This window comes from Pinus tabuliformis, chromosome 4_2 (assembly GCF_031772625.1).
Source record: "Pinus tabuliformis cultivar Carrire ecotype Pingquan chromosome 4_2, CPIR1, whole genome shotgun sequence".
In the NCBI taxonomy this organism is placed as follows: Eukaryota; Viridiplantae; Streptophyta; class Pinopsida; order Pinales; family Pinaceae; genus Pinus; species Pinus tabuliformis.
The window spans coordinates 1,037,085,475-1,037,340,086 of NC_142304.1; the positions used below are offsets into that span (position 1 = coordinate 1,037,085,475).

General features: G+C 39.4%; 1 protein-coding gene across 2 annotated transcripts; it reads left to right on the plus strand.

Moving 5' to 3' along the window:
* The first annotated feature begins 5,067 nt into the window (after positions 1-5,067).
* Positions 5,068-214,289, plus strand: LOC149173157 (SAGA-associated factor 29 homolog A-like). 2 transcript variants are annotated; one of them, XM_089424521.1, is made up of 9 exons: positions 5,068-5,500; positions 49,552-49,645; positions 102,394-102,470; positions 135,395-135,513; positions 135,761-135,846; positions 135,984-136,034; positions 189,882-190,035; positions 199,314-199,327; positions 213,744-214,289. In XM_089424521.1, exons 1-9 carry the CDS (start codon positions 5,380-5,382, stop codon positions 213,850-213,852), a joined length of 825 nt encoding a protein of 274 aa, XP_089280647.1. In that variant the 5' UTR covers positions 5,068-5,379; the 3' UTR covers positions 213,853-214,289. The 2 variants fall into 2 exon arrangements, with proteins under 2 accessions (XP_089280647.1, XP_089280646.1); XM_089424520.1 differs by lacking the exons at positions 199,314-199,327; positions 213,744-214,289 and having other exon boundaries at positions 5,071-5,500; positions 135,398-135,513; positions 189,882-190,059.
* Positions 214,290-254,612: the final 40,323 nt, after the last annotated feature.

Below are 254,612 nucleotides of genomic sequence, written 5' to 3' on the forward strand. Positions count from 1 at the left end.
CTTTGCTCCTCTCTCACTCACTCTCTCCCTCTTGTCACACTGCCTCTCTCTCCACCTATATTTCTTTATGTCTTTGTTCTTCCCTCTCTCTGTCCCCCTCCAATCAAATGTTTGAAAATTAGTTTTTTTTTTTAATAATATTGAAAAATAAATATTCATTTTTCAAATTAAACATTATAATTTACATTGGTCAATGCTAAAATAATAGTGATCAACAAACAAATTGATTGTTAGTGTCCTTCCTTAACAAAGGCTAATAATGATTCCATAACCACATTTAAATTTACTTAATAAACACATAACAACTTAATATATACAATAAAATTACAATATAAAAAAGATTCTTAACCATAGATATTCACACCCCACTTTACCATGGATGTTATTAACTCGTAATTACGTTTTGTTACAATACCATGGTTTATCAATACCACATGCCCAAGAACCATAACTCGTTTCACAATACAAAATTAAAATATAAAATATATTAGACCTTACATATATCATTGATTCTACAAAGTGACAATTCTCGATCATAAGGATAGAGAAAGGGGCAGGGGGGAGAGAAGAAGAGAGGGAGGGAGATAGTGATAGATCTAGAGAGAGAGATAGAGAGAGAGAGAGAGAGAGAGGGATGGGGAGGAGAAAGAGAGATGGAAAGAGAGGAATGAAGAGAGAGAGAAGGGGAGAGAGAAAGAGAGGGGAGGGAGTGAAAGAGAGAGGGAGGGAAGAACAAAGATATAAAAAGATAGAGGTAGAGAGAGAGGGAGTGACCAGGTAGAGATGGATAGAGAGTGTGGGAGAGAGGAATGTTGATTTTTGTAGCGTGGGAGGTACTCCAAGCCTTGAGGATTGAGGGTTTGGAGGGAGGAGCTCCACAAGTGGTCTTGTGGGCTTGGAACCCAAGCTTGGGGTTTTGCACCCATCAGGATTTGGGCCAAAACTATGAGCACATTTCGACATGTGATGGATGAGGATGATAGCTCTTGTCAAAACAAATCCAACAACGAAGATCATCCGATTCCGAGTTGTAGAAATGGAATTATGAATTTATGAATTTTATATATGTGGTTGTGGATTAATTTGGGAGAAAAGAGCAGGTCGACTTGTGTCCAAATTAGATTTGTTGACACCACATGTAGCCCCCATGTTTGTGTATAAATATGAGGTGAGTGAGGATCCTTTCAACACATCCATTTGTGCAACACATTGCAAGAAGATAGCTTGTTGAGGAGAAAATGAGACCTTGTTTAGGCCACAACAAAAGGAGGTTGAACAACGAAGAGAAGAGGGCATCATAGGGTTGTTTTGAGGCCCATTTCAGGCGAGCGAGTTGCTGATTGGAGGGCCAAGGAGCTATGCTAAAGGGCTAAGGTAAGGAGGGACTGTTTGAGGGCCGTTTGAGGGTGGGCAGACCCTTAACAAGGCTGCCGTAGGCTTGTGGAGGCTTGTTGCAACATGCCGCAGGGTATTGAGGGCAGGGCGAGGAGGTTGTGAGGGCTAGAAGAACCCAACATCATTGCAAGGGGTCTCATCCCCTCAAGGAAGGAAAACCACACTCCTAAAAATCAATTATAGGTAGGGTTTTAGGGTTGTTAGGGGACTACATTTTGTGCCCTAACTAGGCCTAGATTGCAACAGTGGAGTAGACCTCAAACAGTGAGCTTAAGGTATGTATTTCAATGCATTCTTGTAGTTGTTGGATCCATGTGTTGGGTTAGTTTTGGATTGGTTTCATTTTCATCCCATGGGAGCCATTTGTTGGGGTTGCCTTGGGTGTTAAGAAACACAAACTAGGAGCATATCTTGCAGTGGAGTAATAGGTGTCCTAGGAAAGGACCATTGGTGAAGTCTGTTAGTAGTCATGTGGAGGGGTTTCCTAGGTGTTGGATGCCCTAATTAGGAGCATATGCTACAACGAGGATTGATCACTCGTGGTTTATTGGAGGGCAACGTGAGAGTGGACCAAGTGTGGACATGATTGGGCATTTATGGTATGCTAGAGAACAACATGATAATGTCCAAGTTGCAACACTTTGATGGACAAAAGTAGTTTATAGAGTGGCAGTTGTTGAGCTCAAGGGTCTGATCAACTGGGAGCATTTTTGAGTAGACCAAGACTTGTGTGTGGAGAAGGACTTCTACAACAGATGATGGGCAGTCCTCTTAGCCCGTGTTCATTGTGGGAAATAGACATCTTGCAGTGATAGGTGGCAGCCCTCCGTGCCCTATGTTGGTCTTCATCGAAGCAATGCAGGAAGACCATAGTGGGCTGAAGTCCCTGAGTAACTGAGGAGCAACAGTGGGCAGATCTAGAGTTGTTCACAAGTGGAGTTGTGTAACACCCCTCCCTTGTGTACTACATTATTGTCAACCTACGCTAAGTTAAAGCTAGGTATGATATCTTCCCTTGTGTGTTAAAGGTTGTAGACCTAAGCTGAGGAAATCTAGGTTTGATACCCTCCTTTGTGGGTTAAACTATTCTACACCTAAGATGAGGAAAGCTAGGTGATATGTAATATGAAAAGCAAATGTATTATTAAATAAATTAATAAAATAAATCACTTGGAGGGTGGAGCACCAAGAGAGAGGAGATGCTTGCCAATTCCCATGAGGAATGGGATAGAGATGAATATTTCATGATAAGCTTCTAGATGTGATTCTAAATAAGCTTGCATGGATTGGATATCCAGTGGATGGATGGGAGATAAAGATCCATCGAACATAAAAGCTTTGCAGGAGATAAAGGCAAGCTTTTATGTGGAAAAGCGTCATGGGAGATAAAGGCGAGCTTTTCTGGATAAGACCTAGGCAAATGGAAAAATCCATAAAGTGGGATGCCATTAATGGTAACTAAATCATGAAAGAGGGTATTAAATGCCCAGTACATTGGTCAATTGAGGACAATTGATCCTTGGCAAGATCTTCGGCTCGGGGGGAATCAAAGGTGATTCATGGTTGGGTTGTGGTGCTCCTCCCTCCAAGTGAGGTTTTAGTTGGTGTCAGATGCATGGAATGTTTAGTAAGATAATTCTTACTCTCTCTTGTTTAGTTGCATGTGATAATTTGAAGATTTTATTAATGTTACATGAATTACTTATGCTTATGTGTTAATAGATTCAATGGTACTTTCCTCTATTTTGATGAGATTCATTAGCATGATGTGGGTTTTATTTTAGTCCATACTTACGATGAGTTAAATCATGCTAAGATAAGTTGATGGTTGATTTCTTATCTCTTATAGTTGGAATGGGTAAATGATTCAACTCAGGAGCTTAAAAGTTGTGTTGAATAATAATATAGTATTGGTTATGCCTCGTGTGAGCTATATCAATAATCTTCTTCATAAGCATATTAGATGTAATAACCCAAAGTAATATCTTATGCTCTCATTTTGGTACTGGATGGGGAATTGTGCAGATATTCTCGCATGTGCATGTTAGACAAGACATATCTTTCATTATAGTTATGATTCTTGGTTCACTAAATTCATGGCGGCTGTGAACTCTTAACTGTAGCTAAGACAAAAATTTAAAATCATGGGGTCTAAAGGTTGTTTTTCCTGGGTAGGCTAAGGAGGTTCGTTACAAGTTGTGAACATCTTGACACGAGTCTTGATGTGTTGTGCCCTTGATGGACTAAGGCACAACTAGTGAGCAGATTGATAGGCGAGGTTTAGTTGCCAGATGGACTTGGAGCATTGGTAGAGGCAGGAGTTGCAAATTGGGAGCCGAAGGACCGTGCAAGTACATGGTACGACTGAGGGGAGCTAAGAGAGTCAACTATAGCAGCCAGATGGTCAAAGTATCTTGTTGAAGGTAGATTGGTTGTCGATGGACCAACACCAAGCCCCAATTTGTATTCTTGTACTAGTGGATGTATGAGGGCCATTATCCCTGGTACAGGAGCCCTAAACTGTTGTATTATATGTTGTTTAATATAACGAAGTTGGGTTGAAAAATGTAAAAAGTTGTTTATATTATGTGCATGTGTGATTTACTGTTGTTTATATTCTGCTGTGCAAAGTAGTATCGTTGAAATTCTTGGTTTGGTAGTCTCAAAGTTTTAAAGATTTGATCATAGACCCAAGATCGTGGAAATTCAACAAGGAGAGGAGGGAAGACAAAGTAAGGAGAGGAGGGAGGGAGAGAAGGGGAGGAGAAAGAGGGAGACATAAAGATGGAGGGGGGGAGAGAGAGAGGAGAGAGGGAGAGAGGTAGTGGCCAAGTTGGAGAGAGAGAGAGAGAGGACTTGAGAGAAAAAAGGAGAGAGGGAGGGAGAGAGAGATGGAGTTGGAGGGGGAGAGAGAGAGGGGGGAGAACAAAGACATAGAGAGATAGAGGTGGTGAGTGAGAGGGTGTGACAAAGGAGAGATGGAGAGAATGTGAGCGAGAGAGGAGAGGAGGGAAGAGACAGAGAAGGGAAAGAAAGAGAGAGAGAGAGAAGGGAAAGAGATAGAGAGGAAGACACAAAGATGAGAGAGAGAAGAGAGGAGAGAAAGAAAGAATAAATTTCATCCATTTCGGAGCTTGATAAATCCAAAATTAAAATAAGTCTATGCTATGTTAAAATTATAATCTATTTATTTAAAAATAAATTAATATTTTAATATTAATATTAAAATATTTCCTTTCTTTAAAATAAAACACAAAGTTATTACCTCGACAAATGTGTTTATATAACATAGAAGTAATAAATTTTATAGTTTTTATATTATATATATAATATACCTCTAACATTTAATTCAATTTTCTTTTTAATGAAAAATCATAATTTAATATATTAAGTTACTTTCTATTTTATAAATCATGATTAAATTTATTAAATTACATTAAATTTATTAAATTACATGATTTATGATTATTTGTATTATTAAAAGACTTTTAACGATATCCCTTTAAATCAATTTAAATTATTATCAACTTTGTTGCCAGAGTTATCTTTCTCTTATCTTTCTCTGTTACTCACGTCTTTGGGCAAAGCCCCAGTTACTCACGTCGTTAGGCAAAGCCCATCAAAGAGTGACCAGACTAACAACCTATAGTTTTTCCTTTTAAAGACAGCATGGTTTTGTTGGCGGATATGCATGGATGATCATTGGGTCGGTGGTTCAATTCTGCCTAAAAGCATTTTCCAAAATTAGAAACAAAAAACATTAAATTTTGTTTGGGTAACATTTCAACGAAGAAAAAGTTGTGTTCTAGCTCATATTCAGGAAAAAGCCCTTATTCAACCCAACCCACAAAAATGATGCCCGGTATTCTTCAGACATATATTTTCAGTCCAGAGTGCCTAAGTTAAGATGGTTAGTGGTCCAGCGAAAATACTCTTTGATTCTATACTGTTGAAGTCGATATCGGATTGCCTGTTGTAAGAGTAATGTCGTCGCCGGTTTACGATGATGCGAATGAACATCTCAAGATGTTGGACAACCTTCGCAAGGAGCAAGACCTAGTTATCCAAAAGATCAACAAGATGCATCAGAGACTTTCTCAGGCTTGTAAGTATTTTATTTTTTTCTTACCAACCCTCCATGAATTCCTTGTTTTCTGGAAATTTGAAAATGGCTATAATAAGACTGTTAATGGTATTATGCGCAATATGTTTGAACGCCCACCAGTGAATTTACCCCAAACTGGAATGGTAGTTATCGAGTCACACCAATCGATCATGTCAGAAGATATTACTGGAATTGGGTATGGTCTCATTCTCAAGTGGAAAATTCTGCTGCAGTATACTATTGAGAATTATTTTAAATTTTACATGTAAATATCCAAAACCGAATTGATCCTGCTGCTAAGCGCTTCTCTTACCTAACCTTGTATTGCAAAGTAGTATCAGATTCTGTTAATCATCCCTGCCCTGTTTCCTATGTGGGTACTAAAAGCCTCAGAAGGAATTTAGGATGTAGTGGATGCCAATTGCATCCTTTCAGTAATATAAGTATCAGGTTCTTGGGGAAAAAATTCCCCATAAGCATGAACTTCTGAAATTTACAAGCGAACGATGATTTTGCTCTCGTGATAGCCTCGCCAGTGGTAGACCTCTCTTTGGATCTATTGGGTGTGTTTTTAGATGACAATATGCTATGTTAGTGTCATAATTACTTCAGACGTCTGTTTATCCAAAGCCACTATGGTGTCAGGTTGTCAACAAGTTAGGTTGTCGTGATTTGGTCATCATTTCAAGATAAGTACTCTAATCTACTCTTTCAAATTGACATAGCTGCTTGGGAGTATGTCTTCAATACCGGGCTTTCTCAAAAATTGTTCCCCCGTGATGATGCATAGATAGGGTCTATAGGATCAAAAGTGGACACGTCTAAATGTGTAACAAACTTCCTGCCTTTATCAGAATCCTACAATTCAGTCAAATTTTGATCTATCTGGGACTCTGACCAAATTTCTGATGATCTGTTTAGATTTGGAATTAGGCAAAATCCTCAAGAGCATTGTTCCTTCAACTTCCACTATGAATATAACTTTTCTTATAGTGGAACTCTGACTGTGCTTGAAATTGCAACTGGATTCTTGTCAAATTGGTGGCTGGAAAGAGGGCCTGTTTGCTACATGATTTGTTTACTCTGTTAATCATGTATATTGTAAATACCAAAAGCAGCTATATTTGGTATCTTCATGTGGGTGAAGTTTTCTTTTTTGCCCCCTTTTCACCAAAGGAAAACCTTGCTGGGAAACCCCTGGGGACTTGATTGCGTTTCACAGGTGGTACCTGGTGTAAATCTGTTGGTGCTGATTACAGCATCGACCTGGTAGGGACATTGAGTGTAGCATGCAGCAGAGGCAGCCAGCCAGGGGGAATTGACCTCAAGCCCTCTTGCATGAAGCTCAATGCGCCGAACCACTCAAGCTAGCTCACTGGGATTATGTCAGAAATGTTATTTTTATCAAGCAGACTACTATAGGCTTTGCTGTACTAAGGTGAAGATCTAGAGCCATCAATTTTGTCACAACTTTTCATTATTAGTATACACTCATTTGTAATACAAAGATACACAATGGTTTTGGATTCACAATTCTCTTGTTTTTTCTTTTTTTGGTAAGTTAGACAACATTTCATGTTAATTTATAACAAAAAAATACATATCATCTTTTCTGTGCTAGCTGCTCTACCACTGGGGAAACCAGACCAGTAGCACATTGGCTTTTTTCATCCAGCCTCTTCAGATGAAGGAGAACTTCATCTATGCTTAGTAGATTTTCCTGTTGCGCTTCAGAGCACTCAACAACTACCTTTCCCATAATTGTTTTTATCTGCCAGTAAATGTCAACTGTTTGCATATATGTTTTTTGTGTTGTAAAACCACTTCCAAGCTGATTTTCCCTTGTAGGACTTTTGTCAAACACTTATTCAAACCAATGTTGCGAAAATTGCAATCGGGGTTAAATTGGCGAGGGAATAAATCGGTAAAAATCAGGAAAAATCGGAAAATACAAAAATATTCATTTTTTTTGACAAATTTTTTAATATCTAAAGCATCTACAACATAAAATAAATACACTGACATATAAATATGATAAAAGAACTAATATATAAGATGTGCAATATCATTTCTAGTGTTACATCACACATAACAGTGAATCATGTTCTAAATAGTAAGTCCTGACTCCTGACTCTTGAGTCCCAACTCAGCCTTAAAATACCAATAAAAAATATAATAATGTATCTCATATCATGAGTCATAATGTCATATACAATGAAACGAACCAAATAACTAATACTACTGATTTCCTCTACCCATTTTGCGAGAAAATGCAATAGTTTTCCCTTTCCCTCTAGATGTAGATGCCGGTGGAGTTGGCAGTGGACTCTGCGATGCTCTAGAAGCTATAGGAGGTAGACCACGTCTCCTACTGGTGGCAGGGGTAGCCTGGGTAGGTGGTGTCATCTCCTCCTCCTGTTGTTCCTCCTCCTCCTCCTCCTCCCGCTCTACGCCTTCCACTACCTCCTGCTCTAACTAATCATCGGTAGACTCCATGAGAGGCCTCTCGGCCTCAACCCTTCATGCAACAGTGGTTTCAATCCCATCCAATGAGATGGCCTCCATATCAGGTATCCTCTCAAGTTGCCTCACCCACAATCGAAGATTGTAGTAGACATAGACCATGTCATTAAGTCGCTGGGACTCCAACCTGTACAAAGATCATAAAATAATAATTATAAAAAAAATATTATTTAATGAATTCAAAAAATTAATTGGAAATTTGGAATATTTTAAGTTTAACCTGTTGCGCTTCTTGTTGTGTATTTTTTCAAATACACTCCAGTTGCGCTCGCATCCTGAGGAGCTACATGTTTGGCTGAGGATTCGAATGGCAAGCTTTCGCAGATGGGGTACTCTGGCACCATAGCTTCTCCACCATGCATCTACAACAAAATTACAAATAAGATAAACATAAGAAAAAAATGAAATTTGAAAGTTGAAGCAAAGTATGAAGTTATGAACTTGAAGAGACAATGAAATTTGAAACAAACTAAAAAATACCTTGCATTTCAATCTTCCTATCAACCAAAGCCATCTCAAAGCTAAATGTGCCACCTGCCATCCTGTATATCTCCATTTCTTTGGAGATTTCTGCACGTTCTGCTGGAGATCACACCATCCTCTGAACACAGGTGAAGAATCCATCCATGATCTCAGCATCAAATAAGAACCCACAGGGGTAAGAAAATGCGGGGTTCAGGTAGATCCCTGCAGCATGAATGGGATGATGGAGTGTGTTGTTCCATTGTTCATCAATCACTTCCCATAGGAGGAGTTGTTTCTGAAACCCCTCATCTCCCTTATCATCATAGTAGGCCTGAATGGATTCTTTGGCCCTGTCCATGGCCTCATACAAGTAGCCCATTGCGGGCTTGTCACCATCAACTAATCGAAGAACCTTTACCAAAGGTTCAGTAATGCTACACACCTCTTGCACTCCCGCCCAAAAGTTTTCCTGGTATGAAACTAATCTGCATATGGCCTCTCTCTCTGGTTTGTGGCTAAATGTCAAAGCACGTCACTCATCTGAAAGAAACATTCTCTTCACATCCCACATAGAATTCAAGAGGGATTGAAGAGATATGAAACTGGTGGCAAACCGTGTAATGGCGGGGCACACCAACTCCTTGTTGGTGGTGAATTTTCTCATAAAATGAAGCACAGATGCATGATTATATATAAATTTTGTAATGCTTTTTGATGAGTCAACAATATCTTTGACAAAGGAAATTTTTTCTATGTCCTCCAACATCAAATCAATACAATGTGCAGCACAAGGTGTCCAAAATAAAGTAGGATACCTCTCCATAAGCATCTTGCCAGCAACAACATAATTTGCCGCATTGTCCGTTATGACTTGGGCAACATGTTCTGCACCCACCTCCAAAATAAACACATCCAGCAAATCACATAATAATTTTTCATCTTAGATATGTGCAAATGCATCAACAAATTTCATAAACATTGTCCCCTTGGGACAATTAACCAAGAAGTTTATAAGGCTTCTCTCCTTTTGGTCGGTCCAACCATCTCACATCACAGTGCATCCTGTTTGTGCCCATGATGCCCTAAACTCCTCCAATCTTTTGGTGTAGTCAACCTTTTCATCTTGAAGAATTTTTTATTTTTTATTTTTATTTATATATATATATATATATTTTATTTATTTATTTATTTTTTAATCCTGCTCGAATCACCTTTTTTGGGAAAAAATCGCGATGTTCGCAACACTGGAATAGAGTCTCAGAGGGCTGACGCAGAGGGTTTCAGGTTGACGCAGAGGCCAGGAAGGCTGACGCAGTGCCTCAGAGAAGCGCTGGAGAGGGTTTCGTGGAGCAGAGTTTCAGAATATCTGCTTCCGAAGAGAGGTATTACTGCCAGATTATTTTCTTTGTATGGTGAGCTAGTTTGGTACCCAGTTGTACTTAGAAAAGCTGCATAATAATAATACCCTCAGAACTGCTGCATCGATTTTCCAAGTTGGGTTTTTCTGGGGATGTTTGTTCCAAAATAACGGTGCCCCTTATATGTTTGTCTATTTCTTTCAGTTGTTGATCTGTAGATGGTTGAGACTGCATTGTGTTTATTTCAGTATTTATATGGTTAAATAACTTGTTCAATAATTAACAAGTAGGAGAAATAAACTAGATAGTGCAGGAAAATTTCTAATGGGTTAGACTTAGAAATTTCAACAATGTAAAATGCAAAAGAAGAAAAAAAAAGAAATACTAATTTTCAAAGCATGGGTTTCATGCTCAAGAATTATTATTTTATTTAGATAAGCATGTTCTTCATGCTTCTAGGTTTTCTTGAGTCAAAGAGTCAAAGTCCTATTTTGAAAAATTCCCCTAGAAGTCAAGTTGGCCCTGCCTATCATGTAGGCTTCTGCCCCAAGGGACATGATTGTTCGCACCCCTCTGGACAAGTATAAATAGAAGAAAGTTGGAGCTCATTTTGGACAACAATTTTTGGAATATATGATCTGAAATTTTGCAAAAAAAGAGGAAGATCGAAATCTGAGCAGGAGGGTTTGACTTGGCTTCTAGAAGGTGGAAGGGTCTTGGATGTCTCATTTGATCTGATTCTATAAGAAGAGAATTTTCTAGGTTTTCCCCTTGGAGGGGTTTTGCCCTGGCTTGGAGCCTATATCTTGTGTTCTCTGTTTTCTTGTGATCTTCATGTTTAAGTTTTGATAATTGTTTGATGAATAAGAACATAATTAAATAAATAAGAAGCCAACAAATTTCACAAACAGTTATCAAAGAAATGAAAATCTGATCATAAAAACAGTGAAGTCTATCTCTATGGATCAACTCTGTTGACACCTAATCCTCTGCGGTTGGGTGAATTTGGAATGTGAACAGTCATCAGAAGATGAACTGAGCTGTCACATTCTTTGTATATAACAATAGCTATCTAATGAAATAAATCGAATCATCTTTTCTGCCTAATGGAGTTACTGCCTGGCCTGACATGGTATCAGAGCCAGCTCCTTGTTTTAGCTCTATGCTCTTGTAACTCCTCTATCTGTCTACCTGTGCTCTCTGTCTGCTCTCTGGTGATCTGCCATATTCCTGCGCCTAGCATTAAAACATCTGCTCTCTGGTGATCTGCCATATTCCTGCGCCTAGCATTAAATCGTCTGCTCTCTGGTGGCCTGCCATATTCTTTTATACAGACCTGCACATAGTCTGACACTGCCAGCGCTGTACAAGCTGGCCTGATGCATTGATGCTACTGCTTTCCCAACGAACAAAAACTGAATTCACATCAGGATTCAAGCTCGGCCTCGAGCTGTGATAACTGCTCTCGAATTCTTCTCCGTTTCGAGCTTCAAATGATGCTCAGCCTCCGTTATTTTGATTTTTCGCTGTAATCTATTTACATAGACTACGTTCAATCATCATAAGGCTTCTTCCTTTTGAATTTTCGCTGTGTATACTTGGGTGGCGATTCAGTTAAGATTGTCATTTTGCCAATCGATTAAGAGCAGAGTTGTGTCGTAACTATCTAAGTTTTCAAGTTGTTCTGTCTAAACAACACTGTGGGTTATGAATCAGCTTCAAGGGATTGGAATAGTGGACGAGGGCTGGTGTTGACATTGATGCGCAGACCAAGGGTAGCGCATGTGGCTGGAAGTTCAAGCACCACGCTCACGCTGAATAAAGAGGAGTGGCTCCGTGGAGATTCGGGCCCAACGCTGATGCATCCGGTGCTCATGGTTCAACAGTAAAGTGTGGGGGTTTCTTTTTAAGGCAGATCGCGTGGTCGAAACCTGTGGCTGCCAAAATAATTTTTTTTTTTACATATGCGCCATTGCCTCCTGACATTACTTCCACTCCATAGACAACGTTTTTTTCTCAAACATCGACTCTCACTGTATTTTTTTACAATATGTTTTAATACATGTTAGAAAGTCGTTGGTATATGCTGATGCACTAATTGTCTGCGCATAAAATGGAATTCAGTTAAATCAGAAAGTCGATAGGATAAATGGACTATTACTTGTTGCAGTATTGGTGTTCCATAGCGCTGTGCCTAAATATTGGTTGTACTCCATAAGAGGCATTAGAATATCTGTGCAGCTTGTTTCTTGGCTTTCATAAGAATTCAGAATATTGCTACTACAGTGTATTTTTTTTCCATCAAAAGCAAAAAAAAAATATATATATATATATATTTTTACAGAATGCATTCAATCATATCCATGGTAGGAATAGTTCTCACTGGCAAGGAGAATTATCTTGAATGGTCCCGGATGATAAAACACACCCTCATCTTCAATGAGTTGTGGAAAGGAGTGTGTGTCGAAGAAGGAGACAATGACCCAGTACAACCTACCTCAGACAAAGAGCTCGTCATTTGGGAAAACAAGAACAGCAAAGCCTATGCATTAATCGCAGCATCTGTAAATGAAGAGGTGAGTCGCCATATTTCATCATATTCAACTGCCTTTGAAGCTTTACAAAAGCTGAAAGAACTCTATGACTCACATTCTGCACTTGAAGTTGTTCAGCTCATGATTAAACTCTTCACTCTTGAACTGAAAAATAATGATCCTCTTGCTCTTGCATCTGAAGTAAAGTCTATAATGCATGATATCAAATCCACTAAGGTTGAGCTGGATATCCCTCTTATTGCTTTTCTCAAGGCACTCTATCCTACCTACTCCAATTATCTTGAGTCTTTACAAGCAAATGGAAATCTTAAAGATATAACCTTTGACTCTCTTGTGAAAAGGTTTGCTGAAAGAGAGAAAGCCTTTGGAAAGAAGACAGCCCCTGAATCTTCTGAAGAGACTGTGTGCCTTGCTCATAAAGAAAAGCATCTTGCTTAAGATTCTACAAGAGGAAGAGGTGGACGAAGAGGAAGATACTTCAGAGGCAGGGGGGGCAGACATTCTCAAGGAGAAAAGGCAGACTTACACTGCATTCGCTGTAAAAGAAATGGATCACATGATGCCTCTACATGCAAGCTACCATGGGACAAAATTGAGCAGAAAAGAAACCAACAGAAAGGTAAAACTGATGATACAGACAAAGGTAAAGCACCTGAATCCGCTCACTATATTGAGGCACAATGTAACATTGGAGTAAATGAAGATTTGTTTAATGCTTCACTTGCTTCTTCGAAAAATGATTGGTTGCTTGATTCAGGAGCAACCTGTCATATGACTCATAGAAAAGATTTTTTTGAAGATTTCACTGAGAATGTTGATGGAGCAGTATACTTTGCAGATCAGTCAAAAATCAAGCCATCAGGGCTTGGCACAATCAGGCTTAAACTGCCTGGTCTTCCAGACTTTCTTCTGGATCATGTTCTATATCTCCCACAGCTCAAGAGAAACTTGCTGTCCTTGGTCCACATCCGCCAGCAAGGTCACTCCATTCATATGTTTGATGGCAAGCTTGAGGTAAGAAAAGCTTCTGACCACTCACTTGTCATGAGGGGAATAGAAGAAGAAAGGCTTCTCAAATTGCAAGGAACCTCTGCTCATGCACAACATTTCTCATATATTTCTCATCATGAAGAAGGTACACTTCCATCAAGTTTATTATGGCATGCTAGATTTGGACATTTAAACTATGACAGTCTCCGCTTATTGAAGAAAAATGGTGTTGCTGGTTTGCCTACAATTCCTAGGAAACATAAGCAATGTGATGCTTGCATTCTAGGAAAGCATAGGAAACAGTCTTTTCATGATTCACATTCAAGAGCACATAGGAAGCTTGAACTCATTCATTCAGATTTATGTGGTCCAATGCCTGTTCCTTCTGCAAATGGAAATAAATATATCATGACATTTATTGATGATTACACCAGAATGTGTTGGGTTTATTTATTGAAGAACAAATCTGATGCTTTTCAAACATTCAAGAATTTTCATAAATGGATTGAAAATGATGCACAATCTCATATTGGGTCTATTCGCACTGATAATGGAAAAGAATATACATCAAATGAATTTGAAAACTATCTTTGCCAACATGGGATCAAACATCAAACAACTGTGCCTTATAATCCCCAACAGAATGGTGTAGTTGAAAGAATGAATAGAACAATCTTGAATATGGTACGATCCATGCTTTTCTTCAAAAATGTAAAGATAATGTTTTGGGCTGATGCTGTTCTATGTGCTGCATATATAAAGAATAGGTGTCCATCTAATGCTATGAGAAACAAGACTCCTTATGAATTGTGGTATGGACATGTTCCTTCGGTAAAACATCTCAGGATCTTTGGTTCCACCTGTTATGCTTTGATACCAAAGGTACATAGAAACAAACTTGGTGCTAGAAGTCGTAAGTGTATCTTCCTGGGGTATTCAAACACCTCCAAAGCATACCACCTCTATGATGAAGCAAATAAAAAGTTTGTTGTATCTAGAGATGTAATTTTTCTTGAATCATCCAAATCTGACAATGTTGTTGAACGGCAACTTGATCGCTTGGATAGATTCGCAAAAACGAAATCATTTCAAGAATTTGATAATCAGATTCCACATCTTGAAGGGGGGATTCCTATACTAGATCAACATGTGGAATCTTCTTCTGAAGAACACTCTCCCCCGACTGAAACTCCAACAACGGATGATGCTTTAAGTGATGTAATTGATAGAATTGGGAGACTCAATCTTGATTCAGTCCCAACTCAATCAACAGAGCAGTCTGGACCATCTCAGAAAGGTTCCCCAAAGTGGCTGACAAAGACACTTGAAAGTGTTCATCCTGATGAAATTGGAAAAACAGGAACCAGAAATTCAAACTGACAAAATGGAGGTGATGTAGATGACTCTAATTCACCTGTTGATATGGATGTTTCTTATGATTGTGAATTGAACTTGTCTATAGATTTTGAACCAACTTCCTTCAAAGAAGCTGCTTCTCATGATAAATGGAAAGAAGCGATGCAAAAGGAGTATGATGCCCTCATAAAGAACGGCACTTGGAAGCTGGTTGATCCTCCATTTGGAACAAAACCAATTGGCTGCAAGTGGGTCTACAAGAACAAGTACAAAGCTGACGGCTCACTTGACAAGCACAAAGCTAGGCTTGTGGCAAAAGGTTTTGCACAGAAGGAAGGGGTCGATTATGAGGAAACTTTTGCCCCCACAGCAAAATGGGCCACCATCCTGACACTCTTTGCACTAGCAGCTCAGAACGGTTGGAAAGTCCATCAAATGGATGTAAAAACTGCCTTCTTGAATGGAGATCTAAAAGAGAATGTTTTTATGTTCCAGCCTGAAGGATTTGCTGTGAAAGGACATGAACATAAAGTATGCAAACTTGTGAAATCCTTGTATGGCCTCAAACAAGCACCGCGAGCCTGGTATGAAAAACTAACTGAGCATCTTTTGAAACTCAACTTCAATCATTTTGATCTTGATGATGCAACTTTATTTGTCAAGAAAGTTGGAAAAACAGTTGTATATCTTGTGGTATATGTAGATGATCTTTTAATGACAGGGAACAATGAAAGCTACATTGCATCCATAAAGAAGGAATTGGGGAAAAGTTTTGAAATGACTGATTTGGGCTATGTTCATTACTATCTTGGCATTGAAGTAACCCAACATCCAAAATCCATATTTCTTTCTCAAAAGAAATACATTGGAGATTTGTTAAACAGATTTGGCATGACAGAGTGCAATCCTCTTTCTACTCCAATGGAACAAAACTTAAAGCTCACATCTATTGAAGGAAAGGAATTTGAGGATGCAACAAAGTATAGACAGCTTGTAGGAAGTCTCATCTACCTCACTACTACCAGACCAGACATTTCATTTGCTGTTGGAATCCTCTCCAGGTTTATGCAAAAGCCTTGTGAGGGACATTGGTCTGCTGCAAAAAGAGTTCTAAGGTACTTGAAGGGAACTCAAGACCTTGGAATCAAGTATACACAGGTGGACAACTTCAGCTTGATTGGATACTCTGATTCAGACTTCGACGGAGACAAAGAAACTGGGGTATCTACTTCAGGATATGCTATGAGTCTTGGATCAGGAGCTGTCTCTTGGAGATCACGCAAACAATCAGTGCCAACAGATTCCACAACAGAAGCAGAATACGTGGCAGCAGCTGAAGCAACGAAAGAAATTGTGTGGCTCAGGAAAATTCTTGAAGATTTGCAGGTAAAACAAGTACAATCAACTCCACTCATGATTGACAACACCTCTGCAATAAAGTTGGCCAAGAACCCAAAGTTCCATGATCATACAAAGCACATCAATACTAAATATCATCTGATCCGACATCATGTTGAGGCCAAAACAATCCATCTCCGTCATTGTTCCACAAATGAGCAAATTGCAGACATCTTCACCAAAGCGCTTGGAAGAGAAAAGCTTGAAAGATTCAGAATGATGCTTGGACTCACCAACATCCCTTCAGATTAAGGGGGGGAATGTTGACACCTAATCCTCTGCGGTTGGGTGAATTTGGAATGTGAACAGTCATCAGAAGATGAACTGAGCAGTCACATTCTTTGTATATGACAATAGCTATCTAATGAAATAAATCGAATCATATTTTCTGCCTAATGGAGTTACTGCCTGGCCTGACAAACTCTTAGGATACAAACTTTCTCTATATCATCTGAATTCAGAAGAAGAACTACTTGACGAGTTTTCTGAATATTTGTTGGAAGAAACATCTCTGTATTTGAATAAGGCCAAAATCTTTTTAATCTGTGTATCAAAGGATTAACAATTTTTGTTATTAGACTCTAGACCAAAACCTTAAGGAAGAATTCTTGAAGGACGATAACAGAAGATTATTATCATCTCTAGACCTCGTTCTAGTAATCTGAGGAGGTCGAAAGTCTGCTCTTAAAATTGAGATATTTGCAAAGTTCTTCGTGGCTCGAAATTTTGTATTTTCTTTGAAGTTTTGAAGTCTATTGCGAGATCTAAGTATAGTGCATCGAAATGTGACAGTCGAAGTTATCTCTTCTTATGGAGCAAGTCTGAAGTCTTCAACTAATACGAGGTCTGCAAGTCTAATTACTGAGCTTATTCGTAACTTGAAGTCAAGACCAAGTCTTAATTTTCTTGTGGAAGAATTTCTTTTATGCATCTCTGTGGGATTGAAAACAAACCGATATGACATCTGAGTTCAAAGGATTTGTCATAACTAATGTAGATCAAAAAAATTAATGATCAAAAGGATAAAAAGGACAGTGATTGAACTTTGAAGTAAAATTCCAATGGGAAGAAGTTTGAACTTCATCTTGTCCAAGGATTACAATCAAGTCCAAATTGGTAATTGGAATGACAATGTATCCAAGTTGATAAACTTGTTTCATTTCTGTGTTTGAGGACAAGTATGGAAACAATGGTTATTTGGAGGAGTGACTAGGCTGAGACCTAGTAGGATCAAAATCACTATAGAAGATTATCTGTGTTTAAAGGATAAGATCCTTGAGGCTCATACTCCTGAAGAGTTGACCATGCAAAGACAATTTTGTGAACCAAGTCAAGAATGGTGTTAGCAGAAGGAATTTCTGGAGGACGATGGCCAAAAGTCTGAAGGCATCTCTGGTGGAAGAAGATGACATACATCTGTTGAAGTGAAGGACTGTAATTATACACTAAAGTTGATCAGGTATATATCTTGTTGTTTCTCTTTGTTCAAGATCTAGGCAAAAATATGTGTTGAGGTTTCCTTGCTAAGATGTATGCTCTTAAGAAGCTTTGATTAAATTGTTGGAGAGCTGTTGAATGATGGGGATCTGTAAGGATGTATTGACTGGATAAGAGTATTCTCTCTTGTGAGTTAAAATCCTTGGAAAGCATATAGTTAGCAATCATGTAATTTGTAACTAACATATGCATTCTTGTAGAACTTGCAATTTTTTTTAGATTGGCAGGTTTTGGGGATCTGGATATTAACCCTTAAGGAAATCTTCCTTCTTGTTGAAAGAAGTCCTAGATCTTGAGAATGGCAGATGGTAAAAATGATCTTATAGCTCAAGTTTAAGAGGGAGCTGACTTTTCTTGAAAGATGAAGCTAACAAAGTGGATGCATGGAGTCCATGGGTTAAGTAAAGGCTGATCATTTTAAAAAGATAAGTATTATGTGCCTTTCCTCCTTGATTGATGGTTTTGGTTAGTTTCCTGTCTATATGCTCTTTGTCTCTTTCATGTCAGTGAGATTGCAAAGCCTACCTAGGGTTTAGCAGCAAAAGGCTAACATGGAAGAGTGTTGCATATTCAAGAATACTTTATAGTCTTATAGAAGACCTAACCAATGAAGGGTTTGGCAATTTGATGATTGCTTTTATTGTGCCCTAAGGACTGTCAATTTGAAACAGCAAAGCACAATTAGTGGGTTGCTTATGTAATCCCTAAGAACTATGATTTGTTGTGTTAAGATATTGTTGTAAGGGCTATCTTATGTGTGCCTGAAAATACAATACTAGATGTGACAAATAAGAGTTGAGTGGGCTGGTCATTAAGCCCTAGATCTGTAGACTGTGTAAGGGATGGTTTGACACCCTAGTCCATTGAAGTTTGCAATAAGTGGGCTTTGTACAATACATCATGAATTGACTTTTGGTGCAACAAAGTGCAGATTAGTGGGCTGTTGATGTGCCCTAGGAATAGCATTTTGAAGCTATCAGATAGTTGGCAAGTGGATGCCTAGAAGACCTCATGTACAGTACACGATACAGTTCAGGAAGCAATGCATGGCACAGTGTGGATGTTGTAGGTGAAGGCCTCAAGTGCAGGATCTTGGACTGTTAGGAGGCAGATTTGGAGCCCTAGTTCAGAAGTTACAGTTGGGCAAACTCAGTGATAATAGGGCTGGTTGAGGAAGCTACAACTGATCTCCACAAAATAACAGGTAGCTGATGTAAGGGAAGTATGTGTACTTCCGACACAAGCTGAGGCTTGTTGATGCACTCTCCCTGTTTGAGAGCGAGCGAGCATGGATTTCTGCTCTCAGGTTGAGAAGGAGTTAGGACACATGGTTCTCCTTGTGTCATGTACTATGATGGATTAGAATTGACATCCTAAGTCAAGTACATGGACATGGATAAGGAGAATGGTGGATTGGATAAGCATCTTGGACAAACATTCTTGAGTCATGTACTATGATGGATTAGGATGGAGATCCTAAGTCAAGTACTGTTGAAAATTGTAACTAGGTTTGGTCTTCATAATGACCTAATTGTAATCATGACATTGTATATTCTTTATAAATAAAGAAAAGGAAAGAAAAAGAATTGTAGTATTTTATTTTTGTAGTATGGCTTTCATACTCAAGTTTGAGTCAAAAGCACGTTCTTCGTGCTTTTAGGTTCTCTATGTCTTTCTAGGATAAAGAATAGTATTGTTCATGTGTCATAGTCCCATTTGGACTCTTTGCAATAAATAAAAGATACTTATTTTATCAAGAAAAACCATTTTGTATCCCAAGACCAAGTTGGCCTAAGGAGGGCTATATGACCCCTTCGGAAGGCTATAAATACAAGGAGCTCGACCTCATTTGAGATACTCATCCAAGTCAAGTTCGATTTGTAACAACGAAGGAGAAGAAGAGCTAGAAGGACAAGAAAAGGAAGGAAGAATCAAAGTTTCTTGGGTTAAATCTCTCTCTCTCTGTCCACATGTGTGAAGTTAGGGTTCCTATGAAGTTGCAGTTGCAGGAGGCTGAAATTGCAGGGCCGAAATTCTGGGACAAAGTTGCAGTAGGTCAAAGTTTGGAAGCTGCCTTGGAGAAGATATTGCTGGGGGCTGTCTTGGTGCTTGGTAGGGTTGTTGGCTTTGGTCTTTGGGTTTGGAAGTCCCTTTGTAAGCAGATTCTATAGAAGAAGAGAAGCATTTTTTTGGGTTTTCCCCTTGGAGGGGTTTTTCCTTGGCTTGGAGCCTATATCTTGTGTACTTTGTCTTGTTGTGATCTTCATTGTTTTGGTAATTGCTCGATGAAAAAGATCTAATAAAGTAATAAAAGGCCAACACATATCACAAGGTATTATCAATTTAAGGAAAATCATCTATAATACTTAAGTTCCCTGATTTTCCAACAAGTATATGGACTTGGATAAAGAATGGTTCAGTGGAGAGACATTTCCTTGAGGGAAATGGTCCGGTGGAGGACATACTTCAGGTATCTTAGGTGGAGTATGTACCTCAGAGAGGCGATGTGGTGTCCCATGGAATGCCTCCCAGTGTTGTGCTTTGATCTTGTGGAGAGATAGAGTGTACATATCAAGGCCTTGGTAATGTGACAATGCTGGCTGTGATGATGCTATCATAATTAATGCTTGTCAATCTATATCCTTTCTTATAGATGAGAATATTAGGATGAGTCATTATGAATACCTCCCTAGTTAAGAGGGAGTGTTGGAAATTGTAACTAGGTTCAGTCTTCATAATTGTATGAAGAAATGATTTATTTGTTATAAAGAAAAATTTAAATTATATTATGTCCCATTTGGACAATTGTAAGAAAAACATTTTTTTTTTTAAATTGATATTTGTTCTCCCAGTTGCCAACGACTCTCCTAGAAGACAGGTCAATTCAACCCTATGAGGCACCCCTTCAGACGTGGGAACAACTATACATATGCTATCGTGCTCATCCATTTGGGCAGAAGTTCGTGCATCATTTGTGGAAGTTCGGTGGTCTTTTGAAGGAAAATAATCAAAAGTTTTGAAGTAATATGGTTTGAATTATGAAGCAGAAGAAGTCTGGTCTATCCGAGTTTTGTAATACATGCTTTTGAGGCTCACTAATCTAAGAGGCTAATGGCACATAGTCTGAAACTCTGAGACACACAGGGCCAAGAATCTGTTGCCACACAGGCCTGAATTTTGAGGCTAGTATATCTGAATTTCTGAAGCTTTGTTGATGAAAAGAAGACTGTGGTATTATCTCTGCATTAGATTGGAATAATAAACAAAGTTCAGGCCTCTGTTGAAGATATATATTTGGTTCCTTGAGGATAGTTTGATGGCATCTAATGGGCAGAAGGGAGGTCTGACTTGGCAATGGAAGAAGCTAGTTACCAAAGCATATGTATTTGACTTAGATTTCTTTTGACTCTATAAGGAAATGATTGATGGGTTTTTCCCCTGGGTGGCGTTTTACCCCTGCTTGGAGCCTAACTTCTTATGTCTCTTGTCTCTTGTACACTATGATCTTTAATGTATTGTATCTAATGATAATTGCTTGATGAAGAAGATTTACTAACTAATGCAAAAGAACTATAATAATGCTCAGAAGTAATTATAATGTTTAAGAATTCACCTTATAATTAGAATTCTAACACCAATTACACACAATGTCGAGTGCTGCATCTTCACCATTAGGTACAATAATCATTAGTGCATCTAAGTGGACCAAGTTTGTTAGTCAAGGGCAAATTGACACTTTATATGGGGCTTCCCTTCCAAATTTGGGGCTTTGATCACGTAACAGTGTTACCTCCCTAGGTAGGTGTGGCTAATGGACGATCCTATTAGGTGTTCCCAACTTTTAAGGGGAAATACAGGGCCTTGGTACATCCTTCAATCAATAGGTGTCATGTGAATAATAATGGAATGGAGGGGGAAAAGGGGTCTTAGGGCCAAATGCCATGGTCAAAGGGGTAGCAATGATGAGGAAATCCACATTTTGGGCATACAAATGTGAGGAGGGAGCAATCATGGATGCATGAGTTACCTCGACCTTTGTTTTTCCACCCCTCTTATTGCCTTTTGCCTTTTCTTGATTTTTCTTTGTATTACTGCTCGAAGCTCTAGGAAATGAGAGCATGTTGTGAATGATGTGTAGCAATGGTTACCCCCTTAAAGGTGGGGCAGTTCATTGCCCACCAGGGGTTGGGACATGCAAGGGTTCCTTTTATGATGTGATGGGGCAACATTGGCCCTAAGAACCGAGTGATGGCCATAATGATAAGGGGTAGAGCTCATGCTTGGCTTTTTCCCACATGCTAATTTTAATGTCCCAACCATCTTTTGCATTTTATAATTTTTTTCTTTGTTTCTTGGTTTTGGCCATGATATGCTTTTTACTTTTCTTTTCGTTGCATCAACATTCAGAGCAACTTTTCCATACTTGACCCAGATATGTGGACAAGGGAAGAGGGTGTGCTAGAACCTAGTTGACCTATGGTCATGTGGGCCTAGAGAAGGGAGATGGAGTATAGGGCTCGTAATGTACGAAGGAAAGTGATAAGTATAGAATGGGAAAACAAGACCAAACCCTTATCGAGGTTTATCAAGTAGTGCCCTTTCTAAAGCCATGGGCCATTGGGGGAGGTCCCACTGGACTAGGATTGAAGATTAACCCCCCATTTAAGGTGAGGGAACAAAACCACAGTGAAAACCCTTCCTTCTTCCAAGTCACCCAATAATCCATGCCAAATGCCCAAATGAAAAACAAGCATAAGCACTCGATTGCACAATGAATAACATACCTTTTGGATCGGATTGCCCACCTTCTAACATGTACCCTGACTGAAATGAGGGGTAACAGGTCGCTAACCTACCTTCATTGAAAGAGCATGGATCAGGTTGATACATTGACCAATAAGTGGGTAAGAAGCATTTGTGAAGCTGCTATTTGAGAATCATGTGAGGCTGTTGGCTAGAAATCTGCATCCTAGGAGAAAAATTTTCTCCAAGGGTTACCCATATACATGAATGGATAATAGGTCACTCACCGAGATCCACTCTATTGTACTTATTGGAGACAATGATACATATTACATTTAAAAATCGACATATCTGGTTGGTGAGACTTAGTCTAGCGATAGAGTGAACATGCACAATATTTGCACTTTTCTATTTTGTACTTCGTCCTCATCTCTTTTAGGTTACTTAGTCTTAATTGGTGACTCACCTACTTTGTTGTATTTATTGGAGACATGGCCAAACTTTATCATTTTGCCACAATTTTATATTGTATTTTTTTTTAATACAAATGAGCGTGCATACATGTGTACACTTCTGGATCCATGCCAGCAAATGTTTTTGGTTTGAATCCCCTTTGGTTAGGTACACTAGTTCACGCTGGTGGGTTTACTCCATCCATGAATGTGCTGAAGCATCCCTTGGGTTTCCCCACAAGAGCTTTTGTGGGAAATTGTTTACAACTCTTGCAATCCTCTTCTCATATTTACATACGTGCTCTCTTGTATTTTCTTGTGTGTGTTTCACCGATGTTCTAACAATCTCCTCCCAGGCTTGCATACATGCTCTCTTACGCTGTCCTGTATATTAGTATCTGTGTTGTTGGTGTTGTGCTCATATCATTAGCACTAGACCACTTCCTTATTGACTTCTTTTCTTGTTCACCTATACAAATTTCTCATTAGACCCATAGTTTTTTTGTAAGAAAATTTATAGCTTTGTAATTGCAAAAATAAAAGGTCCATTGGCTATATGAAATTTGAATCTGTACCTATTGGCACGATCCTATATGCATTTATATGATTCGTTACTCATCTTGATGGCACTTCTGTGACAAGTTTCCTTTTTGATATTATTCCATTAATTTGATGGCCACCCCCCCCCAAAAAAAAAGAAGAGAAATGACATTTCTAGGCTGTTGCACTCAAATTGTCAAAGTTCCGGGAAAGCGGAAGTACCAACTTTTTTGACAAGGATCGGATCACATATCAACAGTCCATGTGTCATGGTCATTTCATTCTGCAAGTTATATATTGTAAATGATCTTAGTGAAACCTTGAGTTTATGTAACAACCTAGGTAAGCCTATAATTTGATGACGAATTCCATCCTAGGAGGTTTTTAACCTCATTGATTACCTGTGTTTTTCGACACGGCTAATCAAAAGAGTTTTTTCCCTCCAGCGTAAACCCCCAAAGCTAGGTTGAAATTTATTGTCGAATTATTAGGTGAGTCTTAGTGTTTTAGTCGAGTTTGATGTAAAAGTGGTTTGGGAATAATTTAAGCTAATTGGCTTAATTATTTTATTACAAATCGCTTGGTTTACTAGATTATATTGTGTCGCAAATGGGTTATGTGTCTTGAGGGTCTAAGTGTTAGTTTTTGGTAGCATCGGAAGTGTTTTAGCCTTGAAAATTGGTGGAGAGGCTAAGGCACATGAGTTCTAAAGAACTCAAAAACTGTTTGGTGAAATTCCACTTGGATTGTATTTTATTAAAATAATTATTATTTTTAATGGAGTTCCTAAGTCTAAACTTTTAGGGAAATTAAAATATTAATGGGTATTAATCAAAATATGGGTGAGAATTATCTAGAAAGCGGATCAAGTCATGTTTTAATCTTAGCCGTTGATTAGAGACTTAATCTCGGCCGTTGAAGACTCAATAGGAAAAGTATAAAATGGAGGCTTGGGGTTCATTTGGAAAAACACAGAGAGATTGAGGAAATCGATTTTCTGAGGTGAGAATTTCTCAGGAGGAAAATTGATTGGGGAGATCTTGCAGTTGAGAGGCAGTGAGAATCCGGGAGGACTTTCCGGAGAACACTGTTAGAGACGCGGAGAGAGCTTGCAGAGAGGCAGTGCAGAAGCCGGGAGAACTGACGTAGAAATGTTGCCTGTCACGCAGAATCCAGAACTGCCGGAACAACCAAAACTACTGGGAATTGCCGGAACTTCCGGGAATTGCGAGAACAACCGGGAGAGCTGGCGCAAAGGCAGTGCAGTAGCCGGGAGAGCTGGCGCAGAGGCAACGTAGTAGTCGGGAGAGCTAACGCAGAAAAGTTGCTTGTCACTCAGAATCCAGAATGCCGAAACTGTTGAAGTTTCTAAGTTTACTTAGTTAGAAACCTTCCATGCACTTTATCTGATTTATTCCTACCTACTTGTTATTTTCCTTAACAAGTTATTTACAATGTAAATATTGAAAATAAACATTAGTGCATGCTCAACATATTACAGATCAACAACTAAAAGAAACGAGAACAAACACACCATATGACACCATTATTTTTGGACTAATGTCCCTGGAAAAACTTAATGTAGGAAAACCGGTGCAATTATCTGAGGATTTTCTTATTAAGAAATATCATAGTACAATCTGGGTGCCGAAACTGGCCTACCCAACAGAGAATTTCCTTGGCAGTAATACCTCTCAGTTTCTGTCAAATCTCTTGGCTGAAACCCCAGATAATCCTTCTGGTAGCTATTCAGCATCAATCTGCCCCAGAAACCCCAGCATCAGCCTCTATCGGGATTGCGTCAGCCCCTCTCTGTGCTGCGCTGGCCCTGTGTCACCCCGGATGGGTTTGCGTCAGCCTTAGGAGGCCATGCGTCAACCCTCTGGCCCTCTGCATCAGCAACATTGGCCTCTCTGAGGCTCTACGCAGCTCTCGAATGCCTCTGCGTGGCCCTGCATGAGCCCTGGTTGGCTCTACGTCACTCTCCCCGGCTACTGCGCTGCTCTCCCAACACTATCTCTGCCTCTCTGTCTCTTTGTACTCAAATGCCCCTCAACTGCAACTCCCGATCACTAATTCTATCTCTCTTAGCAAACCCCGCTCTAGAGAATAGAATGACTGATCACTCTGGTGTACTCTCCAAGTGACCCTCAAGCCTCCTCTTATACTTTTCCTGTTGACATCTCAACGGTTGAGATTAAGTCCCTAATCAACGACTAAGATTAGATCTGGCTTGATCCATGTCTTTTGGACCACTCTAACACAGATTCATATTAATACACATTAATATTTTATTTTCCCTAAGTTTAGACTTAGGGACTCTATTAAAAATATTAATTATTTTAATATCTCCTGATCTGTTTAGAATCTGCCCAAACCCTTTATGGGTATTGGAGATCTCATGTGCTCCAACCTCTTCGCTAGAGCACATCCGATGCTACCCCAAATCAACACTCCCTCTTAGCGAGGACTGTGCTCAAGCAATGCTCCTCTCTGAGTACTACTCTGATCATCCAGCATCGGTACCTGTGCTAATGCTAGGCCTTCCTGCCCAACATCCTCTGCACTATTGCCTCCTGTACTGCTGCCCATGGTTTTGCCATTGCCACTGCTGCATCTGTACGACAACGCCCTCTGCATCTGTGCTGCTGTTGGTCCTTTCTCCCAGCACTGCATGCGCACTGCACCTCCTCTCATCATGTTGCATCGTGCTGCCCACTGCTACACTGCAACTCAGTTACTGAGAAGTAAGTAACTGATCTCCCAACTGACCTCCCTGTTGGGCTAGAGACACCCATTGATGCTGAAGCTCCCTCTACCGTTGACAAGTGCTCCCTCTCTGACCTCTGCGCTACTGCAACAACTCTCTTGCATCTCGCACCATTGCACACCTCTCTATGCCGTCCTGCACTGGTGCAACACTCTTGTGCCTCTCGCACTGTTGCAGCTTGCTAGCCTCGCGCTGTCTCAGGACTCCTGCACTGTAGCTCTCTCTGCCACCCCGTCCGCATCTGTCTCTACCCACCTAGCTAGTCCTGTTACTCCTCGTCGAGGCTCTCGTAGCAAGGTCTAATCCAAGAGGCTGGGTACCTCAAGGATCCTGCCCCTCATCGCCTGTAGTCCTCCTGACTACAGATCGATGTCTCCCCACTTCCGCTCAAGTGGCGTTTGTGTACTCATGGCATAGTCATCATTTGTCAAAACTTCCTTCTCTGCTTGTGCTGGCGCTGCCTTAGTCTTGGAAGACTCTCCCTTACTTTTCTTCCTTGGACATTGGGTCGCATAATGACCCAGCTCCCCACAGTGGAAGCACTTGATCTTGGAGAGATCTTTCTTCTTCCGCTTCTCTTGCTTTCCCTTAGATGCTAGGGCCACATCCTCTTCCTCTTGCTTGAACTTGATCCCTTTGCTGCTGCTACCTGTCTTCAACTGCCGTTTGATCTCTTCCTGGCGAAGAGCTGTCCACATCTCGTCCCAAGGTGGGAGAGTCCTTCTGCTTAGGATACTCTAGACAAATACTTCCCAATCTTTTGAGACAACATTCAACGCTATCCTCACCATAAGCTCCTGATCCGGTGTCGCTCCTATAGCAGTCAACTAGTCTCGGATCTCATTCAGTCCTCCGAGGAAGGTGTCAATCGATTGACCCTTCTTCATCTGATACGAGCTCATTTGATTCTCGAGCAACATTCTTCTCTGCACAGAAGTATGCGGGTACAACTTCTTGAGAGCCTCCCACATCTCAAATGTCGTTTTCTTCTCGACTTTATGTTGTACGACATGATCCTTGACCGCGTCAAGGATAATGCACTTGGCCCTCGCCATCGCCTCCTCGTACTTGTCATTATCACTGGGGTCGACTAGGACAACTATTACCTTCATGGCGAAGTTCTTGACACGATTCCTGTCAAGCACTGATAAGATTCTGGCCTTCCAGACTGCAAAGTTTGATGCTCCGTTCAGTCTATCCTGGTCTCTTACCCGGTGTAGTGCCATGATGCTCCTCTACTTCCCTCTTGGAAGTTTTCTGTTTGACTCGTCTAAGTCTCTACTTCCGGTCTGGAAGTTCTCTTTTGGACTTCCTCGAAGTCCTGATTTCCCTCCTAGAAATCCTTCTGCCACTTGTCAAGATGCCCCCTACTCTGATCGTCTTGTGCAATTGCACTGCCGATCCGGGTTCCTTGGCTAGAAACCCTTGGTAACAACTCCTCTGGCCTTGCTTTGTCAGGTACTGTTCTGACTACAGTACCTCACTAGCTCCACTCTGCAATGTTTTTGCAGCCTTCTAGACCCCAGCAACTGCCTCTCTGTGAACTGCGCCAGCCCCTCTCTGCCTCTCAGCCCGGATGGGTCTGCGTCAGCCCTCTGACCCTCTGCGTCAGCAACACTGGCCTCTTTGAGGCTCTGCGCAGCTTCCGGCTTCCTCTGTGTGACCCTGGCTGGCTCTGCGTCACACTCCTTGGCTTCTATGCTGCTAGAAACAACTTCTGTCACCTCGGGATAGTTGTTCTCTGCTGCTATTGCTCCGCTCGGTTGATGTCTTTTAGTCCTCCCGTGATCTGCAACCACGCTCTGATACCATGTTGAAGTTTCTAAGTTTACTTAGTTAGAAACCCTCCATGCACTTTATCTGATTTATTCCTACCTACTTGTTATTTTCCTTAACAAGTTATTTATAAATACTGAAAATAAACACTAGTGCATGCTCAACATATTACAGATCAAAACTAAAAGAAACAAAAACAAACACACCATATGACACTATTATTTTTGGACTAATGTCCCCGGAAAAACCCAATGTGGGAAAACCGGTGCAGCGATCTGAGGGTTTTCTTGTGAAGCAATATCAGAGTACAATCTAGGTGTCGAAACTGACCTACCCAACAGAGAATTTCCTTGGCAGTAATTGATCCAGGGATCTTTTGCTTATAGATGTATGAAAAGAATCACATGTAGAAATTACAGCTTAACACAGAAATTTAATGTGCACACAAGAAAGAAGAAGAAACACATAAAGGCATGACAAGAAGACAACAAGACTTGATAATGGAGTTCGTCCAACTCGGACTACATCTTTGGGCCCTGCGCGATCAATGGGGAGGCCTTTATTCATTAAATGGCATGAAAAGAAGAGAATACAATCATCAATTACATAAAAGGAGTCTTATACCTCCATTCTGGAAAATGGCTGAGAAATGGAGAACTTAGATGGAGAAATGGATAGCACCACTGCGTCCGTGGCGTCGAGAGGGGCAGAAACCATATAAAATTTGCCCAATTCAGACAAAATGATCAATCGGCCCTCCTGCAAGCTGTTGCCTTGAACTGCGTGCCAAAAAATCCTCCCCTGTACTTTTTCCAATCATCGGGCATTTTATAATGCAATGCCGCTTAAAAATCGAAGGTCGGTTTTGTTAGAATAGACGCCGTTCAGATGGAAGGGTCGATGGGCACAACAAAACTTTGTAAATAGGCCTTTTTTGTTTAAACAGACAATACACACAAAACATTGAAAAACTCGACCGGAAACCTTTTACCTAGACTTCAAATTTTATCAAATCAGGCTCATAAACCTATCGGGCCCGCATTATATCGCAAATCGCTATTACTGAGGTCAATGGCCCTGGATATCGTGGGATCGCCGATACGCAGATTTGCCAATCGCCGATACGCCTATTTGATACTGACCGTTGATCTGTTTCCGATCCGATGGCTGAGATTGCACATCGCCATCGGCATATCGCATCGCTACGGCCCAGGGGTCCTGCCTTTGGCATCCGCCGACGCCGATATCGACAATCGCTAATCGCATGTCTTAATTTGTGATCGCCGATATCGATTGCAATTGCTAATCGCTTGCCTTAATTCCTGATATCTTACGCCTGCCTTCCTCCAACCTGATATATCAGAGATCACTGATTGGGGGTTCCGCTGCCCTTGTCTTATTCCGCCCTTTGGACTCCTTCCTTTGCGATTTGCCTTTTAAAGGCTTAAAACCCATTTTTTTAGGGAAAAAGCCTCATTTTTCAAAGGAACAAGGTAATTTCTTTTCTGCCATAACTTCATCATCCGGACTCGGATTGGAGTGCCGTTTGCACCGTTGGAATCATGGTGACGAGCACTTCGATATGATGTCAAGATACTTGCCTTTTTGACACTATGAATTTTGAGCTTTTCAATGCCATTGTATCTGAAGATCCACCTGGATCAGTAATACCTCTTAGTTTCTGACAAATCTCCTGGCTGAAACCCCGGATAATCATTCTGGCAGCGACTCAACACCAATCTGCCCCAGAAACCCCAACGTCAGCCTCTTTCGGGACTGCGTCAACCCCTATTTGCCCAGCGCTGGCGTTGTGTCACCCCGGATGGGTCTGCGTTAGCCTTAGGAGGCCCTGCGTCAGCCCTCTGGCCCTCTGGGTCAGCAATGTTGGCCTTTGCGTGGCCCTGCATGAGCCCTAGCTGGCTCTACGTCACTCTCTGCGGCTACTGCGCTGCTCTCCTAGCACTATTTCTGCCTCTCTCTCTTTGTACTCAAATGCCCCTCAGCTGCAACTCCCGATCACTAATTCTATCTCTCTTAGCAAACCCCGCTCTAGGGAATAGAATGACTGATCACTCTGGTGTACTCTCCAAGTGACCCTCAAGCCTCCTCTTATACTTTTCTTGTTGACATCTCAACGACCGAGATTAAGTTCCTAATCAACGACTAAGATTAGATCTGGCTTGATCCATATCTTTTGGACCACTCTAACATAGATTCATATTAATACACATTAATATTTTATTTTCCCTAAGTTTAGACTTAGAAGTTAGGGACTCTATTAAAAATATTAATTATTTTAATATCTTCTGGTCTGTTTAGAATCTGCCCAAACCCTTTCTGGGTATTGGGGACCTCATGTGCCCTAACCTCTTCACCAAATTTCGTGGCTAGAGCACATTTGATGCTACCCCAAATCAATAGGAACAACCAAAACTGCCGGGAACTGCTAGGAGAGCTGATGTAGAGGGCAGAGAAGGTGACGCAGGGCTGACACAGAGACAACACAAAAATAGTCAGGGTTAGCTAGTCTTGTGTCGAATCAGTCGGAATTCTGTCAGGTGAAGTGAGGTAAAACTCACTCAGATTTCCTGCCAATATTTTCTCTGTAAAGGATTGCTAGATGAGCATCCTAGAGTTGTATTTAGATATTTCTCATGCATAATAATAAACCCTTAGAATTGTTGCACCGGTTTTCCCACATTGGGTTTTTCCGGGGACTATTTTGTCCAAAAATAAGTGTGTCCTATGTATCTTGTTCTTTGCTCTGTTTTTTGTTTCATGAGATCAAACATTTAATTAGTGTAGGCTGCAGAAGTAATTTGCTTTAGTATTCAGAAGAATAACTTGATAATGTATGTTAAAAAATCAAGTAGGTGAAGTAGATTCAGATTTGCTGCAGTAGGGGTTCCTAGAGTCTAGGAATTTTCACATGGTATCAGAGGATTGATTTTGAAACATGAAGAGTAGATCCAGTGCTGAGCAGTGAGGCTGAAAGCTGCACTTGGCAACAATTCGAATCCCCTTGAAGGGATTGCGCAGTCCTTGCCGAAAGTAGATCCGATGAAATCTCTCTCTGAGTGAGACGACAGATAGGTACGATTTTCAGTTCATGAGTTTGCAGAGGTAGAGGGAGTGACGCAGAGCCTCAGCGCAGTGCTTGAAGGGCGTAGTTTTTGCGAGGCAGAAATCCGTTGGAAAAGAACGAAGACACGTAGAATGGGAATTTTCTCCTCAGAGGACTTCTAGCCAAGGAGTATGAATCTTCACTTGTTGAACAACAGTGGAGAAGGGCAGATCTACAAGCTCCAACAAGGAGTGCGTAGGCCAGTTTAGTGCTGTGTAGAGGAGAGAGGAGGTCATTAGACATTTGGCAGATATGGCAGACGTATCTCCAGGAGGGAGGTGGGGAGATTTAGAGTTGTAGTTCGAAAGAGCTACAGATGGGCAAGATCCTTGAGGAGTCTACCTCTTGGATCAATTCCTTGCTACAGGAGCTCGAGATTCAGCGGTAACGAGATGGACTTAGTGTCAGATGATGCAGTGGATTGTTTGGAGCATAAATGCAGTAGCTTGGGACCAGAGATTGATTAACACAAAGCAAGGTTGGTAGCAATGCAGTTGGCACAGTGCAGAAGTCAGCAACAACGCAAAAGATTCAGAGGGTTAGAGACTAGTAGCAGTCAGATTCCAACATTCATTATATTATGCTAAACACAGTTAAGTTCAACTAATTTTGGATGTTTTCAGTTGCTTCTCTCAACAACTGGGTTGCAGTGTTAGCAGTGGCAGTGTCATGGGCAACAGTACAGTAGCAGCAACAACACAATGTTGGTGGTAGCAACATTGCAGAAAGGAGGTGCTTTAGAAACAGAGCAACATCCAGGTGGACATTGTTGTTAGAGCACTTTCCTCGCTAAGAGGGAGTGTTAGTTTTTGGTAGCATCGGAATTGCTCTAGCCTTGAAAATTGGTGGAGAGGCTAAGGCACATGAGTTTTAAAGAACTCAGAAACCGTTTGGTGAAATTCCACCTGGATTGTATTTTATTAAAATGATTAATATTTTTAATGGAGTTCCTAAGTCTAAACTTAGGGAAATTAAAATATTAATGAGTATTAATCAAAATATGGGTGAGAATGATCTAGAAGGCAGATCAAGTCATGTTTTAATCTTAGCCGTTGATTAGAGACTTAATTTCGGCCGTTGAAGACTCAACAGGAAAAGTATAAAATGGAGGCTTGGGGTTCATTTGGAAACACACAGAGATATTGAGGAAATCAAATTTCTGAAGTGAGAAGTTTTCAGGAGGAAAATCGATTGGGGAGATCTTGTAGCTGAGGGGTAGTGAGAATCCGGGAGAAGGACTTTCCGGAGAATATTGACAGAGAGGCGGAGAGAGCTTGCAGAGAGGCAGCGCAGAAGCCGGGAGAGTTGACGCAGAAAAGCTGCCTGTCACGTAGAATCCAGAACTGTCGGAAGAGCTGAAATTGTCGGGAACTGCTGGAATAGTCGAAAGCGCTGACGCAGAGGCAACGTAGTAGCCGAGAGAGCTGACGCAGAAAAGTTGTCTGTCATGCAGAATCCAGAACTGTTGGAACAACTGAAACTGCTAGAACAGTCAGGAGAGTTGACGCAGAGGGCAGAGAAGGTGACGCAGGGCTGACACAGAGCCAATGCAAAAATAGCCGGGGTTAGCCAGTCTTGTGCCGGATCAGCGGGAATTTTGCCAGGTGAAGTGAGGTAAAACTCACTCAGATTTTTTGCTAGTATTTTCTCTGTAAAGGATTGCTAGATGAGCATCCTAGAGTTGTATTAAGATATTTCTCCTGCTTAATAATAATCCCTCAGAACTGCGGCATTGGTTTTCCCGCATTGGGTTTTTCTGGGAACTATTGTGTCCGAAAATAAGTGTGTCCTATGTATCTTGTTCTTTGCTCTGTTTTCTGATTCATGAGATCAAACATTTTATTAGTGTAGGCTACAAAAGTAATTTGCTTTAGTATTCAGAAGAATAATTTGATATTGTATGTTAAAAAATTAAGTAGGTGAAGTAGTTTCAGATTTACTGCAGTAGGGTTCCTAGAGTCTAGGAATTTTCACACTAAGACGAATGTGTATTCCCTCTTTGAGTCTTGTAAATGAAAAATCATATGCATTAGAGGGTCGAAAAATAATTGATCCCTCATGTGTAAATTAATTAATTTTTCTGGCAAAATAAAATCAAATCCTAAGCCAAAAAATTAATTAATTAGAGTCAAATTAAATTATTTTAGGAAAATAAATTCTCCAAATGGAAAAATTCGTGGGTCTTAAAAGAGTCAACTTTTAAAGGTCCTCCACCAAGGGAATATTGTATTTTTCAAAAAAATTTGGACCCTTGGACCTTGATGGTTAAGTCAAAGTCAAAATTTTTAGGAGATTAGCTCAAAATAATTAATTTTGAGCTAATTAAAATGGAATTAAATGATAAATTCGAAAATTCCTCAAAAAAAAAATCAAGGGCCAAGATTAAAAGATGTTGAGGTGTTTATCAACAACCAAGGTTATTTTGATAGGGATCAAAGAAACTAGCCGTTATTGTTCCATTTGGAGTATTTATTTATAAATTAGAGTGTCAGTTGAGTCTCTAGTCATCTTGATCTCTGGCTAGAACGCTGCTGAAGCATTTTGTAAACTATTGTCCTGCTGCGAACTATTTTTTCTACCATAATTAAAGACTATTGTCCTGTTCTTGTTTCGTTGATCTGTGGTATGTATTGATTACAAGCTTCCTTTGTGGTGTTTTATGATTATTATTTTGAGATAATACATAGTGTTTGCAGTTTCTCGATCCTTGGTCTCCAAGTTCACAGACTGTGTGCAAGGGTTACTTTGCTTGGATCTATAGTTTTTATATGGTGGATTAAATCTTCACTTGGGCTATAGTGATCATTAATTTTTCTGAAGCATTTTAGCCATTTTTTCAAGGAAAAAATATTATAAAAATTATTTTTCTCAAAATCCATTTGAAAACCCATGTGTATTTTGTAAATAAATTTGTAAATTTAAATTGTAAATTATTTTCTAACTTGGGTTGGGATTTTTAGATTCATTTTGTATATATTTGGCATTTGGGTGTCTCTATTTTTATTTTTGTAGGTTAGATCAAGGAGTTAAGTGGAAGAAGAGCTAGATCTAGGCTCTTGAGGGTAAGATCTAGTCTCTTGGAATTTTTTGCAGGGTTTCCACGGAAGAAATTTTTAGAAAATCAAATAGCTAAAACATAAAATTTTTGGAGCAAGGGTTTCAAACTTTTCAGGGCTTCTAGCCCTGGTTCTGCCCTCCTTAGCCTCAGCGTCTCTCGTTCTGCCCTCTGTGTCTTGGTTTAGGGCCTCTTTTAGGCCTTGCCATGGGGTTTTGAGGCTTCAACCTCCCTCCTCCTCCTCTCCTCGACCCTCCTAGGCTTGCCACTAGCCCCCCCTCCTCTCGGCTTCCCTCCCCTCGCCCTCCTTCCCTTGCGTCTTCCTCCTCTAGCCTTCTAGGCCTCCTCTCTTCCTCTTGGCCATTATCCCTCGACCCTCCTCTCCCCCTCTTCCTTGGCCGCAACCCTCTAGGGGCTTGCGGCTCACTTGTGGAGCCTTTAAGCTCTAGGTTCTAGGCCTTGCCCTAAGCCCCTAAACCATTATTTCCGCAACAATAGCCTTTTTGGGCAAAGCGTTGGCCCTTCTTGGCCATATTCTTCATCCTTGTGCCTCGATCTATCATCCTAGCCCATTTATCCCCGCAAATTCGCTTCCCTTAGCCTTGTTCTCCAATTATTGGCCTCTTTTGCCCCAAAATTGACCTAAAACCCTAATCTGAAGTTTTAAGGCTAAATACTTGGCAGTTTTACAGGATTAAGGTCTTAAAATTCTTATTTTCCAAGCGACAATGTGATCCCAAAGTTTCAACGATTTTCAACAATGGGATATTCAAGGCCTTGGGCCTAGGGTTTGACCTCTAAACCCTTGTTTTGCTTCAGTTTTATTACAACAGTTAAATCATTAATATCTAAGCCCTAAAATCATATTTTAATTGGTCAAAATCGATTAAAATTGTAAAATTTAAATTTTCACAAGTTTTGGCCACTTGGGCATCTCTAATTTGACCTAGATCTAACATTTTAGCTTGTTGGAATTTACTGCATAACTTTGAAATTCAACTCTGACATATTTCTGAAGTATATGCTTGATAAGGACTAAAAAATATGAATTTTCAGTTTCCGGCAAAAACTCACTATTTTTAGACATTTGGAGTAGCATATTCAGTGTTTTTAGCTTGCTGATCTGTGATGAACTTACTGCTGTAATAACATATCAATTCTGAAATTTTTGAATCACACCCTCTAAATAACTCATTTTTTCTTCAAGTTTGGTGAAAATTTTCCATTTTTAGAAATATTGGGCATCTATTTCTGGCTTGATTAGTTTTATGATCTGTGATTAACTCACTGCTGTAACAAACATCGCAGTTCTGAAAATTGTTGAGTCAAACTCTCTAAAAACCCTCAAATCTAAATTTTCAAGTTTTGGTGCATTTTACTATTTTTGGGCATATAGGCAGGCCATCTATTTTTGACAATTTTATCTCGCTGATCTGTCTTTACTTACTGCTGTAAATCAAGAAATCAGATCTGAAATTTTATTGAATACATCTTCTTAAAGAGATCTAAACAAGCTAATTCACATTGCTGGTCAAATTGAAAATTTTATGTTTCATGTGTTGGGACAAGTTTTATCATTTGAAGTGGTTTATGCACTGCTATTATACATTGATAAGATCTGATTTTTCTGAAGTAGTATCGCTGTTGATTTGTGGTAGCATCGGATGTGCTCTAGCTATGAAAATTGGTGGAGAGGCTAAGGCACATAAAATCTCCAAGACCCAGAAATCATTTGGGGAAATTCCACCCGGATGGAGAGATATTAAAATAATTAATATTTTTAATGGGGTTCTGAAGTCTAAACTTAGGAAATTAAAATATTAATGTGTATTAATATAAAATGGGCGAGAAAGTTCTATATGACGAGGATCAAGCCAAATCTAATCTTAACCGTTGATTAGGGACTTAATCTCGACCGTTGAAGCGTCAACATGAAAAGTATAAGAGGAGGTTTGACGGTTAGTTGGAGACACACAAGTTGATCAGTCAATTTGATTTTCTGGGGTAGGGTTTGCTGAGAAATCGAGTTAGTGATTTGTTGCAGCGAAGGGCGGTTCGACAGAAGGCCGAGAATACATATCAAAGAGGCAGAGAAATTGTCAGAGAGACAACGTAGAGCCTTGGAAGGCTGACGCAAAGGCAACCAGGACTGAGGTAAGCACAGGTGATGCGAGGGCCAAGAGGCTGACGCCGAGGGCCAAGAGGCTAACGTAGAGGTTGCGTAGAGGCTAGTAGAGCTGACGCTAGGTTGAAGAGGCAGCGCTAAGGTACTCTTGTGGGCAGACTAAGAGCTGAGAGGCAAACACAGAGCATAAGAGGGTGACACAGTTCCTGGAGGGTGACACAGTTCTAGAGAGAAGCTTGGAGCAGCTTTCGCTTTCCAGCTAAGGAATTGTCGAAATTGCTGTGGGTTCAATCATCCAGTTGCTGATCAACCGAAATATCTGTCTCCTAGGAGAGGTACTTCTGCCAAGGAAATTCTCTAAAGGCTGAGCCATTTCTGGCACCCTAGTTTTATTTAGAAAACTGCATAATAATAAACCCCTCATATCTGCTGCACCGGTTTTCCCGCATTGGGTTTTTTCTGGGGACGATTGTCCAAAAATAACGGTGTCCCTTGTGTTGTCTCAATTTATTTCAGTTATTGATCTGTATATTTGTGATTTCTGGGGACGATTGTCCAAAAATAATGGTGTCCCTTGTGTTGTCTCAATTTATTTCAATTATTGATCTGTATATTTGTGAAGGTGCAATTGTGTTTACTTCGATGTTTATGTTAATAAATAACTTGTTAATGTAAAGAACAAGTAGGAGATAGTAAACCGGATATTGCAGTAGGGGTTTTTGATGTGTTAGATTCAAAAATTTTCATATGGTATCAGAGCATTGCAGATCACAGGAGGACTGAAGGCACTAGCAGAAATGTGAAATTTGCAGTTGTAGCTGCGGTCCTGAGAGACAACGCTGTTCCAAAGTAGAAGCAACAAGAGAAGAAGTGATGTAGAGCCTGCGTCATCATTTCGAGCTAGGAGGAGGGCCAGGGCAGAGGCAGAAAGGGGCAGATCAGACCTACGTAGTGCCCGGTCATCTTTCTGAGCTAGGAAGGATTGACGTTGTGGCCAGGAGGAGCAGATTCAACCCTTGTCGGGATTGCGTAGAGCCTGAAGGGCTCAGTTCTTCAGTTGTCAGGGCTTGGGGAGATGTGGACAGATTGTGATTTGAGGTGCTGGTGGGACGCTGTGTCTATCAAAGCAGTACAGTGTCTAAGGAGACAGAACCAAGGTAGAGGGAATCACTAACTTGACAGATTTCTAGTCAAGGAATCCAGATCCGTCAGCGGCAAAAGAGGATTGGAGAGGAGCGGTTCGAGAGTTGGCCAGAGGATTTCCAGAAGGGAAATCAAGACTTAGAGGGAGATTTCCAGGAGGGGAGTCGAGACTCAGAGGGAGTCCAGAAGAGGAGCTGAAATGGCAGTTAACGGACTAAGGGATTAGGACAAGTTGGACGGAGCTTCCAACTTTGTCATCTGGAAGGCCAAGATCCTGGCAGTCCTGGATCGACATTGCATCAAGGACTTCGCTTTGAGAACCGTGGCTATCCCAGTTGACCCAGCTAAGAACGAGAAGTATGAGGATGCAATGGCGAGGGCGAAGTGCATGATCTTAGACGGGGTCAAAGATCATGTCATACCACATATTGCTGAGAAGAATACAACAAAGGAGATGTGGGACACCCTGACCACCTTATATCAGGGCTCTTCCGTGCAAAGGAAGATGCTATTGGAGAATCAGCTGTGGTCATATTAGACGTAGAAGGGAGAGCAAATAGATCCATTCTTTCTCAAGTTGTAGGAGATTCACGACTAGCTTACTTCCGTGGGGTCTACACCGGATCCAGAATTTATGGTCAGGACTACCCTAAATGTAGTCTCCGAGGAGTGGGAGACATTTGTCCAAAGTATTTTGGGTAGGGCTACTCTTCCCGATGGGGAGGAGATGTGGGTAGCTCTTTGCCAGGAAGAGATCAGGAGAATGACCAAGGCGGGATGTAGTGGCAAGGGAGGTTGAATAGATGAAGAGGAGGATGCGGCTCTAGCATCTGCGGGACAACAAGGGAAGAGGAAGAAGGACATCTCTAAGGTCAAGTGCTTCAACTGTGGGGAGCTGGGACAAGTATGCATCTCAGTGCCCTAGGAAGAAAGGCAAGGGAAAAGTTTCTGACTCAAAGGAAGCTCCAGCAAAGGCGGAGAAGGATGTCGAGACTGATGACAATTGTGCCATGAGTGCTCATGCACCTCTAGAGAAGAGGTGCAGAGACATAGAGCTGTAGTCAAGATGATTACAAAGGTGGGGCATGATCCTTGAGGTGCCCAAACTCTTGGATCACATACGGCTACGGTAGCCCTTAATGACAGTAGCAGGATGACAGGGGTCGGGTAGAGCAGCAATGCAGTGCTTGGGTGTAGAATTTTGAGGCAACACAGTGGCAGTAGAGGGAGCACAAACTAGCAATAGAGGCAGCTTCAACGTCACGAGGCTTCTAGACTGACTGGGATGTCATTATTTGGGAGAAGACAGTTACTTACTTCTCGGTAACTGAGTTGTAGTGTAGCAGTTAGCAGTGGCAGTGCTAGGGGCAACATGTTGGGAGGGAGTTGCAGTACAGATGCGGCAATGGCAGTGGCAGTGTCATGGGCAGCAATACAGGAAGCAACAATGCAGGGGATGTGAGGCAGCAGGCCAAGCATCAACACAGGTACCGGTGTGGAGGATAAGTGTGATGTTTCAGTGGTGGAGCATTAATAGAGCACATTCCTCGCTAAGAGGGAGTGTTGATCTGTGGTAGCATCGGAAGGTGTTCCTCACCACTTCCATCTTGTCTCTGAAGTAGACATGCTTGCCCCGTGGTAAGGCTTTGGTGAAAATGTCCGCTACTTACTCATTTGTGGAAATGTACTCAAGCTTGACAACTCCCTTTTGGACATAGTCTCTAATGAAGTGATACTTGATCTCAATATGCTTTGACCTGTCATGAAAAGATGGATTCTCTGTGAGTTTTATGCAATTTTGATTATCACAGTAAATTACTGAAGGTCTCAATGCCTGACCAAATAGACCAAACAACATCTTGCAAAGCCATATGGCCTCACAACTAGCCAAACTAGCAGCCATATACTCTGCCTTAGCGAAACTCAATGCAACTGACTGTTGTTTTCGGCTGATCCGCGACACAACTGCCGAACCCAACCCAAAACAACACCTAGAAGTACTCTTCCTATCTGAAGCACAACCTGCCCAATCTGAATCTGTGTACCCTGCTAGTCTCACTCCATCACCCTGTCTATAATCCATACCAAAATCCACAGTCCCTTGCAAGTAACGAAGAATGTGTTTTGCAGCTACCCAGTGCACTCTCCTGGGCTCACACATGAACTGACTCATAGTGTTAACTGCAAAACATATATCTGGTCGAGTGTTGACCAAATACATCAAACGACCAATCAACTGTCTGTATAGAGTAGGATCCACCAACTCGGAATCAGAAGCGTGAAACTTCTTCTAGTTAGTGATCATAGGTGTAGACATGGGTTTGTAGTCCTCCATGTGAAATCTGCTAAGAATATCCACAATGTACTTCCCTTGTCCTAGGAAGAAATGCCCCTCCTCTTGCCACACCTCCAATCCCAAAAAATAATGCATCTAGCCGATATCCTTCATCTCAAACTTTGAAGCAAGATCTCTCTTGCAGTCCTCAATGAGTCTCTCTGCACCAGTGATGATCAAGTCATCAACATACAACCCCAGAATGAGAGGCTCGTCACCCACCACAATGAAGTATAGGTTCGGATCAACCTCACTCTTTGTGAAACCCAACTGCTGCAAGCATGTATCAATCCTAGAGAACCAAGCTCTAGGAGCTTGCTTCAGGCCATAGAGTGCCTTTTTCAATCTGCATACATGGGACTCCTTCCCATGCACCTCAAAGCCCTGCGGTTGCTCAATATAAACCTCCTCCTGAATGAAGCCATTGAGACATGCGGTCTTCACATCCATCTGGTGGATCTTCCAACCCATCTCTGTTGCAATCTATATAATGGAGCGAATAGATGTATACCAAGCTACGGGAGCGAAGGTCTCCTCATAGTCAACTCCCTCTACCCGTGAGAGTCCTCTTGCCACAAATCGAGCCTTGAACTTCTCGATGTTGCCATCTGCAACATGCTTCATCTTGTAGAGCCATCTGCAAGTAACAATTGATTTACCTTCAGGCCTCGACACTACCTCCCAAACATCGTTCTTCATAATAGAAGAATACTCCATCATGGCCTCTCTCTAGACCTGCTGGCTGGCTGCCTCCTCATAACTAGAAGGTTCAGAGTCAACAATGCTTGTTACCAATGCCATATAACTACAGAACCGCTCAGGTGGTTTACTCTCTCTAACCTGTCTCTTTGGCCCAGCAATTGATGTGGCCTCGCGTAAGGTATCTTGAAGCCACTTGGGCTTTCTTTTCCTTGAGCACACTTCTCCCACTGGAGTGAAAGAATCCTCATCATCATCAGAAGCCTGAACTCCTGAAGGCCTGTCAATTGACCTCATGCCTAAACCTATGCCTGTAGATGCTGAAGTATCGTGCGAACTGTCCATTAGTGGACTACCCAGTGAACTGCTCTGTGGACTGCCCTGCATGCTGCTCGAAGAACCACCCACCTAACTCTGAGAGCCACTGCTCACTGATGGACTTGACACTGTATTCGACGTACCTCCTGATCCCTGACCACTGGATCCTTGTGACTGACTCAGCTGCTCCTGAGGGTCTAGTGACTCTGGATACTCTAACTCCCCTGACCTCCTGAAAGCTCTCTCCCCTCGAACTTCACATTTCGCCTGACAACCACTTTCCTCTACGCAGGAATATAAATTCGATAAGCTTTCGAGGTCTCGCTATAACCCACAAAGATGCCCTTGTCTGCAGTGGGCTCTAGCTTGGTCTTGTTCTCCTTGGGGACATAGGAATATGTAAGGCACCCAAAGATATGAAAGTGCCCAACATCAGGCTCCTTCCCAGAAAAAGCCTCCTCCAGAGTCACATTCCCCAAGGCACAATGTGGGCTCCTGTTCTGCAAGTACACAACCTTGTTGCAGGCCTTTGCCCACAAAAATAAAGGTAACCCTTGATCATGAAGCATGGCTTTGGCATCCCCTACAATGGATCTGTTCTTCCTTTCTGCAACCCCATTTTGCTTGGGGTAGTAAGGAACTGTGAACTCCCTCGTAATGCCTGCCGCAGCACAAAAATCAACAAACTCACCAAGGGTATACTCCCCTCCATTGTCCGACCTGAGGACCTTGATCTTCCTACCTGTCTGGGTCTCCACAAGAGCTTTGAACTCTTGAAACCGCTTGAAGACCTCACTCTTGGTCTTCAAGAAATAAATCCAGGTCTTCCTGGAGTGGTCATCAATGAATAAAACATAGTACTCATAGCCACTCAAGGATGCATGAGACATCCGACCACTCACATTGGTATGAATCAAGTCAAGGATCCCGGTCGCTCTACTGTCACTGCTGGGAAAAGGGGATCTGGCAAACTTCCCCATAGCACATCCTCTGCATACATCAAGGTGATCATAACTGAAATCTGGCACACCAGTGGTGATCTCCCACAATGTACTCAAGGCCCCATGATACATGTGCCCCATCCTGCGGTGCCAAATCTCACACAACTCTGAACTGCTAGATCTGTTGTCGGTCCTGTCTCGGGTGCTGCTACTCAATGCCATCAGGGGCTGGAATGAGAACTTGTACACCTTGGCATGGCGCACACCAATCTCTCTAGCTAAAGACGCTAGAGTTCCCCTAGGATATATAAGCACTTGCCCTCTCTTGAACAACAAGCATACCCTCTATCCTCAAGTGCTGAGACAGATATCAGGTTCTTCTTCATTCCAGGCACATATAGAACATCTGACACTTTCAAGGGAGGTTTGGGTCCCCTATCAAATGTCAATGTCCCCACACCCACTGCTCTAACAATGCCGTCATCACCAAGTACTACCTCCATATCAGTATCACCCTTTGAAAGCTCTGAGAAGTACCCTCTGACTCCTGTCATGTGGCGGGAAGCGCCACTGTCAACATACCAAACGCTAGAAGATGCTCTGCTGGTAGCGGAGAATGCACACTCCCTCTGAACCTGTATGGTAGGTGATCCGGCACTAGTGGCCTCACAAGCTATGAACCCAAACTCCCGATCAAATCTCTCTGAGAAGCTTTCTATCTCTGCAGAAGCTGCCATGGGTTTGTCTTTCCCTTTCTTGTTCTTCTTCTCTGGACATGCAACAACATAGTGTCCCAACTTTTGACAATTCCAACATTTGACTTTGGAATAGTCCTTCTCCTTGTTCTGTTGCTTGCCTTTACCTTTGCCTTTGCCTCAACTGTTGGAAGCTTGCTTCTTTGCTCTGCCCTTCTTGCCTCTTGCTAACAAATGCCACATTGTCATCCTCCTCCCCCTGTTTGGCTGCCCCAAGATGGTTCTTTCGGATCTTCTTCTGAATGCAATCATCCCACAACCTCTCCCAATGGGGAAGGTTTTCCTATGCAATAGTGTCATCCACAAAATTCTCCCAAGTCTTGGGAAGACCATTCAAAGCAATCCTCACCAACTCAGTGGGTGCAATGATCTCACCTACGGTTGCCAACTCATCTCTCACTAACGTGATCTTTGTGAGGTATGCTATAACACTGTCAGTCTTAGCCATTTTAATGGCCTTCAGCTTCTCCTTTAGGACCATTTTTCTGTTTTCATTTCAGCTCTGGTAAAGACTGGTCAAGGCTGTCTACATCTCATGTGCATAAGTCTTTCCTCTCACATGAGGAATGACATGGTCTTTGATTCCTTCCAGAATCAATCTTTTTGCCTTAGCATTCTTTTTGTTAAACTGTGCCCACTGTACAGAGTTAGTAGGTACTACCACTGGGTTTTGTGTGGTATTTACCATAATGCCCCAGACTTTTGCTTCCTCAAAGATGCTCTGGATTCTCTCCTTCCATGCATTGTAGTTGTTCTGCCCATCCAACCTGTCTTCAACTCTCAAACCCAAAGACATGTTTCACTGTCCTACCACACTGAAATTTTCAAATCTGTGGTAAAAGTTTCTGTTTTCTGTGTAAAAATCAGCTTGTTGTAATTTTCACTTTGCTATCCTAGACTGCACTTTTCAGCCAACCAAGCTCTGATACCATGAAGAAATTTCAACCCTCACTCTGGTTATCAGTTTTCCGTATCACTCGATGCATTTAGTTTTAAATCCAAGCATGATAAAAATTCTAAACTCTGGAGATGATAATATTTTTCTGAAAACACAAATTTAGAGATTTCACAATTGCTGAAATTGCAGAAATAAAACACAACAAAATTATGACAGCCACACACAGAAAATAACACAGTGATTTTTGGTCAATGTAACCCTGGGAAAACCCCCTACAACTCTTGGGGAAAATCAGTTTGAGAGCTCTTATTTATTTCTGAAAAAGATTTTACAGAGAAATTGAAATATACATAGTAAAAATTCCGGCTACCACAAATTACAACTTATCTCGATTTCCGTGCTTGAACTCCACCTCGAAAATCGTGCCAATAAGAAAACAACCAAAACAGAAATTTTTACAGCAATAAAACAACATTAAATGTTGTACGGCTAGCCTCGAAAAATGTGCCCAGAACTTGCTGTCCCTCTTCCTCGATTTCTATGCCTTTCTTCTGCTCTATGGTTTTTCCTTGGGATGCGTGCCAATAAATGCTGCTGCCCAGATTTGCTGAAATGTCTTCTTGCTGCTCTCCTTCACTTCCTCACTGCTCAAAATTTTTCTCCTTGATCTCTTTTCTCTTTCTCTTCTCTGCTCATGAGAGAATGAATTGATCTTTTCTTCTTCTCTGCTCATGAGAGAATGAATTGATCTTTTTCTCCTCTTTTCCTTTTATTCTCTAAATGACCTTTTGGGTTACCCTAAGATCTAATGGCTGAGATTCATTTAGATCTAGGGATGAGAATAAATGTGCATTTAATTCTCACTTTCTATTTTTTAACTCACCCACTTAAATAAAGACCCACTTAGCCTTTTATTTCCATAGTCACTTTTTCACTTTCTAATTGTTCATTCACTTTAATAAAGTCACCTTTAAATTAGAATGTAACTTTACCACATATAAAGTCACTTTTAAATTAGAATGCAACTTTACCACTTATAAAGTCACTTTTAAATTAAATTGACCTTACCACTTATAAAGTCACTTTTAAATTAAATTGACCTTACCACTTATAAAGTCATTTTAGGAGAAAAATAAAAAATAAATTTAGACACTTTTCTCTAGGCCAAAGATCAAAGCCTTAGGGAACCACTTGTCCTCTGGTATCCAAATTTTAACACACCAAAGGGATACGAGGACCATTGTCTTATTTATTGGGCTTAATGGAGTCAAGATACACATAGATCAAGAATTTTCGTGTGCTAAGGGGCTGTAATTGATCTTTGCTAGCCTCTCCAAGGGCAACAACTACGTCAATAGGGATTTATACTTCAAATTTGCCAAAGAGATGAAGTTTCGAGGCCTTTCAACCTAAGAGGTGCCTTTAGGAACATTCACCCACTCTCTTCAAGTACAACGCATGCATTAAATAACTTATTCAAGGTTCCCAGAAGAATTTTGCATTTACTTTAACCCATACATGAATAATGATAACAATAACAAGCAGTAAACCAGTAAAATAACGAGAATAGCATCAAAATTTGACTTACATGAGAGAGAGAGTATATCTATTCATCAACTTTGCATTAGAAAGAAGCTCCAAAGACAATAGTGAAAATCCGAACATCATAGTGCATCAAGAAAGCTCCAAAAGTTCACTCAGCAAAAAGTGCGAAAATCTCTCAAGAGATACTAATATAATCCAATGCAAGTGACCATGAGAGAATGAATCACCTCTCATCTATTTATACAATCTCTAATGAATTCGAATGGCCTAATTTGGACTAATAATGCCCCTAAAATAAAATAATGTGCATGATAACAATACTTTTGGTGACAAGCCAACTAAATAGCTCAAGAACATAAAGATAAGCCTCTCAAGAGGGAAATATGGTCAACATAATGAGTCGTTGGGCCATTGAAAAGGCCAAATGAAGTCCAAGGTGTGCCATGATGAAAGAATGGACTCCAAACATAGTGGACAAGGGGTTGGCCCCTTGTTTTCCAAGCAAAAACCTGTGGTGCTCCCAAGTGGGTGTGGGGGCACAAGGACATCCTCATGGGTCTCCAAGTGGATTGAAAATGCCTGTAGACCATCTATAAGGGCTAAGATGATGACATAAGCGCTCCCTCTGCAGCGGAAGATATCCTCTAGACCCTGGAACATTTTCCAAGTATATGGTGCAAATATGGAGCCGACTGGGCATAGTGAATTAGGTGCATCATCCTCATCCAAAAGGTGGAACACGAGCAATCAATGATCGGTGTTGGGGATCCATGAAGTAATCTTTGCTATAGTGGAGGCCCATGTCTCTCAACATTCACATTATAAGTGTCCATGTGGCCCTCTATAGGGCTAGGACCCCGTATAGGGAGACCAAGCCCAAATGAAAACCCACCTGCAATCCTGCATAAGATCCAATGCGTCCCCTTGCCCTCCAATACAACAAATCATTAGAATAATCAAGTAAAAGAGTTTACAAATCATGGAATCAATGAGGCATTTCATGGTGGCATGCCCTTCCATAGTGGGCTCTGGCATGTACAAGTGTCTCCAAGCTCAATAAGGGGGTTAGCCAAGGACCTTATTAGGTGGTTTCAACATTTAAAGGGGGTGACATGTCCATGGTACATCCATCAAGTGGAAGGTGGCAAGTGACATAATAATGGAATGAAGTGGGGGTCAAGGGAATGATCCAAGGGCACATGCGATGGGACAAAGGGTAGCTATAATGAGGGAAGCCCACACTTGGGTATATGAGTGTAGGAGGGAGCAATCATGGTACATAAGTTACCTCGCCCTTTGTTTTTTCACCCTTCTTTATTTGCCTTCTGCCTTTTATTGATTTTTCTTCGTAATTGCTCAGGGCACCAGGGGATGGGAGTATGTTGTGTAATATATAGCAGTGGATACCCCTTTAAGGTGGGGCAGTTCATCGCCCACCAGGTGTTGGGGCAATCATGGGTTCCTTAATGATGGAGGGGGCTCATCTAAGGCCCATTGGAACTAGGGTGATGACTATGGATAACGGTAGAGCTCATGTTTGGCTTTTTCCCACGTGCTAAATTTGTATGTCCCGACCATCTTTTGCATTTTGTGGTACATTTCCTATTGAGAGTTGCAAAATTATGTTTTTTCTTTTCTTTTTAGCTGCATCAACCTCCGGGGCATCATTCTAGGCCCGACCCAAGGTGTGGACAAGGGGAGGGGGAGGCTAATCCTATGTGGACCCGGATGGGAAAAAAATGAATGGGGCTAAAATGAGTGGAAGGGAGTGGATGTATATGGTGTTGGGAAGTGGGACCATGTAACCAAAATCAAGATTTTCCATTTAGTGCCAACCTTAAAGTTGATGGCTAGTAAAAGAGATTCCATGGGACTAGGATACAAGGCTAACCACAAAATCGGGTAGTGGAGACAAGAGTACAAACCTAGCCCACTCTTTCAGCCAAATCCCCCCCACCAATCCATTCCCAAAAGTGCCCATGACAAGTAAGGAAAATTACTCAACTATACCAATGAAAAGCCATACCAATGAAAAGCCATACCTTTGGGGTCAAGAGGCCACCTTCAAACATACTATCATAACATGTGGGTGGGGGACCACATGGCTGGCTCAGGTGGCGGAGATAATGGCACATTGAGCTATTTGGTGGATGCAAGGGGCTATTGGCTGCTGACTAAGGACCATCTAGGATAATTTTTTTCTCTTATATACACTACCCACAAGTGGTGGGTAACAGTGCCCACAGGCTGTGAACTTGGAGCCCAAGTGCAGTGGAACTTGCAAACTCTATATATTTCTTAAGAAAAATCGTTAGATCAATCGGATCACCTAAGATAAGCCTCTCATCTATTTATACAATCTCTATTGAATTCGAATAGCATAATTTGGACTAATAATGCCCCTAAAATAAAATAATGTGCATAATAACAATACTTTTGGTGACAAGCCCACCAAATAGCTCAATAACATAAAGATAAGCCTCATAAGAGGGCAGGACGATCAACATAATGAGTTGTTGGACCATTGAGAAGGCCAAACGAAGTCCAAGGTGTGCCATGATGAGAGAATGGACTCCAAACATAGTGGACAAGGGGTTGGCCCCTAGTTTTCCAAGCAAGAACCTGTGGTGCTCCCAAGTGGGTGCGGGGGCACAAGGACATCCTCATGGGTGTCCAAGTGGATTGAAAATGCCTGTAGTCCATACAATGAATTAGATCACCTAAGATAAGCCCAAAACTTACCAATCAAATGTTCCTATCATCTACAAATGAAGTAACAATTCATATAAAATTTGAAACAGAATATAGGAACGCACATACTCAGCACATACCATAGATCAATGAGATAAATACACCATGAACTGTACCCCAAAGTCTTCTATTATGAAATTCAAGTGTTCTCAACATAATGGTGGTTTCACACTAGTGTTTACAAAATTACATTTGACCAAAGATGAAGAATAGAAGCAAAATGCTTTCTATTTATAGAAAAATCTCTCCAAGTGAAAACTAATGGCTAGTTGGCTTGATCCCCGTCAAAATAATTTTGACCATCGAAAAATATTTGATCATCTTTTAATTTCTGCCGTCGAAAATATTTATTTTTGAGGAATTTTTGAATTTCTCATTAAAACCATGTTTTATTAATCCAAAAATAATTATTTTGGATTAATTTCCTCAAAAATTGATTGATTTAACCACCACTATCCAACGGCTCAATTTTTCTTAAAAATCCATTTTTTCCTTGGTGGGGGACCTCCAAAAATTGACTTCTTCATGACCCACGAATGTTTTGGTCATTTTCCACTTGGAGAAATTAATTTCTCTAAAATTATTTTTTGACTCTAAATTAATTAATTTTCTGGTTTAGGATTTAATTTTATTTTGCCATAAAATTAATTGAGGCGATTAATTATTTTTCCACCCTCAAATACTTTAGCCATGGTGTCTGATTGCGAGCGATCATGCACTAAAATATTTTTACATCAGATAATTATAGATTAAACCCTCAAAGGGGGAAAACCAGTTTGGTATAGACTCTCATAATTTTTTTCCCAATTCTGCGACACAACATGATCTAGTAGACCAAGTGATTTGTAATAAAATAATTTAGTCAAATAGCTAAATCGTTCCCAAATCACTTTTACAATAGACTCGACTAAGAACACTAGGACTCACTTAAGATCTAGACAATAAATTCCACCCTAGCTTTGGGGTTTAAGTTGGAGGGAAAAACTCTACCGATTATCTGTGTTTAGAAACGCACATAATTCGGTGAGACAAATAACCTCTTAGGATGAAATTCATCGCCAAAATCATAGGCTTACCTAGGTTTCTACGTAACTAAACGGTAGTACTAGCATCATTTACATTACAAAATGCAAAATTTGGGTTTACAATGACATATGAAAGTGCTAGTTGATAACTCTAAACTTTGAAAAATTTGGCACAACTGCCTCCTTAGAATTGTGACAAAATGGGTGCAACAGGTCCAATTGTATGAAGCTCTAACTATTTAGTCACAACATTTTCCTAGTAGAAAGATCATGATAATTCCTTGACAGGAAGAGAAGCAACCCCAAAACCAAAGTTGCTTTGACAGTTATTTTGCATTTCATCAAATTTCCTTTTTAAGCAATGGCTTTGACTTCATTCTTTCAGCAATTGGAGTATTCTTATTGTAGCACCAGATGAATCTACAACTTCTTTGAATTACCGATTGAATTCAGGTTTCTTTTAGCACTGTAATTAGTGCTAGTGTGTCATTAGCTTGTGGCAATTGCTTTGCATAACCTTATTTATTCTGGAAGTTTTCTTATGTACATGAGATGAGTGAATGCGATTTGTACCAAGTTCTAATACTTTGCAGAAATTTTCAGGATTTTTTCTTTGTATTAGAAGTCTTTTTAGAAGAAGTTAGAACTCAATGAGATTAAACTATTTCTACATAATGCACTCATTACTTGTGATTTTGTTGTGTCCTATGATCTATCAATTCATACTTGTTTGTGCACTCAATTTTTATGATTTTGTTGTTGGAAAAAATCATGTGAAAACATCCTTTGATCGATGGTATATAAAACATTTTCAAGGGGTTGAAAAATTTAGCAGTGGTCGTGGAATAACTTATTAATTATTTTAACTCCAAATATTCATTTTTTCCTGAGGTATTTTTGTTTGTTTAATGCAGCCCCAGAGAGCATTGAAAAAATTAATGATAGTGTATGGCTCAAGCTGCGGTCACATTATACGAAGGCAAAGGATCTTGCGGAAAAGGAAGAACGGTAAGGGTGTAACTTTCTTTGATTATTCACTTTGTTTCTGGTACTGTTCATTCTTTACTCTGCATGGATCTGTTATTGTATTTGAGATGGAAAGCTTATTATTTCTGTGGACAGTTATATTGGTTTTTAGGTTACATATACCAACACTTCCGTCTGTGTATAGTTTGACAGCTTATATTCTTTTATCTTTTGTTAAGGGTTGTTTTTAGTGTTATTTAGGTCCTGGTATTTTGTGGCGATTATAACTTCCTAATTATGGACTATATTGGTTTCTATTTTACTAGGTGTCAAATCCTTTGATCTTGCATACATCTTAAAGCATTGGTACATAACATGCTGGTTCTCAGTAGTGATCTTATTTAACTAGATGGTTTGAGGAAAATTTGCAACTTTTATGTGAAGAAACTAAAGGATTTATAAGGCAAATGTTATGCTGCCAACTCTTATTGACTTACAGAGAAAGTTGACCTTATTTTTTATGTAACTTTGTGTTCTCCATTTCATTTGAACATTCTATACGAGCTCTTGAATAATAGATTGGTTTATGTCAAATTGATGTCCTAGGATCTTTTAGGATGAAAATAACTCTATCTTGTGTGTTAATGCCATCATCCTATTATAGAAATTTTCCACAGAAACTTGTCAAAACTTTCATAGTGAGCATAAATGTTGTTGCAGAAAACACTTTCTTCTTTGATTAAGGGCGGGGAGGCCAGTGCAGGTGTTGGAAGAGATCACCCTTTATGATTGTCAACCAATAACGTTCTCCTTTTTCTTGGGGAGCTTTTGAAATTTGAATTGCAAGTCACACTATATGCTTAATGTTAAATGGATTTGGGACTTGCCCATACTGCAAGGAGAGTCTGGTTAGATTGGATGGTGGAATGATGGTAATGGCTGAATTACCGTGTTCATTTGTGGCTTCGAATGATAGCTCACAGCCCTTTGCTCTTGGAGACATAAGACTGTGAAGGAAGAATTTGAAGAGATCTCTTGTCTGCTCCGGTTTACACTCTATGACAAAGCTGCACAGTTGGGAGTTGGCAAGATCAAGAATATTTTGAAGGTAGACCAAATTTGTGGGGCTTGAGGTGCTTGAATTTGATCAAGTTTGCATTGGATTCAAACTGGGGACTGACCTCCAAAGGTTTCTTCTATTCCCCTTTCACTAAAGTGGCGACAAGATGACTTACATCCCTTGAGATCACAAATGGCTGAGTAACTAAAGAAGACTATATTGAAAAACAATCTGTTAGCCACTTCTACACTATTTTGTAGTTGCAGTGGATGATCGAGGAATGTAAAGTGGCATGTGGTCTTTTCTTTGGGAAACTATGACCAATTGTTTTGTTGATTGATACTATAGGATCTGATCATCGTCTTGTTGATTTTTGGTAGCATTGCATGTGCTCTAGCCTTGAAATTTGGTGGAGAGGCTAAGGCACATGAGATCTCCAAGACTCAGAAATTGTTTGTAGAAATTCCACTAGGATGAAGATTTATTAAAATAATTAATATTTTTAATGGGTTCCTAAGTTTAAACTTAGGAATATTAAAATATTAATGGGTATTAATAAAGATAAGGGTGAGAAGCTTCTACGAGACGAGGATCAAGTCTGTTTTAATCTTAGCTGTTGATTAGAGATTTAATCTCGGCCATTGATTCATAAACAGGAAAAGTATAAGAAAAGACTTGAGGATCATTTGGAGACACATCGACAGATACTCAGTGTTTCAAGGAAAATCGATTCTCAAAGAGAAGGAGATCGATTTCAGAGGGAGAGTTGCGAGGTGGAGGAAGAGGAGGGCATCAGCAGCAGTCAGTGACTGAGGAGGAGGTGACGTAGGGAAATTGAGAGACATCGCAGATGGAGACGCAACCCTCACGCAGAGGGGCGCAGAGCCACGTAGAGTGACGCAGTAGTGGGAGAAGGGTCTCCAAGGTGTCAAAAAGTTTTTAGGGGAAAGTCTCAGGTGTTTTCTCTTAGTTTCTCTATAAAATCATTCCTTGTAAAAGCGATTGTTGCTGAAGATTAATAAAAACCTCATCTGTTGCACTGCTTTTCCCACATTGGGCTTTTCTGGGGACAATTGTGCAAAAACAACTGTGTTGATGTGATTGTTTCTTGTGTTTTTATTTTCTCTGTGTAATTATGTGATAACTGCAATAAAATTTATTTTAATATTTGTTGGAGGGGTTTCGTAAATAATTTATTGTGAAGAATAAGTAGGTGAAATAAATCAATGGTTGTAGTAGAATTTCAGGCTATAAATTTTCACATGGTATCAGAGCAGAGATCCGACAACAGGAGAGAAGAATCGACTATGGGTCAAGAGCATGATGCAGAGGCATCAACTCAAAGGGACTCACACAGATTTCTAGAAGATAGCACAAGGGACATGGATCACGATTATTCTATGTTAGCTTCCAGATTGGAAGAAGAAGTCGCTTGCCTAGCAAGCTCTGCCTCCTCTGAGGTTTGGTATATAGATAATGGAGTTTCCTGGCATATGACAGGAATTCGAGAATGTTTTTCAGATTATCAGGAAGAAAGGATGAATTTTCAGATCACCATGGGAAATAAGACAAAGTGTACCCCATAGGAAGAGGTACTGTAGTCTTTCAAACCGAAGCAAGAGAGCGGCTTCGAGCAACCCATGTGCTACATGTGCCATGATTGGGGATGAACTTACTCTCCGTATCTCAACTTCAAAACAAGGGCTATGACATTTTCTTCATCAAGGAGAAAGTATATGTCAAATACCCGAGTTGGAAAAAGAAAGCCTAGATTGGAATCAAAAGTAACAGGTTGTATAGATTACAGCTAGAATCTCCAATGACATTGATAGGCAGCAATGGGGATAAATATTTGAATGAACTATGGCACAGGAGGATGGGACACTTACACCATGGGGCTCTGACAATTTTCAGGAAAACAGTATCAGGAGTTCCAGAACTAAGTACCGAACCAGATGATGTATGCAAAGGGTGCGCTCTAGGCAAGTATGCCAAAGCAATGTTTTCCAAAAGTAATAATAGAGCTAAGAGTGTTCTAGGATTGATACACTCAGAGATCTGCGGACTGATGTCCACAAAAGCTCTTAGTGGTGCTGAATACGTCGTCACCTTCATCGATGACCATTCCAGGAAGACTTGGATCTACTTTCTGAAAACCAAGGATGAGGTTTTTGGTCTATTCAAAGAGTTCAAGGCTCTAGTGGAAAATCTGACAAGAAAGAAGATAAAAGTGTTGCGCTCAAACAATGATGGAGAGTATGTTGACAAGGACTTCACCGATTTTTGCGCTAGGGAAGGCATCAGAAGAGAGTGGACAACTTCCTACAGTCCGGAGCAGAATGGAGTAGCAAAAAGGAAAAATAGGACTATTATGGAAGCAACTAGGGCAATGCTGTATGATCATGATATGCCCAAATTCCTGTGGGCAGAAGCATGCGGCATGACAGTTTATGTCGAGAATAGGACTCCACACAGGGCATTGGGCAAAATCACTCCAGAAAAGGTCTTCACCGGGAAGACACTTGAAGTCAGTCATTTCAGGATATTTGGGAGTTTGGCGTATTGCCGTATACCCGAAGAAAAGAGAAAGAAATTAGATCAAACTACTTAAAAAGGATATCTTGTGTGCTATAGCAAGAATGCTAAGGCATATAGAGTCTATCTTCCAGGGCGTAGGAAGGTAGTAGTTCAGCGGGATGTAAATTTCATGTAGGACAAAGCTTTCAGGAAATCCTGAGAAATGCCTTCCGAGGAGTAGTCAAAAGACGATCCGTTGGTCCAACCACTTCGACGAGCAGAAACTAGTACCAACAATTCTCCTAAAGGCAAAGATTTAGAATAGGAGGAATCTCAGGATGAGGAAGAGCTGATAGATGTACCCACTACTAGTGGAAGAATGAGTCGGGAACTCCAACAGATTCTACGGGATGCAGAGGACTTCATTGGTGCACCTAGGAATGATAAAAGGGAGCGAAGACAGCCAGATAGATACCAGGCCTTAGTAGCTCAGGTTGGGGAACCTTCTAGTTTTTAGGAGGCCATTCAACATCAAGTACTGGTAAATGCTTTGGTGGAGGAATACAGTTCTATAATGGTCAATGATGTTTGGGAAGTGGTACCTAGGCCTCAGGGCAGGTCAGTGGTAGGTTCGACATGGATCTACAAAGTCCAACAAGCCCACAAAACATGCCTTTAAACAAATCTCTTCAAGTCAAGCATGTAGAAAAAGACCATTAGGACTCTTTTTCAAAAGATGAAACACTTCATCATTATCTCCATTTGGAGACCAAGTTAACTTCTCCCAAGTCAACATGGCATCACATGCATGTCAAAGCAATCAACCCTGCAAGTTAATTACACATACATGTTCAATACAAGGAAATCATCAACATCCCTGTGTTCATGCATCTCATGCTCATGCATGCATTTCATCCTTCAACTCTCACTTAAGCACAATGTACTTCCGAAGCTGAAATGAAATATAATGTAGATGCATCAATAAACATGCAATCTTAATCGGATAAGAACTCTAATCGTTTCTTACCAATCCCTTTCAAAGGTACTACCTTTGTCTGCACATCAGCATCATCATGTGAATCATCCTGAGACACATCATCCATGGAATCTTCCTTTTCCTTCCTGTCATCTTCTCTTTCCACTCTCTTCAGCTTTTGTTTAAGCATTGCTGGATTCAGAGTCCAACATTTTGCAGCAAGATGTCCTTGCTTATGGCAGTAAGTGCACTGCATGTGCATCCTCTTGACAGCGTGATTTGCCTTGTCCAATGGACCTTTGGCTTCTTGCTTCTTTTGCTTCAAAATTTTCCTGTATGTGGTCATTCTCTTCCAACATCTAGAAACATTATGGTTATCCAAACCACAAAAGGAACATGCAATTCTTTTCTCATATCCATGTGGAAATTTATCATGCTTTGCAAAATCAAAAGGAAGATGATTAGAACCAGATTTATACCTGCCTCTTTCACCTTTATTGCCTTCCTGAGGAGGTGAATTGAATGAAGAAGTGGCTCCCTTTGGAACACCATCAATCTCTTCAAGGCTGTCAGAGTCTCCCCAACTCTCTGGTTCAAGTGTGTGCCTCTGAACACCTGCATCCTGCAAATGATGTTTCAAGCTATTGCATTCTTCCTGAATACAATCTTCACACTCTGCAATGCAACCCCTTCTTGGAGCTATTTTAATGGCCTTCGTGGTAGCTTTGGAACTCTTTCCATAAGACTATCCATAGCCAAGACCCAAATATTTAGGCCTTTCCTCAACCATTATTGGTTCAACAATACCTTGTGCATGCTTGCCCAAGCCTTTTCCTTCATAACCCATCTTGGACATTAGCTTGGAACCTATGCCTTTGGTATGCTTTTCAAAAGAACCAATATAAGCATTTTTAGAGGAATTTGAAGACAAACTGGAATGGTTTAGCTCTTCTTCAAGCTGATACTTGACTAAGGCTTCTTGGGCAACAAAGAGCTGTGTCTCCAACTCTGCATCCTTTTCAGGTTCATATTTGCAATATGAAGTTGCTTCTCCATTTCCTGCAATTTGTCAGAAAGCAACTGCTTCTCTTCCTTCATGGAATTCAACTGCTTTCTAAGTATGCTGCTTTTCCTTCCATCCTCATACATTTCTTTCACCATATCCATCATGGTGGACAAGTCTTGCTTCATGTCTTCATCAAAGAGTCTTTTGATGAAGAAAGAAGAATTTGAGGACTCACTTGTAGAAGTAGTCATTATGCTAATGAACAAAGAACTTCAAACAAGATCACTAAAGAGCTCATCTAAGCAACCTTTTGCAACAAACCTCTTGTGGATTGCTTCGAGGTCCTTTGGGATAGAAGAATGCCTTCAACCCTTCTTCCTTTTTGTCCTTTCTGAACTACAAACTCAAACAATAGTTAGTCTGCAAATAAGCATACAATCAACCTCTGTCTGTTTAAACACCTTTCAGACAAGCAATCTTTGCTTTGTCAATCAAGCATTCTGATGTAACCTTCTTGAAGGTGTGGTTAATCAATCTCAGGCTCCGATACCACTTAATCTGAAAATGGGGCACTTAGGCTTCTTGTCTAACTTACAAGAACCTCTCCCACTTCCAAAGCTTAAATATTCCCAAGACAACTATGATTAACCAATGCGGAATTAATAGTGCTTGAAATATGGTGTATGCTTGTGTTTGGTTTTAAACTGTTTATGTGCTGTAAATTGATTTGCTTAAACTGATATAAGACATATAACAGTGAAACAATGCAGCCAACAACAAACACACATAAGACAACAATTTAATATGGAGTTCACCCAAAACTCTTGGGCTACATCTCTTTGAGCTCTAGTCAACTCAACTAGGCTCTCTGGGATTATGGCAAAGTCCTTTTTACAAGCTCTTGGCTCAACTCCACTATTTTACATAGAAACAATGGGTTTATACACCATTTTATCCCCGGCTCGGTGTATCGCATGATCGCAATCGCCGAGTCCAGGGTCCCGATATCGCATATGGGCTTGTCTCTGATTTGATTGATCGGATTGGCTGATCGGGGTTTCCTCCACCTTCACTTAAATCCGACCTTTGCCTTTTTCCGATGCGATTTCCCTTTATAAGGGTTTTTTGCCATTTTTAGGGGTTTTTGCCTCTTTTTTCAAAGAAAATAGGCATCTTCTTTATGCGATAATTCCTGCATCCTAAGTCCATTTTACCCATTCAAGTTGCAGTAGATTCAGAAGGAAAAGATCTCTGCAATGGGGCTATCTCTAGGAACTTCCTTGGACTTTCATTTTCCTCTCTGAGAAACACTTAGACTTAGGAGTCTATCCAAAGTCCATTTTGGATCAAGGGGTGTTGATTTGGGGTAGCATCAAATGTGCTCTAGCCTCGAAGCTTGGTGGAGACGCTAAGGCACATGAGATCTCTAATACCCAGAAATGGTTTGGGAAGATTCTAAATAGTTTGAGAGATATTCAAATAATTAATATTTTTAATGAGTCCCTAAGTCTAAACTTAGGGAAAATAAAATATTAATGTGTATTAATATAAAACTGTGTTAGAATGGTCCAAAAGTAATGGTTCAAGCCAGAATTAATCTTAGTCATTGATTAGGGACTTAATATCGACTGTTGAATTCTCAACGAGGAAAGTATAAAAGGATGCTTGAGGGTCACTTGGAGAACACACCGAGTTGATCAAGATTTCGATTTTCTGGGGCAAGGTTTGCTGAGGAAGTCGAAAGAGTGATCAGAGTTGCAGCTGAGGGGCAGTGAATACAGAAGCAGAGAGGAAGAGAGGGTACTGGGAGAATCAACGCAGAAGCTGGGAGAGAGGGACGCAGAGCCAGCTAGAGCCCACGTAGAGCCAGCTAGGGCCCATGCAGAGGCAGCCATGAGCTGCGCAATGCCTCAGAGAGCCAGCGTGGGTGACATAGAGGCTCTAGAGGCTGACAGAGTGCCTCCAGAGGTTGACGCAAGGGTTATTGGGTTGATACTTGGCTGACGCTAGGCCAGGAAGGGCTGACACAATCCCTAGAGGCCAATGCTAGGTTTTCGTTGGGCAGATTGGAGCTGGGAGTTGTTGGAGTGTTTATCCGGGGTTTTAGCTAGAATATTTGCTTCCGAGTAGAGAGGTACTACTGCCGAGATTATTCTTTGTTGGGTGAGCCGGTTTTGGCACCCAGATTGTATTTAGAATCTGCATAATAATAAAACCCTCAGATCGCTGCACCGGTTTTCCCGCATTGGGTTTTTCTGGGGACATTGGTCCAAAAACAATGGTGTCACTTGTGTGCTTGTTTTGTTTCCTTCAGTTGATGATCTGTAATGTGTTGAGCATGTACTTGTATTTATTTTCAATATTTACATGGTAAATAACTTGTTAATTAATCAGAACAAGTAGGCAGAAATAAATCAGAAAAGTACATGAAGGGTTTCTAACAAATAGACTTAGAAATTCCAACATGGTATTGGAGCATGGTTGCAGATCATAGGGGAACTGAGGACATCAGCTAAGCAGAGTAGCAGCAACAGAAACAACTGTCCCGAGTGATAGAAGCTGTTCCTAGCAGGAGAGCAACAAAGAAGGGGTGACGCAGTGCCTGCATCATCAAGTTTGAGCCGGGAAGAGGATAAGCGCAGTGGCAGAGGGGATCCAGGAGGGAAATCGAGGCTCAGAGGGAATCACACCAAGAACTTCCAGGAGGGAAGTAGAGGAGCAGCGAGATGGCAGTGAACGGGGTAAGAGACCAGGACAGACTGGACGGAGCCTCAAACTTCGTAGTCTGGAAGGCTAGAATCTTATCCGTTCTAGACAAGAACCGTCTCAAGCAATTCACCTTGAGGACAATAGCTGTCCCAGTTGACTCGGCTGATAACGATAAGTACGAGGATGCAATGGTGAGGGCTAAGAGCATCATCCTTAACAGGGTCAAGGATCATATAGTACCACATTTTGCCAAGAAGAATACGACAAATGAGATGTGGGAGGCCCTAAAGAAATTGTATTAGCATGCTTTCGTGCAGAGGAAGTTGCTAATAGAAAATCGACTGCGGTCATACCAGATGCAGAAGGGAGAATAGATCGACATCTTCCTCGGTCGATTGAAGGAGATTCGGGATCAGCTGACTTCCATAGGGGCCACGCCCGATCAAGAACTGATGGTGAGAACAACCCTGAACGCAGTCTCTGAAGACTGGGAGGTGTTTGTCCAGAGCATACTGGGCAAGGCGACCCTTCCAGATTGGGAGGAAATCTGGGCGACTCTTGGCCAAGAAGAGATCAGAAGGCTGACCAAGGCAGGAAGCAGTGGCAAGGGGATCAGAATCAAGAAGGAGGAGGAGGAGGACGCTGCCTTAACATCTGAGAGAGAATGCAGGAGAAACAAAAGAAGAAGGACCTCTCCAAGGTCAAATGCTTCAACTGTGGGGAACTAGGTCACTATGCGAGCCAGTGTCCGAGGAAGAAGAGCAAGGGAGAGGCTTCTGAGACCAAGGCTGCGCTAGCAAGGGCGGAGAAGGAAGTGGAGACAGACGATGATTGTGCCATGAGTGCCCACACGCCACTTGAGCGGAAGTGGGGAGACATCGAGTTGTAGTCAGAGGGACTACAGGCGATGAGGGGCAGGGTCCTCGAGGTGCCCAACCTCTTGGATTATACCTTGCTATGGGAGCCCTGAAGAGGAGTAGTAGTACTGCAGATGTCAGTAGAGACGAATGCGGATGGAGCGACAGAGGGAGCTACAGTGCAGGATTCCCAGGACAACGTGAGGCAGCAGTGCGAGATGCATGGAGTTGTTGTAGTAGCGCAAAGGTCAGAGAAGGGGCACTTGTCAGCGACAGAGGGAATTTCAACATCGAGGGTGTCTCTAGTCTGATTAGTGACTTACTTCTCAGTAACTGAGTTGTAGTGCAACAGTTAGTAGTGGTCGTGCTATGGGAAGCACGATGTAGCATGATGAGAGGGGCTGTTGTACGGATGCAGCAGTGGTAGTGGCAGGGCCATGGGTAGCAGTACATGATGCAACAGGGCAGAGGATGTTGGGTAGCAGGCCTAGCATCAGCACAGGGACCGATGCCGAATGATTAGGCTGATGCTCAGTGAGGAGTATTACTAGAGCAATGTCCTCGCTTAGAGGGAGTGTTGATTTGGGGTAGCTAAGGCACATGAGGTCTCCAATACCTAGAAATGGTTTGGGCAGATTCTAAACAGTTTGAGAGATATTCAAATAATTAATATTTTTAATGGAGTCCTAAGTCTAAACTTAGGGAAAATAAAATATTAATGTGTATTAATATAAAACTGTGTTAGAATGGTCCAAAAGTCATGGATGAAGCCATAATTAATCTTAGCTGTTGAACAGGGACTTAATCTTGGCCATTGAATTGTCAACGAGAAAAGTATAAAAGGAGGCTTGAGGGTCACTTGGAGAACACACCGAGTTGATCAAGATTTCGATTTCTGGGGCAGGGTTTACTGAGGAAGTCAAAAGAGTGATCAGAGTTGCAGTTGAGGGGCAGTGAATACAGAAGCAGAGAGGGTACCAGGAGAATCAACGCAGAAGCCGGGAGAGAGGGATGCAGAGCTAGCTAGGGCCCATGCAGATGCAGCCAGGAGCTACGCAGTGCCTCAGAGAGCCAGCGTGGGTGACGTAGAGGCTCTAGAGGCTGACGCAATGCCTACAGAGGTTGACGCAGGGGTTATTGGGCTGACCAATGTTACTTGGGAGCGGAAGCGAAAACGGGAGCGGGAGCGACATTTTCAGAAGCTCCCGGTTTGGGAGCGAATCTTGGAGCGATTTTTAAAAATAAATATATATATATATATATATATATATATATATTTTTGAATTTTTGATACATATATGTCAACAAAAACATGTAGAATGATGAATTAGATATAAAAAACATAAAAAAACATAGATTGATCATTGAACCATATCACATCAATCATCTAGAAGTTATAATCTTCATCAACCATGTCCACAAGTTAGTAACATACATATTACAACTGCAACATATTGAGTCTCGTGAATCATGATTCATCAAATTCAATCTTAAAGTTTCAACTTCAAGCTTTCAAAATTGAAAATTCAATATATAACATTTATCATCATTGATCACCAAAGTTGTAACTTGTACTTGTAAGCTAAGTTTAACCATTACAAGAAATAATATCTTAGATATTTCTAAGTTCTAACTTCTAACTATTAACATGAAATGAAATGTTATAAAATGAAATATGAATAATGAAATGAAATGAAACAACTTTAGTCTTTCAGGAAGCATCATATTCATAATTCACAATCATTACCAATGAGTTATAATTGCCAACTTGGCAACTTCAAACTTCGAACTTTCATTGTCACAGTCATATATTGTTTACAAAAAATATCATTATGATATGAAAGAGTCAAGAGTCAAGAGTCAAGGACTCAAGACTCAATAGTTATGAAAACTAATAGAAACTAGAAAAGACAAGTAAACTGTAAATCTACATGTGGCCCTTGCCACAAGAGTCTCCTATATGAGCAGGTCGTGGTGGTCTTCTAGGAGTCTCCCGCACAGACTGACGACCAGAACTAGAAGGCACATGCCCTCCACGTGAGGGTGTAGATGGAGGTGGCGACAAGAAAGGAACAAGACTCGAAACTCGAGCACTGCTACTAGATGGTGGAGGTGGCATGGCTGCTGCAGCTGCTTCATCTTCATCCCTTATAAGTTCCTCTTCCAGTTCTTCAAGATGTATGGTGCCATCCTCCAAATTGTCATCCTGTGGGTGGTTGTCCCAAATTTTATATGTGGGATCCTCATAAGCCCGATCACAGTAATGACTCAACAACCTCAAGTTGTAGTGCACATAAACCAAGCTTTCTGCCCAGTTTTCATTGAGTCTGTTTCTTTTCACATTATGTATGAAGCTGTAGGTGCTCCAACACCTCTCTACAGAAGAAGTATTTACAACCTATGATAGAACTTTTTTGCCAATTTTGGCAAAAGTCCCTGGCCGCCATATGTTTCCCACCATGTGAGAGATTCAAATCTGTCTCTGTCTTCCATTGCATGGAAGTTACCAAACAAACCAGTGCCACTGAAGTATCTGCCTATTTCAAGGCGCACAGTTGCACATTCCTCCCTGTCAGGTATCAACTTTTCTAATGCTTCCAAATATCCTCTAGTTACCTTTGCATCTAAATGGGGTTTGGTCCTAATCCCACCCCCGGTGCAGGTTGGCCCAACCAAGATGTAGAGTAGTATTTTGGCGTAAGGATATACGCCAAACAATGTAGTGGGAGATTAAGTTTATTCCACCGTACACACACACAATCGTGAATCAGTTTGTTATGAACAATATCTTTTATTTGCCCCAACATGGTATCCATCTGCTCATACACCTCGCCAATCACTGGTTTATCTGTATCTGCAAACCGAATCATGTGATAAATGGGCTTGGTGAAATCCAATACTTGCCTCACACTTGACCAAAACATACCATCAAGAGCGGCCTCCTCCACCAGTTCAAAACCTCGCATGTCAGCTGCATTTGTAGCTCTTTCCTTTAATACTTGCCAATGTGGACTTGATACCATGCTAGCCAATGACTCTCTTACCTTCAAAAGGCGCCTGAAGGTGAGGTAATAGCTACCAAATTTGGTCTTCGCAATCTATAACAATTCCAATCTTGATGACTACGGAAAAGGCCATGGGTATTGCTATGATTTGTAATAAATTTTATCATTTGTTTGCCTTTCTTGTACAAATCACCAATCCATTTGTGTTGTGCATTTTTGTTCTTGACAACATTATGCATCAAAAGGTTCAATGTGTGAACCAAACACCTAGACCAAAATATGTTGGGGTATTTATTCTCAATAATTGCTCCCGCTGCCTTACAATTAGGAGCATTATCAGTTATGACTTGGATGGCATTGTATGGCCCAATACGGTCAATTATTTCATGTAATGCTTCTGCAATGTTGATGGCGGTCTTGAACTTGTCTGAGTAATCATATGCATTTAGAAAGATGGCACCACTAACAGACACAGCAAGAACACTTATCAATTGCTTGCATTTTACATTTGTCCATCCATCAGATACAATGGACACCCCATGCTTAGTCCAAGTTGTCATTCTATTCAAAGAATGTGATATTTTTGCTTTTTCATGATCAAGTCCAACGGTTCTTGCCTTGTCATACCCAGGGCTCTTGTATCCTTTAGGGGCATCATTTATGGTAGAAACCATTTTGTGCCAATAAGGTGAGCGAAGAACATTGAATGGTATCCCACATGCATAGAGAACCTATAAACCTTTGAATCCACATCATTCCTACACCCCTCGTCAAGGAAATCTGATATGGTTCTACGCCTTAAAGCTGGTGACCCTGTGCGTCCATATCCACTGCCTTGGGAGGATGCTGAAGGAGTTCTTTGTGCTTGTGATTGTGAGCTTGGTTCAAAGAAACCCCTTGATTTTTTAGATTTGTATTGGGCTTCCTCCTCTTCCCTTATGTATTTGGCTCTATTTGCTGCTGACACAGCTACACAAGTTTTGATTCCTATTTGTTTATCTCCATCCCATGGCCTTTTCCCGTAGAGGTGTTTTTTGGCACGGGTGTATGAACTTGTGTAATTATTGTTGCAATGGGGGCAATGAAATTTAGTGGTTCCACTTCCACCCCCTTTCCCTGCTTCAGGCTTGTTAACATATTTCCACAATGGGGTTTGGTCTTGTTTAGTTTTTTGAGAGTCATGTTCGCTCTCCTCTAGCTCCTCCTCACCGGGGTTTTCATCAAATCCACTTTCTCCAGCTTCTTCATCCCCCTCTTCATTTTGGCCCCTCCGTTTCCTACTCTCTAGCACCATAATAACCAAAAAAGGGACCAAGAAGAAGATAATGCCAAGAAATATAGCCAGGTCCATGATGTTTGATATTTGTAGGCTTTGAATCTGCAAAATTTAATGGGAATGGGAATGGGAATAGGAATAGGAATGAGAAAATTAATTTAATTTATTTAGGTTCATGATTTTTTTACTAAATAAACTAAACTAAACTAAATTACTACCCAACTAAGGTTTAAAATACTAAATTACTAAGCTACTAACCTCCTTGCAGGCTTGCTCTTTGCTCCTTGGCGCTCGCTCCTCGCTCCTTTGCTCAATCTCTTTTGCTCTCCTCCACTCATTCAAGTCACAATGAAATATTTTTTTGCCCCCCAAGTCGTTTTAAAACAATTTTTCTTTTAAATGAAATTTTTTTCGCGTCCGCGGAAATTTTTTTCGTGCGAATCGCTCCCTTCGTCGTGCGCGTCGCTCTTGGAGCGAAAATGATCGCTCCTGAGCTTTAATTTTCGCTCCGGGAGCGACGCTCTCGATTTTGGCAGGGAGCGGAATTTTTTTTATTGGGAGCGCGCTCCCGACCCGCTCCCGCCCAGAGTGCGGATTGGAAGTGGGTTCGAAGGGGGGGGGGAGCGGTCCCCTGCAACTTTGGGGCTGACGCGGAGCCAGGAAGGGCTGACGCAGGGGTTTTCGTGGGGTAGATTGGAGCTGGGAGCTGTCGGAGTGTTTATTCGGGTTTCAGCTGGAATATCTGCTTCCGAGTAGAGAGTTACTACTGCCGAGATTATTCTCTATTGGGTGAGCCGGTTTTGGCATCCAGATTGCATTTAGAAACTGCATAATAATAAAAACCCTTAGATCGCTGCACTGGTTTTCCCGCATTGGGTTTTTTTGGGGACATTGGTCCAAAAGCAATGGTGTCACTTGTGTGCTTGTTTTGTTTCCTTCAGTTGATGATCTGTAATGTGTTGAGCATGTATTTGTATTTATTTTCAGTATTTACATGGTAAATAACTTGTTAATTAATAGGAACAAGTAGGCAGAAATAAGTCATAAAAGTGCATGAAGGGTTTCTAACAGATAAACTTAGAAATTCCAACAAGGGGAGCTAAAGTGAAAAGGGCTAAGGGAGGTCGGGTTTCGTCTGTTTCACAACATTTTGTACAACCAGAGGCCAAAATTAGCAAGTTCCCCCATATTGCCATCATGAGAGACTCACCCAGTACATCAAGGCATCAATAGTGTAGGACAGGGATTTAAAGGGCGTGATGGGTCGACAGCGGTGGTTTTAAGAAAAACAAATGGTGCATTCAAAGCATGGGATGGACTGATCTAGAAGAAGCCTACTGTGACACGGATCCGGAAGTCGGCGCCGAATGAAATAAAGGCAGAAATGAAAGAGGTTGGCGAAGAAGTTAAGTAGAACAACCCCTGCAGTAGATATGATCACAGGATGGGCAAGGAGAGTTTTTGCCTATTTTTTATCTAAGTATTTCTTATTTACTGTACTGTAACGTGCCTCCTTTCATGAGGCATTTAATTCTGTAATATTTTTGGGCCACAAAGCCATTTATCACTGAGACAGATAGTCGACCCGACAGCTGAGTTTAGATTAGAGATATTTTGTTGTAATGAATGTTCTTTCTCCCCTCTCCAGATAAATAGGGGAAAACAAGAATTAACAAAAGTTCAGAAATTCTAAAGAAACACTACATGTTATTTTCAGACTATATGGCTTTACAATATAGATTTTCCAGAATATGAAGAGAAATGGTGGTGATTCCCCCTCCAAGTATTACAGTATGTTCTCCCTCTGTTAAAACCCATTTTGTTCATGTTTCTTCTCTGAATTCATGTAATTACTGCTGTTAGAAATATTTCAAGACTTCCTCATAGATTCGCTGGTATCAATATGTTATGCATGTGCCTGTAAGTTCCTCACAGATTCATTTGTATCGACATTGTTAATGCTAGTGCCTGCATGGATTATTGAAATTATATCTTTAACAATTGCTCTTCATGAATCATAGCACACAACCTCTCTTCTTCCCATTATATCTACTTTTGACTCAGATAAGTATAGGAATTCTTAAAGCTGCAAGCTCTATGTGTTATGCATAGAATTCTTGATGCTGTAAGCTCCATATGATGAGTTACTCCTCCTCCTCATCCTCTATCATTGCTCTGCAAAAGTCTATTAAACTGTAAGTCCTTGGACTACTCGGCCTCCACTGTTTTATACATATTTCTGAGATTTGTATATGGGAAGAAGTACCAAGAAATCCATGTTTTACTCCTTTAGAGGAATGAACCAACCCATTATATATACATATAGAATATAAGTGAGGTCTCCCTTTACTGTGAATCATTTGAGACTCTCCAAATTTAGATGTGCCTAGGCATTGGTCTTGTAAGCAATTCAAGGCTGTCTCTGGGAGCTACAACAGTGGCATCCAAATGAGCCATTGGATCTTTGTTAAATCCACTTACCGTATGGTTATATAAACCATACCATTTGCATAGTCCAGGGCAACTACAAAGAGGGAGTCGTGTACGGGAGTGTGAGGGGGTCCCACGCTTAGACGGGCATGAATCTCGAGATGAGGAATATTCCAAGGAATTTTTAGGAATATTCTACTATTGTGACACGAGATTCGAGGTGGAGATTCTTAGAGATGTCTAGAGGTGAAGTTTTAGAACGATATGAAGTTTATACTCATTTTTCACAAGGAATCCATCGGTGAAGTCAAAATTGGGATATGAGCAGCAAATTTGAGGGCTCATGGCAGAAGCTCACATGTGTCATTAATTACATGGCACAAGTTTTGAGATAACGATGCACTTTTTAGAAATTGGTTGTGTTTATAGTTAGAAGTTATAGAATGATGAGATGAAACTACTAGTGTTGTGTTTGCTATGTTTTGAGCATCTGATGGAGCGTTTTGGCACGAAACTAGTGTAAGTCTCATGTATTGTTGATTTTTCGTTCTGGAGATTTGTAAAAAGGAGAACATGTATGAGAACAAGTATTTGCAAATATGCTTGAGTCTGAGCAACAGATTCAAAGAGGATCAATGTGACTTTATGTGAGAGAGTTCAACCCCTTTGAAGGGAGAACAATTGTGCCACTTTATGTGAGAGTCCAACCCCTTTAACTTGGAAAAAAGGAGAATAGTTTATGCCGCTTGTTGTGAGAGTTCATTCATTTGTATTGTTGAAGGAGAATGTCTCTTTGTAGGAGAGACATTGCCACATGAGTGAGAGTTCAATTTTTTTTCAACAAAGATTTTTGATTTAGTCTCTTCCCTTGATATTAATCTTCACTTTCTTGTGTGATTATATCAAGGATTATTATTGTTATTTCTAATTTATTTATTATTGACTGTGATTTTGGTTTAACCGTCTTTTATTTGACCTATAATGGGTTGGCCCCATCTTTTATTTTACTTTAAATATTATTATTATTTAATGAATTAAAATGTTCGTCATTAATTAATTATTTCATTTAAAATTAAGGGTCTCTTTCTAATTGTTAGAATTAGCCGTTACTTTCTAGTAGTTAGAATTAATTTTCTCTACATCACACTCTAGCTATTTAATCTAATGCCAAGATTTGATTCTCCATCTTGCCCTAATGTGAACCACACTAGTTGGTTTGAAATGCATTGACAAATTAGTTCTCATGTGATTATCACCGAAAAATTTCTTTGTAATAAAGAAGAGCCTTATTGAAGAACAACAAATGAAGCAACTACGTAGTTGAGTGGAGCCTGGAGACGTAGCTCACACATTGTGAGTGAACTCCGTTATCAAGTTTTGATGCATTTGTCCGTATTGTCATTTCTTCATGTGTTTCTTCTTCATGTGTGTTGCACTTATGGTTATTTCATATTCTTAATGCAATTCATTTTAAAGTCATCGAAGTAAAGATCCCAGATCACATTTTAACTACTTACATGCTATAGCTCGTCCTTTTAAGTGTGTATCATTTTGCTGATTTACAAATCAAAAACCAGTAGGCTAGCTTGTAAATAACTCTTCCACTTGATCCTTTGATCCCAAAGAAGGCACTGGTCTTCACTTGGTTGGTTGAAGTACTAATTGGGAGTCCTCCCTCATCCTTTTCAAAGGAAGTTGAACTTGAAGAATGGGGTTTGGGTTGAGGTGACAGTGGGCCCTTGCCCTATGTGTGCCTATCTTAGCAAGTTGCACGGGCCTTTGCAATCCTACTAATATGATCAGTAACATTTTTTGGTGCCATTGCTGTGCCTGGTTGTATACGGAACACCCTTGGTAAGATTTTTCATTTTGTACTTGTACTTGATGAGATATTTGTTTAAGGACTAACTTGTAAGATTTCATTTTCTAACTCCACTACAACAAAATCAAAAGAGATACAATACAAAATGTTGCTCTCCATGGTAAGAATTAAGGTAAATATTGACAACTCCATGTTTATGATTTTACAATTGGTAAGCAAATTATCGAATTGAGGAATCGTTACCCTAATGTATGAAGTATGGGTTCTAATAAGGATTTATCTTTTGGCTATTTATTTGTTCCTTTGGATTTGTTATGCAGTCTGAGATATCCACATTTTCCCTTAGCTGATTCGCTTATGCAAGTCCCTAAATTTAATGGAAATCCATGGTTAGCTCTTGATTTCTTAGAATCTTTCGTGAATTATATTGTAGATGCCAACCTTGCCTTTGAGGATGAACTAATGAAAGCCTTTGCATTGTCAATGCAAGGACATGAAGCATGGAAATAGTATTGTAGTTTTGAACTCAAACAGATAAAATCTTTCCCTCAATGCATGAAATGTTATTAGAAGCAGTGGATCTATGGGTATGAGGTTGAAGATATTTATGTCTTCAATGATATACAAGGGGCAAGAAAGGATTAATGACTTTGTTACTTAATTTGGTAAGCAACGGTCCATTGATCTCATTATGCAAATGAAATGGAAAGAGGATGCTCTCAATTTCTTGTAAGAGTATGCTAAAACACAATATAGTGAGCCTTGTATGCAAAGAATTGAATATGATCTCCATGAAGAGGCTCATCCTTCTCCTCCTAAACCATTATTGCATCATCCACATAATGATGATGAATGGATGGCTTACTTGAAAATGATCCAAGAAATTGTTAAGTTAGGGAGACATTCTTGAAGAGGAAATTAAGACACTGTTTGTCTCCATCCCCAAAATGAAGAAATCGATGGAGAAGGTATGACGAAACCACATTTGGAACCATGTTAGGACAAATAATGGTTCATTTACCTTCAAGGTCTCAAAGACCTTGATGACAAAGAAAACTTTACAACATAATTGATTGGATAACTCATCTCATTGAGAAGGACAAAGTGGTGGAATTAAAAGAAGATACTTTTACTTGTACTAATGAAAAAGAACCTCTGTGTTTCCCCATAAAAAATCAAGAAATAACTGAAGAACTGAGATGTGGGGAGAACCTTGATGTTGGAATTTTTGAAAGCACAAGTTCAACAGGTTACACTTCTTTCGAAGCAATCGATCGTCATGTCACATCTACTAGTGATTTAGAAGAGGAGGATTTAGTAACTGAGCATGCTATTGAAGAGGATGGTGACCATAAAGAAAGGGAAAGAATTGATGCATTCATCAAAGTTGACAGGTGCAAATGGAATATAAGCTATGCTAATTTTGACGGTAATCCCATTTATGACACAGACACTAAGAGATATCATATTATTGAATTTTGGTCTCTTGAGTAGCCATATCAACTCATACAGGAGTAGGCATATGTAGTTGTGTAGAAAGGGGACTTCTACATTTAGGCTACAAAAGGGACTTTTTAACAGTGGATAGCCTTGGCGTGTAGTTCTCAGTTATACAAAGAATATCCATTTGACATGAATGAGATGAACTTTGCAGTAATGGGTAGGCCACATCACACTCAACTTCATTGCATGCACACACAATAAACAATAACTTAATAATTCTAGAATCTAAGGCAAAATTAATCGTCATCATATAGGTTTCATATTTTAAGTATAATATTATCAGATATATTGTGATGAACTATCCTATGGAATATACATGACATTTTATGGATTATATTGGCACCAGAGTTGGTTTCATTGGATACATTATGGGGAATTGCAGAGGATCCAGATCGGTTAAATCGAAAGTCATAAAATCATAGCCATGATTGATGAATTTGTGAATAACCCTCAAGATCCCACAGAGGATAGGTTTGCATGATTGAAAGAACAAGTTGCAGATATAAACTGTAATGTGAGCCTCCTCATGGCGGCCTTGACCAATAAGCTCAAGCTATTAAGAGAAGATGGAGGTTCTAATGAAGAGGTGAGATCAGAGGGGAGATCAGGAGATCGAGAAGAACTAGAGAGGGAGTCTAAGAAAGAACTCGAAAAGGATCAACATAGTTCGAGTACCGTGAAACATTCACAATCCATGTTTAAAATGGAAGTGTAGGTTGACATCAAGCCATATCAAGGTGAGATTAAATCACTGGTTGCAGTGGTTAGAAGCTTATTTTAGTGTTCATCGATAGAGAAAGAACATAAAATTTCATTTGCTCGTGTAAAACTAGAGGGCCATGCACTAACTTGGTGGGAAAGCTAAACAAAGACCCTGAGGTTGGAGGGAGATCATCCAGTGACTAAATGGGAGGATTTCAAAACTCTCATAAAGTCACATTTCTACCCTATTGGGTGCAGAGGACTTGTGAATCCGGTGGAATTACTTCAGTTAGAGACAGGGGCAGAGTGTACAAGAGTACACCATCAAATTTAGGAAGATGGCAATAACGCTGGGTATCTCCCCGAAGAATGCATAAATACTCCTCAAGTATTTGGGGGGTCTACATAACCATTTGCAGAAGCAAGTGATGATATTCGAACCCAGGATGATGGATGAGGCTTGTGTAGAGGCACAACCCGTAGAGAACATAAGCTAGAAGAAAGGGCAACCAAGTGGGTCAAAGCAGGGGGAGCACCAAGAAGCTTCCAAGGAGGGGAAGAAGAAGTGGAAAGGGAGAAAAGACAAAAAGTCGACAACCATAGCAAACCAGAGCAAAGATCCCAACAACCACGACAAACATTATAAGATTGCGGTCATACAGAGGAGAAGTGTTGGAAGCTAGATCCAAAGCTTGACCTGAAGAATTGAAAGAAAGATGCTAAGAAGAATAATCTCATGTTTGTTGATTTCTGTAGCATCAGAAGGTCATCCACATAGGCTTGGTGTCTTAGCATGTGGAAGAGATGTCCTCTTTAGGTAGTTGTTCATGAGGAGCAACTGATATGATTTCCTTCGTTAATTTTACTTATGAAAAGTACATTGATTAATTCAAGTGATTAATATAGAGTTGGGCTGATGTTTTATCTAAAGTTAAAGTTATAAACTAATAATTATTTAAGTGACTTAGGGATTTAGCCTTGGAAAATAAAAAAGGAGCTTAAGGAGAGGATAAAGACATAGACCCATGGTATTTTGATGTCCCATGGTATAGACCCATGGTATTGCACCCTTTGGAAAATTATAATACAAGGGTGAGTGATACATTTTGGGGTTGAGTGATTAGGAGAGAGAGTTTCTAACTTTCTCAAGAGCAGTTCGACTTGACTAAAAATGGGCAGGAATTTTGTTGAGTGGAGGTCGAAAGGAGCCAAGTGGAGGAGATAGAGAGGGCCAAATACAACCATGAAGAAGGCCGAGTTATTTGCTAAAGGCAGGACAATTTTGCAGCCAACTGAGCCCATGTGTATGCAGGCCATGCAGGCATAAGGAGGATGAGTTAGGGGGCGAAAAAGGGTACCATAGAATGCTAGAATAGGGCTGTACAACAGACTGTACAACAAGGGTAAAGAAGCCAAATTTATTGCAGAGGGGCCGAATTTCGGAGGTTGATTTATTCCTACAACATGCTGATCGATATCCCCCAGCTGGATAAATTACAGGTTTTGCTACAATTGATAAATTTGTGTGTAAAATTCTTTGAGGGTCTGACCCTAATTTTCCTGATTAATATAAAAGTGAAGGGGGATTGTTTTGGGTCATTTCTTTGCTGCTTTATGTCTGATTTCTCTTGTTATTTTTGTTGCAAATTAGTTTTCAGAAGTTAAAATACCAGGGTATTTATTTTACAGCAGTTTCAGAAATTTTATTTGGGTAAAATATTTTTCTGGGTTTTGTGTAAATTGCTGAGATAAAATGTATCTGATTTGGTATTAGCGACTTAACATGGTATTAGAGCATTGGAAACTCTATGGAAGAGATCAATGAAATAAGGATTTCAACGACATAAATGTAATTTTTAGTTTAAGGGTTTTGTGGCCACGGTTGATCTGGTGACATGGAATCATTGAGCTTGAGGTATGAAGACAGGTTGGAAGGGGCCAATAATTTCAGTCCATGGAAGGAGCACATAACCATTGTCTTGAAAACTAATGGTCTGTGGGATTTTGCAGATCATGAGGTTCCAGCTCCTTCAGATTTGTCCAAGCAGTTGAGCATGAGTTAAAAGATGTGAAGGTGAGGGGTGTCATCTTGGATGGTGTGAAGGATCATGTGATCCCTCACATAACAGGGAATGCTACAACATACAAGATGTGGACTGCTTTGACTAATATATACCAGAGTACAAATGAGAACAGCAAAATGGTATTGAGAGAGAAGCTGAACATCATTCGTATGAAAAGATCAGAGACCGCGACCTCATATCTCACTAGGATCCAATAGGCACGTGATGAGCTATCATCTGTGGGAGAGGTTGTGATTGGTTCGAAGCTAGTGAAGGTAGCTCTGAAGGGTTGCGCTAAGCAATAGGGCACCTTTTGTGGAGAGGATCTTTGCTAGACAACAACTTCTTGATTGGAGCCAATTATGGATGACTTCATCTAGAAAGAAATCTAGGAGAGTTCAACAACTGGTGGACAACATAGGAGTAGAGGTGGAGATGAGAAACTTGTTCTTGTTGGGCAAGATAAGAAAGGCAAGGGGAAGGCCAAACAGATCCAGGGTGGAGTAGGATCTTCACAAGGAAAGAAGGAGAAGGACATGAGCAAAGTCAAGTTCTTTGCTTGTCAAAACTTACAAGTTCAACCAGTTGTCGCCCGGATTGTATAAGGATCGCTGACAACTGCTCAGGGCGGGGACTGTGACCCTGATCCCAACCCACTCCGTTCTAGTTGTCTCCCAACAACAGGCTATGGGGAGTAGTTCCTATAGAAATAATATGCGAGACAAGTTGGGAACCAACCTGTCTGGGAGACACAGTTGAATGGCCTAGCTACTTGGTTAATTTAAGCAAGATGCAAGATTGGATTCATTATTGAGACTTGTGCCTTATGGAGACAAATTCTCGCTTATTTACAAATTAGATGCCAAGTAACCGGATGGACAACTGCTGCTTGGATGCTTACGCAAAGGATGTGAGTGATTCTTGGTTTAAGGTTTCATGTGTTAAATACTTTTGTTATGGTTATTCTTCAACTAAGTATTTGTTGAGATTAAGGGACAATCCTTAAACACAAGAGAACGTGAAAAGATAACAAATGCCAGAATGAACCAGAAATACCAATGATATGACAGATAACCAAAAGATGCACTTGTCTAAGAATGAAATAAATGCCCTTCACAATGATTCACTAATAGAGAGTTTTCACAATAGGTAAGCACCTAGAATTATAAACCATGAATGATTAGCTGCACTTATTCAAATATCTTCTAGAGAAAAATGTTAATTCGATGAATTTCTCAAGATAGATGACTATATTGCTTAGACAATCAAAATGACGAGATGTCTAGAGTAATAGGAACCATTCAATAATATGTGTGTAATGCTAACATACGTTTAGGTGCAAGAAACATCAATGCCCTGGATCTTTAGATCTGTCAAGTGCCCTTAGATAATGCTCTTAATGCAAAACTGGAAGTGTTAGCATGCCAAACCAATAGTAAATTACTAAATTGCCTTAAGGGAAAATGAGAACTACTTATGCTGCTTGTGTTTCAAATGAGCAATAGGTAGATGAGTGACAACAGTAAGCTATTTATGGCAACAGTCAATCACTTATGTTGTGGAGCAGCTTAGAGAGTCAAAAGTAGGTGAACAAGCTATGCCCTCTCAGAGACACAAATGCCACTGCTATGGATTAGGGTTCAGTATGTAATGCGGATGACATTCTAAATATTTTCTTCAAGCTATTTGAAAGTAAGAGAGATGCAACCTCTTCAATTTATGATGGCAATATTATTTAAATAAAATAAAACTTCAGTCATCAGATTTACAATTTGGCATGACATTGTTATGTATAAGCTGGACAGAAACCTCTTAGAACATGAGTTTATGCCACGTCAGTCCTGAAGGATGCCACACAGTGAATTGTGTTTATGTCAACGTGTTAGACAATTATGAAACAATGTATGCCCACTTGATGAGTTTTTAATTGCTGTTCATGAGTGTTTCAGAAAGTTGCAAACAGACAACGAGGAAATCAAGAGTTGGAGGACATAAATCAGTGACACCCCTGGGCTTGAAGAGGGCTAGTATTCTGTTTGGAAATTCTCCAGTGTTAGTCTACCTGTGAACACAAAATAGTGCCACTGTCTCTGCAAAATTATCAAGATTAGCCCAGAATTTCAATGATACCCGCAGAGATAAATAGAGGCAGCCAAGGTAATGGGGAGGGCTAAATAGGGCTCAATAAGGCCAACACAGTGATGAGAGGAGGCTAATGTTGGTTTGCATTGAGAGAATGGAGGCCCTAGAGTCACAACGGATGGTAAGGAGGGCTAGCAAATGGGAACAAGGGACAGTGAAGAAAAAGTGGATAAGGACAGAGGGAGAGGAGAATGTTATGAGGGCAGTGATGCCCATGGTCAAGCCAGGAGGACTCATGGCAGAGGTTAAGGGGGATACGACAGAGGGGAAGCAGCCTCACAGAGGGGATAAGGGACAGGACAAGGCTGCGGTGGAGACACCAGGGTTTAAAAAAGGTTGCGGTGAGGGCTATGAAGGCAATAATGCCCATGGAAATGAGGATGAGGGCTAACAAAGGTAAAAACTTGCCAAACTTGTCTTAATTTTCTGGATGTGCTTCAGATCTTGAAGTTCCACCTCAAATCACCACAGCAAAAAATCCTTAAAGGTTCACAGTTTTCCCTTGAGCCTAAGTGTTGAACTTGGAGGAGGAAAAGCTGGTGGATCTTGCCTTCCTAGGCCTAGATCCATCACGAGAAACTCCAAGAAAATATTCCAAGGTCTGAATCTCTTGAAACCCTCAAAATTCTTTAGATTTAACCTGCACAAATAAAATTACAAGACCCCAAAACCCCGATATATATAAAAATTTAAAACCCCAAAACCCCAATTAGCAAAATTATTTACAAATTTAATTTACAAAATTATTTACAAATTTAATTTACAAAATTATTTACAAATATACACATATACAAGGGTTTTGAAAAATAATTATTTTTTGAGAAATAATTTTATTACAGCTATTTTCTTTGATAAATGGCTAAAAACACTTTAGTAACCCCAATGCACTCTATAGCCTTAGCGAAGATTTAATCCACCACATAAATATTCGGGATCCAAGCAACAGTGGTTCCTGCCCAAGTTTGTGAATTTAGAGACCAAGGACTGAAGTACCTACAAATACAATGTATTTATCTCAAGACAATTTGTTAATCATATGGCGAATCAAATCACCTAAGATTATCCCAAAACTATCAATAGCATGATTCTATCTCTATCTAATGAAAAATAGATATTACCATGATTCAGCACAACATAGGAAAGCCCATAGTCAGCACATACCACAAGTTAATGAACATGGAACACCTTGAATTGCACCCCAAAGTCTTTATTATGATAGAAAAAATAGTTCCCAGTGGGACAGTAATTTACATGAAAGCTTCAGTAGTCATTTCCTGGCCAAATATCAGATGGCTAAAGACTCAAATGACTCTCTAATTTATAGATAAATCCTCCAAGTGAAAAATAACGGTTAGTTTGCTTGATCCTTGTCAAAATAATCTTGGTTGTAGAAAAATACTTGATTATCTTTTAATCTTAGCCGTTGAATTTATATTTTTCGAATTTATCATTTAATTCCATTTTTATTAGCTCAAAATTAATTATTTTTAGCTATTTCTCCTCAAAAATTTGATTTTGACTTAACCACCAAGGTCCAAGGGTCCAATTTGTCGGGCCAGGAGGTAACTCCTCAAAGCGAATCGTATTTTTGCATTACGATTGATCATATATATATACATGGAGGGAGAGTCTCTTGGGTTTCATCTCCCAATATCTCTTCATCTTCTAATTCTCCTTATTTTCTAGTTACAATATTTACATGGTTTACCTAATCCCAAAGATTAGGTGTCATCCCCCCCCTTAATCTGAAGGGATGTTGGTGAGTCCAAGCATCATTCTGAATCTGTCAAACTTTTCAATTCCAAGCGCTTTGGTGAAGATGTTCGCAATCTGCTCATTTGGGGAACACTGGCATAGGTGGATTGTCTTGGCCTCAACATGATGTCGAATCAAATGGTTTTTTGTATTGATGTGCTTGGTTCGATCGCGAAACTTTGGGTTCTTCGCTAACTTAATTACAGAAGTGTTGTTAATCAAAAGAGGAGTTGAATGCACTTGTTTCTGCTGTAAATCTTCCAGAATTATCTTGACCCACACAATTTCCTTTGTTGCTTTAGCTACTGCCACATATTTTGCTTCAGTTGTGGAATCTACTGGAACTGATTGTTTGCGTGACCTCCAGGAGACAACTCTTGATCCAAGACTCATAACATAACCTGAAGTAGATACCCCAGTTTCTTTATCTCCATCAAAGTTTGAATCAGAGTATCCAATCAAGCTGAAGTCACCCACCTGTGTATACTTAATTCCAAAGTCTTGAGTTCCTTTCAAGTACTGTAGAACTCTTTTTGTAGTAGACCAATGCCCCTCACAAGCTTTTGCATAAACCTGGAGCGGATTCCAACAACAAATGAAATGTTTGGTCTGGTAGTAGTCAGGTAGTTGAGACTTCCTATGAGCTGTCTATACTTTGTTGCATTCTCAAATTCTTTTCCTTCAGTGGATGTGACCTTTAAATTCTGTTCCATTGGAGTGGTTAAAGGATTGCACTCAGTGATGCCAAACTTGTTCAGCAAATCTCCGATGTACTTTTTCTGAGAGGAATATAAACTTCAAATATTGAGTTATTTCAATACCAAGATAGTAGTGAACATAGTCCAAGTCTGTCATTTCAAAACCTTTCCTCATTTCTTTATGGATGCAATATAGCTCTCATTGTTCCCTGTCATCAAAAGATCATCTACATACACCACAAGATATACAACTATTTTGCCAACTTTCTTGACAAACAAAGTTGCATCATCAAGATCATAATGTTTGAAGTTGAGTTTCAAAATATGCTCAGTTAACTTCTCATACCAGGCTCGCCGAGCTTGCTTGAGGCCATACGAGGATTTTACAAGCTTGCATACTTTATGTTCCTGACCCTTCACAACAAATCCTTTTGGTTGGGACATAAAAACATTCTCTTTCAGATCTCCATTCAAGAAAACATTTTTTACATCCATTTGATGGACTTTCCAACTGTTCTGTGCTGCCAAGGCAAAGCGTGTCTAGATGGTAGCCCATTTTGCTGTAGGGGCAAAAGTCTCCTCATAATCGACCCCTTCTATGCAAAACCTTTTGCCACAAGCCTGGCTTTGTGCTTGTCAAGTGAGCCATCAAATTTATACTTGTTCTTGTAGACCCACTTGCAGCTTATTGGTTTGGTTCCCAATGGAGGATCAACCAGCTTCTAGGTGCCATTCTTTATCAAGGCATCATATTCTTTCTGCATCACTTATTTCCATTCATCATGAGAAGCGACTTCTTTGAAGGAAGTTGGTTCAAAATTTGTAGACAAATTCAGTTCACAATCATAAGAAACATCCATATCAACAGGTGAATCAGAATCGTCTACATCACCTCCATTTTGTTTGGTTGAGCTTCTTGTTCTTGTCTTTCCAACCTCATCAGGATGAACACTTTCAAGTGTCTTTGTCAGCCATTTTGGAGGACCTTTCTGAGATGGCCCAGGCTGCTCAGTTGACTGAGATGGGGCTGAATCAAGATTTAGTCTCCCAATTCTGTCAATCACATCACTCAAAGTATCATCAGTGGCTGGAGCTTCATGTGGGGGAGAGAGTGCTTCAGAAGAAGATTCCATAGATTGATCTAGTATAGGAATCCCCCCTTCAAGATGTGGAATCTCATTATCAAATTCTTGAAAAGACTTTGCATGTCCAAATCTATCTAAGTGACCAAACTTTTGCTCAACAACATTGTCAGCTTTGGAAGATTCAAGAAATATCACATCTCTAGATATTATAAACTTCTTGTTCACTTCATCATAGAGATGGTATGCTTTGGAGGTATTTGAGGACCCCAAGAAGATACACTTGCGACTCCTTGCATTGAGTTTGTTTCTTTGTTCTTAGGTATCAAGGCATAACAGGTGGAACCAAAAATGCTGAGATGCCTCATCGAAGGAATGTGACCATACCACATTTCATAGGGAGTCTTGTTTTTGATAGCATTAGATGGACACCTATTCTTTATATACACATCACATAGAACTGCATCAACCCAAAACATCAACTTAACATTCTTCAAAAACATCATGGAATGTATCATATTTAAGATTGTCCTGTTCATTCTTTCAACTACTCCCTTCTATTAGGGATTGTAAGGCACAATTGTTTGATGTTTGATCCCATGCCGACGAAGATAGTTTTCAAATTCATTTGAAGTGTATTCTTTTCCATTATTAGTGTGAATAGAGCAATATGAGATTGTGCATCATTTTCAATCCATGCATGAAAGTTCTTGAAAAGCATCATATTTGTTCTTCAATAAATAAACCCAACACATTCTAGTGTACCCATCAATAAATGTCATCATATATTTATTACCATTTGTAGAAGGAACAATCATTGGGCCACATAAATCTGAATGAATGAGTTGAAGTTTTCTATGTGCTTTGGAATGAGAATAATGAAAACACTGTTTGCTGTGCTTGCCTAAGATACAAGCATCACATTGCTTAAGTTTCCTAGGTATTGTAGGCAAACTAGTAACACCATTTTTCTTCAACAAATGAAGGCTGTCATAGTTCAAGTGTCCAAATCTAGCATGCCATAAAATACTTGATTGAGATGTACCTTCATCATAGTGAGAACTATATGAAAATTTTTGTGCACGAGCAGAGGTACCTTGCAACTTTAGAAGTCTTTCTTCTTCTATACCCGTCATGAGAAGTGAGTGATCTGGTGCTTTTCCAAGCTCGACCTTGCCATCAGATATATGAATGGAGTGTCCTTGCTGGAGGATGTGGACCAAAGACAACAAGTTTCTCCTTAGCTCCGGGAGGTATAGAACATCATGTAGAAGAAAGTATGAAAGACCAGGCAGTTTGAGCGCAATGGTGCCAAGCCCTGATGGCTTGAGTTTTGACTTGTCTGCAAAGTATACTGCTCCATCAACATTGTCAGTGAATTGTTCAAAAAAATCTCTCCTAAAAGTCATGTGGCAAGTTGTTCCTGAATCAAGCAACCAATCATCTTTCCAAGAAGCAAGTGAAGCATTAAATAAGTCTTCAATTACTCCATTATTACAATGTGCCACAACATAGTGAGCGAATTCATGTGCATTGCCTTTCCCTTTGTCATTGGTTTTACCTTTGTCTTCATTTCAAGGCAACTTACATGTCATGTGGTCCCAAGGCAACTTACATGTCGATGCATCATGTCCATCTCTATTGCATCGTATGCAATGAAGATCATACTTTTCTCCTTGGCCAACTCTTCCTCTAGAAGAATCTTGTGCATGATTCTTCTCTCTATGTGCAAGACATGCCACTTCTTCAGAAGACTGAGAGCTGTATTCTTCCCAAAAGCCTTTTCTCGCTCAGCAAACTTCTTCTCAAGGGAGTCAAAGGTAATCTCCTTAAGGTTTCCCCTTGCTTGTAGTGACTCAAGATAATGTGAATAGGTGGGATATAGTGCCTTGACATAAGCTATGAGGGGAATGTCTATTTCAACACTAGTGGTTTTTATATCATGCATAATGGATCTTACTTCTAATGCTAAGGCAAGAGGGTCATCATTTTTCAACTCAAGACTAAACAACTTAATCATCAATTGAACAACTTCAAGTTCAGAGTGTGAGTCATACAATTCCTTCAATTTCGTTAAAGCTTCAAAGGCATTTGAAAATGGCGAAACATGACGACCCACCTCTTCATTTATTGACGCTGCAATCAAGGCATAGGCCTTGCTATTCTTGTTTTCCCAAATGGCAAGCTCCTTATCTGAAGTGGGCTTTGTAGGTGCATTGTCTCCTTCTCCCTCACAAACCCCTTTCCATAACTCATTGAAAATGAGGGTGTGTTTTATCTTTTGGGACCACTTAGGATAGTTCTCTTTGCCAAAGAGAACTACTCCCATAATAGAAATTAGTGAATGCATCATAAAAAAATTATCTGCTTTTAATTTCCAAAACAAACACAATTTTTCTTGATATCTTCTGTTTAGGTGGCAGAAAACTTCACTATATTAATACTTTTAATGTAGCATATATTCCTCCACTCACAAATATGATGGCTCCAACATATGAACCATATAATATATATCCAAAAACAAATTTCAACTAATTTCATGTCTCATTTCTAGCATCCATTCAACCTCTTCAATAAGCAGTCAACTCACACGAAATATTATGTAAATTTATAGCAACTCCTTCAATCTGCGAACAAGAAAATTTGTGGTACACACAAGCATAAACTTACTATATTTTGGATGTCAGGCTTCAGCAAATCGTCCAACTACTAAAGGTAAACTTGCCCTTCCTTCTAAGCAATAACCATGACCATCAATAAAAGGAAGCCTTCAGCTTCTTTTGCATATCAGTGTAGCCACATTACCATATACGCACAACACAGTAAACATATATGCACAACCTTTAAAAAAAAGGCGTGGACATACCATTTAGTCCAAAGAGAAGATTTTGACCAGTCTTTGAAAAGGAGTATCACAACTCAGTTCTCCATGCAACTCAGTCCTCCACGCAACGAAAATACCAATAGAGATAGACATGAAAATCCACTGAGCAGTGTTAATTGAACATCCACTGGCTGTGCCAAGTCGCTATGCATTCTATCCTCGTCGGGAATGAAGGAATCAAAGCTTATCTCAAGAGAACGCCATGAACTTGTCCTCCACTCTCCTCAAATTCGAAGGAGAATGACGAGAATCGTATGGCCTGAGAATGCCAAGATTCATTTGACCGGTCAATGAAACCTTCAATCGGGTCTTGGTATCGCATATTGGACTCTTGTATCTGACCAAGAGTCGTTTGGAAGCTACGATTAGAAGAGCACACCTCCTTCCTTGTCAAATAAGTAGAAGCATACCCATGCGCTATGCACTAGGCCGATGTGTTGGATTGCAGAGGCGATAAGGTGGTAAGCTAAGAGTGGGAGAGTGGAGAGATATTGAACTACAAGCCAAAGGTGTCAGTCCAGAGGTAGGAGGGAATTACAAGGGTAGGAAGAAAGCCAAAGAAAGGGGCTGGGACCTGTGCTCTGATACCATGTCAGGCCAGGAGGTAATTCCTCAAAGCGAATTGTATTTTTGCATTAAGATTGATCATAGATATTTTTACATGGAGGGAGAGACTGTTTGGTTTCATCTCCCAATGTCTTCATCTACTAATTCTCCTTATTTTCTATTTACAATATTTACATGGTTTACCTAATCCCAAAGGTTAGTGTCAACACAATTTTTCTTGAAATATTCAATATTCCCTTTGGTGGAGGACCTCCAAAAATTGATTCTTTTAAGACCCATGGATTTTTCACTTGGAGAATTTAATTTCCCTAAGACATTTTAATTTGACTCTAATTAATTAATTTTCTTGGCAGGGGAAAAAAATCTTTGCTAGAAAAATTAATTAATTAACACTTGAGGGGATTAATTATTTTTTCTATCCTTTAATATTTTAACCATGGTGTCTAAGTATGAGGGGCCATGCATTAAAATATTTTTTACATAAGATTTTTTTACAATTTAACCCTCAAAGGGAGAATACCCGTTCGACTTAGACCCGCAAATTACATACCCAATCTTCGACACAGTATGATCTAGTAGACCAAGTGATTTGTAATAAAATAATTTAGCCAATTAGCTTAAACTATTCCCAAATCACTTTTACATAAGACTCGACTAGAACACTTAGGACTTACCGAAGACTCTCATGAAGAATTTCAACTTTTCTTTGGGGTGAGGTTGGAAGGAAAAACTTTGCCGACCATTCGTGTTTAGAAACACAAATGAATTAGTGAGACAAAAAACCTCTTGCCAAAATAATAGGCGTACCTAGGTTGTTACATACATTCACGGTCTTATTAGCATCATTTACATTACATAACTTGTAGAATGGCTTTACAATGACACATGAATTACTAATAGATAATTTGATCCTGGAAAAATTGGTACTGAAATAACTGAGACAAACACATAAGGGACATCGTTATTTTTGGAAAATCGTCCCCAGAAAAACCGAATGCAGGAAAACCGGTGCAACACATATGAGGGTTTTATTATTATGCAGTTTCTGAATGCAACTAGGGTGCTAGAAATGACTCACCCAACAGAGAATGCCCTCGACAAAAGTACCTCTTCTCGGAGACAGATATTCTGGCTGATTAGTCACCAGATGCACGATCCCACAACAACTACGACAACTCCTTAGCTGGACAACGAAAGATGCTCCAAGCTTCTCTACTGCTCTACGTCACTCTGCAGGGACTGCGTCACCCTTCCCAGCTCACCAACACTCAGTCTGCCCCACGAAAAATCTCCCGACGCTGCCTCTTGGCCTTGCTAGCCTCTGTGCAACTATTGATGCCTCTGTGTCAGCCCCTTGGCTCTCTACGTCAGCCCTCAGACCCTCTGCGTCACCCACACTTGCCTTCTCAGCCTCTGCGTAGCTCCCAGCTGCCTCTGTGTCAGCCTTCCTAGGCTCTGCTCTCTCTCTGACACTATCTTTGCGTCTTTGCTATGTATTCATGACCTCGTGCCGAACTGCCCCTTGCGACGACAGATCGTTGGTTCAATTCTCTCAGCAAACTTCGCTCCAGAAAATCGAACTGACTGATCAATTTGGTGTGTCTCCAACTGACCCTCAAGCCACCTCTTTTATTTTTCCTGTTGAGTCTTCAACGACCGAGATTAAGTCCCTAATCAACGACTAAGATTAGATTTGGCTTGATCCATGTCATTTAGAACATTCTCACTCAGTTTTATATTAATACACATTAATATTTTAATTTTCCTAAGTTTAGACTTAGGAACCCCATTAAAAATATTAATTATTTTAATGTCTCTCCAACCGGGTGGAATTTCCCCAAGCGATTTTTGGGTCTTGGAGATGTCATGTGCCTTAGCCTTTCCACTGATTTTCATGGCTAGAGCACATATGATGCTACCACAAATCAACAAGAAGTAACGTGAGAACCCTTGAATCCCTGCATCCAAGAAAATAGAAGTCCATCAAATAGATATCCATTCAAAATCGGAATCATTATGTATACATAATAAATGTCGCTGGAATAGTAAATTCTACTCTAACAAACTGAAATTTAAAAGACATAATATAAACGCGTGAAATAAAACTATCTAATGACATGGAATAAAAGGGAGTAGGGTTAGAGATACTATACAAAACGATTCCCTATGGCATCAAATGTCTTCAACATAGTGCATATAGAGCAACTGCCGACTCTCCGACAAATCTGTGGGTTGCTTCTCGAACGTGCCATGCTGAATTTTGAAAATGATAGGACTTTGACTTATCCGAATATCGAGCTGCTCCTTGCCATTAGATGCATCAAACTTCTTCGTTCTTCTCTTTTGATTTTTATGCTTGCTTCCAGTAGGATGTGATGTTGATGTTGATGCGATTGGTGTGCAACTTTTTATCTGATTTGGACAACGCTCGTCCGAAAGATTTGGAATGTCCACAATTTTTATGACCTGCTCTTCTTTATGACCCTGCTCTGTCAATACCATTGGCCCAATGTTGGAAACATCGATATGATTTCCTTTAGTTTATTTCTTGCCTGGATCCTCTTCGTTTAATCATTTCTCAATGGAATCAGTGACATCTCCATAACAAGATGAAGGCTGCTTTGGTGAGTTCGGAGGTTCGTGTATTGGATACTTTGGTCTTCGTTGGAGTTCCTGAACCTGTGACTTTTCCATTATCTACAACTTATTTTGAAGAATGATTTGTTTCCTTCTTATGGCATTCATTTGATTAGAATGCTCATCCTTCATATCATTGATTTCTCTGGCATGATTCTTCTCCATGGTATCCATCATATTCTGAAAGGTGATCGTCTGATTATACTGCGTAACTTCCATAACCTGTAACCTGTTCTGAAGAGCCATCTAACTTGCTTGCATGTCCTTTATCACTTTATCATGATTTATTTGAATAGAACTCATTTATTCCTTATGATTTTCTTCCATAGTGATCAAATAATTTTGCATGGTAGTCATCTGATTGGAGTGATTAACTTTCATGATTTCTAGCTCCTCATCATGTTTTTCTTCTATGGCTAACAATCTGGTGTACATGATCCTCATCTCCTTGGCATGATCTGCTATTGATTTTCTTTGATAAAGTTCCATGGTATTCTTCAACTGTGCTTGACTGGATTGCATGTCTTTAATCATTTGCTTTAATTCCTTGATAAGATGTTGATCATTTTCCTTTTCATCACCAAAATGATTAATTTGGATACTAGTCCTTGCCATTCCACTATCGAGGATTCTTCTTGCAATAACACAAGTAGATTCATCCTGAAAACTTTCACAATGTTTGCAATACGGCTAGGATTGATCATAATATTTTGCAGCTCATTCTCTTGAGACTTCTCCATATTAATCAGGTGATTGTTCATAGTCGTGACTTGATTTCTATGCTCAACTCGCATACTTTTAACAATTTGTTTAATTCTTTAACCTGATTAATTGTTGTTTCCTCAACTTCTTTCTCTAGAATCTCAGACTTCTGAGATGATTTTTTGTCCTTTTCTAAATCTTCAGCTAAGGTCTGAGCGATTCTTATATTGACAGGTTTCCCACGCCTTAACTCATAAGAAGTGTCAGCGTCAAATACATCCAGATAATGGGACAAAAGAAACTTGTCTGAATGTTTATGATCCTGAGATAATCTTCTAATAACATCATTAAACCTTTTATTGAATTCACGTATTGTCTCACTTTTATAACTTTTTATATTGCAAATAGCACGAAACAAATCTATTTGATCCCTGTATCTATTTTTGAAGGCACTAACAATGGCTTGCAAAGAATCAAAAGAATTATCAGGAAAATCATGAAACCAATGCATAGCATCATCTTCCAAAGAAAGGACAAAGAGTCGCATCTTGATGTCTTCATGATTATAAGGTGCAAAGATGCATCACTTATTCATACAAAGGCTAAAATTTTTGATATGATCATTAGCAGTAATTGCATTATTACCTTGAAATACAGGCAAATTATCACAAACTTTCTCTGGAAGGTCATGGGGATAACCTTGAATGTTAGAAAAACGACAAGGGGCAAACAAGTCATCCATGATGTCCTATTCAAGGGCAAAAGGAGTTGATGGATGTTAGAGAGAGAGATCCTTGTTCAAGAAAAACAAGAGATCCACAAGAAGCGAGCTTGTAGCAGAAATTCTTGCAAGAAATGAAAGAAGTGGCGATTCCACTTCTTTCATTTCTTGCAAGAATTTTTGCTGGAAGCTCGACTCTAAAATCCAAAAGGCAAAACCGAAAAGTTAATTAGGGAGAAGCAGATGGATATTAGGGAAGGCTTCCTGTCTGAGAAAAATGGATGCTAACTAGAATGTAATTTGTTCCACCAAGTTCAGAGAGCGAGGTTGACCAAGCTACTAGGATTTCTTCTAGTGTAAACTTTTGTGAATGGATAAATAAGAGGAGTCGCCACCCAAACGAGAAATCAATTGAAATGTCCAGGTGCTAAAGGTGTGGAATAGTGAGATGAAAAAAGATAAGGTGATGAAAATATGAAGATATATCAAGAATGATGAAAAAATGAGAAGATGAAGACGTTTAAGACTAATGTCACAAAGCCAAGGTCCAATAAATTGTCCCCGGCAACAACGCCAAAAAATGTTGTCACCCGGATTGTACAGGCACCGCGACCACTGGTCAGGGCGGGGGCTGTCACCTTGATCCCATCCCACTTCGTTCTAGGGTGGGGGTTGTTACCCTGATCCCCGCCTGCTAGGGTTTTCCCTAGGGAAAATTAGCTACCGAGGAGGATGATTTTGAGTCAACCATTCCTACTCTTGATGTTAAATCCTTCCAGTACCAAAAACTTCCCTCCTAGGCAACTTCTCACCAAGCCCTAGGTGAGGTGGCTTATCCTTAAGAGGGCTGGAAAGAGAGAAAAGGAGAGTGAAATTCACGTAATGGATAAGGTAAAGCTTCATCACCAAAATGACAAGGCTAGTGCCTACTCCTTGGGTTGATGGAGTCTATGGGATTGATATATTAGCGAAGCCTTGTGAAGGAGTAAGGATATTTTGATGCCCTAACACAAATCCCTAACTATTACCTGTGTGAGGGATCAATATTCACATGGGAGAACTAATTCATAAGTTATTCAAGGGGATTGCCGTTAACATTTCATTGATGAGTAATGCATACAATGATGAGATCTAGATTCTATGCAATTGATCTTCAAAAATAATTGGTACAATAAAAAAGCCCTAGATTACCAATACATTCCATACATTAGACATAAGATCAAAATTTCATCAATAAAAGGCTCACTTACAAGATAAAATGCATGAACAATCCATTCATTGATCCAAGATAACTTCTCCAAAGCCAAAACAAGAGCTCCAATAAATAATGTTCTCCGTAGATCACATCTCTCCAAAGATACAAGAGGTCCAAAATCTCTTAAGGAGGGCCAAATAGTCCAAGTGATGAAGATGAAATGAAGTGATCCTCTCCTTTATTTACATGACAAGGGTGAGTCCTAATCTTAGCTGAAAAGCCCCAAACAAGAAGTTAAATCACAAGAAACCGTTGGGCTACAAGTCAACCCACTAGGTTTTGATCATAAGTGCAAAGTAGACCCACACATGTGAGCCGCTAACCTTCTAGGGCTGACATCATGCATGAAATAAGCTCCAAGTGGCATCTCCAAGTGCTATGAGGTGTACAATGTGGTGTAGTAGCATGTGAAAATCGTGATTTGAGGGTTGGCCCTCAAACTCACCTCAATGGCTCTTTGTGGTCCCAAGATCGTACTTGGACACCACAAAGTGGTCTCTATGGGTCCTTAGTTGTGAAATGTGTCCATATCTACTCCAACATTGAGGGTTTTCTAGGTGCTACTAGCCCTCCCAAGTCTTTGAAGGTGAGACCATCCTCTTTAGGCCCTATATCAATTGCCATCCCTCATAAGGTGCTAAGGTCGACCTAAGGCTAAGGGCATGCTAGGTCCATTTGTGTCATCCTGAAGAATTGTCAAATCCAGTGCAAAGTGGTACAACATCCTGGGTGCAAGGAGTGCTCTAGTACATGTGTGATATGCTGGTGTTGCTGGGATGCCTAAGCGTCTCAATGCTTCACTTGATAGTGCGAATATGCCTCTCTAATGGCCTAGGTACCGATGGGTAAGGTGCCCAAAACATGGGCTACTGAACCACTTGACAATCACAACACATATTCTAGTGAAAGAAATCGCTCATTAGGGGCAAAAATCATTATTGCATCTAAGTGAACCAAGCTCGAGTGTCATGGGCTATTTAATACTTGATATAAGGATCCCCTTACAAAATCAGAGCCTTGAAATCGCAATGGTGTTTTCTCCCTGTAGTCGCACAAAGTGTCTAGGCACCGCGACAACGCTTAGAGTAAGGGCTGTCACTCTAATCCTTACTCTGTTTAGACTCTCTCCTAGACAAGTCAAGGGCAGTAGTCCCTAAGGTAAGTGGATAAGGGTAGCCTGTGGAACACAGACTCTAGGAGATTTTAATGATGGACAACTTGATGAATCTAAAGCGAGTCTCGGTCAATTGACATAGATATATTAAAATAAGACACGATCACAAGATAAAAATGACTACAGACCAGTGCCTTTAATATTTGCATTAACCATAGACTAATAAAACAAGTTATCTAGAATAAATTTCCAATATGTGACGAATAGTGACAATCATGAATGATCAATGTAAACGCCCAAAACTGTATCATGCAAGAGATTCCAGATTTAAAATGATTATCGTTAGGAATTCAGATTTAGAACATCTAACTTTATCCAACAATCAATATGATTTAAAACATTTATTGCACCTTGCCCATAGAAAAATCATGAAAATTGCATTTAATCACCAATTGACACCAAGGGAATTTAAATTTTGCGTTTCAATTATTCCTTAGGCAATTACCAAAACAAATCAACGAGTTAATAAATCGAATCTTTAATGGGTCACAAGCCACATTAAAAAATTTTAATGTTTAAGCACAAATCCCTTAATTTATTTCATTCTTAATTCTCACGTCACCAAGAATTTAAATTTTTTAAGATTTTTTTTTTAAATTTTAATTTTTTAGGATTTTTTTTAATGTTTTAGAATTTTTTAATGTTTTTTGAATCAAAATTAAAATCATAAAAAAAAGAGAAGAAATGAAATCGAATAAAAAAACTAAAAATATATAAAGGTCACAATAAAAACGATTTTTTTTTTTTAAATTTTAATGATTCTAACTAATGTTTTATTTAAATGAAATAAAAAAAGCACTAATCTAAATCCTAATCGAAATATACAAATGAACTAAAAAGAATAGCCTAACTAAACAGTGAGACTAACGCATACATGATAAAAATAAAAAAGTCGAATAGATAAAAACTAGACTAACCTAACTTATGAATAAAATACAAATGAAATGTGATATAAAACAAAAGTCGAGTGTGCTTTGCTGCTTCTGCAGGTTTTGACGGCGGAAGGAGAGCAGCTCGATGACAGAGGAGAATAAACGCAGAGATAGGAGGTCGAGGGAGCTGGGACTGCGAGTTGCAGGTTTGGACGCACAGAATGGAAGTCTGCTCGACGGTGGAAAGATAAGGAGTAGCGGACAGGGAGGTGGATGAAAGGCTGCGGGAGAAGGGAAGGATGCGTGAAGGTCAAGGATTGCAGGGTTCAACGGAAGGGAGGAAAGAAAGGGCTGCAGGAGAGAGGACGCAGGTTAGAGAGGCTATGAGAGATGGAATCGTAGGGTTTGTGCAGTCATGTTTTGCAGGTCTAGAGGGTGGCAGAAAGGAAGATAGATATGACTGCGGGGAGACGAAGAGCAATGAAAGTGACGAAGGTTAGAGGGTTATGGAGATAGGGCCGAGGTTTTGCTTGACGGGTTTGAAGCAACACACAACCGGAGCAGGCAGCGGGAAAGGGATTTTCACAAGAAGGCAGAGGTGTGAGGATGGCAGTGCGGATTTCTAGAGATGGAGCTGTAGAGATCGACAACGGATTGGGAAGCTGATGGGAGAGATGCTGCGAGGAAGAGAAAAACGTAGGAAGGCAACAACAAATGACAGATAAAAAAAATTCGGAATCTCCCAGAGAATAGAAAAACACAGCAAGAGCAAAACGATTTCGAAAAATTCCTGTAAAATGATGTTGATGAGCCCCAGAGATCTAGATCTTACCCTCCATGGCCTAGATCTGGACTTTACAAAGATTTCTTCCTCAGATCTGTAGCTACAAGGCAATAAAAAACACCCAAACGATATTTACAATGATAAAACTAAAACCCAGCAAAACCCAAGTCAGAAAACCAAAAATAGTTATAGATCTATGCACAAGAATGGCAGATCTATCAGATTTGAGGAGTGTGAGTCCAACTCCGTTCCCAGATCTGATAATCTAAGGCTCTCAACAGTTAGATTTATCAATTTTGCACATAAAAATAATTAAAATTTTTAATTTTTGAAGGAGGTGCTTAGCTCAAAACCCTTCATGCATCACCACTAAAATTTTTATGATAAGCCCGGGATCAAATTAAGCTGGGCTTTTCAGAAAACATGGATCGGGAGTTGGCTGGTCCAACTGAAAACTTCTCCGAATGCTTGATGATCTAAAAATCAAGATTCTCCTGCAAAACTTAATCCAGCCATCAAAATAGAGCGAGAAAATGATAATAAAATTGAGAGAGATACTTGCTATTACATTCAAAATTTAAATTATCACTTAAACCCCAGCGACTGAGCAAGATACCTGTACTCAAATCACTCTTCAGAAGCTATTATCAATGGCTAAAAAAATTTCATATGAAAAACGACACATCTTACAATATTTCCATGAAGAGTAACATTGACGAAAGTTAACCCCAAAGTCTTTCTTTATTATTCAAAAAAGATTACACGAGAGCTTTTAACTTAGCACATGACTCAAAGGTCGGATGAATGGACTGACAAATGAATTTCTATTTAAAGATAAATCCTCCAACGACTAGTTCGAGTGATCCTTGTCAAAGCTGTGAAAATTCTATCACTGCAGCAACTGATTTACTTTTCCTACTTATATCATAAGTTATTCATGAAATTACTTCAACAAACATTAAAATAAATACTGCTGCAGATATCACACCGTAATACAGAAACAAACATATGCACACATTGACACAGTTATTTTGGACTAATGTCCCCGGAAAAACCCAATGTGGGAAAACCGGTGCAGTAAGGGAGGATTTTATTATTCAACAATTTTCTTGTACAACAGGGTGTCAGACTGGCTTACCCACAGATAGACAAACTTCCAACACTTTTCTAAACCCAATGTAGGCCCTACTGGCCTCTGCGTGAGTCTGAAACCCTCTGCGTCAGCCTACTGAGGCTCTACGCAGCCTCTCTGGGCTTCTGCATCACTCCTGTAGCCTCTGCGTGGATGACGCAGGCCCATCTGGGTCTGCGCAATCTCTGCTGCCTCTGCATGACTTCCTCTGGCTCTGCGCAATCTCTGCTGCCTCTGCGTGACTTCCTCTGGCTCTGTGTCTGCTTCTTCTGCGCTGATCTGCCGTCTCTCTGTTCTGTAATTGCTGCCTCCTGACTGCTCTCCAGACCATTGGTTCAATTTCTCAGCAAACCCTGCTCCAGAAATTGAACTAATTGGTCTCCCTAAGTGTGTCCTCCAAGTGCCCCTCAAGCCTCCTCTTATATTGTTTCTGTTGACATCTCAATGGCCAAGATTTAGTCCCTAATCAACGGCTAAGATTAGATCTGGCTTGATCCATGTCTTTTGGACCATTCTAAGTTCTAACACAGATTCATATTATTACACATTATTATGTTATTTTCGCTAAGTTTAGACTTTGGGACTCCATTAAAAATATTAATTATTTTAATATCTCTTGATCTGTTTAGAATCTGCCCAAACCCTTTCTGGGTATTAGAGATTTTATGTGCCCCAACCTCTCCACCAAATTTTGTGGTTAGAGCACATCCGATGCTACCCCAAATCAACACTCCTTAGTGAGGACAGTGCTCTAGCAATACTCCTCATTGAGTATTACTCTGATCATCTGGCATCAGTACATGCGCTGATGCTAGGCCTTCCTGCCCAACATCCTCTGCACTGCTGCCTCCTATACTGCTGCCCATGGCTCTGCTACTGCCACTGCTGCATTTGTACAACAACTCCCTTTGCAGTCATGCTGATGTTGGTCGTTTCTCCCAACACTGCGTCTGCACCATAGTTTTAAAAACCGGCCACAAAAACCGGTAACCGGTCTAACCGGCCGGTTGGAGGCCTGGCCGGTCCGAACCGGCCTAACAAACCCGGTTAGCCACCTCATTTGCCCAGAAACTGGCCCTAACCGGTCAAAACCAGCCGGTTTAGGGCGGAACCGGCCGGTTTTTAGCAAACCGGCCGGTTCCGTCCTAAACCGGCCGGTTTATGGACAACCCGCCGGTAAATGAAAAAAGCGCCTGCGGTTTAGTGGTTTAGGGGTTTTGGGGGGAGGGAAACCTCCAAAAACACCCTCACACTTGCTATAAGACACCCCTCTCACTCTCATTTGTCTCACACAACTGATTTGGAGTGTTTGTGAGTTTGTTTGTGAGCTTGGAGAGTGTGGAGTTTTTGCTGAAGTAGTCATCTCGGAGTTGGAGTTGGAGCTATTTTGGAGATAGTGTGTAGCTGCTAGTGGAGTTGCCATCTTCAAGAGGAGGCTAAGGGAGCTAGTTTGCATTTCCAGGTAAGGATTTGCACTTGATAATTCCTCATTTGAGTCTGCTGTCCATGATTTTTTTTTTAATGTGTTATACTTAACTTCTCACTTCTATGATCTATCATGTATGCTATAAACTCTCTAGCTCTATGCTATCAAATTTTGTAGCTTGAGCCTTGCATGTGCATTTGTTTTTCTACATTTATCTTTGGTTTTCCATTTTGCTTAGCTGCAATTTTTTTTTAAATGGCAGATTTCTTTGCAAATTGTTATTATTTCAAGCAAACATGGCTCCAAAAGGAAAGGACGATGCATGGGTTCATTGTGATGTAATTGATGGAAAAATGATATGCAAATTATGCCATAAATCTATTGGAGGTGGGGGTATTCTTAGGTTGAAACAACACTTGGCTGGGGTAAGAGGCCAAGTAAAGCCATGTGATGCACCAAAAGAACTGTTAGGTCCTATTAGGGCAGAATACATTGCCAAGCTTGAAAAATTTTATGAGGATAAGGCTAGGGAGAAGGCCATCCAAGATGAAATTGCAAGGAAGAGGGAATTAGTAGAAGCCATGAATCTTATGAAAGAGAGTGGGTATGATGATTATGAGATTCAAGACTCCACTTCTATCCCTTCCACCAATGACCCTTTTCACTATGTTCATCCTTCTGTTGGAGTTGGCCAAACATCAAAAGGAACAAAGAGAGCAAACATCCAAAGTTATTTCTCATCTTCTGCCAACATTGCCTCTTCTAAATCTAATCCCACTTCCTCCCAGCCAAGTTCTCAACCCACTTTGGATCAACATTGGAAAAAACAATGCAAAGAAACTTCTCACCAATACATTGCTAGATGGTGGTATGATTCAGATATCCCATTTAATGCTGCTCGCTCACCTTATTACCAAGCTATGTGGGACTCTGTTATAGCTGCAGGAAAGGGCTTCAAAGGCCCTAGTATGCATGACTTGAGGGGAGCTCTTTTGCAAAAAGAGATATCTTCCATTGATCAGTATTTGGTTGAGTTTAAAGAGTCATGGCTCAAAACAGGTTGTTCCATTATGTCAGATGGATGGACCGATGGAAAGAACCGCACTATCATTAATTTCCTTGTTTCTTGCCCTCAAGGAACCATGTTTTTGAAATCAGTTGATGCATCTGATAGGGTAAAGGATGCAAGCCTTCTATTTGAGCTTTTGGATAACATTATTCAGGAAGTTGGGGAGCAGCATGTTGTGCAGGTCATCACTGATAATGCCTCAAACTATGTTCATGCTGGAAAGATGCTTGAGGCCAAATATAAGACCATATTTTGGACTCCATGTGCTGCACATTGCATAGACCTCATGCTTGAGGATATAGGCAAGGTGGAGTGGGTAAAAAACACTGTAGAGCATGCCAAGTGCATTACAAAATACATTTACAACCACTCATGTGTATTGAGCCTAATGAGGAAACACACTGGAGGCAAAGAGCTTGTTAGGCCTGCAATTACGAGATTTGCAACTCACTTCCTCACGTTGCAATGTCTCAATGGTCAACATAAAAACTTGCAGAAAATGTTTTCCTCTGAAGAATGGTTTGAATCTCGGTGGGCTCGTAGACCAGATGGAAAAGACACCAAAAAGAAAGTGTTAGACACTTATTTTTGGAAAAGGTCTGTAGAGCTTGTGAAAATTACCGAGCCCCTTGTTAAGGTGCTAAGGTTGGTGGATGGGGAAAGATTGGCCATGGGCTACATTTATGAAGCTATGGATCAGGCAAAGGAGCAGATACGGGCAGCTTACAAGGACAGGTTAGCTAAATATGGCCGTATATGGGAGATCATTGATAACAGATGGAACAATCAACTCCATCGTCCTATACATGCAGCCGGGTATTTTTTGAACCCAAGGTATCACTATAAAAATCGGCTAGGAGATCAGCATGATGGGGAGGTCAGAGCTGGATTGATTGATTGCTTGGAGCGCATGGTCCCTAACCATGTAGACCAGTTGGAAATACATAGACAGCTTACTATTTTCAATATGGCAAGTGGTACTTTTGGCAAAAACTTGGCAAAGATGGCAAGAGATGTGGACCAACCAGGTAAGCAATTCCAATTTCCATTTTGTTTTTCATTTCAAGTTAAAATTGTTTACGTTCTTTACAATTCAAATTATAAACTAAGTTACTAATTATTGTCTTTTTCTTTGCAGCACATTGGTGGGAGTCATTTGGTGGCCAGTGCCCTCAATTGCAAAGGTTTGCAATTAGAGTCCTCAGTCAAACTTGCAGTGCTTCAGGTTGTGAGCGCAATTGGTCTGTTTTTGAGCGCATACACACGAACCGTTTGGAACAAAAACGGTTAAATGATCTTGTTTTTGTGCAATACAACCTTCGACTGAGGAGGAACCAAATGATGAGCAAATCACCTGATCTAGATCCCATTGTGTTGGACGATATTGATCCAACATCAGAATGGGTGGAGGAGACTGAAGATCCTGTGTTTGAGGCTGATTTTGATATCGACATGGCTTTAGCGGGGGATGAGGCAGATTATGTGGCGGCATCAGAACCAGGATCAGTAGCGGCATCAAGGAAAGGCAAGGAACCAATGGAAGGCACTAGTCGTGCAGGTCGACAAACTCGTGCTTCCATTAGGTCCACTTCTATTGTCATTGGTGGCATTGATACTGATGTTGCAGATCAGGCTGAGACATCCTCAGACTCTGAACCAGATGATGTCTATGTAGCTCCTGATGATGATCCTGTGTCTAGTAGTGGTGATGCAGATGGACTTGATGATTGATCATGTGTACACTGTAGACTTGTAGTCTTGTAGTAGGCCAATGGCCTCATAGCTTGCAGCATTGTTTTTGGACTTTATAGGCCATTTAGAGCCTCATTTCTTATGTATTTTGCTATTTTGTCGATGATATGTATTGCACTCGGTGCCATTTTGATATATTCACCTTTGCATGGTATATAAATGAGCAAACTTTGCATATTTTGTCTCTATTGGCTTGGAATCATGGTTTTACATCTTAAAAATAGTTTTGTTTCATTAAAAATTAATTATTTAATGTATTTTTTAAAAACCGGTTCGTTTAGACCAAACCGGTCCCGGTTAGACCGGTTCCGGTCGGTAAACCGGTTCATTAGGTGGACCGGTCCGGTCACCGGTTCCGGTTTTAAAAACACTGGTCTGCACTGCAACTCCCTCTGTATCTGTGCTGTTGTTGGTACTTTCTCCCAACACTGCATCTGCACTGCAACTCCCTCTTCATTCGTGTTGGGAACACACTACTTCTAAAAGGGGTTCTTTACCATCCCCATCTTTTCCTTGAAGTAGTCAAATTTTGACTTTCCAAGGGCCTTGGTGAGGATATCTGCCACTTGTTCCCCTGTAGGAGTGTAGCTCAATTGTACAGCTCCTCGTTGGACACAATCTCTGACAAAGTGACACCAAATGTCAATATGCTTTGACCTATCAAGAAATACTGGATTCTGAGAGAGTTTGATGCAACTCTGATTATCACACATGATCCTGGTCGCCTCCATATGTCTTTTGAATAGGTTTACCAACAGTTTTCTGAGCCATATGGCCTCACACAAAGCTGTGCTTGATGCCATATATTCTGCCTCAGACAAGCTCAGAGCCACGGACTTCTGTTTCCTACTGCACCAAGAGGTTATTCCTGATCCAATGTTGAAACAGTACCTAGAGGTACTTTTCCGATCCATTGAACTTCCTGCCCAATCTGCATCAATATATCCACTCAAACTGATTTCCTTCCCCTTGTTGTACAAGAGCCCATAATCAATTGTTCCATGTAAATACCTGAGAATGTGCTTGGCTGCTGCCTAGTGAGCCCTCTTTGGTTCCACCATGAACTAATTGAGGGTGTTGACAGCGTAGCAAATATCTGGCCTAGTATTGACTAGATACATCAGGGACCCTATGAGTTGTCGGTATAGGGTGGGATCGACATCCTTGTGTTCTGATGCATCAATCTTTTTCTAGTTGGTGATCATTGGCGTAGCCATAGGTCTACAGTCTCCCAACCCGAACCTTTTCAGGATTTCTGTAGCATACCTTCCTTGCCTAAGGAAGATTTCTCCTTTTTGTTGCCAAACTTCCAACCCTAGGAAATAGTGCATTCGTCCCAGATCCTTCATATCGAACTCTGTGGCTAGATTCTTCTTGCAGTCTTCAATGAGTCTGGATGATCTTGTTAGGAAGAGATCATCCACATATAATACTAAGATAAGTGGCTCGCTCTCTACGACCAGATAGTAGAGATTTGGATCCGCGTCACTCTTGACAAACCCCATCTTCTGCAAGTAGCCATCTATTCGACCATACCACACTCTTGGTGCCTGCTTCAGCCCATACAAGGCTTTCTTCAGTCTGCATACATGAGACTTCTTCTCATGAGTTTCAAAGCCCTCTGGTTGTTCAATGTATATTTCTTCTTCTATTACCCCGTTCAGAAATGCCGTCTTGATATCCATCTGATGGATCCCCCAGCACATCTGGGCTGCAAGAGATATCATGGTCCTAATAGATGTATACCTGGCTACTGGGGCGAAGGTTTCCTCATAGTCAATCCCTTCCTTTTGAGCATACCCCTTAGCCACAAACCTGGCCTTGTATTTTTCAATACTGCCATCCGCAACATATTTGATCTTGTAGATCCATCTTGAACCTACCACAGATTTGCCTTGAGGCCTTGACACCACCTCCTAGACATCGTTTACCATTATGGAGTTATACTCATCCACCATCACATCTAGCTAAACCTGATGCTAAGCTACCTCCTTGAAGCTGGTAGGCTTTCCATCTTGAGCTACTAACGCCTGATACCTGTCTAGCTGTTTTCGCTCCCTTTTACTGTTCCTAGCTCTCTGATGAAGTTCTCTGCATCACGCAGAAGTTGACGAAGTTCCTTGCTGGTTCTTCCTTTGTCAACAGGTCCTTCTGTTCGCTCCTCTTCTTCATCCTGAGAATCGTCCTGATCTGAGGAAGGGTTCTTCACTTCCGTTGGTTGAATAAGCACGGATCCTCTTTTGACTGCTCCTTGGAAGGCGTTTCGCGAGATCTTTTGAAAGCTCTGTACTCCATGAACTTTACATCTCATCGTAATACTACCTTCCTACTCCCTGGAAGAAAGATTCTGTATGCCTTAGCGTTCTCGCTATATCCTACCAGATACCCCTTTTCTGTAGTCTGATCCAGCTTCTTCCTCTTTTCTTCAGGTATGCGACAATATGCCAAACTCCCAAATATCCTGAAATGACTGACTTCAGGTGTCTTCCCAGTGAAGACTTTCTCTGGAGTAATCTTGCCCAATGCCTGATGAGGAGTCCTGTTCTAAACGTAGACAACTATGTTGCATGCTTTTGCCCACAGGAATTTTGTCATATTCTGATCATACATCATGGCCCTAGCTGCTTCTACAATAGTCCTGTTTTTCCTTTCTGCCACCCTATTCTGCTCCGGATTGTAGGGAGTTGTCCACTATCTTCTAATGCTCTACTTAGCGCAATAATCAGTAAAGTCCTTATCAACATATTCTCCACCATTATTTGAGCACAATACTTTTATTTTCTTACCTGTCAGATTCTCCACTAGAGCCTTGAACTCCTTGAATTGACAGAAAACCTCATCCTTGGTTTTCAGAAAATAGATCCAAGTTTTCCTCGAGTGGTCATCAATGAAGGTAAGGAAATACTTGGCACCGCTGAGAGCTTTGACGGACATAGGTCTGCAAATATCTGAGTATATCAATCCTAGTACACTCTTGGCCCTGTGGTTGCTCTTAGGAAATGCCGCCTTGGCATACTTTCCTAGAGCGCATCCCCTGCATACATCATCTCGTTCCGTACTCAGATCCAGAACTCCTGTTACAGTGCTCCTGAGAATTCTCAGAGCTCCATGGTGCAAGTGACCCATCCTTTTGTGCCATAGTTCGTTCAAGTCTTTGTCCCCATGACTGCCTATTAGTGCCATTGGAGATTTTAGTTGTAATCTGTACAACCGATTACTTTTGATCCCGATCTGCACTTTCTTTTTCTAGCTTGGGTGTTTGACGTATACCTTTTCCTTGATGAAGTAGACGTCATAGCCCTTGCCTTGTAGTTGTGACACGGAAAGTAAGTTCATCCCCAATCCTGGCACATGCAACACATTTGTGGCACGGAACCGCTCTCCCGATTCTGTCTGAAAAACTATGGTACCCTTTCCTACTGGAGTACACTTTGCCTTGTTCCCCATGGTGATCTGAAAGTTCATCTTCTCTTCTCGATATTCTGAGAAACACTCCCTGATTCCTATCATATGCCACGAGGCTCCACTGTCTATATACCATATTTCTGATGATGCAGCACTAGTCATGCACGCCACTTCTTCTTCCAACCTGGAAGCCAACATAGAGAAATCGAAATCTCTCTCTCTCTTGTGCAATCTTCTGAAAATCTGCATGATTCCCATGAGGTGGATGCCTCTGCATCATGGTCTTGACCCATAACTGATTTTCCCTTTGTCTCTGATTACCTGCGCTGGTACCATGTGAAAATTCTATCACTGCAACAATTGATTTACTTTTCCTACTGATATCATAAGTTATTCATGAAATTACTTCAACAAACATTAAAATAAATACTGTTGCAGATATCACACCGTAATACAGAAACAAACATATGCACACATTGACATAATTATTTTGGACTAATTTCCTTGAAAAAACCCAATGTGGGAAACCTGGTGCAGCAAGGGAGGATTTTATTATTCAGCAATTTTCTTGTACAACAGGGTGCCAAACTGGCTTACCCACAGATAGACAAACTTCCAGCACTTTTCTAAACCCAACGTAGGCCATACTGACCTCTGCGTGAGCTTGAAACCCTCTACGTCAGCCTACTGAGGCTCTGTGTAGCCTCTCTGGGCTTCTGCGTCACTCCTGCAGCCTCTGCGTGGATGACGCAAGCCCTTCTGGCTCTGCGCAGTCTCTGCTCATGCTGCCTCTGTGTGACTTCCTCTGGCTCTGTGTCTGCTTCTTCTGCGCTGATCTGCCGTCTCTCTGTTCTGTACTTGTTGCCTCCTGACTGCTCTCCAAACCACTGGTTTAATTTCTCAGCAAACCCCGCTCCAGAAATTGAACTGACTGGTCTCCCTTAGTGTGTCCTCCAAGTGCCCCTCAAGCCTCCTCTTATACCTTTTCTGTTGACATCTCAACGGCCAAGATTAAGTCCCTAATCAACGGCTAAGATTAGGTCTGGCTTGATCCATGTCTTTTGGACCATTCTAACACAGATTCATATTAATACACATTAATATTTTATTTTCCCTAAGTTTAGACTTAGGGACTCCATTAAAAATATTAATTATTTTAATATCTCCTGATCTATTTAGAATCTGCCCAAACCCTTTCTGGGTATTGGAGATCTTATGTGCCCCAAACTCTCCACCAAATTTCGTGGCTAGAGCACATCCGATGCTACGCCAAATCAAAAAAAGCAATCTCGACTGTTGATGAGGATCAAAATTTCTTTTAATCTCATCTATCGAAATTTTAAATTCTTGAGGAAATTTGAAATTTTCAATTAAATTCATTTTAATTAGTTCAAAAATTGAATTTTTGAATTAATTTCCTCAAAATTTTGACTTTGACTTAACCGCAGGGATCAAAGGCTTAAAATTTATCAAAATAACTAATTTAGCTTAGTCCCTAGACCTCTTAAAATTTAATTTTTAGGAGCCGACGAATTTTGCCTTCAGAGAATTTAAATTTACCTAGGATCTAGAATTAATTAATTTTTTGGCTTACGATTTTAATTAATTTTTGTCCAGAAAATTGAATTAATTAACTTATGAGGGGATAAATTATTTTTCGAACCCTCAAGACGCTTTACATCATGATTTTCATATTTTTTACATCTCAAGGGGGAAAACCCATTTGTAATACCCTCACAAACTACCCATTTCTGCAACACAAATATAATCCAGTAGGCCAAGCAATTTATAATAAAATAACCTAACCAAATACTTAGGATTATTCCCAAATCACTTTTACATAAACTCGATCTAGAACGCCAGGACTCGCCTAAGATCCCCGTGACAAAATCGATTCCGGCTTTTGGGGTAAGGCTGAAGGAAAACTCTGCCGACCATTCAAGAATGGATCGGTGAGACAAAAAACCTCCCGGAATGTAGATTGTCACCAGAAAAGTAGGTTTACCTAGGTAATTACATACACGACACGGATCTGCTGAGATTATTTACATTATACACATGTAGAAAGGGTTTACATAACATCTTTGAAGTGAAATTGATGATGATAGTTGTACAGCATGAACACATCGATCAGGCGCTATCCCTTTTGCAAAAAAAGGGGGTGTACTAATATGGGTCGTTGACACGTAGTGGTCAACACTCCTTAGGTAGGAGTGGCAAATGGAAAACCCTATTAGGTGTTTCCAACCCTCAAGGGGAAGTAACATATCCTCAGTGCACCCTTCAATTGATAGGTGTTAGTGAATAATAATGATGATCATAGAGGGGATAAGTCTTCATGGCGAAGTGTCATGGTCAAAGGGACCGATTGACAGGGATCCACATCTTGAGTGTATAGATGTGAGGGAGCAATCACAGATGCATGGGCTACCAACACAACCTTTTGTTTTTCCACCCTTCTTGTGCACCTTTTACTTTTTCTTGATTTTTCTTTGTATTACCACTCATAGCTCAAGGGTTAGAGCTTGCTTGGAATGGTATAATAGTTATATTACCCCATAATGACGATTCAGTTAATTTCTCATCAGTTTTGGGGCATGCAAGGGTTCCTTCTTATGATGTAATGGAGCAACATGTGCTTAGGAACTAGGTGATGGCCATAATGAGTGAGGTAGAGGTCACACGAGGCTTTTGTTTACGTGCTAATGTGTATGTCCTTGACCATCTTTTGCATTTTTAGATTCTTTCTTTTAGTTTCGTTGTGGCAATGATATGCTCTTTCTATTTCTTTTAGCTACATCAACCTCCTAGGGCAATGTTTCCAGGCCCTACCTAGGTATGTGAATGTATGGGTGCCAAATCCCAAAGAACCAATGGTCAATTGAACCCAAAGAATGGATGTGAGATAAGGGATTGTAATGTATGATGGAAAGTTTTTAAGTATGACATAGGGATAGATGGAACTACACTATCTCGATTAGGGCTTCCCAAGTAATGCCCCTCCTATAACCATTGGGCCATTAGGGGAGGTCCCACTGGACTAGGATCAAAGATTAACCCCCCATTTAAGGTGAGAGAACAAAATCATGGTCAAAACCCATCCTTCTTTCAGATCACCCCATAATCCATATCAAATGCCCAAATACAAACAAGCATAAGCATCTGATTTCAAAATGATTAAAGTACCTTTTGAGTAAAAGCCCACCTTCGTCCATGTGCTCATGTCGGATGGGTGAGAAGCATATGGCTGATGCGAGTGGTAGAGATAAAATGACATATTGGTAGCTAGTGGTGGCTACTAGCTACGTGGTTGACTGACTGGCTATCAAGGATAGGAGAAAAGTTTTCTCCTATAGGATTACCCATTTTGGTGGGTAAGAGGTACCTTGGTGTTGTCTGCCCACTTTAGATTGTTTGGTGTTTGAGTTGGCACTTCAAAGGACCATATCCTATCCTTGAAGGTATCTTATAAAAGACAACATTGCATAAGGACCTTTGAAGGCTGGATGCTACACCAAAAGCCCCTCCTTTGCTCTTCATTTGTGGAGATTAGTCATTCTGAGAGCTCATGCCCCTCAATATTTGTACTTGTGGCATACATGCCCTTAAATTCATGTAATTAAGATTAATTAATTCTTTAAGAGGGTGTTTCGCATAGGGAATCTTAGCTTTGAAAATCAATATTTTATTGTAAGGGAAGTTGAGCACTTGCTCTATAAATAGAGGCGCTCTTCCTATTATTTTGTCATGGTTAGATTTGGGGGAGAAATCCATTAGGAGGTTTGAGATTTCTATGATTTTTTTTGTTATAATTTTCTATGGATGAATAAGTTGAGCAAATTTTTTTGCGGTGAAATTGTGATGTTATGTGATTTCTTTTCATGGATGCTTGTGGTGGATTTTGGTTGATGCATGGTGAAGTAAGTTAGTTTATTTGTTTTATCTTGGTCTTATGTTCCATGGGATGAATGTTCATGTGCTAAGTTAGTTTATTTGGTACTTGCAACTAAACCCTTTCTCCAAGTAGCTTATTTGGTACTTGCAGCTAAACCCTTTCTCCAAGTATTTGAGGAATAGAGATAACTTTTCTTTCCCTTAATTTTTCGAAAATTTGAGACCCTAGATCTCAAACCCTAGGGCATGTTGGTTTATTTTCCCTAGCTTGTTTGAATCTAGTTATCACTCCAGGGAAACCTTAGAATTGTTTGATTCCTTGACTCCATATGCCCCTCCCCCTCCAATATATGTGTGTATATATCTATATATATATGCATACATATTGACAAACTAAGGCATTGATTGTCTATCCTCCCTCCATCATCCATTTCTCATATAATCCATAAAATTGTTTTACTTTTTCTAGGGTTTTCTCTCCAAGATGTTCTAATAATCTCTGGATTGTGTTTGAGAACCTATTTGAGCATCTATTGGTGGACCTAAACCTTTAGATTGACCCATATGAACCTTTGAAGTAAAATATTGGAACTACCAAGCCCTAGCAATCCTATCTCGTAGAACCCCTATGGTTGGTGGAGAGTTGGCTAGAAGCAAGAGGAGAGTTGGTGAGGTGTTAGTGTCTACTAAGGAAAATAATTTCATGTTAAAATGAAATAGATTTGAGAAAAGGAGAGTCAAAACCATAAGAATCGTTGGGTACCCTCTAATAGCAATAAATTTATGCTTAAATTTTTCTCTCAAATTGCTAATTACAATATATCTCACACTTTACTTAAACATGTCTTTTATATTAGTATAAACTCCATTTGCATGCCACATATGATGCTGACTTTTAACATTTTTATTGCAGCATATCCAATGCTATCATTCACCAATTGGATACTTGGTTACAACCTGGACAATCTTTGTCACACCGGAAAAAGCTAGGTACATGTATCTTCATTATTTAGAAGAAAAATGTTGCATATTTTTTTCATTAGCAGCTAATATTATTGTCGCTATAAATAAAATGAAACAAAATGTTGCATATTCTCTCTTATTTACAATAAAAATGTTGCATATTCTTTATTAAATTGAAACAAAATGTACCTTTATTATTTACAATAAAAATGTTGCATATATTTTATATTAGGAGCTATTATTAATGTCACTATATATAAAATGAAACAAAATTATATCAATGGCCACTAATGAGCAAGGAAAGGTTAATGGGACTTTAACAATCTAGCACCCCCAAATGATGTAAAGTCCCAAGCTAAAGGGCTAGTTTTGTGCAACTTAGAAAGCATTAGAGAAATTTTGAGCTCTTCGGTGGGCCTCTTAAGGAAAATAATAAAATGAGTGTTGTGGATTATCAAAGATAAAAAAGGAAAACCTTTTTTTTTAATTGTATTTTGGACTTATCTTGTTATTGGTTTACTTGAATGTCAAGTGTAGGTAGTCGTCAGCTTCGTGGGTTAGCTCAATTGGTCAAGTCCTTGTTGTTGAGCACCTTTGCTATTGTGAGGTCACCAGTTCAATTCTCTCGACACTCTCATGATCCGGCTCCATGGTTGAGATGACATAGACTTAGAGAGTGGTCCCTTTGGGTGGATCTCCCTGGTACAAATATTCCATGGACATGTGGCGGTCACCAATCTCCAGGGCCCGTGAACCACATAGAAAAAAGTGTAGGCAGTCTTTGGATATATAATTTAATTTTACATCCAACGAGAACCACTTTGCATATTATTGATAGACCCAACAATGAGATGAACTAGAGATACATGAAAAGAACATGTTTCCTTTTTTTAATTGTAATTTCAAGCTCATCTTTTGACAAACTAGATCTTCATGTATTTCTAGTTTATTTCATTGTGGGTCTGTCAAATGCAGTGTTGCAAACATCTCGATAACATCCCGATTTTATCTCGAAATCACGATTTTTTGGCCTAGCCGATGTTTGCCGATTTTTACTAATATTTTGATGGTATCTTGATTTTGCTGATGTTTGCCAATTTTTACCGATATTTATGATTTTTTGGTTTTCTAGACGCTTGCTGATTTTATCCCGATGCTAATGTTTGCAACATTGCTCAAAAGTATGTAGAGTGTGAACTCATTGGATGCATAATTTAATTATGCATCTAGCGGGTGCCTATAGTAAACCTATAAGGAAATGAGTCCAAAATATAATTAGAAAAATAGTTTTTTCCCCTTTTCCTTCAAAACTATTTACCCTTATGGTTGACATTATCATTTTGAATCCTCTACTTCTTTTAAAGTTGATGTTGATAGCACTTTTTTTGTTTTGAGGCCTATATTTGACCACAAAATCTCTTTAATGACCACGCATTTTCCGCTCAACAACTCTTCCTCTATGTTGGGTCTTCTCCAACTCAAGGGGGTATCTCTAAGGGAAGTTTAATTCCAAGTGTTTAGGTGTGTCAATGAAGTGTTTATCAACCAAAGGTTTAATTTGTGATACGTTCCAAGCATGTCCAATAAAACTTGTTTTGGGTTACAAATATGTTTCAAGTCTAAGGTAAGATAAATGTGAGTTAAGTGTTTACAATTGTATCAAATCTTGATTTTAATGGTGTCAAATTTATGTTACTTTCAGATTTGAGAAGAACAATGAAGTTTGAACTAATACAAAATATGAAATGTAGATTTGAAATGCTCAAATGCAAATTGGAAAAAGTAAATTTATGCGTTAAATATGAGAGAAAAATGCAGAATTTATAAAGAAAATTAAGAGAATAAATTTAGAGTTGCAATATCTATGAAATGAGTACAAGTCATGATTTAGTTTTAGACTCAAATGTAATTTGGAAATGCAAATTTATGAATTATGTTAAATGCTGTAAGTGCATAAAATATAAAACATAAATTTGAAATTCGTTCCTAGAATAGAAAAAAATAAGAAATTGATCCTACTTAGATTTGAAAATAATATTTTGAAACTCCGAAACAATTATGGAAATGCTATTTTATATAAATTATTTGTTAGAACCTACAATTAGTTTATAGCAGAAAGTTAGAAACAATTCTGGAATGTTGAAATTATCATTCACCTACTTAAGATGTAAATAATGAAGTTCCTGTTACCCTTGATATTATCAGGGGTATATATAGATCATTATAGTATATTTCACCACCATAGTAAGCTCAAGGTCATAAGTCGAAAGCATTGTAATAACTGTGTGAGGCTTTGTATTAGGCATCCTAGACTTGTGTTAATGTGTATATCTTCTTGTGTGGGTCAGACTGTGGTCAGTCCATTGAAGTTCATCTTGCGTTCCTTTCATTTTGTATAGGATTGAAGCGCCTTAGGTGGGCTTGCTTGAGGATTCATAATTTTATGGGAGTCTGCTTTTGTAGGGGTGATCACCAGTGTGTGGGCCAGTGCAGTCCATGTCAAGGTGCAACTATGTCTTACCGCATGGTTATAGTTTATAGAGTCTGTTGGTGGCATTGCTATGGTGCAGTGTCCTTCAGACAGTTCTCATGCATGGTCGTCTCATATTGACAAATTTCACAGTTCTCAAGGTAGTTCACAATTTCGAATGCAAAATGGTTCTGGTAGTCAAAAAGTCAACTTGGTCTTAGTTGGTTCAACTTGATGAGAGGAGTCCATGCCATGTTAAATTTTACAAACAATGAAGGTGGTGACTATGTACATCTTGGTCAAAGTTGGCCAAACAGGTCATACAGTTTTCCAGGCAGCAGAATAGGGTCAATGTTGGGCAATTTGGCACACACATTACGTTAGAAGTCATCTACAGAACGAGAGGAACAAAACCCAAGTGTTAGAATTCCCAGTTCCTCAAGGCGTTAGAGAATCAACGCAGTGGATTGATGACGTGGCAATGCTATGCAGGGTATGGAGATTTGGAGGCATGCCCAATTCAAATTAGGGTATGTCTTAGCATACCCAAGTGTCAGATTGCTCAAATTCCTTGAGGCATTGGAGATCTCACTTAGTGGTGGCTAAGTCGAGTTTACTGAAGGCAGAAGGTCAATCAAACTAGCCGTTATGGAAGTCAACTAGCCATTAGAGAGGGCTAACTAGCTGTTGGGATGTCTTGGACCAGGAAGTTAGGAGATGGACAATTAAATTAGCCTTTATGAAGTCAAACAAGCAACCAAAGGACCAAGTCAATTTTCCCTCAACCAAGTTGGTTTCTCAAGGACCAAGTTGAGCTACCAAAGAGAATGTTGGAGTGGGATATTGGAGATGTTTTATGCTACCATTCTTCAACTTTAACCATTTTAGACAATTAGCAAAGGGAATTTGGGACCAAATTGGGCATTGTGAACCAAATCGACCCCTTCATGGACAAATTAAAATATGTAATGTAATATTTTATGAAAAATACTAAGTCTCCGACTTGTGGACGACCAGTTAAAAATAATTATTTGAGGAGGAATCCAACTTGCAGTTAGCTATCTGTTAAAAATGTTCTATAAGAAGTTAGCCTCCCCTCTTGTAATGATTGTTGTTGTCATATGAGATAAGTGCTCTTTAATAAAAGAGCTTCATTTTCGGAAACCTTGTTCAATGTTTTTTTGTTCATTGTGCGGGTTAGTTTTTATTTGTGTTTTTTTTCTTGATCAATCGTGTTATTGATACTATAATCTAATAATCTCTTTAATATGTAAAATTAAACAAAATTAACCAGTTAGTGTAATGTCCCTTTCCAAGCGTCACTTTGGGGGGGTCGATTTAGTAGCCTATTTGATTCCCATAGGCTATGGTCGGTAAAAAGGGTATCAACTGATTTAATTATTTGATGTCACTTGGGAGGAAAAAGCAATATTATAAAGCTGGATTGAATAATTAAGTTAAAAAGGTGTTCTTAAGTGACTATGAGAGAAAAAAAGGAAAACAATATAAAATCACTTTATATTATTTAATTTAGCAGGAAAAAGGGTTATAAAAAAGAGACCCATGGTATACTGATGACACATGGTATTTTAATGATAAATTTATAAAAAAATAATTGTAGCTCACTTTTGATCATCTATTGGTTATTTGTCTAAATTAATTTGGTGAAATTTTGAAGCTTATGAGTAAAGGGTGAGAACCCTAGTGAGTATTAGCTTTGATGGTGAAACATATCCATCCTAGCTAATCAAGGTTGGTTTCGGTGGTGAGACATATCCACCCTAGCTAGTCAAGGAGGATGAATCATCCAGATTCTTCATATGTGCTTAATCGAAGAAGTTCATTTGCTATAAATTGTGGGAGTTGGAGGAAGCAGTGATTCATCTAGTTGCAGCAGCTCGTATTTTGAGACTGAATTAAAACGAGTAGACCTAGTTCATCCTGGAGGCTGAATTCTTGGTAGTGGTTGAGCAAATTTTGTGAGGTCAAATTATTTTAGGAGGCCGAATTAGTTGAGGATGATGAATTAATTTAAGGAAGCCGATTAAATTTGTGGAGATCAAATCTTGTGGTAGCGACTGAATAAAGTGTGAAGGCCAAGTTCTTCATTCCTGGGGATCGAATAAATTATGGTGGCCGAGTTCATCCCTGGGGGCCGAGTTTATTGATTGTCAAGTAAGTTCCAGGTTCTAGAATAATTGTTTCATGTAATTGGCTGATCTAGCTAAATAAAAAAATGGCCAAGATAATTGGTATTTATTGTGATGAATCTCATTGATTAAAACTATCAAGTGGTGGTATTATAATTTCATAGAGTAAGGCTTCTCATTATTTTCATTGCTTGCAAAGTGTTTGTAAAAGTGCTTAAAAGAAAAAATAAAAGGTTTTTTGCAAGTGAGTATATTCTAGTTGGGGACATTTCAGTGCAATGGCATTTTTCTCAACAAAAATAAGGGGGTCTATGCAATGGATCTTGAAAAGGCACACCTATATTTAAAAGAGATAGCCAGAGAGGAGCAATTTTGCAGCAAAAAGATTTGTACCAAAGAAGATTTTTGCAGCTGACTGTCTCAAGGTAATGTCCTAGTTTATTATGAAGGATCCACAGGGTAGGTTACAGTCGATACAAATGCTGTGAAAAAGGGCTCCAGCACTTTTGCTTAAGAATGGTGAAAGGCTTAACACAACATAGACTAAGCACATAAGACCTTTGACAACTACTGTTTTTGTTCTAGGCATGGGTAAAGATACCTTTGAAAATGTGGAAGATTTTGATGAGGAGGGTCAGCCACTTGAAGGCAATGATGACCAAAAGTTCAAGTATGGCATTACTAATGGAACTGCTGTGGCTGAAGGTCTAACAGGCACAATTGAGCTGTAGTTACAGGATTTCACCATTGCAACAAAAGAGAAAATATTTTGCAAAGGTTCTAATTATGCCATTCTACGAGGTGGAAAACGTGGAATGATATTATCTTTCTGTCCTTTTGGCAATCTCTTTCCAAAATATCCAGTAGTTTGTGGACACGCCTGTGGAACTAAAAATGTAAGGAGTAACAGAGAAGAGACTTTACCTCCTGAAAGATATTATAGGCACTTTTAGGCTAAGTGTTTTGAGTCTTGACAACTTTAATGGGTGTTAGTGGCACTGGAAAGACAACACTGATAGATGTTCTTGCTGGAAGGACTTCTGGTCATATTGAGAGCAATGTACGAATCTCAGGCTTCCCAAAGGTCAAAGAAACATTTGCTCGAATATCAGGTTACTGTGAGCAAAATGACATACATTCTCCATAAGTTACTGTCCATGAGTCTCTACTTTATTTTTCTTGGTCGCGAAGACCAAGAAGCATTTTGTACTGAATTCATGTAGCTGGTTGAATTAAATGGTCGAAAATATGCTCTAGTGGGCATTCCTGGTGTTAGTGGTTTATCTACTGAGCAATGCAAAAGATTGACAATTGCAGTAGAGCTTGTCACAAATCCTTCTATCATATTCATGGATGAGCCCACATTATATTTAAATGTGGGTGCTATTGCTACAGTAATGTGGGCAGTGCGGAATATAGTGGACACAAGAAGGACAGTAGTTTGCACTATTCACCAGCCAAGTATTGACATTTTTGAAGCATTTGATGAGTTATTGCTAATGAAGAGGGGAGGTGAAATCATTTGTGCTTGTGTGTTGGGTCACCATTCAAAATACATTATTAAGTTTTTTGAGGTTATTCTAGGTGTGCCCAAGATAAAGGACAAGCATAATCCTGCAACATGGATGTTAGAGGTCATATCTATGCGTTCTGAGCAACACCTTGGTATAGACGTTGCTTAGATCTATGAAGAGTCGACTCTTTTTTGAAAAAAACAAAAAACTTGTTAATGAGTTATATATCCCACCTCCAGATGCCAAGGACCATTATTTTCCATCTGTCTAGGCATATTGTGCTTGGAAACAATTCGCATTATGCTTATGGAAACAATTTTGGGTGTATTGGCGAAGTCCTGGTTATAATCTAGTGTGATTATTCTTAAGTTTTCTTACTATGTTTCTCTTTGGCACTATCTATTGGAAATGAAGGATAAAAAAAATGACCAAGAAGACTTGCTCAAGATGATGGGGGCCATGTTGTTTATAGGAATTAATAATTGCTCCTTTGTGCAAACCTTTCTTGATGTGGAATCCTAGGTTTTTTTGTAGAAAAAAAGGAGCTAGGATGTATTTTGCAAGTTGTTGGAATATGATGGGCCCTCATTGATAGTGTAACCAAGGAAGATGTAGTTCAAGTGATTCAAAACCTAGAGGATTAGCAAATGCATTTTTACAGAGTGTTGTTGAAATATGTAACTAGGTTCGGTCTTCATAATGGCATATGTAATCGTGATTTTAGGTATTTGATGAAAAGAGAAAAATAAATTTATTATGTGTTCTTGAAGCATGGGTTTCATGCTGAAGGGAAATTTATTTTTAGGTCAAGCACCCATTGAGTGCTTCTAGGTTTGTCATAAAGTCAATTGAGTCATTGTCATGTATTGAAGACCCATTTGGGCATGGTACATATTGTAAAGAAAAAAGTATTGAGTCAAAATAGAGTCAAAAGACCCTCCAAGACTTCGTTGTGGCACAAAGATCAAGTCGACCTACATGAAGGGACAAGTCGGCCTCAAGATAGCAATTCGTACCCCTCACAAGCCTATAAATAAGAAGGAATTCGACCTCATTTGCACACTCACTCAAGCAAGTTCGATCTCCTCAAGATAGAAGCTAGAAAAGGACGAAGAAGAAGAAGAAGATCAAGATCGAAGTTTTTGGGCCTCTCTCTAACTCTCTCTTTTGTTAGGGTTTCTACAGTTTCTGGGCTAGACGAAATTCTGAAGCTTCATCGAAGCTTTGAAGCTGCAAGGTCGAAGCTGTGACGCTGCAAGGTCGAAGATGTGAAACTGCCTCTAGATTGAAGCTATGAAGCTACTAGGTCGAAGCTATTGAAGCTGCGTCAAGGTCGAAGCTGATAGGTCGAAGTTGCTGAAGCTGCTTGGTCGAAGTTGCAAAGATTGTTGCTGTGGTCGAAGTTGCTGGAAGGTCGAAGTTTGTTGCATGAAAATGTGTAAGGAAATCTCACCAAGAAGAAAGGATGACTTGGTCTTGGAGGGTCTTGGTCAAGGGTCATAGGTCTTGGAATTCATCAATTGAAGTTATATAAGAAGAGAAGAATTCTGGTGGGTTTTCCTCTCAGTTGGAGAGGTTTTGGCCCTGGTTGATCGCTTATATCTTGTGTCCTATTGTCTCATTGTTCTTTATGATTTGGTAGTTGTTTGATGATAGAGAACACTAATAATAATAAAGGAAAGAAGAAGTTAATCAAGTAAAGTAAAAATACATCACAAGTAGTTATCAAATCAAGAGAAATCACCTACACTTGTTGCCCCCTAGATTGCTCAACATGGTATTAGAGCTAAGGTGACTACATCAAGGAAGGACATCTTGTTAAAATTTGGGTACTAGAGAACAAGTGGTTTCCTAAGGCTTTGATCTTTGGCCTAGGGAAAAGTGTCCAAATTTATTTGTACTTTTCTCCTAAAGTGACTTTATAAGTGGTAAAGTCAATTTAATTTAAGAGTGGTAAAGTTACATTCTAATTTAAAAGTGACTTTATAAGTGGTAAAGTTACATTCTAATTTAAAAGTGACTTTATAAGTGGTAAAGTTACATTCTAATTTAAAGGTGACTTTATTAAACTCAATGAAGAATTAGAAAATGAAAAAGTGACTATGGAAATAAAAGGCTAAGTAGGTGAGTTAAAAAATAGAAAGTGAGAATTAAATGCACATTTATTCTCATCCCTAGATCTAAATGAATCTCAGCCATTAGATCTTAGGGTAACCCAAAAGGTCATTTAGAGAATAAACATAGAAGAGGAGGAAAAGATCATTCATTCTTTCATGAGCATTTGAGAGAAAGAGAAGAGAGAGCAAGTAGAAAATTTTTGAGCAGTGAGGAAGTGAGGGAGAGTAGCAAGAATATATTTCAGCAAATCTGGACAACAACATTTATTGGCACGCATCCCAAGGCAAAACCGTACAGTAGGAGAAATGCCAAAAAATAGAGGAAGAGGGATAACAACAAGGGCACGAATTTTGAGGCAGATTTGGGCACGAATTTCGAGGTAGTCGTACTGCTGAAATCTGTACGGTCTGTATAGTCAGTACAAGTTATGGGCACATTTTTCGAGGTAGGCCGTACAACATTTAATGTTGTTTTATTGTTGTAAAATTTTCTGTTTTGGCTGTTTGTTGATTGGCACGATTTTCGAGGTGGAGTTCAAGCACAAAAATCGAGATAAGTTGTAATTGTGGTCGCTGGAATTTTTACTGTGTATTTCAGTTTCTCTATAACAAAATTTTCAAAAATAAAGAAGAGCTCTTAAACTGGTTTTCCCCAAGAGTTGTAGGGGGTTTTTCTAGGGTCACATTGACCAAAAATCATTGTGTTATTTTCTGTGTGTGGCTGTGCCGTGTTTTATTTTTGCAATTTTAGTAGTTGTGAAATCTCTAAATTTGTGTTTTTAGAAAATATTGTCATTTCCAGATTTTAGAATTTTTTATCATGCTTGGATTTAAAACTAAATGCATCGAGTGATAAGGAAAACTGATAACTGGAGTGGGGGTTGAAATTCTTCATGATATTGGAGCTTGGTTGGTTGAAAAGTGTAGTTTGGGACAGCAAAGTGAAAATTACAGCACACTGTTTTTTACACAGAAAACAGAAACCTTTACCACAGATTTGAAAATTTCAGTTTGGTAGGACAGTGAAACATGTCTTTGGGTTTGAGAGTTGAAGATAGGTTGGATGGGTAGAACAACTACAGTGCATGGAAGGAGAGAATCTAGAGCATCTTTGAGGAAGCAGAAGTCTGGGGCATTATGGTAAATACCACACAGAACCCAGTAGTAGTACCTGTTGACCCTGTACAGTTGGTAGAGTTTAACAAAAATAATGCTAAGGCAAAAAGATTGATTCTGGAAGGAATCAAAGACCATGTCATTCCTCATGTGAGAGGAAAGACTTATGCACATGAGATGTGGACAGCCTTGACCAGTCTTTACCAGAGCTCAAATGAAAACAGGAAAATTGGTCCTAAAGGAGAAATTGAAGGCCATTAAAATGGCTAAGACTGATAGTGCTACAACATACCTCACAAAGATCACTTCAGTGAGAGATGAGTTGGTAGGCATAGGTGAGATCATTGTACCCACTGAGTTGGTGAGGATTGCTTTGAATGGTCTTCCCAAGACTTGGGAGAATTTTGTGGATGGCATTGTTGCACGGGAAAACTTCCCAATTGGGAGAGGTTGTGGGATGATTGCATTCAGAATGAGATAAAAAAGAACCATCTTGGGGTAGCCAAACAGGGGGAGGAGGATGACAATGTGGCATTGTTAGCAAGAGGCAAGAAGGGTAGAGAAAAGAAGCAAGCTTCGAATAGTGGAGGCAAAGGCAAAGGTAAAGACGAGCAGCAAAACAAGGAGAAGGACTATTCCAAAGTCAAATGTTGGAATTGTCAAAAGTTGGGACACTATGCTGTTGTGTGTCAGGAGAAGAAGAACAAGAAAGGGAAAGGCAAACCCATGGCAACTTTTGCAGAGATAGAGAGCTTCTCAGAGAGATTTGATCGGGAGTTTGGATTCATAGCTTGTGAGGCCACTAGTGCAGGACCACCTACCATACAGGTTCAGAGGGAGTGTGCATTCCCTGCTACTAGCAGAGCATCTTCTAGCATTTGGTATGTTGACAGTGATGCTTCCCGCCACATGACATGAGTCAAAGAGTACTTCTCAGAGCTTTTAGGGTGATACTGATATGGAGGTAATACTTGGTGATGACAGCATTGTTAGAGTAGTCGGTGTGGGGACATTGACATTTGATAGGGGACCCAAACCTCCCTTGAAAGTGTCAGATGTTCTATATGTGCCTGGAATGAAGAAGAATTTGATATCTGTCTCAGCACTTGAGGACAGTGGGTATATGTGTTGTTCAAGAGAGGGCAGGTGCTTATATATCTTAGGGGAACTCCAGCTTCTTTAGCTAGAGAGATTGGTATGTGCCATGCCAAGGTGTACAAGTTCTCATTCTAGCCCCTGATGGCATTGAGTAGTAGCATCTGAGACATGACCGACAACAGATCTAGCAGTTTAGAGTTGTATGAGATTTGGCACCGCAGGATGGGGCACATGTATCATGGGGCCTTGAGTACATTGCGGGAGATCACCACTAGTGTGCCAGATTTCAGTTCTGATCACCTTGATGTATGTAGAAGATGTGCTATGGGGAAGTTTGCCAGATCCCCTTTTCCCAGCAGTGACAATGGAGCGACCGAGATCCTTGACTTGATTCATACTGATGTGAGTGGTCGGATGTCTCATGTATCCTTGAGTGGCTATGAGTACTATGTTTTATTCATTGATGACCTGGATTTATTTCTTGAAGACCAAGAGTGAGGTCTTCAAGCGGTTTCAAGAGTTCAAAGCTCTTGTGGAGACCCAGACAGGTAGGAAGATCAAGGTCCTCAGGCCAGACAATGGAGGGGAGTATACTCTTGGTGAGTTTGTTGATTTTTTGCCGAGGTAGGCAGTAGGAGGGAGTTCACAGTTCCTTACTACCCCCAGCAGAATGGGGTTGCAGAGAGGAAGAACAGATCCATTGCAGGAGCTGCCAAAGCCATGCTTCATGATCAAGGGTTACCTTTATTTTTGTGGGCAGAGGCTTGCAACATTTATGTGTACTTGCAGAACAGGAGTCCACATTGTGCCTTGGGGAATGTGACTCTGGAGGAGGCTTTTTCTAGGCAGAAGCCTGATGTTGGGCACTTTCGTATCTTTGGGTGCCTTACATATTCCTATGCCCCCAAGGAGAACAAGACCAAGCTAGAGCCCAAAACAGACAAGGGCATCTTTGTGGGTTATAGCGAGACCTCGAAAGCTTATCGAATTTATATTCCTGCGCAGAGGAAAGTGGTTGTCAGGCGGGATGTGAAGTTCGAGGAGGAGAGAGCTTTCAGGAGGTCACGGGAGTTAGAGTATCTAGAGTCACCAGACCCTTAGGAGCAGCTGAGTCAGTCACAGGGATCCAGTGGTCAGGGATCAGGAGGTACATCGATTACAGCGTCAGGTCCATCAGTGAGCAGTGGCTGTCAGAGTTAGGTGGGTGGTTCTTCGGGCAACATTCAGGGCAGTCCGCAAAGAAGTTCACTGGGTAGTCCACTAATGGATAGTTCGCACGGTACTTCAGCATCTATAGGCACAGGTTCAGGCATGAGGTCAGTTGACAGGCCTTCAGGAGTTCAGGCTTCTGATGATGATGAGGATTCTTTCACTCCGATGGGAGAAGTATGCTCAGGGAAGAGGAAGCCCAAGTGGCTTCAAGATACCTTGCGTGAGGCCACATCAGTTGCTGGGTCAAAGAGACAGGTTAGAGAGAGTAAACCACCTGAGCGGTTCTGTAGTTACATGGCATTGGTAACAAGCATTGTTGGCTTCGAGCCTTCTAGTTATGAGGAGGCAACCAGCCAGTGGGTCTGGAGAGAGGTCATGATGGAGGAATATTCTTCTGTTATGAATAACGATGTTTGGGAGGTAGTGCCGAGGCCTGAAGGTAAATCAGTTGTTACTTCCAGATGGCTCTACAAGATAAAGCATGCTGCAGATGGCAGCATTGAGAAGTTCAAGGCTCAATTTGTGGCGAGAGGGTTCTCACAGGTAGAGGGAGTTGACTATGAGGAGATCTTCGCTCCCGTAGCTCGGTATACATCTATTCGCTCCATTATATTGATTGCAGCAGAGATGAGTTGGAAGATCCACCAGTTGGATGTGAAGATCGCATTTCTCAATGGCTTCATTCAGGAAGAGGTTTATATTGACTCTTGAGCAACCACAGGGCTTTGAGGTGCATGGGAAGGAGTCCCATGTATGCAGATTGAAAAGGGCACTCTCCTAGAGCTTGATACTCTAGGATTGATACATACTTGCAGCAGTTGGGTTTCACAAAGAGTGAGGCTGATCCGAACCTATACTTCATTGTGGTGGGTGAGGAGCCTCTCATTCTAGTGTTGTATGTTGATGACTTGATCATCACTGGTGCAGAGAGACTCATTGAGGGCTGCAAGAGAGATCTTGCTTTAGAGTTTGAGATGAAGGATATCGACTTGATGCATTATTTTCTGGGATTGGAGGTGTGGCAGGAGGAGGGGCATTTTTTCCTGGGACAAGGGAAGTACATTGTGGATATTCTTAGCAGATTTCACATGGAGGACTGCAAACCCATGTCTACACCTATGATCACTAATTGGAAGAAGCTTCACACTTCTGATTTCGAGTTGGTGGATCCTACTCTATACAGACAACTGATTGGTTGTTTGATGTATTTGGTCACCACTCGACCATATATATGTTTTGCAGTAACACTATGAGTCAGTTCATGTGTGAGCCCAGGAGAGTGCACTGAGTAGCTGCAGAACACATTCTTCGTTACTTGCATGGGATTGTGGATTTTGGTATGGATTATAGACAGGGTCATGGAGTGAGACTGGCAGGGTACACAGATTCAGATTGGGCAGGTTGTGCTTCAGATAGGAAGAGTACTTTCGGGTGTTGTTTTGGTTGGGTTTGGCAATTGTGTCATGGATCAGTCAGAAACAACAGTCAGTTGCATTGAGCTCAACTGAGGCAAAGTATATCGCTGCTAGTTTGGCTAGTTGTGAGGTCATATGGCTTCGCAAGATGTTGTTTGGTCTATTTGGTCAGGCATTGAGACCTTTAGTACTTTACTGTGATAATCAAAGTTGCATAAAACTCACATAAAACTCACGGAGAATCCAGTTTTTCATGACAGGTCAAAGCATATTGAGATCAAGTATCACTTCATTAGAGACTATGTTCAAAAGGGAGCTGTCAAGCTTGAGTACATTTCCACAAATGAGCAGGTAGTGGACATTTTCACCAAAGCCTTACCACGGGGCAAGCATGTCTACTTCAGAGGCAAGATGGGAGTGGTGAGGAACACTTTCCTTGGTAAGAGGGAGTGTTAAAATTTGGGTACCAGAGGGCAAGTGGTTCCCTAAGGCTTTGATCTTTGCCCTAGGGAAAAGTGTCCAAATTTATTTGTACTTTTCTCCTAAAGTGACTTTATAAGTTGTAAAGTCAATTTAATTTAAAAGTGACTTTATAAGTGGTAAAGTTACATTCTAATTTAAAACTGACTTTATAAGTGGTAAAGTTACATTCTAATTTAAAACTGACTTTATAAGTGGTAAAGTTACATTCTAATTTAAAGGTGACTTTATTAAACTCAATGAAGAATTAGAAAGTGAAAAAGTGACTATGGAAATAAAAGGCTAAGTGGGTCTTTATTTAAGTGGGTGAGTTAAAAAATAGAAAGTGAGAATTAAATGCACATTTATTCTCATCCCTAGATTTAAATGAATCTCAACCATTAGATCTTTGGGTAACTCAAAAGGTCATTTAGAGAATAAAACGAGAAGAGAAGAGGAAATGATCATTCATTCTTTCATGAGCATTTGAGAGAGAGAGAAGAGAGAGCAAGGAGAAAATTTTTGAGCAGTGAGGAAGTGAAGGAGAGCAACAAGAATATATTTCAGCAAATTTGGACAGTAACATTTATTAGCACACATCCCAAGGCAAAACCGTACAGTAGGAGAAAGGCACAAAAATCGAGGAAGAGGGACAACAGTAAGGGCACAAATTTTGAGGCAGAATTGGGCACAAATTTCGAGGTAGCCATATTGCTGAATCTGTACAGTCTGTACAAGTTCTAGGCACATTTTTCGAGGTAGGCCGTACAACATTTAATGCTGTTTTATCGTTGTAAAAATTTTTGTTTTGTCTATTTGTTGATTGGCACGATTTTCGAGGTGGAGTTCAAGCACATAAATCGAGATAAGTTGTAATTTGTGGTTGATGGAATTTTTACTGTGTATTTCAGTTTCTTTGTAAAAGCATTTTCAGAAATAAAGAAGAGCTCTCATACTGGTTTTCCCCAAGAGTTGTATGGGGTTTTTCCAGGGTCACATTGACCAAAAATTACTGTGTTATTTTTTGTGTGTGGTTGTCGTAATTTCGCTGTGTTTTATTTCTGTGATTTCAGCAGTTGTGAAATCTCTAAATTTGTGTTTTCATAAAATATTGTCATTTTCAGATTTTAGAATTTTTTATCATGCTTGGATTTAAAACTAAATGCATGGAGTGATAAGGAAAACTGATAATCGGAGTGGGGGTTAAAATTCTTCACATCTCGAAGAAGGATACTTTAGGGCCATAGTATAAAGAGATCATCTTGGAAACATTAAGAGCATCAAACATAAAGAAGGACTAACCCTCTCATCATATTGAAAGGGAATAATTAAGAGCATCAAACATAAAGAAGGACCAACCCTCTCATCATATTGAAAGGGAATAATTAAGAGCATCAAAGAAGACCCCAAAACCCTAGCTCATCCAAAGAAGGGTTCCACAGAAGGAAGAGTGAAGCACTTTTGGGTCTATTTTTCTGGGCTATATTCTTGACATGTGTGAAGTATTAAGACATCCTTCTACAACAGCGAGTGTCGAATTTCAGCCACCATCAAGGATCAAGTTCTGTGCCAAGAAAGGTCTCCTTTGCAAGTCGAAATAACAAGAAAAAGAAGTCAAGTAAAGCGAAGTAGGAAGGAGGCAAATTTGGTCATCTTCTAGCCACACATCTGAACTAGGGTTATTGCAGAAAAGGCCGAAATTGCAAAACTGCTACAACAAGTTGAAATTCTAAAGAAGGCCCAAAATTTGGGGCTATGAAACAAGTTTAACTAGTGTTGTCTTGAAGGAAGTAAAGTAGGAAAAAGCGTTGTCATCATCATCAAGGAATCAATGTGATCTCCCTTTGAGCCAAGGATCACTTTTGTGTGAAAATTCCTACATTGGAATCCTATTGCAACAACTGATATTATTTCTCCTAATTGTTAATTAATTAACAATTTATCTGCTATGAAAAATATCGAAATAAATACACCTTCACAATAAAATATCGCGGAAAAAATAATGCGTTGGAAACTGAGAAATGCTATCACACACATAAAAATAACACAATTGTTTTTGGACAAGAGTCCCCGGAAAAACCCAACTTGAGAAAAGCAGTACAACCACTGAGGGTTTTATTATTATGCATCAGTGAGAAAATTTGAGTACAACTCGATGTCGAAATTTGGCAATCCTATAGAGAAAAACACTAGCAAAAATCTAGTGAGGAATTTTGCTCACCCCATAGGCAAACTCCCGACACTACTTGCCTTCTGAAACTTGGCCCTAATCCTCCGTGTCAGCCTTTGCGCTGCTTTGCGCAGCCTGCTGGACATCTAGCCTCAGACTGGTCTCTGATGAAGTTGTTCTGCCTTCTGCTTACTGGAGAGATGCTTCTCCGACACTCTGTGACTCCTCCTTGGCCTCTAGAACTGAAAACGTCAATCCCTTTCAGCAATTCGACTTTGCTTCTAGAAGCTGCAGTGTTGCCCCAACGTCAGCCTCTTTGTGGCCCTTCTGCCTCTCTGCAAATGCACTCGCTGGATTTGGAATGCCTCCTCTAGCCTCACTGTCTCTGCCCCTCTCGCACTGCTTCGATCTCTAGCTTTCTCTTTGACAACTGACTATTGCTTCTCTGGAAATCGATCTGCTCAGAAATCAAACTTCTCAAGTGTATGCTCCATCACCACATCGACCTCCTCTTATAATCCTTTGTTGGAGCACCAATGACCAAGATTAAAACTTAATCAATGGCTAGGATCATCTTTGGATTGATCCGTGTGAGTTTCTAGATGATTTTCGCCTTGACTTAATTAATACTGTTTAATTAACCATATTCCCTAAGTTTAGAATTAGGAAATATTTAAAAACCTATTTAATAATCTAATTAAGTCATTTCTAGGTGAAATTTCTAGAAACGATTTCTGGGTTTTGGAGATGTCATGTATTATAGCCTCTCCACAAAATTTCGTGGCTAGAACACATCCGATGCTACAAAAACTAACACTCCCTCTTAGCGAGGAATGTGTTCTAGTGCTATTGCACACCTTGTAGCAACACCCTGTCTCTGCATCATCTCCTGTCACGCTGCTGATGTTTGGCCATACTGCCCACCAACCATTGCGCAACTCTAATATACGCTGCATCTGTGCTGCTGCTGACCCTGTTGTATTGCTGCCAACACTGCATCTGCACTGCAACTCCCTCTCATCTGTTGCTGCTGCAACTGCAACATCTGCAACTGAAAAGCATCCAAAATACTGAATCAACTGTGATCAGTATAATGCATCTGTCACTCGAGTCTCTGACTTGCTAGTATCTGCACTGTCCACTGAAGACTTTGCGCTACTGTTGGCTCTGCACTGTGCCAGCTGCACTGCTGCCAACTCTGCACTGCGGTCCTCGACGTCTGACTGATACTAGTCTCTACAATTGTCATTCTAGCATCTGACTACATCAACTGTCACTGATCCATCCTGCTACTGAATATAATGGGCTCCCATAGAAATGTATTGATTCACGAGGTGGACTCCTCAAGGATCCTGCCCATCTGTAGCGCTCTGGGGTTACAACACCAAGTCACCCCACCTCCCTGGAGGTATATCGACAAACATGACGAAGTCTTCCTCTAGCTTGGAGGAAAGCCTATCGATTTCTGCTGAAACTGCATGCTGGTCGCGCTTCTCCTCCTTGTCCTTCTTCCTGAGAGGAGACTGGGTACTATAGTGACCAAGCTCACCACACTTGAACCACTTGACCTTTTACATGTCCTTCTTCTCTCTGTTCCCTCGGTCCCTGACTAGGACCCTTAGATGCCGAGGGCCACATTCTCCTCCTCCTTCACCTGCTTTTGTCCGCTGTTGTTGCTCCTGCCACTGATGGAGCTCTTTAGAAGTGCTCGTCTCAACTCCTCTTGTTGCAAATCGGCCCACATCCTGTCCCACCTTGGCAAGGTATCTCTGCCCCAGATACTTTGGACGAATACCTGCCACTCCTCTGAGAAATTGTTGAGTGCCAATCACATTAGTTCTGTGGGTTGAGGCGCTGCCCTAACAACTGACAATTGGTCTCGGACCTCCTGAATCTTGGTGAGGAAGGGATCTATGCCTTGCCCCCTCTACATCTTGATGCATCTCAACTTCTCCTCTATGTACATCTTTCGTTGCTCGGAAGTACCTTGGTATAGCATGGAGAGAGTCTCCCACATCTCTTTGGCCTTTCCCTTGGCCGCTATATGTGAGACAATATGATCCTGGACTCCGTCTAGGATCAACCTCTTCGCCCATGCCATCTCCTTCTGTACTCCTTCAACTAATCTGCATCCGTGGGAACTGCTACCACCGCATCAATATAGTCTTTCAGACCATTTTCATCTAGAAGGAAGGACATCCTTGCTTTCTAGATGACATAGTTGGAAGCTCCATCCAACTTGTCCTGATCACGAAGCCCAGCAATGACCATCTCAATGATCTGTCGAAAACTTCCTCTTTCCTTCTGCTCGGCTGCTGCTTTGCTATTCGCACTCCCTTATCGAGTGAGAAGATTTGCTCATAACGATTGTCGATCTGCAAGGAAAAATCGAACTTCTCGAGACTAGAAGTTCATTGAGGAAAATTTTCCCTCTGTGCGTGCTCTTCTCTCTTCCACCTCGACGCTGGCTCTGCTATAGTGAGCTGCTGCAAAAACCAATGTGTCCTGCGGGAGATCTACCCAACGAAAAACCTGAGCTGCTCCCTCTGCCTCTAGAATCACTCGATTTGGAGAGATCGAATTTTTCTGCCCCACTTAGAAAAATCAAACCTCCACAAGTAACTCGGCCTCTTGGCAGAATCACTGCTTTGCCCTTGGGAATTTTGGCCTGTTGCCCACACTGAGCAGCGAAATTGCTTCTCTTTTCACCTCTGAGCTCTCTAGCTGATTAACTGCGCTCTGATACCATGTGAAAATTCCTACACTAGAATCCTATTGCAGCAACTGATATTATTTCTCCTAATTGTTAATTAATTAACAATTTATTTGCTATGACAAATATTGAAATAAATACACTGCAACCTTCACAAATAAAATATTGCGGAAAAAAAATGCGCTAGAAACTGAGAAATGCTAGCACACACAAAAATAACACAATTGTTTTTGGACAAAATTCCCTGGAAAAACCCAACTTGGGAAAACCGGTGCAACAACCGAGGGTTTTATTATTATGCAGCCTTTTGTTTTTTCATTGCAGGTCAATCGTTACTCAGGTTAATTGGCGTGACACTTGGGTACGATTTTTGGTCCTTTAAATTATATATCATAACTATATAATACATATAGTTACATTATAATTTAATTGTTATATAATTATTTTAATTTAATTATTTAAATTAAAAAAAATTGAGTCTACTAAGAAAAAGAGGAACAAAATGGGGAGTAGCCATGACGATGCAAATTCAAGGAAATTTCAGGAGGAAATTGATAGAATGCGCTAGCGCCTTGACAATGTCGAAAAGAAGCAGGAGGAATTCGGAAAAGGCCAAGAGAGGATAATTAGCACTCAAGACCAAATCGCAATTAATATTAAAAAAATAGAGAATATGATGAGCCAGTTTATGGGAGGAGTCAATCCACCCTTTAATCCCTTAAGCACACAAGAGTCACCACAAAGTCCCAAGACTCCAGAAGGCGAAGTTTTCCCAAGTCATGAATTTCTGTCGATGCACGAAGTCCCACGAATACCGAATATACAGTTCCAAGGAAGTCAATACTATACAAAGTTTTCCGAAAGAGATTACCACAAAATTAAAAGGGAATTACCTAAGTACGATGGTAAGGACCATAAGGGCGCCATTGTGTGGGTAAATAAAATGGATGCCATCGTTGGAGCAAATCCGACAATAGGTGAACAAGAGAAGGTCATGACCACATCCAACAACCTAGAAGTTGGAGCATATGATTGGTTCTTATGGTGCTCCAACAAATGCGAGGCTTGTTCGTTCAATTGGAAAATTTTTATGGACGCCCTGCTCAAAACGTTCCATTACGAAGAAGAATATGATGTTTACGAAAAAATCGTTCACCTCAAACAAAAAGGATCAGTAAGTAAATACACCCATGAGTGGGAAGTATTAGCTATAAGACAAAGGGGGTTCTCCGACGAAGAACTGCTAAAAATGTATAGATGTGGGCTTAAAGAGTATATTCAAGAAGAATTAAAACTATATAAACCCAAAACCATTGAAGAAGCTAGACATGCAACAATAATTATTGAGCGAAAATATAAGCTCCATAAAACACCATATGCCAGTAATGAAAAATCAAACAACTACTCAAAAGGGAAGTCAAGTAAGTCGTCTTCAAAAAACACTGGTAAGTACATTCCACCACCAATGCGCGAAGGAGGAAAACAACAGTCAAATTTTGAAAGAAAGAAAGATGGCAAATGTTGGACATGCGGAGATAAATATTCTTCAAGACACAGATGCACTACGCAAAAACTTTACAACTGTGAAGTAGAACAAGAAGAGGAATCTTCAGAGAATAGCTTCGACGAAGAAAACAATGAAGAAAACGAGACTCCTAATCTAGATCCAGAAGAAGAGAATATGCCAAGAATTTCTTTGGAAGCTATCATAGGGATAGCTCAACCACAAACATTAAAGCTTAAAGGACATATTAAGAAGCAGAACGTTATTGTGTTAATAGATTCAGGAAGTACACACAATTTTATAGATGTCAATGTCGCAAAAAGGCTGAACATTTTTGCCTATCCCGTAGCAGATTTAAAAGTTATGGTGGCAGATGGAAAAGAATAGATGGAGTAGGGAAGTGCCATAAAGTTAAAATGCAACTAAACAAATATGAAATGGAGTCCAGTTTTTATACAGTCCCCTTAGGAGGTGTAGATGCCATCTTAGGAGTACAATGGTTGCAAACACTAGGGACGTATTCTGCAAATCACCAAAAACAATTCATTAAGTTCAAAATGAATGGGAGGAAGTATAAGTTGTTCGGATTCCAAGCCCCACCTACCCAAATCATTTATGCTCAGCAAATGAAGAAGCTTATTCACAAGGGAGATCCAGTATTCATTGCACAATGTCAACAGTTAGAGTTATTATCGATGGAAGGAGTTTAGCAACAACCTGAAGTTATAGCCTTAATCCAGAAATATGACAAGGTATTTCAAGAATTACCAATGGAATTACCTCCTGAAAGGAAAATTGAACATATCATTGAAGTCAAACTAGATTCGACACCGGTAAATGTAAAACCATATCACTACCCCCATCATCATAAAATAGAAATAGAAAGGTTGATACAAGATCTGTTAAAGTGTGGAGTCATTACGAAAAGCAGAAGTCCATATGCTGCACTAGTAGTGTTAGTCAGGAAGAAGGATGGGTCCTTCCGATTATGTATAGATTATCGGGGATTAAACAAAATTACTATTAAACACAAATTCCCCATTCCATTTATTGATGAGTTGCTAGATGAACTCCATGGCGTAGAATATTTTTCAAAATTAGATTTGAGGTCAAGCTACTATCAAATTCGAGTAAGATTAGAAGACGTCGAGAAGACTGCGTTCAAAACTCATGAAGGGCACTACGAGTTTAAGGTAATGCCATTTGGTTTAACAAATGCACCAACCGCCTTTTAGGCAACCATGAATGAATTCTTCCACTCATACTTGCGAAAATTTGTATTGGTCTTCTTTGACGATATCCTCATCTACAACAAAATGTGGAAGGAGCACCTCAAGCATCTAGAAGTACTTTTCGTATTAAAGAAGAATCAATTTTATGCAAAGTTATCAAAATGTACCTTTGGGCAGAAGGAAGTTGAATACTTGGGACACATCATATCTAAAGAAGGAGTCAAAGTGGATCCCAACAAAATTAAAGCAATTAAAGAATGGCCAAACCCAAGAACATTTCAAAACTAAGAGGATTTTTTGGTTTAACTAGGTATTACACAAGCTTCATAAAGAACTATGCACATTTGACTGTGCCACTGAAAAACTTGTTAAAAAAGAACGCCTTCCAATGGAATAACTAGGCAGACAAATGTTTCGAGAATCTAAAAAAATAATGTTAAACACACCGGTACTGGCAACTCCAGATTTCTCTAAACCATTCGTAGTCGAATGTGATGCTTTAGGATTTAGAATTGGAGTAGTATTAATGCAAGACAACCATCCTATAGCTTTCAAAAGTAGGAAGCTTAACAAACGGGAAAGATTGAAGTCAACTTAGCAAAAAGAGATGCTTGCCATCATACATGCATTAACTAAATGGAGATAGAACCTGCTCGGAAGTAAGCTCTCAACTCGAACCGATCACAATAGTCTTCAATTCCTACTTCAACAAAAATCATTATCAACAAAACAACAAAAGTGGATGGAGAAACTTTCAACATTTGACCTGGAAATACTGCACAAAAAAGGAAAGGAAAATGTCGTAGCTGATGCACTCTCACGGAAAGATGATGACAACACAACATGTGCTGCCTTGGTAATTGTACCTGATTGGTTAGACGAAATGCAAGCTGAGTATGCAAAGTATTTGGACTATGGTGCTATGATTGAAAATATCAGTCAATATGCCAGCTTTGATGTTGGAATTTCTAAGTCTAACTGTTAGAAATCCTTCCTGTACTTTCTGATTTATTTCTTCCTACTTGTTCCGTTAATTAACAAGTTATTTACCATGTAAATACTGAAAATAAATACAAGTACATTCTCAACACATACAGATCATTAACTGAAGGAAAAACAAGCACACAAGTGACACCATTATTTTTGGACTAATGTCCCCGGAAAAACCTAATGCAGGAAAACCGGTGCAGCTATCTGAGGGTTTTATTATTAAGCAGTTTTAGAATAAAATTTGGGTGCCAGAAATGGCTCACCCGATAGAGAATGCCCTCGACAGTAGTACCTCTCAGTCAGAGATAGATATCAGCCCCAATCTGCCCCACGAAATCTCCCAACGTCAACCTTTAGGGTCTACGTCAGCCTCTCTGGCTCATCGTCAACCTCTGTGGGCTCTTGTCAGCCTCTGGAGCCTCTGCGTCTCCCATGCTTGCCCTCCTCAGGCTCTGTGCAGCTCCTGGTTGCCTCTGCGTGGCCTCTGGCTGCTTTTGCGTGGCCTCTAGCTGGCTCTGCGTCAACCCTCTCCCGGCTTCTATGCTGATGCTCCCTGTACTATATCTGCCTCTCTGCTACTGCATTCACTACCCCTCAGTTGCAACTCTGATCACTCCTTCGATTTCCTCAGCAAGCACTGCCCCAAAAAATCAAATTCTTGATCAACTCGGTGTGTTCTCCAAGTGACCCTCAAGCCTCCTCTTATACTTTTCTCGTTGACAATTCAACGACCGAGATTAAGTCCCTAATCAACAACTAAGATTAGATCTGGCTTGATCCATGACTTTTAGACCATTCTAACTCAGTTTTATATTAATTCACATTAATATTTTATTTTCCCTAAGTTTAGACTTAGGGACTTCGTTAAAAATATTAATTATTTTAATATCTTCCAAACTGGTTAGATTTTGCCCAAACCATTTCTAGGTATTGGAGATCTCATGTGCTTTAGCCTCTCCACCAATGTTTGTGGCTAGAGCACATCCGATGCTACCCCAAATGAACACTCCCTCTTAGCGAGGACTGTGCTCTAGTAATACTCCTCACTGAGCATCACCTTGATCATCCAGCGTCGGTCCCTGTGCTGATGCTCGACCAACTGCCCAACATCCTCTGCGCTGCTGCATCATGTACTGCTACCCATGGCCCTGCCACTGCCATTGTTGCATCTGTACAATAGCTCCCTTTGCATCCGTGCTGTTGCTGATGGACCTGCCACTGCCACTGCTGCATCTGCACTGCAACCCCTCTCATCATGCTGCATCGTGCTACCCATAGCACTGCCACTGCTAACTGCTACACTACAACTTAGTTACTGAGAAGTAAGTAACTGATCTCCCAACCGTGACATCTCCGTCAGGCTAGAAACACTCCTAATGTCGAAGCTCCCTCTGTCATTGACAAGTGCTCCCTCTCTGATCTCTGCGCTGCTGCAACAACTCTGTGCATCTCGCACTGCTGCCTCACGCTATCTTGGGACCCCTGCACTGTAGCTCCCTTTGTCGCTCCATCCGCATCCGTTTCTACCGACATCCACCAGTCTTGCTACTCCTCTTCGGGGCTCTCATAGCAAGGTATAATCCAAGAGGTTGGTTTCCTCGAGGATCCTGCCCCTCATCGCTTGTAGTCCGTCTGACTACAGCTCGATGTCTCCCCACTTCCTCTCAAGTGGCACATGAGTACTCATGGCAGAGTCATCATCCGTCTCCACTTCTTTCTCTGTCCTTGTTGGCGCAACCTTGGTCTCAGAAGCCTCTCCCTTGCTCTTCTTCCTAGGACACTGGCTCGCATAGTGACCCAGTTCCCCATAGTGGAAGCATTTGACCTTGGAGAGGTCCTTCTTCTTCTATTTCTCCTGCTTTCCCTCAGATGCTAGGGCAGCATCCTCCTCTTTTTCCTCCTTGATTCTGACCCCCTTGCCGCTGCTTCCCACCTTGGTTAGCCTTCTGATCTCTTCTTGATGAAGAGCCACCCACAATTCCTCCCAATTTGGAAGGGTCGACTTGCCTAGTATGCTCTGGACAAATACCTCCCAATCCTCTGAGACTGCATTCAATGCGGTCCTCACCAACATCTCCTCATCCGGCGTGGCCCCTATGGAAGTCAGCTGATCTCGGATCTCCTTCAATCAACCGAGGAAGGTGTCTATCTGTTCTCCCTTCTGCATCTGGTATGACCGCAACTGATTTTCTAGTAGCATCTTCCTCTGCATGGAAGTATGCTAATACAATTTCGTCAGGGCCTCCCACATCGCATTTGTTGTGTCCTTTTCGGCAATATGTGGTACCACATGGCCCTTGACCCCGTCAAGGATGATGCTGTTGGCCCTCGCCATTGCCTCCTACTTTTCGTTCTCAGTCAGGTCAACTGGGATTGCTATTTTGTTCAAGGCGAAGTGCTTGAGATGATTCCTGTCTAGAACGAACAAGATCCTGGCCTTCCAGACTACGAAGTTTGAGGCTCCGTCTAGTCTGTCCTAATCTCTTACCCCATTAACTGCCATTTCGCTGCTCCTCTTTCGACTCTTCTGCGTCTTTCTACTTCCCTCCTGGAAGTTCTCAGTGTGACTCCCTCTTAGCCTCGATTTCCCTCCTGGAAACCCCTCTGTCAATGTCGAGATGCCCCCACTCTGATCGTTAGTGCAGTTGCACCACTGATCCGAATTTCTTGGCTAGAAATCCTCGGCAACAATTCCCTCCTCCTTGGTCTTGCCCTGTTAGGTACTGTTCTGACCACAATACCCCACCAGCTTCACTCTGCAACTTACCCACAACCTCCTATGCCCCAACAAACTGAAGGTTAGAGCCTCTAGGCTCTTTGCAATCCCGACACCCGCAAAATCCACACCTCCTGGCCACGGGCGTCAATCCTTCCTGACTGAGGAAGATGACGGGCATTATGTAGGTCAGGTTTGCTCCTCTCTGCCATTGCGCTGATCCTCTTCCTGGCTCGAACTGATGACGCAGGCATTGCGTCACCCCTTCCTTGCTGCTTTTCCGCTAGGAACAAAGGAGAACTGTTTCTGCTGCTGCTGCTTTGCTCGACTAATGCCCTCAGTTATCCTATGGTCTGCAACCATGCTTTGATACCATTTTGGAATTTCTAAGTCTAATTGTTAGAAATCCTTCTTGTACTTTCTGATTTATTTCTTCCTACTTGTTCTGTTAATTAACAACTTATTTACCATGTAAATACTGTAAATAAATACAAGTACAGTCTCAACACATACAAATTATCAATTGAAGGAAAAACAAGCACAAAAGTGACACCGTTATTTTTGGACTAATGTCCCCGGAAAAACCCAATGCGGGAAAGCCGATGCAGCTATCTGAGGGTTTTATTATTAAGCAGTTTCAGAATACAATATCGGTGCGAGAAATGACTCACCCAACAGAGAATGCCCTTGGCAGTAGTACCTCTCAGTCGGAGACAAATATCAGCCCTAATCTGCCCCATGAAATCTCCCAGCGTCAACTTGTAGGGTCTGCGTCAGCCTCTTTGGCCCAACGTTAGCCTCCCTGGGCTCTGCGTCAGCCTCTAGAGCCTTTGTGTCTCCCATGTTGGCCCTCCTCAGGCTCTGCGCAGCTCCTGGTTGCCTTTGCGTGGCCTCTGGCTGCTTCTGCGTGGCCTCGAGCTGGCTCTGCGTCAACCCTCTCCCGGCTTCTGCGTCAACCCTCTCTCGGCTTCTGCACTGATGCTCCCGGTACTATCTCTGCTTCTCTGCTACTGCATTCACTACCCCTCTGCTGCAACTCTGATCACTCCTTCGATTTCCTCAGCAAGCTCTGCCCCAGAAAATCGAATTCTTGATCAACTCGGTGTGTTCTCCAAGTGACCCTCAAGCCTCCTCTTATACTTTTCTCATTGACAATTCAACAACCGAGATTAAGTCCCTAATCAACGACTAAGATTAGATTTGGCTTGATCCATGACTTTTGGACCATTCTAACTCAATTTTATATTAATTCACATTAATATTTTATTTTCCCTTAGTTTAGACTTAGGGACTTAATTAAAAATATTAATTATTTTAATATCTCCCAAACTGCTTAAATTTTGCCCAAACCATTTTTGGGTACTGGAGATCTCATGTGCTTTAGCCTCTCCACCAATTTTCGTGGCTAGAGCACATCCGATGCTACCCCAAATCAACATTTGAATGGAAAAATGACATATTATGGTACAAAGGTAGAATTTATCTAACTCCATCATCCAAATTTAGAATGAAAATTCTAAAAGAATCTCACAGTTCTCCAGCAGCTGGGCATGTTGGATTCTTCAAAACCTACTACAACATTCGACAATCGTTCTACTGGAAGGGTATGAGTAAGGAAATCCAAAAATATGTCACTGAATGTGATGTTTGTCAGAGAAATAAGGGTGAAAATATTCCAACTCCTAGTTTACTACACCCATTACATATTCCAAATCAAAAATGGGAGGAAATCTCGATGGATTTCATTGAAGGACTACCTATGTTTGATGGTAAGGACAAGATATTTGTCGTAGTAGATAGACTCACCAAATATGCCCACTTCATGGAAATCAGAAAAACTGATTCAACCAAGCAAATTACAGAAGTATTTTGTAAAAACATTTACAAACTACATGGTTTTCCCATGGTTATTGTCAATGATAGAGACGCAAAATTTAAGGGCAATTTTTGGAAGGATTTCTACCACCAAGCAAGGATATCTCTCAACATGAGTTCGGCTTATCACCCCTAGACAGATGGTCAGACTGAAGTTGTAAATAAATGTTTGGAAACATATCTCTGTTGTTTTGTCACCGACAAACAAAACAAATGGTCTTAGTGGCTACACTTGGCAGAATGGTGGTACAATACCACCTATCATACTTCAACTAAAATGACTCCCTTCCAAGCCCTATATGGCTATGAACCACCTAGGTGGAAGGATTTTGCACTGCACAATTCTAAGGTTCAAGCAGTAAAGAACCACTTAGAAGAAAACCAAAGAATTATTAACTTGTTAAAAGAAAATTTAACAATGATGCGCAATAGAATGAAGCAACAAGCCGACCAACACCGTACAAAAAGAGAATTCGAAGAAGGAGATTGGGCTTTCGTCAGAATTCAACCCTATAAGCAGTTATCCTTAAAACAACAAGGGAAAAATAAGTTATCTCCTAAATATTATGGACCATACTAAAGAAAAAAAAAGTAGCGTGGCTTATGGATTGAAGCTACCAGACAATTGTTGAATCCACAACACATTTCATGTATCAAGTCTCAAAAAAGTATTGGGTCAAAATCAAATAGCTCAAACAAAGATACCTGAGATTGACGAAGAAGGAAGGATCATATTAGAACCTGAAGGCATACTCGCTACTAGAGAGAAGGTACTACGATCCAAGACTATTAAGGAGTACCTTATCAAATGGAAGAGACTACCAGAAGAAGATTCATCATGGGAGACATAATGTTTTCTCCAACAACACCCAACATTGCCTATGCTTCGAACACAAAGCATTTTAAGAGAGAGACAATGTTATGAATAACATATTCATAACTATATGTATATATTAAATTATATAATAAAATAATAATAAATAAATATTAATTAATAATTAATAAATTAATTAAATTAAATTAAGTTGCCCAATTAATTATGAAAGGGCACTTATGTCAAAAGACGTGTCTTTAACCTTGTGGCCAGTCAACTCCTATAAAGGAGAACCACCCAAGGGCTTGTAATCATCATCTAATATCGAATAAAAAATATATAAATATATTGTTATGTAAGCAAATGTATCTTCCATTGGCGAATTCAGTGAACAAAGTTTACTTCATTCACATAACAATGGCATAAAGGCAAGCTAGCAGTGATATTTCACCATCGTTTTATCATTTACAGTCATTGGGCTTGTATTATCTAGCATATTTTATCATTTCTTGAAGGCTGTAATAATAATTTGAGGTCTGATATATGCTGCATAAGGTCTGATATAAACATTACAATGGTATTAAAAGTATTGAAGGTCATCTAATTTCATTTGGCAATCTTTCCTTGCATCTTGTGCATCTGGAAAAGATGTTTTTCTAGTGGAATTGAGTGCCTTTCTTGCTGCTGCAATCATTCATTTCCTTGCTGCTCCATTTTGCATCTTTTGCATCATTGGCATCCATAAGCATATTTCTAATTGTATTAACAAACAAAGTGCTCTAATTAAATTGATAAGTGTTTGATGAGATTGGCTAATTGCTCTAAGTAACATTGTGGATTAATGCTCTAGTTTCTCATTTGCTATCATTGGTTATTGGATAAGTGAGTACATTGCTCCCCATTGATATTGTTGAGATAAATATCTCTTGTGGATTCACAATCTTATTGGTCACTCTTAAAATACTTAATACAAGTCTAATCATAATTGTGATTCTTGAAGTAAATCAAATTGTGTATCTAATTGGCATATGGGAGTTTCATTGTTATAATCTTGAGAATTTCTTAATTGTGTATAAAGATCCTTATCTAATTGTTAAAGGAAGCATTAATTGTCTATTTCATAAGCAATTGTCTATTGGTAATCTTGGCAACATTTTCTGTCACTGTTTATTTTGAGTAGTTTCTTTTGTGGTGAAGATTGTCATTATTCGTTGTTTATGAATCGAACAAAGTTCCTTCTACAAATTAATTACTCTAGAAGACTTGGAATATCAAGATATCCATTTAGGATATAAATATTATATTAAATAAGTGAATAAGAATGATAATGATAATGAATTACAAATGAGAACGAGAGGCTTGCTTATATACCATGCAAGTGTCTCTTCATGAAGAGTCATGTCTCAATTAGACATGCCTCTTCAACCTAATTACTACTTAACTAATAATTATTTATGCTTATTATCATTTATATTATTTTACATTAGTTATATATATTTTATTCGTTACATTGCCTCCTTCCTCAAAGAGCTTTGTTCTCAAAGCTTGTCGATGAAAAAAGGCTTGATCTCTTTTTCAGCTTCGAATGTCTTTCTCTTCTTGTTCTGATAAGTGCTTCTTGGGTTCTTTCTTTGTGACCTTAGTCTTCTTCACTTGCGCAAGTAATTTTTTGACTTGGTCCTTGAGAGGAGAATTTTTTTCGTCCTTTTCCATTATTTCTTTGTGATGCATATCCACAAATTCAGCGTATTGTCGCTTAAGTATTGTGATTTATATTAAATCAATATATATACTATATATCTCACCTCTTTTGGCTTGAATGTGGCACTTCTTGACTTTTGAATTTCACCTTTGTATATTTTTCTTTTTTTAAACCGTAATAATGTTACTTTTTATTTCTTTTTTTATCTTTTTTGATGAATTTTTTTTTTGTTACGTAATTCCCTTTTATAAAACTTCAAAACTTTGTTACTTATTTGAATCTCGGAATTCACCAATTGGTTAGCACATTTAGCACATAATTACTTCTTTCAGAAGGACTGATAGAGATTATGATGTCTCTTCTTCCTGCGAGTAATCCTTTGATTTTAAATAGTGTGTAAACACATGTACTAAAGGTTTTAGGAAACCTTTCATTACTAGTCTCCATTTTTGCCTTGATGTTTTTATGTAAACAATATGTCAACTGGAGCTATTTTTATTATAAAATATCACTTATTTCTTCTATATATATTTTTCAAATATTCTCCTTTAATGTGGATTGTTAAAAACTTGAATACCATTTTATTAAAAAAATACTCCTTTATATTGTTGCTCTCTATATATGTATGTATTTCCTTATATTAAGACCCCTTTTGAAAATAACTGTTATCTTATAATAATAATAGTTTCACTTCTTTTTTTTTAATAATAAATTGGTCCCTTTTTTTATTTAATTACTTCCTTGATAAATTTTTAATGTCACCCCACTTAATAAATTTAAAGGTCACGTCTTTTCATATGACATGGTCACGATGTTAAAATACCATGGGCTATTACCATGGGTTGTTTTTAAAACCTCCGTTAAAATGTTCTCCACGTAAAAAGTAAAACGTATTCCTTTTGTTTTTTGTTTTTTTAACTTTTTAAAATACCATGGACAATTACCATAGGTTGTTTTTAAAACCACGGGCTTCTCCACGTAAAAAGTTTTAAATATCACTTGGTATGAGATTTGTATCTGTTTTGCTTTTTCTTATACTTTTAAAATACCATGGGAAATTACCATGGGTTGTTTCTAAAACCACGGGCTTATACCAGGTGATTTTAATTCTTTTTTTTATATATAATTTGATTTTTTTATGTTCTTTTATTTTTTTACTTTTTTTTTTTTTTTTTTTTTTTAATTTATTTACTTATATTTTTTTTGTTATTTTTGTTATTATTATTATTTTTTTTTTATATGGCCAAAGGTCAACTAGCAAATTGGAGACCCTCCAACTAGCGAATTTTCTTTTAATTTTAATTTTAATGGCCAAAGGCCTAGAAAAATGAAGAAAAGGAGAAACTCCAAAATTCTGAGCAAAATGCTTCAATTGTACGGTGACACGGTTGACGAATTTTGATAGCCAAGGACCTGGATCGGAGAACGAGCTCTGTGCACCGGTTAAGCAACCTAGAGGACCGAACTCCTCTGATACCAAATGAAGCGAACAAAGTTCCTTCTACAAATTAATTACTCCAGAAGACTTGGAATATCAAGATATCCATTTAGGATCTAAATATTATATTAAATAAGTGAATAAGAATGATAATGATAATGAATTACAAATGAAAATGAGAGGCTTGCTTATATGCCATGCAAGTGTCTCTTCATGAAGAGTCATGTCTCAATTAGACATGCCTCTTCAACCTAATTACTACTTAACTAATAATTGTTTATGCTTATTATCATTTATATTATATTTATATTATTTATATATATTTTATTCGTTACAGTTTAAGAACGTCATTATTCCAAGTTGAAAATCATCATTTGTCTCTAAGTACTTAAGAACCTTAACAATCTCACCTTAAGATTAATCACCCATATTTTGCACTTGCATCTTAGGCCTAGTTTTGCATTAATTAACTTACTTCCAAGCATAAGCTTGGTTGATAGAGATATAGGACCACCTTTCTCACCTAGCTTGCGAAGCCTAGACCCTCTTTAGTGGTTAACACGGTGACCTTGCAGTCGTCGGAGCCACAACCTTTGCAGCGCCAGAGGCATCAGGTGGTTAGAATGCAATGGGAGGGATTGTTAATCAAGGCATAGCTTGCTTCCCCTTGGTTTATTTCTTACAACCTACTATAAATACTAGCTTCAAAACAATTGGATATAATTTAAAATAAACCAAGATTCTGCATCTCACTTAGATCCTAGGATTTGCATCTCATATACGATAGTGAAGCATCCTAGATTCCTAAGGCAACAACTGTTCATTCAGTTACTTGGCAAATAATTTATATAAGACAAGTATTTGACTCCATTAAGGCACTGGTTATTCAAGATAAATCCAATCTAATCTTTAACTTGCTAAATTAACCAAGTTGCTAGGCCCCACTCAACTGTGTCTCCCAGACTTGTTGGTTGTCAATGAGTCTCTCATCTTCACATTTCATAGGGACTACCCCCCATAGCCTACTGTAGGAGACAACTAGAATGGAGAGGGTGGGGATCAGAGTGACAACCCTCGTCCTGAGCGTTGTTGCATTTCACCTATACAGTTTGGGTGACAACATGTAACTTCTTTTGAGGGAATTCAAGGAAACACATGGGGAAACATTTCTCCAACGTAGGGATGTGTTTCCCAAAAGGAGGATGTCTTGGTGCTTGGGCACTCTCCCTAGTTTTTTTGTCCAACAATCCATGAAGATCGAAAGAGATAAGGGACAAAGCTTTGAGAAGTTTGCGACCTTGGTAATTAATGGTAATAGTAAATTCTTAAAGTAAATGGATAGAAATGGTAAGATAAATGAGATGTAGGATAGAAAAGGTAAGTGAAAGGAGAATGCCACAAAAAGGTAAAAGAAAGGCGAATGTTGGATAGAAAAGTAAGATAAAGGAGAATGTCACTTTTACGTAAATTTTCAACATTATCATTAATTGTTTTAGGATGTTTGAGAGTGGTTCCAGTCTCATCAGACTTCATATGGACTGTGGAGAATGCAGAATTTCACATCCCATTCAGAATTCAGAATACTTTAACAGATTTCAGGGTTATAACGTTTATGCAGGATTATAAAATATTGAATTTGCATGGGATGAATTGTTATTGCTGGGATTTTGTCATTATTATTTTTATTTTTATAATTGTAGAGATTGGGACCCCTATGTTTGGGACCTGATGTCTCCCCATCACCCCTAAATTTTCCTAAGGTTTGGGGTTGCTCCCACATGTCCCCTTGGCGTGTCTCCCCACTTCTGCGCTTCCATGCTCCCCTGTCCTAGAAACTTGGTGGAACATAGGTGAGAAGCCTATTTGTAGATTTGCTCATACAGAATATCCTTTTTGTTTTCATTTTTGAGAATTATTGGTGTTTCTTTTTGTTATAAATTTTCTGTCTGCTCCCATTCATAGTTATTTGTGAAGGAGAATTACAAAACAACTTAACTTCACTGATTTAAGTACACCAAACTGTAATTTATGTTTCAGTACAGTACTTATTTCCTTTCCTGCAGCATAGTTCTGTTTCTTGACCATCCATTTCTTGTTGAAAGTGACAACATTTGTGCCTATATTTAAAAGAAAATAAAAGAAACACATCGCATATATTTTTGTTGGAGGTCAGTATTAGAAAGTATCTTTTTGTTTTTTCTGTTCTATGTTCGTCAAAGATTTACTTTACTCTTCCTGTTGGACAGAAGTTAGTGAGCAAAAGAGGAAACGGATAAAAGCTGATGTTGAACCTGCCAGGTTGACATCACCATCTGCTATGTTGCGAACGCCACCTGAACATGCAAATGTCCTAATCGGGGATCAGGTGATTATTGCATGCATGGAATATGATAAAACTGAAAACGAGTCTGACAAACTTTAAGGCCACAACGTCTCTGCATTTGATCTCTCTCTGCTGACTATTCAGTATGCTTGTATCTCAGTCTGCTCTTAGAAGTTTATCAAGCTTGAACAACGGCAATATATACCACAATCTTTTTGTTACTGCCTTTGAACCAGGCAACTGATGCTAATCTGTAGTAGACATTGATGCTCATTTTATGTCATTCCAGGTTGCTGCCAGAGTTACTCCTGAAAATGCAGATAAAGATGATTGGATAGTGGTGAAAGTTATCCGTTTTGACAGGGAAGCAAATAAGTAAGTTGTGGTTTACAAAAGGTGACCTTGTTTAGGTTCCATGCTCTTCATCTATGTCAAACATCGAATTATCTATCATTTCAAGACATAGTGCTACAATTTGATTAGTTATATAAGATGTAAGGAGTTTCATGCAGGTATGAAGTGATTGATGAGGAGCCGGGTGATGATGAAGAGAGTGGTCAGAGGTATCACGGTTATCCTAGACATGATTCTGTTTGTTCTTATGAAGACGCCTTCTCTATTCGATCTCTTTTAGGAATTGTGTTGGCAATTATTACATACAATAGGTTTGGTTCAGTTTAAAAGACATTTGTAAACTGGCTTGTTTTTCCTCTTTGTTAATTATCTTTCAAGAGCCCATTCCTTACACTTATTAGAGTTCTTTATTTTCGTGTTGAACTCCGGGTGATTAGAGCAGCATAGTCTTATTGGTGAACATATTGTACCCCATAAACACTGGGATGACATGTTGCGGCACAAGTATTTCTTCACAATGAAACAGTAATAAATATCCATGTAATTCTGTAGTTTTAATCTTATTCACCATTGTTTGGAAATCGACTACTGGAGGCAAATTAACCTCAAAATCTAGGCCCTTGGAAGCCATAGAATTTGTATGTAACTAATGTGGTAATCTTCCATTTTTTACTGTGTCATCTTATTTCCAAATTAGAGTGATACACTATCTATCAAGTCAATCAACTTCTGAACACAGTGCAGGCACAAATACAACCCCAGTTTGTCCTTTTAGACTTCATTTTGGGCTTTCCATTGTGCTATTTCTTCTTTTTCCTTAAAGAGCTGCATTAACCTTTTCAAGAGGGCAGTAATCAGGTATAAGAAAAGTTCAACATCTAGAAAAATTTAGCCTCGTTTTGATGTCCTATTAGAAGTTACCTTCTCTAAGGGGTAGTTGCCTGGTCTAAGAGGCGAGTGTTATCGCATGAAACTAGAAGGTTCCAAGGTAACTAGAAATAGTGCATTGTCAATACATACTATTTCATTGTACTTCAGGTTAGGGCTTGCTAACTACAGAGGGGAAATCCCTAGGTGACATCAGGAATCAACCAACAATCACAAAATTATTAGTAACACTTAAATCAAATAAAAACTTCTTGTCCTGAATAATTTTGCTAATAAATATGAATAAGCATAAATGACCTAATAACTGAAAAAATGCATGGAAACATGCAGAATTTTATCCAAGTGTTGGGCATGCAACCCAATGAAATTCTACACTAACATATGATAGATTTGCGTTGTATTTGTCTGCAAAAATGAAATTACTGTAAGCTAATATTATTATAATTTGACAAGAAAAGGAATTAAAGTGATCTAAAATGCCTAATTATACACCTAGAATGATTAAGATGCATAATTTTCGATGTAGATAAGATAATTTGCTTTTAGATGAGGAATTAATCAATGAACTAGTGCTTTTAATGTGTCGAGAAATCTAGGGGCAGCTAGATTAGGTGATTTCTCTTAAATTTGATAACTGCTTGTGATGTCTTTTTACTTAACTTGATTAGCTTCTTCTCTAACTTGATTATTATTGTGTTTTTCTATCATCAAACAGCTACCAAACAATAAAGATCAATGAGACAAGAGGACACAGGATGTAGGGTGTAAGCCAGGGCCAAAACCTCTCTTCTTGAGAGGAAAACACACAAGAATTCTTCTCTTCTTATAGAACTTCAAATGATGATTTCCAAGATCTAAGACCCTTGTCAAAGACCCCTCCAAGGCCAAGTCAAACTTCTTCTTGAAGAACTTCCTTCTCACAAAGTCAACCCAAGTCAAACTTGCCTTATAATAAATGCAACTTCTCCTCTGATGAAGATTTAGGACCTGCAACTTAAGATTGCAATTTCGACCTGCAATTTTCGGCGACTGCAGAAACCGTAGCTCGCACGTGTGGGTGGAAGATGGTAAATTATGTCTTCTTTCTCCTTCACTTGGGGATCTTCTTCTTCCTTAGCAATTCGGCTTGCAAAGTGCTCTTTTAGACACCTAATTTCAACCTTCCAATGTGACTATAAATTTCGGTCTAGATGTACCAGGGTCATGCCCTAGATCTCACACGTGTGAAGAGATTTAGCCCAAAACAGATCCAAAATTTCGTTTTTCTTCTCCTAGTTTCTTCTCCTCTATCTCACACTTCTTTTGGTTTTCTTCCTTACCATGATTAAACTTCTTGAGAGCTGAATGGGTGTCCTTCAAGGGAGGTCGATGTCTCTTGAGTCTTATATATAAGCTTCTCTTCTAGGTCGAATAGCTGCTTGGAGGCCGACTTGTTCTTTGGATAATGACAAGGTCTTGGAGGGTCTATATGACACTTTTGACGTTACATAAATTTTCTTTGACTTGATACAATAAGCCCAAAAGGGTCTTCCATACATGACAATGATTCAATTGACTTGTTGACTCAATGACAAGCCCTAGAAGCACTCAATGGGTGCTTGAACTATAAATAAATTTACCTTGAGCATGAAACCCACGCATCAAGAATGACAATAATAAATTTATTTTTCATTTTACATCAAATATAAAATCATGATTACATTAGATATTATGAAAAACAAACCTAGTTACACATTTCAACATAATGGAGTCGAGAAAAATAGAAAGAAAAAAAAAGTAAACAGGGTGAAAGAACAATTGGAGTTCTACTACATTTCAAGTGAAACCAAGATTAAAGCATGTAAAAGTCTAAGAAACATAGAAGTCTTACACACAAAACACATGTAATAGTTGCTGGAAAATACTCAATGTCTTTTTAACCAAGTGTTGTAGAATGAACAAAGCCTTGACAAGTTCCATAAACAAGGACTGCAAGATACAATTCTGTTAGATAAGACAAGTACAATCATGATTCAGTAAAGCAAGCTCCACTGCCACAAGCACTCTGTTAGCTTTCAAATTCATTCTTTCAAGAAAGAAGAAGCAATGAAGAATAGGGAAGAAAGGTCACAAGCTCTAGTGCTTAACAACTCAAAAAAATAACTATCTCTTCCTCCATGTTTTGTATAATATATAGAAGAAGGAGAGAATAAGAATAGATACAATAAAGAATAAAGGGGAAGTAAAAATAGTAGTCTCCAAATATATTGCTTGTTACCACTCAAATTAGCACCCTTTGTAAAAGTCTCGACAATGGTGTTCGTAAGTACACTTGGGAAACATATCACTATCACTTCAGTGCAATCTCCCCTTCACTTTAAGTCATCTCCTTAAAGCCATGGGGGGTAACCCAAACTGTGAAATGAACTTGTAAAGTATATTGTTGTAGGCACTAAACAATTCACTTCACCAACAAACACCTCAATGCAAGTTAGATAGAGTAATGCCAATCAAGTGGTAAAATAAAAATATACTCTAGTTTGGCCTTTTACCCACCATTTTGTGGGTGATATCCCTAGATTTTTTTTCTAGAAGATGGTCCTCAGTCGACAGCCAACAACCCCTTGCAACCACCAAGTAGCTCGTTGTGCCACTTCTTTGCCACCTGAGCTAGCCATGTGGTCCCTCACCCATGTATCATGATCATATGTTTGAAGGTGGGTCTCCCAAACCTAAAGGTATGCCTTGTCATTTGGTAATTGAGTATTGTAATTTACTTATCATGGAAACTTTTGGGCATGAATTAATGGGGGGATTCGATGGAAAGAGTGGGCTAGGTCTGTGCTCTTGTCCCCTAGACCTCTTTTGGATGTTAACCTTGGACCCTAGTCCCATGGGATCTCTTTTACTGACCTTTGGGCTTTAGGGATGGTACTTTATTGGAAACCCTGATTTTGGTTGTGTGGTCTCGCTCCAGCCTCCTTCATCCACATATATCACTCCCCTTCTGCTCATTATAACCCCATTCATCATTACTCCCACCTGGTCCCACATAGGGTTAGCCCTCCCCTTCCCCTTGCCTACACCTTGGGTCAGGGTTGGAATGATGCCCTAGAGGTTGATGCAGATGAAAAGAAAAGTAAAAGCATAATTGCCCACATTTAATAAGAAAATGTACCACAAAATGCAAAATATGGTCGGGACAAACACATTTAGCACGTGGCAAAAGCCAATGCATGAGATTTACCCCATTCTCATGGCCATCACCTTGGTTCCTATAGGCCCTAGAGAACCTCTTTTATCATTCAAGAACCCATGATTGTTCCAACCCTTGGTGGGCAATGAACTGCCCCACCTCAAATGGGGTATACACTGCTATACCTTACATATCATGCTCTTACTCCTTGAGCTCCGGGCAGTGAACCAAAGAAAAATCATAAAAGACAAATGAATAAGGGTGGAAAAATCAAGGCCGAGGTAACTCATGTATCATGATTGCTCCCTCTTATACATTATATACCCAAGTGTGGCCTTCCCCTTTATTATCTACCCTTGTACCTTGGCATGTGACCCATGATTGCCCCCCTCCATCCCCTACTCCGTACCATCACTTTATCACATGCCACCACCATTTGAAAGATGTACCTTGGACATATCATCCCCCTTAAAAGTAGAAACCACCTAATAAAGCACTTGGTTAAGCCCCCTTGGAGCTTGGAGACATTAGCACATGCCAAAGCCCAATATGTAAGGGCATGCCATTATGAAGTGCCCACTTGTTGTCCATGGTTTACAAGCTCTTTAACTCGATTTATTTAAATGACTTGTTGTACTGGAAGGCAAGGGGACGCATTGGATCTTATGCAGGATTATATATGGTCTCCATTTTGTGTTTCGTCTCCCTAAACATGTCCTAACCCTTCAAAGGGATACATTGGCACATGTAGGGTATGTGTAGAGAGCCATTGGCATCCACAACAATAGACAACATTCCATTGATTCCCAGAGATGTTCATAGATTGCTCGAGTTTCATCTATTGAATAGGAAGATGCATCTGGTTCACCATGCCCAACCGAGCCCACAGTCGTATCATGCACTTGGCAGATGACCCAGGACTTCAGGACTTCTATTTATGACAGCTGATATTTTTCTTGGATTCCTCTCTTCGAGAGGTGTAGGATTGATCTAAAGATCATCTGATTCTGACATGTACAAATGAAGTTATGAATTTATTTTGATTACGGACAAATTGTCAAGGTCGGCCAGCAAACTTATGTAGGCTCAGAAGCCCAACAGTCATGTCTATTCATCATCAACGGTTGCTATAAATACATGATGCCTTAGCCTTATTGGACACACTCATCTTCACACTTCTCTCTCTCTCTCCCCTCATTGATTGGGTACGGATTTTTGGGCCTCTCTCTCTCTCCACACGTCCAAAATTTTAGGAGAGCAAAATTTCAGGAGGCCAAAATTTCAGGGGAGCGAAATTTCAGGAGGCTGAAATTTCAGAAGGTCGAAATTTGAGGAGAGAGAAATTTTAGGAGGTCGCAATTTTAGGAGACTGAATTTCTGGCAGTTTGACCAATCGTTGACTAGCATGCGTTGACCTTCTTTGATTGCGTTTTTGTGAGGGCTATCTCTGTTTGGGCAGGCCGCATTTTTGGGCACAAAAATCAAGGCTAAACATTGACTGTTGACCAATGTTGATTGTAGCTAGGGCTGACCGTAGGCAGGCTGTTTGACCAGACTTTGACTAGGCTGAATTTGACTGTTTTGAGGGCTATTTTATCTTGCTGTTTGGAGCCGAAGTTGATTGAAGTTGACCGATTTGTTGAGGGTCAAATCTGACTTGTTGACCAGCGTTGACTTTTTTGGTTAGGGCTCTTTTACTGCTGTTATAAATTATCAGATTTGTAGATTGTACTATCTCTCTCTGCTGAACTATTGAAGACTAAAAGAAGAATTGATCAAGGGTTTCCCCACATTGGGGTTTGTCCCCCCTGGCTGGTGCCACATCTTGTGTCCTCTTGTCATGGATTGTCTTCTACTGTTTATGTTTATGTTCTATTTGCATTTTACTAACATGTTGATGTGATTGCTAATTTGAATATTGACACTGGGCTAATAAAGGAATTGGAATAAATTTGCTCTAAGGCATAGAACATACCATTGTTACCTAAAATTAACAGATAATCAACTATTCCAAGGCTCATAAAACCCTCAAACAAACCCTTAAGTTGAGAGAATGAAGACTAGGGTTTCTTTGTTATTAGGGCAAACACATAGTACAAGAGATTTTTTGGACAAAATTTGAGTGGATGCCCACCAAATTGAGAGATTTTGTGGCAAATCAAGTCAACTTGATGTTTAGGCTCTCACACTTCGAAAAAATCTTCTCCTTAGAAATTCACACCAAATCTTAGTTTCTGCTCTATCCTTGAAAGGACCAAATTTTAAAGAGAGAAAAAATGGATAAAGTTTTAGAAAGATCACCAAAGACATGGAGTAGTGCCTTGTCCCTTGGGTGCATGGAGTCACGGATGTCAAGGATCGACCAATCTTGCTCTTAAGGAGGCTGGAAATTGATGGCCAAGCTCAATTTCCAAGCATCTACCTACTCAAGGAATAATGGAATTTAATGGGAAGAGCTTCAAAGAGTTTCACCACTAGGTTAATTCTTACAATGTCAAGTATGAATGATGCATGCAATTGTCTTCTAACTAGCTTTCAATAGATACTTATCAATAATTAGGACACAATTTTAGCATAGATTAGAACTTCTCATTCCATACATTAGACATGAAAAAGAAAGATCTTCGACAATATAACACTTACAAGACAATTTAGCAAGAAATTTCATCCATTATTCCAAGAATAGCTCCAAAAGATGTCCAAAATTCAATCCCAGATATCAAAATGCATCCAATCATCCAAGAATCCAAGAAAAGAACAAGTGCAAGTCTCTCTAAGGAGGCCGAGATCCCAAGTGATGTGATGATGAGATATGAGATGACATCTCTCTAATATATATGAGGTCTAACATAACCTATTTTGCCTACAAGCCCCGACAACCATAAAATAATGGGCAAGAAAAGCCTCTGGGTCATAGGCTAACCTAGTAACCAATGTGCAAATAAAAATACATCTCCAAAAGAGGGGCGAAATGTTGACATCATGCATGCATAGGCCTCTAGAGAGCATGCGTTGAGGCCTTCTTGTGCTGAATGAAGTGTAGAGGGTCTATAAAATCATGATGGAGGGGTTGTTCCCTCTGCCTTGGTGCAAATTTTCTTGTGGACCCTACAATGTGTGTTGGGGCACAAACTAGGTCTCATGGGTCTCCATGTGGTTGAATCTCTATCTTTGCTCCAATGTTGAGGGCACTAATGTGAAAATTCCTAGATCTAATAGTCTCAGGAATCCTACTGCAAGCAACTGAATCTACTTCACCTAGATCGTAAATTACATTACAAACTTATTTCAGATTTCTTCTTGAAACATTGAAGTAAATCACTGAAGCAACCTACACCAAATTAAATATGATTTTGAAACATAGAAATTGAGCAAGGAAATACAAACACACAGGACATCATTATTTTTGGACAAATGTCTCAGGAAAAACCCAACTTGGGAAAACCGGTGCAACAGTGAGGGTTTTATTTTATTATGCAACAGTGAAATCTGAGTACATCTATGGATGCCCAACTAGCAATCCAAACAGCAAGAAAATCTAGCAGAGATATTCCCTAAGCAACCGCGACACTAGTATTGCTTGCACTCGTGTTCCTGCACTTGCGTGTTCTTGCGCTCGCGCATTCCTGCACTGGGAATAACTCAGCCTCTTGCTACTGCCTGTCCGGATCTGGAAATCTTCCTCTGATTCATTGTTCCTGCCCGTCTACTGCAAAAGATCTCTTCGATCAGAATTTCCTCTTGAGAACTTCTCATTTCAGAAATTCGATCTCTTGATCTCTTGGTGTATTTTCTAGATGACCCTCAAGCCCTTTCTTATATCTTCCCGTTGGACAACCAACGGCCTAGATTAACTCCTAATCAAAGGCTCAGATCATTTTGACTTGATCTCCGTCTTTATCTAGAAGATTCACCCATAATTAGATTAATACCCATTAATATTTTAATTTTCTTAAGTTTAGACTTAGGAGCTCCATTAAAAATATTAATTATTTTAATATAATCGTCTTTGGGTGGAATTTCCCAAAACGGTTTCTGGGTTCTTTGGAATGCATGTGCCCAAGCCTCCCTGCAAAATTTGAGGCTTAGAGCACATCTGATGCTACCCCAAATCAACACTCCCTCTTAGCGAGGAATGTGCTCTAGAAATATACTGCTACTGCATACTACTCTGACTTTGAAGCATCGTCTTCTGTGCTGCTGATGTCTAACATGCTTTCCACCAACTACTGTGTTGCTGCTGCTACTGTACTGCTGCCTTTGACACTGCCATTGACAATGCTACATTTGTAATACAATTCCCTCTCAAATGCTGCATCTGCAATGCTGCTAGCACTGCCACTTCTAACATTGCATCTGTACTGTAACTCAGTCGCTGAGAGAAGTCACTGAAAACACCTAAAGCTGGATACGTATCCCATGGATACACCTCGGTGCTAAAAGCCTAACTGCTGCTAGTCCCACACTGTCTTCTGAAGCCACTGTGTTGCTGAAGCTCTGCAATGTGCATCCATGCACTGTTGCCTTTCTGCTCTGCGCTGCTCAAGTATTGACATTGCTAACTACTGCATCTGTCGCTTCAACACTCCATGGCACTGACTAAAAATTGAAAATTCCTCCATCCCGCTACTATTGATCATGGGCTTTCGTAGCAAGGTGTTGATCCAAGAGGTGGGCTCCTTAAGGATCCTGCCTATTTGTAGCTCTATCGAACTACAGTCCTATATCAGCCCACCTCCCTCCTAGAGGTATCTTGGCTGTCATGGCGAACTTCTCCTCCTGTTGGATCTTTGTGGTTGCAACCTTAGGATCGTGCTTCTCATTCTTGTCCTTTTTCTTCAAAGGACACTGGGATGCATAGTGGCCCATCTCGCCACATCTGAAACACTTCACCTTGGAGACGTCCTTCTTTCGTCTTTGTTGCCCCTACTGCCCCTTCGATGCAAGGGCTGCATTATCCTCCTCCTCTACTTGGGCTTCGACCCACTGCTGCTATTGCTTCCGTCAAGTTTGACCTTGACCAGGTCTCTCCTCAGCTCTTCTTGTTTTAGAGTTGCCCACATCTCATCCCAATTAGGCAATGCTGCTCTGCCCAGGATACTTTGGACAAAGACTTGCCACTCATTTGAGACAAAATTTAGGGCCAGTCTCACTAACTCTGAATCCTGAGGTGTATGCCCCGCAATCGACAACTCATCACGAGTCTCCTTCAACTTCGTGAGGAATGGATCCACACGTTCTCCCTTCTGCATTTGCGCAGATCTCAACTTCTGTTCCAAGTACATCTTCCGCTGCTCAGAAGATCCCTGATACAATGTGGCCAAAGCATCCCACATCTCCTTAGTAGTTGCTCTGCTAGCAATGTGGCACACCACGTGATCCTTGACTCCATCCAGGATCATCCTCTTGGCCTTTTCCATTTCATCTCTGTACTTCTTCAGCGGATCTGCATCCACAGGGACAACTACCACACTATCAACATATGTCTTGAGGGCATGCTCATCTAGAAGGAAGGACATTCTAGCCTTCTAGATGGCGTAGTTGGAAGCTTTGTCCAACCTGTCTTGATCTCTCAAGCCATTGGTTGCCATATCCTCCGAAAACTGTCGAACAACTCCCTCTTTCTCCTTACTGCGTAGCTTCTAGGCTGGCTTACGCACTCCCTGATGGAGCTGGTAAGTTTGTTGCTCCTCTGCTGCTCAGCAAATGAGAAACTCTGTTTTCCTCTGCAAGAAATCACTGAGGAAGTATTCCCTCACTATGTGATCTGCTTCCTTCTTTTGACGGATTTTTTGCCCAACACTCAGCTGGCAAAAATCTGCGTCCCTCTAGCTCTCTGTGGTTCCCTAAGCCTTGGCAAATTCTCGATACGACAGTCTTACCTCTCTGTCAGCTCACTCAGAGTGAGATACCCACGAAAATATAGCTCTCCTGGCTAGAACTGCACAATCCCTCAGGGGATTCAAACTGTTGCTTGCTGCAGCAAGTCGGCCCTTGCTTTAGTGCTGGATCTTCTCTTCCTGTTTCACATCAACAACTCCGATACCATGTGAAAATTCCTAGATCTAACAATCTTAGGAATCCTACTGCAACCAATCGAATCTACTTCACTTAGATCGTAAATTACATTTCAAACTTATTTCATATTTCTTCTTGAAACATTGAAACAGCCTACACCAAATTTTATAAGATTATGAAACATAGAAACTGAGCAAGGAAATATAAACACATATTACACCATTATTTTTGGACAAATGTCCCCGGAAAAACCCAACTTGGGAAAACTAGTGTAGCAATGAGGGTTTTATTTTATTATGCAGTAGTGAAATTTGAGTACATCTATGGATGCCCAACTGGCAATCCAAACAACTAGAAAATCTGGCAGAGATATTCCCTAAGCAACCTCGACACTCGTGTTGCCTGCACTCACGTTCCTACACTTGCGTGTTCTTGCACTCACGTGTTCCTGCACTTGCGAGTCCCTGCACTCGCGCGTTCTTGCAGCCGCAAGTTCCTGCATTCGCGTGTTCTTGCACTTGCGAGTTCCTGCACTGGGAATAACTCAGCCTCTTGCTATTCCTCTTCGGATCTGGAAATCTTCCTCCGGATCATTGCCCATGCCCATCTACTGCAAAAGATCTCTTGGATCAGAATTTCCTCCTGAGAACTTCTCACTTTAGAAATTCAATCTCTTGATCTCTCGGTGTATTTTCCAAATGACTCTCAAGCCCCTTCTTATATCTTCCTGTTGGACAACCAATGACTTAGATTAACTCCTAATCAAAGGTTCAGATCATTTTGACTTGATCTCTGTCTTTATCTAGAAGATTTACCCACAATTAGATTAATACCCATTAATATTTTAATTTTCCTAAGTTTAGACTTAGGAACTCCATTAAAAATATTAATTATTTTAATATAATCATCTTTGGGTGGAATTTTCCAAAACGGTTTCTGGGTTCTTTGGAATGCATGTGCCCAAACCTCCCTGCAAAATTTGCGGCTTAGAGCACATCTGATGCTACCCCAAATCAACAACTAAGAATGGTGCTAGCCCTCCCATTTCTCAATGAAGTAGGCAAACTTCATATGGGCCTCAGATCAGCTGCCACACCATGTACATGTGCTAAGCCGGTTGGGGCAAACTGGTCCAAATGCATCATCCCTTGAATTATATAGGGCAAAGTGCAAAGATCTGGGTGTTGAAGATACGTATGAATGCAAGTGATGCTCTATGAATGTCCTGGGACCCATGGCTCTCAACACCTCACCTACGAGTGTCAATATGATCGTCTCGTGGACTTGGGCCCCAATTAAAATGCCCAATCCATAATGAAACCACTTTCCATTCACACATAATATCTAGTGCTACAACTTATGACATCAAGTACATTTAATCTTTTTTGCATCTAATTGAACCAAGCTTGCAAGTAATGGGCAATGTGACACTTCCTACAAGGTTTTTCTTCCAAAATAGGGGCGTTAGTTGCGTGAAAATATTATCTCCCTAGGTAGGAGTCGTTCAAAGGCAACCCTATTACGTGTTTCCAACCCTCAAAGGGAAGTGACATGTCCTCAGTCCTCCCTTCAATTGATAGGTGTCATGTGAATAATGATGGAACAAAATAAGAGAAGGGCTCTCAAGGCCAATTGGCATGGTCAAATGGGATAGCCGTAATGAGGAATCCCACATATTCAACCTATGGATGTGAGGAGGGGGCAATTGTGATTTTGGTAATCACGATTTCCGTTAGACCAAAACCTGCAGGTCAACGATTGCATCGCCAAACATAAGGATCCACGAGAGGCGGTTAGTCCATGTCATGAAACACACAGGGAGCATTGGTTTATCCAATGTCCAACAATCTGCCCCCCAACACGAGCCGGGTGTGTATCGAACTCGTGACCTACGCTCTGATACCACTTGTTGGAAATACTTAGAGGGGGGTGAATCGATATTTCTTTTCAATTGTTAGTTTTACCAGTTAAGATCACTTATAATTAGAACACAAAATGAACAATGATAGAATAATAATTTTATTAATCAATGACAAGGACTCCAATCCTCTTTACAATGAATTAAGTACAATAATAATTAGGGCTCCAACCCTAGATGAAGACACCAATCTCCAATCCACCAGGCTCCAACCTGTACTTTGCCAAGCACCGACTTGGACTTCACAAGGCTCCAACCTCTAGGGCTCCAACCCTATCTTCCCAAGGCTCCAACCTTGTCACTTTGAGGCACCAACCTCTAGGGCTCCAACCCTATCTCTGGTACAGGCTCCAACCTGGTCTTCTTGAGGACTCCTATCCTTTAGGGCTCCAATCCACTGCTTCAATTTGTCAAGATAAGTTTAATGGTTCTTCAAGGCTCCCAATATCCTCTGCAATAAGCCCTAACAAAAACTTCCCTTTCAACAGTGTCCTCAATAAAAGCGCTTAGCTCATCAATGACAACTCTGTCTTCTCAGAAGGTGTCACCACAACTCTTCATTTCACCCAAACAAAACAAGTCTTCTCTTCAAGGTATCAATCATAGCCCAAAATTGTCTCAAAAAACCTTCTCCAAAGGTTTGAGTTCTCCCGAGTAGACTATCACTAGATCCGAGCTACTGGTGATGACTTGTTCAAATTTCTAAGTCCATCCATTAGAAATTTAATCTGTATTCTTCTGGTTTATTTCTCCTACTTGTTAATTACAAACAAGTTATTTAAACATATAAACATCGAAATAAACACAATATAGTCTCAACCATCTGTAGATCAACAGTTGAAAGAAATAGCAAACACATAAGTGACATCGTTATTTTTGGACAACTCGTCCCTGGAAAAACCTAATGCGAGAAAATCAGTGCAACAATTCTGAGGGTTTATTATTACGCAGTATATCCTTGAGTACAACTGGGTGCCAAACTGGCTCACCCGACAGAGAAACATAACCGGCAATAATACCTCCCTATTCGGCAGCAAGTATTTAGAAAACCTGCCCCACGAAACCCTCTCCAGCAACAATGAAGCACTGCGTCAGCCCTCTTGGCCTCTGCATCAGCATCAGAACCCTTTGTGTCAGCCCTCTGAGGCATTGCGCAGCCTCTGGGACCCTCTGCATCACTCCTGCTGTCCCTTGCGTGGATGACGCAGACCCTTTGGTCTTTGCGTTGTCTCTACTGGGCTCTGCGTGGCCTTCTCTGGCTTCTGTGTCTACCTCTCTACCTCCGCGCTAGTCTCTCGGCACTATCTCTACCTCTCTGTCCAGTACTCACTGTCCCTCGCTGCTAATCACTGATTCGACTTTACTTAGCAAACCCTGCTCTAGTAAATCGACTCACTGATCACTCTGGTGTGTTTTCCAATTGACCCTCATGCCACCTCTTATACTTTTCCAGTTGGTCCTTCAACGACCGAGATTACATCTCTAATCAACGACTAAGATTAGGTTTGGCTTGATCCATGACTTTTGGAACCTTCTAAAGTTCTAACCTAGTTTTATGTTAATACTCATTAATATTTTATTTTTCCCAAGATTAGACTTAGGAGCTCCATTAAAAATATTAATTATTTTAATATCTCCCAAACCGGTTAGAATCTGCCCAGACCATTTCTGAGTCTTGGAGATCTCATGTGCTTTAGCCTCTCCACTAGTTTTCATGGCTAGAGCACATCCGATGCTACCCCAAATCAACACTCCCTCTTAGCGAGGACTGTGCTCTAGTAATACTCCTCACTGAGCATCACACTGATTATCTGATATCGGTACCTGTGCTAATGCTAGGCCTCCTTGCCCAACATCCTCTGCACTATTGCATCATGTATTGCTACCCATTGCCCTACCATTGCCACTGTTGCATTCGTATGATAGCTCCCTCTGCATCCGTGCTGCTGCTGGTCCATCCTCCCAACACTGCATCTCCCTCTCATCATGCTGCATCGTGCTACTGCCAATTGCTATTGCACTGCAACTCAGTTACTGAGAAGTAACTAATCCACCCAACTTCTGACATCCCTGTCAGGCTAGAAACACTTCCGTTGCTGAAGCTCTCTCTACTGCTAACAAGTGCTCCCTCTACTACCTCTGCGCTGCTGCAACAACTCCCTGCGTCTCCCACTGCTGCAAACCTCTCTATGCCATCCTGCACTGTTGCAACGTCCTCTGTGCCTCTCGCACTGCTGCAGCCTACTAGCTTTGCGCTGCTCGGGACTCCTGCACTGTAGCACTCTCTGTTGCTTCATCCCCATCTGTTTCTACTGACATCCGCTAGTCCTACTACTCTCTCTTCGGGGCTTCCGTAGCAGGGTATGATCCAAGAGTTTGGGTACCTCAAGGATCCTGCCCCTCATCGCCTGTAGTCTTCTTGACTACAGCTTGATGTCTCCCCACCTCTTCTCTAGAGGCACATGAGCACTCATGGCACAATTGTTATCCTCCTCTACCTCCTTCTCCGCCTTTGCTGGCGCTGCCTTAGAGTCAGATGCCTTTCTCTTACTCTTCTTCTTCAGACACCGATTCGCATAATGACCCAGTTCCCCACAGTTGAAGCATTTGACCTTGGGGAGGTTCTTTTTCTTCCTCTTCTCCTGCTTTCCCGCAGATGCCAGAGATGCATCCTCTTCCTCTTCCTTCTTGATTTGGACTCCTTTGTTGCTACTTCCAGTCTTGCTCAACCGTCTGATCTCTTCTTGACGAGGAGTCGCCCACAATTCTTCCTAATCTGGAAGAGTCGCCCTGCCCAGAATACTCTGGACAAATGTCTCCCACTTCTCGGAGACTGCATTTAGGGCGGTCCTCACCATCAACTCTTGGTCCGGTGTGGCCCTTATGGAAATCAATTGGTCTCGGATCTCCTTCAATCTATCGAGGAAGCGATCTATTTGCCCCCCCTTCTGCATTTGGTATGATTGCAACTAATTCTCAAGTAACATCCTCCTTTGCACGGAAGTATGCTCATACAACTTCTTCAAGGCGTCCCACATTTCCTTTGCCGTTGCCTTCTTGTCAATATGTTGGACCACATGATCCTTGATCCTATCAAGGATGATGCATTTCGCCTTGGCCATTGCCTCCTCGTACTTTTCATTCTCTGCCGGGTCAACTGAGATCACCACTGTTCTCAAGGCGAAGGCCTTGATGCGATGTCTATCTAGAATGGACAGGATCCTGGCCTTCCAGACCACAAAGTTGGATGCCTCGTCTAGCTTGTCTTGATCCCTCAGCCCATTCATGGCCATCTCTCTGCTCTTCTCGTCGACTCCTCCGAGTCTCTCTACTTCCCTCTGGAAGTTCTCTCTTCGACTCCTGCTGAGTCTCTCTACTTCCCGCCTAGAAGTTCTCTTCTAGACTCCCTCTAAGTTTCGATTTCCCTCCTGGAATTCCCCCTGCCAACAGTCAAGTAGTACCTCTCCGATCTTTTGTGCACCTGCAACATTGATCCGGATTCCTTGGCTAGAAATCTGCCTCGGTAGCAATCTCTCTGCTCTTCTCGTCGACTCCTCCGAGTCTCTCTACTTCCCTCTGGAAGTTCTCTCTTCGACTCCTGCTGAGTCTCTCTACTTCCCGCCTGGAAGTTTTCTGCTAGACTCCCTCTGAGTTTCGATTTCCCTCCTGGATTTCCGCCTGCCAACTGTCAAGTAGTACCTCTTCGATCTTTTGTGCACTTGCAACATTGATTCGGATTCCTTGGCTAGAAATTCGCCTCGGTAGCAACTCTCTCTACCTTGGTTTTGCTCTGTTAGGTACTGCTTTTCCCATAGTACCCCACCAACTTCACTCCCTGCAACTGCCCACATCTTCCTATGCCCCAACAACTGAAGGATTGAGCCTTTAGGCTCTGCGCAATCCTGACACTGGCAAAAATGCTCCCTCAGCCAACTGTATCAACCCTCCTGGTCTCTGCGTGGCTTTGCGTGAGCCTTTTCATGCCTTCCTCAGCGTCTGCGCTGGCCTCTCTTTGGCCTAGATTGATGACGCAGTCCTTATGCGTCAACCCTTCTTCTGTCGCTTTCTGCAAGGATCATCTTCTGTCACTCAAGACAATTGATTCTGCTGCAAATGCTCTGCTTCAGTTGATGCCTTCAACACTCCTATGATCTGCAACCACGCTCTGATACCATGTTGAAATTTCGAAATCTATTCGTTAGAAATTTAATTTGTATTCTTCTAGTTTATTTCAACTACTTGTTAATTACAAACAAGTTATTTAAACATATAAACATTGAAATAAACACAATACAGTCTCAACCATCTACAGATCAATTGCTGAAAGAAATAGGAAACACACAAGTGACACCATTATTTTCGGACAACTCGTCCCCGAAAAAACCCAATGTGGGAAAACCGGTGCAACAATTATGAGGGTTTATTATTATGCAGTATATCCTTGAGTACAACTAGGTGCCAAATTGGCTCACTTGACAGAGAAAAATAACTGGCATAATACCTCTCTATTTGGAAGCAGGTATTCAGAAAACCTACCCCACGAAACCCTCTCCAGCAACACTGAAGCATTGCATCAGCCCTCTTGGCCTTTGCGTCAGCCCTTTGAGGCACTGCATAGCCTCTTGGACCCTCTGCATCACTCCTGCTGCCCTTTGCGTGGATGACGCAGGCCCTTTGGCCTTTGCACTGTCTATGCTAGGCTCTGCGCGGCCTGCTATGGCTTTTGCGTCTACCTCTTTGCCTCAACGCTAATCTCTCGACACTATCTCTGCCTCTCTGTCCAGTATTCACTGCCCCTCGCTGTTGATCACTGATTCGACTTTACTTAGCAAACCCGGCTCTAGTAAATTGAATGACTAATCACTTTGGTGTGTTTTCCAACTGACTCTCAAGCCTCCTCTTATACTTTTCTTGTTGGTCCTTCAACGGTCGAGATTACATTTCTAATCGATGACTAAGATTAGATTTGGCTTGATCCATGACTTTTTGGAACCTTCTAAGCCAGTTCTATATTTTTTTTTTTTCTAGTTAAGACTAACCTAAGCACCCATGGGGGATTTGAACCGGTGACCTATCGCAAGGAGTGCCTTAACAGCACACCCATTCACCGTCAATCCAAAGCCCCATGGGCTTAAGCCAGTTCTATATTAATACCCATTAATATTTTATTTTTTCCTAAGTTTAGACTTAGGAACTCCATTAAAAATATTAATTATTTTAATATCTCCCAAACTGGTTAGAATCTGCCCAAACCATTTCTGGGTCTTGGAGATCTCATGTGTTTTAGCCTCTCCACCAATTTTCATGGCTAGAGCACATCCAATGCTACCCCAAATCAACGTTTCACAGTTCTGAGCCTTCTAGGTCCTAGCTTCTTATAAATCTGAGCTTTTTCAGTGGTCTGTACACCACAAATCTGAGGCATAGATATTGAGCTCACACAGTCAACAATCTGAACTGTAATGGTGACTCCACAGGCAACTGTCTGAGGTTTGCTATCCTTCTACAATTTTGGGCTATTTCCCAGCTAGAAGAGATGATTGTTCTCACAACTATCTCCACAGTTCCGGTCTCCCATAGGTGGGTGTCAACGGTGCATAAACAAACCTCCAAAAGGTGCTAGTAGTTCGAGGGGTAGTCCTCTTGCCACAGAGCCGAGCTCCTATGTGACTATTCAGGTATGACTTCCCACAGTTCCAAGGCTCTTTCCACTGATCCGAGGCTTCCAATCAATCTGTAATTCCACAGAGTCGAGGTATGCACCAAATCCGAGCCTGAAGGATGTCAAATCCGAGCTTGAAGGATGTCAAATTCGAGCTATTAATCTCTTTTATCTGAGCTAAGTCCTGTTGATTTGGGGTAGCATCAGATGTGCTCTAGCCATGAAATTTGGTGGAGAGGCTGGGGCACATGAGATCTCCAATAACCATAAAGGGTTTGGGCAGATTCTAAACATATTAGGAGATATTAAAATAATTAATATTTTTAATGGAGTCCCGAAGTCTAAACTTATGGAAAATAAAATATTAATGTGTATTAATATGAATCTGTGTTAGAGTGGTCCAAAAGACATGGATCAATGTTGAAGTTCTAAGTTTTCTTAGTTTAGAAAAACCCTTCCTGCACTTTTATTTATTTATTCCTACCTACTTGTTATTTATCTTTAACAAGTTATTTACAAAGTAAACACTAAAAATAAACACCAGCGCATGCTCAACATATCACAGATTAGCAACTAAAAGAAACAAGAATAAACACAGCACATGGCACCATTATTTTTGGACCAATGTCCCCGGAAAAACCCAATACGGGAAAACCGGTGCAGCTATCTGAGGGTTTTCTTATTAAGCAATATCATAGTACAATCTGGGTGCCGAAACTGGCCTACCCAACAGAGAATTTCCTTAGCAGCTATACCTCACAGTTTGAGAGAAATCTCTTGGCTGAAACCCCGGAAAATCCTTCCGGCAGTTTCTCAGCACAAAACTACTCCAACCCTCATGTCTGCCCAATCTGGACTGCCTCAGCCCCTCTCTATCCAACGCTGGCCCTGCATCAGCCTTTCTTGGCCCGCGTCAGCCTAAGGAGGCCTTGCGTCAGCTTTCTGGGCCTCGCGTCAGACATGCTAGCCTCTCTGGTGCTCTGGGCAGCACTTGGCTGCCTCTGCGTGGCTCTGCGTCACTCTCTTTGGCTACTGCGCTGCTCACCCGACGCAATCTCTGCCTTCTCTATTTCTCTGCACTCAATGCCCCTCAGCTGCTCTCCCGATCATTGATTCTATCTCTCTTAGCAAACCCCGCTCTAGAGAATAGAATGACTAATCACTCTGATGTACTCTCCAAGTGACCCTCAAGCCTCCTCTTTTACTTTTCCTGTTGACATATCAACGACCGAGATTAACTCTCTAATCAACGGCTAACATTAGGTCTGGCTTGATCCATGTCTTTTGGACCATTCCAACACAAATTCATATTAATACACATTAATATTTTATTTTCTCTAAGTTTAGACTCAGGGACTCCATTAAAAATATTAATTATTTTAATATATCTTGCTCTGTTTAGACTCTGCCCAAACCCTTTCTGGGTATTGGAGATCTGATGTGCCCCAACCTCTCCATCAAATTTTGTGGCTATAGCACATTCGATGCTACCCCAAATCAACACTCCCTCTTAGCGAGGACTGTGTTCTAGCAATACCCCTAATTGAGTATTACTCTGATCATCCAACATCGGTACCTGTGCTGATGCTAGGCCTTCCTGCCCACCATCCTCTGCACTGCTGCCCATGGTTCTGCCACTGCCATTGCTGCATTTGTACGACAACTCCATCTGCATCCGTGTTGCTGCTGGTCCTTCCTCCCAGCACTGCATCCGCACTGCAACTCCTTCTACATCTGTGCTGCTGCTGGTCCTTCCTCCCAACATTGCATCTGCACTGCACCTCCTCTCATCATGTTGCACCGTGCTGCCCACTGCTGCACTGCAACTCAGTTACTGAGAAGTAAGAAACTGATCTCCCAACTGACCTCTTTGTTGCGCTAGAAACACCCACTGATGTTGAAGCTCCCTGTGCCGCTAACAAGTGCTCCCTCTCTGACCCCTGCGTTGCTGCAACAACTCTCTTGCATCTCGCATTGTTGCACACCTCTCTGTGTCGTCCTCCACTGGTGCAACACCCTTGTGCCTCTCCCATTGCTGCAGTCTGCTAGCCTTGCGCTGTCTTGGGACTCCTACACTATAGCTCTCTTTGCCGCTCCATCTGCATCCGTCTCTACCCACTCAGCCAGTGCTGCTACTCCCGTCAGGGCTCCCGTAACAAGGTCAAATCCAAGAGGTTGGGTACCTCAAGGATCCTGCCCCTCATCGCCTATAGTCCGCCTGACTACAGCTCGATGTCTCCCCACTTTCGCCCAAGTGGTGCGTGTGCACTCATGGCACAATCATCGTCTATCAAAACTTCCTTCTCTGCCCGTGCTGGCGCTGCCTTAGTCTCGGAAGACTCTCCCTTACTCTTTTTCCATGGGCACTAGGTTGCATAATGACCCATCTCCCCACAGTGGAAGCACTTGATTTTGGAGAGATCTTTCTTCTTCTGCTTATTCTGCTTTCCCTCAGATGCTAAGGCCACATCCTCCTCTTGCTTGACCTTGATCCCTTTGTTGCTGCTACCTGTCTTCGACTGCCGTCTGATCTCTTCCCGACGAATAGCTACCCACATCTCGTCCCAAGGTGGGAGAGCCCTCTGCCTAGGATACTCTGGACAAACACTTCCCAATCTTCTAGACAACATTCAGGGCTGTACTCATCATAAGCTCCTGATTTGGTGTCACTCCTATAGCAGTCAACTGGGCTCAGATCTCATTTAGTCCTTTGAGGAAGGTGTCGATCGATTGACCCTTCATCTGATACGACCTCATCTAGTTCTCGAGCAACATTCTTCTCTGCACAGAGGTATGCTGGTACAAGTTCTTGAGTGCCTCCCACATCTCAACTGCAGTTTCCTTCTCGGATATATGTGGTACCACAAGGATAATACACTTGGCCCTCGCCATTGCCTCCTCGTACTTGTCGTTATCATTGGGGTCGACTGGGATAGCTATAACCTTCAAGGTGAAGTTCTTGACACGATTCCTGTCAAGTACTGATAAGATTCTGGACTTCCAGATTGTGAAGTTCGATGCTCCATCCAGTCTATCCTGGTCTCTTACCCCGTGTAGTGCCATGACGCTCCTCTACTTCTCTTCTGGAAGTTCTCTGTTATGAAACCAACTCACAAAAAGATAGATCAACGCCTTAGAGTTCAGCCTCTTTGAGGGGGAAACCTCCTTTACATTACACAAATGAACAATTATTGGATGATTCAAATGACAAGACCTCCTTTCTATATATAGGAGTCTAAGGGGTCATAATATAATCAGAGCCGACATAACAATAATAATGTAAGGGTACAATAATAACAATAGTGGGCTTCTATGGGGCACAATAGTAACAATATGGAGACTACACGGGTACAACAATATAATAAAGGGGTTGTACTAATAACAATAAGGGGTTACACTAGTAGTATAGGGGCCTAACATGCCCCTCTCCTTCAAAAAGTGTTGTCCTCAACGCTTAAGTAGTTCTTGATGCTTCTGTATAAAATTCTTGTCCTCCCATGTGGAATCTTTAGCGGGTAAGTTCTTCCACTTGATGAGATAATCTGAAATTGATCGATTTCGTAGCTGTCGGGTTCTTGTTTCTGTGACTGCTCCAGGTTCCAATATGATTTTTCCTTCTTCTTCAAGTTCTGGCAATATTGTTTGAATTGGGATCTTCTGCAACTTTTGAATGAGTGGCCATACTTCTTCGTCCTTCTTCCATTCATCCCTTGCTTCGTTTATCCAATCTAGTTGGATAATAGAAATAGCACAAATCAATGATTCCACATCCTCATCCTTTCTTGAGAGTGCATCTGCAACAATTTTTTTTTTCCCTTTTCTGTAGATGATGTCAAAGTCATAACCCAACATATTTGTGACCCATTTTTTATGTTCTTTTAAAGATAATATTTGTTCTAAAACGTATTTAAGACTATCATGATCCAGTTTTACCTTGAAGTGTCTTCCTATTGGGTAAGGTCGCCATTTTTTAAGTGCATGTAGTATTGCCAACATTTCCTTCTCATAAATAGCTTGCTTGAGATGTAGCCGTAAAATACCCAATCGCCTACGTCAAAACTTTTTTCACTATGATGTTGATCTACCTGTTGTTTCATTCGATTCTACACCAAAGTGGCGTTATCCTTTAAAAGTTGGAGAACTTCTTGTTGATGCTCGATGTGATTTTCACTGCTTGAACCTTTTTCTTTTTGATATTTCATTCTATCTTGAGAGTTTGAGGAGTGGTAATTTCTTCCAATGCTTTACAAGATATGGTCGGATTCATTTCTTGATGCTCGATGTGATCTTTCACTTCTTGAACATTTTCTTCTTGATATGTTTTCTATCTTGATAGTTTGAGGAGTAGTAATTTCGGCTAACGCATTACAAGATATGGTTGGATTTATTTCTTCTTTCTCGATGTGATCTTTCACTTCTTGAACCTTTTTCTTCTTGATATGTCCTTCTATCATGAGAGTTTGAGTGGTAATTCTTGCCAACGCTTTACAAGATATGGTCGGATTCATTTCTTCTTTCTCTGGGGTTGGGTCCTAGTGTATATCTTCTTCTTTTGATGTTTTTTGATCTTTTTCTTCCTCCTCTTCATACTCTATGTAAAATAATTTCTTCTCAGCACATTTATGACTTTTAGTGCATTTTCTATCACAATTATAACAAAGCCCTTTTTCTCTTTTTTCTTCCAATTGTTGTGGTGTAAGCCTTGTAGGTTGTGGAAGGCTAGGAGAAGAAACACTTCCATAATTATAGTCATGAGCTGTGGGATTCCTTGTTTCCATAATTTCGCTTTCAATTTTTTTGCCAACTCGAATGCCTCCTCCAATGAATCAGAGTCCCAAAAACAAACCTCATGTTGAACGTTATCCTTTAAAGTCTCTATGAAGACATCAATCCTTTGCTTCTCTGGAATATAATTTACCCTTCTATTCAATTTTTGAAAGTCCTCATTGTGCTCTTCCATTGAACCCTTTTGTTTGCGATTTATCAATTGGCTAAAGAAGGAGTTTCTCTTTGTGTTCTCATAATGTGCTATCATTTCCTCCGTTAAAATTGACCACGTAACAAGTGGTTTATGAGAACAAAGCCCTTTATACCATAAAAATTGATCCGGTTCTAAATATGAAGATGCAATACATATCTTTTGTAATAGTGGTACACCATGTAGATCAAAATATTGCTCCATCTGAAGTATACAATTTATCGGATCCTTGCCATCAAACTTCCTCATATCGCCTTTTCTTGATTTTAGGAGCTCGATCTTGAAATGACTATAACTCTGTAATTTCGGCTCTTCCAGTTCTGAAATTGCGACTTGCAGTAGCCCTCTATGTCCTCTTTCCAATGCCACTAGTCTAATCGAATTTAGATTCTCCAAGAAAGAGTTATGCACAATCTCCCAAGATGACCTGATTATATACCTTTTCAGAAGAGCGAACTTGTATGAAGTGCCACGTGTCACTGTGTTAACCTTAGGATCTGAAAAATATACACAGGAAACTACAGTCCGTCCTCTTTCTGTAACTTCTTACGAAATTTCAATCTGATGCTCAAAACAAAAGTTATGACGATTTAACCATGGTCACCTGTTTGAAATGTAATTCAAGAGTCTACAAAAAGATTAACTTCCTCAGATCATATCTCCGTAAATGTTGCGCGAAAAGCTCTGAAATTCGGACCCAAGCTTCAGCGCGATTTCGCCTCAAATGGGTTTTTTTGTTCGTTTCAGAAATGTCGCAGAAAAAAAGGTATAGCAAAAATGCCACGATGACCTGTTTGGAGTAGCGAAACCCTAGAATCCAAAGCTCTGATACCAAATGTTATGAAACTAGCTCACAAAAAGATAGAAAAGATAGATCAACGCCTTAGAATTTAGTCTCTTCAAGGGGGCAACTTCCTTTACATTACACAAATGAACAATTCTTGGATGATTCAAATGACAAGACCTCCTTTCTATATATAGGGGTCTAAGGGGTCATAATATAATCAAAGCTGACATAACAATAATAATGTAAGGGAACAATAATAACAATAGTGGGCTTCTATGGGGCACGATAGTAACAATATGGGGACTACGTGGGTACAACAATATAATAAGGGGGTTGTACTAATAATAATAAAGGGTTACACTAGTAGTATAGGGGCCTAACATTCTCTGTTCGAATCATCCGAGTCTCTACTTCCCGTTTGGAAGTTCTCTTCTGGACTCCCTCTGAGTCTTGATTTCCCTCTTGGAACTCCCTCTGCCGCTTGTCGAGATGCCCCCTACTCTGATCGTCTTGTGCAACTGCACTACTGATACGGGTTCCTTGGCAAGAAACCCTTGGTAACAACTCCTATGGCCCTGCTCTGTCAGGTATTGTTATGACTACAGTACCTCACCAGCTCCACTCTGCAATATTTTTGCAGCCTTCTAGAATCTAGCCACTGTCTCTTTGTGAACTGTGTCAGCCCCTCTTTTCCTCACCCCATATGGGTCTGCGTCAGCCCTAGGATGCCTGTGTTAGCCCTCTGGTCCTCTGTGTTAGCAACGCTGGCCTCTCTGAGGCTCTGCGTAGCTCCCAGCTTCTTTTGCGTGTCTCTCATTGGCTCTGCGTCACACTTCTTGGCCTCTGCGCTGCTAGAAACAACTTCTATCACCTCGGGACAGCTGTTTTCTGCTGCTATTGCTCTGCTCGGCTGATGTCTCTTAGTCCTCTTGTGATATGCAATCACGCTTTGATACCATGTTGAAATTTCTAAGTTTACTTAGTTTAGAAACCCTTCATGCACTTTTTCTGATTTATTCCTACCTACTTGTTATTTTTCTTTGACAAGTTATTTAGAAAGTAAATACTGAAAATAAACACCAGTGCATGCTCAACATATTACAGATCAACAACTAAAAGAAACAAGAGCAAACACACCACATGACACCATTATTTTTGGACCAATGTCCCTGGAAAAACCCAATGCGGGAAAACCGGTGCAACTATCTGAGGGTTTTCTTATTAAGCAATATCAGAGTACAATCTGGGTGCCGAAATAGGCCTACCCAACAGAGAATTTCCTTAGCAGCTATACCTCACAGTTTGAGAGAAATCTCCTGGCTGAAACCTCGAAAAATCCTTCTGGAAGTTCCTCAGCACAAAATTGCTTCTGCAACCCCAACATGTACCCAATCCAGACTGCGTCAGCCCCTCTGTCCCACACTAGCCCTGCGTTAGCCTTTCTTGGCTTGCGTTAGCCCCAGGAGGCCCTGCGTTAGCTTTCTGGGCCTCTGCGTCAGACATGCTGGCTTCTCTGGTGCTCTGCGCAACACTTGGCTGCCTCTGTGTGGCCCTGCGTGAACCCTTGCTGGCTCTGCGTCAGTCTCCTTGGCTGCTGCGCTGCTCTCCCGACACAATTTCTGCCTTCTCTCTTTCTCTGTACTCAATGCCCCTCAGCTGCTAACCCGATCACTGATTCTATCTCTTAGCAAACCCTAGAGAATATACTGATTGATCACTCTGGTGTACTCTCCAAGTGACCCTCAAGCCTCCTCTTATACTTTTTCTGTTGACATATCAACGGCCGAGATTAAGTCCCTAATCAACGGCTAAGATTAGATCTGGCTTGATCCATGTCTTTTGGACCATTCTAACACAGATTCATATTAATACACATTAATATTTTATTTTCCATTAAAAATATTAATTATTTTAATATCTCATGATTTGTTTAGAATCTGCCCAAATCCTTTCTGGGTATTGGAGATCTCATGTGCCCCAACCTCTCCACCAAATTTCGTGGCTAGAGCACATCCGATGCTACCCCAAATCAATAATCAGTCTAGATCTAATCTTAGCCATTGATTAGGAACTTAATCTCGACTGTTGAGATATCAATAGAAAAAGTATAAGAGGAGGCTTGAGGGTCACTTGGAGAATACAATAGAGTGATCAGTCATTCTATTCTCTAGAGCGGGGTTTGCTAAGAGAGATAGAATGAGTGATCGTAGAGCAGCTGAGGGGCATTGAGTACAGAGAATCAGAGATGCAGAGATAGTGCCGGGAGAACAGCAGAGCAGCCAGAGAGAGTGACGTAGGAGCAGCCAGTGCTCACGCAAGGCCACGCAGAGGCAACTAAGTGCTGCACAGAGCATCGGAGAGGCCAGCGTAGCTGAAGCAGAGGGTCAGAGAGCTGACGTAGGGTCCCTTGGGGCTGATGCAGGCCAAGATATGCTGACGCAGGGCCAGCGCTAGGCTAGGAGAGGCTGACGGAGTCCAGATTGGGCAGACATTGGGGTTTCTGGGGCAGATTGGTGCTAAGTAGCTGTCGGAAGGATTATCCGAGGTTTCAGCCAGTAGATTTGTTAGAAACTGAGAGGTATTACTGCCAAGGAAATTCTCTATTGGGTAGGCCAGTTTCGGCACCTAGATTGTACTCTGATATTGCTTAATAAGAAAACCCTCAGATAGCTACACCAGTTTTCCCACACTGGGTTTTTTCGTGGACATTAGTCCAAAAATAATGGTGTCATATGGTGTGTTTGTTTATGTTTCTTTTAGTTGCTGATCTGTAATATGTTGAACATGCACTAGTATTTATTTTCAGTATTTACATTGTAAATAACTTGTTAAGGAAAATAACAAGTAGGTAGGAATAAATCAGATAAAGTGCATGGAGGGTTTCTAACTAAGTAAACTTAGAAACTTCAACATGGTATTAAAGCGTGATTGCAGATCATAGGAGGACTAAAGGACATCAGCTGAGCGGAGCAATAGCAACAGAAAAACAGTTGTCCCGAGGTGACAGAAGCTGTTTCTAGCAGCACAAAAGCCAAGGAGAGTGATGCAGAGCCAGCGAGAGCTCACGCAGGGCCACGCAGAGGCAGCCGGGAGCTGCGCAGAGCCTCAGAGAAGCCAGTGTTGTTGACGTAGAAGGCCCGAGCGCTGACTCAGGGCCTCCCAGGGCTGACACAAACCCATCTGGGGTGACGCAAGGCCAGCGTGATGCAGAGAGGCCCTACTGCAGTCCACAGATAGGCAGTTGCTGAAGTTTAGAAGGCGTAGGAATATTACAGAGTGGAGCTGGTGAGGTACTGTAGTTAGAACAGTACCTGATAGAGTAGGGCCAGAGGAGTTGCTACCGAGGGTTTCTAGTCGAGGAACCCAGATCAGTGGTGCGGTTGCACAAGACGATTGGAGTAGGGGGCATCTCGACAAGTGGCAGAAGGATTTCCAGGAGGGAAATCAGGACTTAGAGGGAGTCTAGAAGACAACTTCGAGACGGGAAGTAGAGACTCAGAGGGGTCAAACAGAGAACTTCTAGGAGGGAAGTAAAGGAGCATCATGGCACTACACAGAGTAAGAGACCAGGATGGACTGGACGGAGCATCGAACTTCGTAGTCTGGAAGGCCAAAATCTTATTCGTACTTGACATGAATCATGTCAAGAACTTCGTCTCTGTCCTAGTCGACCCCAGTGATAATGAAAGGTACGAGGAGGCGATGGCGAGGGCCAAGAGCATTATCCTTAACGGGGTCAAGGATCATGTAGTAGCACACATAGCCGAGAAGGAAACAACATTTGAGATGTGGGAGGCTCTCAAGAAGCTGTACCAGCATACTTCTGTGCAGAGAAGAGTGCCACTTTTGAATCAGATGCGGTCGTATTAGATGAAGAAGGGACAATTGATTGACACCTTCCTCGGAGGACTGAATGAGATCCGAGACCAGTTGACTGCTATAGGGCCAACACCAGATCGGGAGCTAATGGTGAGGACAACCCTGAATGATGTCTCAGAAGATTGGGAAGTATCTGTCTAGAGTATACTGGACAGAGGGACACTTCCACCTTGGGATGAGATGTGGGTAGCTCTTTGCCAGGAAGAGATCAGACGACAGTCGAAGACGGGTAGCAGCAGCAAGGGGATCAAAGTCAAGTAGGAGGAGGAAGATGTGGCCCTAGCATCTGAGGGAAAGTAGAAGCGGAAGAAGAAAGATCTCTTCAAGATCAAGTGCTTCCACTGTGGGGAGTTGGGTCATTATGCGACCCAGTGTCCGAGGAAGAAAACTAAGGGAGAGTTTTCCAAGACTAAGGCAGTGCCAACACGGGCAGAGAAGGAAGTTTTGATAGACGATGACTGTGACATGAGTGCACATGCACCACTTGAGCGGAAGTGGGGAGACATCGAGCTGTAGTCAGGCGGACTACAGGCGATGAGGGGTAGGATCCTTGAGGTACCCAGCCTCTTGGATTAGACCTTGCTACGGGAGCCCTGAAGAGGAGTAGCAGGACTGGCTGAGTCGGGTAGAGACGGATGCAGATGGAGCGACAGAGAGAGCTACCGTGCAGGAGTGCCGAGACAACGCGAGGCTAGCAGGCTGCAATAGTGCAAGAGGCATAAGAGTGTTGCACCAGTGCAGGATGGCACAGAGAGGTGTGCAACGGTGCGAGATGCAGGGAGTTGTTGCAGTAGTGCAGAGGTCAGAGAGGGAGCACTTGTCAGCGGCAGAGGGAGCTTCAGCATCAGTGGGTGTTTCTAGCCCAACAGGGAGGTCAATTACTTACTTGTCAGTAACTAAGTTGCAATGTGGCAGTGGGTAGCACGATGCAACATGATGAAAGGAGGTGCAGTGCGGATGCAGTGCTGGGAGAAAGGACCAGCAACAACACGGATGTAGAAGGTGATGTCGTACAGATGCAGTGGTAGCAGTGGTAGAACCATGGGAAACAATACAGGAGGCAATAGTGCAGAGGATGTTAGGCAAGAAGGCCTAGCATCAGCACAGGTACCGATGCCGGATGATCCGAGTAGTACTCAGTGAGGAGTATTGCTAGAGCACAGTCCTCGCTAAGAGGGAGTGTTGATTTGAGGTAGCATCAGATGTGCTCTAGCCACGAAATTTGGTGGAGAGGCTGGGGCACATGAGATCTCCAATACCCAGAAAGGGTTTGGGCAGATTCTAAATAGATCAGGAGATATTAAAATAATTAATATTTTTAATGGAGTCCCTAAGTCTAAACTTATGGAAAATAAAATATTAATGTGTATTAATATGAATTTGTGTTAGAGTGGTCCAAAAGACATGGATCAAGCCAGATCTAATCTTAGCCGTTGATTAGGGACTTAATCTCGGTCGTTGAGATGTCAACAGGAAAAGTATAAGAGGAGGCTTGAGGGTCACTTGGAGAATACACTAGAGTGATCAGTCATTCTATTCTCTAGAGTGGGGTTTGCTAAGAGAGATAGAATCAGTGATCGGAGAACAACTGAGGGGCACTAAGTACATAGAGATAGAGAGACAGAGATAGTGCCGGGAGAGCAACAAAGTAGACAGAGAGAGTGACGTAGGAGCAGCCAGTGCTCACGCAGGGCCACGCAGAGGCAGCGAAGTGCTGCGTAGTGCACTAGAGAGGCCAGTGTAGCTGACGCAGAGGGTCAGAGAGCACCAAAGAGGCCTGCACTGGGCTAGGAGAGGCTGATGCAGTCTAGATTGGGCAGGCACTGGGGTTTCTGGGCCAGATTGGTGCTGAGTAGCTGCTGGAAGGATTATCCAGGGTTTCAGCGAGTAGATTTGTCAGAAACTGAGAGGTATTACTGCCAATGTTTTAAAACTCCGACTCTGACTCCAATTCGGCCGAGGGTCTACTCCGACCCCGACTCTGACTTGGTATCGACTTGGCCGGCTCGATTTCAATGACTCGGTCGTTGTAAAAAATACATTAAATATTTATTTTTTATAAAAACACTTAATTTTAAAGATTTTCATTCATGTTTCCAAACACACAGCATTAGAATATAGATAGAAGACAACATATGATCAAAGTAGGCTCATGAATATATCCATTATATCAAAATGGCACCCAGTGCACTGTCCAATACATACACGATGATGATATAGATATCAAAACAAAAACATAACCAAGGAGGCTAGAAATGGCCTCTAGAACAAAAGTCTGTGACTAGTACTACTGGCTATTGCTAGAATTGCCAACATCATTTGGCTCAGTGTTACTTTGGAGCGGGAGCGAAAGTCGGAGCGGGAGCGACATTTTCAGAAGCTCCTGGTTTGGGAGCGAATCCTGGAGGAGTTCGACAACCAATGTCACTAACATCAAGGTACATAGAGGGATTGGTGCTCTTGATTAAATACGAGTTCCATACCTTAATACATGACAAAATTCAATGGAAACATTGCAATCCCCCAATCTTGAAATCCTGAAAAATTGATAAGTCTGCTGGATTTTGAATGAAATCTAAAATTCTACTTTCTCCATATGAAATCTAATGAGGCCGGAACCACTCTCAAACATCTTGAGTCATTTCATGGTAATGTTAAAAATTTAAGTAAAAGGATGAAAATGAAGATTAAGGAGAATGTCACTTTTACTTTAAGAATTTAACATTACCATGAATAGCATATCAATACTAGTGATCAGAGTCAGACAGGGAAGCCCAGGGAGTCCCCAAAAATAAAAATAAAAAGCCGTTTTTTTGGGTTCACTAGCCACTGTACGTAACTCGGATGGGTTGATATGGACTCGGCCGAGCCAGCTGGGTTAATACCGAGCCGGCCGAACCAGTTCAATGGCCAGGTCAAATTTTTTTTGACTGACTCGGACCAACTCGATCGAGTCGGTTCCGAGCCAGCTAGGTTTAAAAACACTGATCACTGCCAAGGAAATTCTTTGTTGGATAGGCTAGTTTCGGCACCCAGATTGTACTCTGATATTGCTTAATAAGAAATCCCTCATATAGCTGCACCAGTTTTCCCAGATTGTGTTTTTCCGGGGACATTAATCCAAAAATAATGGTGTCATATGGTGTGTTTATTTCTGTTTCTTTTAGTTTCCGATCTGTAATATGTTGAGCATGCACTAGTGTTTATTTTCAGTATTTATATTGTAAATAACTTGTTAAGGAAAATAACAAGTAGGTAGGAATAAATCAGATAAAGTGCATGGAGGGTTTCTAACTAAGTAAACTTAGAAGCTTCAACAAGTCCGAGGTGCAAAAAGGTCACAGATCCGACCCTTTAGTAAGGTCCGTCTATTGTTTTGTTCAGGATTCAAGCTACAATGGAATATAGAACTTCTAATAGAATTTTCCCAAAACACTCAAACAATGATCTCTTTTTATTTTCCTTGGCCTCCTTACAACTTCTATATCTTACCTCTGAATTCTTCACCGAACTGATGAGCTCAAATGAAGTGTTTTAACATCAATATATACTGATTTCAACCTTTAATGAAGAGACATGACTCTTGGAGGTAAGGCCGACTTGCACAAGTAGGCTTAGGTCGGCTTGCATAAAAAAATATAATATTTCATCTTGAAAAATCATTTTCTCTCGGTCTACGAGGAGTTAGAAGACAAGTAAGGGCTCATTAGAAAGGGAAAAATATCCGTGATAAGTCTATGTCAATTCCAACTTCAATTAGAGTCTTTCTTCCATCAATAAATTATATTTTGTGAACTGTCATCATTATTTTATCCAAAGCAACCTTTAGTATTTTATGTCTAGGGCTCCTTCTTCATAGACTTTAGGCCGCTTCAAGCTTTTAAGATTAGGGCATCTAAGGCTTCTTCATTAGAGCTCCAAATGTGACCTTCAACATCATCCATACCATTATTATCTTCATCAAGGACAAGGGCTAGGGTCCTTCACATGTGTTCTTCATTTATAAGAATTAGGGCATCTTCAAACAAGGCTAAGGCTTAGGGCATCCTATTTGTCAATCATTTATCCATGCATCATTAGATCATTCAAGATAGATCATGGGCATCTAGGGGTTCATCATTTAGATCATGCATTATTAGATCATTCAAGATAGGGATATAAATGAAGCTAGGAATATATGCATCATTTGACTTGAATATGCATCATTTTCATGCTTAGGGTTTTCTCCTAGGGTTTGCATGAGGTTAGGGCAACATCACAAAAGGGTTATTCATGTATCACAAGAATATTTGCCATCTCTAACAATGCCATATTGACATCAATGACAACTTTGACCATCAGTGTCCCCCTTTGTCATTGATGGCAATATTCTTTCCCTTTTAACAATTTCTCCCTCAGTGACATCAATGGTAAATGAGGTGCCCAAGTACCCTCCCTATCAAGTTGCTTCTTGATATGCTGTTCCATCATATTTTCTTCATCAATGATAGTTCTCCATGATAGATATGTTGCTCCCCCTGTCATGGTGCTCCTTGTTATGTTCCTCTTTGCAACTCCCTCTATCATTATGCTTTTCTTTAATGTACTTGCTCCCCCAAAGCCTTTGCATGCCTTCATGAAAATGGATGAGGTAGATGATCAACCAACTCTCCCTTGTTGATTTGGGGTAGCATCAGATGTGTTGTAGCTTTGAAAGTTGGTGGAGAGGCTAAAGCACATGAGATCTCCAAGACCCACAAATGGTTTGGGCAAAATTTAACCAGTTTGGGAGATATTAAAATAGTTAATATTTTTAATGGAGTCCCCGAGTCTAAACTTAAAACTGAGTTAGAATGGTTCAAAAGTCATGGATCAAGCCAGATCTAATCTTAGCCGTTCATTAGGGACTTAATTTCAGCTGTTGAATTGTCAACGAGAAAAGTATAAGAAGAAGTTTGAGGGTCAGTTGGAGAACACATTGAATTGATCAAGAATTTGATTTTCTGGGGCAGGGCTTGCTGAGGAAATCGAAGGAGTGATCAGAGTTGCAGCTGAGGGGCAGTGAATACAGTAGCAGAGAGGCAGAGATAGTGCCGGGAGCATCAACACAGACGTCGGGAGAGGGTTGACGCAGAGCTAGCTAGAGGCCATGCAAAGGCAGCCAGGCGCTGCGTAGAGCCTGAGGAGAGCTAGTGTGGGAGACACAGAGGCTCTAGATGCTGATGCAGAACCCTGAGAGGCTGACGTAGACCCTAGAGGCTGATGCTGGGAGATTTCGTGGGGCAGATTGGAGCTAGAGAGCTGGATAGGGTGACACAGTCCCTATTAGAGTGACAGAGAGCAGCAGAAGTGCTGCAGTGTCGTTGTGGGATTGTTCCTCTGGAGATTTAGCCGGAATATCTCTCCGACTGAGAGGTACTATTGCTGAGTGCATTCTCTGTTGGGTGCGCCATTTCTGGCACCCAGATTGTATTATGAAACAACTTAATAATAAAACCCTTTGATAGCTGCACTGGTTTTCCCACATTGGGTTTTTCGGGGACATTAGTCCAAAAATAACTGTCACTTGTGTGCTTGTTTATTTCAGTTGATGATCTGTATGTGTTGATACTGTACTTGTATTTATTTTCAGTATTTACATGGTAAATAACTTGTTAAGTAACTAAACAAGTAGGAAGAAATAAATCAGATAGTACAGGAAGAATCTCTAGCGGATAGACTTAGAAATTCCAACATGGTATCAGAGCCTCGTTGCAGATCACACGATAACTGAAGGCATCAACCAAGTAGAGCAACAATAACGGAAACAACTATTTCGAGTGACAAATCTATTCCTAGCAGAAAACAACAAGAAAGGGGTGACGTAGAGAGCCTGCGTCATCAGTTTGAGCCAGGAGGAGAATCAACGCTGAGGTAGAGAGGAGCAAACCTAACCTACGCAGTGCCCAGTCATCTTTCTCAGCTAGGAAGGATCAACCCTGTGGCTAGAAGGTGTAGATTGTGCCGGTGTTGGGATTGCACAGAGCCTAGAGGCTCTAACCTTCAGATTGCTGGGGCATAGGAGGCTGTGGGTAAGTTACGGAGCGAAGCTGGTGGGGTACTGTGGTCAGAACCAGTGTTCCACGGGGACGCGTCCCCCAGGGTCGGGTGCGCGCACCCCTCGCACCCCACGCACCCAGGACGGGGGGACGTCTGGGGAAAAGTTTCCCCACGTTCCTCTTTTGGGGAGACGTGGGGAGACGCAAGGGGGGACGTTTCCCCAACGTGGGAGACGCGACTCCCCAAAAGGGCGTCCCCCCTCAAAATGGGCTGTGCGTTCCCTCTTAAATTTTCTTGTAATCAATGATTTATGACAGGGGAAACCTAGTATTTGACCATATTGCCCTACTAATGCTATGCAATTCATGGTAATGTTAAATTTTGAACATTACCATGAAATGACTCAGGATGTTTGAGAGTGGTTTCGACCTCGTTGGATTTTATATGGAGAAAGTAGAATTTTAGATCTCACTCAAAATCCAGCAGAGTTAACAGTTTTTCAAGAATTCAGGATTCGATGGATTGCAATGTTTCCATTACATTTTTTCATGTACAAGGGTATGGAATTAGTACTTAATCAAGATTAACAAGCCCTCGATGTACTTTAGAGTGACTTTTAGACTCATCACTCCACTGTTTTTGAGTTTTAGTTATATCAATTTACTATTCTAGCCTTTAGATTTCAGTATATATTCTATTTTGCTTAGTGCTAATTAGATTCTAGCATGATGAATGATGAATTTTAATTTTAAATCAATTTAGAATCTAGAATGATGAATGAAGAAATTTAATTTTTAAATCAATGTAGATTCTAGAATGGTGAATAATGAATGATGAATATGGATCAGGATATTTCATTATTGAATCTTGTGGTCTATGGATGAATCATGTATGTATTAGTAAGGATGATGAGTATGGATCAATGTATTTCATTATTTAATTCAATTATGTATGTATCATTGTATTTATGCTTTCATTATTGAATATGAATTTGAAATATATATATATATATATATATATATATATATATATATATATTAAAAGAAAAAAAATTATATACCTCGACGTCCCCCCGTACCCCCTAAATTTCCTTAAAATTTGAGGGTACTCCCACACGTCCCCTTTGTGCGTCTCCCTGCACCCGTGTCTCCCCGTCCCGGAGTCTTGGTGGAACATTGGTCAGAACAGTACCTAACAGGGCAAGACCAAGGAGGAGGGAGTTGCTGCCAAGGATTGGTAGAGGGATTTCTAGAAGGGAAATCGAGGCTCAGAGGGAGTCAAACTGAGAACTTCAGACGGGAAGTAGAGAGACTTGAAAGAGTTAAAAGAGGAGCAGCGAAATGGCAGTGAATGGGCTAAGAGATCAAGATAGATTGGATGGAGCTTCAAACTCCATAGTCTGGAAGGCCAGGATCTTGTCCATTCTAGACAGGTATTGCATCAAACACTTCGCCTTGAAAACGATAGCGATCCCGGTTGACCCAACTGAAAATGACAAGTACGAGGAGGCAATGGCCAAGGCAAAGTGCATCATCCTTGATGGAGTCAAGGATCATTTGGTACCACACATTGTCGAGAAGGAGACGACAAATGAGATGTGGGAGGCCCTGAAGAAATTGTACTAGCATACCTCTGTGCAGAGGAGGATGTTACTTGAAAACTAGCTGCGGTCATATCAGATGCAGAAAGGAGAGCAGATAGATGTCTTCCTTAGTGGATTGAAGGAGATCCGTGATCAACTAACTTCTATAGGGATTAGAAAACGCAGTCTCAGAGGATTGGGAGGTATTTATCCAGAGCATACTGGGCAGGACGAGCCTTCTAGGTTGCGAGGAACTGTGGGTGGCTCTTTGTCAAGAAGAGATCAGACGGGTGTCCAAGGCGGGGAGTAGCGGAAAAGGAGTCAGAGTCAAGGAGGAAGAAGAAGATGCGGCTCTTGCGTCTGCGGGAAAGCAGGAGAAAAGAAAGAAGGACCTTTCCCAGGTCAAGTGCTTCCATTGTGGGGAACTGGGTCACTATGCGAACCAGTGTCCTAGGAAGAAGAGCAAGGGAGAGGCTTCTGAGACCAACGCTATGCTGGCTAAGGTGGAGAAGAAAGTGGAGACTGATGACGACTATGCCATGAGTGTTCATTCACCTCGAGAGGAGGTGGGAAGACATCGAGTTGTAGTCAGACGGACTATAGGCAATGAGGGGCAGGATCCTTAAGGTACCCAACCTCTTGGATTATACCTTGCTACGGGAGCGGCATAGAGTTATTGCAGCAACGCAGAGGTCAGAGAGGGAGCACTTGTCAGCGACAGAGGGAGCTTCAGCATCGAGAGTGTTTCTAGCCTGACAGAGATGTCAGAGTTGGGAGATCAGTTACTTACTTCTTAGTAACTGAGTTGTAGTGCAGCAGTTAGCAGTGGCAGTGCTATGAGCAACACGATGCAACATGATGAGAGGGGATGCAGTGCAGATGTAGCAGTGGCAGTGGTAGGGCCATGGGTAGCTGCATAGATGCAGAGGGCGCTGCTTTACGGATGTAGTAGTGGCAGTGGCAGGGCCATGGGTAGCAGTACATGATGCAACAGTGCAAAGGATGTTGGGCAGCAGGCCTAGCATTAGCACAGGGACCGATGCCAGATGATCAGGGTGATATGCAGTGAGGAGTATTACTATAGCACAATGCTCGCTAAGAGGGAGTGTTGATTTGGGGTAGCATCGGATGTGCTCTAGCCTTGAAAATTGGTGGAGAGGCTAAAGCACATGAGATCTCTAAGACCCAGAAATGGTTTGGGCAAAATCTAACCAGTTTGGGAAATATTAAAATAATTAATATTTTTAATGGAGTCCCTAAGTCTAAACTTAGGGAAAATAAAATATTAATATGAATTAATATAAAATTGAGTTAGAATGGTCCAAAAGTCATGGATCAAGCCAGATCTAATCTTAGCCATTGATTAGGGACTTAATCTCGGTCGTTGAATTGTCAATGAGAAAAGTATAAGAAGAGGCTTGAGGGTCAGTTGGAGAACACTGAGTTGATCAATAATTCGATTTTCTAGGGCAGGGCTTGCTGAGGAAATCGAAGGAGCGATCAGAGTTGCAGCGGAGGGGCAGTGTATACAATAGCAGAAAGGCAGAGATACTACCGGGAGCATCAACGCAGAAGCTGGGAGAGGGTTGACACAGAGCCAACTAAAGGCCACGCAGAGGCAGCCAGGAGCTGCGTAGAGCCTAAGGAGAGCCAGCGTGGGAGACGCAGAGGCTCCAAAGGCTGACGCAAAGACTCGAGAGGTTGATGCTGGGCTAGAGAGGCTGACGCAGACCCTAGAGGCTGACACTGGGAGATTTTGTGGGGCAGATTGGAGCTAGAGAGCTGGATAGGGTGACACAGTCCCTATCAGAGTGACAGAGAGCAGCAAAAGTGCTGCAGTGTTGCTGTGGGATCGTTCCTCCAGTGATTTAGCTGGAATATCTGTCTCCGACTGAGAGGTACTATTGCTGAGGGCATTCTCTGTTGGGTGAGCCATTTCTGGCACCCAGATTGTATTCTGAAACTGCTTAATAATAAAACCCTCTGATAGCTGCACCGATTTTCCCGCATTGGGTTTTTCTGGGGACTTTAGTCCAAAAATAACTGTCAATTGTGTGCTTGTTTCTTTCAGTTGATGAGTTGTATGTGTTGATATTGTACTTGTATTTATTTTCAATATTTACATGGTAAATAACTTGTTAAGTAACTGAACAAGTAGGAAGAAATAAATTAGATAATACAGGAAGAATCTCTAATGGATAGACTTAGAAATTCCAACACCCCTGCTTGCATAGACTCGTCTAGCTCTTCTTTTAAGACAAGAAAGATTGTTGTCTTGTGATCAAGTGGAAGACATCTTCACAATATCATGATTTTCTTCAATGGAGTTACTCCCGAGAGATGATCTATCAAGGTTGTCCATGTGTGACTCATCAAGGGTTTCATAGGGCTCTTCACAGATAGCTTGTGCATGGTCTCCTTTTTGCCAGAATTTCATCATCAAGATTTGGAATATCATGTCTTGCCAAAGATGTACTCATTAGATCAACAACATGAGTTGATGCCTTGAGTGTCCAAAAGGATTTCTGATCCAATTTGCTTCCTTCTCCATACTTGTGTGACTTTCTTTTCTTGCTTGGTAGTCATGTTTTTAGCTTGTTTAGGAACCCAAGTCAAGTTACAATCACGAGCCATATGTCCAATGTTATGACATTTGAAGCACTCCATCTTGTTCATGAATGAGGAATCATGACTTCTTGCAAAGTTGTTTCTAGGGAGCTGATGTGGACCATTATATTCGTCTTTGTGGTATGCCCTACAATCCTTTGCCACGTGCCCAAATTTGTACAAGAATAGAAATAACCAAAAAATGTACTTTGGTACTTGGAGGATGGAGATTGCCTTGATGTACTTCTAAAGTCATTCTGCCTTGGGATCCTTTTATGATATCTATTGCCTCTTGCATCTTTGACACCATCTGCATATCTTCTTGGAGGAAGGTTTCTTCCAATGTCATCTTGACTCTTCTCCTTGCCTTCGCTGGAACTAGTGGCATCATTATTTCTTCAAAGCTTCTCCACATCCTTCTTGTTTGAAGCATTAGGGTTTGCATCATTTCTGCTCGAGGGTTTACCTGCATAAGCAAGACCTGATTTATCAAGAGATCTTTGATGACTTAGGATGTCATCTAGGGTTTGAGAGCTCTTTAAACTCCTATTCAGCAAATCAACTTCTTTCCTTAGGAGTTTATTTTCTTCTTTCATCATCTTGCATTCTTCATCCATTTCTTCCTTCATGTGTTTTGATTTTTAGAAAGATGACATTTGATTTAAGTAGGAAAATCTCTTCATCCTTTTCTTTTAGTTGACATACCATAGCCTTTTTATCTTTCTCTGCTTCATCAACTTGTCCTTTGAAGAGGACCAATTCTTTCATTAGATTCTCAACTTTAGCTCCTTGTGCTTGTTTCTTTGCTTCTTCTAGTTGAGATTTAAGCGAGGAGACATCTTCCTTGTATTCACCAATTTTTGCTTCAAGTTTGTTCAAGTCCTTGTGTCTTTGTTCAAGATGGCTTGACAAAGTGTCTTCCTTTTTCTTTGCTTTATCCAATTTATTTGTCATGGATATGACTTCTTCATGATGCCTTTTCTTGTTTTGATGCAATTTCTCCTTTAGCTTGGTGAGCTGCTCATCTCTTTCTTGAATTTGAAGCTTAAAGAGATCAACTTCCTTCCTTGTCTTGTCTAAGTCATAGTCACCATCTTGTGCTTTCTTCTTGAGCTCCTCATTTTCCTTTTTCAAACTGCTTATCTCTTCTAGGGCAGCTACAAGTTTTGCCTTGAGATTTTCTTTGAGATCTTCTTCATTTTCTTCATCTTCTAGGTCCTCCTTGGTCTTGATGTCTTCATTCTTGTTTTCAGCTTCCTTTATGGGTTTTAGATTTCCTTCTTGCTTTCCATCATCTTCTTGATTAGAGGTCATGGTCAATGCTCCTTTTGAGTGAAGATCTTGAAGTTTGTCCCACATATCTTTTGTCGATGAACATTTTTCCACTTTGGCCTTTATAGGATCTGGTAGCCCACTTAAGATTGCTTTTATTGCTTTTGCATTATATTCCTTGGTTTCTTCTTCGATCGTGCTTTCAGTAATCACTGATTCCCAAACTTGAAAATCTTGAGCCATTAAGAAATTTTTTGTTCTTGCTTTCCATATAACAAAGTTTCCATTGAACAATGGAGCTTTCCGAATTTGATTATCTTCTATTTTTATGGTTGAAGAAGAGACATCTTTGGAAGGATTGGAGGTTTTCTTCCTTGCTTTGCCATTTGTGTTCTAAGGATCAACCTTCAAGTTGTTAGGCTTATGAGTGAAGGTACTAGCTCTGATACCAATTGTTGGAAATCACAATTGTCGTTAGACCAAAACCTGCAGGTGTTCATTAATAATCACATCGCTAGAGATAAGGATCCACGAGAGGCGGTTGGTCCTGTCACGAAACACACGGGGAGCATTGATTTATCCAATGTCCAACACGTGGATGCATAACTTACCCTGGCCTTTGCTTTTCCACCTCTCTTATTGCCTTTTTCTTTTTCTTGATTTTTCTATATATTATTGCCCGAAGCTCTAGGAAATGAGAGCATGTTTTGAAGTGTAGCAGTGGTTACCCCTTAGCGGTGGGGCAATTCATCGCCCACCAAGGGTTGGGACATGCAAGGGTTCCTTTTTGATGATGTGATAGGGAAACATTGGCCCTAGGAACTGGGTGATGGCCATATTGATAAGGGCTATAGCTCATGCTTGGATTTTGTCCACATGTTAATATTAATGTCCAGACTATGTTTTGCATTTTTATAATTTTCTTTCTTTTGTTTCTTGCTTGTGGCCATTATATGCTCTTTTCTTTTTCTTTTAGCTGCATCAACCTCCTGGGGCAACATTTCCAGCCTTGACCCAAATATGTGGAAAAGGGGACGGGGTGTGCTAGATCCCAGTGAATTGATGGACAAGTGGACCTAGAGAAGGAAAGTGGAATAAGGGCTCATAATGTGTGGAGGTGAAGTGATAAGTATGGAAAAGGGATAGATGGAACACACTATCTCAATCATGGATTTCAAAGTAGTGCCCCTTTCTAAGGCTATAAGCCATTAGAGGTAGTCCTGCTAGACTAGGATAGAAAATTCACTGCCCATTTAAGGTGAGGCAATAAGACAACAACCAAGATCCTTCTTTCTACCAAGTCACCCTGTAATCGATGCCAAATGCCCTAAATACAAACAAGCATAAGCACCCAAATGCAAAATGAACAAAGTACCTTTTGACTAGAAGCCCACCTTCCAACATGTGATCTTGACAAATGGGCGAGGAGACATATGACTGATGCAAGTGGCTGTTGAAGTTTCTAAGTCTAACAATTAGAAACCCTCCATGCACTTTACTGATTTATTCCTACTTGTTCTGTTAATTAACAAGTTATTTACCATGCAAATACTGAAAATAAATACAAGTGCATGCTCAACACATTACAGATCATCAACTAAAGGAAACAAAAACAAGCACACAAATGACATCGTTATTTTTGGACTAATGTCCCCAGAAAAACCCAATGCGGGAAAACCAGTGCAGCTATCTGAGGGTTTTATTTTTAAGCAACTCTTTTTTGAGTACACTGGGTGCCACATTGGCTAACTCGACAGAGATAAAAAATCTGGCAGCAATACCGCTCTTCGGAAACTGGTATACGGAAAGCCTGCTCCACGAAATCCCTCTCCAGCACAATCTGAAGCTCAACGTCAGCCCTGCTGGCCTCTGTGTCAGCCTGAAACCCTCTGCGTCAGCCTATTGAGGCTCTGCGTAGCCTCTCTCGCTCTCTGCATCACTCTTGTAGCCTCTGCGTGGATGACGTAGGCCCTTCTAGCTCTGTGTAGTCTTCGCTGCCTCTACGTGGCTCACTCTGGCCTTGTGTCTGCCTCTCTCTGCTTCTGTGCTGGTCTCTCAGCACTGTCCCTGCCTCGTACTCACCACCCCTCGCTGCAACTAATCACTGATTCTATCTCTCTTAGCAAACCCCGCTCTAGAGAATAGAATCACTGATCACTTTGGTGTATTCTCCAAGTGACCCTCAAGCCTCCTCTTATACTTTTCTTGTTGGCAAATCAATGGCCAAAATTAAGTCCCTAATCAATGGCTAAGATTAGATCTAGCTTGATCCATGTCTTTTGGACCATTCTAACACAATTTTATATTAATTCACATTAATATTTTAATTTCCCTAAGTTTAGACTTAGGGACTTGTTGACCACTACTGGTCAACTACCCATGCAGTACACCTCCTTCCTGTTGGCAGAGAAGGATAGCTCCTGAGCGACATGTCCGTGCCAGCCTACAGTCATCGACAACTTGATCATTTTTGTTGTAAACCCAGTCTGCATGTTCGAAATGTAAATAATCTAAGCAGATCAGAGTCATGTATGTAAAGTTGCCTAGGTGGACCTAACTTTCTAATGACAATCTGCGTCCCGGGAGGTTTTTAGTCTCACCGATCCATGGATCGGCAGAGTTTTCCTTCAAACCCAACCCCAAAGCCGGGATGCATTTCGTCATTAGGACTTTAGGAGAATCCTAGCGTGTTTCTCTGCTAGATTATAGTTGTGTCGCAGATTTGGGTGGTCTATGAGGGTCTATGTTAAAGTGGATTCATCCCTTTGAGATGTAAATTGTAAAAATTGTAAAAAAATCATGATGAAATGTGTCTTGAGGGTTGAAAATGTTGTAAATCCCCTCATGAGTCCTAGGTCCTAGGTGCTAGGTGATGATTCCAACGGCTGGGTTTGATGATCCGTCTTAAAATAAATTTAAATTTTTTTTTTAATGAATAAAAATAATAAATTCATATATAAAAAATAAAAAATTTAAAAAATTTTGAAAAATAAAAAATAATAAAAAATAAAAAGCATAAAGCAAAAACCCTAAGCAATAAAATAATAATATTTTTTGTGGATCACCCAAAACTAGCCGTTGGGATCATTTCCTTTATGTAGGGTCTTAGGGTCATTTTTAGTTCATCTGAACTGTGAGTCTGTACTGAAAGCTCTTCTTGTAAACTGATTTCTGATTAATAAAAAGACTTTGGGGTTCAAACTGGCTGGTGTTACTCTCTGGAATTGCTGTGAGGTGTTTGTTTTTTTTTGCATATTTCAGTTTTCAACAGTTAAAATAGCTGATTTTTTTCAGAGCATTGTGAGTACAGGTATCTTGCTCACGTGCTAGGGTCTGAATGCTGTAGGGTTTCTGGAAAATGGCAGGTATCTCCATTTTCTCTTGAAATCTAGCAGCATTTCTTGCCCTCTTTTGCTGATGCTTGCTTGAGGTGTGCAGGAAACTTTTAGGTGAAGGTTATCTGTGGGCGTTTGGGGAAGTTCTGGGCTGAACCAGCCGACTCCCACAAGCTGTTCTGTGCAGAGCCCAGCTGTTTGTGCCCTGGGTTAATATCTTAGGGTTCATTTCCTGTTTTACATGAGGGATTTTCTTTATTTCACAGTAAAGTTCAAATGTTTGATATCTTGAAAATGTTACTGTAATCATGGTTAAATCTGGCTGTTCTAGAGCTGTAGAATTTCTGTAACTGTGGGTAAATTTTGAAGGTTTTACTCTGAAAATTTTGCATATCCCTGCTAGGCTCTTGTTTTTTCTGTTTTCCAGGGTTTCAAAGGCCCATGCTGCTGCTGAAAACACATTGCGCCAGAGTGAAAGTAAAGCGTGAAAAGGGTGCGTTCTGCAGGTTCCAAAACCATCCCAGGTATCGAAACCCAAAGGCAGGTAAAAAGGCGGTGGCGTGCGGCTCGAAATCACCTTCATTGCTCCTGGCAAAGCGCTTCAGATATCGGCTGCTTGAAACCTTTCCTGCGTGAGATATTCCGCTCCAGGTAAGAGAACTGTGGCGCCTGGCTGTTGTCAAAACCTTGCAAACAGCGTGAGAAACGTTAATCTTTCACCCCTGCGTCTTCAGCCGTTGGCTATCAAACTGAAAAGGTGACATCTAATTTAATCTGCAAAACCCGTCAATTTCGTGAAGATTTTTCTCAGCCTATCGTATTTTTATTTTTGTTGTATATGCGTAGGTAAAGTTCTGTTTAGGTTTTACGTTTCATGATTTTAGTAAGGATATTAAACTTTTAGATTTAATTTTTTATATATGATTTGAATAGTTGTGTTCCGTAGATTTTACGATTAGTTCTTTTTTCTTTTCTTTTTTTAGATTTAAATACTTAGATTTTAAATTTTTTTTAGATAGTTGCATTAAAAAATCATAAAAAATGTTTTAGTTTTAGATTTATTTCTTTGCCTTTTTTTATTTTTTAGATTTTGTTTAATATAAAAAATAAAAAAAAAAAAATTATTTTTATTTTGATTAGCTTTTAAATTTAGATTTAAATTTTTTATTTTTTTATTTAGGTTTTCATTTAAAAAAAAAAAAAATAAAAAAAAAAAAAGGCATAAAAAATTTCTTTTTTGTGGAGAATTGCTCTTACCACCATCAGTTGTTTAGCATTGTATATCTTTCGCGCTGAGATCTGAGCATAAAGTAGATATCTGGTTTCACTGTTATTTCAAGCAATTTATCTCTCTTAGTTTGCCGGATATTGTTATTCGAGGAACTTTGTGGCTTTTACTGGACACCTAAAGCATTGTTCTGATCATTTGATGAATGGTGATTGCTGTTTATGATTTATGCTCTTATATCACCTGGAAAGTACTCATTTAGGCACTGGTCTATCAAATAAATAAAACCTTTTTAGTGCATCTCGTCTCCCGGCCCAATTGTTTGGCAGTTGGCCTTCATCTTTCCTCAGGGTCTACCCCCCTTAGCCGTGGGAGACAGGCTTAAACGGAGAGACCGGGGATCAGAGTGACAGCCCCCGGTCTGAGCGTTGTCGTGCCAGTTTGCGCGACAACATTTTTTGGCGCCGTTGCCGGGGATAGAGTTTTTCTGTCCTTGGTTCTTGCTTCGCAAGCTTTCCTGTGCTTAACTTCTTGTTCAAGTGGCGACTCCACTTCCTATATTATCTGCAAGAGTGTACACTAGAAGACATCCGAGCAGTCTGTGCAATCCTACTCCTGATCCTGAAAAGGTTTATAGGGTGCGATCACACAAACTCGCTTCTCGTACACTTCTTGGAAATCTTGGACAAGAAGCCCTCTCCGATATTCATTTGCTCTTTAAAGGTCAAGTTAAGCGCAGCACCATGAGTCTGTTTGCCCCTTGTAATTTTTCTAACATTCCTGGAGCCCCCAATGATATTCCATCTGTTGGGATAGACAAATTGCCTAGTTTTCATGGAGATAATGCCATTACTGTTAATTCCCATTTACGAGATTTCAACATATGGATGGCTAAGTATGCTAGATCTCCTGATTTTGATCATGAAGATGTCAGGATGACCCTTTTTGTCTTGACTCTAGGAGGTGATGCTCATGACTGGTATACAGAAAAACCTCCTAATACTTTTGACTCTCTACAATCACTCATTACTGCATTTAGAGAAAAATTTGGAGATAAGAGAGAGGGAAGACATCTTGTAAGAGCTCTTACTCTGATGAAAAAGAGAGAAGACGAAACTGTTGAAGAATTTAACAGAAGGTTTAATGGTATTATTAGAGAATTACCTCAAGACTATAAACCTTCAGATAAAACTCTCCAAGATTTTTATATCGATGCCTTTGGTCCCGAACCATCTTATGAGTTAAGGCGTTCTAAACTTACTGATTATCGTGATTGCCAAGCCTTAGCTGTAGAACTTGAAAAGGACAAGGCAGCGTCTGGGAAATCTGAAATCCCAGGGTTTGATAGGGCTGCTACAAAACTAAAGGAACCTAAGGGAAAAGCAGTCCAAGAGCCTGAAAATGAACTTGTTCTCAAATTGCTTCAGAAAATTGAAACCATGGAAATCAATCATAATAAGGAGATAAACACTTTGTAGAATAGGTTAATTCAAATGGAAAGAGCGCAACCGCAAAATTTTCAGCCTCGAAATAATAATAACAGAAATAGTAACTGGCAAAGAAAGGGTCAAACTAGTGAGCAGAGGCCCCCTAATCCGCTTACCAATCTGGTGGATGATGCTCCTCCCTACTGTCGTGCTTGTGCTGATTTTCACGAAGAATCCTCTTGTCCCGTTATCAGAAGACTTCTCGATAATGGAATGCTTGGGACAGGTGAGCAAATAAACGTAGTAGGGAGCAAGTTTCCTTTGCCCATGAATGATTGGATAGAGGTTAAGGAAAGGAGCTATGATGTTGTGAATCCTCAATCTGCTTTTGGTATAAATAACCTTGAAAACGAAGATGACATTTTGGCCAGGTTATATGGTGAGAAACCCTCTCCTGAGAAAATTCTGGAACTTGCTAGAGATAAGGGTTTAACATACCAGAGAAGGGATAAAGATCAGAGCGGAAATCAAATTCCTCCTCGAACTTTAAGCCCTGGTATAAACTCTGGAATAGATGTCGATTTGGGGAATTGGTTTAATAATGCTAAAATCTGGGTTCCCGTGTCTGAGATCGCTAAAATCCCTTCCCAAAGGGACAAGTTACTAAAAGCAATTCAGGGTCCTCAAGTCAACGCTTCTCAGCAGAAGATTCGTGAGGTTGACTATCATGATGCTCCTATTTATCTGCAAAGCGTAGATGCTGATAACAAGGATCATCAACCCTTCTTTATCACCTTATTAGTCAATGGGTATAAATTGAATAACTGCATGTTGGATTCAGGCGCATCTGCTTGTGTTATGACTAAAAGGGTTATGGAACAGCTTAACTTAAGAGTTTCCAGACCCTACTATAATATATGCGCCATGGATTCTAAGAAGATCGAGGTACATGGTTTAATCAAGGATTTGCAAGTTCATCTTTCGGTCTACCCAGACATCATGGTGGTTATGGATATTGTTGTTGTTGATGTACCTGATGCTTGGGGTATGCTGTTATCTAGAAAGTGGGCCTCTGATCTAGGGGGAAGCATTCAGATGAATTGGTCATATGCTATGATTCCTTCTCCTAGCGGTGACGGTTTCGTTAGACTAAATAGAGAGCCTGAGAGGAAATTTCATGTTGAAAATCCTAAAAAGCCTCATAACGAAATAATTAAAGAGCAATCTGACATTGGGAACTATGCTATCCTGTCTAACTTCATAACTCTTCCCGATGAAAAGGTCAAAAGTCTTAAAGATGAAGTCTGGTATATGTATTTCGATGGTGCTTTCTCTAGTCATGGTAAGGGTGCTGGAGTTGTGCTTAAGTCTCCCCTGGGTCACATATTCAAGTTTGCCTATCGTCTAGAATTTGAAGCGACCAACAATGTCGCTGAGTATGAAGCCATATTGTTGGGCCTTGAATTGGCCAAAGCCTTGAAGATTAAGTTACTTAGCATAAAAGGGGATTCCGATCTGGTTATCATGCAGCTTAAGAACAAATTCACGTGTAGAAATCAGAGATTAAGAAACTATCGAAATGCTGTGTGGGATACTATGGAGCATTTCGATGCCCTTAACCTCGAAGCAATTCCTAGAGAGCTAAATAGTTCGGCAGATGAACTTGCCGTAGCTGCTAGCACTTTCCAGTTGTCTGATGAGTTAATCAACGATAAAATTAAAATGGAGATAATATTCAGACCATCTGTCCCAGACAACTCAGAGCATTGGCAAGTTTTTAATGATGAAAAGCAAGTCGTTCGTTTTCTCAATAGTTTAGACGAGTTTGAGGATTTCCGGCTAGTTTCTGGCGAGGATGGGTCTTTAGATCAAGGACATATCATAAATCCCACTCCCAGAAATGTAGTTGCCTTAGAGCAATATTTTGATCGGCATGATGCCACGAAGCTGAGAGAAGAAGACAAGTTGGACCCAGGTGAGTACCTTGAAGTTAACATTGGTACTTTTGAAAATCCGAAAATGGTTAAAATCGGTAAAGGTACTAGTCTGGAGGAAAGGAAAAAGTTGATTGATTTACTTCGTGAATATCGAGATGTTTTGGCTTTTTCCTATGATGAGTTGAAGGGCTATAGGGAAGATATTATGGAGCATACTATTCCCTTAAAAGACGAAAATGCTAAACCTTTTCGGCAGAAACTTAGGCAGATTAATCCTAAGTTAGCCCCCCTGGTCCAAAAAGAGCTTGCGAAGATGCTTGCAGCAGGAATCATCGCTCAAACTAGGCATTCGACATGGTGTTCGAATTTGGTGATTGTCAGGAAGAAGAATGGTACAATAAGACTTTGTGTCGATTTTAGAAACCTTAATCTAGCATGCAAAAAGGATAATTACCCTTTGCCAAAAATGGAAACTTTGTTGCAAAGAGTAACTGGGTCTGGGATGATGTCATTGCTAGACGGTTTTTCGGGGTATAATCAAGTTTGGGTTAAAAAGGAAGATCGACACAAGACCACATTCACAACACCATGGGGCACTTTTGAATACATCAGAATGCCATTTGGGTTAACAAATGCTGGGGCTACTTTCCAGAGGGCCATGGATTATGCCTTCAAAGGATTAATCGGGAAAATTATCGAAATTTACCAAGACGATCTTACTGTTTTCTCTAAAGACGGTATCAGTCATATAGATCATCTTAGGAAAGTTTTCGATAGATGCAGAGAATATGGAATCTCTTTGAATCCGGCTAAATCTGTCTTTGGGGTAACTGAAGGGAAACTTCTGGGTCATATCATTTCTAAGGAAGGAGTCAAGGTCGATCCTGAACGTGTTGAAGCAATTCAAAAGATTCCTCTCCCGCATAACCTCAAGTCCCTTCAGTCTTTCCTTGGAAAGATAAATTTTATTAGAAGATTTATCCCGAATTATGCGGAAATAGCTAAGCCCATTCAAAGTCTTCTGAAGAAGGATGTGAAATTTGTCTGGCAAGAAGAGGGCAAAAGGGCTTTCCAAGAAATCAAGTCTGCTATCGCGAAGGCTCCTGTCCTTGTTAGTCCTGATTACTCCAAAGATTTCATGATTTTTTCTTTCGCTTCTGAGGATACCATTGCCGGTGTCTTACTTCAAAAGAATAGAGAGGGTCACGAGCAGCCTATCGCTTTCATGAGTAGAGCACTTCAAAATTCCGAATTGAAGTACAATACCATGGAAAAGCAGGCCTATGCCCTAGTCAAGTCTCTTAAGCATTTTAAAACTTATGTGGGTTATTCTAAGATCATCGCTTTCGTCCCACATTCTGCTGTTAAAGACATATTAACTCAAACTGATTGCTTAGGGACTCGTGCTAGGTGGGTTACTAAGATACAGGAGTATGATTTAGAGATTAGACCCACTAAGCTGATCAAAGGCCAAGGTTTAGCTCAAATGTTAGCTGAAAGTAATGAAAAGACTCTTGGTCTGTTTTGCCTTGACGATCTTTCTTCACCAGAATTAAGAAGGTTAGCTGAGCATGAATGGTATAAGGACATAGTTTACTATTTGACAAATCTTGCGTGTCCTAACCATTTAGTCGCTCATAAGAGAAGGGCTCTTAGACTAAAGGCCACTAAGTATTGCCTTATGAAGGATGGCCTTGGATGGAGAAATCCTGAGGGCATAGTGCTTAGGTGTGTTGACGATATTGAGTCCAAAAGATTAATCTCCGATTTTCATTCAGGATTTTGTGGTGGTCATTATGCCGCCAGAACTACTGCCCACAAAATCCTGAGAGCTGGCTATTATTGGCCTTCGATTTTTTCTGATGTGCACAAGTATGTTAGAACGTGTCAAGCCTGTCAACTGTTCACTGGGAAACAGAAGCTTGCTGCCCTTCCTCTACAACCGGTTATTGTAGAGGCACCTTTTCAGCATTGGGGTCTGGACTTCATAGGGAAGTTCCATGAAAATTCTAGCAATGGCTACTCTTGGATTTTGACTGCTACTGATTATTTCACTAAATGGGTCGAAGCCATTCCTGCTAAGAATGCCACTGAAAAGGTGATTATGGATTTCATTGAGAATAATATCATTACTAGATTTGGTGTCCCCGCTAAGATCACTACTGACAATGCCAAGGCTTTCAGTTCTTCAGAGTTTACATCTTTTTGTTTCAAATATGGCATTGTCTTATCTCATTCGTCGAATTACTATCCTCAAGGTAATGGTTTGGCTGAATCAAGTAATAAAAATCTCATAACCATTATCAAGAAAATAGTAGGAGATAACAAGAAGTCTTGGGACAGCAAAATCAAGTATGCTTTGTGGGCAGACAGAATTACTAAGAAGAAATCTACTGGTAAATCTCCCTTTGAATTGGTTTATGGCTTGGATGTTACCTTACCTGTGCACCTAAAATTGCCAGCCTATCAGCTTCTCCAAAATTTTTCCACTGATAAAGATGTTGTTCAGAATAGGATAGATCAGATTGTGGAATTAGATGAGACTCGTCGGACAACTTTTGAAACTATATGCAAAAATCAATTTAATATTAAGAAAAGCTTTGATAAATGCTCTAGATCTAGATCTTTGCAGGTTGGAGATATGGTTTTACTTTGGGATCGCAAAAATGAAAAACCAGGAAAGCATAAAAAGTTTGACAGCTTGTGGTTGGGACCGTACATCATTAGAGACATAGCTGGACCAAACTCATTCCACTTGAGCAGATTGGATGGTGAACCACTTCATCTACCAGCGAACGGCCAAATGCTCAAGCTGTTCTTCAGAGATGATATTTGATGCCATGGGGCATCTTTTGTATTGTATTTCTATCCCTACTCCTTGTCCTTTCAGCATTTTATTTCTGTTTTTAGGATTAGATTTACTTTTCATGTTATTAGTTAGTCAATAAATGAAGAGCTTTTATTTTTCCTGTACTTAATGCATATGATGATTTGGGAATGGACGCTACTTATTTTTATTTGTGTGTTGTATGGATGCAGATTCTGGATTCTCACATTCCTACCAGTGCAGCAACGTGTCCCCAAGTAGAGCCAGATGTTGACCACTACTGGTCAACTACCCATGCAGTACACCTCCTTCCTGTTGGCAGAGAAGGATAGCTCCTGAGTGACATGTCCGTGCCAGCCTACAGTCATCGACAGCTTGATCATTTTTGTTGTAAACCCAGTCTGCATGTTCGAAATGTAAATAATCTAAGCAGATCAGAGTCATGTATGTAAAGTTGCCTAGGTGGACCTAACTTTCTAATGACAATCTGCGTCCCGGGAGGTTTTTAGTCTCACCGATCCATGGATCGGCAGAGTTTTCCTTCAAACCCAACCCCAAAGCCGGGATGCATTTCGTCATTAGGACTTTAGGAGAATCCTAGCGTGTTTCTCTGCTAGATTATAGTTGTGTCGCAGATCTGGGTGGTCTATGAGGGTCTATGTTAAAGTGGATTCATCCCTTTGAGATGTAAATTGTAAAAATTGTAAAAAAATCATGATGAAATGTGTCTTGAGGGTTGAAAATGTTGTAAATCCCCTCATGAGTCCTAGGTCCTAGGTGCTAGGTGATGATTCCAACGACTGGGTTTGATGATCCGTCTTAAAATAAATTTAAATTTTTTTTTTTAATGAATAAAAATAATAAATTCATATATAAAAAATAAAAAATTTAAAAAATTTTGAAAAATAAAAAATAATAAAAAATAAAAAGCATAAAGCAAAAACCCTAAGCAATAAAATAATAATATTTTTTGTGGATCACCCAAAACTAGCCGTTGGGATCATTTCCTTTATGTAGGGTCTTAGGGTCATTTTTAGTTGATCTGAACTGTGAGTCTGTACTGAAAGCTCTTCTTGTAAACTGATTTCTGATTAATAAAAAGACTTTGGGGTTCAAACTGGCTGGTGTTACTCTCTGGAATTGCTGTGAGGTGTTTGTTTTTTTTTGCATATTTCAGTTTTCAATAGTTAAAATAGCTGATTTTTTTTCAGAGCATTGTGAGTACAGGTATCTTGCTCACGTGCTAGGGTCTGAATGCTGTAGGGTTTCTGGAAAATGGCAGGTATCTCCATTTTCTCTTGAAATCTAGCAGCATTTCTTGCCCTCTTTTGCTGATGCTTGCTTGAGGTGTGCAGGAAACTTTTAGGTGAAGGTTATCTGTGGGCGTTTGGGGAAGTTCTGGGCTGAACCAGCCGACTCCCACAAGCTGTTCTGTGCAGAGCCCAGCTGTTTGTGCCTTGGGTTAATATCTTAGGGTTCATTTCCTGTTTTACATGAGGGATTTTCTTTATTTCACAGTAAAGTTCAAATGTTTGATATCTTGAAAATGTTACTGTAATCATGGTTAAATCTGGCTGTTCTAGAGCTGTAGAATTTCTGTAACTGTGGGTAAATTTTGAAGGTTTTACTCTGAAAATTTTGCATATCCCTGCTAGGCTCTTGTTTTTTCTGTTTTCCAGGGTTTCAAAGGCCCATGCTGCTGCTGAAAACACATTGCGCTAGAGTGAAAGTAAAGCGTGAAAAGGGTGCGTTCTGCAGGTTCCAAAACCATCCCAGGTATCGAAACCCAAAGGCAGGTAAAAAGGCGGTGGCGTGCGGCTCGAAATCACCTTCATTGCTCCTGGCAAAGCGCTTCAGATATCGGCTGCTTGAAACCTTTCCTGCGTGAGATATTCCGCTCCAGGTAAGAGAACTGTGGCGCCTGGCTGCTGTCAAAACCTTGCAAACAGCGTGAGAAACGTGAATCTTTCACCCCTGCGTCTTCAGCCGTTGGCTATCAAACTGAAAAGGTGACATCTAATTTAATCTGCAAAACCCGTCAATTTCGTGAAGATTTTTCTCAGCCTATCGTATTTTTATTTTTGTTGTATATGCGTAGGTAAAGTTCTGTTTAGGTTTTACGTTTCATGATTTTAGTAAGGATATTAAACTTTTAGATTTAATTTTTTATATATGATTTGAATAGTTGTGTTCCGTAGATTTTACGATTAGTTCTTTTTTCTTTTCTTTTTTTAGATTTAAATACTTAGATTTTAAATTTTTTTTAGATAGTTGCATTAAAAAATCATAAAAAATGTTTTAGTTTTAGATTTATTTCTTTGCCTTTTTTTATTTTTTATTTTTTAGATTTTGTTTAATATAAAAAATAAAAAAAAAAAAATTATTTTTATTTTGATTAGCTTTTAAATTTAGATTTAAATTTTTTATTTTTTTATTTAGGTTTTCATTTAAAAAAAAAAAAAATTAAAAAAAAAAAAGGCATAAAAAATTTCTTTTTTGTGGAGAATTGCTCTTACCACCATCAGTGGTTTAGCATTGTATATCTTTCGCGCTGAGATCTGAGCATAAAGTAGATATCTGGTTTCACTGTTATTTCAAGCAATTTATCTCTCTTAGTTTGCCGGATATTGTTATTCGAGGAACTTTGTGGCTTTTACTGGACACCTAAAACATTGTTCTGATCATTTGATGAATGGTGATTGCTGTTTATGATTTATGCTCTTATATCACCTGGAAAGTACTCATTTAGGCACTGGTCTATCAAATAAATAAAACCTTTTTAGTGCATCTCGTCTCCCGGCCCAATTGTTTGGCAGTTGGCCTTCATCTTTCCTCAGGGTCTACCCCCCTTAGCCGTGGGAGACAGGCTTAAACGGAGAGACCGGGGATCAGAGTGACAGCCCCCGGTCTGAGCGTTGTCGTGCCAGTTAGCGCGGCAACAGGACTCCATTAAAGTATTAATTATTTTAATATCTCCCAAACTGTTTAGAATTTGCCCAAACCCTTTCTGGGTATTAGAGATTTCATGTGCCCTAATCTCTCCACCAAATTTCGTGGCTATAGCACATCCGATGCTACCCCAAATCAATAGTGACAAAGATATGAATGGCACATCACATTGGCTATTAGGTGGCTCTTAGGGGCTGCTGGTTGCTGGTTAGATGAGATGACTAGGAGAAAAATTCTCCTATGGGGTCACCCACTTTTGGTGGGTAGCAGAACCAATTCCCATCTAGCGCCTTCTATCAATTGCACCATCCACTTCCGTGGAATCAAGCTCTGTGATGATGTCATCATGCCTCGTGTTACCTTGAGTGGTGCCACATGTCACCCAATAAAGGGCCACTTGGGCACACAAAAGTGCCAAATCAGCATGCAACATGTCACCTGCCACGTTATGCCATGCTACCATTGTGCTGATGTGTCTTTCAAATTGGCTGCTACATCATCTATGAAGCCCCTCATGTTTGCCACCTGTACGCCACTTCATTAGCCACTTAATCACAGAGATCAATCCAACATCTGGGTTTTTTTCGAGTTTTCCTGAGTGAAGTTTTCCAAGGGCCAGATGCTGGATTCACATTTTAGTGTGGAACCAAGAAAAATACGGAATTATGATGGAATCTGTATCTGGGCGTTTATAAATTTGCATAATGCTTAGAGGACCAGATGTCCTAGATGTCCAGATATCTACATCCCCTGATGAGTTTGGATGTATCCTGCTAAGTCTGGTATCTGCATTTTCAGTCGCACACTAATCTTCACACGCCTCGGATGGTCCGGATAAGTCTGGATGTCCTGGATTTTTCACTGCTAAACCTGACTGAACTTCAGAACTTGGTTTCTCCTCAACCCTTGGGAGTTTTGCTAAGTGTTATATAACATTGGAAAGGTCTTTGAGAACTCTACACAATGAAACACTTTGTTTTCTCATTTGAGCTGAGGCATTAAAGCAAAAATGCCTTAAAAGCTTCAAAGCTATAACCTCCATTCTCGACTCACCAGGGTCCCCCCCTGAACTTGACACAACCATCACGCTCATAATTCTTACTTAACATCAATAACACAAACGGACATCAATGATTCAACTCTGACATCAATGACAACAAAACAACTTTGACATCAATGACAATACTTTGCTTAACAGCTTGTACCTAATAGAAACATAAGTTATAGACCAGGCAACTTTCAAAACAATTTTTCATATTTAGTGAACTACTCACAATCTTAATTAGAGTCCTTGTTGTCCCAGTTAACACTACTTTCTGTTAAGATATAAACTTGGCTGCATAATCCCTGGGGCACTGGCTTATGTTAGTGATCCAAAAAGTTAGTTCGTCTGTGGTTTTTCTTGTTTCTGTTCTTATTTTGTTTTAATATTTCTACCTTTTCCAGTTCCATTGGTTGAGTTTTGCCTGTAGTGGAGATTTATATTTGAGTTAAATAAAATAGGAAAAATATTTTCTTCTGGTGTAGATTGTATACAAACAAGTTATGGTGTTTCTTTTGGCCTTGCAGGAAGTATAAGTTGCCACCTTCATGTATTATACCTTTCCCAAAACGCACAGATCCTTCTGCTGCATCAGACTTTCCAACTGGTAGCCAAGTTCTAGCTGTATACCCTGGAACTACGGCACTTTATAAAGCGGCTGTGGTTGCTTCTCATCGCAAGGTAACATGAAAAATTTGATACAAACCTATAGTCTGGTATATTATTTTGATTTTATCAGCTATTATTAGCATTTTGGCTTCTTGAACAAACATGATGCAAACAAACTGCTAAAGTGAAGTCCGCAATCCAATGGAGCAACCTCAAAATTTCAGAAGAGCAATGTCCTTTCCCTCTGTGTTTAACCATTAGGCAGAGAAGAGAAATGTTAAAACTTTAGGTGCTTTCTGGCTGGCTTCTCCTTCACTGCTGGGTAAACACTTATGTCCAACAGAATGATCAGGTTCCGAGGAGTCCGCAAAACTTGGAGATTCTTATTTCCTGGAAGCTTGCTTTGTGCCACTATTTGAGAGTGTGCCAAGCTGCTTGCACTGTGGTATACATCATATATGTTTAGACCGTGTGTTTATCTGAATCAAATATCCGTTGCAAAACTTGCTATGAGGCCATCCTTTATAACCATCTTCATTGTTGACGAAAGGCAGCGAGAAATCACCAGTTTCATGGATATTCATAGATCTGGAAATTCCATAATACCCACTCCAAAATTTGCTGTAAGGCCATCCCTTGTAACCGTCTTCGTTGTTGACAAAAGACAGTGAGAAGTCTCTAGTCTCATGAATATTCATCTAAGTTACCAGGATTCGGATACGGATTCGGATCCGGATCCGGATTCGGATACGGATCCGCTAGTTTTTTGAAAATCCAGGATCCGGATACGGCAAGTACAAACAATATAAAATATTTTATAATTTTTAAAAATTAAATTTATATAAAAATAAAATAAAAACATATATTAATTTTTAAATATATAATTTTTATATAGAGTACCTATAAAAATAAATATTAGATATATAAATATTAGATAAATAGTATCAGAATTAATATGTTATTTATAAATATTAATTAAATTTGTATAAAATAAAAAAATTATAATTTCTGTTTAAAATTTTAAATATAAAACTTCTATATAATATTTTTAAAATAATTATTAATTTCATATGGAAAAAATAATTATTAATTTAATATATTAAAATTAATGTATCATAATATTGAAACATTAATTACTAGTTATTATATTTAAATTAAATAAACTTACTTTATGAAACTTTTAAAATAAACCTATAATTTAATAGTTATTATATTTAAATTAAATGAAGTTACTTTATAGAACTTACTTCATCAAACTTCTAAAATAAACATATAATTTAATTAGAATATCCCAACATCCGTATCTTATAGTCTTGAAATAAAGTTTATACAATGGTTAACCGCAGGTTTATAATCTTGAAATTAATGAACTCCCTTGTTAATTATTCCCACGGCTGATTTTTCCAATATAGCGTTATTCATCAGCTGACATTTTCTTTCTGGAATTCTGCGCTGAGATATAATTTGAAAATATGTGCTGACGTCAAACCATATTACACACAGATTAATGAACTCCCGCACAGATTAATGAACTCCCGCACGGCTGATTTTTCCAATATCGGGTTATTCATCCACTGATATTTTCTTTCTAGATTCTGCGCTGAGATATAATTTGGAAATATGTGCTGACGTCAAACCATATTATAGACAGACAAATGTTGGGCGGGGCGGATCTTCGTGGATCCGGATCCGGATCCGTCTCTGATCCGGGGATCCGCGGATCCAGCCGCTGGGCCTGAAGGATCCGGTAACATAGATATTCATAGATCTGGAAATTCCATTCTTCTTACAGTCAACAGAGATTCTATTTAGGGCATCAACAGTTTTCGCTATTCTCAGAGTGGCCTTTTGGATCAACATTATCATCATGGGAGTTTTCAACAATACCAAAGTTCCTATCATAGAGCACACATCCTCAGAGCATTAAAGAGATCACCACCAGATGGATCCAACATACGGCACCTTTTTCCTAAGTTACCAGGATTCGAATACGGATTCGGATCCGGATCCGGATTCGGATACGGATCCGCTAGTCTTTTGAAAAGCCAGGATCCGGATACGGCAAGTACAAACAATATAAAATATTTTATAATTTTTAAAAATTAAATTTATATAAAAATAAAATAAAAACATATATTAATTTTTAAATATATAATTTTTATATAGAGTACCTATAAAAATAAATATTAGATATATTAGATAAATAGTATCAGAATTAATATATTATTTATAAATATTAATTAAATTTGTATAAAATAAAAAAATTATAATTTCTGTTTAAAATTTTAAATATAAAACTTCTATATAATATTTTTAAAATAATTATTAATTTCAGATGGAAAAAATAATTATTAATTTAATATATTAAAATTAATGTATCATAATATTGAAACATTAATTACTAGTTATTAATAAGTTACCAGGATCCGGATACAGATCCACCAGGTTTTGGAAAAACCAGGATCCAGATACATTAGGAAACGGCAAGTACAAATAAATATAAACATATTTTTATAATTTTAAAACTTAAAAATATGTATGAATATCTATATCTATATAATATTTATAATACATATAATTGATAATAATTTTTAATGTTTCTCAAATTATATATTCATTTTATTATATAATAATAATATATAAATTATATATATTCATTTTATTATATAATAATAATATATAAATTATATATATACAAGTACTATAGAAAGTTACATTAATATAAAAATATAATGTAAATTACATTTATTTCACAATTTATTTAAAAATTAATTTTAAAATAGTCGTGGCTAGAACATAGTGGCACGGCAAGCTATTTTTAAACTTAGTCGTGGCTAAAACATAGTGTATTGGCAACCACCATGGTTGATTTATAAGAACTGAGGATGCATTGGAGCATGGTGTTAGACAGAGAACACAGTGAATTGATGCATGAGGGCACAGTCCAGCAGGACAGACAGAGCATTCACAGCGCAACACGACGAACAGGCTTGAGGGCACATTCATAGCATAACACGACGGACAGGATCGAGGGCACATTCTAGCGCGAAAGAGAGAGCATTTGATAGCATAACACGACGAGCAGGGTCGAGGGCACATTCTAGCGTGAAAGACAGAGCATTTGAGGAAAACCCGAGGGCACATTCTAGCGTGAAAGACAGAGCATTTGAGGAAAACCCGAGGGCACTTTTCATGACATGACCTTCAGACCCATCTAAAAACACGTGAAACAGAAAACTATTAGAACCGTGCATTCCGATCGAATCTAATAAACTTAATCGAAATTATGCGACCTTTCTTAATATGCATAGAATTTTGAATTTTAAGAGTGGATTTCCGCAAAGGGGTTGACTTAGGCCGACGTTAGTTTTTGTTGTACGTAAAAATTTCATGTTTGCACAAGCGGATCCCAGCGGATCCGAATCCGAATCCGTATCAGATCCGGGGATCCGCAGATCCAACACCCGAGCCTGAGGGATCCGGTAACATAGCCTTTTTCCCATCAGGCTACCTCCCAGATCGAGAGCAGCAATCAGACATCCATTCAGAGTTTCCTTCTTATGACCTCAGATGCTAGGAGTATTCCACGTTTGTACATCCCTCCCCAAATTGTGCAGCCGAGCTCCCCGATGGTCCCATAAGAATCCAACAGCAAGCCAGTGACTCCATCATTGGCCTGATCATCTGATCTCACCATATTTCTATTGATAGGTTCTTGTGTTAGGTTGTCCACCTTTTTAATCTTGGACAAAGTCACTTAGTATTTTGTATGAGCATACCTTTGTCACAGTTTATAATTTTGTACGTTTCTTTCTTTGTATTATTCTCAGCATTTTCTAGTTGTGTTGGCACTCCCAGATTGTATTCATACTGGTTGTACTCTTCAGTCCCATTGACCTACATTTGTGGTACATTGATAAAATTATCTTATCTTATGTATCTTATGCAGGATTTGAGGGGGAATCACCCACTACTAATTGATCCTCTTGATGCAAATAATCCCACCCTTTGTCACCTTCATATATTTTCCCTTTATACTCAGGCAGACAAGGATAACGACCCACTGCAGATTGACACAGGTCATTAGCTGAATTCCTGCTCTTCGTGGGCAGCCAGAACTTCAGCATGTGATTCTTGAGAAGATGCTGCACTACTTCTATACCTTCCAGAATCGTTGTCATCAACAGAAGGGTCATCAAAACCAATCAGCCAGTCCTTACTGTTAGCTGGATTAAGTGCAACTCATAACTGCCAGCTGCTTAATAGTATTGAGCCAAATATTGTCTTCAGCAGGTTGATCATCATTCATTGCTTGAGAATTGACGAAGTCTCAATGTTCCTGCTGACATTGTTCATTGTCCCATGAATTTACAAATGATGGTTCACCACATACCTGATTTAGAGTAGTTGTGGGGCCTGTTTCTTTAACAAGACTGGCCACAGAATTATCATGGATATGATGCACATCTATTCGCCAATGAATAACTTCTCCATCTTCATTATCTCCATCATCATAGCTGTTACAAATACGACCTCCTTCAAAGCACAACACATATGTACTTGGCTTTAACTGCATGGAATTCTCACATTCTTCCAGTTCACTATGAAAATCTGGTTCCCATTCTTCCTCAGTCATATTCTCCTTGCCATTAGAATTTCCTGCGTCAATGACTTTATAGTTTTCAATCTGGTCATGCTCATTTCTACTGCCCAGAAATCCAACGGTTTCATAATTTTCCTCAATGGTGACCTTTGGATTACCACTTAAAGCATCAACAATGTCAATGAATCTTCTTCCTTTGTATTTTCTATCTCCAGGCTGTTTAATGGATTATTGGAGCTGTCCTTGCTTCAGATTTGTGACATCCTGCTCACATTTTTGGTACAAATCTTCACTTAGAGCAGCTGACCCATCATCTGAATCTGAAGTACTATTCTGGGCATCTTCAAGCTTCTCTTCTTGTCTTAGAATACCATTCTCTTATGGAGTTCATGAGAATATCCTTTCACTGGTGCTTCATTGTCATCAGAGATCTGTTCCTTACTTGGAACCAAAAGTGCCTCTTCATGTGACCTGTCAGCCTCATCATTTCCATTATGAAGCTGCCCCTTTGGGACAGCAGGAGCATCATTTTGCACTCCAACTTCTTCAATGTGCATAATGAGAGTTTCCTTTCGTAATGCTTCATCTCCGTTTTTGTCAATGTGATCATTGCCTTCAAATTACAAACAAGGCCTTGCTGGTATAAGGCTTCCAACAAGTGTTGGTAGACATCATTGAATGTTTGCAATCTTGGCCAACCATGCTGTGAAAATTCTATAATTCTATCACTGCAGCAACTGATTTATTTTTCCTACTTATTCCACAATAAGTTATTTATGAAATTACTTCAATAAACATTAAAATAAATATTGCTGCAGATATCACACCGTAATACAGAAACAAACACAAGAAGCAAAACATTGACACAGTTATTTTGGACAACAGTGCCCGGAAAAACCCAATGTGATGCCAATAGGGTGCCAAAAATGGCTTACCCACAGAGAGAAAAAATTCTCCAGCATTTCTCCCAATTCCAGCGTCAGCCCGGCTGACCTCTGCGTGGCTCTCAGACCCTCTACATCAGCCCCTGCTTGACTGCGTCAGCCCTGGGCCTCTTTGCGTCACCCATGCAGGCCCAGTGAATGACTGCGCAGTGTCCTGCTGCCTTTGCGTCGACCTCTTCTACCTCAGCGTTGATCTCTAGTCGTTGATCCCGTTTCTTTGTTCCATACTTGTTGCTTCCTGACTGCTCACCAGACCACTGGTTCAATTTCTCAGCTAACCCCGCTCTAGAAATTGAATTGACTAGTCTTCCTTAGTGTGTTCTCCAAATGACCCTCAAGCCTCCTCTTATACTTTTCTTGTTGAGAAATCAACGGCTAAGATTAGATCTGGCTTGATCCATGACTTTTGGACCATTATAACACAATTTTATATTAATTCACATTAATATTTTATTTTCTCTAAGTTTAGACTTAGGGGCTTCATTAAAAATATTAATTATTTTAATATCTCCCAAACTGTTTAAAATCTTCCCAAACCCTTTCTGGGTATTGGAGATCTCATGTGCTTTAGCCTCTACACCAATTTTCGTGATTAGAGCACATGCGATGCTACCTCAAATCAACAAATGCTTGAGAAAGTTCTCAGTCAAGGCTTTGAGAGAAGGTATGCTCTTCTAAATGCATAAGTACTTGAGCCACCACTATGATCTTGTCCCAAAGAGAAAATGAATAACCTCATCATGGCATCTTCATGTCCTTCAAACTTTGAGATGTGTCCCATAAATGCCAAGACACAAGGGACAACAGTCAAAGAGGCCTCGTCAAATGTTGAAAGCTTCTAAGAGAATTTTGGATGAGGCTTATTTGGGTATCTAGGGATGTTTTCCACATTGAGCACATGAAAAAATAGATGCAGATTCCAAGGAGCCATCCTTCATCCATGCAAATTTTCCACTATGAAAATTAAACTTGATGACAAATGTAAATTTGTACCCTTTTCATGATGGAATCGCTAAGGTGAGCTTCAAATACCTTCACTATGGTGCTTGCCTCACCTTGCAAGCATCAAGTCTTTAAAATATGTAAGGACAAGGTTTTCATTCTTCCAATGGAGTTGCCAAGACGGAAAGATCTTCAAATTTAAACTCTATCTGCTATTGTCTTTTAGGAATTGGACTTCATCTTAGGCAATGTTGCCAAAAATGTGACAACAAAATTTCACACTTCTCGAGATAAAGTCCAAAAAGATCAAGTGTGAGACCCCACTATTGTTGATTTTTGTGTAGCATCAAGATGTATTTCCTGTATGGCTAAAGGGTTTTCAAGTTGACCTAGAAGAATTATGAAAAAAGTAATCTTTGAAGTGACAAGTTGGCCCAAGTTATGAAAGGGTGCGGCCCTTGGGTTATTTCACTTCATTTGACAAGTATAAATAGAGGTTGTGATATCTCATTTTCTCCACAAAAAGCAAGAGCAAGTTTCTTCTCTCTCTTCAGTCATTCTCTATCTCTCTTGGACAGTTGCACATGTGGAGGAGGATGAGTTTGACAATTTTGTTTTGATTTTGGGTAGCATCAGATGTGCTCTAGCTCTGAAATTTTGTGGAGGGGCTAGAACACATGAGATCTCCAAGACCTAGAAATTGTTTGGAGAAATTCCACTCAGATGAGGAGTTATTAAAATAATTAATATGTCTAGGCACCGCGACAACGGCTCAGATCGGGCGCTGTCACACTGATCCCAATAGCAGACTAAGGGGGGTAGACCCCATGGAAGTGGAAAACGGAAAGATTAGTTGGGAACCAACCAACCTGAGAGACACAACTAAGCAACCAATACTTGTTTTAGATTGCGCAAGATTTTAAGGATTCAAAATAATTTGAAGAAAGTGATACCAGTGCCTTGTGGAGTCAACTATTCTGCGAAGAAAATAAGGTTCAAGTAAAGGATGGGAAACCGTTGCTGAAAAGATTCGATTGTCTCATATGCAAATGAAAAATTTAAAACTATGTGAAATGCAAGGACTTGGTTAATTTTCGTTAAATGAGGGCCTAAAATTGTTTTTGAAATATATCTTAAATGTTATTTAACTTAAGGCTCAGAAAGGTGGTGATCTAAATGTGAAAGCAGGTACTTATACCAACACTGCAAAATGTAAAATCTGCACAAATAATCACTGAAATGCACAATGGACTGAAATGTAAAATGCTTGAATAAAACAATTTTAAATTCAAAAAATCATTTGTATGAAATACTCAATGAAAGATCATTAGATGCATAAGTAAAACTCGCATGAGCATGTAAAAAAAACAAATGTATTTTTGAAATTAAACTAAGTGCTTAAACTCAGATTACATCAATGAAATATCAGTCTAGAAATCTGCTCTTAAAACAAGTGTTAATACCAGCAATATATTTTAAATCAACAGTCCAGTAACCATGCAATATTCAGAAATTTCTATGTATAACAACAAAAAATTTTAAATGACAAACTGATAACTACAATTCAGAAAATTTCTGAGTTTAATTCTTTCTGATCTATTGATGTATTTGATCTAAAAAATTCAGAAATAAACTACTGAACAGCAGTGAAACAATTTTCAGAAATTTGTTTGCAAAAGTTACTGAAACTAACTTCTATTTCTGCAATTAAACAACAATAAAAATGTAAATTAAATCTGCTTCTAAATTCAGAAAAATTCTAAGTTTAATTCTTTCTGATCTATTGATATATTTGATCTAAAACTCGGAAAATTACTAAAAAATAGTGAAATAATATTAAAAAAATAACATGCAAAAGTTTCTGAAAGTAATTATATTTATGAAATGTAATGCAGTGAAAGATGTAAAATAATTTGCTACTAAATTTCAGATAACTAAAATTTTATGCCTATATTAATCTTGCTTTCAATTAGATCAATGAAAGAGGTAAGGGTTTAGAGGATGTGCACTAGTTAGCCCTTAGGGGCTTGAAGACACTTGAAGATGGGCTGCCCAAGTCACTGAGGGTGGAATGATAGAGGTCAAGAATGAGGCTGGAGATGGCGAGCGCTGGGCCTCAAGGACCTAAAAAAATTTGCCCACGATCCTTCTGAAATTTCTCTTCAACCTGCAAACAAAATGGAGATGCTGTCTGGGGCACAAATCTCTCTCTGAAATTAACAAAAATCACCTGCACTTTTTAGATTTTTTCCTGCACAAATAAAAGACAGAAAACCTCAAAGCATGTATATACAAAAATATGAAATACCTAGAACCCCAATGAATTATAAATTTTCTATTTACTAATCTACAATAATATTCTATAGATCTGCAAATCAAAGCCCTCTATTGGCCAGATTTAAACCAATTTTGCACGATATTTAGAAATAAATTTGAAATTTCAAAGAGGCACAAGCGCAAGAAAAACCTTGTAAATAAGATATTCTATAAAATGACTTAAGAAATTAAAGAGACAGTGGGCTCTTTTAGATTTTGTAAACTGAGAGTTAGTTGGTCCAGCTGAGAACTTCCCCAAATGCTCAAATCTGCACACTTAGATCTGATTGTTAGATTAATAGAGATTTAAAAATGATCATAAAATAATAAAGAAATAGAGATATTTGCTACTTCTATCAAATCAAAATGATATTCTAAAAACCTAGAAATTTGTGCAAGATACTTGTACCAGTTAAATCTTTAAAGGCTATTAACCAGCAAATGCAAATAAAAGTAGCAAAGTATTAAGAACAATATTACCACATAAATCTGAAAGAGGAACACCACGATCTGAAACCCCAAAGTCTTTGCGTTTTGTTGACCAGAAAAAATTACAAGAGTATTCTTAGAGCAAGTACACGATTAAGAAATTAGATCCAAATAATGGAAAGAGGCCTCTCATTTATAGAAAAATTCTCCAACGGCTAGTCGGCTTGATCCCCGTCAAAACAATCTCAACTGTTGATGAAGATCAAATGATCTTTTAATTATCTCTGTTGAAATAAAGTTATTTTTTGAGGCAATTCAAATTTCACTTTTAATTAACTTAAAAATGATTATTTTGAGTTAACTGCCGCAAAAAGTTGACTTAGACTTAAAAACTCAAAAACCCACAAATTGTAAATGTTGGAGAATCTAATTTTTCATAGGACTTAAATAATTAGATTTTTGGCTTTAGCATTTTAATTTATTTTAGCTAGAAATTTCAATTAATTGATCCATGAGGGGATTATTAATTTTTCCAACCCTCTAATATTTAGCCATGGTGTCTAACTATGAGGGACCATGCACTAAATAGTTTTTTACATGAAATATTACATTTCTAACCCATGAAGGGGGAACACCCGTTCGTTATAGACCCTCAATAATTACCCATTTCTGCGACACAAAATATGATCTAGTAGACTAAGTGACTTGTAATAAAATAATCTAACCAAATAGTTAGAATTATTCTCAAATCACTTTTACAGAGACTCGATAAATAACACTAGGACTCATTTAAAATCCTGATGACAAAATCCACCCTAGCTTTGGGGTGAGGCTGGAGGGAAAAACTCTGTCGATCATCCGTGTTTAGAAACACACATGAATCAGTGAGACTAAAAACCTCCTAGGATGGAAATCATCATTAGAAAAATAAATTTACCTAGGTTGTTACATACATTTGTCTTACTAGGATCATTTACATTACAAAATGCAGAATGGGTTTACAAAACTCCAATGTACATATAGCTGATAATGATGAATTTGTGGATCATCTGAGTGCTCAAACATGATGGAAATCCATGCGCGAAAAGATGTATAGCCATAGGGTAGTTGATATGTAGTGGTCAACAGGTTCTTAAGTCTAAAGTTAGGAAAATAAAAATATTAATGGGTATTAATAAGAATATGGGTGAGACTTCTTCTAAGTGACGAGGATCAAGTCTGTTTTAATCTTAGTCATTGATTAGGGACTTAATCTCAACCGTTGATTCATCAACAAGAAAAGTATAAGAAGAGGCTTGAGGGTCAGTGGGAGATACATCAAGAGATCAAAGAGTTTGATTTTCTGGGGCATGGTTGGCTGAGAAAGTCAAGCTAAGCTATCTGAGTTGCAGAGAGGGGCAGTTCGGTAGAGGGACTTCAGTCCAAGGCCGAGAATACATAGCAGAGAGGCAGAGAAGCAACAGGAGAGACAACACAGCTCTAGAGAGGGTGACGCAGAAGCTAGAGGGGCTGACACAGTCCCCTAGATTTAGCGCTGGGGTTTTCTGTGGGGCAGAAAGAGCAGCAGTCTAGCATATCGATTTCTGAGCAAGGGAGGCTCACTGGGAGGGTGACGCATCTCCTAGAGGAGGTGACGCAGTTCCAGCGCAGAGCTTGGAGCAGCCATCACTGCCCAGCACTAGGAACATCAATTGTCTTCTATGGGGTTTGATCATCCAGTTGTTGGAATTGTTAAAATATCTATTTCCGGATAGAGGTACTTCTACCAGGTTTATTCTCTGTTGGGTAAGATGGATTTGGCACCCTAGTTGTATTCAAAAATCTGCTTAATAATACAAACCCTCTATATGCTGCACTGGTTTTTCCGCATTGAGTTTTTCCGGGGAGGATTATCCAAAAATGATGGTGTCCCTTGTGTGATTGTCTTAGTTTATTTCAGTTCATAATCTGTATGTATGTGTAGGCTGCAATAGTGTTTTTCATCGTTGTTTAAGTAATTAAATAACTTGTTGAATGTAAAGAACAAGTAGGAGATGATAAACCAATAATTACAATAGGATTTCTGATGTCTAGATTCAGAAAGTCTCACATTTTGACCAAGTAGATTTGACCTTTATTTCACTGAGTTTGATTGGGCATCGATTGAGCTATTTAACCTTGGATTTGATCGTAGTTCATACAATGTTGATCGAGGGTTTGACTATAGATTGTAGATTCGAGTGTCGGATTTGGACATGTTGACCCCCCGGAACAGGACACGTAGGATTCGTTATATATATATATATATATATATATTAAAAATTAGATATTTCTTACACAAATTCTCATTAATGATACAAATTCATTGATTTCAAACATAGATCTTCATCTAGATGTTAGGTTTATTGTCTACAAGGTATGTTAGTAACATTATAGCATGCATAGTACATACAAAATTCAAATATCTGCATAAACCCTCACAAATCTCATAAACCCTCATAAACCTCATAAACCCTCCCAAACCTCATAAACCCTCATAAACTCCCACAAACCTCATAAACCTTCACTCATAAACCCTCACAAACCTCATAAACCCTTATAAACCTCATAAATCCTCACTTTTTTGAGATTCAAATCCCAAAATCAGGATACTAAGTGTTCTAACGGGACACGACCAATATTTGATGGTGTCCTGTTAGGACAAGTGGTGTCCCATTTTAGGATTCGAATTCCCATCAAATCGTGTCAGATTCGTGGGATTCAGACACATGGCTTGTTTTAGACGAATCCGGTTTCATAGATTGCAGGTTGTTGACCGCATTTTGTTGACTATAGGGCTAAACAGGCCGAAACTTTGACCAGAGTTGACTTTTGATCGGTTTTTGACCAGCATTAACTAGCCTTAGAATTTCAACTTGGTATCAAAGCTTTGTTGAAAGAGTAGTCATTGAAGTAAGCCTAAGAGACAATAATCAATAAGTTGGTTGATTTTAGATCTCATGGCAAAATGGTGCCAAGTCTCAAAGTAGAAGACATGTTGAATGGTGCAACTAATTTCAGATCTTGGAAGATCTTGATATTTTTTATCTTGGAAGAAAATGACCTTTAGGATCATGTGAAGGAAGTCATTCCAAAGCTAGAGGGATCTGAGGAGAAAGCCAACTATAAGAAGAATGAAGCCAAGGCTAAGAGAATCTTGATAGATTCTTTAAAGGACCACTTGATTCCACATTTTGTTGAGTTGAAGAATGCCAAAGAACAATATGATGCTTTGGTGGGATTGTTCCAGAGTGACAACACTAGCAGGAAGTTAGCGTTGAGGCATCAACTTCGTAGTATCATGATGTCTATATTAGATTTTGTTGTCTCTTATCTCATGAGAGTATCTCAGTTGAGAGCTAAACTTGGAGCTATTGGAGATAGCATTGATGATGCAAAACTTGTTACAATGACCCTCAATGGATTTCCTTCCTCATGGGTGTTGATTTTTCTTATTTTTGGAACTTGATAATTACTTCCAATGATGTATATGATTAGTTTGCACTTTCAATGTATCATTAAGTAATTACACATTCAAAAATTCAACCATAGAGACAACAGAGAAATAAAGATCACAATGCACAAAGTGACAACGATATTTAACCCTTGGAAAACCCATTAGGGGGAAAAACCAAACCAGCCTTTTCCCTAGAGAATCAATGCAACAACAAATATACCAAAGTCAAATCAATTTTTCCTCAAAAATTAAATAATTTCGACGATGATGATTAATTAAATCTTTATGAATGGTCGAGATTAATTTGATAGGGATCAAGCCAACTAGTCATTGGAAATTTTAGCTATAAATTTGAGGTCGGTGTCAATCTGTCTTTTCATCGGATCTTTGTATCGTGTACTAAACTCTCAAGCTCTTTTGTATATTTTCTGGAATAAATGCAAAAGTCTTTGGGGTTTTCAACTTGCGGTGGTGTTCCTCTTTATGAATTTATAGTAACATTGTTTTAATTTCTGCTTAATATTATGTGAAAACTATCAATCAATTTGTTGGATCTCGGGTAACATTTTTAATTTTGATTAAGTAATGGGTATCTTTATTTCTTCAAAATTTTATTGTTGTTCTATTTCTCTACTTGGTTTGATGGTTGATCTAGTGTTTGCAGAAGACCTCTCGGGTTCTCATTGAACGTTTGGGGATAGTCCTCGGTTGGACCAACCAACTTTCAACACATATTTTCTGAAGAGCCTACCTCATATAAGCCCCAAGATTTATCTAACGATTAATTTTTTATTTTATTTTATTTTATTTTATTCTGTAGGGTGTTTTGGGGCTAGTACCTCTATAAAAATTCAAAATCTTTTAAATATTTTGTGGAAAAATTGATAGATTTGGCTAATAAGAGCCTTAGATTTTCAGATCTGGGAACGGAGTTGGACTCATACTCTTCAAATCTAATAGATTTGCAACTTTTGTGCATACATTTATAAATATCTTGTATAGAATTGAAAATTTTATAACTTGGGTTTCTGGGGTTTTATTAATTTTTGTATATTTGGGATTCTGGGTATTTTTTGTTTTTTTTGCAGGTGTAGATCTGAATGAAAAATTTAATTTGAAGCTATATCTAGACCTTGGAGGGCAAGATCTGACCTCAATACCATTTTGCAGGGACATTATTCATAATTATTTTTAGTCCGAGGGTTCCAAATTCAAATCTGAGGTTTTTCTAAGAGCAAATTTTAAAGAAGAAATATATTGGTTTGAAATTTATTTTTTTGGGTATTTGTTTTAAGGTTCATGGGCTGCCGTTTGCTGCCCTGAAGCCCTTTAAAATTTCGGTGCTCCCTCTGTCTATGTTTTCCTTTCTTTTTTTCTTGAAATTGCTCCCCTTTTTCTGTTGCCAAATCACAGCCCTCTCCAGCTGTGTTTTCCTTCTTCCTCCTGCGTGTTTTTTCTCCCTTCGATTTGCTGCTTGAATTTCCTTTTTTTGCTACATAACTTTCTCTTACCCTATGTTTTTTCTCAGCTCCTTTCCGAGTTCTCTCCTCTCATTTGTGGCTCCATCTTTGTGTCCTCCCCACAACCCTCCTTGCTGTGCTTCCTTTCTGCTGCTCTAGCATCCTGCAAAACACTCCCTTCGTCCTTCACCCTAGCTCTTTCGCTCTTCTCCCTTTAGACCTGTGTTAATGCATTCCTTGTTGCCTATGCGTGCTCCCCTCCTTTCCGCACTGTTATCCCTCTCTACACAACCCAACACGTCCCTTTCTCCCTTGTAGCCTCTCCCTTTTCTGCTCCATGTCCCTATTGCTCTCTCCAACCCGCATCCTTTGCTCCTCGCTGCATAACGCGTCATTCCATTCTCATCTTTTTCCTCTGCATTGCATCCCTCATTGTTGCTCGACCTGCAAAACCTCTCCTCCACCGTCATTCGAAAGACCTCACTTTCACTTTCTCACAATTTTCTTTTTTTACTTTATCCTTTGTTTTGATTTCGTTAGGGATAGGTCTTTCATAAAATAAATAAATTTGAATTCTTTTTTTTTTGTGCTCAAGCCTCTCACAAAATAATTAAATTCAAATTCTTAATTCTTTTTTTTTGAGCTTGCTTTTTTTTTTATATTTTAATTTTTGTTTTGATTTTGTTTAAAAAAACAAAAAAACAAAAACTTTAATTTTTTTTTTTTCATTTGTGGCTTTTAATTTTTTTTTTCTAAAGGAAGGCTTTAATATTTCAAGTTAAAATTTTTGTGTGGCCTTTGGCCCATTAAAAATCTAATTAACTAAGCCTTTTTCTCATATTTTTCACATTTAAAATTTTCATTCATTCATGAACTTTATCACATTAAAATTGCCAAGGGAATAATATAACTTTTTTTTATCTAAAGTTCCTTCTTGGGGTTTTTTATGTTAAGGGTCTGGGATTTTTAAAATTTTAAAAGCAAAATCTTTTGAGGGGTAATTTTTTTTGAAATTTCTCTATAGTTAGAACACATTTAAATATTTTTTAAATCATCTCTAAAGTTTGACTATAGAAAAACAAGAAATCTTTTCTGGATTGGGGTTAGGAAAAATTATTTTAATTCTGGAATTGTTTGAAGTGTTTAGCATTTGAATTTCATGGTTCTTCATGGTATTTAATTTCGAAATTTAATTGCTTAGGTCTTTTTGCATGCTAAGGGTGTTTTTACGCTTGACATCTATTGAGATTGCTCGTCATTTAATTAATTCTAAGCATGGTTTGATTACTTGAATGATTGGATATTTATTGCATATTAATTTTTTGCGAATTTTTTCAAGTAATTATTAAGTACTCTTTCATGGGATTGTGGTAGATTGCATATCTTTTGTTTCCTAAACTGAGTATTATTTTTTAGCATTAATACAATTGACATTGATATTAAATTGTGAAGAAGCTTTTGTTCTCTTTGAGCTATAATTGCATTGGAAATAATCTGGATAAATTGATGTGATAGGCTTGTGATTTAATTGGGCATTACATTGTGATATTTTAAGCATATTATTGAGAACTTTATCTTTTAGTCTAGTGAAGTGAATATTCATTTTGGGCGATTAAAGGTTTTGACTCATAATTCTGAAATAGATTGTGACATAAGCGCTTTTAATAATTGAATCTAACTTCATCTCATCTTCTAATCATCTCGTGCATTTGCATATTAAGTTAGTTCTGCATAATTAAAATTTACTTCCAAGCATAAGCTTGGTCGATAGAAAGATAGGTACCCATCCATCTTTGCTTGAGAAGCTTGCTTTTAATAGTACTTAAAACGGTGACCTTGCAGTCATCAGAGCCACAACTCTTTGTAGCGCCGAAGGCACTGGGTATGTTAGATTTTCAGGAGAGGTATTGTTAATCACACCTTAGTGTGCTTCACCTTATCTTCTCTCTGCCAATTACTACGAAATCAGGGTCAATATAGAAAGGATTGAAGGGTTTAAACTTAGATAGGCATTTAACTAAAATTAACCAAGATTCCTGCATCTCACATTAGTTTTAGGATCTGCATTTCATATAAGATAGTCATTCATCCAAGCAACAGTTACTCATCATTTACTTGGTCCTAATTTTTTAGCAAGATAGTTGACTCCATAAATTGTTGATTTGGGGTAGCATCGGATGTGCTCTAGCCATGAAATTTGGTGGAGAGGTTAGGGCACATGAGATCTCCAATACCTAGAAAGGGTTTGGGCAGATTCTAAACAGATCAGGAGATATTAAACTAATTAATATTTTTAATGGAGTCCCTAAGTCTAAACTTAAGGAAAATAAAATATTAATGTGTATTAATATGAATCTGTGTTAGAGTGGTCCAAAAGACATGGATCAAGTCAGATCTAATCTTAGCCGTTGATTAGGGACTTAATCTCGGTTGTTGAGATGTCAATAGGAAAAGTATAAGAGGAGGCTTGAGGGTCACTTGGAGAGTACACCAGATGATCAATCATTCTATTCTCTAGAGCAGGGTTTGCTAAAAGAGATAGAATGAGTGATCAGGAGAGTAGCTGAGGGGCATTGAGTATAGAGAAACAGAGAAGGCAGAGACTGTGCTGGGAGAGCAGCGCAGCATCCAAGGAGGGTGACGCAGAGCCAGCAAGGGTTTATGCAGGGCCACATAGAGGAAGCCAAGTGCTGCGCAGAACACCTGAGGGGCTAGCGTAGTTGATGTAGAGGAAGCCAAGTGCTGCGCAGAGCACCTGAGGGGCCAACGCCATTGTTTTAAGATCCGGCCGGCTCGGAACCAACTCGGCCGAGTTGGTCCGAGCTGGAAAAAAAATTTCAACTCGGCAGAAAAAACGGTTTGGTTGGCTGAGTTATGACTGACCCGACCGAGTTATAGCATGACTCGGCCGAGTCAGTCATAACTCGGCCGACTCGGCTCGATCTGTAACTACTCGACCGAGTCAGTTCATGCGGCCAGTAAACCCAAAAACAACATTTTTAAAAATTTTAAGATTTTGCTGTGTTGGGGACTCCAAGTTGTTTTAAAAATTGGTTAAGTGCTATTTGGGGTTCATTCCCCTCTCCCAAACCCTATTTAACCCACTCTGATCCCTAGTATTGATATGCTATTCATGGTAATGTTAAATTCTTAAAGTAAAAGGATGAAAATGAAAGTGACATTCTCCTTAATCTTCATTTTCATCCTTTTACTTAAATTTTTAACATTACCATGAAATGACTTAGGATGTTTGAGAGTGGTTCCAGCCTCATTGGATTTCATATGGAGAAAGAAGAATTTTAGATTTCATTCAAAATTGAGCAGACTTATCATTTTTTCAGGATTTCAGGATTTGGGGATTGCAATGTTTCCATTGAATTTTATCATGTATTAGGGTATGGAACTCATATTTAATCAAGAGCACCAATCCCTTTATGTACCTTGATGTTAGTGACATTGGTTGTCGAACACCTCCGGGATTCGCTCCCAAACCAGGAGCTTCTGAAAATGTCGCTCTTGCTCCCCGCTTTCGCTCTCGCTCCCAAGTAACACTGAGAGATGATGTTGGCAACTTTAGCAGTAGCCAGTAGTACTGGTCATAGACTTTTGTTGTAGAGGCCATTTCTAGCCTCCTTGGTTATGTGTTTTTATTTTGATCTCTATATCATCATCGTGTATGTATTGGACAATGCACTGGGTGCCATTTTGATATAATGGATATATTCATGAGCCTACTTTGATCATATGTTGTCTTCCATCTATATTATAATGCTGTGTGTTTGGAAACATGAATGAAAATCTTTAAAATTATGTTTTTTCTTTTATAAAAAAACATAAATATTTAATATATTTTTTACAACGACCGAGTCATTGAAATCGAGCCGGCCGAGTCGATATCGAGTCGGAGTCGGAGTCGACCCTCGGCCGAGTCGAAGTCCGAGTCGGAGTTTTAAAACATTGGTCAGTGCAGCTGACGCAGAGGCTCCCAGAGTTGACGCAGAGCCTCCTGGGGCTGACGGAGGCCTAGAAAGGCTGACGCAGGGCCAATGTGAGACAGAAAGGGGCTGACGCAGTCCAGTTTGGGCAGACGCTGGGGTTGTAGAGCAGTTTTGTGCTGAGGAGCTACCAAAAGGGTTTTTCGGAGTTTCAGCCAGGAGATTTCTCTCAAACTATGGTATAGCTGCTAAGGAAATTCTCTGTTGGGTAGGCCAGTTTCGACACCTAGATTGTACTCTGATATTGCTTAATAAGAAAACCCTTAGATAGCTGCACCGGTTTTCCCGCATTGTGTTTTTTCGAGGACATTGGTCCAAAAATAATGGTGTCATGTGGTGTGTTTGTTCTTGTTTCTTTTAGTTGTTGATCTGTAATATGTTAAGCATGCACTGGTGTTTATTTTCAGTATTTACTTTGTAAATAACTTGTTAAAGAAAAATAACAATTAAGTAGGAATAAATCAGAAAAAGTGCATGAAGGGTTTCTAAACTAAGTAAACTTAGAAACTTCAATATAAAGCACTGGTATCAATTGTTTAAATCTAATCAAATCCTGTAAGTCTTGCTAATTATAAAACAAGTAATTGGTCACTTGATTGTGTCTCCCAAACTGGTTGGTTCCCAACTAGTTCTCCTTCATTTCATTTCCATAGGGTCTACCCTGCTTAGCCTGTTGTTGGGAGACAACTTAAAACGGAGAGATTGGGGATCAGGGTGACAACCCCCGATCTGAGTTGTCATCACAGTGCCTAGACATTCTGTGCGGCATCACTCCTCATTGTTCACTATGGACATTATCATCGTCCCCATTATCGTCCTACGACATTTGAGCTCTAATCTTTAGTTCAAGCCTCCATAACTATTTTTTCTCCATTGCATACAACCATTGCGAGAGAGAAAATAGAGTTGAAGCACGGGGCCGTTAAAAAGACTCATCCCACAAAGGGGGATTTGTAGACCCAAGTCTACAATCTCTCCTCATTAGGTGTATTTGATTGAAATTAGTAATAATAAAATTCCTTTTATCATATTCCATTGGGTTATTGTGTTCTTTTTGCTATTGTATGTTTCTATTTGCATATTATCTTTTGCAAGTTTCTAACTCTTTGTTGCAGATCTGAAGCATTTCAATAGCCATTTTTGTTGTTAGGGTTGCTAGTCACCAACAACTTAGGTGAAGGGATTTTCGTACAGTTGCAGAAAAACTTCATACCAATAGGTATTTTGACAGTGTTGGTTATGATGATGTTATCATCATTGATGCTTATCATTTTGGATCCTTTCTCATATGAATATTTCAACTTGAGAATATCTTGTTGAGTCATTATGAATACCTCCCTAGTTAAGAGGGAGTGTTGAAATTGTAACTAGAGTCGGTCTTCATAATATAAAATTATATAAAATTATCATTGATGTATATATTATATTTATTTATATTTTGTTAAAGCATGTTCTTCATGCTTAGAGTCAAAAGAGTCAAAAATAATTTATTTTGAGTCAAAAGAATATTTATTTGAGTCATGTCCTATTTGGACATTGGAAAGGAAAAGAAATCAAATTTTACTTCGTGTCATAAGCCCACAAGATCTCCAAGTCGGTTCTCCTTGGAACATGTTGACCCAGTTCTCCAAAAGACACCTATTCGACCTCTTGGACGGCTATGTATAGTGGACAATTCAACCTATTTTGGAGCACTTTCAAGCTGACTACAAGAAGCATTTTTCTAAACCAGTGAAGGAGATTAGAAACCTAATTAAAAGGAGAAAGAGAAGTAAAAAAACTCAAAGAATATTTTTTTTGGTTGACTAAATCTTTGACTATTGAAACCCGCACGTGTGAAGTCTGATTTTTTGTGGAGAGGCAAAATTCTCTGAGGCACTATAGGCTGAATTTTGGTCCTTTTTATTGTAGGTTTGAATTTCAGATTGTTGACTCTGATTATTGGAGGGGACTTGGAGGAGGGTTTGACTTGGAATCTGTGGCAGAGTTGGTCTTGGTCTTGTATATCTCATTTTGATATGATTCTATCAAAGGAGAATTGTTGAGTTTCCCCCTTGTGGGGTTTGCCTTGGATTCCAATGACACGGTTACAAAATGGAGACCACTCATTACCTGTAATGAATCACTTGCAAATCAAGAATAATACACGGAAGAGATGGTATTTGGCACACAAAAGGAAGCATTCCAACAAAATCAAAGGTGAAATATAATTCCATAGAAACAAGTTGTGGAGGTTTTGTTATGTCTTGGATCCTCGCCAGGGTTAAAATCCCAACCTCTCCAAAGGGAGGAAAACCTAACAACACAACATGTAAGTTGCCTACTGTCACCTTGGCAGCCTTCCCCCCACTTCTTGGATTCCCTAGACTAAATCCTAAGCCTATCGCTTTAGTACAAGTGAGTGAAGGTGATTGGGATTTGATTCTATGAATGTGGTTGACCAAAAGATTTATTGATTCAAATGCCTCAAATGGCAGTGTTCAATATGTATGACTAAAGAGATTAATCCATCTATGTTGTTTTCAAGGTCATGCATATTCAAGTACTTGTAAAATGAAGGTGTCTAGGGAACATCATCATCCCTGTCATCAATCATCGATGAAACCGGGTATAACACCCTAACCATCCAAAGTTCTTTGTGATGAATATCACAAGGATAATGAAAAAATTCACTAGTATAGGCCTCATGCAAAATGAGGGGTAGCAACCGCTATCTAAGGACCATAGCCTTGAGATGATTTTTTATTTCAATCACTTCATGCAATAAAGGGATTAGCTTATTGTTAGAATTGAGTATAGAAGCAAGCATTACATGCATGATCTTAGGATTTACTCTTGGTGTCTAGGGTGAGCTTTCATCGATGTTGGTTCAAGGTAGGTGACCACGTGCCATGCCCCTAGAGGGCTTTCCATCTATGTCATTTATAGGACACTAAGCCATAGGAGCATCTCATCTTCAAATTTCCTTTCTATTATGAGATTAGAGCATGGTTCCACTACCTCTACCAAGACTTAGGAGGTTCCATTTCCACTTTCTTCTACAATCCATATCATAGATGCTTGGCTCTTTTCATAAGTGAGGTGTTGGAGAATAGGTCTTAGAATCTATATTGTCCTCCTTGGGCAGATTCCACAAGAAGGATCACCTTCTTCTTCTTTATTGTCTTGTCTGCAAGTGGTAGCAAAGGCAAGCTCACACACAAATCTCTTTATACTAGTGAGACTTAATGCTTACACTTTGAACCACCTTAGGACCACACCCTCCAACAAGGCGACCAATGTCCACAAGACTTTTGAGTAGCCCTAGTTTCGAATCCAAAGATCGATCCCACCAAGCAGCAGATAGACACTCACCAGCAAATTCCAAAGTTGAACTCACTCTATATAGAGTACCACTTTTCCAGTCCACTCAAGTAGTGAGTCTATGTTAGCAATGATTGACCTCTTCAATACAAGGCTTCTCCCATGATTACAAATTCAAACGCCCTCATCCTCAAAGATTCTCTAAACTCTATCAACAAGGAGTGCATCATTGACTTCACAATGATTAATGACTTTGATAAGGATCCCTCTTCTTCCTCTCATGACTCTGCTTCTAGTTCTAGCATGCCTTGATATTTGCATTATATGCTCAATGTGGATTTTTATTTTCACTACTTTTCTTTGTGTTATTTCTATTCACTAGTTACTTAGCACTTCCTGTGCTTTTAGTAGAGTAGTACAAGTTGCTTTTGCACTTCCATTGCATATTCACACCAGATGTACTTTTGAGTCCCATTGACCAACTTTGTGATCAACCATTGGACATTAATTTGATCTTTATCTTATTATCTAGATTCAATACCTTGTTTGGCTCCACTCATAGATGATTCTTAGGGGATATATGCATTTTAGAGACACCTTTGATCTGGAATACATGGATCAGTTTCAAGGGATACACTCGCTTTTCTTTCTAATTAAATAGCCTACATGGGGTGTAAATAAATGTTTTTAGCTACTCACTATCTCCATCTCTTGGGTTCATCAGTGTTTGACACAAGCTGCCATGGGCCAAACAAACTCGGACTGTATAAAAATGCCATAGTGTACTATGGAGGACAATCCTAACATCTTAATTATCTAGTATCCATTTACAATTAACACTCAAAGCTATGTATTTGCATTTCTGCAACCCATTTGGCATTCTGGATTTGTTTTTTGAACATATATGCATTAGGGTATTAAATATATATAATATCTGCAACACACCCTGAATGCTTCGCTCCCATTACTTTTTGGAAAAGAGTTCTCCCAGTATTCCTCACTTCGCTCCACACTTTGGAAAAATTGGTTTGACACTTTTGTGGGAGCTTGTATGGTTGTTTAAGACCTTATGATATGAAATATAAGCTTCGTTATACTTCATATAGGGACTAATGCATAATATATATCTTCTATGCAACATTCTAGAGGAAATTCTGAGAGCAAGCATAAAGGGAGGACAGTGGCATCCTTGTTTCTTGACTTTAATGGTTTGAATGGTTTTATCTATAACACAGAATTTTGAAGTCAAATGTATTTTAGTATCAAATCCTATTCACGATGAGCAATGGATGACAATGGAATAGAGATGTAATCTACTTGAATGTTTGTGAAAGACCATGTTCCTTAGATTACTCTTCATGAGAAGTGTCAAATAAATAAGGCACTTGAAGCATACTTGGTTCTTATTTCACAATATATAAAATTATGGTTATTTGACAAGTTGAGATATAGTTGTAGGTTGAAGTATTATTTCATTTCATGAAATTTGATATTTTGATGATGACTGATCATTTGTGGTGTGGTGTTGTGTTGATGGTGGCTTTTTGTATATGCTGTGCAACACTCCAGAGGAAAAATGATGAGTAAGTCGATCTCTGCCTTTTTATTTTCTCATATATACATATAATTTCATGCAAAAAAACAGCCTAAAATTGAAGCTCGATGAGTATAGTATTCTTCCTAAAGTAATTGGGCGATTTCAGCTTTTACTGATTGAATTATAAACAGGAAAATTGTTCTTTTTTAATTTGTGCACATTGTTTATTAATGGAACAAATACAATATAGGCAATGTGTAAAAATGTCAGAGGTCAGTAAAGTTGTCTCCCAAATTTCAAACCATAGATTGCATGCACACCTGAAAATTTGCTTACTGTAGAAGGAATTAATCACTCCCTGCAATGAAACTCCACTGCGGAAGATGCTCTAAGACTCTACTGGATATAATCTTCTACCTTTATTTCAGATTGTAAATATTCTCTTGTTAATAGAAGACACATTTTCCAAAATACTTGGAAATTAAAATATCTTAATCTCTAGTGGAAAATACTAAAAAAATAAATAGCCCTGAATCTATGTCATTGCTTAGATGTTTGATTTCTTCCTCCCAAGGAAAACTCTCCCTTCTAATGTTGCCAAAGTTTCAGAATGGTTATTCGTAGTTATTCCTAGACTGCAGGCATAGCTTAAGGAATAGTTGAGTTATTTGTGCTTTTGCATATTTTCAGCTTGCACGCCATGGTTTCAACTTTAAAATTTCAATATATTATCTACATCTAAGGTCTTATTGAAATGTTTCGTTTATATTTGCAAGTTATTTGCTCGAGTTTGATGATGATGAAGAAGATGGATTTGATGGACTTCCGAAAAGAGTGGTTCCATTCTATCATGTCGTGCAGCTTCCAGAAGGGCATCGCCAGTGAAAACATCTAGAATATCAACATCATAGACACACAACAAAAAGTGTCTATCATGTTATATATTATTTATTACTGAAATGGTATGTTGAAGAATCAAATTCCACAAAGATTGGCGTTCTTCATTCAAGACCCTTGTCTATTTAAATTGGAATGTCAAGACATTATATACGATAGTAATATAATGGATGGAGAGTGTGTGCTGTTTGGTTAATATATCATAGGCCATGCGGCATGCCAATTCTTGCGCAGTTTGACATCTATATAACTATAAGCATGGTTGTATTTATCAAGAGCTATCAAGGTACGAGATCATGACCAGCATTGGAGTCAAGGTTGCTATGTTTCTTTTCTGTTATCAATTCAAGTAACAGACATGAACGAGCAAACAGCCAGTATGCATATGCTTCTATTAATGAGAAATTCAAAACCCATTCATTTCATTGGGAACATCTAATATATTCCATATTAGTGATGCTTCGACCATAATATACTTCTGAAATCGTAGTAGAAGAATTAACAGATGTCTATTTAAAAATGGGGAATAAATGTTTATTTTCACTTTGTTAACGGCATATTCCACGTAGGTAAGATGAAATATGGATTAGCTAGTTTAGTCTTTCCTTTGTTGTGGAGCCAAAGTTGCTTTTGAACAAAATAATTTGTGGGGCGTGACAAATTGTACCTTGACGTTGATTTTTTTTCCAATAGGCAAGACAATTTTTATATGTTTCTTTAGTAGTGGACAAGGCTCAAATCTGCAATGATGAAATTACATAGCAAACAAGGGGAATGGTGCTCATGATTTAGCAGCCCTTACGATCACAATGAAACCTCATTACTGAAGAGGCAGTACCTAGTTGCTCATTTGTGGGGGATTGAGATCCTGTTTCACTAAATACTGAGACAATTTTTAGTTTCCTATTTTTGCTGTTCTAAGGAGATCACGGGTAGCATATTTACTCGACTCAGCTCAATGAAAAGCTCAACAAGACAAAAGAGATCAAATTGGCTCAAGAAAACCTCTGCAAGTAGAAAAATATTAAAATAAACATATTTCTTTAAAAAAAATTAAAAATCGTTGGTATCAAATAAATCTGTTTTGAATATTCATGTATGTCCAAAATTTATATATACAAAACTTGCAAGAAAGTGTGGGAAAATGAGCTAAAATAGCTCGTTTGGGGTTATTCATAACCTACCCAACAAGTTTTTGGCAAGTCATTGAGTCAAACTAGTTAACCGAGTAAGTGACCCAAAACGTACTAACAAGTCAAATGCATTTCTAGCATAGAAATTAGATAAATAATAATCATGCAAAGAGATAGAAAAATACTTTAATGTTCCTAATGCATTTATATGTTTTCTTAGTCGGTATAATTGATAAACTATAACAATGATCATATACATCAATTAAAGTCAATGAATGTGCTGTAGACAGTGGTTGCTTTTGACATAATGGATATTCATGCAAGTGTAATGTGCTTAAATGCACAATGAGATTGATTTATACAAAGTGGTGTAAAAATATTAGGTTTTCATTATTTTAAGTATATATGAAAATAATATATAACATAACGTAAATAAATAAATTAAAAAATATAAGATATTAAGTAGGAAAGTAACTTTAGGAAGGACAATATTATTTTAGGTGTTTATATTTGTGTATAATAATAATAATAATAATAATAAATTTTTAAAATATTTATAAAGGTACATTTTACATAGCTTTTTATTATCAAAATTTTATGTGATATAAAAAGAAAAATTAAGTATTCACGGAAAATACAAATAAAAATTTCAAAAATGAAGAGTTTATTGCTATGGAAGTTGTAGCCCCAACAAAAATGATGTAGGAATTGATTGTATATACTCTTCAATTTTTGTTTCATCTTTCTTGTGGATATTTTCTTGTTATTATAAGACAATTTGCAAATAAATAAATAATAGGAATCTATGGATCTTTGTTAATGATTAGATCCTTATTTCTTCCTAATAGCAAAACTCTTTGCTTCTAATGTTTCAAAAGTTTCGGCACAATTATTCACCGTTCTTCCTAGACTGCAAAAATAGTTCAAGGAATAGTTGAGTTATTTGTGCTTTTGTATATTTGGAATTGGCATGCTTGAACATTCTATATACCGTGGTTTTAGCTTTAAAATTTCAATATATCATTTATATCTTTCTAGGGTCGTATTGAAACATTTTGTTTATATTTGCATTTTATTTGCTTGAGTTTGATGACAATGACGAAGATGGATTTAATGAGCTTCCAAAAAGATTGGTTCGATCCTACCATGTTGTACAACTTCCAAAAGGGCATCACCAATAAAAACATCTAGAATACAATATCAAAAACATATATGTTCTATTATATATTATTCATCGCTAAAATGGTATGTGAAAAAATCAAATTCCTCAAGGTTTGACATTCTTCAATCAAGACCTTTAGTCTATTTAAATTGGAATGTATTGACTTTTTATTTGATGATCATATGGATGGAGAGTGTGTTGTTTAATTAGTACCATAAGCAATGTGGCATGTCTTTAATTCTTGTGCAGCTTTATGCCATCTACATAACCATAACCATGGTTCTATTTATCAAGAGTCATCAATGAATGAGATCTCCACTGCCATTGAAGCCAAACTTATCATGTTTCTTTTCCATAATCAATTCGAGTAATAGATATGAACAATCAAACATCTTATATATATATATATATATATATATATATATATATGCTTTGATTAATGCCAATTTAAAGCCCATTCAGTTCATTAGGAATGTCTAACACATAATTTCATATTGTTATTACTACCACCTCAAATAAGAAATATACTTTTGAAAATTAGAATAGAATAAGTTATAAATATCTATTAAAAATAGGAAATAAATATGTATTCCAACTTTTTTTAACTACATAATCCACTTATGCAAGATGAAATATGGATCAATTTGTATAGTTTTTTCTTTATTGTGGAGGCAAAGTTTCATTTGAATAAAATAATTAGAGGGCATGGCAAATTCACCTTGATATTGATTTTATAATAAGAAAAACAAACTTATATATTTTCATAAAAGTGAACAAGTTTAATTCTATATGCTGAGATTACATAACAAACAAATGGATTGAAGATCATGTTTTAACAATAATTCTAATCACAACTTTATATATTTTAATAAAAGTGAACTAAGCTTAATTTTATAGGGTGAGATTACATAACAAACAAGTGGAATGAAGATCATGATTTAACAATAATTCTAATCACAATGAAACTTCATTGGCTAAGAAGTAGTGCCTAGTTTCTCATTGATTTGAGTTTGAGATACTATCTTAAAGTGCAAAAGAGAGACAATTTTGGTTTCATGTTTTTGTTATTCTAAACGGACAATACAGTAAGTCTCAAAACAAAAATGTATTAACAAAATCAACTTTAAAATAACTAATAAAATTCAGTTGGTGATGTCATTCTCATGGTAAATATTTTTTGGGGAAAAAAAAACTATTTTTTCAATTGTACTTTTGACTTATCTCTTTATAGGTTTACTCATGTCAAGTGTAGGCACTTATTGGATGCGAAATTAAATTATGCATCCAACAAGTACCCATTGTGCATATTTTTTAGTAGACCCATGCCAAAAAAATTGAAAATATCAAGAAACACTTTTTCCATGTATTTTCATTTTTTTCAATATCAGTGTATTAAAAAATATGCAGAGTTGGTACTTTTTAGATGCATAATTTAATTTTGCATTCAATAGGTGCTTGCTTGCACTTGAAGTTTGAGTAAACCTATAAGTTGAAATACAATTAAAAAATAGTTTTCTTTCTTTCCTTTAATAATGAAGGACTCTTATTCTATTATTTTAACTATTATATTATTATTTTCCTTAAGAATTCATTTTATACCTAACAATTCTCATATGTTTATCGAATTCAATTCAACAAAAATTCAAAATTTCAATTTGATTTAAAAAAAATAGACTCAACTAATAGAAAAATATAAAAAATAGAGACAATTAAAAAGTCATCCATATCATAAAATATTTGTATATATCTAAAATTAAGATATACAAAATTTTGTATAAAATTATGATGAAAATAAGCTAAAATGCCTCTTGTGGGGTATTCATAACCTATCCAACTAGTGTTTGGCATATGAATAAGTCAAACTTGTTAACTTTTTTTTTTTGGTCAAGTAAGAGTGGAGCCTTCAATTAACCGCAAGAAAGATTACAGATGTTACATGTCTTTACAAGTGTACAGACCAACAAGAGATAAACCCATTGATGATTAACCGTCAACGGGGTCAACAAAACCCGATACAAAACCCGAAATCTTACACATAAAGCTTACACATAAATCTCTGACCATTATCTAATCCGATAGCCATTTGATAAGAACCCCAGTGATCCAACGGTCCTTAAAGAAATCGCATCGGAAGCTTACGCGACCTACCTGCTTTACGGAGCCGACAGAGAAAATAAACTATTAATGTATAAAACTTCGGGTCTATTCTTGGACTTAACCTCCTCCCATGTTGAAACCCGATATCCTTTCGATCAAGATCTCATAAGATCCGACGGTCATTAATGATATCGCCCCGGCAACATGCACAACTCTTACCCGTTTCACGGATCTGATAAGGATTATAAGCCATTGGTTTATAAAAGTTCAGGTCCGGTCTAAGACTTAACCTCCGATCACTTTTAAAACCCGATATCCATACGATCAAGCCCCTGTTGATTTGACGGTCTTCAGAGATATCGGATCGGAAACTAGCGCGATCTTTACCCTCTTTACGGAGTCGATAAAGATCATGAACAACTGATCTATAAATCTTCGGGTCTGCTTGAAGACTTAACCTTCGATCATTTTCCAACCCAATAGCCATTCGATGACGAAGGCCATCAAAATCTATGGTCGGCGGCCTTCCAACTAGCTCACTATTTACCATGTACTCCTCCCTTGTAGTTAGCTCTGTCTTAAGCATTCTTTGTGGGATCAACAATTACGATTGACTTCTGCTTCTGCTCTCTCCTGCTTCCACTAGTCTTCTTTTTGCTCATTCCTCATGGTCTGGAAGTGCTCCATGTCTTTGGCCGCTTGTCTTTGACAATCATCACACAATTTCCCAGAGGGTGTCAAATCCCAAGCATACCTACTATAACTTTACTTGCAAATCACTCCTTCATTCGCTAGACGATCAGCTAGCATATTGGCTTTTCTTCGCACATGAACAAAGCTGATCGTTCTCAGGGTTCACAAGTGGGAATGAATACGTTGAAAGACCTACAATAGCTGCTAATGTTTCGAAACTTTTCTAGGTGCCATTCCATTACATATCTTCTTGGCCGCATTAATTACCAATTCAGAGTCTGCTTCAATGATGGCGTTGTGTAAATTTGACTTGATCAGGATTTCCAGGCACTGCTCTAAGGCCATGAGCTCCGCCATGTTATTAGTGGCAGTCCCCAAATGACTATGAAAGATATCCTTTATGCGCCCCTACTCATCTCTTATGACCCCGCCAAATCCAGCCATCCCTAGGTTGCCCTTAGAGGCTCGTCTATATTGATTTTCAAAAAACCATGAGGAGGAGGTTGCCAGAAGTCTTTACCAGTAGTTGTTTGGCTCACACCCTTGTTTATGCCCTGGGGAACTAGCGAATGGAGACCCAACTACAGCAGTATGCGAGCATCCTGGGGCAAAGGAGGGTTCTCAAGAAGTTTCCACAAAAGGGCTCCAATAGTGTCTTTGAGCTGTCGTAATATTTGTGCAATGATGTTCTGGGTCGAGCCAATTTTGTTCTTAAAAATCCTGTCATTGCGTTCTTTCCAGACATCCCAGATTATAAATCCTGAAACTAGAGTCCAAGCTTTGTTGATGATTTCATTGCTTGAGAAGTCTTTCCTCTAATTCTTCAAAGTGTTGGTGATGCTGAGTCTGTCCCTGTCAATTTGCCTGAAGACTGAGGCACCCAATCCCAAAAGGTAGAGGTGAATGGGCAGAGGTTGAGTAAGTGTTCCTTCGTCTCCTCTTGTAAGCCACATAGATGGCATTTGGATGGGCCCACAAAACCCTTTTTCAGAAGATTTTCCCAAGTTAGAATTTTCTTTTGTTGAACCAACCACATAAACAACTTTATTTTCATCCAATGCAGGGTCTGCCAAAGGTCCTTCCATACCTTATCAGGGTTTTGATAATCAAACCCTAGGGCTATTCGTTTAGCTTCTTTGAGGTTAAAGTTGCCTTCTGTGTTTCTTCCCCATCTCAGTTGGTCAGACGAGGATGATACCAAAATCTTCCTTTGTTCCAAGTTTAGAGCAAGAGAGCCTACCTAGGCCTTCAAAGGGCTCTCTTCACTATAACCCAGATCCTTCCATATTCTCCATTTACCATTGTTCCTTACCTGATCCCAGAAGTCACTTACCATATGTAAACCTTTGTTGTCAGTGTCATTCTTGAGAGCGGTTAGTTCTTCCCTAAATAAATTTGGTTCCTGTTGCTAGTTATCCTCCCAAAACTGTGCTAGGTTCCCAGCTCGGATCTCCCAGAAACTATGCTGCTGGACAATGGCTCTATTTTCCCAAGCAAGGTTCCAAATGTGGGAGCCCTGACATTCGGATATGATCCCTCTCCTGCCAATTATTTGCATATTTCTGTTTCCAAAGCTTGGCCCAAGGGGTTGCCGATTCCTTAAGCCACCTCCACCAAAGTTTTGCACCCGAAACTTTGCTGAGGGTTTCAAGGTCATGAAGCCCCAAACCACCATGGGCCTTAGGTTTGCAGAGCTTGTCCCAAGCTACCAAAGCCCACTTCTTTTTCTCTTCCCCTTTGCCCCAAAGAAAATCTCTTTGAATATTCCTGATCTGTTGCATAACTCCTTTAGGAGCAGGAAGAGTTGAAAACATGAAAATGGGAATGGCCTACAGGACAACCTTTGTAAGCACAAGACGCCCTGCCAAATTCAAAGACCTGCATGTCCATTTCCTGACCTTGTCTTGAAGTTTGTTAGTTACTGGCTCCCACACTCCCTTGCTTAGAGGTTTGTCTGTAAGAGGCATTCCAAGGTACTTGGAAGGTAACTGATCCCTTTGAAACTCGAGAATTCTGGTGAGGTTCCTCTGAATAGCAATGTTAGTGTTAAAAAAGAAAACCTTTGATTTGTCAAGGCTTACCTCTGTACCAGCGGCCATAGCAAAGTCGTTCAAGATTTGTTTGAAAGCTTTGGATTCCCTGACTGTGGGAATACCCTACATCATAGTGTCATCCACAATTTTTTGATGAGTAGAAGCAACAACATCCAGGGTAAGTTTCAGACCTTGGATTCTTCCTTCAGCATTTGCCATTTTGATCGCTCTGCCTAGCCCTTCCATCATGAGAACAAAGAGGAAGGGGGAGAGTGAATCTCCTTGTCTGAGACCCTTAGAAGGCATAAAGGTTCTAGAGGGAGAGCCATTAAGCAGGATTTAAAAGCTAGTCGTGGATACAAGGGCCATAACCCATCTTATCCAGTTGTGGTCGAAGCCATAAGCTCTTAGCACTGCCTTGATGTAAGACCAATTGAGCTTATCATAAGCTTTCGCTAGGTCAAGCTGTATGATCATACCAACTTTCTTATTGCTCTTAAGAGAGTGTACCACCTCGTGAGCTTGTATGATGTTATTGAGAATCTGTCTTCCTTCCACATAACAAGTTTGCTCCTTTGAGACAAGAGCTAGAAGAAGGGGCATGAGTCTGTTAGAGATCACTTTGGAAATCATTTTGTACACCACATTACATAAAGCTATGGGTCTGAATCTGTCCGGTGTCATAGCTTTTTCCTGCTTTGGAATCAAAGCTATTAAAGAGGCATTAAGAGCCTTCAAAACTGTTTCGGATCTTCTTGAGTCTTCCATAACATCAAGGATATCTTGTTTGATTGTTTTCCAGCATGCTTTGAATAAGTCCACATTGAACCCATCTGGGCCATGGGATTTCCCATTTTGCATCTCATTGATAACTTCACTGACCTCCTCTTCAGACACTGGCCTGATAAGATTGTGGTTGTTTTCCTTGGTTACAAGCTTAGGAATGTACTTTGTGAAATTGTTAATGAACCGAGATCTGTCGACGAGAGGCTCCTTTGCTATGCTAAGGAAGTGTTGAACTGATCCAAAATGCATTTTGGATATACTCTTAAGTCTAAGTGTTCCTCACAAAGAAAAATGAAAGTCCAAGGAAGTTCATGGAAATAGCCCCATTGCAGAGATCTTTTCACTCTGAATCTACTGCAACTTGAATGGGAAAAAACGGACTTCGGATGCAGAAGTTATCACAAAAAGAAGTTGCCCTTTATCCTTTGGAAAAAGAGGCAAAATCTTTAAAAAAAATGGCAAAAGCACCTTATAGAGGCAAATCGCATCGGAAGGGTGAGCGGAGGACTTAAACGGAGGCGGAAGAGACCCCCCCGATCACCGATCTCCGATATATCGGGTCGGAGATAGGCCTGTGTTCAATGGCGGGACCCCGGGCCGAGCGATATTGCGATCGCCGATATCGGCAGATCGGCGTCGGCGATGCCACGAGGCAAAGGACGGACTCCCGGGCCAACATGACTTGTGATTGCGATATATCGCATGCAACGTCACCTAGTAGCAATGTAAAAAGGGGGATAATGCCGGACTCGATGGATTTTATACGCGCGGCAATATAAATTTTGAGATCCGATATATGTTGTGTTTCTATGTATTGGCGCATTTCAGCATGAAAACCGAAATACAAAGGAAAATGCCCCGAAGCGATGCGATGCGATCTAGACCGTCAGATCGTGGGATCAGATCGATGACCAGGATTAATCGGCGATCGGCGGTCCCTGATAACAGGGCCAATACAATTTGCGATAGCGATCGGCGATCCCTGATGCCGATAAGGCCAGACCCGATAAGTTTATAGGGCCGATTTCATAATCTTTGAAGTCCGATATGGAGCAATTTTATGAGTTTTCTTATGTATTTGGGGTTTTTCATTATAAACTCAAATACAAAGGAAACCAGGGCTAGCGACTTGCAATAGCGATTTAAAGTGGACCCGATGGAATTAATAATATTTCAAGTCCGGAAAAAGGTGTTTTGGCATATTTTTACAGTGTTGCTGTGTATTTCTCTGTGTAAACAGAGAACGATTGTTTTGGGAATTCTAATGCCCCAAGGTTCCCTTCCATTACAAAATAGGTGGCCACCATACCCAGAGACGTTTAACAATGATTGTTCAACGCTCAGAGGGGATTTGAGTGGACAAAGGCCAGAAGCCAGAGAGCCCGAAAGGGAAAACGAACAAACAAGCACCGATTGGCTTAAAAGCCATGAATGTTAGAGACAGAAGGGGGTTGTTGTTGAAACCGAGCATAAGCAGGCAGTGCAGAGAGCTGAAAGAGCGAAAAAGCCTGAGAGCACGATTGACAGGCAGCAAAGTTGCAAAAAGGTCACTAGAAGGTTGCCAAGGATCGCTTGGAGGTCAAGCAAATCACAGAGGCATGCAGAGGCTGAGAGAGAGCTCAAAGAAGCCAGAGCCACGAGTCAGAGCCAAGAGTCAGAGCCAAGAGTCAGGGCGAGAGCGCAAAGCCAGAAACCCTGAGAGCTTCAGGGCCAGGGATAAGATGGTGTCTAAGCCCATTGTTTCTATGTAAAACAGTGGAGTTAAGTGTAGAGCTTGTAAAAGGACTTATACCATAATCCTAGAGAGCCTATTCGAGTTGACTAGAGCTCTAGGAGACGTAGCCCAAGAGTTTTGGGTGAACTCCAAATTAAGATTGTTGTCCATGTGTTTGTTATTTGCTACATTGTTTCACTGTCATATGTTTTATATATCATTTTAAGCAATCGATTTACAACACATAAACAATTTTAAAATAAACATCAGCATACACCTATATTTTCAAGCATATTATCAATTCTGCATTGGTTAATCAATAAGACTTGGGAATATTTAAAGCTTTGGAAGTGGGAGAGGTTCTTGTAGTTAGACAAGAAGCCTAAGTGCCCCATTTTCAGATCAGGTGGTATCAGAGCTTGAGATTGATTAAACCCACCTTCAAAGAAGGTTATATCAGAATGCTTGATTGACAGGGCAAAGATTGCTTGTCTGAAAGGTGTTTGGGCAGTCAAGGACTGATTGTCTAATTGACTGTATGCTTGTTGCAGACTGACTATTTTCTGAGTTTGCAGAGGTGAAGGGAAAGCTATTGATAGCTCAGTCCAGGAAGGACAAGAAGGAAGAAGGGCTAAAGGCATTCTTCTATCCCAAAGGACCTCAAGGCAATCCTTGAAGCACAAGAGGTTTGCTGCAAAAGGTTTCTGAATAAGCTCTTTATTAACCTTGTTTGAAGTTCTTTTGTTTATTTGCATAATGACAACTTCTACAAGTGCATCCCCAAATTCCTCCTTCATCACAAGATTATTTGATGGAGACATGAAGCAAGACTTGTTCATCATGATGGACAAGGTGAGAGAAATGTATGAGGATGGATGGAAGAGCAGCATACTTAGATAGCAGTTGAATTCCGTGGAGGAAGAGAAGCAGATGCTTTTTGACAAATTGCAGGAAATGGGGAGGTAACTTCATATTGCAAATATGAACCTGAAGAGGATGCATGAGTTGGAGTCCCAACACTTTGTTGCCAAAGAAGCCTTGGTCAAGTATTAGCTTGATGAAGAGGTAAATAGTTCTTGTTTGTCTTTAAATTTTTCTAAGAATGCTTATATTGGTTCTTTTGAAAAACATACTAGAGGCATAGGTTCCAAGCTAATGTCCAAGATGGGCTATGAAGGAAAAGGCTTGGGCAAGCATGCACAAGGTATTGTTGAGCCAATAATGGTTGAGGAAAGGCCTAAGTATTTGGGTCTTGGCTATGGACAGTCTTATGGAGAGAGTTCCAAAGCTACCATGAAGGCCATTGAAACAGTCCCAAGAAGGAGCTTCATTTCATGTCCTCTACCTCAGAAGTGTGGAGATTGTATTCAGGAGGAATGCAATAGCTTGAAACATCATTTGCAGGATGCAGGTGTTCAGAAGCACACACTTGAACCAGAGAGTTGTGGAAACTCTGACAGCCTTGAAGAGATTGATGGTGTTCCAACAGGAGCCACTTCTTCTTTCAATTCACCTCCTCATGAAGGCAATAAAGGTGAAAGAGAAAGGTATAAATCTAGTTCTAATCATATTCCTTTTGATTTTGCAAAGCATGATAGATTTCCACATAGATATGGGAAAAGAATTGCATGTTCCTTTTGTGGTTTGGATAACCATCATGTTTCTAGATGTTGGAAGAGAATGGCCACATATAGGAAACTTTTGAAGGAAAAGAAGCAAGAAGCCAAAGGTCCATTGGACAAGGAAAATCATGCTGTCAAGAAGATGCACATGTGTTGCACTTACTGCCATAAGCAAGGACATGTTGCTGCAAAATGTTGGACTCTAAATCCAACAATGCTTCCACAAAAGTTGAAGAAGGTGGAAAGAGAAAATGGCAGAAATGGAAAGGAAGATTCCATGAATGATGTGTCTCAGGATGATTCACATGTTGATGCTGATGTGCAGACAAAGGAGGGACCTTTGAAATGGATTGGTCAGAAATGGCTAGAGCTCTTATCCAGTTAAGATTGCATGCCTATTGATGCATCTATTTGCATTTCTTTGTTGATGAGATGCAAGTTGCAAGATTTTACCAAGAAGGCGAGTGGAAAAGTTGAGTAGGAGGCTCACTTTGTTGCTGCAACATTATATTTCATTTCAGCGTCGAAAGTCCAGTGTGCTTAACTGAAAGTTGAACGATGAAATGCATGCATGAGCATCAGATACATGAACACAAGGATGTTGATGTTTTCCTTGTATTTAAGCATGTATATGTAATTGACTTTAAGGGTTGATTTCTTTGTTTTTAAACATGCATGTAATGCAATATTGACTTGGGAAAAGTTGATTTGGTCTCCAAGATGGAGATAATGATGAAGTGTTTCATCTTTTGAAAAAGGGTTCTAATGGTCTTTTTTTTCTACATGCTTGACTTGAAGGGTCATTTGTTTTAAAGGCATGTTTTGTGGGCTTGTTGTCTAGTCCATCATTTGTATGCAAATGTAAGACATGGAGGTGTTCACAAGATGTGAAATCTGTTTCTTTTTTTAGACCATCCAGTTGTTGTCTGTATTTATGTTGTTGTTAATAGTGGTTGTTGACAGCTTTTCAAATAGGTACAAACGAGAATTTTGTGGAGCAGATGTACTTCACATTTGTTTGAGCCACCTTGGATCAATGATCAAGGCAGAGAAGTTCAAACTACCTTCTATGACCATCTCAACTGGAGTTCTACAGGAAGGCAAGGAGGGAGGCAGTTCTTCCCAAGAGGACCAGCATATCCAGGAAGGAAAGTGGTCAAAGGCCTTGGTTTAGAGGCACTATGCAAGGCAAGTGTATGGAGGCTGAAAGAAGAGGGTGTTGTTACTCTCATTTACTGTTCAGATCAATATATCAGTCTTTTGGAGACCAAAAGTTCTTTTAATGGGAAGGCGTGATCCAAAATGGATTTTGGATAGAATCCTAAGTCTAAGTGTTCCTCACAGAGGAAAATTAAAGTCCAAGGAAGTTCCTGGAAATAGTAACATTGCAAAGATCTTTTCACTTTGAATCTACTGGAACTTGAATGGGCAAAAACGGACTTCGGATGCAGAAGTTATCACAAAAATAAGTTGCCCTTTATCCTTTGGAAAAAGAGGCAAAATCTTCAAAAAAATGGCAAAAGCACCTTATAGAGGCAAATCGCATTGGAAGGGTGAGCGGAGGACTTAAACGGAGGTGGAAGAGACCCCCCTGATCACCGATATCTGATATATTGGGTTGGAGATAGGCCTGTGTTCAATGGCGAGACCTTGGGCTGAGCGATATTGTGATCGCCGATATCGGTGGATCGGCATCGGCGATGCCATGAGGCAAAGGACGGACCCCCGGGCCAACGCGACTTGCGATTGCGATATATCGCATCACAACGTCGCCTAGCAGTGATGTAAAAAGGGGGATAACGCCAGACCTGATGGATTTTATACGCGCGGCAATATAAATTTTGAGATCCGATATATGTCGGGTTTCTGTGTATTGGCGCATTTCGGCATGAAAACCGAAATACAAAGGAAAATGCCCCGAAGCGATGCGATGCGATCTGGACCGTCGGATCGCGGGATCAGATCAATGACCAAGATTAAATTGGCGATCAGCGATCGGCGGTCCCCGATAACAGGGCCAATACGATTTGCGATAGCGATCGGCGATCCCCGATGCCGATAAGGGCCGGACCCGATAAGTTTATAGGGCCGATTTCATAATTTTTGAAGTCCGATATGGAGCAATTTTATGGGTTTTCCTGTGTATTTGGGGTTTTTCATTATAAACCCAAATACAAAGGAAACCACGACTAGCAACTTGTGATAACAATTTAAATGCGGACTCGATGGAATTTAGGGCAAAATTAATAATATTTCAAGTCCAGAAAAAGGCATTTTGGCAGATTTTTATAGTGTTGCTGTGTATTTCTCTGTGTAAACAGAGAACAACTGTTTTGGGAATTCTAATGTTCCGAGGGTCCCTTCCGTTACAAAATAGGTGGCCACCATACCCAGAGACGTTTAACAATGATTGTTTAACGCTCAGAGGTGATTTCAGCGGATAGAGGCTGGAAGCTAGAGAGCCCGAAAGGGAAAATGAACAGACAAGCGTCGATTGGCTTAAAAGCCATGAATGTCAGAGACAGAAGGGGGTTTTGCTGAAACCAAGCATAAGCAGGCAGCGTAGAGAGCTGAAAGAGCGAAAAAGCCTGAGAGCACGATTGCAAAGCTACAAAAAGGTCGTTGGAAGGTTGTCGAGGATCGCTTGTAGGTCAAATGAATCACAGAGGCACGCAGAGGCCAAGAGAGAGCTCAAAGAAGCCAGAGCCACGAGCCAGAGCCAAGAGCTAGAGCCAAGAGCCAGGGCAAGAGCACAGAGCCAGAAAGCCTGAGAGCTTCGGGGCCAGGGATAAGATGGTGTCTGAGCCCATTGCTTCTGTGTAAAACAATGGAGTTAAGTGTAGAGATTGTAAAAGGACTTATACCATAATCCCAGAGAGCCTAGTCGAGTTGACTAGAGCTCTAGGAGATGTAGCCCAAGAGTTTTGGGTGAACTCCAAATTAAGATTGTTGTCCATGTGTTTGTTATTTGTTGCATTGTTTCACTGTCATATGTTTTATATATATCATTTTAAGCAATCGATTTACAACACATAAACAGTTTTAAAATAAACATAAGCATACACATATATTTTCAAGCATATTATCAATTCCTCATTGGTTAATCAATAAGACTTGGGAATATTTAAAGCTTTGAAAGTGGGAGAGGTTCTTGTATGTTAGAGAAGAAGCCTAAGTGCCCCATTTTTAGATCATGAACTAGGACAGATTCCATTTCTTTGTGGGAGACAAGCTCTTTCCCTTGAGAATCTTTAAGTTTTCAAATTCTATTATGTGACCTATGATCCAAGGTTGATTTATGAAAAAAATTCATGTTTCTTTCCCTTCTCTAATCCACTGCGCGATGTTCCAGGGCTCAAGCCTCACCCTTGGTCACTGAGAATGTGTAATTTGTAGTTTCTCCTTCAGTTTGCCTAGGTTGAGACTATACATTGCGTAGTCTTAGCCTCAAGTTTCTCCCTTGGCTGTTGAGACTGCGCAATGCACAGTTCTTGGAGCTAGTTCCTTCCCCCAGCTCAGGATTTGTGCAGATATTCCCTTCAGTCTTGTGGTTGTTGCCTGGATCTTTTTTTTTGAGTCATTTTGCTGAAGCTAATTCATGTTTTCCATGAGTTCATTTTCCTCCTATAGGTACTGTAGTTGTTGAGCACTTCTCTTCATCAGTTACGATAATCATGACACCAATGAGATCTGCTTCAAAGGACACCATAGAAAGAAGCATCGGGGACGCAGTTGGGAGTACTCCAATGAACGTGCTAGTTTTCTTAGATACTCAACTGTTCATAGAGAAAGAGTCAGATATCACATAACACAAAGTGAATAAGGAATTCTCAGCAAGAAGCTTCAAAGTAGATCTTGAAGATCGACAAGTGTATGTCAACATCCAAAATTCAGGGTTACACAAGGTTGCATGCAAGTACCCAACTTTCCCATGTGTAGATGTTGTTAGTTGGATAATTTCTCACGTAGATTCCAAGAATATGACTCTGAACAGTTTCAGCAGACAAAGGCTTGCCTCTTTTTTGGCACTAGATTACCATCTTATGTACCATTTTCTAGAGCTGTAAAGGCTCATGGATTATTACTTCTATGCAACCACCAGCTACTTGAGCACAAAGGAGGTTTTCAAAGGCTGGGTGAAAGAGCCAACAAAGTTCCATCAAACACCCACCAACACCTACAAGACAAAATATCTCAGGAAGGCTTATCAGTACTTGATAGTTCTATGTTGCAAGATCTATGGTCAGCAGAGTACTAAGACCTTCCCTGAAGGGTGGGCATTCTTGCTGAACCAGATTGTGAACGAAGGAAAACCATTCAACTGGTCAGACTTGTTGGCTCAACAACTGAAGATCCATGTAGCTAATTCCCAGAATCCTCCCAAGGGAAAGAAATCCATATTTTACATGTCTGCCTACCTACTGGATGCAATATGTGCTCACAATTCATTTCCTGGCATGAATTGGACCTGGACACCAAGAGAGTCTATCGTGCACATTTACTGCAAGCTGCTTTCAGAGTGCAGCCATAAAGGAGTAATGGAAAAGTTGACTGATCACTTCCTCATTCCATTATACAAGTTAATCTTTGAGGAAGATCCACCTTGCATGTCACATGGGGCAATGGAAGCAGTGTCAGAAATAACATATTAGTTTGCCTCACCAAATGGCACTTTCCTCAGAGTGTTTGACAAATAGAAGTCACTGCATATTCTACCGAGGTATGCCACCGATAATTTGGTCATGCAAGAAGTTACTTACCACCTTACCACACGGTTATCACTAGTTCCGCATAGGAAGAAAAAAGAAACTTGGCCCGTTCTTCCTATGCAGATCAGATTGTACAAAATCAAAAATCTGAAATTTGCATACACTGAAGGCAAGGAGATATAAAAGTTTGCATTCGGTTGTTTGACTTCAATCTATACGATCATAGGAATGTTTGTAAAGACTATTGTGCAAGGATTCATTTTTAGTGGCTAAGTGGGACCTTTCGCGGACTTGAGGAGGAAGAGATGAATAATTGTTATAATGCCTCCATGTCTCGCAAACTATTTAGATTCGCTAGAACATTGTAGGTTACTCCACAGAAGGAATTCACTCTAGAGGCAATACTAGTAGAAAGGCGTAACCTACTGCACGAAAAGGGCAAGAGGAAAGTTGCACACAATCCAGTGGAAGAGCAGAGCCGCAAGATGAAAGAAAATCTAATCATGTTGAAAGCGACCATAACAACAAAGAAGAGGAGGAAGCAAAGGAAGTAGGAGGAAGAGATGAAGTAGAGGGAAGAACAAGAGTAAAGGAGATTGGAAGAAGAAAGGAAAAGACAAGAAGAAGAAGAAAGGTAGAGAGTAGAGGAAGAAGAAGCAACATGGAAACAAGATGAGGAACAAGAGAAAAAATAGTTACCAGGAGAAGAGATCAAACAATTGCAGGACAAGGAACTCGCTCAAGAAATTGAGGAGTTGATTGTGATTCAAGACATGGAGGTGGAACCAGAGCCATTGAATCAAGATGTTGATCTGATTTCGAGCACTTAGCAGGTCACCATTCAGTCTCCCCCTCCTCCGACAGCAGAGAAAGCTCCAAGCAAGGAAGAGGAAATTGTTCCTCTTGATGAGGGTCCAATCATGGACATGTACAATTTGACTTACGATGAGCTTCAAAAGAATATTTTACAAGCAAGGAAGAAACATTTTCCAGACGATCTCACATCTCCTGCATTCATCAAAGAAAGGGTGATTGTGACAGACACCAGAAGGAATCCAAATGCCATTGTCGCAACCAACTTGGCCTTTGCAGGTGCTACAAAGTCAAACATGGAGTATTTTATGGCCGAGAACAAACATTTGGCAAAGAAATACAAGATGTGAGGCAAGAAGTTGAACAACTCCGAGCAGAGGTCCAGAATGCAGCTCACGTGCAAGTGTATCTGGAAGAACTTAAGGCAACCATACTTGGTGAAGTATCGGCATTAGGAGAAACTGTGTAGAGCTTGTATGAAGAGCTTGTGACTGGGCATAAAGCAGTTGTCTGCTTGCATGGCATGCAACAAAGATGTAAGGATAATGTTAAAGCTCTCAATGTTGTCCATACAACCATCGTTGTCATGCATGAGTGGTCCAATACAAAGGGGCACTGTTAGAATTGGTGAAGAAAATAAGGAAACAAGCAATGTTGGAGAAAGCTCAAGTGCAGATGATCATTCAGAGTAACAAAAAGCTCGCCTCATTCATTGCCAATGTCTAGGCCTCATATGCATGATTGTACAATTGTGTGAATTTCATGGTGAAATCGCACAAGATCCCATCATTTGGCTCACTCACTGAGGCCAAACGCAAGAATCAGGTTAGGTAGGAGGTTGAAGAATACTTGGAATGGTTCAGACAGGTAGCTACCAAGGAAGATCTTGAAGTAAATAGGAAGAATATGCAAAATTACATTGGTGGCCTTGTCCAGATAAATATCATGTTTCTCTTGCTAAAGGAGGAAACTCAGACCGGTTCCAAATCAATGTACATGGCTGTCGTGGAGGCTATAGTCTCCTTTCAACCTTATCCCATCGCACAGTTTGGGGAAGTCATCACACTTGGCATTGTCATGTGACCGAGAACCTACAAGTCGAAGTTGTTGAGCTAGAGTTTCCCCAAACTCAAGCTTTAATTATTTGTCTTATTAGACTATCTAGTTGGCTATAGCCAATTTTGTCCTATATGTGTATGAGTATATTGTAATATTCTTTTATAATTAATTTGTGAGTGGAATTCCAAGTGTCAATTGTGGAATGTGAAGAGTCATTTTGTAAAGAAGTTGAAGAGTCATGAGAGAAGTTCAAGAGTCACAAAAGGGAGATGAATAGTCACCCCTTTTGTTATAAATAGGTCCTCATAACTCTTTTAAATGGTTTTTGGGGACCCAAGTTTTTGGCTAGGATTTTAGCTTAGGATAAGGAGCTTAGGAGTTTTGTTGAGAGCCTTGGCTTCTCTGTAGCATAGAGGGAGTATCTTTCTTTGGAGGAGTAGATGTAGAATTAATGTTCCATTGTTGGGACCAGTGGTTCATCAATGGTATATGTATGCTTGGAACTTTCACTTTAATAAAAGTTTAGAGTCGACAGGTTTTCATGCATATGTTGTGAATATCTTAGAAATAATATTGTTATGTTTGTAATATATGTTATTTCATTTATGGTAATGCTTATGAACTATTTTGTTTGCATTAGTATGAATCTTGTTGAATGCATGTTGTTGTATATTTTCATCATGGTTAACTTGCGCATTACAAGAAATTTCAACCTAAAAGTGGCCTCCTAAGGAAAAAAATAAATAATAGTTATGAATTTTGGAGGGAAAAGAAGAAAACTATTTTTTTAATTGTATTTTTGGCTTATCTCCTTATAGGTTTACTCAAATTTCAAATGAAGACACTCGTTGGATGCGGAATTAAATTTCACATCTAACGAGTACCCATTATGAATACATTTGAGAAGACCCACATTGATCAAAATTGGAGATACATTTAAAAATCATATTGAAAACACTTTTTTAATGTATCTTCATTTTTTTTTATCAATGTGGGTCTTCTAAAAAGTATGCATAATGGGTACTCGTTGGATGTGGAATTTAATTCTGCATCCAACGAGTGTCTACACTTGAAATTTGAGTAAACCTATAACGAGATAAGCCAAAAATACAATTTAAAAAAAATAGTTTTTTTTCTTTTCCTTCCAAAATATTTACATGTACCTCTTTTTAAATTTAAAGGATTTTGATTGGTTTACATATTATGACATGGAAATTACATGAAAATTTCATGGGCAATTTCAGGTTGAAATTTCTTCTAATGAACTATTTTGCAGGTTAACTCATGATGTCTTTTATGCTCCTGTGTTCCTTGTTGAAGAATCTAGGGAAAATTGGAGTTTGAGTGATTATTCTTATCATGATAGCTATTTGTGAGGTGTTTCTCATTTTTCTTATAGCACAATCTTCTCTTTGACATTATTAGACTGTGTTTTCGTTAGTTTATCAAATAGTTAATCAAAACAAAGAGACAAGAACACAAGATATTTGGCATTCTTCCAAGGCCAAAACCTCTCCCTCTTGGAGAGGAAAACCCGCACTAAATTCTTCTTATAGAGATTCCAATTGACGAATACCAAGACCTTTACCCTTGACCAAATATGCTCCTCCAAGACCAAGACACCAATCCTCCTTTGTGTCGCCGTTGAGATCATCATTATTTCTCCATCACTGTTGCACTATCACAATCTTCATTGCTATAAAATCATTGTTGGACCTTCACGTAGAACTTCACCATAATGATGAAATCATTGTTGTTGCACCATCGTTGCTCCTTCCTTGGGAGATTATCTCTATTATGTCATCATTGTTGTTGTATCTTTGTTACACCTTGCTGCACTACTATGGATATCATCACCGAGACTTGTGAGACAATGATCATCAAGTAATGTATATGTTGAAACAGAGTGTGACTGAGATCCTTCATGTATGCTGAGACTATGACTGAATACTGAGGCAGTGAGTGTGAGGAGGTTGAGACAAAGAGTGTCCTTCTTTCCATATGTATGTTAAGATTGTAACGTTGCTTCTGTGATCACCGAGACAGGGAGGAGACCGAGTACATTCATCTTGATAATACCCATTCAAAGAACAATGATTTCAGAGTTTTGCGAGATCTTAGGACTGTGATTACTTACTGTAATCACCATCGAAAACTTCAGACATATCTGAGGTTCTGTCTGCCTGTAATGTGATACTTTCCATGCCTATTTATAGTAGTTAGTCCCTTGTATTAAGCTGACATGTATCCATGAAGTGTTGTGACTATTTCTTTGAGCCGACATAAGTGAATTTAATTATTTTAGGCCGACATGACTGTCTTTTTAACTTGCTTTGCTTGCAGACTTCTTTTGTGCTCGTCTTGGAGGATTGTGCTTGTCTTGGAGGGCCTTTTAGACTAGTATACATTTACATATATGCTCTTTACATTTCTTTGGCTCTTTGCCTTTCCTAGACCTATGGAATGAGCAAGAAATTCATTCTTATAAATTACAAAAATAATAATATTTCTTTTTCTTGATAAGTACAAAGATCAAAATTACATTTGTAAATATCGAACCTAGTGACACTTCAACACTCCCTCTTAACTAGGGAGGTATTTTTAATGGTACTTGGTCATTCTCAATATAAAGAATTTCTCATAAGAAGAATCGGATTGGTAGCCCATCTATATAGCGTCATAGTAACCAACATTGTTTTCACAACAAGGCCTTGACTGACAGCTCTATCCCTCATTAGATCAGAGCACAATGTTGGCAAGACCAATGATTATAGACACCTTAATCATTATCTCTCAATGTACATACCCACCCGGGTGTTCACTAAGTATAAGCTTCTAGGACTATTCTTATCTTGGGTTCCCAACCCTCAAAGAATATCGATCCTCTTGCCTACTCTTGTCTTGGATGCCCTACATATCCTCAAAGAGCATCAGATGCCAGATGTTTACCCAATCCTCCATTCTTTCTTCCAAAGTGAAGACAAGAATTTTGTTTCTATCTCTCCCTCTCGACTAGGAAGGATATCATCTGTCTTCATTTCTCTTCATGGCCTTCACCTAGACTTACGGTTGTTAGTCCTGGTCGAGTGCATGACACATGAAATAGAAAAACACAACTGTCACTCATTTTGATAAGGGGTGATCAAATCTAAGCTCCCTCTTGATCAGGGACTTGTCAGAGCTCCCTCTTGGCTAGGCATTCTTCTATACATCAACAACTTCTTCTTCGTGGGTCCTTCAGCTGCCTGATCAACTTCTCTCCTTGATGTCATGAAATTTAGTTAATCTTCTTCCTTGTAGGGCAATAACCATCGATCAAGTTCCTTCTTATTCTATCATTTCATTCCTTTCTTCATGGAAGGTGGCATTCTTTGTACATATCTGTAACCTTCTTCATATGGATACTTATTTTCTCTCCATTCTTCTTTCAAGAGTTTCCTTCCATCACATGAATGCTAGTTGTACTTGTACTTACAAGTGTTGTTCTAGTAGACTTGCATGAACTCATCCAGATATTATTCAAGAAATCAAAACATCATATTAAATTAAATCATACCTTATGAGATGGCTCTTCATCATGACATCTTCTTGTAGGTATCAACATCCTGCATTCATGTTGACACATCTCCCAAAGATATCCATTGTCAAGGGTCTACATCTTTTCCATTAGAGTCTTCATATCTTTCCGGGAGATTTTCTAGTCAAGTCTTCTTGATCTTTTTGGATGTTGATTGTCTTCATCAGGGTTTCATATCTCACGATCTCTTCCTTCCTTACACATTCCATTCCCAAGTGTCTTTTTAGAGTTTTCTAATCAGAGTTATGTAATTGTAGTCAACCACCTCATATTTCATATGAGGACATATTATGTTGATTTCATCTGGTGTGACTTATGTCTTTCTGCATCCTTTCAGAGGAGGAGATCCTTTTCCTTCAATCATGCTTCTCAAGATAGAAGTATTGATATGCAACCATACAACATGACATTATAAAACTTAAATACAAGTATACATACCTCATTTTACCTTTAGGTTGTCCAGGCTTCTTTCAACAACTTCCTTGATTGAAAGATCTTCAACTCCTTGAATTGTTCTTATGTCATCATATCATTATTCATGAACTCCACACGTTGGAGTTTCTATTGAAACACTTGCTTCACCCCTGGATCAATGAATCTTCTAGTGAAGATTCCATCAGAGAATCTTGAGGATCTTAAAGATCCCTATCCAACAGATGTTTCCCTTTTGTTGCATGATGAACATTCTTCAAATGTTTGAGTTCTGCAAAGTTGTTTCTTACAACTTTCCTTTTCTCATAGAAACCCTAAGTTGTTGAAAGAGGCATCTTACTTATCCTCGTGATCATAGTCACCCTTGTGATGATGTCACAAGATCTTGTTTCTAATACTTCCATAATGTTACACCACATCCTATAACATATTGTAGTCTTATTCTATGCAGGATCTAGGAGCCTAGAAAGAGACTTATAGAGAGAGGCTAACTTAAAGAATTATACTCCCTCTTATCATGGAATCCATTCAGCTCCTTCCATCCTAACTAGTAGCATGAATTTTCTTTTTCTCCTCTATTTGATATTGTCCTTTAAGGACCATCTTTTCTTCTTCCAGCTTCTTTTAAGTCTCCAATATTATCTATGTGAGAGAACTTTAAAAGTTTCTTCTCATGAATTCAAAGGAGACCTATTTCAATGACTTCACTTATCTATAAGGACTGAGACTATCCTCCTTATGCAAGGACCAACATATCAATTTGTAAAACGAAGTCATTTAAATAAAATATAGATCATAACCATGAAAGGAACTTACTTGGCACATGAAGAGGAGATCCTTACCTTGATGCTTCTTTGAATGAGATTCTTTGCTAGAGAATTATTGAAAACCTCAAGACTCCTTGCACTATCCAACACCAAGCATGACAAAGACTGCTCCAACCTATATGTTATTATGATGTACGAAATTGATTCATCATCTTAACTTCTAAGGCACTTTGACTCCTTATCAGGTCTTTATAGTTATTGATATATGGTATTGTATTGCTGATACATAAATAGACTATTCATCTCTTTATGGCACTTAGCATTGCTTGCCCAGAATAGAGGAGCTAACACTTCTTTAGCCCAAGTAGATTTATCCTAGTTTTTCTTAGCAACATTATCTCCAAAATGTGACTTTATTGAGGTAGTATGCAATACTCAACATACTGTGATGTCACCAGGACTGCATGCTACAAAACCAAGATATATTGTAAGTATGAGAAACTGAACTGTGTGAGATATTTGTATTTTGTGATCTTGACACCATGAAGTGAGATTATAATGCCACTGATTTGAATTCTTCTTGACGAGATCCAAGACTATTATTGTTCTTGCAGTAGTGGCATCCCTAAATCATGAAGTAGTATAGAATATCACTGTGAGCCTGAGACATAAAGCATCCCTGTGTACTGAGATCATGTAGCATTATTGTGAAGTATCATTTGTTGTTACATTAAGCCATTCATCATTGGAAGCACCGAGACTGTGAAGTATTTATGACACTGTACCGAGACAATGATGTCTTTGTGTAGAGAGGCACTGAATAGAGAGATTATCTTATCACCGAAACTGCCTTCTTGCAGTGACTATATTGAGACAGTGGTATAATATGGATTGTGAGAGGCACTCCTTGGATCAATTCTGCCATATATGCCAAGACTGTAATTTATTTCATAGGGAAGATTCAATGATCAAGAAATGAGGATCCCAGGAATGGTACTGATATATTCCATCAAACTGAACATGAGTTGAGTGCATGACTGTAATCACTGAAGTTGATACTTCATGTACTGTTGTAGACTTGCTCCTTCAAACCTTCCAACTTGTTTTGATGTCCTCGAAGACAGATCTTTGTATGTCTCTTTTCTGCCCTTCCTTAACCATAGCTCTGATACCATGTTGAAGAATCTAGGGAAAATTGGAGTTAGAGTGATTCTTCTTATCATGATAGCTATTTGTGAGGTGTTTTTCATTTTTCTTATAGCACAATCTTCTCTTTGACATTATTAGACTGTGTTTTCATTAGTTTATCAAATATATTATCAAAACAAAGAGATAAGAACACAAGATATTTGGCATTCTGCCAAGGCCAAAACCTCTCCCTGTTGGAGAGGAAAACCCACACTAAATTCTTCTTATAGAGATTCCAATTGACGAATACCAAGACCTTGACCCTTGACCTAATATGCTCCTCCAAGACCAAGACACCAATCCTCCTTTGTGTCGCTGTTGAGATCATCATTATTGCTCCATCACTGTTGCACTATCAAGATCTTCATTGCTATAACATCATTGTTGGACCTTCATGGAGAACTTCACCATAATGATGAAATCATTGTTGTTGCACCATCATTGCTCCTTCCTTGTGAGATTATCTCTATTATGTCATCATTGTTGTGACATCTTTGTTACACCTTGCTGCACTACTACCGATATCATCACTGAGACTTGTGAGACAGTGATCATCAAGTAATGTATATGCTAAAATAGAGTGTGACTGAGATCCTTCATGTATGTCGAGACTATAACTGAATACTGAGGTAGTGAGTGTGAGGAGGTTGAGACAAAGAGTGTCCTTATTTCCTTATGTACCTTAAGACTGTAACGTTGCTTCTATGATGACCGAGACAAGGAGGAGACCAAGTACGCTCATCTTGATAATACCCATTCGAAGAATAGTGATTTCAGAGTTTTGCGAGATCTTAGGACTGTGATTACTTACTGTAATCACCACCGAGAACTTCAGACATATCCGATGTTTTGTCTACCTGTAATGCGGATACTTTCCACACTTATTTATAGTATTTGGCCCCTTGTATTAAGACGATGTGTATCCATGAAGTGTTGTGACTATTTCTTTGAGATGACATAAGTGAATTTAATTCTTTTAGGCCGACATGATTGTCTTTATAACTTTCTTTGCTTGCAGACATCTTTTGTGCTCGTCTTGGAGGATTATGCTTGTTTTGGAGGGCCTTTTAGACTAGTATACATTTACATATATGCTGTCTACATTTCTTTGACTCTTTGACATTCATAGACCCATGGAATGAGAAAGAAACTCATTCTTATAATTTACAAAAATAATAACATTTCTTTTTCTTGATAAGTACAAAGATCAAAATTACATTTGTAAATACCAAACCTAGTTACACTTTCTTCAACATTCCTTTCAAGTTGTGTACTATTACAGGATTCTAAGGGACTCACTCATTTTCCCCTCATTGTGTTAGAACTTTTCATGCATCGCACTTGACCTTTCCAAGAGTCACATACTTTTTCACCAAAGTCATGAATACACCACTCTATGTGTTATTGTAGCCAAGGCACATCATTAAAATCCACTACTTCGGAACCCGATCCGTATTCTGGATTGAGCTCCTACTCCAAACGGTGTGAGATCTAATTGGGACTTCATATCAGGGAGACCCCCTGAACGTTAGCAGGTCCATCACCACCAACATGTATATATAAAAAAATTAGATATAATAAAGTTAAATAAATTAATTAAAAAATATAACATATTAAGTAAGAAATTAACCTTATAAAAGTGATATATTTTTAGGTTAGGTACTCCCTATATTGTATTGGAAAATTTTATGAAGTATAAATAAAAAAGAGTGTGAACATTTAATAAAAACTACACATAAAATTTTCAAAAAGAAAAGAGATCATTATTATGCATGTTGTAGCTTAAAGATGTTATAAGACTTTAGTGTATAAAACCATTTGTTTTTACTTCAAATTTTTTCAAATAATTTATTGTAAATACAAGATATATCGTTTAAAAAAAAAAGAGATTTCTTTGAAACTTTATCAGTAATTAGATGCTTGATTTCATCTCAAAGGAAAATTGTATCCCCTATAATATTGCCAAATCTTCAACGTGGTTATTCATATTTATTCCTACACAAGCATAACTTAAGGGTAGTCTAATTATTTGTGATTTTGTATATTTTCAACTTGCATGCTTTAACATGCTATATACCATGGTTTCAACTTTAAAATTTCAATTTATCATTGTAGAGTCTTTTTAAATGTTTATGTTTCTATTTTATTTATTTATTTTAAATTTTCATATATTTTAAAGTTATTTTCTTGAGCTTGATGACATTGAAGAAGATGGATTTAATGGGGTAACTAATAGATTGTTTGCATTCTACCATGATATATAGCTTCCAAAAGGGCATAGCCAATGAAATCATATATAATATCAACATTAGAAACACACAATACAAACATAGGTCTATTATGTTATATATCATTTTGTAGTAAAATGGTATGGAAGAATCAAATTCCTCAAGGTTTGATGTTCATTAGTCAAGACCCTTAGTTTATTTAAAAATTGGAATGTCAAGACTTTTTATATAATAGTAATATGGATGGAGAGAGTGCTCTTTAGTTAGTATATCATAGACCATGCAATATGGCTTTAATTATTGTGTAGTTTCACATCATCTGTAAACTATGAGCATGGTTGTATTTATCAAGAGCTAAAAAGGAATAAGATATCCATCGTTACTGGAGCCAGGCTTACCATGTTTCTTTTCTACAATAAAGTAAAGCAACAAATATGAACTAACAAACATCTGATATGTATATGATTCTATTAATAAGCAATTTACTACCCATTCTTTTCATTGGGAACAAATGTATATTTAAAAATGTGAAATACATATTTATCTCACTTTATTAACATCATAATCCAATGAAATATAGATCACTTACTTTAGTCTTTCTTTCAGTGGAAGCAAATTTGCATTTGAACAAAATAATTTGTGGCGTGTGATAAATGACACCTTGATCTTGATTTTTTCTAATAGGCAAGTCAAACAATTTTTATGTATTTTTAGAAAAGCATATAAGGGTTATTCTACAATAGTGAAATTACATAGAAAATAAGAAGAAATAAGGTCATGATTTAACAACAATTACAATCACAATAAAACCTCATTACCTAAAAGGGAGTGCCTAGTTCCTCATTTATTGGGGATTGAGATCCTAATTCGCTAAATATTGTCCTAGATTCCAAAGGGAGAAAACTTTTGGTTTCCTACTTTTGCTCTTCTAAGGAGATGAAATAGTGGCATGGTTACCTAACTTAGCTCAATTAAGGGCTCAACATGGAAAAAGAGTCAAAAGTTTGAATTGGATTGAGAAAAACATTGCAAGTATAAAAATATTAAAAATATATTTTTTATATAACAAAAAAATCATTTATATCTAATAAATCTATGTCCATATATTGCATAATATTTGTGTGTGTGTATGTGTGTATAAAGTTTCGGAGAACTATGGTGAAAATGAGTTAGAATTCCTCTTTGAGGGGTGTACATAACCTACTTGATAAGTTTTTGGTAGGTGTACAAGTTAAACTAGGTAACCTAGTCAATGGTGCATAGGTACTCACAAGTCAAATGCATTTCTCTCATACAAATTAAATCAATAATATCAAGAAAATATATGTAAAAATACTTTCATGATGTCTTTATATGTTCTCTTAGTTAATTTAATTAATAAACCACTTCTAGGGTCATATATTAATTAAAGTCAATGTGATGTAGACATTGGGTACCTTCGGCATCATAGATACTTATGGAAATCAATTCAGAATTACATCTAATATTTAATGACAACTTTGTTGAAGAATGTAACTGGTATCGATTTTCATAATTATATTTGAGTCATGATGTAATGTATTTATCAAAAGAAAGAGAAAGAAAATTTATGATTAAAGAAATTGACTTATTAAAGAATGCGTTTCATGCTTGGGTCAATTGTTTTTAGGTCAAAGCCTCCATTACAGGCTTCTAGGGTTTATGTCAAGTGTCCTTGTCCATGCCCTATTGTAAAAGACCCTTCTTGGGATTTATTTGTCAAAAAAGATAATTATTTTAATGTAAAATAGGTCAATTAGGCCTCCACAAAGTTGGCCTCAACAAGGGAATTCGACCTCACAAACTCACTATATATTGGAGCAAATTGACTCATTTTAAGTACATCTCTCACAAGTTCAGATTGCAAAAGTTGGTAGTAAAGGGTGTGAAATTCAAGGAAGAAGGAGGAAAGGCTAGCAAAGGAGAAGGAAGTATTTATCTAGCTAAGGAAGTCAAAATTTTCTCTCTTGTCTCACACGTGCGAAGGAACTAAAGCTGCAGGAGGGCCAAAATTGCAGTCTTGAATTTAGGTCGGACTTCTAATGCAGTAGGGTTGAAATTTTTCCTTGATGCAGTATTGATGAAGTATTGAAGCAATGTTGATGCAATATTGTTGCAGTCGATCTTTAAAGGTTGGAAGAATAATTTATGTTGGAAAGTAACTAGGTTCGGTCTTCATAATGACATGTGTAATTGTGATTTTATGTAAATGATGTAAAGAAGAAAAATAAAATTATTATTGTAATGCTTTCCTCATGGGTTTCATGAGAAAGGAATTTTATTTTTAGGTGGCTCCCATTGTGTGCCTTTAGGATTTGTCATCTAGTCATAAAAGTCAAAGAGAGTCAATGTCATGTATGAAGAACCCTTCTTGGGCATGTTACAAACGTATATCATTCTATAGGATTGTCTGGTAGCCCTCCAAGACAAGAATAGGTTATTCCTCTTCAAGTCGGCCTTAAGATAAAATAAAGAACACATGTGGGCTTCACCTAATGGAGACACAATTGTTCATATGTCCATGTTGGCTTATTTATGGCTAACAACAACTATATATACAGGGCTAGGGTCTTTGCATCACAAGACTATAGAACTCGAGCTAACAAAGAGACGCAGAAGTTCAAATCATTTTCTGAAACAAGTTTAGACATTACATTGGAGACAATTCGATGAAATTATAGTGATTAAGGTTCGTATTATCACAAAGAAGAAGTATCTATGTCCCAGTGTCATTACAGTTTAGAAAACCATAGTTTTAGTGCCATATCAGTGTGACCACAGTTCGTTGCTATCACAGTTTTGGTGACCATCTTAGTGTGCTCAAATAGGAGATGATCTTAGTGCGACCACAGTTTGTTTTGATGCTACCATTTTAACTATGTATCAGTGCTAAGAAGGTCAAAGTGGAAGAGGAGTCGAGAAGAGGAAAACAACAGAAGGTTGATAGTCAAGAGAACTAGTGTCTTGGTCTTGGAGAGGTAAATAGGTCAAGGGTCTTGGTATTTGTCAATTGGAATCTCTATAAGAAGAAATTGTGTGGGTTTTCCTCTCAAAGAGTGAGTGGTTTAGGCCCTGGATGATAGCCTACATTCTGTGTCTGTTGTCTATTTATGTTCGTGCATTCATAGTTGTTTGATGAAGAAGAACACTAATAACGTAAGTAAAGGAAGATCCTAATTTAAAGAATTAAAAAGCTTGACAAGAAGTTACTAATTGAAGAGAAATCACTTAATACTTGATGCCTTATATTTCTCAACATGGTATTGGAGCTAAGGTAACAAATTCAAGAAAGGGCATCTAATCAAGAGACACTCAAGGATCAAGTTTCAAGGAAGGCGTCAAAGCAAAGATCATCGTGAAGTCAAGATATACAAAGGAAGAATCATAACCAAAGAAGAAGCCTACAAAGAAGTTGGTGGAACCCTCAAGGCATCTCAAGAAACCACAAAGGCCCTACTCATGTTGAAGAACTTATACATCAAGTTCATTCCTAGAGAAGCTAGGTCAAAAGGCGGTGTCATCTCACTCCATCTGGGATCAAGGATCATTCTTGAAAGAAAACTACCTTCATCAAGGAGAATTTCTCTATCCTCTATATCATCATCAACATCAAAGAAGCAGCAAGGAGAAAGGATCATTCTATCAAGTACGTATATGACCTTATCTAAATCTGTCAAAATGTATTTTTGCAAGGAAAGCAACAAATTGGTTGGGGCTCAAACTATCTTGCATGGAAGAAAAGGATAGATCCAAATCTCATTGAAAATGAGGTCATGGAGCATGTCAAAGGATATATCACAAAACTAGGAGAGGAAGATGCTTATGCTCTTGCCAATTATATGAAAGGGGAAGTTAGGGCTCAAATTCTCATAGAATCCATTAAGGATCCCCTCATCCCATATGTATCTAAACTCGAAACCTCAAAATAAATCTATAACAAAATGGTAGAGTTGTATTCCATAAGCACTACTGGAGAAGTCATCTAATTAAGGAAAGAACTCTACAAGTTGAAGATGTCTACGGAAGATGGAATAGCCTCATACTTTATGAGGATATATGAGATCCAGGATCAACTACAAGATCTAGGAGAATTCATGTATGATAGTGAAATGACTAAATATGTAATAAATGCACTACAAGAGGAGTGGAATAACTTCACTTCAAGTATCTATGGGAATAAAGAAGCTACTCCATTCCAGGATCTATGGTCACTATGAAAGATTGAAGAATCTAGACTAAAGGCCAAATATGATGTGGGAGAAGGTGAGAAAAATCAAGCTTATGCTTTTATGATAAGAAGAAATGGACAACTTGGAAAGTTTGGTCCACATAAAAAGAAAAAGGACATGGCTAAAATCCAATGTTATGGGTGCCAAGAATATGGAAACTACAAAACGAGATTTTCCTAAGAACAAGAAGGACAATAAAAAAAGAAGAAGAGAACAAGCCCACATTACCAAGGAAGTAGAGGAAGTTGGAAAGAATAAATACAAGAAGGATGAAGTGATAGATCTCCACTATTGAGATATTATTCCTCACCTAAGTTCCTTTCAAGCTCCTAAGTCTTCTATTGTAATATATGACCATCATAATTCACTAAAATGGATGCATCAAGACATCATAGAAGCATTGAAAGAAAGAGATATGGACATCATCATATAAGAGCAAGAAAGTTGGTAAGAATCTATGGAAGTCAAGGATATAACTCTTGGGAATATCAGTGGAAACATAAGTGGCAAGGTCATCTAGTACAAGGTTCATCATACATATGACAAAAGGAAACATTTGCTGATGGGGATACTTTAGATCCTCAAGATTCTCTGATGGAATATTCATCAAAATGTTCACTGATCAAGAAAGGAAGAAAGTGTTTCATCAAGAATTCCAAACTTGTGGAATTCATGATATGATGATATGATGACATAAAAGTGAAGCAGATCAAGGGATGGAATATTTTTCAATCAAGGAAGCTGCTACAGGAAGTCTTGATGACCCAAAGGAAAAACTAGGTATGTATGCTTACATTTGATAACATGCACGAATGCTCTATCTTAAGAGCATGATCAAAAGAAAGGATCTCCTCCCTCAAAGGGATGCAGGAATGCGTGGGTCACACATTCACTAGATGAAATCAACATAATATGTCCTCATATGAATTATGACGTGGTTGGCTACAATTGAGAAACTCGAATTGGAAGCTCCTAGGAATGAAATGTGTGAAGAAAGGAAGGAAGAGATCATGAAATATGCAACCATGGTAAAGGAAATCAACATCTGGAAGACAAAAAAGATTTGACTAGAATATCTCCATGAAAGATCTGAAGACTCTAATGGAGTTTGAAAAAGAAAGAGAGTTATATATATATATATATATATATATATATATATATATATATATATATATATATCTTTGAGAGATGTGTCGATATGTATGCAAGATGTTGATGCAAACTTGTAGATGTCATGATGAAAGACCATCATAAAGGTAATGGTGTTTTTTTTGAACAAATATTTGGATGGGTTTATGCAGGTATTCCAAGGGAAGATCTATGGTTGCCTTCCACCACCGATGCACATGTAGTAGGATGAAATATTGGCAAGTAAACATCAGGCATGAAGAAAGAAGCATGGCGTGAAGGAAGGCCAGATATGGAATAATGGATCACTTTCTGATGATGACATGGCTGACTCATGGATGAAAGTGACGGATGGTCGATGCCCTATGTAGAAGTACCAAACATGAGGACTCCTAGATAATGAAAAGAAGATCATGACATCGTGAGGAGGAGTTCTTCAAGCTATTGGTGGTCTTGTCATCTCCACCTAAGGAGTTGTTGTAGGTTCCTAATTAAGAGGGAGCCTGGAAACAAGTTTCATACTTGGAATAAACTTGGAAAATTCCTAAGCCAAGAGGGAGCTCATGTACATTCCTTTTGTAGGAATGAGTACATTCATTTATTGGAATAGATATGTCCTCCCTAATTAAGAGGGAGAGATAAACACATCATTCTTGTCGTCACTTGGGAAGACAAAATGGAGGATTTGGTAAGCATCTGGAATCTGATGCTCTTTGAGTATGTATTAGGGCATCCAAGATAAGAGTAGTTTTTGAGGACCTATATTCTTTGAGGATTGGGAATCCAAGACAAGAATAGTCTTAGTGGAACACACCTTGAGAACCCATCTGGGGTATGTTCTAGGAGAGAAAATGATGAGGGTGTCTATAAACCATTGGTCTTGCTAGGATTGTGCTCAGTGGAGAGATATAGTTGTTAGTCAAGGGCTTGCTATGTGACAATGCTAGTTGATATGATGCTATACATATGAGTTACCAATCTAATTCTTCTTATGAGAAATTGTTCAAATTGAGAATGACCAAGTACCATTATGAATATTTCCCTAGTTAAGAGGGAGTTTTGGAAAGTAACTAGGTTCAGTCTTCATAATGACATGTGTAATTTTGATTTTTATGTAAATGATGTAAATAAGGAAAACAAAATTATTATTGTAATTCTTTCCTCATGGGTTTCACGAGCAAGGAATTTTATTTTTAAATGGATCCCATTGTGAGCCTTTAGGATTTGTCATCTAGTCATAAAAGTCAAACATAGTCAATGTAATGTATGGAGAACCCTTCTTGGGCATGTTACAAATGTATATCAGTCTATAGGATTGTCTAGTAGCCCTCCGATACAAGCACAAGTTATTCCTTTTCAATTCAGCCTCAAGATAAAATAAATAACACATGTCGTCTTCACCTAATGGAGACACAAATGTTCATATGTTCATGTTGGTTTATTTATGTTGGACAACAACTATATATACAGGGCTAGGGTCTTCGCATCACAAGACTACAAAACTCAGGCTAACACAGAGAAGCAGAAGTTCAGATCATTTTATGAAAAAAATTCAAGCATTACAATGGAGACAGTTTGATGAAATTAAAATGATTAAGGTTTTGTATTATCACAAAGAAGAAGTCTCTTTGTCTCAGTGTCATTACAGTTCAGAAAATCACAGTCTTGACGCCATCTCAGTGTGACCACAGTTCGTTTCTATCACAGTTTTGGTGACCATCTCAGTGTGCTCGGATAGGAGATGATCTTAGTGTGACCACAATTCATTTTGATGTTACCACTATAACTATGTCTCGGTGCTACGAAAGGAAAAGTGGAAGAAGAGTCGAGAAGAGGAAAAGAGTAGAAGGTTGACAGCTAAGAGAAATAGTGTCTTGGTCTTGGAGTGGAAAATAGGTCAACGGTCTTGGTCTTGGTATTCGTCAATTGGAATCTCTATGAGAATAATTTGTGCGGGTTTTCCTCTCAAAGAGTGAGAGGTTTTGGCCCTGTTTGATAGCCTACATTTTGTATCTCTTGTCTATTTATGTTCATGCATTGGTATCTATTTAATGAATAAGAACACTATTAACCTAAGTAAAAGAAGATCCTAATCTAAAGAAGTAAAAATCACTCACAAGAAGTTACTAATTGAAGATAAATCACTTAATACTTGATGCCCTAGATTTCTCAACAGTTTAAGGGCTGACTTGGTGAAGGAGGAAGGTCTTTGAGTCTAAGGTCTTGGTCTATCTCAATTTAAATTTACTGAAGGAAGAGTTTTGACTGGGTTTTCCCCTATAAAGGGGTTTTAGCCCTGGTTGAGTGCCTACATTTGGTGTCCCTCATCTTCATGTTTTTTTTTTTTATAATTGCTTGATTAGAAGAAGATAGAGAAATAACATAAAGGAGTTAATAAGAACATAAGAATATCACAAGTAATTATCAATACAAGAAAATATTTTTTCCTTTTCTATTTTCTAGCATGGTATCAGAGCTAAGATGAAGAAGGAAGAAAAATGCAGGTTGAATATCTATTAAGGAAAAGGATATCAAAGGAAGGTAATTAAGAAGGATCATAGAAGGAGATAAACCTACTATCTACATGAATTATGTCAAACTCGATGAAGGGAGAAGATAAACTAGAATTACTTCCAACTATAGGACATGGAAAAATAGGATAGATCTCATCCTCAAAAAAGAAAAAAGTTTTAGATCTTGTTCAAGGAAAAATCAAGAAGCTTACAAATGAATTAAATAGAAAAATATTTAGAGAAACAAAAATCTTGGCTATGAACCTAATACTCGATGGAGTTAAGAAAAACCTAATTCCATACATATCCAACATTATTTCTACGCAAGAAATATATGAGGCTTTCTCCAAATTATTCACCATAAAGAACATTGGTCAAATAGCAAGCCTCAAGAATGAATTAAGAACTATTAAGATGATGAAAGACGATATTGTATCATCCTACTTTATAAGTATATCTAGAATCAAATATGAACTCCAAGCAATAGATGTAGTTTTCCTAGAAAAAGAGCTCGTAATTATTGCTCTTGTAGGACTACCAAAATCTTGGAGTGCTTTTGTATTAGGAATTAATAGTTGGAAGGATATTCCAACATTTGAACAAATGTGGAATACATGCAGTCAATATGAAGCTCAAATATCATTATTAAACAACAAGAAGGAAGATGAAGAATAAAATAGCTCTAATGCCTATTTTTCTCATCATAAGAAAAAGGGAACCTTCAAGAATTTCAAAGGACCAAAGAAGAAAGTTGACCTATCCAAAATTGAATGTTAAAACTGCCATAAGATGGGTCGTTATAAAAATCAATGTCTTGAGAATCCAATAAATAAGAAGAGAGATAGGGATCAAGAAAATATTGTCAATGAAGCTCCATTGAAGAATAACAAAACTAAGGAATCAGAAGTCAAGGACTTATACTACTAATTCCTCCCCTACATATCCTTCTTAGTCTTGTAATATTTTCATTTATGTTATGATTTCTAGAATGTATAGGTATAACATGTCATGTTAGAACATTTTTGAATTATTTTGATATACGTTTCCCTCAAGATTGGATTAAGAGGGATCTTTCACCATTTCACCAAAAGATAAGTATCTTGTTCCTTGTCTTCTCTTTTATGTTTGGTTTCCCTCTCATATGAAGGTTTTGTTTGTATTATATGCTAATAACCTTTCTCTTTATATCTTCCTTGGTTAGGAAATCTTGCTGAATACTCAAAGGTTATGGAGGAGACTTAAAATGATAGACTTGAAGCATGGAAGAAGTTATGCCCTTCAAGAATTGATGTCCTAAAAGGTTTGTTAAGAAACAACTCAAGGTATGTCTTAGACGGTAAGCTTTGTTATTAAGTTCTCTTCATGTAAAAGGTATGATTATTCTTCTTTTGAAATTTTACTTACATTACTAACATTGTTATGTATAGGGTTTGAATCACAAAGATTCTTGTTAGGGTGATTAATCATTAGATTGAATCTACCCTCACAATAGTATTTGATCATTCTTGTGTAACCTTAAGCTTTATGATTCACCATAAAATTGTAGCCTCTTGTTTCTAAGGGTATGTATATAATGTTGAAACCCTAGTCCTCTTAAGGTTTTTTATAAAGTATGGAAATCCTATTCTTTTTATGTTTAGGTTTTTGGTATTGTTATGATAGAAACCCTAGTTCTTTAGGGTTAGTTATTAATGTCTAAGTTATATATTGAAATATTAGATCTTTAGGGTTTGGTGAATTAGTGTACATGCAAAAAACCCCTATAACATTTATAGTAAGATCCTAGGAATGAAACCCTAGGTGTATATTCATTTTTCTTATCAAAACCCTAGTCTGGTCAAAATTGTTGTATATCTAACTTTGATGTATTAATATTTGTGTATTGTGTTACTAGTAGATATTGTTGTGAGATGCTAGTGCATGGTTTTTAAATCCTAGAATATGTGAGTATGATAACTTAATTATTGATACTCATGTATTAATTTGTAAAATATAGGGTTTGTAACAAAGCCCTATTAAACACTAATATTCTAGGACTAGATGATATTAGTGATATGATGAAAATCTAGGGTTTGGAGCAAACCCTAGTAAAGTATGTCATAGAGTTTATTGTTGAAACCTTAGATGAATAGTAGAATTGTTATTTGATTGAATTGTTGATATTCAATTCCTTTGTGTCTTGAAGATGGAGTCTACGATTTATTGTTGAGAAATATAGGGTAGCTAGATTATGTGATTTATCTTACTTTGATAACTGCTTGTGATGTATTTTTACTTAACTTAATTATATTATTCTTTCTTTTGATTATATTTAGTTTTCTTATCATCAAGCAGCTACCAAAACATAAATAATAATGAGACAAGAGGACACGAGATGTAGGCAACCATCCACGGCCAAAACCTCTCCACTTGAGACGAAAACCCACAAGAATTATTCTCTTCTTATAGAAATTCAATTGATGAATTGCAAGACCTATGACCCTTGACCAATACCCTCCAAGGCCAAGTCAAACCTTTCGATTTTTCCTTGCAACAACTTCTACAATTTCGACCTCCAACAAATTCTTCTGCAACTTCGATGCAACAATTTCTTCTGCAACTTCGACCCAATAGTTTCTTTTGCAACATTGACCCTGTAGTTTCTTTTGTAACTTTGACCCAACAATTTCTTCTGCAACTTTGACCTTCCCAACAACTTTCTAGTACTTCAACTTGCCCAACAAGTTTCCATCATTTCAAATTTTCCAACAAGTTTCCAACACTTTGACTTTCTCAACAACTGTAGAAACCTTAACACGAGAGAGAGAGAGAGAGAGATTGGCCCAAAAACTTCGATCTTTCTTTTCTTCTTCATTTTCATCCTTTTCTAGCTTCTATCTTGAGGTGATCTAACTTTCTTGAGTGAGTGTCCAAATGAGGTCGAGTGTCTTCTTATTTATAAGCTTGTGTGGGGTACGAATTGTTGTCTTTAGGCCGACTTGACCCTTCATGTAGGTCGACTTGATCTTTGCACCATAATGGGGTCTTTGAGGGTCTTTTGACTCAAATAAATTTTCTTTACAATATGTAACATTCCCAAATAGGTCTTCAATACATGACAATGACTTAATTGACTTTATGACAAACCTATAAGAACTCAATGGGTGCTTGACCTAAAAATAAATTTCTCTTGACCATGAAGCTTGTGCCTCAAGAATAACAATAATAAATTTATTTATTTATTTTCTTTTTTCATTAAATACATAAAATCATGATTACATATGTCATTATGAAGACCGAACCTAGTTACATATTTCAACACTCCCTCTTAACTAGGGAGGTATTCATCATCCTTACAAAGTACTTGGACATTCTCAATCTGAAGAATTCTCATAAGAAGAGTTAGATTGGTAACCTATCTCTTTAGCATCATATCAACTAGCATTGTTACCTAGCAAGGCCTTGACTAATAAATCTATCTCTCCACAAGATTAGAGCATAATGTTGGTGAGACCAATGACTAATAGACACCATCATCATTGTCTCTCAAGGCACATACCCCACCTGGTTATTCATAGGGTATGTCCTCCCAAGACTATTCGTATCTTGGATTCCCAGTCCTCAAAGAATATCGGTCCTCTACGACTACTCTTACCTTGGATGACCTACCTCATCCTCATAGAGTATCAGATTCCATATTTTTTCCCAATCCTCCTTTCTTTCTTCCAAAATGAAGACAAGAACGATGTGTCTATCTCTCCTCATGGCCTTCACTAATACTTACGAAAGTTAGTCCTGGTCTAGTGCATGAAACATGAAGTAGATAACCATATTTATCACTCCCTCTTAACCAAGGATGACCAACCCATTCCTATAAAAGGAATGTACCCAAGCTCCCTCTTAAATAGAGACTTTTTTTCAGCAGCTCACTTGTTCTTTGGTGAAGATCATGGTACCTTCATTTTCTTGAAGAGATCCTCCTTTCGATGTCATGAATTTCATTTTTATAATTATGGAGCCTTCATCTTTTGGGGCTTCTTCTTAGGGCATCGGATATCCATAACTTTCCTTCATGAACTATGTCATCCATGTCATCCTTTTCTTCATTGGAAAGTGATCTTCTAATCCACATCTGGCTTTTCTTCATACAACTACCTCTTCCAAGTATGTTTCTTTTAGAAACTTTCATCCAACCACATGAGTGCTAGTTGTAGGTGACATCTACAACTCTCTTTTTGTAGCCCTATACCAACCCATCCAGATGTTGCTCAAAAATAAAATTAAAAAATTAACATCAAATCAAAGTTACCTTTTGTGATGGGTGTTCATCACGACATTTGCTTGTAGAAACATTAACATCCTTCATACATATTGACACATATCCAAGATATTTAATGTCATGGGTCTCCATTCTTTCCAGACTTTATCAGAGTCTTCATACCGTTTCCATGGAGATGTCATGGTCAATTCTCCTAGTCACCGGATGTTGTTTTCCTTTTCTACATGCTCATAGTTTCATCTTTCAAAATCTCTTCCTTCTTTCTTCACATATTGTTCGCCAAGAACTTTCATCCATAGTTCCTTCATCTTTTTTAACCACCTCACATTCCATATGAGGACATATTATGTTAATTTCATTCAGTCAATATGTGAACCATGACTTCATGTATCTTTTCAAGGAAGAGATCCCCTTTTCTTTTATCATTCTTGTGAAAAAGAGAATTTATCCATGTTATCTGCAACTATATGATGACAGGACTCAATTTATCAAATACATGCATACATACCTCATTTCTTTCTTTTGGTCATCTAGGCTTACTCTGACAGCTTCTTTTCCTTGATTGAGAGTACTTCAACTATCTTGACATGCTACATTAATTTGTCATCATACCATCATTCTTCCAAACAATGAATCCTATACAAGGTTGAATTCTCAGTGAAACACTTGCTTCTTCCAAGAGATGAACCTTCTAATGAAGATTCCAATAGAGGATCCTAATTATCCTCATCTTGTAAATGCTACTTCCCAAGATGTATGATGAGTTATATACTAGATGAATTTCTTCTAACCATAAGTACTACTTATGCTTTCAATGTGGTTACCAAGAGCTACTTCAACTATCTTTCAAGATTTTATAAGGATTTCTCGAACTCTTTATTTAATCGTATGCTTCTAATATGATGTCATCTTCTGCTAAGATGCATCTCATCTTGACTTCCATGGTAGAGGTATTTTCACCTTCCGCTTCTCCTTTCTATGTATTGGAGAAACCCTAATAGTGAAGATCTATCCCTTTGGATTTCTTCTCATCGAGTTCTTTCACTTCTTCAGTGATATGAGCCTCATTTCTTTCTTTCCTCCTATTGTCCTTCTTGAATTTTGGACAATATCTCTTGAAATTCCCATATTCCTAACAACCATAACATTGGATCTTCGACATATCCTTCTTCTTTTTTTGAGGACAAAATTTTCCAAATTTTACTTTTCTTTTAGCTATGGCAGAAAATGCGTGAACTTGTTTGCTTGGTCCCACATCATTTTTAGCTTTTTACCTGATTTCTCCAATATTACGCGATGACCAGAGTTCACTAAATGGGTTGGCTTCCTTCTTTCCGAAAACGATTGATACAAAGTTGCCCCATTCATCAGGTAGAGCATCATGGTGGTCATTTTTCTATCTAACATGATTTCCCCAACTCTTGTAGTTGGTCTCAAATTTATGACACCATAATGAATTATGAGCTTATTCCTTCTTCCTTAAAATCTTCATTTTATACATCTCAGTTCTCAAATATATGACTTCTCCAACGATGCTTGTAGATTTCTTTTGATGTCTCTAACTTTTGCACATATGGAATGACAGGATACCTTATGGATTCTATAAGAATCCTTTGAGCCCTTATTTCCCTTTTCATGTATTCAGCTATGGCTTGAGCTTCTTCCTTTGGAGGTTCAGTGATAGTACCCTTAACATTCTCAATGAATTCATTTTCTATGAGGATCAAATTTTTCCTCTTCTTCCTTGCAAGAAAGTTTGATGACCCAACCAATTTGTTGCCTTCCTTTCAAAATGAATTCATTTTGACAAATACAAATATAGATATAAAGATACTTACTTGAAAAGTGAAGATACATCTACATGATGAAATCTTCAAATTGATGCCTTCTTTATTTTAATGATGATGTAGATAATAGAAGATGCCTTCCTTTGAAAGTGATCCTTGACTCAAAGAGAGATGACATTGATTCCTTGATGATAATGACAATGCTTTTTCCTGCTTATCTTCCTTTAGGTCAATATTATTCAAACTTGTTTCACAACCTCAAATTTCGGCCCTTCTTTAGAAATTTGGCTTGTTGAAGAAGGTCTACAATTTTTTCCTTTTCTGTAGTAACCCTAGATCACACATGTGACTAGAAGATGGACAAATTTTCCTCCTTTCCACTTCGCTTGACTTGATTTATTTTTCTTGTTATTTAAGCTTGCAAAATTGACCTTTGATGGTGGTTGTAATTCGATACTTGTTATTCTAGAAGGATGCCCTAATACTTCACATGTGTGGAGAATATAGCCCAGAAAATAGACCCAAAAGTACTTCTCTCTTCCTTCCTTTATCTCTCTCTGTCTTCTCTAGGTATTAGACTCCTTCTTGCTTGATAAAAATTCTTGAGTGATTTAGCCCTTGAATATACTTCTTTAAGAATCCTTTCCTTGATGTAGTCACCTTAGCTTTGATACCATGTAGAGAAATCTAGGGAAACTAGATTAGGCGATTTCTCTTACGTTGATAGTTGCTTGTGATGTATTTTTACTTAATTAGATTATTCTTTCTCTTGATTATATTTAGTGTTTTTATCATCAAATGA

Coding starts and splice junctions, on each gene's coding strand:
- LOC149173157 (XM_089424521.1), top strand. CDS start 5,380: ATGTCGTCGCCGGTTTACGATGATGCGAATGAACATCTCAAGATGTTG. Junction 5,501..49,551: donor TCAGAGACTTTCTCAGGCTT/GTAAGTATTTTA, acceptor TGTTTAATGCAG/CCCCAGAGAGCATTGAAAAA. Junction 136,035..189,881: donor GATGAAGAGAGTGGTCAGAG/GTATCACGGTTA, acceptor TTGGCCTTGCAG/GAAGTATAAGTTGCCACCTT.